This window comes from Phascolarctos cinereus, unplaced genomic scaffold (genome assembly GCF_003287225.1).
Source record: "Phascolarctos cinereus isolate Bilbo 61053 unplaced genomic scaffold, phaCin_HiC Scaffold_8;HRSCAF=390, whole genome shotgun sequence".
Classification (NCBI taxonomy): domain Eukaryota; kingdom Metazoa; phylum Chordata; class Mammalia; order Diprotodontia; family Phascolarctidae; genus Phascolarctos; species Phascolarctos cinereus.
In genome coordinates, this window is record NW_027556291.1 from 6,585,948 (window position 1) to 6,874,305 (window position 288,358).

Consider the following 288,358-nt stretch of genomic DNA (forward strand, 5'->3'; position numbering starts at 1 on the left):
GAAATGCTTGCTATCCCTTAAAAGTAAAGGTAATTAATATGGCTGTTTCTGTATCAGATTCCTGTGACCATTCTTTCCTACCCCATAATTAAGTCCCAAGCTAATCTTTGTCAGGGCAAAGAAATAGCACTGGCTTTGACTTGAATCTTAATTACTTTGTTTTTCTGTCTGATAAATAGAAAAGGCAAACTTCACTTCTCACTTGGAGATCACTTTGACTTTTGTTCCTGGGCATTACTAACTTCCTCAAATTGAATCTGATGTTAATCTGGGTCCTCCATGCCACAGTCTCTTCACCAAGCCTGTCTCTATTACCTTTGCCCATCATTTTAGATAGGTCTTCTTTCATTAACAAAATGCATTTGAGGACCAGAAGGTTGCAAAAGAATACTCAACTCCATATTGGCACCTGACCCTTGACATCATTTGAAGGCTTAGGTAGCAGGGATCATTAAACACTAGCTGTATGTTGCATAAGTCTTTCTGGGTGTGTTAACTCTCATCAGCAAACACACACAGAGAGTGAACTTTACAGTTATTATAAGTTGCAATGTTTCATAGCTTGATTGGGGGATCATAGGAAAGCTCTCTGGGAGACTTGAAAGCCCTTTGACCTATAGTTGATGGCATCATTAGCAACTGGGGATATTGGAATTTGACAAATTCATGAAAATGATAGAGTCAGAGATATTTGCAAGCATCTAGCCAGGAAATATCAGTGTATCCTTTGCAATGGGGAGTTGGTCAAATGGTGGCAGGAGTCTGAGTCAGGGCTAGTCACACCTCTTTATCCCAATTACACAGATCAATTCTGTCTTTGAAGTGATTTGCCATCTCAGGTGGGTCACAGGATCATGGGACCACAGATTTAGAGCACAGGTGTTCTTGAAGGTCGTTTGAGCCAACACCCTCCAGGAATCTGAGAACAAGAGAGGGCAAGTAACTCATTCAAAACCACACAAGTGGTAAGTGACAGAGGCAGGATTCGACCTCAGCTCCTCTGATTGGAAATCCAGCACTCTTTCCACTGTACTGTAGCAAGTGGAACATTTCTTAAGAAAGGAGAAGGTAATAAGCATTTATTAAGCACCTACTACATACTGTGCTGAGTGCTTTTTTTCTCACAAATATTACCTCATTTGATCCTCACAACCAGTCTCACAAAATGTGAAGTGCATGCTGTTATAATCCCCATTTTATAGCTGAGGAAACTGAAGCAGACAGAAATGAAATGACTTGCCCAGAGTCACACAGATAATAAATTTCTAAAGCTAGATTTGAACTGGGGGCTTCCTGACATTAGGCCCAGCACTTTGTGCACTGTGGCACCACCTAGCTGCCTCGAAGAGACCAAAAGAGGAGGGGCTGGGTCCATAAATTCTTACCAATAGTCCTTTTGATTCAATTCTTCAGCCAGTTATTAAAGCCCTATTATGTGCCAAGCAAGAGAGGCAGCATGGAGGAGTGGCCAGAAGGCACCCACTAGACGAGACTAAGCTGCAGAAAAGATGCTTCATAGAGAGTTCTCCGCACTGATGAAATCCTAGAACTAGGTGCCCCAAGAAACCCAAATAAACCCCATGCTCCACCAAAGAAAAACTTTAGACTCTTCTCTTTTAAATGGCATTTTTCCCACTGTTCCTTTGAGAATGACAGTGTGAGCAAACAAATGGTGCTGTGCAAATAAGGTTTGCTAAGCTAATTGGATCAATTAGTCATGGTATTTCTGATGATTCGTTCCAAGACCTCAGTGACCTGAGGAGCAGGGGACAGCCTGGCAGCCAAAACAGAGTGAAGGGGCAGGAGTGCAGGGCCAGGGGAATCAGTCCTCAGTTTCCTAGAAAAGCCTACAGCTCATTCCTAATGGCAGTTCCTATGGCTTTGGTTTTCAGGACGGGCAACCATGAAATGTCTTATCCCAGACACGTCCAAGGCTATAACTAGGAGATTCACAGGCAGTAAAATAACATGACACAAAGCACCTCAAGGGCTGCCTCTTCAAATTCAAACCCTTAAAATAAAAAACATTCCCACTACAATAAACTCAATTGGTCACCATCTGGCCTCTGCCTGAAGATCCCCAGTGTGATGGTCTGGGTAGTAGGTGCTTAATAAATGCTTATTACCTTCTCCTTTCTTAAGAAATGTTCCACTTGCTGCAGTACAGTGGAAAAAGTGCTGGATTTCCAATCAGAGGAGCTGAGGTCGAATCCTGCCTCTGTCACTTACCACTTGTGTGGTTTTGAATGAGTCACTTGCCCTCTCTTGTTCTCAGATTCCTGGAGGGTTCCTTTGAGAACACCTGTGCTCTAAATCTGTGATCCCATGATCCTGTGACCTACTCCCAATTAGACAGATCAATTCTATTTTTGAAGTGATTGCCATCTCAGGTAGGTCACTTTGCAGCTCTCATTGTGAGAAAGTTGGTCCTGACTTCAAAACAGAACTCCAACTTTGCTCCTGCTGCTCTTCGTTGTTCCCACATTTCAGCAAGCATTGACAAACAGGAGAACATCCAGGGATGTAAATGTGAGCGAATCATACTTAAGAAGTGGTCCAAGGCAGCCATTGATTTGTTGCTTCCTGTGGTCCTTTCCAACTAGTATCCTCTAGCACAGACCCAAATGGCTGTATTTATTATACCATGGTTAAGATCATGTTTGCATATTTGTTGTGTGCTTGGGATATAGGACCACTCCACATGGCTTCTTTCCAGAGGAGGCTGCCAGGGGGAATAAAACCAACTCTGAAGACCCCTATTCAATAGTCTGGCCCTTATTTCTACCTTGACTTTAGATCAAAGACATCACTTTCCCTGTCTGTAAAATGGAGAGGGGAATTGGGAATGGGGATTGGATAAGGTATTCCCTAACAGCCCTTCTAGCATTTTGCAAAAGATGAAGCTTGAATTATGCCTTAAAGGAAAAGAGAGGCTTTTGGACAAAGGTAAGGAGAAAGTACATTCCAGGCACGGAGAATGACCACTACAAGGGCAAGAAGAAGGGCAATGGAATTTTGTATGAAGGGAACAGAGAGAAGGCCAGTTTGGCTAGACCACATTAAACAGGAGTGAGAAAAATGTTCAATGAGAATGGAAAGATTGGTAAGACCAGATTGTGCAGAGCTTAAAAAGCTAAACAGAGGAATTTATATTTGACCCTCAAGAAGCAGGGAGCCACATAAAATAAACCCACATAAATCATTGGCATTTCTATATATTACCAACAAAGCCCAACAGCAAGAGATAGAAAGAGAAATTCCATTTAAACTTACTGTAGACATTATAAAATATTTAGGAGTCTACCTCCTGAAACAAACCCAGGAACTCTATGAACACAATTACAAAACACTTTTCACAGAAATAAAATCAGATCTAAATAATTGGAAAAACATTAGTTGCTCATGGGTAGGCCGAGCTAATATAATAAAAATAACAATCCTACCTAAGCTAATTTACTTATTCAGTGCCATACCAATCAAACTACCAAAAAATTATTTTATAGAGTTAGAAAAAATAATAACAAGATTCATTTGGAAAAACAAAAGGTCCAGAATATCAAAGGAACTAATGAAAAGAAATGCAGGGGAAGGTGGCCTAGCAATTCCAGATCTTAAATTGTATTATAAAGCAGCAATCATCAAAACTGCTTGGTACTAGCTAAGAAATAGAATGGAGGATCACTGGAATAGGTTAAATATGCAAGACACAGTAGTCAATGACTATAGTAATCTATTATTTGATAAACCCAAAGACCCCAGCTTCTGGGATAAGAACCCACTCTTTGAAAAAAACTGCTGGGAAAACTGGAAAAGAGTATGGCAGAAACTAGGCATAGACCCAAATCTCACACCATATACCAAAATAAAGTCAAAATGGGTTCATGACTTAGATATAAAGGCTGATACATAAGTAAACTGGGAGAACAAGGAATAGTTTACCTATCAGATCTATGGAGAACAGAAGAATTCATGACCAAACAGGAGATAGAGAACATTATGAAAAGCAAAATGGATAATTTTGATTACATTAAATTGAAAAGTTTTTGCACAGACAAAAGCCAATGCAACTAAGATTAGAAGGAAGGTAGAAAATTGGGAAAGAATTTTTACAACCAGTCTCTCTGATAAAGGCCTCATTTCTAAAATATATAGAGAATTAAGACAAATTTATAAGAACACAAGCCATTCCCCAATTGATAAATGGTCAAAGGATATGAACAGACAGTTCTCAGATGAAGAAATTAAAGCCATCTATAGTCATATGAAAAAATGCTCTAAATCATTATTGATTAGAGAAATGCAAATCAAAACAACTCTGAGGTACCACATCACACCTATCAGATTGGCCAACATGACAAAACAGGAAAATGATAAATGTTGGAGAAGATGTGGGAAAATTGGAACACTAATACATTGTTGGTGGAGTTGTGAAATGATCCAACCATTTTGGAGAACAATTTGGAACTATGCCCAAAGGGCTATAAAAATGTGCATACCCTTTGATCCAGCAATAGCACTTCTAGGGCTATATCCCAAAGAGATCAACAAATGGGAAAAGGACCCACATGTACAAAAATATTCATAGCAGCTCTTTTTGTGGTGGCAAAGAATTGGAAATTGAGAGGATGCCCATCAATTGGGGATTGGTTGAGCAAGTTGTGGTATTTGAATGTAATGGAATACTATTGTGCTATAAGAAATGATGAACAGGCTGACTTCAGAAAAACCTGGAAAGACTTATATGGTCTGATGCTGAGTGAAGTGAGCAGAACCAAGAGGACTTTGTACACAATAACAGCCACGTTATGCAATGACTAAGATTGTTAAACTGAACCCTTCTCAGCATTACAAGGATCTAAGACATCTCCAGAGGCCTTGGGATGGAAAATGCTGTCCACATCCAAAGAAAGAGCTATGGAAGTCGAATCGCTATCATTATTTTTACATTCTGTTGAGTTTTATTTCATCTTTCTGATGGTTCCTCCTATTGGTTTTAATTTTTACTTACAACACCACTAATGTGAAAATATGTTTAATATGAATGTAAATGTAAAGCCTATATCAGATTGTGCACCATCTTGGGGAGGTGGGGGGGAGGAAGGGGGAGAAAAATTTTCAACTCAAAAGCTTATGGAAGTGATTGCTGATAAATCAAAATAAATTAATGAAAAAAATTTTTAAATTAGACTTGATCAAATGGAAGTTAATTTCTCCATAAAACCTCAAGAAATAATAAAATAAAGTCAAAATACTGGAAAAAATAGAAAAGATGAAATATCTGATAGTAAAAACAACTAGCCTGAAAAAATAGATAAAAGAGAGATAAATTAAGAATCACTAGACTACTTAAAGGCATGAACAAAAAAGAGCCAAGACATCTTATTTCAAGACATTATAAAAGAACACTACCCAGATATCTTAGGACAAGAGAGCAAAGTAGAAATTGAAAGAATCCCCCAAATGAAAATTCCCAAATACGGTAGCCAGAATCTACAGCTCCCAAGTCAGGGAGAAAATACTGAAAGCAAACAAAAAGAAAGAACTCAAATACCAAGGAGCCACAGTCAAGATGCCTCATAAGATTTAGCAGCCACCATTATAAATAAACAGAAGGCTTGGAGTATGATATTCTCAAAGACAAAGGATCTAGGATTACAACCAAAAGTAACCTATCCAGCAAAACTGAGTATAATAATGCAGGAGAAAAAATGGATATTCAATGAAATACAGGACTTTCAAACATTCCTGATGAAAAGACCAGAAATGAATAAAAATTTGATATTCAAACACAGAACTCAAGAGAAACATAAAAAGGTAAACAAAAGTGAGAAACCATAAGAGACTAAAAATCTTAAACTGTTTACATTCTTATGTGGGGAGAGGATACATGTAACTCTTCAGAAGTTTTCATCCCTGCGGGTCTTAGATGAAATTTAATTAGATGGAAAGCCTGGGTGTGCTTCTATTATATTTGAATTATTTCAAAAGAAACATGGAAGGATAGGAAGAGAAATTCACTAGGAGAGGAAAGAAGGGAGTGGAAGAATGGGGAAAATTACTTCCCATAAATGAGGTATGGCAAGGAAGAATTTATATAATGGAGAGGGCAGTAGAGTAGCTCCTTTTTGTGGTGGCAAAGAATTAGAAACTGAAGGAATGGCCATCAATTGAAGAATGGTTGAACAAAGTATGATATATGAATGTAATGGAATACTATTGTGTTGTAAGAAATGATGAAGGGGATGGTTTCAGAAAAACCTGGGCAGACTTGTATGAACTAATGCAGAATGAAATGAGCAGAGGCAGAGGAACAATTTATTAAGTAATAGTAATACTGTAAAGATAACTTTGAGAGACTTAGTAATGCTGATCAACACAATGACCTGTCACAGTACAAAAGGACTTGGGATGAAACATAATATCCACCTCTAGATAGAGAACTAATGGACTGAGAGTGCGAATTGAAGCATATTTTCTTCTGTTTCTTTTTCTTGCTTTTTGGAACATGGCTAATGTGGACATGTGTTTTGCATGCCTATACATATTTGTGATGACTTTTATTTTTCTTGCCTTCTCAATGATTTGGGGAGAGAGAACAAGAGGAAGAGAATTTGGAACTGAAAATAAAATTGAATTCAAAACTTTAAAAAAGTAAAGTAACATTAGACTATTAACAACTACTCTTTGAGTCTAGCCATTCCGCTAGTTCCATATCTTTCCATCTTCTCCACGAGAATAGGATGAGATGCTTTATCAAAAGCTTTGTTACATCTAGGTAAACTCTATCTATGGCATCCTCTTAATTTTCTAGTTTAGTAACCCTATCAGCAAAGGAAATTAGGTTAGTCTGGCATGATCTGTAGATGATGAAGCCCTGTTGTCTCACTACAATCACAACTCCCCTTGCTAGATGTTCACTAATCATCTCTTTTTTATTAACTTATTTTCAATTAGCAAGAATTTTTCCTCTCTCTCCCCCCACTGGAAAGAAGAAAAATAAAAATGCTTATAGTACATATGCATGATCAGACAAAACTATTCCTACAACTTCCATGTTTAAATGATTCGTCCTACTATTTTCCCATGAATCAAAGTCAGACTCACCAACCTATGGTTTTCAGACCATGGATCCAATTTTTTAAAATTGGATCAATATTTGCCCTTCAGTCCTATGGTACTTTCCTAGTTCACCATCACCTTGTAAATGTGGTTTTGTCTTTCATACTCAAAGAGGACCATGACATCAGGGAGATGATGATATGACTAACAATTGACTGATTTGAGTGAGGGAAGGCTGTGCAGATTCAACAGCCTCACTTTCTCCTCCAGCACCAGCTGGGTCCAGTAGCCAGATAACAATCAGGATGACTGGAGATGGCCCAGGATGCAGTGGGAGACCTTGGCCCTTTTAAGCTAAGGTATTTTCAAGTTCTCATTTTGAGTGATGGAATGCCCATTCACTGAATAGGCCTCTTTAAGAAGTGAATCAAGGGATGGCCCTTTTAATTAAAAAAGTCAAACTTGGAGGAGAAGACCCTCAGGATTGCTGGCCAAAAGAGAAAGTTACTGTTTACATTCACTCTGACCTGGGAGGGCCCAAAAAAATAACCATTAAGTGGTGCTTGGGCAGGGACCTGTTGTCCAGTGCATGAGATCCAGAGTGAATTGGGCTTATTGCTTGGTCTTTGAGAAAGGAATCTAGCCAGTAAACCTTGGAAATGACCTTACAGTGACACAGTAGTCCTAACTGCCAGTTCTTTCAGGACCTAATAATGTAGTTCATCTGGACCAGGTGACTTGAATACATCAAGGGCAGCTAAATGTTTCCTTGTTCTCTATCTCTTTATTTATCTTGAGGATCAACTTCCTGTTATAGCCATCTTTGTTCGGTCCACATAAAATCAATGGTCTTTCCATTATAAGCATCCTGTCTCAAGAGAAGAAGAAGAGGTAGAGGAAGAGGAAGGAAGGAAAGGAGGAGAGAGGAAAAGAGAAGAGAAGAGAGAATTAATTTGAACCTGAGGTATCAGCAGTAGAAGGTGCTGCTAAGGATGTGGGAGCTGTCTAAACCTGGCTGGGCAACTGGCTCTTACTGAGTCTCACCAGCTTGCTGGCACTGTGATCTGTCAGGGTTCATTTCAGGTTACTGTAGCATGACTTGTCTTCTTCACAATGACTTGGATTTTAGCCCCATTTCTTAGGCCATCCTTTAGGTTAGCTGGCTACTTTTTAGTGGAATTTTCATCTTTGGCTGTAACGTATCTGAGTTCTAATATTCATGCATGTCATCATTTGGCTATATTTACTTTTGAGTCAATTTCTTTAAATGACTTCTTTAGAACATGAGTCTTACTTTCACCTTTAGAGGTTAATAACCTTATGATATGAAATATTGCTTCAAATTTTCTCTAACACACCTGATTAAAAAATAAAAAGGTAAAAGGAGCACTAGCTAATCCAATTACTCTCCTTTGCATAGCCAAAAAAAAGGGGTCATCTGGGCAAATCACATCTCTCTTTTTAATAGATTTGTCTATGCCGAGCTTATTATATGTTGGAGTGAATTCTATATAATCCCTAGAATAAATGGTTCTCCAGGCGCTCTAGCTTAGTGAATTTGATTCTGCATCTTCTGATTTCAAATTTGACATCCCATTCTTAATTAAGATACATCTGCCTAATGTCTACAGGAAAATGAGGAAGCAACGAGTAGGAACAAGACCAAGTACCTGAAAAAGAAACAGAGAAGAGAGGAAATATGTGTCAGGGGAATGAACATAAGAGTGGGGCTCATGATCAAACATTGATTAATGCTGTCTTCTTGGGAACATTCACTTCTTTTGCTGTACTTCCTGTACCCCAATTTTCCCTTTTTGGTAGTGGAGAGCTTTGGGGTGATCCCTATGAGCTTGGAATCTTACAAAGTCGATTTTAAGCTCCTTGAAGGCAGGCACTTAACAAATGTTTTTTAAATGATGAGGAACTCTGCTCTAACACACTCACTAAATGTAATTGAAGTAGCTGTGCTGCGGGGGTCTCTGTGCCAATGAGGGAAGCAGGGGCCACTGTTCATCTGAACTTCACTGCAGTTTGACCTGAGGCTTCCTCATGGGCTTGGTTGCTCTGGCATGCTGGAGAAGATGACCCTGCTTCACCTGGGACTGAAATGAGTTTCAATTCTCTGGTGATGAGCTGACCCCTGGGGCCAGGGTAGTAAACCAAGACAAGTGCCAATGGAAGCTGAAGATGAAAAACATGCTATGGAAAATCCACAAGGCAGAATATCTGCCTACAACCAATCGAAAGTAGTCTGGAACCAAGCAGAGATTTCTAGAAGGCTCGATGTTCTCTGCTGACACAATTCAGATAAGCAATACTGGAACAAATCTGATTTCCCTGTTTTCATCATCACTGGCTCCAGCAACTGGTGTAAGCTGTAAATGTGTGTGGGGTGGAGGGAGAGGGAGGAGAGAAGGTCTGGAGTAACCAGTCCCTGATTTCCTGGTATCAGGGAAAAACACCTGATAAACCTTCTTCCCTACCCCATGATAATATAAGGGAATGAGAGCCAAGGCAAATACTATAGCAGTTGAATTTTACCTACCCTCTCCTTCCCAGTTCTCCTGCTATCTTCTTATTCCAATTCAATTCAACTCAGTTCAATTCACTAAGCATTTATTAAGCACCTACCAGAAGCCGGGTGTTTGGGTTACATAGAAAAACAAAAACAAGAAGAGGGGCAGAGCCAAGATGGCGGAGTACAAGCAGTTATTTGCTTGAGCTCTCCCACAAACCCCTCCAAGTACTCATCAAAAATGGTTCTAAACAAATTCTGAAGTTGCAGAACCCACAAAAAGACAGAATGAAACAAATTTCCAGCCCAACACAACCTGGATGATTGATCAGGAAGGTGTATCGCGCCAGACTGGGAGCTCAGAGCAGCGTGGGCGCGAAGGCCACAGCAAACCTGGAGCAGGCCTCAGAGGACTGAATAGCAGGCAGCTGTGGAGGTTTCCAGACTCCTCAATCCACCAATGCCAAAGACAACTTAGAAAGTCAGTGGGAAAAGTCTGTTTCTGTCGGTGCTGAGACAGGAAGGTGGGGTCTCAGCTCCATTCTCCAAGAGCTTGGTGTTGGGGGGTGAGGCAGCTGCTTCCTGAGCTTCTGGCCCACAGACTGAGGGGGAATCCAGTGGCTGATCAGAGAGGGATTGCAGGGATCTCTTTGCCAGTTCTGAGGCAGGAATCCCTTGCTTTGCCCTTGTTTGGATCTGGGTCACAGTTCTGGGTGGCGGTGCTGGGGTGAGGAGGAGCACTGGTGTGGTGGAGCTTGGAGTGGCTGTGGACAGGAACCCCTCCTCACAGTTACAGGACAGAAAGGAGTACTTGGGGTCACAGGCCAGGAAAAGAGTAAACACCTCACCCCTTATCATACCACCTTGGAAGAACTGAAAATTTACAGGTCCCTACAAGTATCTTTGAAAACAGCTGTACAAACCCCTGAAGCTTGGGACAGTACATTCTCCACATTGGAAGAAGACTCTTACTTTAACAAAGAGTTTAAAACTCAAGTAATTGGCTGGGATCATGAGCAAGCAGCGAAAAAAGAGTCAGACCATAGAATCTTACTTGGGTGAAAAAGCAGATCAAAATATACAACCAGAAGAAGACAACAAAGTCAAAGCTCCTACATCCAAAGCCTCCAAGAAAAATATGAATGCGTCCCAGGCCCTGGAAGAGCTCAAAAGGGATTTTGAGAAGCAAGTAAGGGAAGTAGAGGGGAAAACTGGGAAGAGAAATGAGAGTGATGCAAGAAAATCATGAAAAACAAGTCGACAGCTTGCTAAAGGAGACCCAAAAAAATACTGAAGAAAATAACACCTTAAAAAACAGCCTAACCCAAATGGCAAAAGAGGTCCAAAAACCCAATGAGGAGAAAATGCCCTAAAAAGAAAAACTGGCCAAATGGAAAAGGAAGTCCAAAAGATTACTGAAGAAAATACTTCCTTAAAAATTAGAATAGAGCAATTGGAAGCTAGTGACTTTATGAGAAATCAAGACCCTGTAAAACAAATCCAAAAGAATGAAAAATTAGAAAACAATATGAAATATCTCATTGGAAAAACAACTGACCTGGAAAATAGATCCAGGAGAGACAATCTAAAAATTATTGGACTATCTGAAAGCCATGATCAAAAAAAGAGCCTAGACATCATCTTTCAAGAAATTATCAAGGAAAACTGCCCTGATATATTAGAACCAGAGGGCAAAATAGAAATTGAAAGAATCCACAGATCTCCTCCTGAAAGAGATCCCCAAAGGAAAACTCCTAGGAATATTATAGCCAAATTCCAGAGTTCCCAGGTCAAGGAGAAAATATTACAAGCTGCCAGAAGGAAACAATTCAAGTACTGTGGAAACACAATCAGGATAACACAAGATTTAGCAGCTTCTACATTAAAGGACCACAGGGCATGGAATATAATATTCAGAGGGCAAAGGAGATAGGATTACAACCAAGAATCACCTACCCAGCAAAATGAGTATAATCCTTCAGGGGAAAAAATGGTCATTCAGTGAAATAGAGGACTTTCAAGCATTCCTGATGAAAAGACCAGAGCTGAATAGAAAATTTGACTTTCAAATACAGGACTCAAGTGGAACATGAAGAGGTAAACAGGAAAGAGAAATCATAAGAGACTTATTAAGATTGAACTGTTTACATTCCTGCATGGAAAGATGATATTTATAACTCATGAGACCTTTGTCAGTATTAGGGTAGTTGAAGGAAAAAAATTATATGTATGTATAATAGAGATAGATGGCACAGGGTGAGTTGAAGATTAAGGGGTCATATCTGGAGAATAAAATTAAGGGATGAGAGAGGATTATACTCAGAGAAGAAGAAAGGGAGAGGTAGAATGGGGTAAATTATCTCACAAAAAAAACAGAAAAGAAAAGTCTCTTACAGTGGAGGGGAAATGGGGAAGGTGAGAGGGAATGAGTGAATCTTATTCTCATAGGATTTGGCTTAAGGAGGGAATAACATACACATTCAATTGGGTGGAAATCTGTCTTACCCTACAGGAAAATAGGGGGAGAAGGGGACAAGAGCAGGGGGATGATAGAGAGGAGGGCAGATTGGGAAAGGGGTAATCAGAAGTAAATACTTCTGAGGAGGGACAGGGTCAAAAGAAAGAATAGAATAAATGGGAGGGCAGGATAGGATTAAGGGAAATAGAGTTAGTTTTTCACAATGTGTCTACTATGGAAGTGTTTTTCATAATTGCACAGGTACAACCTATATTGAGTTGCTTGCCTTTTCAGTGAGGCTGGGTGGGAAGGGAGGAAGAGAGAAAATTTGAAACCTAAAGTTTTAAAAACATATGTTTAAAAAAAATGTTTTCACATGCTCCTGGGAAATAAGAAATACAGGAAATAGGGTACAGAAGTCTATCCTGCCCTACAGGAAAATAGAAGGGGAAGGGGATAAGAGAATGGGGAAGAGATAGAACAGAGGACAGACTAGGGGAAGGGATATTCAGAATGTATGCCATCTTGGGGTGGGGGAGGGGTAAGATGGGGTGAAAATTTGGAACTCAAAAACTTGTGGAAGAGAATGGTAAAAACTAAAAATAAATGAATTTATATAAGAAAAAAAAAACACATCATTCCCTACCATCAAGGAACCTACATTCAAAGGAGGAATACAGCATGTAATATACTAAATAAACAGAGGATCATTTGAAACAGAGGTGAAAAAAGGAATAGGTTCCAGACTTAGGGGACAGCCTGTGCAAAGGCAGAGGGAGGAGATGGAATTCTGAGTGCTGGGAAGAGCAAATATGCCAACATTGATGGAATAGAGAGTGAGTAAAAGGAAATATGAAATAAATCTTGAAAGACAGAGCAAAGCCAAATTGTGAAGGATTTTGAATGCCAAGTTCGATAGTCTGCCTATTATAGTAGAGGCCAAGGAGCTCCTATAGTTTCTCAAGCAGGAGAGGTAGTGACCTGGTCAGATCGATGCTTTTAGGCAAGTAGATAATCATGACATCAGTGTGGAAGATGGATTGGAGAAGGGAGAAACTGTTTCAGGCTGAGCTATTAATGGAGCAAGTGGCCATGTGAGTGGAGAAAAGGAAACGGGCATGGGACAGGTTGTAGGAGCAGAATTTACAAGACTTGTCAGCTGTCTGGATGTGAAAATTAAGGGAGAGGAGAGAGTGGAATATGATATTGTGGTCATAAACCTGTGGGACTGGAAAAGATTCTTAAGCACAAATAAGGGAAGGTTAGGGAGAATGATTATAAGTTCAGTTTAGGACACATAGAGTTGGAAGCACCTTTGAGATACATTAGGTTGAGCCATCTAGCAGGCATCTGGTGATAGAGATACCAGGACTGTCTATACAGATTTAGATGGCATCTGAAAAAAGATGATACCTGTGGGAGGCAGAGCTCCTAGAAAGAGAGTACAGGGCTACAGAGGAAAACCATGTTTAAAAGATAGGTAACTATCCAGCATAAAAGTGTGGAAAGGAGCAATCAGGCAGGAGGAGGAGAGTCACATGAAAAGAGGGTCACTAAAGGCAAGAGAAAAGAAAGTATCCATGAGGAGGGGCTGGTCTGTACTGTCCAAGACAACCCAAAGGTCAAGGAGGATGAGGACTGAGAAAAGGCCAGGAGATTTAGCAATGAAAAAATCAATGGTAACCTTAGAGGAAGCTGTTTTGGTTGTGGAGGGGTCAGAAGCCAAATTGCAAGGGATTGAGAAGGGAGTGGGTGGTGAGGAAGTGAAAGCTGAACACCAATTTATAATACAGGAAAGGGGATTTTAGGAGCAGCTAGGTGGCACTGCAGTGGATAGAGTGCAGGGCCTGGAGTCAAGAAGACTCCTCTTCCTGAATTCAAATCTGGCCTCAGACACTTCCTAGTTGTGTGATCCTGGGCAAGTCACTTAACCCTGTCTGCCTCAGTTTCTTCATCTATCAAATGAGCTGGAGAAGGAAATGGCAAACCACTTAGTATCTTTGCCACAAAAACCCTGAAAAGAGTCACAAAGCGTTGGATGTGACTGGAAAATGACTGAACAACAATATATACATACATTGTAAGACAAGAGAAGGTCATTTATATGAAACTGCCCATCCCTGCTGTGTACAGCCTGCTTTTTTTTTAAATCTACACTACTCTACTATCAAAGTAATTTTCCTAAAGCACAGATCTGACCACATCACTCCCCCTATTCAGTAAACTCCAGTGTGTCCCTATTACCTCCATCACCAAATATATTCTCCTCTGTTTGGCTTTTAAAGCCCTTCACGACTTGGACCCTTCCTCCCTTTCCAGTCTTCTTCCATTTGATTCTGCTCTATGTAGTCTACAATCCAAGGACACTAGCTCTCTTGCTGTTTGTCCCTTGTATAAAACGTCCCATCTCCCAAGCCCTCTCTATTTTTACTGGCTCTTCGCTATGCCCAAAATGCTCTTTCCTCACCTTCATCTCCTGGATTCTCTGCTTTCCTTCAAGTCTCAGGTAAAATCCTACCTTTGGGGAGAAGCCTTTCCTGGTCTCGAATAATACTAGTGCTTTCTCTCTGCTAATTACCTCCAATTTGTCCTGTATATATCTTGTTTGTATGTGATTATTCTCATGCTATCTCCTCCATTAGATTGTGAGCTCCTTGAGGACAGACTCTGGTTTTGCCTTTGTATCCGCAGCACTTAGCCCAGTGCCTGGCACATAGTAAGCACTTCCTAATGCTTGTGAACTTTACTTACGGAAACTTTGTTCATATCTTTTACCCATTTAATGATTGGAGAATGGCTCTTGTTCTTAGAATTTTGAATCAGTTACTTACATGTCTTACAAATGAGACATTTATCAGAAAACACGATGCAAAGATTTATTCGGTCATGAACTCATTTTTAATCCATGGGATAAAGGGTAATTTCTTCTTTTTCGTCTGATTTCTTCATGATGTGACCTTTTATATGTATTTGGAGTTAATTTTGGTATATGGTATGCATGTTGGTCTATAACTAATATCTGCCATACTGCTTTCCAGTTTTCCCAACAAGTTTTGCTAAATAATTAGTCTCTGTGTTTATGGAACACTCTACCACTATTTGTATTTACTTCTGTATGTTGTTATTAGTTTGTCACACTGATAGAATTCTCTACTACTTAACCAGTATGAAATCATTTTGATGTTTTCTGTTTTGTACAGTTATCCTTCCACATCACAACTTTCTCTATTGTGGTTTCTATATATCACAGGTCAGCATAAAATTAAATAGGAATTTTGAGGGGAGTTTTGCAGAAGTTGCAGGTGACACACAGAGGCCAGCAGATGACACAGAAAAAGTTTAGAAACTGAGAAATGCATCTTTTAACACCATAATGATTCAGATTTGTTCTCTAGCATGAAGAGAGGGTCAAAAATTTTTATGCAGATTTTCCAGATCACAGGGGCCCCACATCCCTAACCCCCAAGATGTGGAAGGGATAACTATAGTTTAGTCTGAGATCTAAGCTAGGACCTCTCCATTCCTGCTGTATTTTTTATTATTTACCTAGAGAAACTTGACTTTTTGTTCTTCCAGATGAATATCATTACTGTTAGGGTTTTCCAGATATATAAAGTAATCTTTTAGTAATTTAATTAGTATGGCACTGAATAAATTAGTTCAGGTATTATTGTCATTTTTGTTATACTGATTCAGCCAACCAATGAGTAATTACTATTTCTTGCATTAACTCTGGCTTTATTCCTGAAAAGCATTTTTATGGTTATACTCATATATTTCTTTATGTGACTTAGTAGGTAGATATCCAGTATTTTATACATTCTATAGTTATTTTGAATGGAATTTCTCTTTCCGTCTCTTCCTGCTGGCTTTTGTTCACAAAATATAGAAATGCTAATGATTTATATGGATTTATGTATATCTTTCAATTTTATTAGACTTATTAATTGTTGCAATTAATTTTAGTTGACTCACTATGGTTATCTAAGTAAAATGCATCATCTACAGAAAGTGATATTTTAATCTCTTCTTTTTATTCTCTTAATTTCATTTTTTTCTGTTATGACTATAACTAGCATTTCAAGTACTATAGCAAACAATAGTGAGGATAGTGGATATTTTACTTTGCCCCTGATCTTATTGTAAAGGTGTCCAGCTTACCCCCATGACATGTAATGATGGATTTGGGGTTTATATAAGTAATATTTACCACATTAAGAAAAGATATATTTATTTCTTATTCTTTTTTATGTCTTAACAGAAATTACTGATAAATTTTCTCAGAAAGTTGTTTTTCTGCATCTTTTGATCTGTTTATTATTAATGTCACATTTTATCTTTATAATTTTCATAATATTGAACTAATTTTTTGTGAGGCAATGAGGTAAGGTGACTTGCCCAGGGTCACACCGCTAGTAAGTGTCAAGTGTCTGAGGCCAGATTTGAGCTCAGGTCTTCCTGAATCCAGGGTTGGTGCTCTATCCACTGAGCCATCTAGCTGCCCAACCCACACAATTTTACAATCTTGCTAGAAATCCAACCTGATTTTTTTATATATGACTCTTTGCTAATATTTAAGTTTGAGTCTTTTTTCCCCATTTTTTCAATTAAGTGTCTTTATTAATCTGTCCCTCACACTAATCTCCCCACATTGAACAAACTTTAAAAAAAAAAAGCTCTTAATCCATAGCTATGTAGTCTGTCAAAGCAATTTCCCACAATGACCATGTTGGAAAATTTATGACTATTCCAGCATTTTAAGTGCATGACCTCTCTGTCACTCTGTAGATGACTGGTGAGATTCATCTTCATTCTTTTGGACTTATGGTTTGTCACTGTATTCATCAGAGTTCCAAAGTCTTTCCAAGTTGTTTTTCTCTATAACTTCATTATCATTGTATAAATCGTTATCCTTCTGCTCACTTCACTTTTGTTAGTTCATAGAAGTCTTCTCATTTTCTTCTGAAACTGGCCATTTCATAATTTCTTTCAGCACAATCATATCCCACAGCAATCATATACTACTATTTACTGCTATTGTTTTGTTTAACATATTTGCCTCATTATTCATTGGGAACATTGGTCTATAGTTTTTGTTCTCTGCTTTGTCTCTTCCTGATTAGCTATCAAGACCATATTTGTATTACAGACAGAATTAAGTAGAATCTCTATTTTTCCTATTATTTTTTCAAAAGAAGTTTATATAACATTGGAATTAACCATTCTTTGAATGTTTGATAGAATTCACTTGTAAATCCATCTGGTCTTGGATTTTTTTTCCCTTTGGTAATTCATTTATTCCGTATTCAGTTTATTTTCTGAAACTGGGTTATTTAATTCCCTATTACTTGTTCTTTTAATCTGGATATTTTATTTTTTGTAAATGTTTATCCACTTCATTTTAGTTGTCAGTTTTATTGACATATAACTAGGCACAATAATTTCTAATGTTTTCCTTTATTTTTCTTCTTGTGAATTCTCCTTCTCTTTGTTTTTTGCTACTAGTAATTTGATTTTCCACTTTCCTTTTTCTAGTCGAATTAGCTAATGGTTTATTTTATTGGAATTCACCAAAAATAACAACTCACAGTTTTATTTATTAATTCATGGGGCTCATTCTCTGGCCTTTGCCTCTATGCCTCAGCTGTATTCGCCTAGCAGCCCTATAGTCAGTCCCCTTTTCTCATTGTTGAGTTCTTCCCAGACCCTCCATTTTCAGGGAGAGCCAAGACTTCAACATTATGGGGACCTCAACATACCCCCTTTTAGACCTAAAAATTTAGATTCCACTAATTTCCTTTATTTCTCTTCATTTCTTGTAAATTCTTCTCTTTTGATTTTGATACTGGTAATTTGCTTTTTCTCTTTCCTTTTTCCAATCAAATTAGCTGATGGTTGATTTTACTGGAATTCACCAAAAATAACAACTCCCAGTTTTATTTATTAATTCAGTGGGGCTCATTCTCTGACTTCATCATTCATTCTCTGGACTTTTCTCTTTTTTTTTTTTTTTTTAATTTATTTTTTTAATATAAATTTATTTATTTTTAGTTTTCAACATTTACTTCCACAAGTTTTTGAGTTCCAAATTTTCACCCCATCTAACCCCTCCCCCACCCCAAGATGGCATGCATTTTGAATATCCTTTCCTCTAGTCTGTCCTCTGTTCTATCTCTTCCCCATTCTCTTATCCCCTTCCCCTTCTATTTTCCTGTAGGGCAGGATAGACTTCTGTACCCATTTCCTGTATTTCTTATTTCCCAGGAGCATGTGAAAACATTTTTTTTTAAACATATGTTTTTAAAACTTTAGGTTTCAAATTTTCTCTCTTCCTCCCTCCCACCCAGCCTCACTGAAAAGGCAAGCAACTCAATATAGATTGTACCTGTGCAATTATGAAAAACACTTCCATAGTAGACACATTGTGAAAAACTAACTCTATTTCCCTTAATCCTATCCTGCCCTCCATTTATTCTATTCTTTCTTTTGACCCTGTCCCTCCTCAGAAGTATTTGCTTCTGATTACCCTTTCCCAATCTGCCCTCCTCTCTATCATCCCCCTGCTCTCTTGTCCCCTTCTCCCCCTATTTTCCTGTAGGGTAAGAAGATTTCCATACCCAATTGAATGTGTATGTTATTCCCTCCTTAAGCCAAATCCTATGAGAATAAGATTACTCATTCCCTCTCACCTTCCCCTGTTTCCCCTCCACTGTAGAGACTTTTCTTTTTTTTTTTTTTGTGAGATAATTTACCCCATTCTACCTCTCCCTTTCTTCTTCTCCGTATCATCCTCTCTCATCCCTTAATTTTATTCTCCAGATATGACCCCTTAATCTTCAACTCACCCTGTGCCCTCTATCTATCTATCTTCTATCTATCTATCTATCTATCTATCTACACATACACATAATTTTTTTCCTTCAACTACCCTAATACTGACAAAGGTCTCATAAGTTACAAATAGCATCTTTCCATGCAGGAATGTAAACAGTTCAATCTCAATAAGTCTCTTATGATTGCTCTTTCCTGTTTACCTCTTCATGTTCCACTTGAGTCCTGTATTTGAAAGTCAAATTTTCTATTCAGCTCTGGTCTTTTCATCAGGAATGCTTGAAAGTCCTCTATTTCACTGAATGACCATTTTTTCCCCTGAAGGATTATACTCAGTTTTGCTGGTAGGTGATTCTTGGTTGTAATCCTATCTCCTTTGACCTCTGGAATATTATTCCATGCCCTGCGGTCCTTTAATGTAGAAGCTGCTAAATCTTGTGTTATCCTGATTGTGTTTCCACAGTACTTGAATTGTTTCCTTCTGGCAGCTTGTAATATTTTCTCCTTGACCTGGGAACTCTGGAATTTGGCTATAATATTCCTAGGAGTTTTCCTTTGGGGATCTCTTTCAGGAGGAGATCTGTGGATTCTTTCAATTTCTATTTTGCCCTCTGGTTCTACTATATCAGGGCAGTTTTCCTTGATAATTTCTTGAAAGATGATGTCTAGGCTCTTTTTTGATCATGGCTTTCAGATAGTCCAATAATTTTTAAATTCTCTCTCCTGGATCTATTTTCCAGGTCAGTTGTTTTTCCAATGAGATATTTCACATTGTTTTCTAATTTTTCATTCTTTTGGATTTGTTTTACAGTGTCTTGATTTCTCATAAAGTCACTAGCTTCCAATTGCTCCATTCTAATTTTTAAGGAAGTATTTTCTTCAGTAATCTTTTGGACTTCCTTTTCCATTTGGCCAATTTTTTTTTTAGGGCATTTTTCTCCTCATTGGCTTTTTGGACCTCTTTTGCCATTTGGGTTAGGCTATTTTTTAAGGTGTTATTTTCTTCAGTATTTTTTTGGGTCTCCTTTAGCAAGCTGTTGATTTGTTTTTCATGATTTTCTTGCATCACTCTCATTTCTCTTCCCAGTTTTTCCTCTACTTCCCTTACTTGCTTCTCAAAATCCCTTTTGAGCTCTTCCAAGGCCTGGGACTGATTCATATTTTTCTTGGAGGCTTTGGATGTCGGAGCTTTGATTTTGTTGTCTTCTTCTGGTTGTATATTTTGATCTGCTTTTTCACCCAAGTAAGATAATATAGTCTGACTCTTTTTTCGCTGCTTGCTCATGATGCCGGCCAATTACTTGAGTTTTAAACTCTTTGTTAAGGTAAGAGTCTGCTTCCATTGTGGAGAATGTACTGTCCCAAGCTTCAGGGGTTTGTACAGCTGTTTTCAAAGATACTTGTAGGGACCTGTAAATTTTCAATTCTTCCAAGGTGGTATGATAAGGGGCGAGGTGTTTACTCCTTTCCTGGCCTGTGACCCCAAGTACTCCTTTCTGTCCTGTAAATGTGAGGAGGGGTTCCTGTCCACAGCCACTACCAGCTCCACCATGCCAGCACTCCTCTTCACCCCAGCACCGCCACCCAGAACTGTGACCCAGATCCAAATACAGGCAAAGCAAGAGATTCCTGCCTCAGCACTGGCAAACAGATCCCTGCAATCCCTCTCTGATCAGCCACTGGATTCCCCCTCAGTCTGTGGGCCAGAAGCTTGGGAAGCAGCTGGCCCTGCCAGGGACACGCTCTTGTGGAATGGAACTGAGACCCCGCCTTCCTTTCTCAGCGCCTCAGAAACAGACTTTTCCCACTGACTTTCTAAGTTGTCTTTGGCATTTGTGGATTGAGGAGTCTGGAAACCTCCACAGCTGCCCAAAATTCAGTCCTCTGAGGTCTGCTCCACGTTTGCTGTGGCCTGGCGCCCACGCTGCGCTGCACTGTGCTCCCAGCCTGGCGCAATACATCTTTCTGATCAATCATCCAGGTTGTCTTGGGCTGGAAAGTTGTTTCATTCTGTCTTTTTGTGAGTTCTGCTGCTTCAGAATTTGTTTAGAGCCATTTTTGATGAGTATTTGGAGGGGTTTGGGGGAGAGCTCAAGCAAGTCACTGCTTTCACTTTGCCATCTTGGCTCCTGGACTTTTCTGTAGTGAAATTTATCTGTTGGTTCCTAAGGATCAGGTTATTTAAGTTTATATTAAGTTATTTTGACTTCAGTTAATTTTTCCATTCTTTCTTCAATGGCATATTACTGAATAGAAGTTTTACTGCATTGTGTTCAATAAAGAATATGCTTAATATTTCTGCTTTTCTGCCTTTGTTTCTGAGGTTTTTATGCCTGAATACATGGTCAGTTTTTGTAAATGTGCTATGTAGAGCTGAGAAAAATGTGTACGTCTTCTTCTTCCCATTCAGTGATTGCCAGAGTTCTCTTATATCTAAATTTTTGTTGGTGGTGTTCACTGATTTCAGTCATATTCAGCTTTTCATGATCTCCATTTGAGGTTTTCTTGGTTTGCCATTTCCTTTTCTACATATCTAATTTTACTAAAATCCTATTCAGATCTTTAACTTTTTTTGGTTTAGTTTGGTTGCCTAGATCTAAAAGGGCTATGTTGAAGTCCCCACTGTTATAGTTTTATTGTCTATTTCTTGATATAACTTGTCCACCTTTTCATTTAACTTTTCATTTAATGCTATGCCATTCTGTGTATATATGTTTAATATTGATGTTAATTCACTGTCTATGGTACCATTAAGCATAACATGGTTTCCTTGTTCATCTCAAATCTGTTTTTGCCATTGCCTGGTTTGAGATCATGATTGTTACCCTTGCCTTTTGGAGTTCAGCTGAATATAATTGTTTTTTGTTCCAGCCCTTTACTGTAAGTCTCTGAATTTTCTTTTGGTTTTTCAATTATGTTTCTTGTAAATGACATCTTATTGGATTCTGCTTTCTAACACATTCCACTGTTCTCTGGGTTAAGATTCTTGAGGGCAGGAACTAGTTTTCATTTTGGAGTTGCATCCCAGCACCTGGCACCATGCTTCATACTAGAGGGGTCTTGATAAATCCTTGTTGAATATTATTATGAAAGAAAAGACTATAGTTGGAATGAGAGAGTTGAAGGAAAGTTGTATGGTAGACATGGGGCTTAGGATCACGAGATGATGGACTTTAGAGCTGGAAAGGCTTTTGGAGATCATCTAGTCTAGAGATCTTGTTTTACAAAGGAGGAAAGCAAAGATGCTAGATAAAATGACTGAACCTAAGCTGGACCTTGAACAGAATTGTGCTTTGGGCTGCTTGAAGCACTGTTGCATAGTGGTTAGAGAGCTGACTTCTGATATATAGACTGTGTGATCTCCCTCTCCCCCCTCCCCCACCCCCGTGCTCTAGGCCACTTGAAGTTCTCATGTAACAGAGAAGGGGCCAGCCTGCACTGGTAGGTAGAACTTCATCTAGGAGTTCCACTTGTCAAGGAAATCCCAGGTCCAATCCCTCTCACTTATCTTTGGAGTAGTTGGACAGAATTAGGGACTGTGTACCATTTTCAGTTAGGAGAAAGATATAGATAGCATTCAATAACAACTTGTTGAATTTAGCTTGAGGCTTTAGGAGAAAACTAGGCCAGAGGCCTGATTGCATTAGAAGGGGCAGAGGAGGGAGTAAGATACTGTGGAGCTGAACAAATATGGAGGACTTGGATCATAGACGATCTTGAATGACAGACTGGTAATTTTGGATTTGATCCTACAGGCCATAGGAAGCCATCATCAGTTAAGTAAAAATAAATTAATTCCCCATTAGGTCCAATAACTGATGAGCAGCCACTTCCTCGGATGTGAATCCAGGAGGCAGATGGATGAATCCGTTAATTTTCACACATACTGAATGTCTGCTTCTATAAAGGTCCCATTAGCCTTCAATAACATTATATGAATTTGGGACACACTCTGGAGGATTTTTAGTTCCAGAAAAAAAAATAGTGACAGCTTGGGAGAAAGGCTTCCATCTGTCTCACGCTGTTTACAGCTCAGCCCCGCCCATCATCAGTGAGAGATATTGTTGGTAATGAGCATGCATTCTGAACTTTGTCGGGGGTAGGGGGGAGAGAGGGGAGTTGTAGTCAGGTTGTTTGAAACAACTCAGTCCATTTTCTAAGGAATGAGAGAAGAGAAGGCACTCCACAGGCACTCCCTGGCACAGCAGCTTCACAAATGCATCTGCTAACATCTTTGGGCACCTCAGAAGTGTGGAGAGGAAAATCGGATGGAGAACTTAGAAGCGTACTGCCTCCAGATAGACCTGAGCATGATGGCCACATTTGGAGTAAGAGAATGATCAAGGAAGGAGTTTGGTACATATTTCAGGAAATTTGGTGTCACTGTTCATGAGATTCTTGTGTCAAAGAGGGCAGAGAAAGCTTGCAGGTGACCAGGGCTGTGAGGGACATTTAACCTATATCATTGTATCAGGACCACTGGCTCTGGCTGATTCCCTAGAGGCAGAGCCAGGAGGCCATGACCTCTAGCATCATTCCCTGGTCCCCTTTTGTCAGATCAGTAAATAAGAATATCTGGGTTCAAGTGCCACCTCTGATATATAGACTGTGTGATCCTGGAAGGACAAACACAATCCCCCCCCCACTTTGGCAGCACATCTTTTTGTGGGGCTATCCTCACCCCAATCCCAAGAAGATTAGACTTGTTTGGTAAGCCTGAAACACCATTGGGCACCACTGGTGCCCAATCTCATGAACAGTGACACCAACTCCTTCCTTGGTCGTTCTCTTACTCCAGATGTGGCCATCATGCTCAGGTCTATCTGGAGGTAGTACCCAAGGAGGGTTAGGATGGACATAGCCATAGTGGATCGTAGTTGCCAGCAATTGTCTCCTCGAGGGCAGATACTGTCTCATTTGTATGTTTTTATTTGCATCGTTTAGCACAGAACTTGGTACATAAGTACTTAGTAATCATTCCGAATGAAATGGGATTGAGTGATTCAGTACCAAACTGGGAAAGAGTCATATGGTGAAGTAGCTGGGAGCTAGTTCTTTCACTTTGCAAAATGAAGGACAAACACTAAGTGGAGGAAACTGTGCCCAGAGGGAAAGGGACTTGCTAGGAGATGAGAACATTGATCGAACATTAAAAATTCGGTGATGGCAGGAGTGTGTGTACTCAGTGTCTGGCTAGCATCTCGAAAGGTAGAATTTGATTTTCTTTCTAACAGCTTCCCTCGTCACATTTGATTTTAGGCAGCATTAAAATCAGTGAGAACCAATACATAGATGTCAAGTTCAAGGGAAAAATTAACTATACAGGAATACAAGCTTGATAGTTGGGAGCAAAGCACGATTCCCTCCCCCACAGAGTTCCTGGTTTTGTCACTTACTAGCTCTGTGACCTTGAGTGATCAGTCAACAACCAGTGTTTGGCACAGCGCCTGGAACACTGTAGGTGCTTAATAAATATTGACTGATTGATTGATCACATGCGTACTATGTGCCAGACACAGTGCTAGCCACTGGAAAAACAAAGACAAAGATGAAACGTCTTTTCCTTCAAGAATCTTGCGATGTGTTGGGAGCTGCAGCATGCACATGTATCAGTACATACAAAGTCAATAGAAAGTGATTTGGGGATGGGAGTGGAGAGAGGTAGATAGTAAAAGCTGAGGGGCCAGGAAAGCCTTCATGTAGAAGATGGCACTTTTGAACTTAGTTTTGAAGGAATCTAGGGATTCTAAAACCCCTCCTGGATCACTGCCTTTTCATGGGAGAGGGAGTTGTGTAGCTCAGTGAAAGTATGAGCTATGCCATGCAGGGTTACCCAAGATAAACAGGTCATAGTGGAGAGTTCTGACAAAAGGTGATGCACTGGAGAAGGAAATGGCAAACTACTCCAGGATCTTTGCCAAGAAAGCCCCATGGACAGCATTAAAATGCATGATGTCAGAAGATGAGCCCTTTAGGTCCCCCTGGGCTTGGCATGCCATGGTCCACAGGGTCATGAAGAGTCAGACGTGACTGAATGGAATGATTGAACAACAACATGGATTCTTTTGTGTTGTAAATCCTATTTTAATATGCAAATTTAAAACTTTGCATTTACCCCTATTGATTTTCTTTTTTTATTTAAAAAAATTAATTTTTTTAGTTTTCAACATTTATTTTTATAAGATTTTGAGTTTCAAATTTTTCTCTCTCTCCCCTCCCCAAGACAGCAAGCAATATGATATAGCTTCTACATGTACAATCATGTTAAACATATTTCTCATTAGTCATGTTGTGGAATGAGAATCAGAACAAAGGGGAAAACCACAAGAAAGGGGGTGGAAAAGAGAGCTAATAGTATGCTTCGATCTGCATTCAGAACTCCACAGTTCTTTCTTTGGAGGTGAACAGCATTTTCCATCATGAGTCTTTTGAAATTGTCTTGGATCATTGTGGTGCTAAGAAGAGCTAAGTCTATCAGACTTGGTCATCACACAATGTTACTGTTACCATGTACGAAGTTCTCCAGCAACAGGGATTCTAAAAGACAAAGATGATGGGGGAGAGCATTCCAGGCATGAGGCACAGAGATGGGAGATGGAGGACCAAGTGTGAAGATGCCCACAAAGGCCTGCTGGCCCTCGAGTGCAAGAAAGAGAGTGATCTATAACAAGGCTACAAGAGTCAATTGGACTAAAGGAAATTAACTTTTCAGTGCTCCAGGCAACTCCCTTGGAGTAGAAGTTGAAAAGAAAGATCTCATCTGTGCTTGTAGAATGAGTTTCCTCATTTAGAATTTCCCTATACCAATGAAATCCTAGCCAGGGGTGGGGAACCCATGACCTCAAGGCCACATGTGGCCCTCTAGGTCCTCCAGTGCAGCCCTTTGACTGAATGTTTGGATTCAAAGGGTTGCACTGGAGGACCTAGAAGGCCACATGTGGCCTCAAGGCTGCACATTCCCCACCCCTGTGACCTAGGCCTGGCTCTTATCCCCTAGCTGCTTTCTCAGAACCCAGAAAATGAATTAGAAGCCACAAATAAAGGAGACTGGGGAATTATTTGAAGCACTCAGTGCAGGGGAGTAGAAAAAACATTTTGGTATCAAAAAAGGATACAGAAAAACTCAAAAGTAGGAGAAGTACATCACCATCCTGTACAAAAATGAGCATTTCTAATCATGACTGAGTAATCAAGAAAAGGTTCGATTCTGTCTGGTGTACACCATTTCAAAAAGCATGGAAGCGTGTGGCAGATGTTTAAATGGTCGAAAACAAGGGACTCTAAAGGTAAATCTCATTTCTCTGGAAAAGTTTCTTCTGCAGAGCAGCTTGTTTCCCAACAATGCTGGAGAAATGAATGTCATCCTATTGCCACAGGAACATGTAGCTCTTCCTAATGAGGTTATTTTCATTCCTAGGCTGACAGTCCAAAGAATTCTGCTTGTAAGATAAACCATGTCTACTGTGTTTTTGGAGAGATAAGGAGACAGCCCCAGGTCCCGACCACACTCCCAGCATCCTAAGTCATGGCAGATGATGGTAATGGGGGGGGGAGGAGCTGTCCACACCACAACTTTCCAAGCTGTCCAAGATGGCGAGTTTGGGCCAGCTTGGCAATTATTGATGAGAGGCATGAGCAACTCTTGTCCTTTATACGAGAGCTCTAGAGGGTTTTTGAGAGGAAGGACCCTGAACATGCTTATCAGCCAATAAGGAGCTGCTGAGCTTACCAGATCCAACCTTTAGTCTGTGCCCTTTCCTTTTCCTTCTGGCAAAGAATTCTGTTCCTGTCATCCACAAGGCGTGCTCTCTAGTATACCTGCTCAGTCCTTTGGCAAATTGACACAAGCTGACATAACCCCCTGAATGGTTTGTAGAGAAATAAAATGCTGCTTAATTTTAGACCACAGGTAATTAAGAATATGTTCTCTTTCTGGTAACTGTATGTTAGTGTCTGGGACTTAAATTTGTCAGGTCTGTCAAAATGTTGTGTGGTTGTGAGAAGACTCGTATGAACCCGTGCTGTAAGAAGTAGAACCCAGAGTAGAAGGTACATGGTGATTACAAATATGTAAATGAAAACAACAGAAAACAATGTTAAGAATTAGATTCAATGTAGTGACCAATGCAGAGGTGGATGAGACATAGAAAGACGGAGACCAAGAAAGCATTAATTAATTAAGCGTTTACAGTTATCCCTTCCACCTCATGGGGGTTAGGAGTGCAGTGCCTCTGCAATCTGGAAAATGCAGGTAAAATGTTTTGGCTTTCTCTTCGGACCAGAGAAGAAGTCTGAATTATTATGGTATTAAAAGATAAAATATGTTGATATAATACATATGTTTTATGCATTTCTGAGTTTCTAAACTTTTCCTGTGTCATCTGTGGCTTCTATAAAACTCCTCAAAAATTCTCATTTAATTTCTGCCATATATCAGAACCGTGATGGGGAAAGTTGTGATGTGGAAGAGATAACTGTACTGTGTGCCAGGTGTGGCACTAAGTAATGGGGATACAAATGCCCTCTTGTAATTTACATTCTAGGGAACAACACATAGAGGAGAGCTGGAATGTGTATGGGGGGGGGGAGCCAGGAAGTGGTGTGTGGGCCTGGTTCTGTTTCTTCTTTGCCTATTCTAATTCCTTCCATTTCTTTTTCTTCTCTTCTTGCTAAGCTAATGGTTCTGGGCAAAATAAGGTGGGAGAAAGCTCCCCTGTCTAAGACCACCATCCCAGAAATGGAATCCAAGGTTCTGGTGATGAAATATGCTTCTCATCTCTTGGCAAGGTACTGGGTACTACTAGTGCAGAACGGTGCTCGCATTTGTTCAAAAGTGCTGTATTGGTTGGTTTTATTAGGGTGTTTTGTGTGATAAGGGACAGTTTTAAGGTGAGGCATGGGAGTTATACTGGGAAGTGATAATGGATGATTTTTTTTTAAAGCATCAAGAAAAAAATTGCAACAAAATATTATGTGATTGTTTCAACTAAAAGTTGAATATTTCTCTAACAGTTCTGTTGTTGAGTGCTTCAACATAGTTTCTCTGCAAGTAGATGCGCTCAAGTGTGCATGTGTGTGTGTGTATGTGTGTGTGCTCGCGCACGTGTGCACATATACAGTCCCCATCATAGGAACTCCCTCCCTCCTCACATCAGTCCCATAAACTAGGCTTCATTCACAGTTCAGTCTGGGTATGTACCCTGCTGCATGAGGCTAGTTAGTTCTCTCACCCTCTGGAACTTACATTAGGTCCTTTTGTGTTTATTCATCTAGGTACAAATTGTATTTAGCACAGTGCCTGGCATATAAATGTTTATTGACTAAATGAATGAATTTCCAATAGGGCATAAGGTCCCTGAGGTCGAGGACCATTTCATTTTTATCTCTGTATCTCAAGTGCCTGGCACATAGTAGGTGCTTTAAAGATCTAGCTCTTCAGCTTTAGTCTTTCTTCTGAGCTCTGCCTCTTAGGCATTTTGAATTGCATCTCAACGTCAACATGTTCCAAATAGGACTCAGTATATTCTAATCTCCCCTTCAAATTCTCCCTTCTCCCGAAATCCCCCATTACTGTTGAGAACATCCTCTACCCAGTCAACTGGATTCACAAGCTCGAGAGTTTATTTATACTCCCCTCCCCCTCAACTATCCAATCACTTGCCTGATCCTTTCATTTCTACCTTCACAACATCCTTCCCATTCTCTCCGCTCCCACAGCCACCACAGGTCAACCCCTTATCTCCCTCTGCCTATTATTGCCTTCCATCTGAACTCCCTGCCTCAGGTCTCTTCCCAATTTGGCACATTATTCAAATCCATCCTGAACACAGCAGCCAAAATGATCTCCCTAAAGTGCATCCCCTTTGGAATAATATGGAGCAGCCTCTCACAGGATGAGAGTCTATGATCTGTACTATGGGAGGAAGGACCCGAATCATGAAGCTCATAGACCCATCAAAGTATACTTTGACATTCAGCTCACTATACCCAATACCCAGAGAAAAGCTGGTGACCCTTAAGCCTGTGTGTACTTTCTGTTTGGGGTAGCATATTGTCAGGGTAGCATTGAAAATAAGTGATACACTGGCTCTGGGCTTTGGAGACTTTTAGAGCCAGACACCAGGAAATGGAAGAAGTTTGCCTGGAGAAAGGTTTTGGCCTTTATCTCAGAAACTGTTTCTGAGAATATTTTGCAGAAGAAAATGTTGAGCTGTCAGCCAATGCCTCTGACCTTTCTCAGCTCTGCCAGGATGAGTAGTCCCTGTATAGCACCTAAAACAGAAGCTACACTTTGTTTTAAAGACATCTCTGGGAAAAAAGAAACTCTGGCTCTGCTCCCTTTGCTTCTTAATCCCCATTATTCATCACGGACTTTTTTTACTCGATTCAACGAGCATCAAGTGCCTCTTATGGTCCCGGCACTGGGAATACAAGGACAGATGTAGAATAGTCACTGGCCTCAAGGAATTTACATTCTACTGAGAGGAAATAGCTTAGACATGAACTTAGAAATGCAGAATCTGTACAGAATAAATAGGAAGTCATTTGGGAGGGGACACTAATAACTAGGGGGACTGGGAATGACCTTGTCAAGGAAGAGGTGGCGCTTGGGTCAAGCTGGGAAGGAAGGAAGCTAGTAGGGATTTTATGAAAAGTGAGTAAAGAGGGAAATTCTGTCTAAATACACTGAAGCAGGAGAAGGAACTCCATGCACAGTTAGAATGGAATGGAGAGTTCCTGGGGAAGAGTAATATGAAATCAGTCTGGAAAAAGGAGGGAGTTAAAAGACTTAGGAACTCATGTCAATGTGATACCAATCATGACTTTAGAGGCCAGATGATGAAGCAGAGAGGTGGTACACTACGGGTACAGAACGAGGCAAATATTGTCAGACATGGCCACTGAAGCACCTTGAATAGAGGAGTGCCATAGTCAGGTTGGACAGCTTTGTGGAGAATTAGTTGGAGATGGAAAATGTAGAGTCCAAATAAGAGGCTATTGCAATATTCTCGGTAAGGGGGTCTGTCTGAACTAGAGTGGTGGCCATGAGCCCGAGTGCCCATGCTCTGCTCCCTCTTATTAAACATTCCCAAGACTCCCATTCAGCTAACTTGTAAAAAGGAAATAAGTGATGAAGTGTTAATGATGGATAATTGCATACTAGCTGAAATAATTGCCCAGAAGAAGGGGGGTTTTTAATAGGAATACCTGGAGATACATGTGTCTTAACCCAAAGGAATGACTGTCTACTGACAGAATTTCACATATGGGGAGAGATATCTTTAGGCAGAGATCTCTTCCTGAATTCCTGCAGTCAACTCCAGCTAACATTTATAAAGTGCCTCTTCTATGTCAGGTGCTATATCCTAATTCAGTAGAGACATAGTACCTAGTACTTGGAGACACAAAGGCTATATCCTAATTCAGTAGAGACATAGTACCTAGTACTTGGAGACACAAAGACAAAACCAAAATGGTCCCAACCCTCAAAGAGTTTATGTTCTATTTGAGGTATACAGCATATGTGTGCTTGTGTGTAGGTCAATTCCTGGACATTGAGTCCATTTTTTATTATCTTAGATGAAATCTCTCTTCTTACATTTTCCTCCTGGATTTTATTAATAAATATAGAGGAAAAACTGGCAGATTATGGATTTATTTTGTACCATTCTACTTTACTGAAGTTATTAATGTTCTTTATTATTTTTTCCATGATTCTGTAGATAAACTATAATGTTAACTGCAGATAGAAATATTTTGCTTCCATTTTCCCCATTAACATTCCCTCAATGTATTTAATATATCTTATTACTAAAAATAGCATTTCTGTCACTGCCACACCTTCCTGGAGGCATTGGATATCCTTGTTTTAACCACAATCTGTTGGGGAAAGTTTCCAGTATTTGTCAATTATGAATAACTCTATTTGGCCTTAGACTATGACTCTTGATCATATTATAGAAAGGCCCTTTTATGTTTATGCTTTTAAAAACATTTTAACGTAAACAAATGATGCATTTTATCAAAGGCTTTTCCTATTCCTGAAATGATCATTTGCTTTCTATTTTTATTATTACTATAGCTAATCATACAGGGCATCTTTGGAATTTCCCTAATGTGGAATGACTTTTTTATTGCCATACAAATACAAGGTGGTCACAGTGAACCATTTGAGAATGTATTACCGTAGCCTCTTTTCTAATATTTTACGTACTCTGCTGTCAGTCTGTGATTTTTCTGTGTCTGCATTCTCTCTCCTTGTTTTTGGTATCCGCACACTCTATTTGTGTCATAGAAGGAATTTGCTAAGGCACTTTCTGTATTTATGTGAACAGTTTCTGAAGCTCAGAAAGGATTTTTGCTTTAAATGCTTGATAGAAGTCACTTGCAAATCTCCCTACGTGAGGATTTTTTTTTCTTTTGGGAGTTCATTTGTAGTTTGCTCCACTTCTATTTCAGGGATATGGATACCTAGATACTGTATTTCCTGTTCTGGTAAGCTGTGTATTTACTGTTTTTGTAAATATTCATCTCTTTTATTTAAGTTTGCAAAAAGGCTTTTTTGGGCCTTCAATTTGGCATAGTAATTTCTAAAAATGGATCTAGTTTGTCCTCAGATCCTGTTGCCAGTTATAGATGTTTCTGGGATACTGCTAAGACATTAAGGAAGAAGTCCAAATCCTCTGACCCTCCAAAATTCGCAAAGTCCTCTTCTGGTCAAGACATTGAGGACACTAATGTTCATCACACACACACACACACACACACACACACACACACACACCACACATGCACACACATACATACACACAGTACACACACACATACACATATGCACACACATACACACATACACACACATATGCACACACATACATACACACAGTACACACACATACACATATGCACACACATACACACACATACACACATATGCACACACATATACATACACACACATACACACACATATACACACACATACACACATACACACATATGCACACACATATACACACATATGCACACACATGCACACACAGACACACACACACACACACACACACACACACACACACACACACACACACCCTCTCTGGGGCTTGGCTTGAACAGCTCTCACGTGGATGCTGCCTCCAATGTTATTGAGCTTGTTGGTTGTATACAAGCCCCGTGGGGCATAAGTGAGTCTTCTCAACCAAACCACTTCATCCAGTGGCCTTCATTCCTTCCAAATGAGATTTGCTTACTTCTACTCCAGTGCTTTTGATTGACTGATTGATTCAATAGAGTTATTCTCACCTGATTAAGGGAATTGCTTTGATGTGGAGTAATTGATTGACTCAATCATCTCCTACTCTTATGTATTTTTTTGAAATTGTTTCTCTAATTTGTTCTTTGACCTCCTCATTATATGCAATAACATTATTTCATCTCTTTAAGTCTGTCAGTTATTAATATCAGTCAGCATGTATTTATTAATCAGTTACATGCCTGCTGAAGAACAAAGTAGTGAGGATACAAAGGAAGTTGAAAAAACCCCTTTACCTCACTAATAATAATAATAATAATACCAAATATCTTTACAGTGCTTTAAGGTTCGGCAAAGTGCTTTACATGTATTGTTCCATTTAATTCTCACAACTCTTTGGAGTAGGTACTGTTATTAACTTCATTTTACCGAGCACTCACACAGATAGTAAGTTCCTGAGGCAGCACCTTTACTCGGTGTTCCCTGATTTCCGTTCTACTGTTCTCTCTTTATGATCTGTAAAGAGAAAGTATAATAGCTCTGCATTTCTTTATGAGTCCTTTGTGCCCTCTCATGTGATCCAGTTTTGCAATGGTATGATACATTTCTGAAAAATAGATTTTTACCTTAAGGCTCTCATTCAATAATCAAGGTAGGTGTTTTATATCCCATTTCCTAACACTCTCTTCATTCTTAATTCCTTATTCCACTTCATCATCTTTATGTTATATTTCTTCATATGTGACAGAAACTCACTGAAGTCACCTAAAACTATTATCATACTGTCTACATTTTTTGTGCTTCAGTTAGCTTTCCTTTTAAAAACTTAAATTCTGTGCTATCCATTGTGCATACCCGCATATATTATTATATCATGTCATTATCTTTAATGCTTAATTGTTTGTCTTGCCATATCTATTTTTACCATTACCTTGCCTTTGATCATAATGTTCCTGCTTTTTTTATTTTTTAAGGAATAAAAAATTCCCTATCTGTGCATTTAACTGCATAAATTTTCTGTCTGGAGCTTATTTCTTGTATACAATAAATTGTTGAATTTTTCTTTCTAACCCTCTCTGCCAATCTCCATCATTTTAGGTGCAAATTCATCCCATTCATATTCATGGATAGGACGGTTAGGTTTGTTTTTACTCCTCATCAATTCAGGTTACTTCTTAAAGCACCACTACTTACCTATAGTTTGTATTTTTTTTTCAAAGCAATCAGATTCTAGATCTAGACTCTTCCCTTTACTTCTCTTCTCCCTCCCCAAACTCAAATTTCTGGGGTTTGTCTTTACCCCATTCTTCCTAACTTTAGTTTCTGTTGCTTAAGAAAATTCCCACCTAAAGTTCACAAACTAGTGAAAATCATTTTACCGTATCTCCTACTGTATCCCCAGCCTAGTCCTTTCCTTATTTCTATTGCAATAATCACATTTAGTCTTTCATGCCTGGTTCAGATAAGGGTTTGATTTATGAGTTTCCCAGTACCTCCTTCTCCCAACTTGAGGCTGAAATGAATGGCCTTCACCTCTGCTGCCTGGATTCTCTACATCCTCTCTCCTTGTCCACAGGACTTCTTTCTGAAGATCTAAACCAGAAGTTTTGTCTTTTTGTTTACTTGATGACCTTAGACAAGATGGCACTCCCAGGGGACAACAGTGTTTTCATATATAAGCCATAGCTTCACCTAGCCCTTTTCAGCTATGCAGATGGTTAACCTTCTAACATTTCTTTGATCCATTGCTTTCATATTTCAGAGGCTTTGTCCTACTCTGATTTTCTCAAAATGAATGCTCAGAAGTCATCGATTCTGTTAAAAAGTCCATTTTCTCTCTATAGGATTGTCTTCAGTTTTGCAGAATGTTATCCTTGGGTGCATATCATTTTCCCTTCTTTTTCTTCCTTGTTGAAGGTCCTGAACAAATGTGACTGAGCCTCCTTGGTACATGATCTGTGTCCATCTGACCACTTGCAGTATTTTCTGCTCGACCTGGAAATTCTGGAGGTGACAACTACCTTTCTGGGTGAGTTAAATATGACATTTCTCTTATTTGTGAGTAAATGCTTTTTTGGTATTAAAAGCAGTTTTTCTTAGCATCCCTTCCTTTCTATGTTGATGATTATAAGATGTATATGTTTTATCCCCAATTCTCGTTTGTTGGACTCTATTGAAGTTAAAAATGATTACATACACTAATTTGTTCACAGAAAAAAATCCCCTTAATAAAAGGATTTGTTCTGTAAAACTTGGATTCAGTCAAAAGGCCACACCAAAGGACCTAGAAGACCACATGTGGCCTCAAAGCTGCAGGTTCCCCACCCTGGACATACATTATTCTTACCTTTACCTACGTATCTTTCTATATAAAATCTCAACTCTAACTGGTTACAGGCTTCAACTGTAACAGTTTTGTTCACCACTCATTGATTTCTTCCTCTACTGTTTGTAGGGGTCTTTTTAGTTGGGGACTTTTGAAGATACATCCTTCCCAGTAGCATTTCTATAGAAGTGAATTCATATCTTTTTGAGCAGTGTGTATAATTTTGAAATGTTGTTGTGTTTTGTCCTTTGTTCTCCAAGAGGACCGTGACATCAGGGAGATGATGACGTGACTTGCAACTGACTTTGATTTGGGTGAGGGAGGGCTGTGCGAGGTCACCAGCCTCACTTTCTCCTCCAGAGCCATCTGGGTCCAGTGGCCAGATATTCATCAGGACAACTGGAGATAGCCTAGCAATTTTGAAATATGACCCTATTTTAAAAGACTTTTGCATACTTTGTGCACCTTTAGCATTTTTGCCTTGTTCTTGAGTGTGATATTTCATTTGGATTCTTGAATATGATATCTGGTTTTGTTTTTCTTTTCCTATGTCATATGGAATTCCGTTTAATCTAATGTTTGTAGTTCTTCGTCTTATAAATCTGTTACTTCATTGCGTATTATTTATTTTTAGTTCTTTTTCTTCTCAGGCTTGTCTTCCAGTTTGTTCTATCTACTGATGCTTGTTAATGCTGTATACTTTGCTTTTATGAATTCATTGCAGCTTTTAGTCCTTGGAATATAATTTGTATTTTCTCCTAATTCTTCTTTCATCTCTTCTGGAGTGTTTCCTTTTTGGTATACTTTGAATTTAAAAAAATTACACAAGTATTTATTAATATCTTTTGTTTTTATACTATCTTTATTTCCCAATGTAAAATAACCTCCCAGAGAGCAATTACTTATAATGAAGAATAAAAAAAGCCAACACAGTTCAGCAAAACCAACCAACATATTGGGAAAAGTCTGACAAATCTGTGAAGTATTGCAAACCCACAGACTGCTACTGTTTTGAAAAATACTGGGGGAGAGCAAGAAGGGGGAAAGGGATGCCTTCTCATAGTATTTCTTTGGAGTAAAGTTTGGTAGTTATCACTTCAGAGCATTCAGTCAGAATCATTTTCTCATTATTCTTTCCAATTATACAGTTTAGCCATTGTATGCATTGTTTTCCTGGTTCACACCACTTTGCTTTGAATCAGTTTGCATAAGTCTTTCCATGCTTCTCTTTATATTCATCACATTCATCAATTTTTACAGCATAATAACATCCATTTTATCCCTATGCTACAGCTGTTTTTTAGCTATTCTCTAAGTGATGGGAGCCTATTGTGTTTCCAGTTCTTCACCACTACAAAAGTGCTGCTGTGTGTGTGTGTGTGTGTGTGTGTGTGTGTGTGTGTGTGTGTACACGGGGCCTTTCTTTTTCTCATTGACATCCTTGAGGTACATGCCTAGCAGTGGAATCTCCTGGTCAAAAGATAGCAATATATTAGTCACTTTTTTTCTTTTTTAATATTAATGTATTTTTAGTTTTCAACATTCACTTCCATAAGCTTTTGAGTTTTAAATTTTCTCCCCCTCGCTCCCCACCTCTCTCCCTAAGACAGCACGCAATCTGATATAGGCTCTACATATACATTCCTATTAAACATATTTTCACATTAGTCATGTTGTAAAGAAGAATTAAAACCAATAGGAGGAACCACAAGAAAGAAGAAACAAAACAAAACAGAAGAAAATAAAAAAGAGCAAATAGTATGCTTTGATCTGCATTCCTACTCCATAGTTCTTTCTCTGGATGTGGATGGCATTTTCCATCATGAGACATTTGGAGATGTCTTAGACCCTTGCATTGCTGAGAAGAGCTAAATATAGCAGTATTAGTCATCACATAAAGTAGCTGTTACTGTGTACAACATTCTCCCGGTTCTGTTCACTTCACTCAGCATCAGTCCCATACAAGTCTTTCCAGGTTTTCTGAAGTCTGCTTGCTCATCATTTCTTATAGCACAATAGTATTCCATTACATTCATATACCACAACTTGCTCAGCCATTCCCCAATGGATGGACATAACCTCAATTTCCAATTCTTTGCCACTACAGAAAGAGCTGCTATAAATATTTTTGTACATATGGGTCCTTTTCCTGTTTTCATGATCTCTTTGAGATACAGCCCTAAAAGTGCTATTGCTGGGTCAAACGGTATGCACATTTTTAATAACCCTTTGGGCATAGTTCCAAATTGCTCTCCAAAATGGGCGGATCAGTTTACAACTCCACCAACAATGTATTAATGTTCCAATTTTCTTACTTCTCTAATATTTATCATTTTCCTATTTTGTCATGTTAGCCAACCTGATAGGTGTGATGTGGTACTTCTAAGTTGCTTTGATTTGCATTTCTCTAGTCAGTAGTGATTTAGAGCATTTTTTCATAGGACTATAGATAGCTTTAATTTCTTCGTCTGAGAACTGCGTGTTCATATCCTTTGTCCATTTATCAATTGGGGAATGACTTGTATTCTTATAAATTTGAATTAGTCGCTTTTTGCATAATTTCAAATTGCCTTCTGGAACCGTTATAACAATTCATAGCTCCACCAATAGTACATTAAGTATGCTTTTCTTTCTGCAATCTTTTGTTCATTAGATGTGTTTTTATTTCCATCATATCATATTGTAATATTTCCTCTCTTGATTCCCACACTCCTTCACTTATAAAGAAAAGGAAAGTGGTGAATGAAGGCATGAAATCAGCACTACTCATCTATAATTGTAATAGTCTACTGCTACTCCTTTGCCTTTCTTTTCTTCATTCAACCTTGTTGTTCATCCTTTACTTTTGAAGAGAACCAATGATATCATGGTGATGTCCTGACTTGCCCATGAATTGGATTTAAGTGAGGCACAGTAGCATAAAGTCATCAGACTCACCCTCTCTTCCAGAGTTGTCAAAGTCCAATGGCAAGGCAAAAGTCATGACAACCGGTTATGGCCTGGGAGGCAGTGGATGACCTTGGTGTCTTTCATATCTGACCAAGCTCTAAGCACTCCACGGTGCCTGCTTTATCTGCCCTCATGGCTGTTGGAACAAATAATTCTCATCTGCCTATTCCATCGGGGAAAGTCTTCACATGCTTTGGGTAGACATCCCCCTAACTCACAATAGGTTTGAGGCCTATCAGTTACCCTGAACCTAGGTAGTTTGCTGGAGTATAGCTGCTGGACATGCTACAGCTTCTTGGAGCCACAGGTGAGGGTTGGGTGAAGGTGGACACCAAAGGTGAATGAGCAACCCTGAAAAGGATTCAGCAAGCCCTAATACCTGAGATGCTAATCTTCCCTGAATACCCCATACTCCCCCTTCTAACCGAGGTTGAAGTTGCCAGGTCTTTTTTTTCCTTCTTTTTTTAGTCCCTCCTTTACACTCCATCCCCTGTAGCTAAAGTTTATTTTGCTTATGACCAATCTCTCCCCAATTCTGTCTTCTCTCTCTTAAATCCGAGTCTTCCCTATCCCTTAGTCCCATGTTGATTTCAATATATTTCTACACTAACCTCTCTGTCTTCTTGGGAGTGTTTGTATATTTAACTTCCTTTCTTCCAATTCAGATAAGAGAGAGGTTTGTGAAATGCCCACCCCTTCTACTCCTACCTCCGTGTATGTTTGTATGTTCTTCTAATGTGCCCCTTTTATAAGTTAAGTTGTCTTTGGTGTTTGTAGGTTGAGAAGTCTGGAAACTGCCACAGCTGCTCATGATTCAGTCCCCTGAGGCCTGCTCCAGGTTCACTGAGGCCTCGTCTTTTCCTGCACTCCCATGCTGAATTGCGCTCCTCTCCCAGCCAGGCACAATAGACCTTCCCAATCAACCATCTAGGTTGTCTTGGGCTGGAAATTTGTTTCACTCTGTCTTCTTGTGGGTTCTGCTGCTCTAGAATTTGTTTAAAGCCATTTTTACAGGTATTTGGAGGGGTTTTTGGGGAGAGCTCAAGCAAGTCACTGCTTTTACTCTGCCATCTTGGCTCTGCCCCCCCTCAGTAATTTCTTACACCCATCCTTGATGTCCTCATGGCAAATCCATTCATTTTTTTCCCTCAAGTTTTACTGTTTATTTATATATTTTGGGGAGTTATTTTCTTCTGAGATTTTATCTTGGCATTACTTTTCTCAGTTTTCTCATGTATCTGGCTTCAGTTCTTGGTGTAGGACTTTGTGCCTAGGTCAGGATCTGCCCTTTTCTCCATTGTTGGATATTGTTGCTAGGCCCAAGGCTTGTCATCTGCTGCAGTCATTTGCTGTCACAGTCTTCCTGGTGTAAAGCCAGGTGGCCAGGCCCTAGATTCTTCCATAACCCTGGCCAATGTGCAGATAGCTATGTACATGCATTTATATGTGTGTGTTTGTGTGTATGTATATACAGTATAAATGGAAAGTCATCTAAGAAGGAAGGCAATAAGTTGGGTAGGAGGGGGTGGGGAAGTGGACTGGAAAAGGTCTTATGAGAAAATTTGAGGGAAAAAAGTTTATAGCCAGTTTTTCAGGTAAAAGTCTCATATAAAGAACTTTGTAAAATTTGTAAGAATTAATGAATCATGTGGATCATTCCCCAATTGACAAATAAATGGTCAAAGGATATGAATAGGCAGTTTTTAGATAAAGAAATCAAAACAATTTATAGTCATATGAAAAATGCTAAAGCATAATAATGATTTAGAAATCATTATTGATTAGAGAAATGTAAATTAAAACAACCTTGAGATATCATTTTACACCTATCAGATTGGCTAGAATGATTGAAGGGAAAATTGACAAATGTTGGAGGAATGTGGAAAAATTGGGACACTAACTCATTGTTGGTGGAATTGTGAACTGATCCAACCATTTTGGAGAACAATCTGGAATTATGCCCAAAGAGTTAGTAAACTGCCTATGCCTTTGACTCAGCAATACCACCACTAGGTCAATTTCCAAAGATGATTAGGGAAAAAGGAAAAGAATCTATGTGTTCTAAAATATTTATAGCAGCTCTCTTTGTGGTAGCGAAGAACTAGAAATTGCAGGGATGCCCATCCATTGGGGAATGGCTGAACAAGTTGTGGTATATGATCGTGATAGAATACTACTGTGCTATAGGAAATGATGAGCAGGTTGATGTTAGAAAAACATGGAAAGTCTTGCGTGAAATAATGTGTAGGAGGTGGCACCTCGGCTGTGATGTGAGGGAAGCTAGAGATACTATGAAGTAGTGTTGATAAGAGAGAGCCTTCTAGACATGGGAGACAATCCAAAAAGGTACAGAGCCAGGAAATAGTATGGTGTCTATGGCAAATGACAAGCCAGCCACTTTGGTTGGAACATAGACATGGGGGACAATAACACACAATCAGTTTATAAAGATGAGTTGGAACCAGATTGTCAAGGGCACATATTTGTTCTTTGGAGTGTTTTATGTTACAGAAATTCTTTGAGTTATAATTTTTCTGGGATACTTATTACTTATTTTTCTTTCTAGTGATGGGAGTAGTAATGGGCCAGGTCTTCCAAATGTGACTGACATCTAAGTAGGGACAGCAGCCGCAGGAGAATGATGCTAAATGTGAGTGGCCCTTGGTCACTGGCCATTTCTTCCCTCCGTCTAATCAGCTCTGTGAGAATTTTCCCTGCTGCCTACCCAAGTCTCTTGCTTCCTTAAAAAAAATTCTTCACTTGACCTTGTCATGCCTTCAAATTATTATGCTATGCCTTTCCTCCCTTTTGGTGCCAAATTCTTCAAAGAGATCATCTAAAGCCTTCTGGTTGTCCTACCTGTTGGACCATTCCTTCCCAGTGAGTTATCTGTGTATGTTCTGCAGACTAGTGCTAATCTTTCTCCTGTACACATCACACGTCATCAACTGGCTACCGGGTGTCTCCTCCTGGGTTTCCCATGGGAATCTCAAATGCAGCATGTACAAAATGGAACACAGTAGCTTACATGCACATACACACACACACACACACAAACACAAACCTGTCCTTCCTCAAAACCCCGTCGGGTCTGTTGAGTTTACTTCCATTTTCTGAGTCATTCAGGTTCATAACCTCCTTCACCTCCATATCCAGTCATTTGGTGGATCCAATCAGTTCTACCACCACAAGGTGTTTCCCATCTGTCTCCTCTCTCCACTCACACAGGTCCTCAGTACCTCTTGACAGGACTGTGGCCTTAGCTTCCTATTTGATGTGCTTGCCTCAAGTCTCTCTCTTCTCCAATCTACCCTCTCCTCAATTGTCAAAGTGACTTTCCTAAATCATAGGTCTGCCCCTGTGACCCCTCTACCCAGAAACCTTTAGTGGCTTCCCATTGAATATCAACCAGTATACAAACTCTTCAGCCTGTCATTTTTGTCCCTCTACCTCGACTATGTCTTGTGTATTTCAAATCATCATTCTGACACTTAGCAGCTATGTGACCTTCTTTGACACAAAGTTTTCTCTTGCTAATACCTGCAGTCTCTCCCTCGGACGGCAGTTATAATAAAAACACTTTGCTGGGATTGGCTAAGCCCCTGGGCTCTGCACTCCATGGGACCCTCTGCCCATATATTCACCCTGGTCATTTTCTACCCACCTGCACTTCCACTTGCTCCCACTGGTTGTTACCTCTTTCTCTGAGTACAATAATCAAGTTGTCACTACCATGGATAACCTGGACAAGGGAATTGAAAGGACTGCCTTATTGTTCTACTCACCATCTTTTCCACTTCTCAAACCATAACTCCTTTTTCTGGCTATGACTCCCCTATATATAGTGTGGAATATAAACTCCTTGAGGCCAGGGTCTTTCTCCTTTGTATTAGTATCCATAGCCCTTAGCACAATGCTTTGCCCATAGTGAATACTTAATATATGCTTTTCATTCATTTATTCGTTAAGCCTTAAAAGAGCTTAAGAACGTGTAATCTATGTAACCCATACCAACATCCCATACTTCATTAAATACAGAGCTCAGCCTTATATCCTTTTCCTCACTTTCCAAAAGAACCATAAAATTCAAGCTCTCCATCACCCTAAGGTCACATCATATTGAGTATTAAATCCACTTGGCTACATATATTTTTATGACCAGTTTAGAAATACCAGTCATGGCTATTCTCTTAGAAGCCCTCAGGTAAAATGTTTTCCTTATCAAAAGCTCTATAAGAAAGAAAAGGTGAAGAATGAGTGCTTCATAAATCCCATTGGTCACAAATGGGCTTTCTATTGGTTCCAAGAAAATCTGTTTGAATGTTTTTTTTTTTTCCCTAGTCCCTTAGGTTTCCAAGGTGGTCTTGGGTTTGTTTGTTTGTTTTTTTTTTTTGGGTGGCGGGGAGGTTGTAATTTAGGAACTGGCCACCACTCTTATCAGTTGGATGCTCCAAGACTATTTCAGTAATAAAACAAATAAAATGTGGGAAAGCCTTTGAAAGTTGAGTTTCTAAAGTGCCATTTCCTGGGTATATTGTGTTATTTTTGTCTCAGAGGCAAAACAGAGGTCTCAAAGAACCCTGATGTAGAAAGAATGTCGGAATGTCATCTAGTCCAGTCACCTGAGCCAAACTGCACTAGACCCATGTTCAGCTAAGCTATGATTAAAAATTTCAGGGGAAGGAGAGGTCAGCAATTTCTCTCTCAGAGTTTACCAATTTTATGCCTGTCATCATATGCTGCCTTCTGAAATGTAGAAAGAAAAGCTCATCCTTTCTGTTTCAGTGAAAGTAGAATCAATTCACTTCCTTCAGTAGCTGTCAGAGCCAACCTAAAGCAACATTGGAAGGCCAGCGAAGTCTAACCATCTCTCCTTTTGGAAACCCATTGCTGACTTTTCTCTGGCTGGCTGGCAAATTCCACCAACCTGGGACAGGATCCCCATCTCCTCTTGTCTTCGCTCCACCCCCACTCCCCAATCTAATTTGCCCATTGAAGACCTGCTCTTTGCTGGTGACAGTGAGTGTCCAGAGGTTGTGCTAAGCTCAGCCTAGGCCATGTCTTTCATTCAGATTCCTTTAAGGTCCTTACTTCCATCCTTCAGGGATCTGTGGTGTCCTTATTTGGAGGGCTTGGCTGGTCAGGGTAGATCACAATCTCTCTACCCCTTAGTAGCCAGTTCTTCGTGAGCTAGTGCTGGGGAAATGAACATGCCAAAGTACCCTCTTTTGGCCAGCTCTCTGGTGCTCAGATTTACCACCCTTAGTGAGGTTGCCACCCTCAGATGGCAGATGCCAGGTCTACCACTGGACCCCTACTCAAAGTTTTTCCAGTGTAGTACAATGGAGCACTCTACTGGCAGTGGCTTCAAGAACTTAGAGTCACCTTTAGGCCCAAAAAAGAGAAACTTCAGAAGAGGAAGAATTTAAGAAGCAACTGATGCTGGGAATTCCCAGTACTCTGGTAAGCATTTGAAGGAGAAACTTCAGGGACGAAAAGGCCATTGGTCACTTTCTCTCTTTTTCTTATCAACAAGACTGGTCCTCCTAGTTTAAATATTGAATTGAGCTATCACCAGTCACATCTGTGAGTATTTTCATGTGAAAGAATAAATGAAATTTATAGGTGGTAGGGTTAATATGCCAGCATAATTGACATTAACATGCCATCATAATTTAATCAGATTTGTAAAAAGTGAGGGAGCCACTCAACTCATCCCCAAGGACTGTGTCTTGCCCTCCTATATTCTTCTGCATTTTCAAAGTTCTTGAAACTTGTTATTTGTTGCAAATTGGAAGAAAGAAAAGAGTGATGTTTAATTGAGAAAAAAAAAAGTTCCTCCCCACTCCAGGATTTCATTTTGCTGGTGGTAGGAGTACACTTCCAATAATAATCACGTACACATGCACCCAGCGTTCCAGGCTGGTGCCCTTTGCCAATTAGTGTAACGTGTTTATTGATTCATGTTCCTGAGTCCCTGTATTCCTGTCTGTGGAATATCAAAAATGAACAAGAAGAGCTTAGGAGGAGATGGCAGCCTATGCTGAGCCTGGCATCACCAGCTCCAACTGCCACAGCAGAGGTTCTTAGTATACAACATAGGTTCAACTCACCATCACTGAGTAAATGCTTACCCTGTGCCGGGCACTGTGCTAAAGATATAGGCAATCAACCATGAGACAGACTTCATCCTCAAGGGGCTTGCATGCTGCTAGGGCATATGAGTATGAAGCATGCCCTTTGGCAGAGTAGAAAGTATCTTCCCACGATTTTAGTTTTACTCCCAGCACTCCTTGAAGCAGGAATGTCTCCTAAAGATAATCTAGTCCATTCCCTTCATTTTACAGCAAAAAAAAACCTGAGGTCCCCAGTGCCCTTGATCAGTAGCAGAGTGGTGACAGTGGCCAGTCCAGCGCCCTTTCTGCCATAGGGCCGGAGGTGGGAATGTATGGCGGGGAGTGTTGATTTAGTCACTTGATTTCAATTCAGCATTCATTCAATACCTCCAAAGTGCAAAAGATTTTCACCTACTGAAACAAATACTTTTTGGCAGTCAATAAACAATCATTGCAGTTCAGTTGCATTTTCTATAACCTTAAGTCAACTAGGTGACTGCAAAGATGTGGTCTGCTAATTGTAAGTATTGCAAGAAGAATGTTTGCAACAGTCGTGGTGATTCTTTCTCGTGCCTTAAAGGCTCTCTTTCAAAAAGATGGCTCTCATGCATATGTCAGAGTCATTCAGGATTCTTTGAAACATTGAATAATAATAGTTTGCTTTAAGGTTTAGAAAATATTTTATATACATTTGATCCTCACAACAACCCTGTGAAGTAGATGCCATTTTACTTCCCTTCCCATTTTACAAGTCGAGGAAGCTGAGACTCAGTTTCAAATGAGGGGCAGAGGTGGGGGTGGGGGAATCGAATCTAGGTCTTTCTGACTCCACGTACAGCACTGTCTCCCCTGTGCCAGGTTGCTGCTCAACAATGGAGGTTACAATGTTTGGTAATCTTCTGATTATTGTAACACACGATGAAAAAACCATTTCCAACTGGGAAGTGAGCAAACTTTTGTTGGTGTCGTTCAGTCACTTTCAGTCATGTCCAACTCTTTGTGATGCCATTGGGGGTTTTCTTGGCAAAGATACCTGAGTGGTTTGCCATTTCCTTCTCCAGATCATTTTACAGATGAGGAAATTGAAGCAAACAAGGTGAAGTGATTTGCCCAGAGTCACACAGCTAGTAAGTATCTGAGGCTAGATTTGAACTCAGGGAGATGAGTCTTCCTGACTTGCCACCTACCTGCCTCCATTTTGCAGGCAGATTGGCATAAAGGTTGTCATCAGCATGTGAGTATATAAGCAGACAGTTGGCCAGTCGAGTAGTAAGAGAAATGGATAGGGACAGCTAGGTGGTGCAGTGGATAGAGCTCTGGCCCTGGATTCAGGAGGACCTGAGTTCAAATCCAGCCTCAGACACATAACACTTATTAGCTGTGTGACCCTGGGCAAGTCACTTAACCCCATTGCCTAGCCAAAAAAAAAAAAAAAAGAATAATGGATAACTGATGGTGATCCTACATGATCTAACAGCATTCACACAATGTCCAGAGATTAAATAAAGACTCCAGTGTGTTGGGTGATCCCCACCCCCTTGGAGGGTTTATGGGAAGGTGTGGGAAAGAGTCACATAGGATAAGAAGACAGGGCTTCTTGAGTTGTGATCTCTACCAGGGGATGGAGTTCTTACATCAGTGAGATCGAAGAAGATTGAATGAATGAGGGAGGGAGGGAGCGAAAACCACTTATTAAGCACTTACTTTGTGGAAGGCACTGGGGATACAAATAGAAAACTGAGACAGTCCCTGCTCTCAAGGAGTTTCCACTCTAATGGGGGACCCAACACTTTAGGGGGGTTAAGGGCAAATGGGAAGGTCTCATTGTCCTTAAGGTGCAATGGCAAGGCAAGACAACAAGCATCGAAGTAGTTACAAAGTGCCAGACACTGTACTGCGCACTGGGAATATAAATACAACCCCACCCTTGCCCAGCCCAAAGACAGTTCCTGCCTCTAAGGAGCTTATGTGCTAATGGAACAACACACAAGAGAGCTGATGAGCAGGGACAGGGCAGGGTGCTGATATGGTAGCCTTGTGCCAGAGTGCAGAAAGTCAGAAGCAGAGCCAGTCCAATCTTTATTGGATGGCCTGGGCCTCTCCCCAAGATGGAGGCCCCAGGAGAAACTCTCCAAGCAGAGAAGGGGGCTAGAGTGTAAGAGGGGTGCTCCTGAATGAGAGGCCATGTGGTAACAGGTGGTAATGCATTTCCATTAGTGATGTTTCCACTGCTGCAATCATTTCTATTTCTAATTTGGAACCATTTGACAGGACCAAAGACTTTAGTGGCAAGAACTTTTTGTCTGGGTCTTCAGTAGCTGCTGTTACTACAACAGCTGCCTTCTTACATCTCCATGAGTGTTGCTTTGAGGAATGATGGATTCAGGGACTGGACTGGAAGCAGAGCTGGTGGTCTGCCAGCTGCTGCTATTCCTGGGTTCTTCGGATTACCTGACCCCTGGTGACAGTTGGGCAGTGAGTGATGGTGGTCATGAGGAAGGTGAGCCCCTTCTCTGCATGGATTGCTCCCCCTCAGTGGTGGCTGTGGGAGACCAGGCTGGAAGTAGGGCTGACAGTCTCAGGGCACTGCTGTTCTCATCTGTCTCTAGTCTTAAGATATAACTTAACTGAGTCCTTGTCCTGTACATTGTAGTCTATGGACTGGGTTTAGTCTTGGGTATATTTCCTCTGTTGATAAGGGGGGTCCATTTTTCTCACACAACTCCCATAACAACTCATAACTCCCACCTCAATCCTGTGTCCTCTGATAATGCTAATTATGTCTCTCACTACTCAGCTTATCTTATTGGTCCCAGGACCTTCAGACCTTTCAGATGAAGTCACCAGAAATATAGAATCTGATAATTGTAAGCAACTTCAGAGGTCATCCAGTCCAGCTGTATTTGAACAGTAACCCCATCTGCTACGTATCTGACAGTCATCCAGCCTACCTGTGGGGATCACTCACCAGCTCATGAAAATAGCCAAGTATGTTCAAGGTATTAAGTTTGCCTTCCCAGAGCTGACGTTCTACTGAATGGACATGACAAATACACAAAGAAATGTGATAGGTATGGAAGGAGTGAATGAGAGATCTAGACAAAGAACTCTGCTGCTAGGGAGATGAAGGAAGACTACACAAAGTAGTGGCACCTGAGCAGAGCCTTGAAGAAAGAGGAAAGATAAAGAAACTGAAAGGCGACAATGAGGAGATCTTTCTGATAATCCCTCCGTACTGAACCCATACCTCCAAGGTCAGTATGCTTTTTTTTTGACAAATGGGAATAAAATATCTTAGATAATGACATGATTAGTTGGAAGCTGACTTCAGTTCTCCCCTTCTGTCAAAAATCTTTGATCCTTGTGCTATCTCACTGAGCATGAGGCATCACTGGCTTTCTATTTCAAAACCAAGGACAGCTCCATGCTAATTAAAATCTGTCATTTCTAAAGAAACAGTAAGATTCAGGAGGACTGTGAATCTTAAGAAGCCCAGATTCAGGCTTCCCAGACCCAACAATAGTTTGGGATTTTCCAAGGAAAGATTTTTGCTCTTGCTGCTGCCTTAGGTATACTGTTCAATGCGCACACTATCAGCTTTGGTGAGTCCTTAGAAGGAGACGAGTGAAGATGAAGGTCTTTAAGCTTGCCTATAAAGGGATGTAAAGATCTTTGGAAGACTGGCACATGGGGACTGGACTCTTTCTTCTGAATACTAAAGAGCCAAGAGAGCACAGGTTTGAGAGAGAGGTTTTGCAGTCTAGACTTTTTTTTCCTCAACATTGTTGAAAGTCAGTTCAGATCTTAGGACTATTCGTATTTTCAAGCCAGAGCTGGAGGATCAGTGTTCTTGGTACAATTAGGAAGACTGCCTTTGGTGAGGTTTTGACATCCCGCCAAAAGGAAGAGAGACTTGCCTAGTAATTACAGTTGCTGGGGTTTGATCATCCAGCCCATGGATAATGATGGCCAGTGTCATTCTTATTGGTTCTCCTTTAGTGAAAGGTATGGGTTCGGAATCCCTAAGTCTCTAACTAAGTTTTAGGAATCCTGGCATGTATGCATCCAGTGACTACTAGATCTAGGTTTGATGATGACTAAAAGGTATCTGTCATATGAAAACACTCCTTTTATAACAGGACTTAAGGATCAAATTTGATGGTACTTATGAGAAAATGAGGCAAATTGAGCATTCTTCCTTCCTCTTGCTAGAGTGGTAGTGGATGGTGGGTGTGGAGTGAGGCATGCATGATCACATGTGATCAAAAGTTTGATTTTTTTTTTACTTGGTTGTACTGCTTTGTAATGAGCAAGCACTGAGGGGTGGGGCAAAGGAAGGAAGGTCATTGAGAAGAGATAATTATGTGAAAAAGAGCATCAAGAAAATACTTTTAACATGAAGAATAAGTAAATGAGACAAGTCTCCTGGAAAGAGCACTGCATAGGGAGTTGACACCTAGCTGCTAGTACTGGTTCTGCAGCTGTTTAGCTGTGTGACCTTGGACAAGTCCCTTCATTCTGCTAGCCTTGCTCTCCTCTGGGAAATGAAACAGACTGGATGGTCCTTGACTGCTCTTCTAGTTCTAACGTTTCCAGTTTTTTTAGTTGCCTTGAAAAAATCCCAGAAGTGCTGGAAATAGGTAGAGAAAGCTTGAGCTCAGGTTAAGTCCCTATGAGCCTCCTTCCAGGCCAAGGCATTTTCCTGCAGGTATTGACTGTGGGGCCACGGTGTGAGAAAGGGTTAGGAAAGGTCCCACTTTTCCAAAGCAGTTTAACTGAGCCTGTTATGTGGTCACCTGAGTGTTGCATACATATAAAGGGGGAAACCAGGGATGTTATAGATCACTAATGGACTGTTTGTGGTTTGGGAGGTTGGCAAAATATTCGTTTTCATTGGTTTGCAAATGTTTTGCCAAGCAACCAACTGCATTGCCAAAAGCCCACAGATGCATACCACATTTCCAAGTGATTTGCATTCCATTCTGACTGTGGGCTTTTGTCTGCCAGCTAAATATTTGGGGATTTATTTCTTCACCATTTTCAAAACTGCTAATGGGGCTAGCAACTTTCCATAATAACACTTAGCAAGGTGAGGCAATTCCCTCAGTTCTATGTTCTAGCAGACATTATTTCAAAATGTTAGCAGTACTCATGCCTAGATCTCACCAGCCACTCCTTCAATTAGGAGAGCTCATTCCAATTTATGAAGCACTTTTACTGATGCTCTCATTTGGTGCTCACTGTGGTCCTGTGAGATAAGCTCAGCAGTGACCATCATTCTCCTTTGACAAATGGGGAAACCAAGGCCCAGAGCCCCAGTGACTTGACTGTGGGCTCAGAGGTGGAAAGCACGACTATTGCAGTGATGCTGCTAAGTGTGAGAGAAGAGAGTCAGTATAAGCAGGGTTTGGAGAAGGTTTGGTGGGTCAGCACACTTTCTTCTTTAAGCTAGCTTCAAAGCCTTCACATAGTTAGCAAGGAGCTGAGTAATCCTGCTGTAATGTATCAGCTTATGATGTGGTATTTACTAATTTTTTAAGGCATATACTTGCACCAGGAATGCTGAACAGATTTATTCTCCCACTGTCAATTTCATTACTAACTTATCAATTCTCTGAAAATCCCATCCAGTGGTTTCTATCTCGGATAGGTGGTGCTGAAGATAATAAGCAATGGCTAAGCTGGTTGAAGGCTTGCAGACATACTGCTCTGGTTGAAATGGAAGATGCTCGATTTAAAGGTGGGGAGGAACTGGTTTTTGCATAAGCATCATGGAAACATGGTGAAAATTGAAAAATTAAAAATTGATCAGAAAGGATATAATTGCATTCAAAGAATGCTGGGGGAGCCCACCTATTGCTAACTTAACATCAGCAAATTGCTCCAGTTGGTAAGGAAACCATTTGTAGCTGGTAGCTAAAAGGATTGACTTTATATTTTGAAAGCAATATGTTTGAATGTTGTTGAACTAGCTGCTAGTCATTCAAGTTGAATGCAGCTAAACTTTGTTAACCAAAGACAAAAATGAACTGTTCACTGACCTCAGAGAGCTTCAATTCTCCTTGGGTGGCCCAAGCTGTACACAAGGAAGCCCACAGCATGTACACATGGGGTGGTTCGGGGGTGAGCTTTGCTACGTGCAAAATAGGGGCAAGGATGTAAAAGAAGGGAGTGAGGTAGAGGCTAATACCTGGAGGCTGATCTAGCTGTAATTTGGGGGAGAGATGTTCTTTGATATTTTCCTCCTGTTATTTGCATGAGAGCCGCATGACTTTTGTAGGTCTTCTTTAGCACAGAGACTCACACACACACACACACACACACACACACACACACACACACACACCCCTTCCATTTTGCCCCTCCACACGTCTTAGCCTTGTCCATTGTTTCCACCAGTATTGTGTGTATGTTTGTGTGTGTGTGTTTATGAATATGTATTTCCACAGGCTTATAGGAAAAATTCACTTGCCAGGGTTTACACTATGCTAAGTCATAAAATGTCTTTGTGCTGAACTAATCTCATCCCCAGACTGAGTTGTCAAAGTAAACATCTCAGTGAGGGCTCATGCCCTAGAGTTTTATGTAGATGCAAACCTACAGAAGACCTTGAACTAGGGCTAGCTTTCTGGGTGTTCAGGGGTTACATACAAAGTAATCTGATTTAGTTGCAGAAGGGAAATAATTCTATCAACTGGAAAGATCAGGAGAGGACTTATGTAGGAGGTGCCCTAAATATGTGCTTTGTAGGAAGGTGGCAAACACGGCTGGCATGGGAGCAAATGAGCAATCACTGCACAGACAGGACAGAAATTAGAAGTGCTGAGGGATACCTGCTGAACACACAGGGCTGTCTTCTGACTAATTGGGCAAAGCTAGGGCCTGGGGGCTGGAGGTTGAGGAATGTCTTTGGTTCTCCTTTGTCCACTATGGGCACATCTCGAGGGGCTGGGGATGCAGAGAGGAGAAGTCAGAACTGGCCAGGGAAGAGAAAAGGAACACTTGGAGAGGATTTGAAGAAGCTAGCTGTGTTTCAATCCACAGGATTCCATGTAGTAGCACAGCTCTTTGCTGCTATCTTGAGGGAACAGAGAAAGGACCAGCAGGCTGAAATAGAATGCAGTGCCCAGGTTCACTCACTGCTGGATTTGGGGAGACTGAAGACCTGCTAGCTTAAAACCAACACCTGAGATGATCCTGGTTTGATTGAGTTTGGGCCTAGAGGGGCCCAAAGTGGGCCACAGTAGCTCACTCAGGCAAAATCAATTCCCTTCTGAGCCAGAACTGTTCTCCTTACAGAGAAGAATGAAAAAGTGGTTGGAATACACTCCCTTGGCCTTCTGATCAGTTGAAAGGGAAGGGAAAAATCACTACCACCTCCATAAGATGATCCTTGTAAGCACCTTCATGTCACTAATGAGCTATGTGATCTTGACCAAGTCGCTTGTTCTCTCTCCACCTCACTTTCTTCATTAAGGACCAGGATAGTAGAGGGCCTTGAGATCATGTCACATGAGTATTAGTTCAAGGAATTGGAGGAGGGCATGGCATGTGTCTTCAGGTAGGTAGAGGGCTAGCATATGAAAGAGAGCTTGGATATTTTTTTTTCTTGGTTGGCCCCAGAAGCTAGAACTAGATGTAAGAGGTGGAGGCTACTGAGAGGCAGATTTCAGATTGCTATAACGGAAAACTTCTAAGAAATTGGAGTTCTCCCAAAGTAGAATATATCACCTTGGGCATTTGTGGGTGCCCTGTCTCTGGAGAGCTTCCACTAATGTTTGACTATTTGTCAGGGGCATTGGATAGTTGGTATAAATTGGGCCAGAGAGTCACCAAAACCTTTTGCAAGTTGGGAATTCAGTGATTCTGTGATTAAGACCTTACGCTATGTGAGCTGACCAGGAGGGCTTCCGTAACTCTTCTAGGGATGACCACTGGGGTGCTTATCTCCTCTGACATCTAGGAATTTGGGAACTAGTTTCTCAGGCCTATCCTCTTCAAAGTGTGATGCATTGATAGTTCCCCCTACTGGCCCCTCTGAGCACATGCCCTTGACAAAACTAAGCTATTGCCCTGGACCCAGATTATTGGGCATTTTTCTTGTAGCAATAATTATTATTATAAAGAAAAACTAACATTTGCATGGTATTGTTCATCTTTGCAAAGAGCTTTCCTATCTGTGTTCTTGTACCAACCTTGGGAGATTACTAGGGTAGCTTATATCCCTTACTTCTCCCCTAGAATCTGTTAAAAAAAAAAAAAAACTCTTGAGTATGGGAGGGGAAGAGGGGGAAGGAGAGACAGAGACAGAGATACATTGAGAAAGGAGATCAAGCTGTTTTATTGTGTCGTATAAAGGGACTGTATTCTGCAGATCTGTAGTCATTTGAGAGATGCCTTCCTCTAAGAAATTGGATATTATGTATATGTGTATATGTGTATGTGTGTACATGTGTGTGCATATATGTGTGTGTGTGTGTGTGTGTGTATATATTATATATTCTCTGTATGTAAGAGACAGAGATGGTGATCAGGCGTAGAGGGGAAGAAGGGAGTACTTTTACTGTGTTATATCTATTCTAAAATCCTGCAGTTGTTTCAAGAGGTGCCTTCCTCTCAGAAATTGTGAAAAATTTCCTCTGTGTGTGTGAGAGAGAGATAGATGTGGGGGGATGAGGGAGAGATTAAAGCAAGGACATAGAGAGCAGTTTTATTGTGTTGTATAGAAGGATTCCATTCTGCAAATCTGTAGTTGTTTCAGAGATGCCTTCCTCTCAGAAGCTGTAAAAAATTCCTCTTGTGTGTGAAAGATATAGACAGAAATGGTGATGTGGTAGATGGTGAAGGGGGAGAGAGAGACAGAGAGAGAGAGACAGAGAGAGAGAGAGAGAGAGAGAGAGAAGGAGAAAAGGAGGAGGAGGAAACAAGTAGTTTTACTGTGTTGTATAGAAAGCTTCCATTCTGAAATACTGCAGTTGTTTCAAAGGTTTCTTCACCTCAGATTCATTAAAAAAAATCTTCTCAGTGTGTTAGAGGGGAGACAAGAGAATGTGAGTGGAGTGGGGAGTGGGGGGGGGAGAGAGAGAGAGAGAGAGAGAGAGAGAGAGACAGACAGACAGACAGACAGACAGACAGAGACAGACAGAGAGACAGACAGAGAGGAGAGCAAGCAATTTTATTGTGTTGTAAAGAGGGGTTCCATTCTGCAAATCTATAGTTGTTTTCAGAGATGCCTTCCTCTCAGAAGCTGTAGAAAATGTCCTTTCTGTGTGAGAGACAAAGATGGATATGGGAAGGGGAGAGAGAGAGGGACAGAGAAGGAGGGAGACACAGAGAGAAACAGAGAAATAGAGGAGAGAAGAGAGCAGTGGAGGGAGAGGGAGGGGGAATGAAGGAAGAAGGGAGATCATGCAGTTTTATTGTGTTGTATAGAAGGGTTTTATTTTGAAATTCTGCAGTTGTTTCAAAGGTATCTTTCTCTTAGAATCTTTCAAAAAAAAAACCCTCCTCTGTGAGTGTGGAAGGGGGACAAGAGGGAAGAGGGGGAAGGAGAGACAGAAACCGATGCAAAGATAGAGAAAGGAAGGAGGGAGTGGGGGGAGAGAAGAGAGAGAGAGAGAGAGAGAGAGAGAGAGAGAGAGAGAGAGAGAGAGAGAGAGAGGAGAGAGAGAGAGAGAGAGAGAGAGAGAAATGCAAGTAGTTTTATTGTGTTGTGTTGTATAGAAAGGTTCCATTCTGAAATTCTGTTGTTTCAGTGGTGTCTTCCCCTCAGAATTTGTTTTTAAAAAAATCTTATTGAGTGAGTGAGTGTGTGTGTGTGTGTGTGTGTGTGTGTGTGTGTGTGTGAGTGAGAGAGAGAGAGAGAGAGAGAGAGAGAGAATGAATGAGAATGGGGGGGATCCAAGAGAGGAGAAAGTAAAGAAAGTAAAGGAGGAAGAGAGAAAAAGCAGTTTTATTGTGTTGTGTAGAAAGGTTCCATTCTGAAATTCTCCTGTTGTTTCAGTGGTGTCTTTCTCTTAGAATCTGTAAAAAATAATAATAATGATAATCTCCTCTGTGAATGTGAAAGGGTAGGAGTAGGGAAGAGAGAAGATGGAGAGAGAGAGGAAGAAAAAAAGATAGGGAAGGAAACAGAGAGGAGAGAGCCATTTTACTGTGTTATAAAGAAGTATTCTATTCTGAAATCCTGCAGTTGTTTCAGAGGTGCCTTCCTCTCAGAAACTAAAAAAAAAAAATCTCTGCTGTGAATGTGCGAGAGAGGAAAGGGAATGAGAAAGCAGGAGATAAGAGGGGGAGAGAGAGGGACAGGGAGGTAGGGGAGAGGAGAAGAGAAGTGAGGAGAGGAAAAGAGAGGAGAGGAGAGAGCAGGTAGAGGAGAAAGAGCATTTTTGTACATTGTATAGAAGGATTCCATTATGCAAATCTGCAGTTGTTTTGAAGAGACCTCCCGGTCAGAAACTGTAAAAAAAAATATCGTGTGTGTGTGTGTGTGTGTGTGTGTGTGTGTGTGTGAGAGTGAGTGAGAGAGAGAGAGAGAGAGAGAGAGAGAGAGAGAGAGAGAGAGAGAGAGAGAATATGTATTTTACAGAAGAGCACTGTTCTATGGCTGTTTTGAAGGTGCCTTCCTCTCAGAAAATAGAAAAATCAAATATCTTCTGTGTATTTGTATAATATGTATCCCTTTTGCTACAAGTTAAAAATGCTGTCTTATTGGATTGACAACATTGCAGGAAGAATCTCATTGGGATTTCATTGCATTACAAAAACTGCATTTTTGATGTGCCAAATGATGTGCTCAGTTAATGAACCACCAAAAGTTAGTAGCTTTGAGGTCAAGTAATTGATCTAACTATTATGATGCAGTGTCTGTTTGCTATATTTTCATACTAATCAGATTATCATAGGAAAAAAGTCCAGCAACAAAGCCCTAGACTGGAACAACTCAGCTGATGTTCTGGGAAAGTAACAGAATGTTGGAGATGCATGAGCCTGGAGAGCAGAAAGCCTCCAAATGCCTTTCTTCACCTCTGTTAGCAATCTGCTTATTCCTTAGTATTTTTTGATACTAATAGCCATAGGGAGGGCATGCCTGTATAAAAGCCACACTGCAATCTGACAGGCTTCTGGGTTCTGTGTGCCTTTGGGGGAGTCACTTAACCTTCCTAAGTCTCAGTTTACCCATCTGTAAACTGAGCAAGAGGGGCTAGATGATCTCTAAGGGCTTTTCCAATTCTACATCTATGATATTATGAAACCTATGGTTCTACTCTTTTCACTTGAATTCCAGCCTTGAAATACATTTCAAATGCATGCTGTCTCTACTGTAGCTCCAGGTTAAGCCCCAAAGCCTGTTCTCCAAAGCCATTAGAGGAAGTGATTTCAGATGTATTATGTGGGTGGAAAGAAGCTAGGAGGGATTCTACATTAGGCACTTCCATCCTCCTAGCAGGGAAGAACATATCTCTCCACCATGGGAACTGATAAGAAGCCTCAGGCGAGAAGTGCTTTCCCTGGCTGGGGAAAAGCTTTAGGCCTTCCCGAGTGTATCTGCTTCAAAAACCAAATCAAAGTTCTTGAAATCTGGCTGGCTCAGTCTGTTCTACCTGGGCTCATTATTGAACTTGAGAATGTTGGGGAGGGGGGCTGTGACAGGAAGACAACAGAGCTTGATGCTGCGTGATGAAATGCCCTGAAAGCATCTCAAACTTACCATGTCCAAAACTGAACTCATCATCTTTCCCTGGAAACTTCCCCTCCCTCCCAACTTCGTTATTTGTTGTCAGGGCACCACCATTCTTCCACTCATCCATATTTCCAACCTAGAAGTCATCTTCAGCTCTTCACTTTCACTCATCCCCTCCCCTCACATCAAATCTCATGCCAAGTTTAGTTAGCCTCTGCCTTCACAACTACCTATCTCGTTTGTCCGCTTCTCTCTACTCATTCTACAACCACCTAGTTCAGGTCTCACCTGGACCATTGAAATAGCCTCCTAATTACTCTGGTTCTACTTTCTCCTTTCTTCTCTCTCCAGTACATTTTCTACACATCTGACTCTTCTTGACCCCATTTGGGGTTTTCTTGACAGGGGATACTGGAGTGGTTTGCTATTTCCTTCTCCAGTTCATTTTACAGATGAGGAAACTGAGACAAACAGGGTGAAGTGACCTGCCCAGGGTCACACAGCTAGTAAGTGTCTGAGGCCAGATTTGAACTCAGGAAGATGAGTCTTCCCGACTCCAGGTCTGGCGCTCTGTCTGCTGCAGCGCCACCTAGAGGCCCTATACATAGCTGCCATGTCAGTATTTCTAAAACAGAGTTCTGATCATATGACAGCCTTTTTTAAGAAGCTTCAGTAGCTCCCTGTAGCCTCTAAGATCAAATACAGAATCCTCTGCTTGGCATTTAAAGCCCTTCCCAAGTGAATGCAGAGGAGTGAACTGCTGAGAATCTGCCTGTGTACCTATTGCCCACCTTTTCAGGCTGGAGCCAGACTGTGGCTCTCTTTTACATGCTGTTTTCCCTAACACACTTTGTGGTCCAGTTACTGGCTGTTTCCTACCTTTGAGCCTTTGCATCATCTTCCCCTCATGCCTAGAATGATTTTCATCCTCACTTTTCCTTCTTGGAACCCCAACATCTCATCAAGGCAAAACTCAAATTTCTGTAAGAGGCCTTTCCTGCCTTCTCCAGTTTTTAAGTGTCCTCAGAATTACTTTGAGACACACGTACACACACACACACACACACACACACACACACACACACATCTTGAATTTGTTTATCTTTGCATCTAATCTGTACTCCTAGTAGAATAAGTTCTCAAGAGCAGGAACTGTTTCCAAATTAAAAAAAAATTCCAAGAATCTCACAGTTGAAAAGAACCTCTGGTCACATAGTCATTCAACCCATACCAGAAGAGGTACAAGCACCGAAACATCCTCAACAGGTAGGCAGCCTACAAAGAGGGACAAACTCCTAGCTTCTAACTCCTGGTCCCCCTTCCATGTATTGTCTCATTTTTGCCTTTGGATTCCCATTACCTAGCATGGTGCCTGGCAAATAGAGGTCTAGAGCTAAAGTGGGAGGAACCTCACAGAGAGGCCAGCTCATCCAGCCTAGATGAGAATGCTGAGGTCCTGGGAGGCATGGTGGCTTGTCTGAGGGCATGAGGTAGTAAGCATGGTGTTGAAACAATGCTTATGGAAATCATTTCTAACTTGGTCAGAAAGCAGCCGGCTCTCTTGCTTCCATTACTGCTACTATTCCAAGATGATATCTGCAAAAGCAGATTCTCTCAGCAGGCTCACCCCCCTCACTGCCTTCACTCAACCTGAGGGCTGGGGCTTTTGTCCACTAGCCTTGTTTCTTTCCATCCCTTTGCATGCCCAAGCTCTTGGGTGGACTGTCCCCTCCCCAAATTGATTGACACCCCCCTCCCCATCCAGGTTTTAAAGGCTGGAATTTGCTAGGGAAAAGGAGCACCTAGAAATGAGCACAAAGGTTGGGGGGCTCAGGAGGGGAGAATGCAGTGCAAAGCCCAGCAGAAAACCAACCTGGCTAAGGAAGAAAAGGCCCCCAAAAGGACAGTGCTCCCCTTGGGTTGGCTCTGCGAAGTCCAGCTAGAGGCACAGGGAGGATCGATAGTCTGATTTAGTCTCCTTTCCTATAGCTCTTGAGCTGTAACCAAGCCGAAGCAAAAGCTACTGTCTCGTCTCAACAGTGGCCTCTTGTGGAACACAACTTGTCATCCCCACCCTTGTTGATTCAGAAGTCCAGTGGCCTTGTCTTGGTTCTGCAAAAATTACTTTGGGTCCAGGTGGGACTTAAGAGACCTCACTAAGGGCTACTCTCACCCCTGGGAATGGAACCCATCAGGCAAAGTTGTCTTTCCATCTGTCTCCTCCATCCCTCCCTGTCTCTGCAATGCCTCTGGCTGGGGCTGTTCTCTGAGATAGGAAGCTTCCAAGAAATTGGGAATTCAGAGAAGCAGAGAGGATACTGCAGAGAAAGAGAGGCAGAGCCCGAGAAACAACGTCCACAACTACTAAAATCATGGCAGTGGAAAGAAGAACCTCAATAGCAAAAATTACAATTAAAAAAAAAGCTGTTGAAAACTGTCTAATCAGAATGACCCAGCTTAGCGCTGAAGAAAAGATGAGGAAATGTGCGTTGTCCCCTTCCTTTCAAAGGCGCCGGCCCTCAGTGAGGAGCATTGCACACTTTGCCAGCCTCAGTTTCTATAGTGGCTGTTGGTCAGTTTGGGGGGAACTAACGGTTTCCCTCACCCCTCCTCTCGCTTTTTAATTTTATTGCAAAGGATGGTTCCTTGGGCAGGGACGGGTTTGGAGATGAAAAGTGATGTAAAAACAAAAGATATGAATTTTGTAAAAATTAAGCAATTCCGATCTGCCTTTCTGTGTGTGACTGAGAGAGGGAGGGAGGAATGCAGCCAAGTCTTAGCCCTTTTCAGAAAGAAAAAAAGGGGGGGGGCTCCTTGGGCAGCTTTTGCCACCGATCCCTTGCCCTGGGGCTGGAGGCTAGGCTCTCAGGTGAGTCTGCAGCTTGGGCAGAGTCCTGGTGGTCCCGGCTGCCCGAGGCCCCTTTTTCTAAGTCATTCTAGGGCTATCGCCATCTCCCTTGCCCCCAGTCACGTCCCTGTCCCCCTCCTTCATGGCTGCTCTGCAGTAAAAATTTTTTTTTCATTGCCTCCTTCTCCCTGCGCTAAAGCACTAAGCAAAGAGCTTTAGTGGGGAGGAGGGGGGAAAGAGAGAGGGGAAAGTCGTAAATACTACCCCCCTTAGCCCCCCAAAGTTGAGGGGTGTTGGAGGAGATGGAGTTCACCTCTTCCCCATATCCTGCCACCGCGGGAGAGGCTAGGTGGCTCCTCTGAGATGCCCTCCCCCCGGGGGGCTCCAGCCACTAAAGGGTTAAGAGGCCCCGCCTTCCCACCCCCACCAAGTGTTTGCGTCTTTGCTTGCGCGCGCTCGTGCCTCTTGAAATAGACTGCGGCGCTCCCAGCGCGCCAATCCCTCTGCCGTCGTTCCTTCCCTTCCCTTCCCTTCCCGTCGGCGGAGCTCCTCCGCCGACCCCTCTTCCTCTGCTGCCTGCTGCAAGAACTGCAGCAGGCAGACCAACTGCCTGCCTTCCGGCAGGACATTCTCCCAGCTCAAGGCTCCAAGCCCTCGGAGCTGGGGGCAAGATTCTCCAGAGCTGCTGTCCGGACCGCTCCGACGCGCCCCGGCTGCCCAGGACTCCAGAGAATCCCGTGCGCTCTTCTCTAGGTAGGTGGTATGGGGATGTGCGGTACCTGCCGCTCCCCGAAATGGAGCCTGAGAGGTGAGCGGGCATCCAAGTACACATTCCCTTCCCTTCCCGAACATTACACAGCACACGGCAGGCTGGGAGGGGTCGAGGTTCTGGGGATGAACTCCAAGGGACGCAAAGACTGGGCGAGCCCCGGGGACGGTCCAAGTCCGTCTCCTTCTGTGTTCATTCTGTCCTATCTGGGCCCGGCAGACCTGTTGCTCTCGCCTAGGCAGAGAGGATTAGGGATGGAGGGAGGTGTGTACGAAGGGAGCAAAGTTGTCAGCGAAAATGGAAGTTCCCCGGGGCTTGCCAACCAGTCTTCTGCCACTCTGGGAACGGGAAGTAAGGAGATGCTAGGGGACCAACCGAAAGGCGGGGAGCTTTGCGCACCTGCCAGAGTAGCGACCAGGGCTTCGAGTAGATTTTAGGGAACCAAACGTGGGGAAATTTGCGCACCCGCAGGAAATGCGGGAGTCCTCGGCTTAGCATCTTCATAGAAGGAGCCGTGGGCATGTCAGCGCTCACTTTAGCCAACAAATGTTTCCCCAGACAAGCCCGCACCCCTAGCCTGCCTTTACCACCTGTTCTTTGGACAGTGGCGGCTCTGATTGTGTGGGTTGCCCCGGGTCAGTCTGGGTTTCTTAAATGGTCCCCAAAGCCCAAGTGCGCCCCAAAACACACAGGTACGCAGTCACTCAAACGTGACGCAAGCAAACCCTTCTGCTCCGATCGCACATCTCTGGCTTACCAAGCTTTGCGTTCTTGGCGCAAGCAAGGCAGCCTGCGATTTGTCGATCCAAAGCCTTGCTTTGGACTCTAGGCTCGGGAGCAATCGGCTTCTGATTTCGGGGAGCCCTTTTGCTTCCTGAAATCCCTTGCAAGTAAAGGCTGCCCTGCGCCCCCCCCCCGCCAAGACAAATGGGGAGGCAAGCAGTGCCCTATATGAGGGAAAGAGATGAGCTGACGGCAGTCCCTCCAGGTAAGCAAGTGTGATTTCTTTCCTGAGCTCGCCGTGGGGAAATCAATAAATCCGATACATATAAACACACACACGTCAGTTTTTGAAAATTTGTCAATATCCGCCACCTTCCCGCTGTGCTCCTTGCAGCCCTGAAGGAGCAGCCTTTGAAATTAGGCATCGGTTCTCCTTAAGGCACTGCAAATTGCGCATTCGGGAAATGACAAGGGCGCAAGGCGGCTTCGAGAAGCCTCCCTTCTCAGTCAGAGTCCCTGAACAAAAGCGGCTGTAGTTCACTGGCGAGCCTCCATCATAATAACCAGCCATGCCTCTGGTGAGAAGCAGCAGCAAGGCTCTTCACTTGGCTTGGCACGGTGCTGCTGCGCAGGGTGAGCAGAAACAGCTACAGGTAGTTGGGGTGTTTATCACTGCCAAATGAGCAGTCCAGGGGAGCCTTGAAGCAGGCAACCAGGCAGGGACAGGCAAGAGGATCCGGTCCTCGTCTAGCAATTTCTCATTCAGTCTGTCTGCTGGCCGCTCTTCCCATTTTCAAAAGGCTAGCAGACACTGCTTTATAACCTGATCAGGGAGCAGGTAGCTGGCTTTGAGCCAGAGGTAGTGATTTGGTCTTGTGGGCGGTTTTTTTTTTTTATTAATCCCTCGTGCCCGCACCTCACTCCCCCTCCTCCCCACCCCCTTCCTCATCCCCATTACCCTCTATCCCACTCCCCTTCCTGCTCACTCCCTTGCCCCCCACCCCACTCCCCCCCACTTCTCCCTTCCCTACTCTTCAATCCCACACCCTCTCTTGCCCATTCCTCCGCCCCCATTTCTGCTTCTTTCTCCTCCCCACTCCCTCTCCTCCCTACTCCCCCACCTGACTCCTCCCCTCCTCCCCACTCCTTAACTCTCCCCCATTCCTCCGCCCCCACCCCACTTCTTTCTCCTCCCCACTTCCCCTCCTCTCCACTCTCCCCCTCCTCTCCTCCCCACTCCCCCACCTGACTCCTCCCCTCCTCCCTGTTCCTTAACTCTCCTCCATTCTCGCCCCCACCCACTTCTTTCTCCTCCCCACTTCCCCTCCTCTCCACTCTCCCTCCTCTCCTCCCACTCCCCACCTGACTCCTCCCTCCTCCCCACTCCTTAACTCTCCCCCATTCCTCCGCCCCCACCCACTTCTTTCTCTTCCCCACTTCCCCTCCTCTCCACTCGCCCCCTCTTCTCCTTCTCTCCACTCTGTCACCATTCCCATCCTGCCTCTCCCACCTGACTCCTTCCCTCCTCCCTACTCCTTCCCTCCTCCCCACTACTTCCCTCTCCCTCATTCCTCCACTCCAGTCCCATCTTGCCCATTCCTCGGCCCACCCCACTTCTTTCTCCTCCCTCCTCCCCTTCTCTCCTTCTCTCTACTCTGTCACCCACTCCCATCCTGTCCACTCCCCCATTTGACTCTCCCTCTTTCCCACTCCCTACTTCTCCCCTTTTCCCCACTCTTCTATCCTACTCCCGTCTTGCCCATTCTCTGCCCACCCCACTTCTTTCTCCTTCCATCTCCCCTTCTCTCCTTCTCCCCACTCCCATCCTGTCCTCCACTTGACTCCTCTCCTCTCCATTCCTCCCTCCCCATCCTTAACTATCCCCATTCCTCCGCCCCACCCACTTCTTTCCTCCCTATCCCCTCTCTCCTTCTCCCACTTCCATCTCCTTCTCTCTCCCACTTGATTCTCCTTCTTCCAATTCCCTACCTGACTCCTCCCCTCCTCCCCACTTCCCCACCTGACTCCTCCCCTCCTTCTCACTTCCCACTTCTCCCTACTCTATCCTACTCCCTATCTTGCCCATTCCTCTGCTCCCACCCCACTTCTTTCTCCTCCCCACTCCCCCTCCTCTCCACTCACCCCTCCTCTCCTTCTCCCCACTCCCCATCCCATCCACTCCTCCTCTTGACTCCTCCTCTCCTCCCCATTCCCCCACCTGACTCATCAACTCCACTCCTTCCCTCCCCACTACTTCCCTCTCCCCTATTCCTCCACTCCAGTCCCCATCTTGCCCATTCTTCTGCCCCCACCCCACTTCTTTCTCCTCCCCACTCCCCCTCCTGTCCTTCTCCCCACTCCCCATCCTGTCCACTCCCCCACTTGACTCCTCCCCTCTTCCCCATTCCCCCACCTGACTCCTCCCCTCCTTCCCACTCCCCACGTCTCCCCTTTTCCCTACTTCTCTATCCTACTCCCCATCTTGCTCATTCCTGTGCCCCCACCCCACTTCTTTCTCCTCCCCACTCCCCATCCTGCCTTCTCTCCCACTTGACTCCTCCCCTCCTCCCTATTCCCCCACCTGACTCCTCCCCTCCTTGCCACTCCCACTCCCCTCTTCTCCCCTTTTCCCCACTCCTCTATCCTACTCCCCATTTTGCTCATTCCTCCACCCCCATCCCACTTTTTTCTCTTCCCTACTCTCTTCTCCACTCTCCCCTCCTCCCCTTCTCCCCACTTCCCATCCTGTCCACTCCCCTCTTGACTCCTCCCCTCCTCCTCACTCTCCTACCTGACTCCTCCCCTCATCCCCACTCCTTCCCTCCCCCCCACTACTCCTTCTCCCCATTCCTCCACTCCAGTCCCCATCTTGCCCATTCCTCCACCCCCACCCCACTTCTTTCTCCTCCCTGCTCTCCCTCCTCCCCGCTATTCCTCTCTTACCCACTCCACTCCATTCCCCATCTTGCCCATTTCTCTGCCCCCCACCTCACTCCTCCCTTCCTTCTCTCATCACTGCCCCCCTTGCCCTCCACCCCCCATCCTGACCACTTCTTCCCTCAACCCCACTCCCAGTCCTGTACATTTCTCCACCCCTACTCCACTTTCTTTCTCCTCCCCACTCTCCCTTCCTTTCCTTCTCCCCACTCTGTTACTCCCTCCCATCCTGCCTACTCCCCCACACTCTTCCCCTCCTTCCCACTACTACTCCTCCCTCTTTCATTCCTCAACCCTAGTCCCCCTCCCTTACCCTTCTCCCCACTCCCCTCCTCCCATCTACTCCTCTCTTCCCCACCCCACTCCATTCCCCATCTTGCCCATTTCTCCATCCCCCACCTCACTCCTCCTTTCTACTTCTCCTCCTGGCCCCCCTGCCCTCCACCCCCCACCCTGACCACTTCTCCCCTCTTCCCTATTCTTCAACCCCACTCCCCATCGTGCCTATTCCTCTACCCCCCACCCCACTTCCTTTCTGCTTCCCACTCCCCTTCCTCTCTACTCTCTCCCTCTTCCCCACTCCATCACCCCATTCCCCATCTTGCCCACTCCCCCACCTGACTCCTCTCTTCCACCCCACTCCCCACTTCTCCCCTTCTCCTCTCTTTCTCACTCCTCTACCCCACTCCCCATCATGCCCATTCCTCCACTCCTCACCCCACTTCCTTTTTCTTCCCCATTTCCCCTCCTCTCCACTCTCCCCTTCCTCTCCTTGTCCCTACTCCTCAATCCCACTCCCCATCCTGCCTATACCTCCTGCTCCTACCTGACTCCTCCCCACTCCCACTCACCACTTCTACCTTCTTCCCTACTCCTCTACCCTCCTCCCCTTCTCCCCATTCCCCCACCCCACTCCTCATCCTGCCCATTCCTCTGCCTCCCACTACCCCTCCTATTCATTCTCCCCTCCTCCGCACTGCCCCCACCTAACTCCTCCCCTTCTCCCCACTCCTCCCTCTTCCCCACCTCACTCCCCATCCTGCCCATTCCTCCACCCCTCATTCCTCTTCCTTTCTCCTCCCCACTCCCTCTCTTCACTCTCCCCCCGTCCTCTTCTCCCTACTCTCCCATACCCCTCCCCACCCCACTCCCCATCTTGCCCATTCCTCTGCCCCACACTACCCCTCCTCTTCATTCTCCCCCTCCTCCTCACTCCCCCCACCTGACTGCTCCCCTCCTCCTCACTTCTCCCCTCTTCCCCACCGTACTCCCCATCCTTCTACTCCCTATCCTAGTTCCTCCTTCCTCCCCACTACCCCTCCTCCTCACTCTTTCCCTCCTCCCCTCATCCCTGCTCCACTGCCCCAGGCTGCATCCTGCCCACTTTGACCCTCTTCTCCACTGCTCCATCTCACTTCCCATCCTGCCCACTCCCCCACCCCACTTCCCATCCTGCCCACTCCACTGCCCCTCACAACACTTCTCCCTTCCACTCCCCCGCCCACCTTACCCCTACCCTGCCCCCCACAATCCCCCCTCTTCCCTACTTCTCCCCACTCCCCATCCTGCCCTTCCTCTGCCTCCTGCCCTATTCCTCCCCTTCTCCTCACTCCCCCACCCCACTCCCCACCCTCCATTTCCTTACCCCCACTTTTCACCCCCCAACCCCGCCAATTGTAGGCAGGGATTAGCTAGATGGACAAGTTAGATAAACAAATGATAGGTGCTAATGCAGTGTGTGAAGAACTCTCTCTCTCTCTCTCTCTCTCTCTCTCTCTCTCTCTCTCTCTCTCTCTCTCTCCCTCTCTCCCTCTCTCTCTCTCTCCCTCTCTCTCCCCCCTCTCTCTCTCTCTCTCTCTCTTGTCTCGCTCTCCTCTCTCTCTCTCCCCCCTCTCTCCCTCTCTCTCTTCTCTCTCTCTCTCCCTCTCTCTCTCTCTCTCTCTCCCTCTCTCCCCCTCTCTCTCCCCCTCCCTCCCTCAGAATCTGGTGGGCTCCTTGGCACTATCCAAAACAATGAAAGTCCCAAAGCGGAGGGGAGTGGGGGAGGGGGGTCAGAGTCTGGGGCTGACATTAAAATAAAATACAGCGATTGGGCTCCTAGAGGCAAAGCCAAGCAGCTCTCATGACACTAGGCGCATAAGCTCGCTCTCTCTCTCTCTCTCTCTCTCTCTCTCTCTCTCTCTCTCTCTCCTCTCTCTCTCTCTCTCTCTCTCTCTCTCTCGCGCGCGCGCGCGCGGTGTGGTTGGCTCAGGTAACCCAACACGGGAAGATTAGATGCGATCAAAGGAATCTGGGGCTTGTTGGGCAGTCGAGGGGTCTGGGGTATACACAGAAATGGCTCCAAAGACTCTCGGAACCGGGTCCTAGCTGGGTAAATATGATTGAATGTCTCGGGATTTTGCATAAGTGAAAGGGCATATTTCTATGGCACCTCACTCAGGCGTTGTGCCACTAGTGAATGAACTGATGCCGAGGTTCTCTGCTCGGCTGGCGTGAGTCCCGCACTCTCATATCTTGGCGCCTTCTTTCCTCATCGGCAATGATTAGAGCGAGTACGTTTTTGCTAAATGCAGTACGGGGAGATGTGATACAACGCTTAGCCATGGGGTGCCTCAGTTTGCCCGCAGCCCATCGGGGCTGCTCTGAGGAGGGAGAGGGCTTTGCGTTTGGACTCCGGGTTTTGTTCGCTCTTTATAAATGCCGCCTCTCAGATTAATTGTTTAGCATCACGGAGCCGTTTTGCACTGACTGACCTAAGACTAATTCCTTAGCCCTGTGCTAGTACGCAGGGGGCATTTAACCCCTTGTTTCTCAAAACGTGCCATTTTGAGGATGTAATCTCTCGGGCTTCATCAAAGGTGGATCTAGGCTGGCTGCTGGGGCTGTCGACTCGCCAACAGACACGGGGAGAAAATGACAGGTTTAAGAGTTGGCTAAGCGAAATCTTCAGGATGCGATTTGGGCAATAGCAACCTTTCCCTCTCCTCCTCCCCATTTTTTTTTAACCTTGAAAATCAAGCTCCAATCCCTCTGCCTTCAGCGCTGTCATTACAAAGAATCCTGGGGGCATTTGGGAGGGGCTTGAATTTTAGGGACCATTTCTCCTGTGTTTCCTCTAGAGTGAAGGCTACATTTCCAAGTCTTAAAGGTGTGGCTCTAATTTAACCCAAGCTGGAAAACTGCAGTCCCCTTAGCTTCCTAAGACGGGGCTTGCCTTTGGCTGTTTTCCTGGTCAGTTTTGTCTGCCCCCGCAACTCGGAACACCTGTGTTGGACAGAGTATGATGAGGCACCAATTATTAGCAAGGCGAAATAGCTATGCATCCTGTTACAGGACACCACCCTTTCCATGTTACATAGAATAGCAGCAGGATTTCTTCTGCTGTTATTTGCCTGCAACATGTCTGGTCTCATGGAGACTGATACGCAGGCAGCCTTGGGAACTTGGTGATCATTGCTCAGGCTTCAGGCGCAGATGCTGGCACCTGAGGGAAGTAAACAGTAGCCCTTTCCTCAGCCTTTTTCAATCTGTAGAGGCAGGCACTTGGGTGAAATCTTGCTTTCTTCTTTTTTAATGTGCCCTTTTAAAAAGCAAGTCACAAGAAACTCCAGGACAGGGGATAGCTTCCACATATAATGCATAAAATATGTTTATTTGCCTAAAATTAGGCCAAAAGCCTACATTGCTTCCCTCCACAGCTTTTAAAATCAATTTATACGTGTTCTGTCCTTCACAAAAAGTGTACAGCTGGGTATGAGACCCTCATAAGTTAGAGAAACTTTATTGGCAATCCATGCCATTAGCTCCTGTGACTTATATTTGCTTTTCTATGTGCATAACAGCTCCATGCTAGTGGTTGACTAGGAAAGAAAGGAAAATAGAGCTTGGGAAAATTCTTAGCACAGAGAGTAAACCAACGGGGGGGGGGGGTGGACTATTGCATTGTAGTTGGAATTTGGTGGTGTGGATTTGTCTTTGACTATGGCTCTCATGGCAAAAATACCTAAGAGTCCGATTTTCCTCCCTTCAAATGACTGCGGCAGGTTTTCCTAGTGGTGTCACGGAAGTATAAACATTGGAGCAAGTGAATTCCGAAATCCCTATTGATCCCATTGCCTCAACTCACCCAAAATAGCAGCCACCCACACACACTGGGGATCAGGTCTGCAGTCATAGAACATCAAATCCCTGAGATTCGAGGTACCTCGTGGTCATCTAGTCCAAATCCATCATTTCACAAAGGGAAGAAATGGAAGGTTTGAGGAAGTTTTGTGTGATTTTTGCTTTGCTTTCCTCAAGGTCATTAAGGCTTATAGTTCATTTTTACCACAGTGGTAATGTGTGGATCAGAACCTTAAAATGTATCGATTTTTTAAGACTTCAGTCATTTCCAGATCTCCACTACCACAACCACCACCACTGGGGTTAGGCAGCTTATGCAAAATTCTGCACCAATAGCTTCTCTTCACCCCCATCTCTGAGAGAAGGAAGTGTGATTTCCCAACGTCATTGGGACCAAGATGGCTAGATCCCATATTGAGAACAGATTTTCTGGGGTGGCGAGAGGGATCAAATACAAAGGGATTAGACACCTGAAGGCCAGAGAAAAAGGAGGACAGGGGAAATTAGCAAGGGATGGAGAAAGACCAATGAAACAATGGAGGCACAGTTCTTTGCCAAAGCAGTTTTGCCTTTCTCTAGCCCTCCATGCTAGGATGCCACACACATTTTGGAGGCACAGCATGTTTATCCTCAGCTTCAAGAGATCTCTGTCTGCCTTCTCAGGAGCCCCGTAGGGATTTGCTTGTACCTCTTCGATTAACTCCCCATAGTCAGTTGCAGATTACACTTATGCATTCATACTATTACCTATCCATCCACCCACCCCCAGGACAGATATTGGGTCTGATTTGAGCTTTGCATTCTTTGTATCCTTTTCCCTCAACCTCACCATGTGCCTAACACAAGACTAGGCACACTGCAGGTGTTCAATAAACATTTACTTCTGTGGCAGCTGTTGTCATTATTTCTTTGTGGGTCCCCCACTCTACCATGACTTTCTTTTAAGACAGCTCTGGGATCCTACCTGCATCTGTGAAGGCTCCTAGAAGCACCAACAGAACCAGCCTCCACGGACCTCTGTAGCCCCTTGAACTTCTTCTGTGGCTTCTCAGGGAAAGAGCAACCTCAATTCTGCCCCAGAGGGGGCAACATGGGTATCCACTTTAAATAATAGGCAAGACATTGTCTTCCTGTCATAGGGTGATAGCGTTAAGATGCTAGGATTTTTTCTATCTTGTACAGAAGTGTCTCATAAAAAGATTTCCTCTCTCTCCTCCATTCCTACCCTCTTAGTGTTATGCTAGACTTTTGCAAATGGGTAAAGAAAATGCTTTGTGTTTGTTAAACTCAATAACCTTTGCTAGACACGTAATTATTGTCAATTTGTTGGTTTTCTAGCTCTCTGAGGCTGGATTTGATTTGAATTTTTTTTACCTTTGGGGTCCATGACCACCAGATGAGAATCCACTGAAGCTAGGTGCCGCATTGCAGATGGCCATGCAGATGGCAGTAACATCTGCTCCACTAGGGGGCTTGGTTAGCAGAGCCTTCATGGCCTCTCCCCTCTCTGAACCCCACCCCCTAGACTGCAGCAAAATTTTCTCTGCTGTTGACCAACCCAGAGCTATGGAAACCAGCATCCTCCATTTTAGCCACTTCCAAAGAGTTTAGCCTTTCAGCCTAGCTGTTCCCCATCTCATTTTGGGTCTGGGCAGAACAGAGGGGGAAGTATATACTGTATGAGTCAGTGCTGATGCCAGTCTATCCAGGGTCCCAGCTTGAGCCATCATGGCCCTCATCCCCATTTTTCAAAGCAAAGTGATCTGTCATCAAGAGCACACACACACAGCCTGCGTACATACACCATTCATAGATACAACATGCACATGAACAACTGCTGTACCCATAACAATAAGGCAGGGGCTTGAAGAAAAGAGAGACTAATGCCATTAGTATGGCATTAGCTGTGCTGCACCCTGTAAATCCTGCCCACTTCGCAATTTACAAAGCTCACTTATCTGTAACCACCAGCCTTGTTGCTGTGGTTTGAGAGGTGCCAAGTTATTTTCCCACCCCAAAGGCTCTTCCTCAGGCACATGCCCCAGGAGCAAAAGAGGAGTCACCATGATAACTAAGACCCAGAGTGCAGCCAGGTCTAAGATGACCTGCCCTCCCATTGGTCATCTCAGGGGCAAAAAGGGGCAAAACTTATTAATGGGAGGGTAATACACTGAGCTATTATCAGTCGTTAACAGTTTATTGTGAATTAATTTATCAGATTAACCCCAATCACTGAAGGACTGGATCCCCAAGTACCAGGTAAGTTTTGATGTGAGGAGGTGGTTAGGTACATTCTCACTGGTTAGGGCATGGGCGTGGGGGGGGGCTGCTAAATGTTGGCCAATAGCATCTCAGGGAGTGCCCCCAGACCAGACCAAACCAGAGCCCCTCCTCTAGGGAGCCCAGCTCTCTTCAAGAGCTCCTCTTTGCCTTTACGTTCTCCCTTCACTGTCTTTCCTTCTGATAAGAATAACTACTCACCTTCTAGAGCATTTAAGGTGTGCAAAGCACTTTCCCCAACAACAGGCCCATAAGGCAAGTGTCCATTGTCAGATGAGGAAACCAGCTCTGGGAGATTAAGTTACAGAGCTGGTAAATGTCAGATCCCAGAATTCAAAGCCAGCTTTCTCCTGCTGCCTTTAGAGGGCTTGAACCACATCATAAGTAAACCGTCTTCCAAAATACAAAATAAGGAACAAGGCTTAGGGAAATGGAGTCATCTGCTTTGGCCCGGTCTCCAGAGGGGAGGCTCTGGTGATGTGGACAAGTGTGCAGTGCAACCAGCTCGCTCAGCCTTTTATCGAGCCTTTCCTCCCTTGGAGCTGCTGACTTGGAGCTAGGCAAATAGCGAGAGCCCCCAAATCAGCATTGGCCACTAGGGGGCCACCCTAAGGAATGGCCCAAACCAGCCAGACGGGCTGACTATATTCAGATAACTGTTAGCACCGTGGACTTAAGAGGCTCCACAATGGGGGAGGAGTACAGTCGGAACAGAGTGGGAGTGGGAGAAAGACCAAACCCAGGTGAAAGAACACAAAAGTTGATTTCATTTCCTACTTTCATAAGCTCTTCCCTGGCAGGCTTGAACAGCATGGAATCAATAGATGTATTACCTCTACTGAGGTGTGGGAAATTGAATCAGTCCAGGGATCAAACTGCTCAGTTGTGCTAGTGAGGATTAGGCCCTCAGACTCAAACTCCCTTTCCTTAGTGAAAGCACTCATCACTGCCTTCCTGCTTGGGTCTCTGGCTGGCTTGGAGTATACACCTAGGTACCTGGGGTCAGGCACTCAGTTGGCCCAGTAGGATTTTTGGGGTGATGTTAGTATGGTAGAATGCTGTAAAAAGCGTGCTGGATTTGGAGGACCTTAGGTAATGGCGGCAGCAGCAGCAGTGGTAGTGGTTGTGTTTATATAGCACTTCAAGGTTGGTGAAGCACTTTGCATATTCATCTGATTTGATCCTCAGAACAGCCCTGTGAAGTAGGTGCTACTGGTATCCCTGATTTACAGATGAGGAAACTGAGGTACAGCAAAGTTAAGGGGCGGAGGCCAGATTCAAACTAGGCAGGTGTGACTATCTCCTTTCTGGACCTCAGAGTTGGACCAGATGGCCCTTAAGGTCGTAACCAACTCTAGATCTAGTATTACTAGCCCTGAGCCTTTTAACCCCTTGAAGATGCTCCTCCATTTCAGTTTTGTTCTTTTACTTCATTGATCCAAAAAAAGTTATACGAAGTGCTGTAGTAGGCACAATGGTCCCTGCCCTCTAAGACCTTCCAACCAGATTGGGGGGAGTCCAAGCCAGTATCACAAGAAACATCTAGAACAAAAGGCAAGCGCAGAGGGCAGGCTTCTTGGAGGTGGGCCACATGGAGGGCAGATTTGGAGGATCTATGAGGTAGGGTTGGGCAAGAGGAGATAGGAGGGCATCCCAGACCAGGGGAGAACAAGCAAGGACTGGGGAAGGCAAGCTAGTGCAATGTAAAGACTGTTGGCTTTCATTCCTGGCTCTGCCAATAACTCTGCTGCTCAGTGATCTCTAAGCTGGCCCTATTGTCCCCTCCCCCAGTACAGAATCACCAGATTCCCTGTACTTGGTGTAATTTGAGGGGTGCCCAGCTCAGAAATTCTATAATTAGAGAGTCATTCCTTTCAGTTCAATTGCTGTAGTGCCTCAGTGGGGCATAGTTGCCTCGGAGTCAGGGTGACCTAGGTTCCAATCCTGCCTTAACACACATAGTAGCTGTTTGACCCTGAATAAATCACTCGAGCACTTTGAGCCTGGGTCTCCTAATCTGTAAAACGAAGGTGATAATAGCACCTGCCTTGTAGGGTCTTTGTGAGGATCAAATTAAATAATGTGTGGAAAGTGCTTTGTAAGCCTTAAATGAGTGTGCTCTCATTATTATTGCTTTAAGATCCCAAAGTGTCTAAAGTATTCTGAGGAGCTTGTTCAGCTGCTTAGCCTCTGGCTCTCTTGTTCCCATCAGGGCACAAGGAGATTCTGAAGGGCAAAAGACAAGCTTTGCCTATTTCCCACTTTTGCCATGGGCTGCCTCTCCATCAGGCACGGTCCAGGTTAAAACAAGAGACAGGAGGAGTCTGGGTCTAATGCAAAGGAATATGGAGTAAAAGCTGTTTGTAATCAGGGCATACATTTGGCTCCAAGGCCCTCCAGTGCCCAAGTACGTTTTCCACGTGCCAAAGACAGAGCCATTTTGCTACTGACTGCTCCTTCTAGTGCTGTCCAGCTTAGGAAGCCCTGCTCCCAACGCAGAGAGCTTCCTGGCTCCTGCCAGGGAAGGTGGCATTTGGCCCCAAAGTAAGTGACTTGTGGGCTAAGTCCCCTTGACCCTGACAGTCACTCCCATGACAGCCACTCTGGGAAGCCTTTTTCTCAGCTTTTACAATCCTCCTTTGCGTCTAATCAGTCGCAGACACTCGATGTCCTTACCCCAGTGACCGCAAACTTCATCAGTCACCCAGTTTCTGCGGAACAAGAGCCAAGGCTGAGCGGCATGCTTTTTTACCCTAATCCCCCCTCTCACAAAATAACCCTTAGGGTTCCAGAGCTTTGGCTTATAGGTTGTCCTAAAGGGCACAGGGGGAAAGAGAACTGGATTTGGGGGTCACAAGATCTGAGGTTAAATACTGACTTGGTGATTTACTACCTGTGTGACCATGAGCAAGTCACTTTCCCTGTCTTGGCCTCAGTTTCCCCATCTATAGGATAAAGGGGTTGGGTTAAATGACCTCTAAGGTCTTTTCCAGCTCTAGATAATAACTCACATTCATATAATGCTTTAAGGTTGGCCAAGAAATTTACGTGTTACCTCTTTTGATTCTCAGGCCAACCCTGGGAGGTAAGTGCTATTAGTATCCTCACTTTACAGATGAGGAAACTGAGGCTAGGGGAGGTGCAGGCACTTGCCCAGAGCCACACGGCTAGCTGGTAAGCACCTGAGGCAGAATTTTGAATCTAGCTCTTGCTGACTTGTCCAGGGCTCCACCCACAGTGCCACCTAGCTGCCCCACACCAGGATCCCGTTCCCTGCGAAAATTGGGTCTCTTATTTTTCAGTAGACGTTTAAACTGCCCATGGGCAGAAAGGGAGATAGCATGGCACGTATGTAAGAGCATTTAGAGTCCCGAAGTCCTCAAGTCCAATCCTACCTCTGATACTTACTAGATATGTGATCCTGGGCAAATCCCTCATTGAGGAATTGAAGATCATCAATCATGAAGAGATCAGAATAGCCATAGAAAGGGGAAGGAACTTGACCAAGGTTCGAGAGTGACTGGCAGAGCCTGGACTGAACCTCACTCTCAAAATACTAGGCTCTCTGACCAACCAGTGCATTTGAAGATATTGGTGCTATACCAGCTCCTCAAATGACTTTACAGTGGGCATAGGAATCATGTCTAGTACTTAGAACCTAGGACCTTCTGATACCAATGCAAGGTCTCTTTTGCCTATTAATGACCATGTGACAGATTTTCCATTATAATCTTCATTTCAAGAAAAGAAAAGAAAATGTTAATGAGGCTTTGACCAAGAAGCGTCCTTTGTGTGACCTTGATTTTGTTTGAACAGTATGGTTACCATGTTAGTCCCCGACTATACCAAATACTGTTATCTCCGATTCATCCCCTAGGGGGCGATGTCGTATGAATTTGAGAGAAACAAGGATCTCATCTGTAAATGCTAAATGGTATTAAATCTGTGCCTCATGGCACTGTGACCTTAAACCTTTATCTCACATTCGCCATTCCACCACAGAAGTGATTATATTATCTATTGATATTTTAAATCTATCTTGTTAACAGTGGGCTAATGTGCTATCCTTGCCAAGTAACATATTTTAGCAGGGGCCTCTGGAGACAATGTCTCAGTTAAAGGAATGACTGTAATACTTGGACCTCAGAACCTTGGTGGACTATGGAAGTATAAATACAGGATGGGCTGGCCTCTGGCACCTATCAGATCACACTTCCATAGGTGCCTCCCCTATCTTCTTTGCCAGTGGACAGGGTTAGCTTGAGCAATTGTCCGAATCAATAGAAATAAAAAATACACCAGCTCCTTAAAAATGTACATAAATTGAAATCTGTATACACTTTATGGAGAGAGGAGCTGTGGCACACTAGACAGAAGGCTGTTTTTGAAATTAGTAAGAGCTGAGTTGAAGTCTTGCCTATGATATATGCTAATTGTGTGATCATGGGCAAATCACTTACCCTCTCAGGTCCCCAGGTAATCCTCTAAGACTTTTCACTCTGGAGACTCCCTACACCTATGAAAGCACAAATCCACCCCTTTCTCACTCCATTCCCCATCCCCAAGTCCATTCCATCTTCTGAGGTCAGGGGTTGACTGAAGTGTCTTGCCTAGAAAAAGATGCATTGTCCTGAAAGTCGCTAATCACATAAGACAGGGCCTTGATCTACCAACTAGAGAAACTTGCCGGGGGAGGGTACCAGTTAGGGATTGGTGTTCACCTGGGCCATTTGGGTGCTGAAAAAGGTAAGCTCCATGTAAATTGATCTTGCCTGCCTCCCCTTTTTCCCACCCTTTGCCTAATGAGGACACAAGCTGGGACCAACTCAGAGGGGATGTTTATTCCCAAGTATCTGACCAAACAGTACCTCAAATGGCACCTGACTTTTATGGTAAAAACAAACAAAAACAAAACACTTGGTTGACTGGCAATGCTACCAGCAGAGGAATGGAGAGGAAATCTTCCAACTGCCAGGTGAAAAGAACATCCTTAGTTCTCACACATACCAGCCCCTACCAATAGCTGACAACTTTTGACAACTGAGTCAGTGTTTGTAGGCCAAGCCTCCAAGCCAAACGTTTTAGAGTCTTGTAATTCAATCTAGAGAAACAGATTCTTCTATTTTTCACAGGAAAACCTCAAACTTTTAAGAAATTCTTGTGACTCAGTATCTTCTGGGTCACAAATATCTGGCTGCCTTCCTTTACCAATATGGCTACTTCCCCGTGTAGGATAAAATGACCAAACATAGGGTTTGATGGTACACTTTTAGTTTTAACCTTTTGGATCCTGATTGCCCGGATATCCTAGGAAAATTTACAGATTGAGCACTCGCTCTATCCAGAAGCAACTCAGAAGTTCGAGAGGGAGACTTGGTCCTTTACAGCTGAAGAGCGCTGTAAAAAAGAAAAAAGGAAAAAAGAAAGATGGTGGAGCCCAAGGAATGAGGTGGCAGACAAACAGGTTTTTATAGCCAGATGTTAAAAATGTAATTTTGAAAATGTCCTTAAAATTGAAATACGTATAAACCCTGTGTCTAAATAGCTAAGCCCTCTTCATTCCTACCTTAGAAGCAGAAATCAACCCCTCCTCCTGTCATTCTTCAGTGATTACCTGGGTGTGGAGGACATCTCTGTCTTCCACTTCCTTTCTGAACAATGTGCCCTCCCTTTCTCTGTCTCCTTCTGTTTCTTCCCCCCTCCCTTGCCTGTCCCTCCAGCTCTCCTCCTTCTCTTGCCTCTCCCTGGGCCCTTCTCTTTACCCCCTCTCTCTAACTTTAACTATCTTCCTCTGTCTCTTTTTCTCTTCTCCTCATTTCTCCTTCCTCCAACCCCCTCAACTTTTCCTCCCTCTCTCCTCCTTTCTTTCTGCTTCCCTCTTGATAATTCTGACTCTGTCTCTCTTTCTTTTTCTTCTCTCCTGTTTTCTCCTCTCTCTTCCCTTTCATCCCCCCATCTCTGTCCCTCCTCTCCTCCTTACATTTCCCTCCCTCTTCCCTTTTGGCCCCCTATATTTCCTCCCTCCCTTCTCTTCCTTTCTCTCTGCCCTCTCTCACCTCCCCCCTTCTCTCTCTCTCTCACCTCCTTCTCCTCCTCCTCCTGCTCTTCTTCTCCTTCCTCCTCCTCCTCCTCCTCCTCTTCTTCTTCTTCTTCTTCTTCTTCCCCTTCTTCCTCCTCCTCCTCCTCCTTTTCTTCTTCTTCTTCTTCTTCTCCTTCCTCCTCCTCTTCTTCTTCTCCTTCCCCTTCCTCCTCCTCCTCCTCCTCTTCTTCTTCTTCCCCTTCTTCCTCCTCCTCCTCTTCTTCTTCTTCTTCTTCTTCTTCTTCTTCTTCTTCTTCTTCTTCTTCTTCTTCTTCTTCTTCTTCTTCTTCTTCTTCTTCTTCTTCTTCTTCTTCTTCTTCTTCTTTTCTTCTTCTTCTTCTTCTTCTTCTTCTTCTTCTTCTTCTTCTTCTTCTTCTTCTTCTTCTTCTTCTCCTCCTCCTCCTCCTCCTCTCTCTCTCCCCCTCTCCCCCTCCCTCCCTCTCTCTCCCCTCCTCTCTCTCCTCCCTTTCCCCCATTTCTTGTCTCTTTTTCTTCTCTCCTCCTTTTCCCTAACTCTTCCCTCTCAAACCCCCATCTCTGAGACCCACATGCCAAATTGTTCAAACCTTGTGCTTCTGTATTCCTTCAGCTGGAGATTATAGGGTAGCACCTTCTCTTTGGAATTACTTGACAGAGCTCTTGATTCGCCTCTTCTGGCTTCTTCGGAGACAGCACCATGTTGCGCCTCTTGGAAAGTCCAGGTTTCAAGACAGTTTGGAAGGGTGACTTCTCTCTGATTGCAATTCCCGCTGTTTCAGTAAAATGCTCAAAGGAGCTGAAATGACCATTTTAAGGGCACATATTTTAACTGTGAAAGGTTGATGGATTTTTAACTACATGTGGGATGATGATTAACAGGTAGGCTGAATGATAGGAGACCACTTGGGTACCAAGGAACAAAGACTGTCTAGCATAGCTGATGTCAGTCCTTTGAGTCAAAGCATTGATGACCCTGCTGAGATGGCTAAGACACAAATCCATTAGCGGTTGTGAATGGCTCAGCTTACATTTGTTTATTTTAGAGCTATGTCTCACTTATCTCTCTGAGGGAGTGGGACCCCAGAGAGGAGGTAGGTCTTGATTTTGTATAAGTGCCTCCTGTTTGGGAAAGGTTGAGAGCCTGGGTCCTGTGGGTCAGGACAGTGGCACTGGGTACCTTGTGATGGGGGAAGTGCCAGCAGGAAGAAATAACACAGAAAGGGGTGGGAGGCAAGGACAAAGATGATACGCTACACGATTCAGCTAGACCTCATCCAAAGTGTGCATATATCTGCCTGGCTCTTCTCTACAGCTTAGCTGACCAAAGGGATCAAGGTGAGTGGATTGTGTATGGACTTGTATTTTGATTGCTCTGTCACCTGCTACGTGTGGGGGGTATGACTATAAATACTACTGCAGCCACTTGCAAAAGCCACAAGTGGAAATCTGTCCTACTACTATGTGACTATTCAGTTGGTATGAATGTTTCAATTAGCACCTGACTTAGTGGTAGCCCTTTGGCAAAGCAGGTTTTCAGTGTAACTTTGCAAAATTAGCTATTCTCTCTTTCCTTCCACTCACCCATCAGCATTTATGGCACACGCTCCCTCACTGAGCAGCTCCGTTTTCTTTTCCTTCACCAAGAATGCTACTTTATAAAAGGGCAAGGCAAAAGCAAACCCAAAATGGCAACAAAGTTAGATGTAGAAAGGAATGTTTAAACTAGATGACCTTCAGGATCCTGCATAACGAGGGAGTAGATTCTACAAGATGTCCACTACCAAAGCAGGCTGAAATGTCCGAGGGGAAAACTTTAACCTAAAGAAAAGCAAGGGTGTGAGTGCCAATGTGGGAAGACCATGGATATAGGTAGAGAGTAGAGTGGTGAAGGTTTAGGGAACTGGGATGCTTTCCCAAACAGATGGCTTTAGAGAGGCATGGAAGAGAGAGGTATTAGGTTTTTTGTGTTGCAGAGAAAAGAGATCACTGAAGTTGTTAAGATGATCATATAAAGTACCACCAGCAAGGGATAGATCTCAAGAGCACGTAAAACTGTTTGAAGTTGGAAGAGATCCAAGTAGAAGGCAGGGATAGAGGGGTGAAGAGAGCAGAATGCAGTTTGTACTTTGGGCAGACCATGAGGAAAACCACAAAGTCACCCCAAAGGTTGGATGCAGCTTTATAAATGATAGGAGGGCTGGGATGTGGCCCCAGTAAATAAAAGAAAAGATACACACATAAGGCTTATTTCTAATTTGCATATAATTGGGCAGTCTGTTTTTCTTAAGGAAAAGAAATTGAACAGTATGCCTTAGTTCCATCCGTTAGTGCCCTGCTCCAAAGTAAGGGAGAGAATGAAAAGAGTGATCTTTTTTTAATAGGTAAGCAAAATAGGATTATCAGTAACCTTGGTATTCACAAGCAGTCAAACACATTGGGTGAGATTTCAGAAACACATTTCCTGGGAACACTGGGCAAATCATTTCACTGGACCTCAGATATAATAATAATAATAATAATAATAATAATAATAATAATAATACCATCTGTAAAGCATTAAATTTAAAAGATAATTGCCAAAGGGAGGGTAGAGAAGGAGGAAGGAAAAGAGGAGGCAATGAAAAAGAGAAGGAAGGAGGAAAAAAGAAAGGAAAAACACAAAAGGAAAGAAAGAAGGAAGAGAAGAGAAAGAAAGAGAAAAGGAGGGAGGGAAAGATGAAAAGAGAGAAAGAGAAGAGGAGAATGACATAAAAGGAAGAAAAAGGGAAAGAGATGAATGAAGGAAAAGAAAGGAAAGGAAGAAAAAGGATGGAAGGAAGGAAGCCCTGAGTGTGAATCCATCTTTGAGCCCTTGCCAGCTGTGTCCCCCTAGGCAAGTAATTTAAATTCTCTGAACCTTCATTTCACCATCTAGTTATACCTATAGAAGTTTCCTCAAGGGGTAGTGTGAGTAGCAAATGAAATCACTCGTAGGAATTGCTTTACAAGCACTATCATTCTCCAGAGAGACCTGGGTTCAGATACTCGCACTGATGCCAGCTGTATGATGTGGGATAGGTCACTGCATCAAGCTAGTCCTCAGTTGTCTCATCTGTAATATGACAGGGTTGGACTAGGCCCCTAAGCTCCCTTCCTGCTCTAAATCCCTCTTCCACATGAGAAGCATCACGTCCCCCACTCAGGCCTCATTTCTACACTAAATCTCCCTAGTTTCTTCATCATATGGCTCCCAGTCTTTTGTGCATAATGCTAAATTTGATTAATCTAAAATGTATAGTTCAAACACTTTGCAGCTGCATTCCAGTTAGGAGTGATTTTAGGAGAGATGCTCAACCAGTCCCACACCATTTTGGAGGTTGATAGGCTGATGGGGTTTTTAATGCTCGACAGAGCTATGGGGAGTTGAGAGATCCTGGCCCTGGGACCTGCTCTGTGAACAGATGGCTGGAGAAATACGGTGTTTAGTAGCCTAGAGCCCACTACACCAGCCAGCTAAAATAAAAGCCTTCACTTGCCAGGGCCAAATGCTTTGCATTCCTGACTCGAGTGGGCACAGCTCCACTGGTGTTCATCCTCAGAGGAGAGGCATGGGATCTTTGTAGCCTTGCTAAAGACCCCTGGTTAATTTGGACTTGGAATCAGTGAGTATTAGCATGGGGGGCCCCTCGGCCAGCCTGGCCCCTTGCTTTAGAGTTGAAACCCAAAGGCTTCTGACCCAGAGTGACTTGGGCAAGGTCACATAGCCAATTAATGGCCAAGCCAGGAAAAGAAGCAACTCTCCCAACTACCAGACTGACCCACTTCCCCAAGGCCAGTTTCATTCAGATATTCACCAGAATGTGCCAGGGAGACAAGTCATTGTGGGAAGTATTTTGTAGAAGGAGCTCAGGTGAGACAAGCCAGCTGGGTACTTGTGTTTGGTTTGGTTTTCTCCCCTCATCTCATTGAGACAGAGCTTCTGGGGCCCCCCAGAGGCCAATCAAACAGAGGGCCATGTGGCAAGAGCACTTCATTTTACATAGCGTAGTGAAGTGAATGCTAGAGGTTGAGACAGGAAACCCTGGATTACTATCCTGACCCTGATATTTACTAATGGGATGACCCTAGGAAAGTCACTTTACTTCTCTGAGACTCAGTTTTCCTTATCTGCCAGATAGAAGCTAAGGGAACCGGCTCTGTCTCAAAGCACAAATTGAGTGACGTGCCCAAGGTCACCTAGCCAATTAGTTCCAAAGCAGAACCTAGACCCCAGGTCTTTTGAGCCTCAGACTCTGTCCATTGCCCTCACTTTGCTGCTGCCAAGCCCTGTGCATAAGGTAAATCCTTTATATACAAACTTGGAATTTAAGTGAAAGTGTTTCATCCCCAGAGATACATTTCCTGCCTGTGGGGATTTCTAGAGAAAGATTCATAACATTGTGTTTCAGGGAAGTGATTTGTGGCCTAGTTGGTCCTTTTATTATAGTTACATATCTGTTCTTCAATTCCTTCTATAGATTGTCAAGCATAAATATCCCTTAGAATTTGAGCAAGATATATTGGAAGAGTGAGTAAAAAGGAGAAGTGATTGAGGCCCAGGAGCTCCCTGTTCCCTTCTCATTAAGATTTCATGGTCATTAAATGGATCCGAGAATTGGGAATTATTCAGCGCCCTGGCAGTTGATGGATTTACCTGTATTGCACGATGCTTCTGCAATGTTCTCTGGGCCTTTGCTTACCAATAGGCCAAAGCACTGGGAAATTCCAGTGACAGGGAGACTTGGCACATGCCAGGTTCTCCTCTGCTCAGTCCTGCACAGAGACACAGCCCCTGCTGCTCCTCACCCCACCAGGAGCCAAAGAAATTGGATTCTTTGTACCCACTGATGTAGATATCCCCATAGAGGGGGTGACTATCAGAAATAAAGGATTAAAATTAGAAACTCTGTCAATGACAGATTTAAAGGAAGGGACCTCAGAGGTCATCGAATTCAACCCCTCATGTTATGGAAATTGAACCAGAGGCCTGGGAAATGAATTGATTTGCTCAAGGTCCCCCAGGTAGCATCAGACAGGATTTGGGTGGCAATGTTCTGCACACTGTCCATCTTGTATTCTTTTCTCAAAAAAGCACGTCCCCAGCTTCCCTTCTTTGTAGCTCCCTTACGCACCTCCCTAGCATTCCCTTCTTTTCCTTTCTCCCTTAAAGCTTCCAGAAATTACTGCCATTTATTAGAGAAAGCAATGGCCTGGCAGTCATAGGATCACAAATTTAAATCTAGAAGGAACCTCAGGAGCCACGGAGTTCAACCCTCTCCAATTATAGGAGAAGACACTGAGATGCAGACACATGAAGGGACTTGTCCAGGGTCACACAGCCAGTAGGTGAAAGGTCATAGAATTATAGACTCAGAGCTAGAAGGAACCTTAGAAGGCATTCATTCCAAGCCCCTCCATGTAGAGATGAGGAGCCTGGGGCCCAGAGAAGTTAAGTGATCTGCTCAAAATCACACAGCTAGGAAGCATCTAAGGCAGTCTGGCTTTCCTTCAAGCTGTGTGGCCAGAGAGGAGGCACTCCACACCTCTGGGTTGGGGAATGAGCCCCCTCAGCTCTGACCTACTATAGGAACTAAACACCACCACCTTCTCGCAATTGATTCTCATCTATCCAAAGGCCCTGGAGCTGGGGCCTCAAAAGCAAAGTTAGCATAATGCTGTGTTTACCATGGCAATCTGGTGACAAAGTCTTGCTTTTGAAGAAAGCAGAAGTGTTCCCAAATTGGAGATGTCTAATCAAAAGCTCTCCGGCATTCATCAGTTTGCTCAGAGCTATTGTGGTGCTCCTTTTATCACAGATTGTGAAGGAGTGTATTCCCATGGTCTTTAAGGCCCTGGGGTGGGAAGGGGGTGGGGGGATAGGCCAACCTGAAGAATTCACAGAGAAAAAGTGAACTCTCTCAGTTGAGTTCTGCCTTACCACACTCCTACTTTCTCTCCCTCAATGAATAGATACTTGTGTGAATCCTGATACTTTATGCTGGGCCAAATCTCTCCAGGAATGTTCCTAGGGAATGACAAAGCCCTGCATGATAAGAAAGGGAAGTGGTTTTCAAAAGAGCTCTTTAGGCAGCAGAGAGCAATTTGCCACTGGATTTTGTACACACAGTTGCATGCCTAATTGAGCATGAAATGACATGTACAAAAACAGCAGACATTCAGAAGGGTTGGTATGTAGACTGACACTCTGGTCACCACCCATCTGATCATGGACATGACTGTCCTGTACAGTACAAAATGTGTCTGCCTTGCTTGGGGACAGAGCCAGTGAAGAGTTTGGGGGCAGACTCTTCACTGATCTCTCACAGGGGGCCTGACTACTTGGTGCCCCAGATGAAAGACTACCTGGCACACAGTCTCTGTGTGGCCGTAGAATAGGCTTTCTGTTGCCTTGAATCCCAATCACCATCTGGATTCATTATAACATGGGCATTAACTCTATGAGTGCACTCAGCCTTGAGCTGGCCTGTTTTTTCCTCCTGTGCCTACTGAGTATAGAAGACTGGACTAGGTGGCCTGGCCCCTAAAGTCTACCAGATAGATGACCTTTAAGACCCTCCCCACTCTATGGTCAGAAAAGCCTTTGATTTCTCATCCTAAAGTTGGGGACCTGAAGTTCCATGTTTGCATACCCTACTCCCATCCCCATTTACTTTCAGTGCCCAGCTTTGGTAAGATATGACAGATTTGGAGTCAGAGGAACTGAATTTGAGACCTCACTTTGACTGTTTGTCCTGGGGCAATTCACCTGACCTCTCTGGACCTCAGTTTCCTCCTCATCTGTAAAATGTGAGAGTTGTAGTAAATAGACTGTGAGGTTCTTTCTAGCTCTAGAAGTGGAGTCCTATGATTATCCTTACTGACTTTGAGTGGCATACTTATCTCTGGGAGGTATGACTAAAGCAATGAGGCAGTTCTTTCAATGAAAACCCCAGAGTTTATACATCCAAATGAGTGGTATCCCTCAAAGCCTGGAGAGACTTGGTCCTGAGTCCAACCATGCCGCTGGTGTTCATGGGGAAAAATGACCTTCAGAGCAAGTTGATGAACTGCACAGGAAAAGCAGGCCCATTCCATAAGTTGACAAAAATAGTGCCTGAGCCCTAAGATTACATTCTTGTGGAAATTCAAGAGAAGGTGTTGAGCTTGAGTGACTAGGAGAGAATGATGATGTCATTAACAGAAATCAGGAAGTTAGAAGAAGGATGGAGGGGTTGGCAGAGGGGTGCAGGGAGGGAGGTAGAAATGATGAGTCTGGTCTAGGACATGCTAAATTTGAGGTCCTAGTGGGACATTCGAGCTGAAGTGCCCAGTTAGAATCTAGAAATTCAGGACAGGAACTCAGGAAGGGCACTATATGAATATTTCTGAAGCCCAGTTAGAATCTAGAAATTCAGGACAGGAACTCAGGAAGGGCACTATATGAATATTTCTGAAACTTGTGGTTGAGTGATATAATGACAGCTATTAATAAGGTCCTTAAACAAAAACTTTGTTAGCATGTTTGAGAATCTTCATGCCTTCATTACTTCAGGTAGACCAATAAATAGCTATCTTTGATGTTGAGAGAGAAGAGAGAGAGAGAGAGAGAGAGAGAGAGAGAGAGAGAGAGAGAGAGAGAGAGAAATTTTGTTTATGCCATACAACAATCATGTGAGGTAGGGACTAATATAATGATTTTAAATATGAGGAGATGGGTTCAAAGAGGTTTAAGTGACTTGTCCAGTATCACACAGCTACTAAGGGTCAAAGGCGGGTTTTGAATTTAGGCCTTTCTGATTTCGTGGTCCAGGACTTCTTTTCCAGTACCATGCTGCCTCACCTCAGAGACCAGTATGATATGAAATATTAGCCCTTATAGCAGTGAGTTAGTAACATCATTCAACACTTGAAGACTTCAATGAATCCATTAGTTTTTCAATATCTCTTATGCACTCTCCCAAATTGCCTAGTCTTGGTCTTCAGATGAAAGGTGCACTGTGTTTTGCAGAGTCCATACCTGAAAACTTTTTAACTCAGTAGGACCTGCCAGAGCCTATACTCTCCTGGCATAGCCTTCAACAGCACAGTGCCTTGAAAATGAGTCAGTATTACTATCCACAGACTGGCTGGATCTATCCCCAAAGAATAAAAATTCTACCCAGTTAAAGCCTACTATTGCAACCTAAAATGTGGGTACTAATCCTGACCCCTTAATACCAGGTTCATGAATTGGTTCCTCCATATTAGGTGACCTGATGCAGTCTAGATTTTCTACAGGTTTCAGTAAGCTCTTGTAACATTTAGTACACTGTGTATTGGGTTAGACTGGCTGGACTCAACACGGCAAAATTTCCTTATCACCTCAAGCTGGTTGGCTGCTATTCAAAGTTTCTACCACTAGGTGGTAGCATTATTTAGCCCTCTGCTGAAACCCAATAACCTCACAGTTACAGAGTTCTTTTAAGATTTATAAAATGCCTTCCTCAGAACGACCTTAACAATCACATCCATTTTCAAAACTGTTAATTTTTTCTTGAAAACCTCTACTTTTGATAAGGATGTCCATTTTGAATTAAATATTGAACTATATGACAAATTATTAAAGAAATGACATAGCAAGAATTTAAACAAATATTAATCCATGTACTTTTATTGTGCTTTCTATCTTATTAATAAGCACATTGTAGTCATTACTACTGCTCCGAAACAAGTTTTACAGCACACCTGATTAAAAATTATGACTTAGGTTGAGTCCTAAGCACGCTACCTTAACCTATTTCACTTAATCAGCATTGGGAGGCTGCAGATATCCAAGCTAGATATGAGCTCGGAACTGATAGTTTAGATTCTCTCTACCTAAAAGCTTGTCTCACCTAAAGGAATAGAGAATGAGAGAAGGAGCCTTTTTTGAATTTCTCTCTCCTTTTTTCCTATCATACTGACAATTACAAGAAGGAATATGGCGATATAGCCCCTATCCCTTGATTCCAATGATTATATGTTATATAAAAGAAAAATGGGCTTGTTGGAGACATACATCAGGTTCTGCCAAGTTGCCATGTGACAAAAGCTATTTAGTATCCTAACCTGCCTCATTAGGGAAGCTAAGAAAATTTCTATAGCTATGGATACATACAGCAGTGTAGCTCTCTACAATCAACCTGTTTCTTAAAGTATATGTCCCAAAAAAGAACCACTTTTTCCTTTTTGTATTATGTATGTTAGGATGAAGCTTAGTGAATAGTAGGTATGAGCTAGGCCATGAGTGGTTGAGACAAGGGGACTAGACAGAATAAGAGACTAGACCTGATCAGGACAAGCTGCCCAAGAAGACCCCAGAAGCAGGTACTAGGAGGAAGCTTGGACAGGTGTATATGACGTTAGGGGGGTGGCAATAGGCAATTCTCAGTCAGGTGGTCAGTGTCAGGGAAGTCTAGATATAGGGTATGGACAGGCAGAGCATAGCATAAGGATAATCTGGCAATAGGCAGGTATCCAGCCAGCTAGCACCAAGAAAGTCTGGCAAAGAGCTGTTGTTCAAGGTAGAACTCTAGTTTCTATGAAGATTCTTGGAAGTGAGTCAAGGGTTTTAGTTCCAGAAGAATTGGTTAATGGGCAGAGAATTCAGGGAGAGGGATTAAATTAATGAAACCAAAGCGTGAGGTCAGAATAGGACTGATTGCAAGTCTGACTTGATGCTGAACCATCTACTTTAAGTGGGCTGGTTTGGTCATAAGGCATGGGACTGAGACTAGAGGTTGGGGGTTAAGTGGTCCCATGCTAGATCATCGCTCATCACTTTTATGTTATTTCCACCAAAATGTCCATTACTTACAGAATATTCACCACTTGGACCACTGATCTGCTGCAGTTATCCATTTTCACCACGAGATGTCACTTGTATTTTCATTAGCTTCACTTGAGCAGCCTTGCCCTGATGCTGGCTGGCACCCAACTGTTGGCTCTCTACTCTTATTCTTGTGGAAGGCTTTCAAGAGATTGTTCACATATACATCTACATTTTCTTAAAAGCTATTTCTTTTTATTTAAATTTTTTTAACTGGACCTGTGATTTTTTTTTTGGTATAAAGAACACCCTCTGAGGAAATTTCCTCTACTGGTATAGATTGGCACCAGTTCTGCAACTGGTAATCTTACAGATTTGCTTGCTTTCATTATGATATTAATATTTAATATTGGCACTATTAATAATCAAGTGTATATGCTATTATGTATTAATAATCATTATTCATTAAATATCCATTTGTACTTTTTAATAATTATTTAGGTCAACAAGCCAGTTAAATGCCTACTTTTTGCAAGACCACATGCTAGATGCTGAGGATGCAAATATTAACAAACAACAGTCCTTGCCCTCAAGGAATACAGAATTTACTAGAAATAGAATTTATGCTATAAAAACAATTACATAATTTTCAGAGCAGTATATACAAATAACTGAAACTCATTTGGGAGCCTAGTAGAATTATTTCTTAGGCTAGTATCTTTAGTATTCCCTCAAAAATATATTAGTGCCTTCCAGTGTTACGTCCTGCAGGTGCTGTCAGCATTTTCTAGAGCCATACTCTACTCAGCTGTACATTTTTTCACGAGCCTGGGCACCACATGGGTCAGCAGAAGCACTATTGCACTCTTTTTGAAGGTATCCTTACTGACTTTGATGCAGCGTTAAAGCCTCACTCTGGTTAACTCCACTTCCCAATCATAACTTCCTGCAAAACATGGCTGATCTCAGCTTCTTGCATTCTCTAACAGGAAATGATTTGAGGTCAGAGTTAAATATCTTCTAGACTGTTAGGCATCTATCAATAAGTGAATGTCTAACACAGTCCGACATTTCTGAGGCAAGTTTTTCTTATTGACTGTTTCCCAGTCTTTATTAGAGGATATACTACACTGTACTGTCATACCTTGTACATACACACCATACCTTGGCTAAGAAAGTTGTTCCTTGAATTGACAGGTCACCAATGTCACTGGTTGTCACCATCCTTCACATATATAACTATTACAAATGGATGTCAATATGTTTTTTTTGCAACTTCAAACAAAGAATATAATGTTCTCTATCTCCTCTGAGAAAAGCATATATAAAGTGGCAGCAGAAACTGCCCACTCTGACCCTCGATACTGATCCTGAATACTGAACGCTGATCCTCAAGCACGTACGCGTGTGTGTTTGTGTGTGTCCACATGTCCACTCATCTCCGCTGAAGCTAGGATAACTTAACATTAACATAGGAGAGATTTGACTGTACAAAGAATTTCTAATGTTAATGACTGGTTAATGACTAAGCAGCTTCTGGAGGGAAACTGTAGGATCTCTCCCTCTGAGCATCTTTTGGCTAATGTAATTCATTTGCATTTCTGCTAGAAGGCAAGAAGAGGAACTAAATGTCCATCTAGGGACTGTTTCTATATGATAGTTACATTTCTGCCTACCTCTTCATTCACTCACAAAAAAAAAAAATATATATATATATATATGTGTGTGTGTGTGTGTATATATATATATACATATATATATACATATATATATGTATATATATATACATATATATATATATGCCTAGAGTCTTGTGAATCTGAATAAGAGGGCTTTAAACTGAAAACGGAGCAGGAGGGAGAAAACTACTCACATAAAGCTTGTTAGATATAGCATAAGATTAGGAATAGCAATATAGAAGACCAGTAATTCAGAGGAATATTCCCTCAGGAGAGAGCCAGCAATGAAATCCATGGCCTCAGATAGCTATACACAAATTCTGGCATCTGTCACCAGTAAAGCAACTAGGAAGGAACTGCGGGCCTTGCCTAGACATGGATAAGTTCTGCCGGTGAAAATAAGTCAACTGATTATGTACTTTCTCAAAAAAAAATTAAACCAGCAGTATAAAACTATATACTATATTTCCTAGATATGACATTATATGATCAAAAAATTAGAATAGATAATAAGATTTAAGAGAAATACAGCATTCAAGTCTAATGTGGTGCTGCCTCTCACTAGATGAACTGTTATCAATAACTACTGAACACTGCTCCCAAATCTACTGTAAGAGCTATATTCTTTTTGACAATTCACAGGGCATTCAGCCATTTCTTACTTACTGCAATCCATGTCTTTTCATTCAATTTACCAAACATTTCTTAAGCTTCTGCTATGGCCAGACACTGATGATACAAAGACAAAAAGGAAAAATCCTCTGCTCTCCAGGAGGCTCCCATTATGATACTTGAGTTTAGATTTGACTTCATAGCTGCAGCTAAATTTTCTCATAAGAAACAAGTTGCCTAGGCTATAGTACCTCATGAGGCAGCTCCTGATGAAATCATATAAATAACAGGTGCATATTGGCCTGTATCAACTGAAATGTAGATGTTATAATTTGCCATTTAGAATGTGGGATCCCAAAAAGAGCTAATGAAAATGCACAGAAGAAATGAGAAGAAAGAAATCTGTTAAATTAATTTTTTAATGCAATCAGCAACCTCAATGGGTTTTTAAAGAAGCTCCAGAGAAGCCAGGAGAGAAAAATACAAGCAAGGGAAATCAGAATTAGAAAAGAGAAACCACAAACCAAATTCAAGTCGAAATCCATTTGAAGGCGCCAGGGTTCCTGAACTGAAAAGTTAAATGTCCTGCCGCCACCTCCCGTGCCCCTCTCTACAAAGGCCAATCAAGAAATTGATGAAGGAAATGGAACCTCCACAGCTACTATTCTTGACTCTTCTGTTGAGCTTTGGGTCAATGGGGAAACAAATCCTTGCTAGACTCAGCTATGTTGAGTCATTCAAAGGTGAAAGGCCCTCCATTATGTAGCCAGGAAAAGAAAGCCATTTGTACCATTTGTTTTAAAGGACTCCAATTGTTCCTGCCTTCCTTCACTTTAGCCATGACTTTACCTTGGTGCCTGATATACCTTAGAAAATGCTCTGGGTCAGGACTAGCTTGTTCTGTTTGATTTGGCCCAGTTGAATTTGTTAATCAACGATCAATGTATCTCAGTCTCTGGACCTTTTGAAGTATGACAAACCTGAAAGTCTTTTTCTAAGCCAATCTTTTTTTTTTTTTTTAATTTGAAAGCAGAGACTGCTTTTAGTCATTGTATCCCCAGTACTTAGCACAAGGCCTGGCACATGGTAGGTTCTTAATAAATGTTCATTGAATTGGATTGGATTTTTTTCTATTTCCTCTATTAAAAGTTAATTTTATTGATGTATTCTGTTTTTATATCACCTACATTTCCCAACATTTCCCTCTCCCTACTCCTCCAAGAATCATCCCTTGTAACAGAATTTTTTTAAAGAGATGGGAAAAGTCAGTTCAGCAAAAGTAACCAACACATCAAAAAACTCTTATATTATCTGTACCATTGCAAATTCATAATCGGCCACCTCTACAATGAAAGGAGGGAAGTGCCTTCTGTGGTGCTAAGCTTGTAATTATCATTTTCACAGCATTCAGTTTCAGTTGGTTTTTTATTCATTCTGGATACATTGTAATCATTGTATATCTGGTTTTCCTGCTTCTGCTTAATTCATTTTTCATCAGTTAATCGTATCCATCAGTTCGTACAGCACAGTAATATTCTTTTACATTTATGTACCACAACCTGGTTAGCCATTTCCCAATCAATGGACATCTAGTTTGTTTCCAGGTCTTTTTGACAAAAGAAGAAGAAGAAGAAGAAGAAGAAGAAGAAGAAGAAGAAGAAGAAGAAGAAGAAGAAGAAGAAGAAGAAGAAGAAGAAGAAGAAGAAGAAGAAGCAGCTATCATAAATATTTTAGACCACTAGGTCACACTTTTTTTTTTCAATAATGACAAATTGCTTTCTGGAGTGGTAGGACCTGTTCACAAAATTCTACCCCCATTGCACTGGTATCCTTATCTTTTGACAGCCCCTCAAACATTAACTATTCCCATTTTTTGTCACCTTTCCCAATTCGCTGGGTGTGAGTAAAACCTTAGCATTATCTGGATTTGAATTTCTCCTATTATTAATGATTCGGAGCATACTTTCATATGTGCTTAAGAGGAAGGAAAGGTGGGATGTAAGGAAGGACAGAAGGAAGGACGGCTGACTCACCCACTGAGAGAGATCTGCATTACCAGATTGTCTGTAGGGAATGAACATTTTGTACCCCACCCCCACCTCTCAAAGATCAACTAAGTCTTAGAAAAGCTTAGAAAAACTTAGAAAAGTCTTAGAAAAGAGTGTGAGGAGAACCTACAAGTATCATCTTTGTGGGAGTAATCAGTTGGATGGTAATTCTATAGAGTTTCTCTGCTGAGATTCCTAGGTCAGGCTTGGAAATTCGTGCCAAATAAAATGTTTTAATTGTTCACATAGTCTAGAACTACCAAGGAGTGAATAAAACAACTTGGCATATTGCTCAGTTTGATTATCAACTATGTGTACGTGTGTATGATAGAAAATGGCTGGAGCTATGAGACACCTTTATATTGGGAAAGTTGTATATTCAGAGAGTTGTGTGCTCGTTTCAATGCAATGCCAAACTTTTCAGTGATTTCACTCTTAATATGCATCTGATGCTGTATCTTTTTTATAACAATGGACACATTGTAATGTAGTTAATTTCATGGTAATTCAACTTAGGTTTAATTATACTTTGGAAATAAGCATTTTTATAGCATGTGTTATTTCAATACCCCATAAAACTATTAACAGAACAGAACAAATTAATGGGGCATACTGGTCTGTCGAGCCTCCTTGTTAGAATAACAATGATTGTTTTAGTGTGAAGTTCTCACAAGTGATTCTTTGAGCAGCTTTGTTTCATTGGATGGGTTTTGTATTGAAGAGGTACTCTTGTTGGCAGAAATGCTAGACCTAACTTTTTCACACAAGAGGCAAGGAGCAAAGAAAGAGGGATCTGGGCTCCATAACCTTTTTCGGCCCAGACCCAACCTTGGACAGCTCCAGAGGAGATTTGCCAGGGAACATAGAGGGTCTCAGTAAAACCCAGGTTGGCCCCCAGCTGTTGCATAATTGGTCAGTAGCAGAGAGAGCAGGGCTGCCTCTCCCACCTCCGATTAGGTCAAGTTTGGCTCCATAATTGTGAATATGCTTTGATTGATCTCTAGGACAGATACCTGTAGTGAATTCACTTTGCTGTGGCTCCCAAGGCCGGTTGGAAATTTCAGCCAGTATAGACAGTGGCAGCTCATTAACTGAAGGAAAGTACTGAAGTGAATCTCAGCACAAAAATCCTGAACTTAACTCATAAATTAAGTTTCAAATTCACTCTAATCATAGCAACCATGATGCAAATAAATTTGGAAAACATGTTAGTATATCACACCTGCAACCTTGTCCTCATTCATATGTTATGGTTAAAATCTGGCAAACAGCTATGGGCCAACAGTATTTGACTCTTAGTTGCGTGAAGGCCATTGCGATTTGCTAATGTCTTGCTGATAATCAGTTAACCCAGCAGGCTAAAAAAAGGAATGGTCACCACAATCCGCTGCTTGCAAGTTGCCCAGCAGCTGTTGGCTGGCATGAGCTTTGACCACTAAGCAAAGATTGCCAATCAGAGCCCTTATCTTTCTGTGATGGTATCATTCCACTCTCAAGGATGCTGTCACCAGGTGTCACTAGGTGGTGATACCTGGGAAAGAGACCAAGAAGCACAAATGCAGAGGAGGACAGCCAAAGGTAAGAGTGTGCAATTATACCAGGCTAGAACAAAGCTTCACCAAAATATTCAAGCTTTAGGGATTGCCAGGTCTCTGGTGGGAACATTGTGTGAGTCAGGACAGGCAAGGTTGATGAATATCCTATAGGGCTTCTGACACTTCACTGGACTCCACTTTTCTGTGCTTGTACTTGTACACTTGGGAGTACAGTGCAAAGCTCTGATGTTTTATGTGGACACTCCCTCCACTGATGCTGATAGCAAGTTCACTGTGACTTGATAAATGGTCTTTGAGACTTGGTGTGACTACAAAATTCATTCCTCTGAAGCCAACCCAGTGGAGGTTGGCCAAGCTCCAAACTTGGTCTATTCCCAAAGGCTTTGCACTGTAATTGGAACTACCAGGGCTTGGGCTGCACTGACAGAGCCTTTAAGAGGCCAGAAATGCTTTCAGGCTCCAACAAGGCATCACTGGAAGACCATAGTCCAAAGCAGTGCAGAACCCGTAACTAATATTGTTGTCAGTGTTTTTCGAAAAATGTATCATGGTAGATCCTCTGAGTTCCCCATGATTCTAAAATAGGATAAGATCAGAGATAAAGCAGTAGAACAGGCCCAAGCAGACAAACAGGAGTCAAGGAATTCCCTGAAGAATCAACACATGGAAGACTGTGCTCTGCACTTTAGGGCATGCACTGCTAGCCATAAGGTGAGCGCAAGCAGCAGGCAATGAGCCAAGCAGACCAGCAAGAAACACCCAAACCCGAAGACAGAGCCAGATGGCAAAGCCAGCCAGGGGGCCAGGGCACATAAGACCACAGAAGATCAGAGGCATCCGGGATAAAGATGGACCTGCATTCCCAGGCCAATTGCTGCCTCTGGTCCAGAGTTTGCAATAGTTACTGTGGAGACAAGAATCAAGTGGCCCAAAGTAGCCTCTAGCAGATGATTGGGTCACCTGACTCTGTCCAGGAGGCAGACTCAGCTAGCTGGACCACGGCTGTGACCTACTGAGCAAGTCCTTTCTTCGTAACCTGAACCAAGCTCAAGGCTCAGCCTTACCCCTGTCCGAATTGCCCCAAATGCCCCATTCCAGGAGTCTAGATTAGTGAGGTCTTACTGTATCACCCTCTGAGTAAAACGAATTGTTGGCAGATGTTGGCACGGTGTTCTTTGTTTCTCTTCCACCATGAAAGGAAGGGATTCTAAAGAAATGCTGCTGTTTCAAGAGGCAGCATTTCCAAGAATGCTGAGAAAAGGCCATTCCCAGGGGAAGACAGTGTGCTTGCGTTAATCCAGTGTTAGACATTACTGAATACATATTTTAAATGGAAATAGACACTTCCCCCAAGAAATAGCTCTCCACTGAAACTTCTCTCCATTTCAAATGCCATCTTAGAGAATAGTTCAATTTAAAAAAAAAAGGCACTGAGCTCCCAGAGTTGAGAGAGAAGTGAGCCAAGATGTTTATGCAGCTTTTATATTGTCATATTGAAATACTCATCAAATTGTCAGTAACATGCCTGTGGATAAAGTGCATTGTGGGAGTACTTTGAAACACAAGGCTAGATGCAGTGTATTTTGTCTAAAGGAAAAAAGAGGAAGGGAGGGAGGGAGGGAGGGAGGGAGGCAGAAAGAAACATAAAAAATAATTAGTAAAGTAAGGCAAAGGGTGGCTCAAACTCAGCTCATCCCTGCCTCCCCCTGTCCCTCCCAAAGGGAACTTGGCTTCTACTTCCCAAACCACAGCCAAAGCAGTGAATCCCACTGGCCCAGTATAAGAGTCTTTTGGCATCTAGCCTTGGGAGGGGAGGTGGAAGGTGAAGGAATGGCTGTGTGGGATGCTGGAGGAGGGCAGCTAGGTGGCACAGTGGATAGAGCACTTGGCCTGGAGTCAGGAAGACCTGAGTTCAAATCCAGCCTCAGGCACTTACTAAATGTACGACCCTGAGCAAGTCTCTTGACCCCGTTTGCCTCAGTTTCTTCATCTATAAAATGAAATGGAAAAGGAAATGGCAAACCACTCCAGTATCTTTGCCAAGAAAACCCCAAATGGGGTCACAAAGAGTTGGATGTGACTGAAATAACCAAATAACATTACAGTATAGCAGGGACCAGGGTTAGAACCCTCAACTTTCTGACAGTATCACCATAGCCTTTTAAAAGGCATTAAAGAGTTGAAGCATTTTTTTTTCAATTTATACAGCGGAGGGGCAGCTAGGTGACACGGTGGATAGAATACCAGCCCTGAAGTCAGGAGGACCTGAGTTCAAATCTGGCCTCAGACCAAACATTTGATACTTACTAGCTGTGTGACCCTGGGCAAGTCACTTAACCCCAATTTCCTAAAAAAAAAAAATTATACAGGGGAAAAAAAACAGCTTGCTCCTTAAAGCTCATGTCAATTCAATAATTCCACTGCTTAATTCTGACCCAAACTGACAAAAGGCATTGTCTTTTCTAAGGGGAACTATTGAAATATCTAATTCACTAGAGCCACTCAAAGCTCATGCCACGAACATTCTTGATGACGATCTGCAAAGAGCAACAATTTTTTTTTAAAACCCTCTCTTGTATTAGAAGAGAGGATTACTGCCTCTCAAGAGATGCTTAAGAATATCTTGGCTTCTCAGAAGGGAATTAATATCTGAGGAATCTCCATGGTTCTTAATTGAAAATGCCAGTTTATATTCAAATGTCTTTGCATTGGGAATCTGCCAACACACTCATCCTGGGTAGGTTCTCTTTCTGTCTTCTCTCCCAACTGCTACTTACATGGCTCAATAACAAGCAACATTTCACTGATGTCCTTGGGCCGCTCCAAATCTCTGAAATCCTTCTAGCTTATAAAGTGTTCTCACATCCATTCCCTCATTTACTTAACACTTGCCACCACAAAGAAGGAACTATTACATCCATTGTAGAGATAAAGAAATTGAGACCCAGACACAAGTGACTTGCTTGAGGTCATATGACTATAACAAGTGTCCCAGGCAGCACTGGAACCCAGGTCTTCAGATTCATAGACCAGAGATCTTGCCATAGGAATATCACGTGCTTGTAATGCTTCGAGAGGAGGGTTAGAAATCGGGTACAGCACTAATGGCAGTTGTGATTTGTCTGACTCTGGAAGGGGAATAGAGGAACATTTTCCCTGGAACATTTGAAACAGACTGAGTGATTGAGCTCAATGGATTTAGAAATATGGTGAGGAAGCAGATGAATAGAAGCCACAGAAACAAAGACATGGCTCAGTGTGTGGGAATGTTTCCCCCATGAACTGTCCTTCAAACTGAATCGGCATTGGAAGTCATTGATAAAAATGTTAACTAGCACAGGACCAAGGAGAGGGCCACAGAGTACATCACTAGACCCCTGCTCACCATTAGTGACCCCCCCGCATTGGTTTGGCCCGTTTGACCAGTTCCAATGTTCATTTCTTGTGCTCTCTACAGGGAGAAATTTGTCTACAGTAGTGAAAGGCCGTCTATGTGGTGAAAACTGGGTACAAAATGCTGTTGAATGTTACAGCCAAAACCTGTCAAGTGACTAGTCTAGAGGGAAAGATGGGCAATCAGCAGAACTGTAGTGGTTGGGCCCTACTTTTCTTGATCTCATTGATAGCAACGTGAAGAAAAAGCCATATTTTGGTCCTCCTCTCCCCCACACACACTGAGGAGACCCAGCATTGGTTGGTATGAGCTGGTGCCCCAATTGAAATAGGCCTGGTGGTATTGCCAGAAGGCAGGATCTTTGTGTGCATGTGTTGTTTTGTCTCCAGAATCACTGAGCCAAATGCTCAGTGAGGGAAAGCCTGCCCGCTAAAGCCTGCTGGAGCCGTAGCATATTTCTCAAATTCATTGATCTGGAATTATTTCCAGCTGTTCATTAATACAGACATTCAAAAGTAGTAGTTCAGTGTCTCACAAATTTAAAATTGCCAGAATCCCATTGCCCGTGATAGCAGTACTGAGAAGTCATTCTTGCCAGGCAAGTGCCCACTGACTGGCCCACTAGAGGAATGGCAAGCAAACGGGCAAAAAATCTGGCTAGAGTAGGGGCTTTAGGGAGTTTATGGGAAGGAGTCCATTTGGTGTCACCATCAGTGGACAGAAGAGCAGGTTATTGCCAGTGGGCACTGTATATCTTGTGCCTTAGCAAGGGGACCAGATAGCTAGCCACAGAGCAACTCTCCAGCCTCTGGATCTTTGCTGTTCCCCTCTCAGGTCTTAGCTCAGAAAGCTGGATGCATCCCTCATAGGGAAACTGGTGGGACCATGCTGGTAGCCATGAGTAGGCAATTTTCCTCATAAGCTGCCTGAGACTTTCTCCAAGTGATGAGTTCCCCAAGAGCAGAAGGTGAAGACACAGAGAAAGCAGTGCAGAATATCAGCAAGTCAAGGGTTTCATCCATGAAGTGATTGTTGCCATAACACTGAAACTCAAGCTCAATGTTCCCTTGAAATATAAAGCACATTCAGGCAGAGCCATAACCAGGACAGAGACAATGAGGTGTTGTCCCAGGACACTGGGATGGGAGAGCACAGAAAGCTTAAATGATTTTAAAGGATTGCATAGTTTGACCAATGTGACATTCCTATTTTCCTTGGTGTAGAAACAAATTAGCCAGAAAAATTAGCTAATGTGGGAAAGATGTAAAGTATGGGGGGCACTGAATGCTTGAAAGGCAGGCTCTTTGTAATGAAAGTAGAATGAGTGGTACGGAAATGGAAAAGGAGAGGTGGTGAGGTTGCAGAGGACAGACTGACAAGCTTGGCTGAGGGTTAGTTCCGGCCCATACCCTCCTTTCCCAGATGTAGGGCGCTATCCATTCACTACGTCATTTCCCATGTCTTAAGAGGTATGAGGCCTAGAAGGGACCTTAGTAGGTTATTTAGTTCAGTCTGACCTCCCTTCATTTTACCTATGGAGAAACTGGGACCCAAGAAGTTAGGGAATGTGGCCTAGAACACCCAGGACTCTCTCCACTGCCCCCACACTTCCCTGTCAGGAGCAACTGCCCTTATTTAATCCAGGAAGGCAGTCACGTTGTTCACGTTGAGACTGACAAACCCGTCATAGCTTGTCAGTGTAATTATGCTGTATTAGAAACAGACTTAGCCGAGTTTGGATTCTGCCTGGACAGGAGAATGTCAACCTTTGACTCGAGTTTCTACTTGAAAACTGTGAGTGGATCAAAGTTGTTCTGCTCATCTAAGATTCTCAAGCACATCACAGTAGAGTTGGTTTTGTTGTTCTGAGTCAAGAGTGTCTGTGTCAGAAAGGTTTCATTTCTGCATTTGATAAAAAGCAGGGAAGCTGTCATTTTCAAGGTGAAGAGCCAAGGCGAAGAGGGAATTTTCTTTTTGTTACTACTAATGCATGTCTCCTGATCCCTTTTCTGGGTGATCTCTGCACTAACTCCCCGTGAAAGCCAGTTTTTATTTAGAAAGACAATATAAGATTGGACTGAAGTGCAAGTCATTGGAGAAACTGAGGCAAAGATGATAAAAGGGGCACCACAGCTCAGCAGTAGTAACTCAGGTACCTGAAGAGGAAAATTGAGATGTCTTTAAAAATGGCTCAGCAGTGAACTAAGGATCACAAGATGTCCCAGTTGGTAGGGACCAGGGTTGATCAGCCAATCCAACCTACTTCTTTTACATAGGTCCAGAAAGAAGGGACTTAAGAGCACGGGATATCAAAGTTGGAAGTGACCTAAGGGATAATCAAGTCCAAAACTCTTATTTTACAAGTGGGGAAACTGAGGCCCAGGGAGACATACCCCCCCCAAAGCTGCACAGCCAAATCATAGCAAGGTCTGACTCCCAGCTCAGTGCCCTGTGTATTATACCAAACTGCACACACCCAAGATGCCCTTTGTTGATCTGGAAGTGATCACATATATGCCAATCAACTGGATCTTTGTGAATTAGATAGTAATATGAGTACTGTCATATGTACACTTACAAGCCTCTGTTTGAAATACTAGAAAAGCTTTATGTCAACATGGCAATGAACACGAATTTGTCTACTGTCATATGTACACTTACAAGCCTCTGTTTGAAATACTAGAAAAGCTTTATGTCAATATGGCAATGAACACGAAGTTGTCTATCTGTGAGCCTTCAGGATGGGAGCTCCTCCACCTGAGAAAATAGCCATCCATCCTTAACTTCAAGCCTTCAAGAGTGGTCCGAAGCTCAAAGAGATTAGGTCGTACAACTAGTGGGTGTCAGAGGTGGGAGGTGACCCCGGGGCCCACTGACTCCAAGGCCACCCTTCTAGTTCTCACATCATAATACAAAAATGAAACCTGCTTTAGTTGAAAGGACAAGTACATTTTTCTAGCCTGGTTTCATGGTCAACACCTATTGCTGGCTACACTTCTCTCACTGGCAGAAAAGAAAAGGCTCGTTTCAAGGACATGAGTGTAACCTCTAGATTAAACATGGATCCAAGGATGGGAGCTTCTGTGTGGGGAGTGAACCAAGGAAGCTGTGAGCCCTAAGTAAGAGGCATAATGACCCACAAAGGGATTGTCAGACCCACCTGCTCAGCTATAGACAACCCAAAGGAGGAAGGAGGAAAAAGAAAAAAAGCTCACATCGCTGAATGACACAGGAAACAGAAAGGAAGCGTAGTCCAGAAACCCTGCTCCCTTTCCCTCTTCAACTCGGACTACAAGTCCTTATCACAAACGCTCTCTGAAAACTGCAGCACTCGGCTTTCAGCAGTTCTTATGAATTATTTCACCAAATTTCTAGTGTATCAAGCAAAAGATTTTCTCTCTTCCTTTATTGAGCATCTTAAATGTGTTATACCCTGCAAGGAACAGATGCAAAGCAAGGTCATTATCCTCCAAGGACTTATACTTTAAACCACCATGACGATAGAAAAAATATATGGGTCTGTGTGGAGTATTGAGAGAAAAGAGAGAGTGAAGGAGGAGGAGGGGAAAGAGCTGAAGGAGAGGGAGGGGGGAGTGATGAGAGATAGTGAGAGAGATAGGTGAAGGAGAAGGGGGAGAGGGAGAGAGAAGGAGACAGATGGAGAGAGGGAGAGAGAAGGAGACAGATGGGGAGAGAGAGAAGAAGGAAGAAGAGAGGGAGAGAGTAAGAGAGAGGATAGAGGGAGATGGAGAGAGGAGAGAGAGAAAAGGGGAAGAGGAAGAGAGAGGACAAGAGAAGAAGAGAGAATGGGTGTAGACAGACACAGAGAGAGGGAGGGGAGAGAAGGGTGGGAGGGAGAAGTGAGAAGTGTGGATAGAGGACTAGTTATGGAGGCAGGAAGACCTAGGTCTGAGTTGTCACATTCGCATTCCTTCTTTTTGGTTTATGGAAATATGGCCATTAGATATATTGCATTTTAATTGGTGCTGTTTGCCTCGTTAGTCGACAATGCATATTTTAAAGAAATCAATGGCTTTTTGACAAACAAAAACATTTGTTGAGCTGTGACAAATCAAAATCCAAATCAGCTATCTGTTAGGAGTAAATAGGCCATGGTTAACATCACAATGCCAATTCACTTAGGTGAAGGAGAAGTCATTTTCTATTTTCAAACATTGAACCTAAGTAGACTCTACCCATGTCACATATAGGCTCAAATCAGCATTTGTTTCAAGGACATGGGTGTTTGTCACCAACTTCCCACCCAGAGGGAATGACTGTTACAGGAAAGGTGTTGGGGATTCCTTTCATGATAGCAGATCCAAGGGTAGGACAAGAGGCCTGGGGCCCTAAACTACAGAAACGTGGCCATTGTTTTGTCCCATTGGCTCTGGAGTTGCAGGCTAGTTTAACATGATCTGAGACCCCACGAAGGCCATCTCTCTAGTAGTGGTCACTTGAAATTTGACAGTTCCTCTTATATGTTTGTGGGTTCGTGAGTTGTGATGACAAAAGTCAGCTTGGGCTGAAGTCATTCTCTAACCTGTGGGGGAGCATTTCTCTGTTCATCTCTGCCTCTGTGCTTTTCTCAGTGGGCAAGCATCTGATTTTGAAAAGCCCCCCAGCCAGCATCCCGTGTCCTACACACACACACACACACACACACACACACACACACACACACACACACGCACCTCACATGGCTACGGGTTAGGAAGAGGCCAAAGCAAGGAGATACATGCTAAACTGTCTCCTCATATACTACTAGAAGCAGAATGTTTCAAATGGCATTAGGCTTCATTATATCCCTTCTCCACTTGGGCATTGGACTCAACATTCAAGAGGCCTGTTTTATTGAACAAACCTTTAATAAGGGCCTAGCTTGTAGAAGGCAGCATCCTCCTCCTGCAACTTTGGGAATCACAATCTAGAGGAAATGGCCACTCAGTGGGCTATAGCTGCCTTCTGAAGATGTAGCTTCTTTCCTACCAGCTGCCTCTTTGATCAGTTTTGCTTCAGTGCAGGGATGCTAACAGAGGGAAGAAAATCGAACAGATGTGGGTTTGAGCATTTTCATTGAATTAGGATAGGTGATTTATTATGACAATGAAACATGAATAGGCCCCTCTGAGTTGCCATTGGTGGGAATAGTTCTGATGGGATGGAAATGAGCTTTTGCCGTTGAAAGACTCTGGCCAGAGATTTGGGAATCCCCAGCTCAGCAATAACTACTCACGTGACTTGGGGAAAATCTCCTCCCTTTTCTGGGCCTCAGTTTTCTCCTCTGTTAAAAAACTGTGGGGTGGGGGGAGGCTTGGACTAGGTGGCCTCCAAGATGCCTCCCATGAGTCTCTATGAGTGCTCTTAGGTCACTCCAAATGGCTTTTCTGGGAAAATATGAAATTCTAATAAGACCCAGCATAACACCTAATCTTTTCCTGGAACGTTATCCTTTCACACAGGACATCTTGGTGTTCTGTAGGACACCACAAGCACTCACCGTCAGAAAGCATGTTAAATGAAACATGGCACACACAGTGTTTGTCCCACTACTCATAGATGTTCCCTATGTTGATGAAATCCTGGCTTCAGTAACGAATGAAAAGTGGCCCAAAGTAATAAGAAGGCGTAATGCCGGTGGAGAGCACAGAGGTAGTGGAACTCTGAGGTTTGTTCTCTGTATGACCTAAGTGGTGGAGATAAGCATACAGACCCAAGAGGTATTTGGCAAGTATTGCTGCCCTCTGGAGCTGATGTTCTTTGCAGGGAAGGGGAGAGCAAAGAGCAAGCTACAGGCCTCACCACACAGGCATGTGCATTTGGAAGGATTTTGTTAGGATGAGTGGCCCTGGCTATGATCTGTAGAGGCTGTTCTCACTACCAACAATAACAGCACAATAATCACAACAGGTGATATACATGGAGGCCTCTGAGATTTGGCAGAGTGCCTTAGAGCCTCATTTGAGCCTCCCAACAACCCTATGAGATAGGTACCCATTTTACAGATGAGGAAGTTGAGACTCAGGGAAGTTAAAACACCTGCTCTGGGTCACAGCCAGTATTTATCAGAGGCAGTACTTGAATGCACGTTTCCTGATTGTAACACCAGGCATGCTGCTTCTCCAATACAAAGCATATTGAAAGTAAGACACGGTGATTAGAAGAGATGGGGAGAAGGTAGCATGTGACTTGTGTGCTGAAGGGAGCGAAGGCTTCCTGGAGGCACAGGTGAGGAAGGAGGGCACAGCAGGGAGACCAAGTCTTTTAAAGAATGTTTGAACACTCGGTTTCCCCGTGAAAGAGTGTGGCATTCTTGATTTTGCTGGTGTTAGCATATCTGTGTAAAAAACCGAAACTTAAAATACTAGAAAACGAGTGTGCAATTTCCACAATCCCTTACTCCTTCAGTAATGTCTGGGAAAAGAAAACAGAGCTTTGACAGCATCCCAAGCACCCAAGGGGCCATCAATCTAACTAGAAAAACCCATTTGCCTCAAACTCTACTATTAAGGTGATCTTGGCCATGAGCATACTAGGTGTAGTAGACTGATGGCCTGAAGGGAGATTCTGACTTGGTTTCCACTGTTCTGACCAGGCTACCACTGGGAGATTTTGTTAAATCTCAGTACCACATTTTAAGAGGCATGCTGAGTATATCCAGAGGAAAACAAATAGGATGGTAGGCATTTAAAAACCAGGCCAACCTACTGGGCATGGGCAGCCTAGTGGTCACTTGAGAGGGATATCATATGACTGCTCATTGAGCTGAGGGCCTAAGGTGTGAAAAATAGATGCTATCTGTTGTGTGTAGTAGGATAAGCACAAGTTATTTGGGATCAGATTTCAACACGGCATAAGGAAGAACTTTCTAACAATCAGAGATGATTAACGGTGGCCAGGATGCCTCCTTAGGCAACCCAGTCCTATCACTGGAGGGAATTCAAGTGGAGGCTGAGGGGTCATCAATTTGTGATGCTGTTAATGAAATTCCTACATTAGGTGAGATTCTATGATGAGGTGGTGTCAGTAATATTTAAAAAAAAAAAGAGAGAGAAAAAAATGTCACCTGGTTCTTTGCTTTAATCAGTCTCACAAAATGTAGAATTTGCTAGAATTGGCTTTCAACATTCCTCTCCAAGGTTGGAGGAGAGACATGATACCAACTCCCGATGCTTTTGTGGAGGAGAGGCTAGCCCTTGGTACTTGGATTGCTCCCCAGAAACCCCATCAAAGAGTCATCTACAGAAGTCCTAGGGCCCTAGGTTTTATGGTAGTGATGCATATTCAAGCTATGGGAATTTCTGTTTGTAGGATCATCTGCCACCACCCATTGTGAGGATCTTTGTAGCCCAGGGTGAATCACTTCACTTCTCTGGGAATTTCCTCATGTCTAAAATGAAGGCATTGGAGCAGATGATCTGTAAGGTCCCTTCTGGTCTAAATCTGTGCCCGCGAGGGTCCTGTGCCTGCAGTTTGCTGAAATCACCAGCAGGTGGCACTCCCACGTTTTTGCTTAGACCAGTAACTTGTTTCTCTTCAGGCAGGTGGACCTTCAGTAAACTCTTTAAGATAAGCCTTCTCTCTGATCAAATTACCCCCTTATTGATGAATCATAACTTCCTACCTGGAACAAGCTGCTATCTTAATAGACATCAGACTACAAAACAATATTTAAAGGGTTTTTTTTTCCAAATAAACTTTCATTCAGAACAGAGGCAATTAACTTTTGACTCTCCAAATAGGTTTCTGTATTTCTACAAGATTTAGTGCTAGCATATTGAGGCAGTGCAGCATAGCATGTAGAGTGCTGGATTTGAGGACAGATGGACGAGGGTTCAACTCTTTCCCCTGATACTTACTGGTGGTGAGACCCTGGACAAGTAACTTAACCTCTATGTATGTGCCTCAGGCAGCTCCCTAGGACTTCAGTAGATGAGTCTTAGATGGGTTGGGAGTTGGGTGGGACAAATTTCCATGCTGAGAATGAGCTCCGAATGGTGATAAAATTGTGGATCCTTCTTGTATTTGCTTCTGATAAAGCTGCTTTTCTTAGTTCAATGTTTTCAGTGAGTACCTCTGTAATGTGTGCTTATTCCTGCAGTAGGTAGGATGCCCTGTTTTGAGCAGTGGCAGCCTCACTGGAATAAGTATATAGTCAATGAAGATAGCTTCTTTAAAGGGTACAACACAATATGGATATGTACGTTCTGGTCTGTTAAATGAAGTCCACACATAACAGACTCTGAAAATACCTGCCATAAGCCAGAAATAGAGAAACAGATCTCAATTCAGATTTTATAACCAGACTGAGCTGAACAGATGCTGCTGTACTTCTCCCAGCCCCCCTCACACACACAGACACACACACACACACACACACACACACACACACACACACACACACGGACACACATGTGCCTGGGTATGGCTGGAGTTGGGAGAAGGTTCAATACTTCTCCATACTTCCAACTTCCTTCCTCATACCTATTGTCCTCTGGCCAAGATAATATTGTATATTGCCAAAGTATTTTTTCCTCAGTAATCACTGAAGGCTGAGGTTTCTTGACAGCATTTGGACATGGGATGGTTATAGGTCTTGGGTTGGCAAATCTTTTCATTGTTAATGGATATAAAACATTGGACGTTTTAAAGATTTACTATTGTCTCGCATCTTAGAAGTTGAAGGCTGCTGGCCAAGAGGGAGGCCAGTAAACTGTAGTCCTCCAGCTCCTCTTGGCCCAGTCATTTTGCCCTAGATCTGATGTGGGCAGTTCATCATTCATTCTCTATGGCAGGAGGCAAGGAGTTGCTGTCACTCTCTAATGGCTAAGGAAACTCGTTTATTCAAAACAAGCCAGGGACCAGAATAAAGAGCTCTGGCTTACATAGTGAGCAGACATCAAGCCATTTGGTAGGTTCTAACATGATTTGAGTTCTCTATCCTTTGGAAAGAATCGAGAGATTTTGCTCTCCAAAAATCCAGAGTGGTAGGGAGGATTTCACTGCTGGTGGAAGCGGTGTTCTCCTGCTTTTTCTTTGATCGATATCAGGTTCAGAACTTTGTCATTCAGATTTTTCCCAAGCCCATTTCCCCCCAGGCCCATTTTCATCCTCATTGCATACAGCATGAGTGGCAACCAGCCCTTCAGGGCTATCAATCCAGATTCACATCACCATCACCACCCCACTGCTTACATTCTAGACTATTGTAACTGAGCTGAGAGCAGAGCACAGCTGGCAAAGTCAATTAGCTTTGACCACATAGCCTGACCAGAGGACACAAGGTGTGAGGAAGGAGAATAGTGGACAGGTCAGGAAGTCCTCAATGGGTTCCAATCCAACATCAGGTACTTAGCTCTGTGACCAAGTCGCATAACTTGCTGGGACTTCAGTTTCTTCATCTACAAAATAGGGCTGAGGTGGGGAGGGAAGGTTGGACTCTGGGCCCTTTAAGGTCCTTTCCAACTCGAAAGCTGTGATCCAGTTTCTGACAAGTATTGCTTCTCTGGGTCCCTGCATAAGCACACAGTTATGATGGAAGCATGCTTAGTAATTGAAGTGGAAGCCAATTCTATTCAGTAGAGTTGATGAAATGTCCGTCAGCTGAGTGTTGGACTGGTACCTCTCCTGTCCTGTTAGTCAGTTATCCAGCGAGGAGTCTTTGTCTGTCTTCCAGAACTGTTGATGTGGTTTGAGCTTTTTCAACTTGGCTTCTTCCAATAAATAAACAAATGAACAGAGAAAAATAAAGAAAGAAGTCTATCAACTGCTCACTGAGTTGTGGGGAAAGTACTTTGTAAATTTCAAAGCATCGTGAAAAGGAGACTTATTCTCATGAGCACAGATGGCCAGGATGGATCAGAACTCAGTATGTGGCCATGGTCCATAGCCACTCTCTGGGAATTCTACCCATCGTTATACAGATGAGCAAACTGAGGTCCACAAAGGGAACTTGACTTGCTACATCCAGAGGTAGCCATGAGAATAGCCCCAACTCCAATATGACACACGGCTCCATTTTTTTTAATTGGGATGTAGCTTGTGGGGAGATCAAACTATTTACTGAATTGCAGGAAATATTTCCAAAGCTTCGTTTAAGTCCTCTCATTTTAGAAGTCTGGCAGCATACAATTAATCCTTAGCAACGACTCATGGGGAAAGAGAAGGGAGACTGATGCCAGCTGAACAAAGGGAAGCCACTCAATTATGCAATGATGACAACAGCATAGAAAAGTGAATTTTTCAGAACTTCCAAAAATTGGTTGCCAAGCGGGCTTGGAAGGCCAATGTTTCAACTATTTTATCTTCTCCTAGTGTATGACCTCAACTTTGCCATAAAACAGAGCCTGGACAGAATGCATGGCATGGCATATTGGTGGAGTTATTTGCCCATCTTACTGTGTATCCGGATGAAGACAGTTTTCCTGGTCATCTAGACAATGTTCCAGAGCTAAACTCCAAATGTCCAGAGAAGTAGGTCATTGCTCCTGTCCCCAGTCTTCATAAAAAGATGAAAAGTGTCCTAGAGAAGCAATGTGCATATTGGAAAGGGTCCCAGGGGCCCTGGGTGTGAATTCTGCCCTGATACTTCCTAGCTCGGTGACTCTGGGTCAGTCACTTCAACACTCTGAGCTTCAGTTTCCCTCTCTACAAATGAGGGCAGTGAAATTGGCCATGCTTCCTCATGGGGAGGGTGTGAGGAAAAGAATCCATAAACCTGAAAGTGCTAGAGAAATGGGAATAATTGCTTTTTTATCAGAAAAGTTGGCAAGTGTGGAATGGGAACTAAGTATGGAAAGGATAACATCTATGCCACATCTCATACGTGGCAGTTATTTATGCAGATTGAAATTTCCCTGTCACTTTTCCACCAAAGCTACATTCTAGAGCAAGCCTGAGCCATATCTAGGCTCTCTAAATGTGTCCTGATGCTCTTCTATTCATCGTGTCATATATGATAGCCCAGTAGGAAACCTTTCAAGGGACAAGGGGAGCCTGCCCACCGTTTCTTAGGAGGATAACCTAGCTGTGCATGGACTGACATTGAAGTCAGTAGCAAGTGAGGATACTGGGCTGAACAGCTGTCCAAAAGGCCAGTTGGAACTTGGTAGAATCTCTTTCTTTTGCCTACTGCAAAGCTTAATCCTGAACTAAGTGGCAGGGGCAGGAGGTCCTTGAAGAGCACCACCTCTATTGGACCCCACTCTACTCTCTCCTGCCTCACATTAGTGGGCAGCCCAGTTAGGGGACCAGCATTATATTCCCTAGACCTAGGGACCTTTCCACAAATAATTTGCAACTGTGGCCAGAGATGGGCAAAATCAAGGACTATGCCTTCCTCCTCTTCCCTGTTATCTCAGTCTCCTAGAAGCTTCTGCAATATAGCAAATAGAATTTAACAACTCGTTTTCCTTATTTGTACAAATAGAAAATTTTTAGCACAGTGATGGGGCTGTAGGGATTCGCAACTATACTTTATTTATGGCTGCAGCTTCAGCAGCCCCATAATTGACAGATTTGCTATGGTGGTGACTGGAAAGGGTTGGGCTTGTTTTGACAAAAAGTATGCTTAGAATATGTGCCTATTATGCAGAAATGTGAATTGTTGAATAAGTCATTTGATAAAATCTTAGAGTTCCCTCGTCTGTATAAAGCAGAAATAATACCGTCTACCCCACTGGACTGGTGCCTCAGACCCTTAAAGGATGCCCCAAGGTGTCTCTACTACAGCAGGCCAATGGAGGAATTTGTTAGAATGGAGGGTGGAGCTAAAGAAGGGTAGCATTAGTGGGAAGCTAACAAATGTCGAGGGGGCCATCAGGGCCCAGGAGCTTTTCAGCATGTGAATTTGGCTGGCAGGAGCTAACTCTGGAGACATCTAACTCACTGTGTGGTGGGGGGGGATGCAGCTGGTACTCTAACAGACATTGATACCAGCGTCAAACCTTGGGCTGGACAGGACAAGCCCTTACCAGGCACCTGAGTTCCTGGAATGGGAAAGAATAAAATGGGGAAAAAAACCAGAAAGGCAAGGGAATAGACTGCAGGCTTCTGTGACTCCTTCCTCCTGGAAGGAGGCTGGCAAAGCAAGCCTCCCTCCCAGGTTGCTGTCTGTCTGTTTTGCTATATCTTATTCAAGAGCTGCCCTTCCCCCACCCCACCTTAAATGTTTTAATCCAATCGAGCTGAAAAAGTAATTCTTTAAGTGGGAGGCAAGGTGGCCTGGAGCATAGGGCACCAGGGCCAAGCAAGATGTTAGGCCAGTAGCAGGGGGTGGGGACCCCTGTACCCAGGCCCTCATAGAGAAGGAAGGTGGCAATCTGGGTGATCAGGAGTCCTCTCCCTGGAGAAATGAGGGTCTTTGGATCTTCTAGGGCAGGAAGAAGATAAAATAGCAGCATGCAGCCCTGTAGTCTGGCCAGCTAACCCAACCAGGGGGATGCTACTGCCATTCTCTTCCTCCCCCCACCCCTCCTCTCCCACAGGCTGTTATACACTGATCACCTTTTTGGAGATCAGCAAAACTGACAGTAGGGTTTGGGCAGCCCCTCAGGACTGAGGAGGACCCCCCTGTGTAGTACTCCATGGCCAGTTGCCCTGGAACTAACAGTGTACTCTTTTCTAACTGCATTAACAAAGAAATACACACAGCTTTCAGGGAGGGGGCAGTAGTGGGAAGGGGGGATAGCAAGTGGGCTTACAGGACCATTTGCACATTGGTTTTTATTTGGGTACCGCCTGACATTCCAACCTCAAGGTCTTGCGCCCGCACTATGATTTAGTCAAAGTCTGAGATTGGAAAGACGTGATGGAAAAACCCCATCCTGCTTTGTCAGGCTGCTGCGCCTGGGTTTATTGCATTCAACAGATGCTTCAAGACAGCTCCAACATCTCAGTGTTTCCTTATTTAAACCCAGCCAGGGAGAGCTGCTGTCCCAGGTCTAGCTGCAGGTGCCATTCCCATGCCCCCTTTCACATCCGTGGCAATGGCAGGGATACCTGAAGTAGGAAATGAGTCTTGGTTTCTGTCTCTCCCCTTCGCACAAGGATGGGTTCTGACTATTCTGCCCCCCTCCACGCTGAAGACATAGAACCTCCTTCCCACCTTCTTATTTGTGCCCTGCCCTATTCCTCTCAGCTAGTCCAACAGGAGAAAGCTCAGAGGCAATTTGCCACCAGCCTTTTTCCAGCTATGCCCTGGGCCACCCCTTTCTCAGCTGCCCAAGCCCAGCTGGCCAGTGCAGCTAGCATGGAGAAACTTTCGAGTTACAAACAGGCAGCTTTGCTGCTCCCAGATGATTGTCATTTGGGCTCTGGGCTGCACTGACAGAGCACCCCCAGCTGAAAGAAAAAGATGAGGCTCCCTGCCAGTGCCAGACTAGAAGCCCCTCAAAGACCTGTGAGCCATGTAGTGGTTGGCTCCCTTCTAAAGTAGAACAGGGTTGGGATAAGAAAGGAGCTGGAAATGGCTTCCATTCCCACGACATGGGGGACTTCGGGAAAGAAGGAGGCCCACTGTGTACTGCTGTTCTCTCCTCTGTCATGGGGGTAGACAGTTCCGAGTCACTGAAATGAGTTCTCCCCGTGCCCACATGGGGCAGTACAGGGGTGCCTCCTGTTGATGGATGAGGGTATTGGGGAACTATGGGGGGCAAAGCTTAGGGGGTTGGGGCCCACTCCCTCTCTCTGAACACATAGTTGAGCACATGTGCCTTGAAGGGGCTCAGCCTCTCCTGCCCGGCTGCCTGCCACCCTCCCGTCCCCATCTTCCCGTCCGTGACTCATCCCACTCTCTGATGCTTCTACTCCCCGAAATGTTCTGAGCTCACTAGCGGACTCCACACAGGCAGTGAGGCAGACTGAAGGAAGAAGGGGGGGGGGGCGTTCAGTGGCAAGGGGTGATTGGCTGCATATTGCCCCGCCTCTCCTCCCGCATTGAGGCAGGGCCTGCCTGGCTCCCCAGAGCCCCCCAGGAAAGTTAGTTTGGTGGAGGGCATAGCTGTCCAGATCAAGTCCTTGCTGCCGCCATGCAGAGAGGAGAGGAGCCCAAACCTTCTTGACCCAGGTCCAGTTTGTCTGTGGCTCTCTTACCTCCCGCAGTCCCCACCCCCACACCCCCTCGCCATCGTGCAAGGTGGTGCGCAATCCACCACAGGAGCGCAGCAAGGCACCTCACTGAGTACCCTGCTCTCCTTCACTAGGCAGCTTGTCACCCGCCCAAAGGGCACTTTTGCAGGGCTCCTTTTATTCCCCTTCCCTCCTCCTATCCGCAATCGGAGCTCAGTGTTCTCTCGGCCTGGCAGCTTCTTCGTTTATGCGGGAGGTGAGGTGAGCGCAGAGGCAGTGTGCGCTCCTGCCTGGACTCCTGCCCAGTCTTCTCCGCTGTCGGTCCGGGCTCCACTCGGCACAGCTTGCTCCTGTCCGCCTTCCGCAGGCGCAGGCAGCTCCTGGGGGGACCGCATGCGTGCGCTCGCCACCACCGAGGCCGCCCTCCCGCCAGCGCCCGCGGTAAGTTTGGCCCCCTCCTCTCCCCCCGCCCCGTGGCATACACAGATGTCCCCGCACACACCACGCACCAGCCCAAGCGCATGCTGTCCGCCAGACTGCCCTTCCACCCTCCTGGGTGGGTTGGGTTGGGTTTGGCTAGGCTTGGCTCTGGGACGGAGTGCCCTGATGGCTGCGGGGTTTTGCCTCTTAAAGCTGCCCCTGCAGTTTGCAGACAGACTGGCTGCCCCCACCTGCTTAGGCTCCCAGGATAGAGCTATCCGTGTGCGTTCACTTGCCATGCGTACCTTCCTGTCCCAGGTCGGCTCTGCGCACTTGGTCCAGGACTCAGGGGCACACGGGTCAACGCCAGGCCCAGTGAGCCCCAGTGGCAGCGCCTAACTTCATCCTTTCTTAAAGGCTCAGCCCGGGGACCTGACACAGAAGGCATCTGCTCCTCGTTGGTCTGATAACTGCCCTCTTGTTCTTCTGATTCCAGGTCCCTTCTTTCCTACCCCACCCCATTTCCTCGTATCTATGTATTTGGATGTTTACTTCACTTGAGGCACATCCTTGGGCTCAGAGTGGTGGTACCTGAGCATGGCTAAGAGCCCAGGCTGGCTTGCAGGTTGCAGAAAGCCTCGGCGGTGTGCTTGCCTGTGGCCCTTGCACCTTGCTTGGATAATGTTGAGAGGGACCCTAGGAGTGGGAGAGGGGGCTCAGCCCCGAAGCTGCTTTGGGGGAGGGGGAGCCTCAGCTGGTGCCAGCTCTCTCCTGCTAGCCGGCTTTTACAGGCTGTTCCGTGCTGTCCGCATTCTGAGCCAAAGCTGGAGGAGTCATTCATTAACATTTATGGGAGCCAGCCCCATCAAAGCTGGTGTTGGGATGCGGAGCTGAGAAGTGCGTAGGACTCTGGCCTCACCCCATGGCACTGAGGCAGATGGGGGGGGGTGGAGGCAGGTGCATAAATGCAGGGTATGCGAAAGAGGAAGGGGTCCTTGCCTCCTTAATAGGAACTCAGCTACTTGGGGCTGGGATGGGGGAGTGGGATTAGAGTGATACAACTATTGGTTGGACACTGACAGACCTTAACCAAGGTGGGGAGAACACTGCCCCCAAATTTAGTCCTTGGGATTGAGATACTGGGTCAAGATCTGACAGCAGCCCCCCACCCCACCCCCAGCCAGATTGCCCCCCTACCCGAGATTAGCGGGAATGGGCTGCCCCTGTAGCAGATGTGATGTTTTCAGACCCAGGATAGGCACTTATTTGGGCAGTCCATGGAACAGTCTACCCACCTTGAGTGTTGCTTTTTTTGAGAGTGGCTAAAATAAAATAAAATTTAAATTAAAAAAAAACCTTCATGATTTTCCCCCTTTCTTCTTAAGAATCCTTCCTGTACTTGGGGTTGATAGAACAGAGTGAATAGCAGGGTTCCCTTCGTTGCATAGCTTCCTCCCCCATTTTGCAATTTCTCCAGTGACAGATTGCCTTCCTCAGCAGCAGGAGCAGCCCTGAACCTCTAAAGAGGGCTAGCTAAGACAAGCTGGGGCAATGCTAAGGTAGGAATTTTTGAACATTGTATTTGCCTCATTCTGGATCAGATGTTCAGGGGTTGGGGGTGTTTAAAAATTGTTTCTGCTGCTGCTATGGGGGGGGAGAGGGAATCCCAGCTTCTTCTCCCTTCACAAACAGTACCAATCTATCTGAGATCAACATGGACAGACATTGTTGGTGTTGAATTTCTCTTTGGGAATCTTTGGAAATGGTTATGTTTTAAAGCCTGCTTTCCGTTGCTGTCTTTTGAAGCTAAGAGGGCAGGTGAAGCACGTTAGTCTTTGAGAATGAAAAGTCTCTCCAAAGTTCAGCTGCCTCAGAGACAAGTTTTTACCGGTAAAGGAAGTGTGGAACTTCGTGACCCCTTCACCTGTGGCAGGTTAGAAGGCTAAGAACTCTTTTCTGAGAAACTAAAAAAGGAAATACTTTAAGCTCTATTTACTTGGTTCTTCTCAGAAAGTCTGTTGATTAATCACCATGGACAGTTCAGCATTTAGCTGGAAAATAGCTGAGGATATTAGTTATAAAGGTCAGAAGTGCTGGTCAGATCGAGTTTGCTTATTATTTGTGTGTCTGTTTCCAGAATTCAAAACATGTATTAGGCACCTATTATGTACAAAGGCATGGTACTAGTTGCTGAGGATGCTCCAATGTGGGTATTTCCTCCAACACTGCAGATCCCCACCCCTCCATGCCTGCTTGTTCTGTGTCTTTTGTCTGTGATCTCTCGCAGATTTACTGCAAGGGATCCACCCAACCTTCTGGGCAGCTTCACTATTTATGGTGATGTCCCTTGGAGCACCCTACCCTCTTCAGCCTACATGGCTTCCATTTCCCTTTCAGCCACCCTTAGGAGTAGTCCCACCTTTGGCCTTACCATCACTCCAAATGGTCCCACTTCCATGATGCTGACCTCTGAAATTCCCTCGTCTGACTGTAGTCTCCTGCCATTATACTTCCATATATTCACTGTAACTGTGTCTGGTCTCCTTTCTTCCTTCTTTCACAGTCTTATCCCCATAATTAACCTTTTCAGCTAGGTACTGTTTTCCACACTTCCCTTGTCCTTCCATTTTTCACATACTGTCCTGTTCTGCTAATCCTCAACCATTGCTCATCCCTCACCCAATAGTAATTTTATATCTACCGAGGAAAAGTAGGGGGCTAGGAAGATGACCTGTATGGCCCTTGATGAGTTGAAGTCACTAGGGCCAGATAGCCTGTATCCAAGGGGAATGAAAGACCTTGTAGATGTGATTGGTCAGCATCAGTCTGCACTTACCTCCCCTGGAGAAAGTGTGGCAAGGTTTAAGAAGGGCAGTAAGCCCCCAATTGTCAAAAGAGAGCAGACGGTAGAGTCTGCAAACTTTTAGGGCAGGAATCTTGACTTTGATTACTGGCAAGATTCTGTAATACATAATTAAAGGGATGGTTAGTGAACATCTGAAAAAGGAAAGCGTTGACATGAGCTTATCAAAACAGGCCATAGCCAACTCCCCTTAGCTGCTTTTGTGTCAGTTCCCTAGACTTAGCTCAGCCTTACAGCACATCAGCCTTGTATAGGCTTCCAGGGTTATTGTAAGGATCAAATGAAATATGCAACATATCAAAGCATTTTGCAAGCCATAAAGCACTAGGTAAGTGCTAGCTGCTATTATTATCTTTGGGACAGAGAAGGCTGGAGACGTGGTTTGCCTCTCTGTTATGTTGCTCTTTGGGAGGAAATAAAGAGATGTGAGCTAGATGAAAGGACCTTTTGGTGATTTGTAACGGTTCAGATGACCAGATACCAAAAGTACCAAGATCCCTAGTGGCAGCTCCCATGAGTCTGTTCTCTCTGCTGGGACAATTATTGGTCAGAAACAAGTTGGGCTCGGATGTCTTCTGAGGTCCCTTCACCTCTGAGATTCTTTAAGTCATTCCTTTCTCCTTCCCCCTCAGTTGCCAGGGCCTATTGATTTTAACTCCCCAATATCTCTCATCTGTCTCCTTCTCTCCGCTCCCCCCACACATACACACACACCTTGGACCCTCAGCACTTCTCCCTGATTTGTTGAACTGGCCTCCTAATTGGGCTCCCTTTACAATACATCCCCCGGAGAATCAGCTGCCAAAATAGCCTTCCCAAAGAGGAGGCTTGTCTCAGGCCTTCAGTGGCTTCCTGCCTTCAGGAACTAAGATCCAGATTCCTTAGCCTGCTCCAGTCCGGCTCCAGTCTCCTTTACCATACCCCTCCACACACAGACTGCTAGCTGTTCCTGAATCAAGCGTGCCTTTTCCCACTTGTCCACAGAATCTCCTCCTCCTTCCTCTTCTCTGTCCCTCCGAGTCCATTTCTCATCTAAGCCTGCCCTCATCCTCGCAGCCGTGTTGCTGTTCTCTTCCGTTCTCAGCCGACCTCACGTACTCACTGGGGTGCGTGCCGTCCCAACGTGCACCGTGCTCCTCTCCTGACTCCTTAGCGTGTAGTTGTTGTTTGTCCTTCATTCTCCAAGAGGACCATGACATCAGGAAGGTGATGCCGTGACTAGCAGTTGACTGATTTGGGTGAGGGAGGGCTGTGCAAAGTCACCAGCCTCACTTTCTGTTCTAGAGCCATCTGGGTCCAGTGGCAGCATGTAGTAGTTTGTGGGATTTGAAAGGAGGGGGCATGCTGAAGCAAAACTCTCCCTGCTTCCCTCTTTTTGCCTAGTGTGGCTCTCCTTGGCCAGTGCTCAGCACCCTCTGCTCGTTGGAAGGCCCAATTTGAGCCAGGCGTTTGGACCTCAGCCTCTTTCATCCTTCTTGGGCTGGAGCACTCAACCCTGTCCTTCTTGGCATGTTAGACCTGGTGTCTCCCATGCCAGCCAAGGCTGCTTGACTCATGCCTCCCACTGTCAAGAGATGGAGGTACAATTTGGACTTTGGGTGTGACAGTCACTGGAGAAGCAGAGTGACTTTGGCAAAGAGTTTGGTCCCTCTTGTCTCTGAGCCCTGCTGTTGCTGCTTCTATTTTTCTAGGGCCACTGTTTCCGAATGTGGAGAGTGCTTACAAAGAGCTCTAATTAAAATGCCCATCTCAGGCTGAGACCTGTGGAAGGGTGACCTTGCAGCCTCGGGTGGCATGCTCTTGTTAGGACATTGCTAAGGTTAACACCTGCACCTCTGAACATTGCTAGCAGAGGGGTTGGGCAGTAGAGGAGGCAGAGCAGGCTGTTAGTTGCCTTTTAGAATGTGGCAGACTTGGAGGATTAGACCAGGCTGCTGGCAGAGCCTGGCCAGGAAGGAGAGTGGGTGGGGAAATGGGGACCTTCAGAAGACAATTAATTAGCTTAGGTGGGAAGACGAGTATGCAGGGATAAGCCTGTGTGCTTGTAGGCATTGTGTGGAACCAGCACTTTTAAAAATGTCCATACTTCCATGAAATAGGGACAATATTCTCTCATTTAAAAAAAAAGAACAACCAAAACTTCAGAAACATCAGTGAGTTTATGGAGATTAGGATGACCTATTTAGAGCTAGGAAGAACCGTAAAAGTAGAATCCAACATGTTCCTTTTACTGAGGTCCAAAGAATGGAAGCAACATGAGATTTGAACCCGAGTCCTCCGACTCCAAGTCAAGGGTGCTTGCCCCAGTGCACCGGCTGTAGCTGGAAGCCAGTGGAGAAAGCTAGAGGCAGAGCGCTGAGAACACATGCCCTTTTTCTAGACTGTACAATGGACTTGACTTCAGTCACAAATGATGGCAGTGACATAGTTGTTGCAAAATGAGAAAGGTAGGTTAGATAATCCCTGACTCTTTCTAGCATGAAATCTATGAACTTTGAGGGTCTGAGGGGATGGAGAGAGAGTCTAAAGTCTTGATAAATATTTCTTGATTTTTGCATGCAAAATACAATTGGAGCTCATATGAGCATAGTTATGAGATAACTATTTAAAACAAAGTCTCTGCAGATTTTGCTCCATGAGAAAGAAAATCTGTAGAGGATTGGAATCTGTAGAGGATCAGCCTTCCTTGTAACTCCCAGGAACTCTCCAGCCTCTTGATTCATGGCAGGTCATCCAAAGGGATTAGGGGAGATCAAAGGCTACTTTTGACTTTCAGAGAGAGAGACTGCCTGCAGTGTGTGCTAGCTCTCTGTACATAGTGGACGCTTGTCCCTGGGGGAGGAAGAGGAGGCCTGTTTCCTTCAATACTCTTTCTGCCAGATGTCATAAACTTCATGGACAATTGCTTTCAACATTACCTTGAAGGAGACAATCGTTATTTAGACCTGAACCTACAGTTAGTATCTAGAAAGCCACTAGAGAGAGTCATGGTTGCAGGGGGGGGGGGGCTGTTCTAGAACTGCAGGCACCAGGCAAGGAGTGAAAAATAGAGTATTGTGAACTAAAGAGGCATTGGTCTGGCCATGGAGCAAGAGAGAGAGGTAACAGCTAAATAACCCAACTGTCTCCTTGGCATCCCCGGGAGGGCCACATCAAAGCCTGGCTCTGCCACTTACTACTTAGTGACCTTTTACAAACAACTTCCCTTTTCTTGGCCTTAATGTCTTCCTCGGCAAACTGAGAGGGTTGGGCTAAAATTCAGGGCTTCTTAAACTTTTTCCACTCAAGATAGCTTTAGCACTTCTTAAACTGTGAGTCACAACCCCATATCGTGACCCACAGTTTAAGAAGTGCTGGACTAGATGACCTCCCAGGACGCCTGTAAAAGTTCCAAACCTGGGATACCCTGGTCCTAAGAGACATAGAGGAGTCAGCTAGCACATTTGGTGGTTCCCCCATGCAGGATATATTGGAGTACAAGAATGCCAAAGGTTGAGAAGGGGGTGGGCTACATGATTTAGAAGATTTAAATTGAAATTAAATTTAAATTTAAAGATTTTAAAAATCTATTGATGTTTTTAAATATTAGTTACATAGAAAAATAATAAGCAGCTTCAATTTAGTATCATTCTCAAACTTTTAGATCAGAAATCAATTGTGATATTCTTCCTTAATTTTGAGCTAGACTTCACTGGGAATCCCATCTGAGTTATATTTTTCTAGGAGATGGTATATGGCTTCAGGGCTTTGGATCTGGTTAGCATCAAAAGCCCTTCCTAAGGGTTTGTCCTCAATCTTCAGGCTGCTGGATGCCAATGAGGACTTCATCTTAAGACTCATTCTGAAGATTCTTTTCTAGACTCTTAGACTTTTTTCTGAAATTAAGAACTTAGGGATAAAAATGTTGCTATCAGACAGAGAGTGGGCAGAGAAGGAAAAAAAATAATTTGGAGACAGAATGACAAGTGAAGAAATGTTGTCATTGGAGTAATTTGGTTTCCTCTTTGTTACTAAGCTTTATATTTTACTTTAAGAAAATACCATTTTCAGGGGCTCTGCCAAAATCTTTAATTAGAGACTTGATGAGGCCCTAGGGAATATTGAGTCTCTTGACTCGGATAAAGCAACAAGACGAGGTCAGTCATTTTATTTCTGTAGCACAATACTAAGGACATCTCTGTAAACCACTGAGAAATGGGGGCAGGAGTTTGACAGGAGGTTTCTTTATATGAGCATCAAAAGAAGCATAGGTAGAGTTCTCATGAAAACCTCCTCCTTGCCTCTTGTATAACCCTTAGCCCCAGTACTGGCAGTTCAACCTTGAGAATGTCACTCATTGCTCAGGTCCTTCCCATTGGGAGGCCAACATAGGAGCCAGAGGCCCAGAGTCAAATCTCAGCTCTGGCGCTTACCTCATCTCAGTGGCCCTGAGCAACTTGCCTTGTTTCTCTTGGTCTCCACTTCCTCCTCAGTAAAATGAGGGCATTGGACCCTGACCCCAGAGTGCCCTTTCACCCTACCCATGGTCTGTGATCCACTAGCTAAGGCCAGCTCCTCTTCTCCTCCTGGCCAGCCTGCAATGGACAGATCTTTGAAAGCTAGAGAATCTGTAGAGACAAGTTTGGATCTCAGTTCTGCTATTTCTTAGCTGGGGGAGTGGCCTTTGGCAATTCACTTTACCTATTTTGGCCTCAGTTTCCTGCTCATCTGTGAAATTCAGGATTTGGAAGACCCAGAGGTCTTGGACTCGAAGTCCAAAGACCTGGGTTCAGGTTCAACATCTGACACATAGTAGCTAGATGACCATAGAGAAACGACTTAGCTTCATATACTTCAGGTAGTTCTCACAGATTTTTAAGTTCAAGATAGGTCAATGATCAGATTTTCCATTCTAGGAATTCCTTACACTGAGGAAATCATAGACCCAGGCTCTATCTAGGTATAAGAGAAGACAATACCTTGAAGCATTACAATACTCCAAGGCATGAGACAAAGGCCTAAACTCATTTGAAGAGTCCGCTGCAAGAGCAGTTGTAAAGAACAGATAGCTAGGATTAGGTGACTCCAACTTGGATTCTATTAACCAGAGCAGGAAAGATCACAAGAGGGAGAGCATTGTGTTTTTATTTTTGTGAGGGGGCCTCAGGTAAGAAGGGATAAGATGAATTCTCTTTTAGAACTCGTTAATCCTAGAGTTGGAAGGGACCTTTGAGGTCATCTCGCGTAAGCCAGTGCTCTTCCTCATCCATTATAAATGGCAATCCAGCTTCAACTTGAATACCTCCAGTGATAAAGAACTCACTGCCTAATTAGCAGCCAATTCCATTTGAGGGCAGCTCAAACTATTAGGAAGCTGCACATGGTTGTCCAATCTGTTCTGTTTAATTTTTACTCATCGATCTGTTTCTGCCGTCTGGAGTTCTGGAGTCACACTGAGTGTCTCATGTTAATGTGAAAGTGGGCTATCCAAGGAAAGAGTTTCAGAAGGCAGATGGAGATAGGGGCCAAAGCTCAGAAGAGAAATTAAGTCCAGAAATATATGGGCATCTTTTACATAGAGATGATGGCTATGAGAACATGTAATGTATTTAAGGACAATGCCCACTCTTTGGGTGAATAGAAAGCAGTGTAGTAGAGTCGGAAGGCAGCCTGATGTCAGGGGAGGAGGCCTGAGATGGTAGGCTCTTGGTCCGGGCTCTACCACTAACTACCTGTATGGTCTCAGGCAAGTTATCAAGACTCAGACTGCCCAGAATCTGCCAGCTGAGTGCCTAATCTGATCATCAGTTTTTCAGTTGTCCAGACCTACTCTAGGAATCCAAGTTAGAGGAGCTGGGTTTGGAATCCCAGGTAATGATGACCATGAATCTTAAACTGTGTCATGTTTGTCAAGCAAACAAGGGGCCATATCTGCCACTTGGTGTGAGGAAACACCTTTGATTCCAAGAAATTTCCATGAATATAACTTCCATGCATTGAAAAACATCCTATTGGATTGGTGGGAGGAGGGAGATATATAGTAGTATAAGAGGGAGATAAATAGCTTCCTTTTTCAGTAGAGTAGTTAAGTGAATTCCAGGCTTGTTGGCCATCAATAACAAATCACTCATAACCTTTTCTAGGTGACTTCTATTTAAACTTTTGTGCAGTGGTAGCCTCCATAGAGTACTGTTAAAGAATGGATAGAGAGATGAAATCCAACTTCATTAGAGAGACTGTTAAATTATAAATGATAGCTCTTCGATTAGATCCTAAACAGAGCTCCCCAGAGCCCCAAAATGGCACAGCAGCAGAGACTCATCAGCGAGCTTTGGCTGGCAATGGGCACTTGCTGGTCTCCCTGAAAGGTGAAACGCCATAGATTCATTACTGTCTTTGGGCTTCAAAGATGTTTGTGCTCAAAGTGTTTAGTAGACACTCAGAAACTGAAAATGAAGGGCAGGGGGGAGATTGGGAGAGATCAAAGAGGTAATCATGCTGCTTACTGTACAGGAGTGCAAATCAATCTAGCATGGTCTACTGGTGGCTTTTTGACCACAAATCACTCTTGGTCCAATATATCAGTTCTGATTTATTTTTCTTCTTACTGAGATAAAAAATAATATATGTTTTCATTATCATCTTTTTTGAATGACAAGTTACATTCCTTGGGGCATTGCTTTCAAATGACTGAAAATAAACATGGTAACCATTACCGTCAGACAGACTGTCAGTCAGTCTGTGACCCAGGCCCCCTACCTGAGCCATGTGACTAATCCCACTGAATTCTGCCATCATCAATTCTTAATAAATCTGTGCTAGCCACTGAGCTATACTGAGCTAAGGATGGTTCCAAGAATCCCCAAAGATTTCCACTGAACTGAGATCAGAAAGTAATTGGAAAAAGACAGTGGTCAGCTGGGTGAGCAGCGTTCATCAAGGAAGGAGAGCTGTAGGCCCGTTGGAGGTGGCAGTCATTGACAATCAGGAAGGAGCCAGTTCATCTGAGCTAGCCCCCAATGGGCACAAGGCTCCAGGGGGATTTTTTTTCCCCTCTCTTAGTTATCCAAAGTTCAGTAACATCATGTTTTATGTAAGTCACCAGTAAGCTCTTGACTTAGAGCCCACAATTCCTAAAGTTGTAGCCAAAGTCATTGTCCCAAAATCGGGAGCTGCCCTATTGGGTGGCCAGACCTAGCCATTGATTATTGAATAGCTCAGATTTTTGGCTCTTTTTTTTTTTTGAGGGTGGGGTAAGAGGAAGGGAGGAGAGAGATGACTTCCCAGGCTAAGTACTTTAGAATGCTTAAGTACCCACGTTAACAGCTTGTGAAAGGCAAGACATTAAGTACTGACGTGGGAATCCCTGAGTAATAGAACAAAAGTGTGATGATTAAATCGTAATGTACTTGCATAGCTTCCCCTGGGAAGCACTATGATAATGACATTTTCACAGTGCTGAACGCTTTACATGAGGTAGCCCATTTGAAAACTGAAGCCTAGAAAGGCTTAGATTGGGAGCTGGAAGGGACCCCAGAGATCACTGAGTCCAACCCCATCATTTTACACAGTTGGAAATTGAAGGCCAGAAAAGTGTAGTGACTTTCCTAAGATCATATGGCCAGTTGTCAGGATTTTAACTTAGGTCTTTTGCAAAGATCTGGATGCTGGTCTTGCCCTGATAAAGCACAGCTGCCATAGACCATAACCAGAGATCTGGGGAAAACCTCTGAGATTGTCTAATCCACTCCCTCATTTTACAGATGGGGAAACTGGGTCAGGACAGGGTAATCAGGATCTAACAGAAAGCATAGATTTCACATTGGCATCGAAGTGAAACTCTAGTTTGACACAATCTCCAAAGTCCTAACTTCCAAGGTATAAACAGGTTTGCCTACTCCACCTCTTCTCCCCCCAAACCAGTGAACTTGTCCATAAAATTGCAGGCATGTAGATGAGAGATCCCCTCAAAAATGGGATAGATAACAACCAAAGAATCTGACAGTACATTCAGTGCCACTTCATGGCTCTCAATGAAGCACTCAGCTAACATTAATGTAGAATGTTAAAGTTTGCCATCTCCTCTCTTCTCTCTCTCTCTCTCTCTCTCTCTCTCTCTCTCTCTCTCTCTCTCTCTCTCTCTCTCTCTCTCTCTCTCTCTCTCTCTCTCTCTCTTCCTCTTCCCTCTCTCTCCCCCACCTCCTCTCCTCTCCCCTCCTCTCCTCTCTTCTCTTCTCCTTCTTTCCCTCCCTTTCTTTTCTCTTCTCTCTCTCTTCCTTCCCCCTACCTGTCTCTTTCCCTCCCTCCCTCCAGAAAGGTGAATAAGTGGCCCTGAGAGCCAGGGCCTGATTCCTAACTAGTAGTGACATATGTCTTGGTAAACCTGGGTTATAGATCCTAATAGCTGTGGCTTTCCTATATGCTGGCACAGCATTCAGGATAAGAAGTAGCCTTTCAAAATAATCGATCAGAGGAAAACAAAAGGGTGAAATGAAACAAAATGACATGAGGAAATAGAAGAAATGAAGATAGTGAGGCAGATCCAGCAAGGTCAAGTGTACTAACTAAAGTTCCTATAAATAACATTCACCACCTAAGCAAAACCAATCACGACTTTAAAAAACAATCTAGTTGTGTTCCCTGAAATTCCTTTCTGGCTCAATCTCTTCTGAAAGTCATATGAACAGTTCCCCTTTCATCTAGCTTCCCTTTCTTCAAGGTTCTCACAGATAGGCTAGAGTAGCAGTATTTCTACAGCATACATTTTTGGATGGCAAAGTATATCAAATGAGAACATTCTTGGCCAAGTGTGTCCAGCCAAACAGAAGTGTGGGACACCATTCAGTTTTGGATTGAATTTGGATGTGCTTTGAAACTCTGAGGCATCTCCCTCTGTATTGATGAGTGAGGAATGAATCCAGTTCGAGCCCATGGTAAGATGCCTTGTTGTGATAATCCACCTGGTGCATACTGTAAAAACAAAATAGCCAATGTTAGCATCTCTAAGCACATCGTCATAAAGGTAGGCCTTACTGTCTCTTTTGTTGCTGCTGCTGTGGGGAGGAGAGAAGATGTGGTTTTTAAACATAATGCAACTCCTGAATCACTTAATATACAAGTCCTAGGGATTTGTCTGTGCCCTTGAGAGGTTAAACCCAAGTCACATAGAATGTATCTGCACTTTACACATAGTAGGCACTTGGTACTTTTTAAGTGATATCCAGAGTCAGAGTAGAACCTCGGTCTTTCCTTTCACTTCCTATTGCCTGTGTATTTGCCACATTCCTGATGTTCTGAGAGGAATGTAAATGATGAGCAGAATGCTATGTGTTTCCAATAAATAAATAAATAAAGTCTTTGCATCTAAAGCTGCCTCTCTTGTTTTTTCCCCTAAATCTTGCCAAGCTTATAATATATTCAGTAGCAATATCATTACATGGTTCCCATCGTCCTGCTGTAAGAGTGTAGAAAACTGTTATTTTCCTTGTTCAAAGGATGTCAGTTCCTTAAAATAGCAAGTTGCTTCCAAATGGTCCAGGCTGTACCCGTCATTTTCACATATGAATACAATCCCAGTCAAAATGCAATTGTTGCTTCAGCTCCTTTGGCAGCACTGTGCTAACACAGAGTGACCACTCCTGGCAGAACCATCTTTCCTTTAAAGTCAGCTTTTGAATAAGCAAATTTCTTGGAAAGGTAGACTTTCACTTCTAAGGCCTGGCCCACCTATAGTAATTGCTCTTCATTTGGATTGAGTGCCTTTGGACGTACCTTGATGTGTCCTTAACCTTGGCTTCCCAATCCTCCTTTTCGGGGGAAAGCCGATATCTTCTGTGACGAAAAGACTGACTTCTCCACGTTGTCCACTTCCGCATGTGAGAACGAAACTCAAGTGGAGGCTTGAAGTTCTCGGGGAGAATTACCTTTATTGTGTTCATATTGCTGTATCTCATAATGAGTAAAAGTATGTCTTTAATGATTCCTCTTTTACCTTCCATTTAAATAGGACACAGACCTATTGAGGCAGGAAGACCTGGTTCAAATCCTGCTTCTGTCTTGTACTAACTGCCCTGTGGGACAAGTCACTTAATTTCTCAATGTCTTGCACCACCTTCTAAAATTATGAGTTGCAGAAAAGTTCCTGAGCTGTGTTGAGGTAGCTGGTCTTCACAACAGAAGTTCCTGACATCAGTAAATTCACACATCTGACACCCTACCCCTTGAAAAAAAAATCAATAACATTGGATCACAATCAATGGGACCTAATCTGACTCCATTGTAGATCCCAACCCATGGGACTTAATTAGTGATGTACCCTGGGCTTTTTTAACAAGGCTAGTAGATAAACCAACCAAATGAACCCTAAGAACAGTATTGAAGACAAGCTCTTGTGTGCTTCAAAGGTAGCCCCACAGATCCAGAGCTGGAACAGAGTGGGCACGAAGTGGACAGGCTTTTCTGGGAGCTCCTATTCTATCAAAGGCTCACCTGGCCTCCCTTCCCCTGTCCTGCACCCCTGATGGATAGCATGGTCAGTGTAATCCTCAGGGGCATCTACTGTGCATCATCGCTAACAGTAACTGACCTCCCCAGGGTGGAGGAGGAGAGATTTGTCAAAGTTCCAGATGGGTGAGATAAAGGTTTAGAAATCCCAGTCAGTAACAACAGGTGACTTTTGATTTGGGGGAAAATCCTCATTTGGCCCCCTAGAAAATTGGGTAATTTTGAACTTTGAAATTCAGTTACACAGAGGCCCAATCTGGTTTTTGTGGGATGAAGAAATTGTAACCCACAGGGGTAAATGGTTGCCCCCAAGGGCACATGTTTAGAATAAGCAACTGTATTTGTCCCCTCTTGACCAATAGGATGAGATGTGTTTGATATAAAGACTTTTAAGTACCTGGCTTTGGTACAGTACCCCAAGTCCCCATCTTCCTTTGGGTAAATGAAGCTCATAGGTTTCCACAGGCCATGTCAATTTACTCAAAGCAAAATACATCTGGTAAGATTGTGAGAAACACCAGACCAGTAGCAGAATAGCAGAACCCAACACAGCGCATTGACCCCAAATCTACAAGTAAAGCTATTTTCTGTCCTATTCAGAAGGCATGCCCATAGCCTCCTGCATAGAGCTAGGTGCCCAGTGAATTCGAGGAAGTGACTTGAGTAACTAAAGGACAGCAGCTGTGTCCAGGATGCTGGTATTTGTCCCTGCTCAGGTGGCTTCCCAATTGCACACAACACAATTTCATATTTTGAAGGCAGTCAGGGCTCCATTTGAATCCCTATCCTTGGCCTCATTTTTTTGACAAGCATTGAATAACTGTCTCCTATTATGAGCTAAACAGCCATCCTTGTTCAAATCTGAGCTGACACAGAAGTCAGTACATCCTCTCTATGATTGAGCATTCTGTGACTAGGGTCATGAACTCTTAAAAGTCTAGCCTGAAGGGAGGTCTTCTAATCCATGCCCATCTTATAGGGGAGAAAACAGTATCAGAGAGGACTTGCCAAGGTCATATAGGTAATAAGTGACAGAGCCATGATTTGAACCCAGGCCCTCCCTGGTCTACTTCCACGGCTCTATCCACTACACCACGCTGCCTCCATTTTAGAACACTTTAGCCCTGACAAAAATGCAAAGGAAATGATTTGGTCGTTTAAAGGTTAAAAGGTAAAGTCTTATCATCTCTAAGACTAAGTTACGGGCAATAGACACCCGTAGAGACCGGTTTTCCACACTGGAAGTTCCCTACTCAGATGAAGTTGAAGGTCCAGACCAGATGGAAGGAAAGGTAAGCTGAGATTTAAGCTAGTATTTGAAGGGCTCTCTAATGCTAGATTCATTCCACCGCAACCCTGGGCAAAAGTTATATTTTTGGTATTGATGTTACTTAACACACCCACCGTCTAAGAGACACATTTCCCCCAAAATGAGGAGGGACTCTTAAATTATAGGTATTCAGTATATGCATGTCTTCTTCAAGATAACGTTTCAGGGGCGCTGTCACAGCTGCAACACGTAAAGGAAGGAGGAGAGCTTGTTTGAAGGGTTTGTCTCGTTAAGAACAATGGTATTTTTAGGAAATAGAGGCTGTGCCTGTTGTCGTGTGTTGATGAATGTCGAAACTTCAGTACCAGTGCATACACTAAAGAAAAGAAAATGCAGAGAAAAGCTTGAGAAGTCTGGGCAAGCCAGTCTGGGCCTGGTGAATGACATCGCCACCAATGGTTTGTTTAGTTTTTCACTCTGATCTCAACAATACAAATAGTTGACTTGCTGGAAGAGGGGCCCTTTGTAGTGGGAAATGCACCTGCCTGGGGCAAGTCATCTCACCTTGTTCTCTGCTTCAGTTCTCCATCTTAGTCCATCTGGATTAAATGGACCAACTCACCAAGGTCCCCTCCAGCTTTGGAATTCTGGCTTAGTTCTCCCATTCAGCTCAGGAGATGTGTATTACGTGCCCACCATGGCAAAGTGGTGCCTTCTCATATCTCTTCTTTGGGGCTGCACTTAGTGATTCTAATTCCCTAGCTTTGTTTCATTTGCTTTATTCTGATTGTAGGCGTTGTGTGCGTTGTCTGCCTGGTTCTGCTCCAATCACTGGGTGGTGGTTCAGACTTCTCCATATCCATTATAGTCAGGACTTAGCTCTTGCCCCTAGGTAGCATAGCTTATCTCCCCTTCGCCCATTAATGAAGCAAATGCCTTTTCTTGTGTGGATTTTCAGTGTGACTTTTGGGGGTTGATCTCTACAGGCTGAAGTCCACTAAGCTCCCTGTTAGAAAGTGGTCATTTCCAATTAGACTCCAGAAGGAGGGAGAGTGCTAAGAGAGAGAGCCAAGTTTTCATGACATTCCAAGAGAAGCGGCAGGGGCTTGATCAACAATCCGGCAGCTTTGCCGGCAAAGGACAAATGGGAGATTCTGAGATACTCTGCAGGATGCAATTAAATCCTCAGCTGCAAAGGTCTTCATTGATAGAAGCTTCTCCTTTGTTACAGTGCCAGGTTAGAAAGCTCTTCCAAAGTGAAACTGAAAATTCCAGAGACCTTTGCCCTGATGTTGAAGTTACCCCCATAAAAATCAAACTGATTTTCTCATTTTTCCCAACTGTCCTCGAGAGTAACCTCAGTTGGAAGGCCTGTTTTGAGGAGTATGAATGCTGCAGGCCCTTTTTCCTTAGGTGATAGCAAAGCAAATTTCCCAGCATTCTGAGGGTGACCTTGTGACCCCTCGGTGACAGCTCTTTTCCTAAAGGCCCACTTTCTTTACCTCCATAATATGAACCAGGGGAGGAAAATCATTATTGGATTGCTGGAAATGTACTTTAGAGGCAAGTGTTCAAGCACGTATCTGCTGTGGAAAGTAAGGCCCCAGGGAGTGCTGCTGCTGAACTAGCAGGACTCAGAGGGCCCATGAGACAAATGGAACGGTGAGGTGTGCAGCTGGTTTGCATCATTTTCAGCAGTCAGTCATTTCCATATTTGCCGTCTAATCCAGTATTCAACACTTCCACGGAGCCAGCCAGTCTAGGGGAATAGTAGATGGTGGGAGCTCTCCACTAGTCTGCCCTTTGGCTTTTACTGTGTCTTTTCCATTTGGGCTGGTCTCCGGGCTCTCTCTAGCATGTGGCTTCCTAATTGGCCATTGGTTTTAGCTGACCACTAATTGTAATAAATAAAAACTAGTCCAAATTAGACCTAATTGTCACCAAGGTTACTAACATGAGGGACTTGGGAAATAGACATTAACACAGATTGAGAAATGAACGATGAACCATTTTTAGTGATTTGTCATATAAAAGGAATAATAATGATAGATAGAATTTGTAAAACACAAAACTGCATTCCAGCAGTGTCTTCATCTTATTTTCCTTCTCTATGGCCCTCCCTATAAAAAAAAATCCTCTTTCACGATAGAGGAGACAAATTTTTAGTCTGCAGCAATCTATCTACTGCAAAGCCACCTAGCAAACCTTAAAGCACTTTTAAAATGCTAGGAGTGATGATGATGATGATGATGATGATAAAGATGACGATGCTTTTCAGGAGTTCTGGCCAGTACCTTGGAAAGATAAGTCAAGTTTCTAGTTTACAAACAGATTTTGATGATATTGGCGAAGGGAAGAGCATGATCCATAAGTGAAACAAAGGTTGTACTATCTACTATGTGGCTCCATTTATGCAGGACCAAGCAATCAGAAATAAGCTGATTGGGTTCCTTTTACAATCTCATATATATTACTGGATGAATGAATAGACCCAGGGAACTAGAGGAAGGGGAAGATGAGGCTTCTTCTGGATGCCTTGAGGATAATAGCCGTGCCCTGGGGATACCTGGTGGCAGAATTATCCTTACCCCAAGCAGCCGTTAGGGGATGCTCTGCCTCCACAGAAGGCCCCTTTTCATATGAGGAATTTTAGAAAGAAAATAATACTTTGGATTAATCTGGTGGGGAATTAGCCTGAGCTGGATTTCTTTCTTTCTTTTTTTTGATGAACAAAACCCCAATTTGGAGAGTGGATAGATGATGCAAACTGGGCCCTATTCATGGAGTGTGTTAATGCTTCTTTAGTTGCTATTCAATCTTGTACAACTCTTTCTGATTTCATTTGCGGTTTTCATGGCAAAGATTGGGGGATTTGCTATTTCCTTCTCCAGCTTACTTTACAGATGAGGAAACTGAGGCAAACAGAGTGAAATGACTTGTCCAGAGTCACACAGCTAGTAAGTGTCTGAGGCCAGATTTGGACCCAGGAAGATGAGTCTTCCTGATTCGAGGCCCGGCACTCCATCTACTTTGACACCTAACTTTCCATTAATGCTTCTATCAGACACATGTTATCAGAAACAGGTTAGGCCTCAAGTTTTTAAGTGCTTAAGATGTTATGGATTTTAAGCTGGAAGGGACATTGGAGGGCATTTAGCCCAACCCCTTCATTTTATGGATAAGGAAATTGAGGCTGAAGGGCCCACAGCTAGTGAGTGGCAGACCCCCCATGACAAAGTCAAATGCATCAACCCTAGGCATTTCTTTAAGTATGTACCATGTGCCTGATGCTGGCCTAGGTGCTGAGGGGACTAACGACAATAACGGTAATGCTTTAAGGTTCCCATAGCACTTTACAGATGTTATCTCCTTGGATCTCGGGAGATAGGTGCTAACATTAGCTCCGTTTTACCCCCCCCCGACAGTTTACATTCTACCATGAGGAACTTTGGACCCAGATAAGCAAATACAAAGTGTATCTAAGAGAAATTCCGGAGATGAGAGAGGCTGGTCAGTACCTCTTTCGGGAGGGGCCCCTGAGCACAAGTCCTTCAAGGGAGCCTGGCCAGCATTGCACCACAGTGCTTACTGGGAAAATGCTATACAAATGTGAACTATTAATATTATTAACAAACAGCCTGTGCTTGGCATGGTGAAGAAATGCTCCTGCTGTGGAGGAGGAGGGAAGGAGACGGCCCAACACTATGCAGCGAAGCAAGGAGGTATGGGAGAATGAGCACTGCCCTTGAAGTTTAGAGAGACCTGTGTTGGGATCTTGCCTCTATGACAGACTCATCCCTCTGGCCCTCATCTTTAGAATGGAAGTGATAACACTTGGGGATGACTACCTCATGTACTTGTTGGCTTCAAATGAATTAAGAGATAGCCCTTTGCTACACTTTGTTAGTGGCAAAAATATTAAATGGGCCTCAGTTTTCCCCACTGTCAACTGAGAGCAATTGGACTTGGTGAACTTTGACATTCTGTGATTCTATTTTGTTGTAAATAACTTGGAAACGTTTCCCAACAACTCAGTGTAACCATCTGGCTATTGGAAGAATCCTGAACAGATGCCGAATGGTGATGAATTGTTTCATTCTCTTTTCCTTTCTTCCTTTTACTTTTATGGGAATCTTGCAGGCCATAAAAGTGAAGGGGAAAGAAAGGTAATTTACAGTTCAGTCCATCCGCAGAATAGTCCTTGAGCACTTATGCTGTAGGTAGCCTCTGATGGGGTAGTATTTTTTTGGAGGGATTCACAAGAGAAGCTCAGTAAGCATGACCCCTTCCCTTGAGAGTACAACATCATGTCAGAGAGACCAGACTAGCAGCCCTGAATGGTGAGAAGGCAGGATAAGATGGGAGGGGCCTTAGCTGTCATTAGATTTAACCCCCTTATATAACAGAGAAGGAAGTTCTGACTCACTGTCATACAGCCAGTATGTGTCCAAGGTGGGAATTAACATGGTCTTCCTGGCTTGGAGGCCAGCTCTCTATCCTCCTTGCTATTATTCCTTTCCAGCAGAAAGAGATGAGATGAGAAAATGAGGGAGTCAGACGACATAGCACTTGGGGCCCCTTCTGTCTCTAGCACTACGACTCCGAGATGTGACAGTCTGTGTCCCTACTGTTTCTGCTCAGTTTAGAAGGGATTTTGGCCTCTTACTGCTTGATCAGGCAGTAGAAAACCTGACAAAGGGATAGTTGATATGTGCTAGATTTGAAGTCGAATAGAAAAAATTACATCTCTCAAGGGATATTGTTAAGTCCATTGGCGATGGCCCTCTTGGATGCCCAAGATGGACTTCCTAAAAGCCCCCTCTCTACCTGTCCCTGGTGCAGAAGAGAAGGCAAATCAGCAGTGACCCATCTGTGTGAGTCATGCCTTCTGTATGTGTCTCAGAATCCCTTGGGAAAACATGGCTTCCTCAGGAAACTACACCAAGATGTTCCCCCTCCTCTCTTGAAATGTTCTCTGGGACAGTGGAAATAAGGTTTTGGATATGATGACAATGGGATTGATTATCTTGCTGAGAAAACTCAAAGGAAATAGGTCTGTGTAGCATTAAGACTTGGTCTTTTCCCCCTATGGTTTGGTCTTTTCAGATGTTAATGCATTTGAAACATATTCTTTGCGACTGAGGCCATATTGTCAGCTCTTGCAGCTCCTGGAGTGCCTAAATATAGCTGTTTGCGATACTGACACATTATTTATGCGTGTGTGTAAGATTACGGAGGAGGAGGGAAGACAGCAACCACGGGGCCAAGTGTTTGGGCTCCAGGTGCCTGCCAAGCCTTCAGCAATTCTCCCCGATCTGCAGTGTAGAACCTAGTTGACAATTCATTTTTAAATGTGCAGGTTTTGCTTGACATAGGACACCATTGTCCAACGAAGTTTGGGTCTTTGCCTGCCAAGTACTTAGTGACCCTCTAGAACAAGAAGTGGGGTGAGCACACTGGGAGACCATAGGACTTCACCGATCAACCAACATTTAGTAAGCACTTAACTCTGGGCCAGGCATTGTGCTGGACCAAAATGAACAGTGCCTGACCTCAGAAGTCTTCCGGTCTCCTGGAGAAGCTCACATACTATAGGTCATGCCAAATTCAACTCATTTCCGCTGCAGTAATCAAGCTTTGGGAGCAATTCATGATGCCTACCAGAGCTTCCAGACAAGTGACAATGATATGTAAATGCTTCCCAGTGTGTTTAGAGGTGGGAGGAGAGGATGGCTACGGAGTGATCCTCAGCTGATGCTGATTACAGCCCAGGGAAGAGTAGATAGAGGCAGACAGTCTGAGCACAGAACCTTTACCACAGGCAAGTCAGCTGGCCTCGATGGCCCTCACATCCCTCATCTCAGCTAGCATTTTGTGACTCTCTGGCCTTAGCCAACGCTCTAATTAAATGAGCTGCAGAAAAGCCTGGAGGAGGTGGGTGAGTTTTTGCCTCTTCCAGTGTTTTGTATTTACTATTAGGAAATGGAGCTGAGGTGAGATCCCATACCAGTGAGTGAGTGGCTGAGCACCTACATGCTCACTACGGGAGTGATGGCTCAGAAAGAGATGAGGGTCCTTTTTAATGAAATTCTTCTTAGTGACATGAGGCAAAGACAAACTAGAAAGGACGATTCTGACTCAGAATTCTTTGAGTCTCCTAGTTGGCCTGAGAAGTAAGACTCATTTGAAGGGGAACCGTGTTAGGTGTTAGAAAAAAGGAGGGAGTCGAATTGAGGTGGGATATGATTTGGGGGGAAATCCCCTCACCTCTTGCCATCTCTGAATACCTCATTTCCATCTCCTTCGTCTAATGGAAAGCAGCCCTTCAGAGAAAGATGACCTGTGGAGGCAAAAGTTTCTTTTGTTGTGCTAACATCAAATAAATGGTATTTGAAGATACTCTCACACACCCCCACCCCCAGCAAATCTACTGATAAATAACAAGACGTCAAAAGCTAGTCTTTGAAATAATTATTTTCTAACTTTGACTTTCTTAAAATAATCTAGTTTTATCTTGGAGGTCCATGTGAGTAGGTGAGAATTCACCAGCATCCTGTCTCTTCCTAGCATTTACCCTGAGGGCATGGGCTGTTGTGTGCTTCACTTGGGATTATTCCTGCTTTCTCCCCTGCTGTTGTGCTTTATTTTCATTTGGTTCTTGGGTAGGAGAAGCATGTTTCCTCGGATTCCTGGAAGATAACTGCCCATCTGAGATGACGTAGGCATTATTTGGTTAGCTCAGTTGGGGCTGGGTGCAGAGGTGTACTTTGAAAGTGGCACCCCACAAAGTTGCCATGCTTATTACAAAGGGTCACACACACTGGAAAGGTGACAATTTCACATTGAATTATGCTCTTTGGGCTGGAGGGGGCGCCACCCATCTCGCTCACTCGTTATATTCCGCAAGACATGCTACTCAGTAACTACAGGGTTTGCCAGTCATTCTCTTCAGTCTTGGAAAGACCATGTCAGTTATCATTTCAGTCGCTCCTCAGTAGAGCTGGAGAGACTCTTTGGTTGGTTTTGGTGGCTTCCACTGGCGTGGCTATCAAGAGTGCTCAGTCCACTAGATCTGCACCTCTTCTGCCTGGGGCTTTGAGGTCTAGTATAATGGCCTGGTGGAGAGCTTTGTGCATGTGGGGCCGTTAGATTCATGCCATCAACATTTAAATTCCAAGCATCCCCCATACTATCTGTTGGCTGTCAAAGAAGCTAGGTTGTCTTCTCATTTGACAGCCATCAGCCGAGCTTTTACATTGTGATGCCGGTTAAGTGGCTGCCTTGTCCAGCATCAATAATGAGCTGGCTGGCAGAAGAACACTGTAAAATGGCTGTCACTCATTAGCTGGGCAGGAACTAGTCATGGGCTTTAATTGCCCCCTTTGCTAACTCCTCAAGAATTTCTCAGAAATTTGAAGAGCACTGTGGTGTACCTTGATATTTTCTGAATAATCTTTTTAAAATGAAAAATTCAAAAGCCAACCAGAATTCTCAAATTCAGGGTAGTTTTGAGGGGGTTTGGGGAGGAGTGTGTAACTGTCTCCTAAAAGAAAAATCCCTTGTTGCACTCCATCAGGCTTTGGTGCTGGTCACCAGGCACCTGATGACACAGAGGATAGAGTTCCCCACCTGAAGTCAGAAAAGACATGAGCTCAAATTTGGCTTCAGGCACTTGCTAATCAGTGGAGATGCAGTGACCCATTGCTCAGGAACATCTCTTGCTTGACAACTGGCAGAAGTTTCCAGGGTTGGGGCAGGAAGCCTGCCAGGAGAAATGAGACTCTACCTCTTGAGATTCCTCTTTGGCCAACAAGTGCCATGCCAGTGTGTGAGAAAATGAGGACTTGGGCCCCTCCCCACCTGGGGTCTGCAGTCACTTCTTTCCACAGGTCCCCCTCTCCAGGAACAGAGACAGATCGGCACGTCCGTTCACCTCAAGTCCAGGACCCTATTTGCTGCCAGAGGCCAGTCTATGCACCCAGAAAGATGTCTCCAGGGCCTGCTCTTCTGAATTCGCAGCTGGTTTAGGTCCCAGCTTTACTCCTCATAGAATGTTTCCCTACTCAGGAGTAATGAAGGGACCTAACCCAGTATAGCGGAATGCTCATCCTTCCTGGCACGTGGCATCACCTCTGGTAGCAGAAATGACTGGAGATGGACGTAGTTTGTAGGACTCCCCAGCGCCTCGGAGCAGCCCAGGGGCCTTTATTAGGAAACGTGGGCACCTAGGGGCAGGTGTCACCTGAAGCCACACAAGGAAAGAGAGAGGAAATGGACACAGAGCCCCCAAGACAGGGAGTGGCAGCCTGAGTCTGTCTACCTCACTTTGACCTGGAAAGTGGTGCACAGTCTGTGCCCCACAGCATGGAACCCCAGAGCAAAAAGAAGCTTCAGCCCACTGGGAACCATGTCAGTGGAGAAGCAAACTTGACTCGGCCCTTTGCTGGCACAGTCACATGGACTTTCCAGGAAGGGGAAGAAGTTTTTCTTCCTGACTCTTAGAGGGCACCATTGTCAACTTAATCTAGGTTTTTCTCTTGGTAGTTTAGCTCAAACTGTCCTCTATCTATTTCTTGTTAACCTGAATGCACGCAGAGGAGCTTAAGAGCCCTTCAAGAGACACAAACATGATTCTTTTGTTCCAGGAGAGACTTTAGGTGATAATGGTTGCAAAATGAGCTGTAGAGTTCCTGTTTGAGAGAGCATTCCTGCTTAGCATGAAGTCAATCTCTTATTGTTATTTTACAGATAGGAGAAACTGAGGCTCTTAGTGGTTAAGGGACTTGCCCAGGGTCACCCAGCTTGTAAGTGGCAGAAGTAGGAATCAAAATGCTTTTGCCCAGTGGACAGATTAGAGCATGGTTTTTACCTTTCTAAAGGATTCCTGTAAAGAGCAAGGTCTTCTGTGCACTTAGATGCGGAAGTCCATCCACAAAAAATCTGGTTTACCTGAAGCTTTGATGGAACTCCTCAATCACATGAAAAAACGTGTTGATGTGCCCCCACCCCCTTCCCAGCCCCAATGCTGCTTATGGTCTGGATTTTTGTTTTTTTGCCTTGCCTCTGACCTATGTATAACCCATTTGGGTGATTGGAAAGTTGATGAGATAAGTTGCCTTCCCGGGTTCCCTTTTGATTTGCCATTTCTGCACAGAATGACCTTAGACAAAATTACTTCATCCTTGTAAATCTTCTTCCTTGTAAAATGGCGATAAGGACATTTCCTTCCACAAATCAGACAATCTCAGTGCAAATTAAGATGTCAGTCACTGTTCCCATCACTGATGCCAGTAATTGAACAGACATCAAAGAATAAGTTGCGTGTGATGTGAAGACAATATGTACATAGAGCGGAGGAGGGGCATTGAGTCTTATAACTGTGAAGTCTGGAAACTGTTTGGACCCTTCTGCTTAAAAGGCTTTTGCATTAGCCAGGAAGGCCTATGAATACCTCATTATTTCAGTTGTGTGCCATGACAACACTTGGAAAGGTATGGAAATGCCCTCTAAAGGCTGTGCCATTTAAACAATAGGGTAATGGGCACACAATAGGTATTTTAAAAAAAATTATTATGAACTTCTAGGCTCTGTGCCTGAAATTCAATTATTTGCCACCAGGTGTCGCCTAGTAATGGGTTCAAAGACCCTGTGGCTACTTGGGCAAACAGTTGAAGGAGCTGAAATATATTATAACAGAATAAGTTGTTTAGGCATTATTAAGAACATATAAATTAAGTGGTCAAAATATAGAGCAAGATTTAAAGAAATAAAAATATCTGGGTATATTATATATCCAATTGCTTTTGACTCCAGCTCTTAGCATTATTTAGTGTATCTGGTTTCAGTTCTTGCTTTTGGGGAAAACTTTAACAAATGCTCCAAGTGTTGCCTGTTCATACTTTCCATGTGACTCCTCGCTTGAGTTTTACTCTGGCTGCCTTCAGAAATGTGAGCTTTGGAATGTGGCATGGATGACTGCTGCTTTAGTAGTCTTTGGTCTTCTTTCCTTCTCCTTCTCTCCCTCAATTCCTCCCCCACACAGACACACACACATCTGGATTGAGGAATCAAATGTCTTTAACTACTCTAATAGTAATTATGACTTTTTGTCCAGATGACCTAACATTTTAGTATATTGCTTTCTAGGGAAAACTGTCCATCTCTCCTGTATCTAGCAGACAGGTAAAGATTCAGAATTCATTCTGGCAATCTCAGGGCTGCATAGAATGGCCCTCTTGTGCAGCCAGGCCCCTTTCTAAGGATTAACCTTCTAAGTTGTCTTGGGCTGGAAAATTGCTTCACTCCGTCTTTTTGTGGGTTCTGTCACTCTAGAATTTGTTTAGAGTCATTATTTAAAGGTATTTGGAGGGGTTTGGGAGAGAGCTCAGGTGAGTCCAGGCCTTTACTTTGCCATCTTGGCTCCACCTCACCCAATGCCTTTTTAAATCTATTTCTCAAGAGGGCTTTGCCATTTCTTTCCTGATCGTTGTAAAACACAGGTTGAACATCACAGATCATTTTTCCAATGGCTCCACGGTGGTTTTCTCATAGGTGGCATGGTTGTTCCAAGCATGAGTAGGAGTGTTGGGGGCAGTCAATAACCTTTCGTAAGTATTATGTTGGTCTCTACACCACTCTTGTGATCTCCTTGATTAAACTTTTAATCTCAAGCGCCAAGGCGTCTTTGCTGGGTTCCCATACTAGCTAAGTATCTTGCTTTCAGGCATGCCTTTTTTCCAGAAATCTGCATGATGTATCATGTAGAGGGACTGCATATAGCCTGAGGTGACAACAAAGAACCTTGAGCAGAGATGCTTGTGAACAGCTGAAAACCAGTTAGCAGTAGCTGGAAACAGTTGAATTACAAATAAATTGTTGAGATTCCATCTCTTCAAATACACGCATGAATTATAAATCAACCTCTGTGTTATTCTGCCAGTAAAATGGTATGATTTTATCCCCTCAATTTATAGAACACTCAGGCTTTTAAACAGCCTGGAAGAAGAAAAGGATGAGAGAAATGTAAAGATATATGGAATCACTTGACAATGTGCTGAAATATTAAGACTGCAGCTAAATCTGGGACTTAAGTGCTCCATGTGTAGAGCAGAGGCCAAATTTAAAAGGCCCAACTTTCCTTGCAGTTGGACTCCATTCACTCAGAGGTTGGAATAGATACTACATGGCATTCAACTTATAATTATGCTAAAGTAGCATTATATGAGACTATAGATCTCAACCTGGAGTATTAGGAGAAATGAGGCATGTGCCAAGATGACACTGAGGCAGCCATCTTGACTCTGAGATGTACACAATCGTAACTGCCAATGGCAATGTTGACTTGGAGAAGGACCTCCATTTTGTTTCAAAAAAAATCTGGACAAGACAAAGAATAAATGCATTGCCCAGGCCTTCTCATAGACAAGAGGAAACACTGACAAGTCACACAGCCATCCATTGAAGATGTGAGCTTAGCTGGTAGCTGGATTGCCAGGCTAGAAAGAATAGGGGCACACAAAGGATCACCCCAACTCCACAGGCTGATGAAAGGGGTGTGCTTTGACTCTGAAGTATGTCTGTCCTTGACCTGCTTTGTGGTCCTGCGCTTAACCGTTCCATTTCTTCATCTGGAAAATAGAGCTAACGAGACCTCTTTCAAGGGCTATGATATTTCAAATGAAATCATGGATAGAAAACATTTTTCAGTATTGCTGTTGTTATACCATTAAACACTGAATAGCGCTCTGTAAAATGCCCCAAATTATAGTTTTGCACACAAAGCTTCAAGGAAATTTGAAGGCGATGCAAACACAAAATGCCTGACTTTTCTCCCTTTTTCTCTGGCTGTAGTGAGAAACTGAAACCATATATTGCCTTCACAAATTATAATATTATGCATATTTATGTATATACTACAAAAGCTGGAAAAGTGACTAGTAATAGCAAATAGCAAGAGGCTTTGTTGGAAATTGGGCCCCAGTCTGGGAGTGATGTTTTCCAGGAAGAGTTTGATTGTCATGTCTTCTGCAAGCGTAGGGCCAGGGTCAGCAGGAACACAGTGGAGAAAACAAGGGAGTGCATCCCAGTGTAGCCCAGGCTCCATCTGGTCTGCCTCTGGTGCATTGGCCTGGGCCCTTCTCCTATGCCTGGAATGTGTTCTCTCCAGCTGCAATAGGACATACCCTATTCAGTTAACAGGAGCAATGTGTCATGGACGAAAGGGACAAAAGGAAATGCAAGGAAACATCAACTTGGAGGGAAATGACTAGTTTAACACCAGTATACAGATCTGTCAACAGCGACCTCTAGAGACGGAGGCTAAAAGTCTACATGGCTCTAAGTGCTGAAACAGTGTAGCAAAGAAACTGGAATTAGATTATAAACCAATGCCTGTCCTAGGTCTGTTGAGTGTACCTTGACCTGCAGGTGCTCAGGCTGGGAGATGCAGAGAGATGGAAAGAGAAGCCAACAGAGAGAGAGCCAGGCAGACGCCATCCCAGAGGAAGGCTGTTTGCTCCTGTGCTTTGTGAGGTCCTGAGCCCCCATCAGACTCTCTCACTGGTTAATTCTTGCCAAATGGCTAGGTGACTACTTGTCTTTTGTGTTGTAGCAGAGATTGCTTTGATGCAGGGCTCGGACTATGCAGCAACCAAGGACCCTATGATGCTGCTACTTTCTTGGTGCCTACATCTAGGGAGGCACTCCCCCTTCCCCGCTGCAGATTGCTTCTCTGCATTTGGGTGCCCTCATAGGCAAGCTTGTTAAAATGACCAAAAACTTGGTAGAACTAGGAGCCAGGGGAGCTTGAGCCTGAGCATGGACTATAATGCACAGGCTCATATCTACATCCACTTGGACTGCTTTTAGGCCTTTCTCCCCCCACCCCCCACACCACCGCCTCTTTCTTGGCTCTCAACTGTGGTCCAGCTAGGGGTGGTTGCTGAATCAATGGCTTCCTAACAGATGAAGTGCTGCTGGGGCTCTTTTCTTGGCAATATAGATGAAGCAATTACTTCTTGCAGCAGAATTGATTGAATAATTGATGTTGTCTCTCTAATTTATATACTTTCATCTATTTATTTTTGTTATTGCTTTATACAAACAATGTATAAATTCTCATGTATTAATCTTTACACAGTAATTTGGAAGTTGGATCATTTGGTAGCCTGAGTCAAATTGGGAATTAAACCTACATTTTAACTTAACAGGGCAAAGAGCTCTGGGTAAAAGTATTTCAGTAGAAAATGACCAAAGGGTCAGTTAATTAAGAGTCAGTGAGTTGTTGAAGTTGACAGCTATTAATTATGTACTTTCCTACTTGTAACCTTGAAGGCAATTCAGCCTCAAATCAAAGAGTTCCCATCACAGCTGTATTTGCAATTTTTGAAACATCACCGGGTCTAGGTAATAAGTTCTGAAGGTCTGGCAGAGCGTAAATGTTCATTTCTGGGCCCCAAGAGAAGGGAGAGCCTCAAGCCCGTGATGTCTGGGGAGCAGTGGAGGCAACTGGAGATGGTGAAGCTGAACGAAGGGTGAAAGCTGCTAGATAAGGAATAGAAAAGTGAAAGGCAGGCTGAGAAAGAGATGCTCAGCATGTGTGCGGGAGAGCTCTAGGCAGAGGATTGAGAGTTGGCCCAAAAGTGATAGAGTGCCCTCAGGAAGGAAATCCTGCCAACACAAAGGATTCTGCAAAGTACAGAATGGTCTAAAGTGTGGCCCTTTGTCAAAGGGCCACACTTAAGGACCTAGGGGGCCACGTATGGCCTCAAGGCCACAGGTTCCCTACCCCTGGTCTATAGGGTCCAGGGTGGTTGGCCAGGGAATTCACTGATCTATGTAGATTTTTCAATGTACACATCAGTACATATATACACACACGTATGTGTGTGTGTGTGTGTGTGTGTGTGTATACACACATATATATACACATACACACACACACACACACTTTTGTATATATTAGAGATAGAAAGAAGGTTGGAGAACAGAAGCTGAGCACAAAAGCATACATGGGCCTATAATACTAACTTCAGAAACACTAAAACTTGAAATTTGGTATTTTCTCTGTACCCTCCAGTCTTAGAGAGCTGCCCAGAATGCTGAGAGTTAAATGACTTACCCAGGGTCCCACAGCCAGTATGTTTCAGAGGAAGGACTCGGACCTAGGTCTTCTTGGCTTGGAGGCCAGATCTCTATTCATTATGTCCCACTGTCTCTTTTGAGGAGATGAAGTATTGGTTAAACACCAATTTCTTCTTGCTGGGTTTTTCTCAAGCTATACATAAACCATCTAAGTCCCTCCCAAATCAAGAGAGTTCAGTGAACTTTTGTTACACACTCTGTCTCATTCCATTTTTATAAACTCAGTATGTAGTATTTGATATTAGCACACTGCAGTACACAGAAAATCATTACAGCATCTGACAACTTGACTACATAGGCTCAGTTTGAGATGTTTCCCTATTGGATTATAGAAGAAAAATGGAGGATTTCCAAAAGGATACGACTTCCTGTTCTGTTGTGAAAAAAGATCTCAAATATTTGAAAGTTGCTCAGGTACGGGGACAGGCAGCTGTTGGGTAATGTGGCCCCCTCTTGGTAGTCTGGATACTTTGAACAGAAAAGGAAACATGTGCTTTCAGTCCTGGTCCATGTAGCTGTACTTGATAGGAAGCTGCAGGGCTTTGGAGGGGGTGAAGGGAGGGAAAGACTGTGAGCATGGGTGGTTGGAGTTTTCTTGGGGTTGTTTTTGCTCCTTTGTTGCTGCTTTGGGTAAATACAATACAATCAGCATTTGTCCTTGAGTAAAATAAGCTTGTTTTGTCTGAACACAATTTGTGTTTGGAAAATGGTCAAGCTGGCTTCTGGGGAGAAAAGACAACTTCAACAACTCATGGAAAAATGGCTACACGCCATATATTAGCTCCCAATACCCAATGCTAAAACAAAATCCGTAGCCAGAAAGTACCTGATTGTCGACATTTTTGCTGACTGAGGGGAAGGAGTGCAATGATTTGTCTCATTGATGCATCTCCTACATTTGGTGAATTCCCCTGGATGAAAACATATGTATTTGCCCTAGAATACAATACCTTTGCACTTGTCAGTATGATGAGGAATAATATTCATTGTTAGCTCCCAAAATGGAAATGGGAAGTGACTTATTGCAAATTCCAGTGGATCAGGGTGCAGGTAAATGTAGATTTGAGTTCACACATATGAGTTGAAATAAATCCATTGCTGCTTCTTTTTACTGAAATCATTTTTTATTAGACATAGATTCCTTTCAATCAATTATAAATGAGCAGAATATGGAATTGAGCCCCAAGTAAAACTAGACAAGATGTTTTCAATTGTTTGCTTTTCTCTTAAAAATATAGGACAAAATTTAACAATAATGCTAATGATCTGTTTGTTCTGGGTTCCCTTTTCTCTTTGTCTACTTGAACCAACAAGTCATTATGCACATCCTATGCTAGGGGACTGCTAGAGGTATTGTGGGGACACAAAACCAAAATCGTCTCTGCCCTTAAAGGGCTCATATTTACCGACTTCCAAAGGGTTTTGTGAAGGTTTTACTTCAGTGACCTTGATATTTTAGGGCCGAAAAATGAGACAGGATTCTGCAGTTTCATGGTTTAAAGAATAAAGAAAATCCTATCAACTCATTTGAAAAACATTCCTTGGGATTAATCTCGATCCACTGTGATCCTCATCATAGCAGTTGATATGTCAAAGAGCATGGAATCGATCGCCTCATTTATAAGCAATGTGCTGGAGAAACTTGGACTGTCCCCTTCAGGCTCTCCAGCCCAATTCCCTCAGTAGTTAAAAGCCCTTCCAGAAAGTAAACTCCTACCAATTAGCCAACATTTTTAGCCCCTTGCTGGAAGGACATTGGTAGCTAAATATTGGCATCATTCATAGGCAGGCATTAGTCTCTGGTCTTTGAGTGGTGTAGTGGTCAGCCCACTTAGTCTAGAGTGATCCCCTGTACAACTGCCAGGTGACTGAGGCTCCCCAACTTCACTCATTTGAGTGCTGGGCATTTCAGCATATCCATTTCACTTTTCTTCTATATAAACATAGAAAGATAGAGTCAGGAACCAGGCAGGATGTCATTGTGAATGCCCTGGCCTGAGTCTGGAAAGTGGTCAGAGAAATTTGTTCCAAGGTGACCCACAGTACTGCCTTGGGCCAACGTTTTTACAAGTCCCCTCTACTTTATTTGTCCTCTGTCAGCTTGACATGTAAGGAAGAAGCCAAACAACTTGGAAAAGATATGATGCAAAGCAAATATTGAGCCACCTGGGTGTTTGTTTTCAGCCTTTACTTCTTATTCCTACCTTGAGTTTTTAACCTAACTAGATTGCAGTGAGTATTGCAGTAAGAGCCTGTGTAAAGGGAAGGGAGTCTGCTGACCAAGAAATACAGACAAGAATGTGGAGTTTATTCTGAAGAAGGGTAATGAGTAGAATACATGTGATTATTAGTGAGTTGTTCCTTGGATGCAGAAGTAGCTGGTGCATTCATTTTTTCCAGCCCCACAGTGGTTCCATTTTACCAGTGTTATGTTCTCAACCCCTCTCTTCCTCTGGCATATACTATTTCTCCATTCTATCATATTCATATTCATTCATTCATTCTCTCTCTCTCTCTCTCTCTCTCTCTCTCTCTCTCTCTCTCTCTCTCTCTCTCTCTCTCTCTCTCTCTCTCTCATTTCCTTCCACCCTATGAAACCTCAAGATCTATCAGTCAGGCAAGAATTTACTGAGCACCTACTATGTGCCCAGCCCTCTTGATAGGCACCATGGGAGTTATAAAATAATAAAATCCAGTGCAAGCTCTCAGGGAGCTTCTGGTTTAGGTGGGAAGACTAGACTAACATGGGAAATATTTAGCAAAAGAGAGAAGATGGTGGCTAGTGGATGCCAAAGTACTTTGGTGTTGATCCTAAGTATCCCCATAAGTTCTGAGAAGGGGCAAATCAATGCTAAATATGGGGGACTCCTAGAGATCCCTTTCACACTGAAGAGGCATTAGTCTGCTGAATCTTATTTCTTTTCTAGGGCTAGATTCCTGGAGCATGTGGTGGTTTAGCAGCCTGTACAGATAGTCTGTCTATTTAATAAGAATGATAATGTTAATTCCATGTTTTAATGAGTTTCAGTTTCACAGAACATTGGTGTCTTGAAGGGTATAGTCTTGTTCTACTCAGGCAGCTATAATCTGAGGTTGTCTTTTGAAGGTTGTAATTTTCGACTTTCCTCCAGAAGTCTCTGTAGTCACAGTAGGATAGGCTCAGCTCAGGAGGGGGTGGAGAGCAGCAAGGAATAAGCCCTTCTTTATGGGGCTGGGGTAAAATTCGATTGAGAATAGGTAGTGATTGTTGCTCATGTCTGTTCTAAAGAGAAACTCTTCCCATACCCAAGAATAGTAAGTTCTAGGAGGATTTGTCACGATAATCCAAGATCCTATCTTTATCTCAATAACTGTGTATCAGGGCAGAACTAGAGACCAACATCATTGCACAGTCATTAACTTACTGGTTAAGGTAATTTATAGAAGTATGTATCGCAAGACTTCAATTCAAATTAGTTCAAAAGGAAACTGTTCAGAAGCAATTTTAAAAGAGTAATGGAAGTAAAATAGAAAGAGTAGGAATGGGCTACTAGACTGGTGAGAAAGGACCGACTAGGAGAGTGAAGTGGGCTATTACCTCAGCTCTGCCATAAAATTAGGTGAGATACTGAACCTTTCCCATTGAATATTATTTTATTGGATTGCTTAAGTCCCCTCTAGGTGTTTTTTTAAAGTTGATTTTGTTGGAATATTTCCTGGAAATTTATTTTTAAAAAAAAACACTCTATTCAATCTAATTTCTATTTCTCCTTCTTCCTTGTCAAATTAAGACAGTCTTAGAATTTGAGAGCTTGGAAGTACCTTGGAGAGCTCCCAATCCAACCCCCTGAACTTCTTAGAAATCATTCTGTCCACTGCCTCATTTTGCAGATGGAAACCATGCAGTCTGGGTTTAAATCCCACATCTGGATCCCAAGCTTCAGTTTCCTTGTCCGTAAAATGGAGATATCAGGAATGCCATCTGGCTCAGGGTGACTATGAGGAAAGGACTTTTTCGGTCTTCAGGTTCTCGAGAAATACAAACTATATGATGATTTTCTTCAGACATCCCCAGGTACTTTCAAACTAGTGGCAGAAGTGAATCTTAATGCTATCTGCCCACTTGGGCACCTCTGGTAGAGAAGAGTAACATTGGCCTCCACTTCCTTGCACTCCAGAGGCTCTGGGAGAATGGAGAGGAGCCCATATACAAGAGGAAGGCTGCTTCAAAGGCTCTCCTGGCTCATCTTCAGATTAGTATTATGTCATTCTTAGGTAAATGCTTACATCCTTTGGGAAGAGTCTTTTTTAATTGGCTCACAAGAATACTTTCAAGCCAAATTCATTTTCCTCAAGTTGTTGGGTATTCTTTAAATTGACTTTATTGGTAAAAACGATTATTTAATGCTTCTGCATTTCTAGTGCAATATTTATTGGGGATTCTGTGATGAGCCCATATGGTTAAGCATTTATTTTTAGTGCACACTAAATAGAGATTGGCTAATAAAGGTTAAATTGTAGTGAAGCTCAAGTTGTCAGATTTCTATCCTATTGCAAAGAAATGACTTTCATCTGACTTCGGTATTCTTCATCTTTACTTTCCAGCTCATAAAACCAGAGATGAAAATTGCTGAAACAACATCAGTGCCTTATGGTCTTTCCCTGTTTTCTCCAGCATGAGTACTGCTCTGTTCTCAGTGAAGGCTCTAGAGCTTTGGGAACAATTACTTATATTTTTTGAAATGCACTTTGGCGGTGCTGTGCTTGGCACCAGTGTTCCAGAATGCTAGGCAGCCAAATGATATGAAATCCTTTCCTTACCTCAAGAAACCCAAACTTTGGATCATTGGGTCATAGATTTCAAGCTGAAAAGAACCTTAAAGGTCATCTAATCCCACCTCCATTTTACAGAGGAGGAAACTGAGGCCCACAGAAGGGAAGTGATTTACCCAAGGTCACACAGGGAAAGGGACAGAGCTGAAATTTTAACTGAGGTCCTCCGAGTCCACATTCAGTGCATTCTGAGTATCAAGGAATAAGTTCCTCAGAGCTAGGATAAGGAGGGAAATATTAGTGGGGGGTTTTCTCTCCATCATTTGCAGAGAAGACCAATGTGTGAAGTCCCCCAAGGGGACTAAAATCCTTGTAATTTGAGTACTAACAGAGATTTGTCTCTGGATACTTCTATTCATGACTTTATTGCTTATGTTGTCCAAGCATTCAAACAAGAAACTGCCACCAGAAAGGTCAAGGGATTGTTAAAAATAAGTTGATTGAATTATGGCACTTGACTTATAACTAACATTTAAGGTTTACAAAGTGTTTTATGTACCTTCTCTCATTCAGGAATACCTTGTAAAGTAGGGGCTCTTAACCCCATTTGCAAAGAAGGAAACTGAGACTCGGGTTAAGTGGCTTGTCTAGAATCATACAGCTAGTAAGTTTCAGAAGTGGGTTTCAAACCTAGATCTTCCTCATTCCAAGACCGGTGCTCTGTCCCCTAAGTCATTTAATCTCTCATCATATGGATCCAATTCAGTCCAATAAGTATGTATTAAGGCCTCCTGTTTATTGGCACTGGAGTGCAAAGTAAATATAGTCCTTGGCCTCGAGGAATTCACATTCAAAAGAAAGGAAGGGAAAAGGATCACAAAGATAAGTAAATACAAAATATATACCACATAAATCCAAAGTGTTTGAGGGGAGAAGACACTAGCATTCTACTTTTAGATGGATCAGAGAAGGTCTCCCCTAGGAGGTACGTTGGAGGAAGACAGGGTAGAGGTGAGGAGGTAAATCAGCTGGTGAGATCAGAGAGAGATGTTACCTGATCCCACAGTTTTCAAGCAACTTGGAAAAGACTGCCTCCATCCATGCATTGAATTTCTCAAAAATATTTAAATGTATGCAGAAAATCTGAACAGTTGGTAACGTACTTTGTCATCCTTGGGCTGGGGCCAACAATGCCGGCTGTATAGTTCCCCTCTCCATCCCCCTCCCCTTGGTGTAAAATTCATTTAGACAATTCTTGACAGTATGAGACAGCAGACTTTATTTTGGTACAGGAAGGCTTGTGTTTATCTTGCTCCAAATTGTATTTTTCCCAGACGGGATTGGTTTTTCCCGGAGAAGAGGGGGAAGAGGTTGGCAACAGTGGTGGGCTTGAGTCTCTTGAAAATACTCATGGTGACCTAGCCCAATGCAGGCTCCTCTGACCCCACCTCCTTGGGTCTGAGGAGGATGAAGGTAGAGAACTCTGACCCCAAAAGGCTAAGGCACCAGTTTGGAGACTGGGAATAGAGGGAGGCTAATGAAGGGGTAGGGAAGGTGAAGATCTCAGGCCAGTTTGGCAGCCTTGAAGATTCAGCATAGAATTGGTTGCTTTAAGGCTAGGTCGTAGTGCTGGTCATGGTTCTTATGGGAGGGACTGGGCACAAATGGTAGGTGAAAAAGCCCAAAGCTGCCAGATTCCTGACATTTTTAATACGTGAGAATGCCCCACATGGCAGACTCAGTTTATAACGATCTAGAGGTCAACAGGTTAGAGGAGCCCCTATTCCTTGAAGAATCCAGGTTGATGGTCTTCCAAAGGGCAGTGTCTCCATTGTATGCATGTAGTGATGTATGGTGAGGTTGAACAGGTGGTCACATGGAATAAGCGAGGAATTGTGCAAGAGACACTGTGTAAAGGATGTTATCAGCAAGGTGTATGGCCAGAAAACAAGCAAGCCAGTCACAGAAGCAGAAAGAGGGATGGCCTGTGTGCATCGGTCACAGCTACATGATTTAGAGGAAGGCCCCTCGTACCACCTACGATGGTGGATTTTCAGGAATACATGAACAAGAGACACCCACGTTAGGCTCTGATCTGTCCTGGGTGTAGGTGAAGTATCAACATCCATGCAATCCCAGAACCATCACAGGGAAGCTGGTTTAAAGGGAACTTTCTAAAGAAAAGTTTCCCCAGTATTCAGGGAAATGAAGAGAAACAATGTCAAGCAACTTGAATGTGCTTTGTGACCATATTGGATGATGTCCAATGTGCAGTTGTTTCTTGGAGGTTAAGCTGATATCTAACTTTAGAACCTTTCTATAGAGTGCCCTACTCTATTAATGATACTTGGAGCAGTCAGGTGTGCTGGATGGGAACCTATCCAAGGTTCTTTAGCTACCAGACCTAACTGAGGATGAAGGAATTGAATCTCAAGGGTGTCATCAAAGCTTTGGGTTAACTAACTTGAGTCCCCCATTACCACCACTACTCCTGCTTCCACTCCAAGGAAGGCATTGTAGACCTTGGTAAGGAGCCAGTGTATTTATTTCCAGTGGAAGTTGCTAAGTCAGAGTCCCCTGGGAGGTGTTCTCTCTGCTTGCACGGCCTACTTGGTCCTTTTTAAAGACAAATTCCAATTGGAGAGCACCTGGTTTAGCATGAAGATGGCACAATGGCATTCAGAAGTCCAAATGACAGCACCACCATTGGCATGACATATGATTAATGGCCCTTAACAGTGGCCTGGCAAAGGGTTCCAGGGGAGAGGGGAGCCCTTAGTGATGAAGTACTGTGCCCAGCTTGGGGCTCCTCAACTGGAGAGAGATGTCAGGGGCATGGAGAAAGTTGTGAGGAGAGTCACAAAGCTGATGAAAGGATTTGAAAATAAGCCCTCTGAGGAAAGGAGGGAAGAACAGGGCTTCCGGCTGCCTGAAGGAGAGTTCCAAATAGCTTTAAACAGCTAAAGGAGAGGGAATCAGTGCTCTGGATATAGGCTTTGATGCAGCTGTTCTGCGCTTCCTCCAATGCTAAAGGGAAAAGAAGGAAGCTCGATGTGCTAGAGGGTGAATTTACATGAGCTGTAAACAGACACGCACACATACGTGCACATACGCATGCACACATGTGCACACATGCATGCCTTCTTTGGTTACTTTAGCAGTAGATGGCTACCTTATATATCTGTCCCTTTTGGCCATTTTTCAGGCCAGCTACCAAACTCCACTTTCAAAAGAAGCCATTCATAGCTTAGCAGAAACGTTCTTCCAGAACTTTTTCATATTCTGTGTCTTTGGACAACTATGTCCCTGGTGAACTTGGTGCTCCCTTCTCCTCATTGCACAGCACAGTTATAGGGCTGGAATGGAGGTTAAAATAGAGGGGAAATGATCAAAAAGTGCTTCATTACTGTCACGTTTTGGACTCATCACTAGACTTGGTTTTGGCAACACACTATGAGGCAAAGTTAATGTTTTCAGTCCCCAAATTCGATTTTCAATTTACAATTTAAACATGTGTCTCTCTCTCCTGTTGCCCTAATAGCTTTTATTTAGGTTCATTTTTATTTCCATTGAAAGTCTGTTAAGATTCTACTCATAGACTCCCAAATAAAGTCAGCATTAGCCTTTGATAATAGCATTTAGGAAAACTGAAAAAAGAATAAGAGAGTAAATGAGAGTTCTTCAGCTTTCTCATCATTCAGAGATCCACTTGGATGCCATGTGTAATATTTTGTACATTTGCTTGCTTTTCCGACTTGAAAACCTCTACTGGCATGAGGGTTTAGTCCAAGGAGACAATGATATTATCTTGTAGATTAGCTTCCCGACTGGTTCCCACTCCCATACCTACTTACCCCACCTGTCAAAGGCCATTCTGAAGGTATTTTAGACCCCATTGATGAGTACCATTGATCTCCATTTTATTTTTTCATCATCAAGTATCTGCTATCACATTCATCTTGTGACATTTCTAGTTGCAGAAAAGATCATAAAACTGCCACTGGTGGAACCAAAAAGCCATTTTTCAGGAGCATTAGGGAGAATTGGTTTTGTTTGTAAGGGGCATGACCTTTGCAGAAATTATGGTTTGGGGATGTTGATACTCCAACCAGAAACCAAGTCCTTGTCACCAGACAGTTATTTCGTATTCCTGTTTTGGCTTCCGGTCACTTACAACGGGAACCAGAAGCCAAACTTGGACAATTTGGAATGAGATGAAAATTACAAATTGCTTTGGTTGTAGCCTGCTTCAAAGTAGTGCTCAAAGCTTTGGTTTGTGGGCCACAAAAGGGAGCTTGGATAGGAAAGGGGGTCTCTAGAGGCAGTAACCGTTAAACCTTTAACAAATACATGCATAAGGACTGTGATGTTGCCTCGAATGCCATTTTTCAAGCTGAGGATGATGTGTCAGTACTGAAACTATCTTCAGAAAACTATCAAATGTAAAATGTTCATTCACCACCTTTTCTGTCCACTGCCTACATGCAGGACTGGTGGGAACACACATAACCACTGAGAGAAGGGAATAGAATGGCTCTCCAGGTAGTGGACGAGTCGAAATGCAGAAGGTGGGATTTGCCTTGTCCTCCTTGACCCCAAAAGGCAGGACGAGAAGCAATGGGTGGAAGCTGTGAGGAGAAGAATTTGGTTTATTCTAAGGATAAACTCTCTAAAGGTCAGCACTTTCCCAAAATGGAATGGGGCCACCTCAAGAGGTCATGGGAGGGTGAATGCCCTCTTGTTAAGGGTGTTGAGGAGCTGCTTGTTCCCTTTCCGCTGCTGCAGCTCCATGCCTGCTGATACCCAAGACCAAGCCCTTAGACCAACAGGGACATTTGGCTGTCAGTTTCATCTTATTTGGGTGCAGGTTAATCCTAGGGTCAGATCCTATTGAGATTTCTTTTCCTCTAACATACCTCTTCTCCTTAGAGGGAAGGCACTGTCTAAATCCAAGCAAGATTTCTTCCCAATAATCCCTCCTGTCACTATTCCGATGAAAGGGAATGTCCCTCATTTTCATCCTTGCCCATGAAAGAGAGTCCAGTAGGATTTGAATTAGGAGGCAAAAGAAAAGCCAAAAAGAATCTTTGTTTCCACAGCTAGGTGTACAAGTGCAGTCTTCACTTCTTCCCTAACAGAATATGGCATGTATACATGGATATTTATATCCAAAGTGTAGTCATATGGATTGATAGGCAGCTAGGTGGCACAGTGGAGAGAGCCTGGAGAGTTCAAATCCAGCCTCAAGATACTTACTAGCTGTGTAACCCTGGGCAAGTCACTTAATCTCAGTCTGCCTCAGTTTTCTCAACTATAAAATGGGGATAATAATAATATCTACTTCTCAGGGTTGTTGTGAGGATCAAATGAGATATTTGTAAAGCATTTCGCATAATGCCTGGCACATAGCAGATGCCATATAAATGATAACTCTTATTATTATCATTATTGTTACATGATATGACTGTAGCAGTCTGCTTTTTTCAGGAGTTGTTTATGCACTGAACCAAGGAAGAAATCATGACTTTGAAACTTGCTACCTATGAGGGGTTTTTTGCCCCAGCCTACTTTTCTACTTCAGACGAGGGAAATGGTTCAAAATGTAATTTGTAGCCCAGTGAGCATGGCAAGATGGCTGCCCAGGCCTCCTAGGAGCTATCTGGAGAAGCAAGGGGCTGGCCTTGCAATAGAGTGTGAGTCCCTGCTGGACAGGGACTGTTTCTGGGTCATAAATAGGCCTGGGAAATCACAGAGGTAGAAGTTTACTACAATGATGGGATAATGCTGCAGTCCACAGCCTCTGCATTTCTGCCCGTCCATCCTGTGGGACTCTTGTCCAAAGGCCTACTAGACATTCACCCCAGGGGTCTTCCCCATGTGCTGCCTCGCTTCCTCACTGTCTCTTGCTATAGAGAGGACATCAGGTGAGCACGTGGGCTATTCCCCAGCCCTCGCCATATGACCAGCCCTCCTTCCTTTCCACTTGTATTTGGGTTTGAAGACATCCTTTATATCCTTGTATGCCTGCCATGTGGTCGATGCTTAATAAATGCTTACTGAGTCAGTCACATTGAATGTGCCACTTCCATATTGAATGTAAGCCATGACCTCAGATAAGTGGGTGTTATAGACCTCCAGGCTGGCACTGAAGGTGATGGACAATTGTGTGGGAGTGACTTTCAGCAGGATACTTAAAACTCTGTCATTCCAATTTAAAGTGGAGATTTCCATACTTACCAAAAGCTGTCGGCTTGAAAGTGAAAGACCCTTGGTTGGAATCCTGGGTCTGCCACTAACTACTCATGTAGCAAGACCTTAACCTCTGTCTCGGCTTCAGTTTTCTCATCTGTCAAATGAAAGGATTGGATTGCACTGGATGATTTCCGAGGTCCCTTCGACACTCAAACCCATGATCTTACAATAACGTTTAAACTTGAACAAAAGTAGAATGAGCGTCAGCTCTTGGAAGTAGGTAGGCATGACCAAAAGCTGGTGATTAAGTAACACCAGTGGAGAGTGGTCTCTTCATTGTCAGCCTTGCTTTTTGCCTCCCTCTCCACCTTACAAGGAGAACCCTGGGATTTTCTTTAGAGAGAGCATCCTTGTATTAGCTACACGGGACAGGGGCCAGAGAGAGCATTTCTTCCACAGGTTTAGTCACTTTAGAGAATTTATTGTAATAATTTCACAAAGCAGTATTCCTATTAACTGTCTCCCCTGGGGCATGAAAGTAGGTTTGCTGTTACAAACTCTTCTTCATCATTGCATTGCCTTGAATGGGAATTTATTGAGAAATCCTCAAAGATATGCCTTGAGGTAGTTTCTCTATATCACCCATACATCCAGATCTAATTGAAAAATCTGGATGCTTTGATGGTGTAGAGACACTCCTTCAGACAGCAGCTCTGCTGAGTCCAAGAAGTCGCTTCTTTCGCATAGGGAACTGGCCCTGCTGTTTAATTATTCAGCACAGACTGCTGCTAAAGGGCTTTGGAAATAACCCCCTCCAGATGCCGGGGAGGTGGCCTGGACAAGCCCCATGATCTCAGCATTATGTCATTAGGCAGTCACCGCTACAAATGGAATGTCACAGGAAATGGATGCATGAGAGCAAGCAGGGGCTCCCAGGCAGCCTCATTCCTAGAAATCATTTATTCCTGACATCTGTTTATGCCTTCGGGTGGCCTTGTATGGAGACGTGCACTCTAAGTTAGCCAGACACTTGCCTAATATGTTGCACACGTAAAATGCCTTCAAAGCATCTTTTAGTTGGTATGTTAACATGCTTGCCTAGGGGTAGTGGAGAAATCACTGTGTTGGGAGTCAGGAGGACCTGGGTTCAAATCCTGCCAGGGGCCCATGGGTAACCCAATTTCATGGCTCTGAGCCTCCATTTTCTCTTCTGTTCGTGGTTCTGTGATACTCTCACAACTTGCTCTCACAGTGGCAGATGGGGTCCCCCAAAAGTGGTTACTCCTCTCAGGTTGCAGGGATCCTCAACATTAGGGGAAATAATTACCTCAGTGACTATACTGATGGCAGCCATCCACACCTGCCTGTCCTGTGAGACTCTTGTCCATGTTTTTTCACTAATATGCCACAAGAGTTTCACCCAAGGTGATATGTTCCTTACCCTAGCTCTCTTGACATTATCTGGATTCCAATGGACCAAACCCTGCTTGGTCATAGGTTACCCTTCTCTTTCATTATAATTGGCCCATCGTTTTTTTTTTCTTCTCCTTATCTGATTCTATAAATTGTTTTGATCTCTCTGTTTCCAATGTCCCCAATTCAAATGATCCACTCTAGAGAAAAATTCATTATTTTTAAAGAACACACCCCTCCCATTTTTTTTTGTCATCAATGATGGCAAGAAAGGCTAGATTAGATGGGAAAAAAAGCATGTCACAAATGGCCCTATTTGATGAAATTTCCCTCTAACTCCACTAATGTTCTCTGTTTGTGTTTTTAATGAGTGTTTCACGTTTATTTTGCCCTCATTTGGGAGGTTGGTCAAGAGACTAAAACAGATTCAAAGTATTTGGGAATGGCTCGTCCATTTTGCAAAGGTTAGCCTCAGAATTTTATTCTCTGAAATTTTGCACAGCTGAAGGGATGACACCAGCCCATAGTGGCTTTCTCCCAAACAATTATCTCTCTGTATTGAAATGTATCAAGGAAAACAAGTCACTTATGACCAAAAAGTGAGGGTATCATCCACTTTCAATGCCTTCTAACAAAAGAAGCCTCTGAGGACTTATTGTGGCTTAAAGGTGAGCCTGGGGTCTCAAAGTAGAAGCACTGCAGGTCCTGGCATGCTGGAAATGCCTTTGTAAGCGGCTCTGTCCAACCGCAGCCAAGCCAAGTGCCAAGAGGCTCCTGGCCAGAAGGAGAACTCTCTGGGGAGCAGATGGAAAAATACAAGACAGCAGAGCCCTGGGGCCTCCATTTCTCCCTATAGTAGAGCAGGGAGAAATGGGCCGGGAAGTGTGGGGAAATCAAGTCCATGATTCAGAATGAGAGACCAAAGGCACTTCAGACAAAACCTACTTGAGACAGATAATTCAGTGGAATCCAAGTTCCTTGGGGGCAGGCTGGCTTTTCTTGTCTCCATCTCCTCAGCACCTAGAACAATGCCTAGTACGTAAAGGTCCTTAATAAATCCATAGTGGTTGAATTCAATTTATGGTTTCTCCTCTGTCACTTAGCACTCAAATACTTATTCTTACTCTCAGGTGTCCTGAATTTGTTTCTCCCTAAACATGGGATAGTGCATCATATGCCGTGCTTGGGGATTTGGAGATTTGCCCCAGTGTTTATGAAAACCTAAAGCTGGAGGGCTATGTTTCTTTATTCTCTAAACTGGTTGAAATTCCTATTGCCTGCTGAGATTTGATCTGCAAAACAGATACAACACAAGTCAAGTCAACAGGCATTTCTTACTAAGCATCTACCACGTGCCAGGCACTGTGCCAGGACTAAGGATGCAAAGAAAGGTAAAACACAGCTTCTGCTCTCAAGGACATCATAGTCTAATGGGATAGACAGAAGCCTTGGATACCTGTGGTACTCAGGCTTGTGACTGAAGGCATTCAGGAGTAATATCCAAAATCGGATCCTTGAGGCCAGTGAGCATTTGGGACTAGAAGATGTCGGCTGTGCACCAGGAGGCATGGCCAGGGTCCTTTACATATTCCGCTCATGCTGAAGTGTCTGAGCCCAATTGCAGCTGCTGACATGGCTCAGACACAGAAAGCCCCATAGCGACGGGACAGAGCGGCACATTTCTTTCCGTTTGTTCCGTATTCGCTTTCCACTCCAGCTTTTTAAACCACTCACAGCTGCTCACCAGATAGAGTGAGAGAATGTAACTTATCTTCTAATTAAAATTCATTAGGCAGAAGCATTTTAATTTCTGTTTGCTTATGGAAATGTTCTGGATGTTGAAATTGAAAGTGGTGGAAATGGAGATGGTGTTTGCAGAATCACAATATGGCTTCTCATCTGAGCTGAGTTTTTTCCCTTGTTATTTGTGCTATGTGAACAAATAAATATATGTATATATGCATACTATATATGTCATATATGTGTGTCTGTATACACACACACACACACACACACACACACACACACACACACACACACACATATATATATAAGATTTGCTGCAGGACTTCCTGTGAGGAGCATGGCATAAAAAGTGGGAGAAAGTATCTCTTCTGAGGCTTAACTCATTATTAAAAACAGTACCAAAGCAATCACTCATTTCTTATCTGTTCTCTGTGAAAGGTCTCTGGCCTCATGTGCACAATAAATGCAATAATGAAGCTGCAGCAGATGCTTCAGTCTGGTCAGTAACCGGTCCTTAGGGGCAGGCATTGGACAAGTGCCTGATGGAACAGATGGGATTTGTGGCCATCGTGAAAAGTTTCTTGATTTCTGATCATGGGTCTTGCCCAGCCAGGCAGCCTCATCTTCAGATGCTGCTTAAAATGTCATCAGACCATTGTTAGGCCTGAGCAAAGGACATTTATGGTATCTGAGTTGGGCTACAGCTGCAGAGCTTGGCCCCATCTGTGAAGATTTGCAGCTCAGTGACCTTGATCATTCAAAACCTTGTTGGGTGGTGCCAACATGTACTGTCCTATGCCAGAATTGTATGATCAGTCTGTTGGAGGAGAAATTATTTTCCATTGCTGAAGAAAGCCTGGCTGTCTGTATGTAGCCTTCTTCAAGCAAAGGATAAGTCATGTGGATTCCTTGAGCAGAATCAGGGCTTCAGTGAAAGACTTTGTTGAAAACCTGTTGAGTCCCCATAGTGAGTGAAGGATGCTACAAAATTTGTCCCAGAATATAGAGGCAGGGCAGGAATAGAAGCCTAAAAGATTCTAGTGAGTGAGAAAAGGGATGAGATTCAGGATTTGATGTTTAATGCAAATCCTGGAAATTGAGAGCAGGGGAAATGACTGTGATCTGACAAGAATTCGAGAGGGTTTTAAGTGAAAGTGCTCCACCTCAAAATTAGGAGCTACCAGTACCGACTCTTCAGTCTCAACCAGGAATTCACCTTGCCTGGATCATAGACAAGATGCAGCCTGATATCAAGTTCCCTGATGCAGACTCTCTCCACCTTAGCCATGGGCTGCAAGTTCAGGTTGTTGGTTTTTTACATTTTGTATTAATCAGATCATATTTCCCCAATTTGCATTATATACAAGGGTAGGCATTTGGACTGTTGATCTTAAGAAGGTTGTACAAGCTCTTGCTGAGTCAGGAAGTGTTTGTTTGGATTGTTGCCATCCAGGCCTTTGTATTTTTTCACTGTCATTTCCACTGAGCGTTTCATTTTCGTTTGCATGCTCTTGGAGCCAACTGATTTTCATGGAGGGTCACTGTGTACAAGGAGATGAATTATTTTATTGTTTCGTTTGCTCAATTGATTTGTGTTTTGCTACATTGTACGCCTTCCCAGATATTCTCTGAACTTGCTGCCACACTCTTTGGGTCTTTTTTGCCCCATTGGTTTCCACATCACCCTAGTCATTTATTGATCTGAGTGGGGGTGGGGGGGATTGTGTGCATGTTTTTCTCAGTGAGGGAAAGGCAAGGTAAGGAAAGAAGTGAAGTGGTCACTTTGTGTACATCCTCACTTTTCTTTCTTCTGAATTCCTCATTCTTATGGGTCCTGGGCCCATAGGTGCAGATGCTGTGAATTTCCAACTATTCGAATTGCTCACTCAATTGTTGGGTCTCTAAAATGAGGGGAGATGACAGCCATTCAGTAAATATGGTAGCAGCTGGCAGAACTTGGCAGGAAGGGGGAAATATCATAGTCCGAGGTTTGTCTGATTGGCTGTCAACAAGCCACCTACAGTTTCCCATGCTGTTTTGCCTTTAATTATCTGAGGACAAACAATATTAAAAAAGGGAAAAAGGATTTTTTTCCCCTGTTGGAAGGGAGTGGGAGAGAGGAAAGCAAGTGAAAGAATTCATACTGATTAGAAAGGCCTGACTTCTATTAGGCAATTTGCCTTTTATGACAGATTTCCATTTGATTCAAATCTAGAATGGAAAGTTCCCCTGCCTAGGGTAATGCTTACCCATCATCCCACATGCTATCCCAAAAGACACTCTTTGAAGAGTAATCACCATTTTTCTAAGACTTTTTCCAGTGGATCAAATCTTTGTCAAGGAAGAGGTTGCATTGATCTGACTTCCTAGAAAAGTAGCATGCTGAGAGTTTGATTTCCCAGCTGAATTTTTGGAATTATCTTGGAAGTGGATTCATTGTATTCCATTTTAGCCATAAGATAATTTGATCTGGCAAACAGTGACTGGAAAACAAGTACCACCACCACAAACATTCCCACTGCAATGTCCCACATCTCCCATTTATGCCTACTGCCATGTTATCTAACTCAGTGGAGAGGTAAAGGGGAAGGATACTTTCTCTACAGAAAGGAAAAATGAAACCCAGAAAATTGCTGACCCTTTGCCGTGGGGATCTGACATCTAACATGATTTATTAAGGCCTGAGCCATGAAAAAGTCTTCACAAACACACATCTACAGCTCTCTGAATTGCAAAGGTACAGCTGTACCTCTCAGAGCCATGAAAGAAGAGAATGGGATGTGGTGTTTGTCTTTTCTTGAGCATTGCTAAAGGGATTAGATTGAAATGGCCACAGTACCTCAGTTTCCCAATGTGAGCTTCAAATGGGTTTTTGTGAATACTTGCTATCAGTGAGATTGGTCTTTGTGACAAGGACAGTAATAGAATCCAATGAAATGGACAGTCTCTAAACCTCCCCATCCATCTGACAGCTTATGTTTGAAAAGGTTATTGCCAAAGTCCAAGGGTGTTTACTCAGATGACCTTTGTCAGATGACCCTGGGATGAATGCTTGCTGGCAGTGCTGGCCTACTGCATGCTTGTAGACCTTAATTATAAGGTTAAGTAATAGCAATTTTCCCTTTATAAATAATTCATATTTGATTTGAGCCATTTCCTAAAATAATGCTTTTTTTCTCCACTCCACATATAGAAAGCACTTAGTGAAATTAAGAAGCAACCCATTTGAAATGAAGGAGGGTAGTTGTTGTTTTGTTTGTTTTTTTTAAGGGCAAGAATTTGGCAATTTGCTTCCTTGGACACATGATCGCTCCTGAGCTAACATGGAATGTGTTCCTTTACTTCCCAGCCCACCTTAGCAGAGTCCTGTGGGAATTAAATTGGGAGGTTTTGCAAGTGCCCACGTATAACCAGACGCCTAGACGCCGCCAGTGGGGGCTCCTGAACATTAAGGCCATCGCTCTGCTCTGTTAAGGGCTTCTCCTATAGATTCATCAATATATAATGGATTCTTATCAGCAGAATTCAAGTATATTGCTGGTGTCAAGGGCAGTGGGCCATGAAGTGAAGATGCAGTCCATCTAGTATTAAAATGGAAGTGCTCAGACTTTGGAAGCTGCCTTTCTAGTGTGCATGCCCTTGTCACTTTGTATGATTTCTGTAAGCAGAAACCATTTTCTCTGGACGTACTTCATCTTTCTATTTTTCCTCCACCATCAGTGCTTTGCAATTCTTTCTAGATAATAGATGTCATTTGTTTTCTATGTTTGTTCCACACACAAATATTTGATTTTGTCAGGGATTTGATGATTTCCGACATTCCATTTATGTACCCAGTTTCTCTTTGCCTTTCACCCTGGATAGCTAATGAGCTGTGCTTTCTTTCATGCGGATGGCATTGACCATCTCCCATTTGAAAATCAACAAATCACACAGGCCAGAATGTCCCTTTTCTGGCCATGCCCACCACAGGGGCCCACGGACGTCTTTAAGGAAAAGTCAACATTAGGATCACCTGCCATATTTGAGTTTTTGCTTTGGCTGAGTGGTATGGACAATGAATGTGGCAGAATTCCATAATATAATAAATGACTCTAGTGAGGGAACAGTTACTTTCCTTCACGTGGGGGCCACAAAGGAAAAGATTTTGCAAAGGATTTGGGTGGGAGCCAGACTCCTTGAGGTCCGAGTGAGCTTGGGACAGGCTTAAGGGCTCATAGTAATTATTGCCACTCAGCCTGTCCTGGGGGTTGTTAATTCATTCAGCAAATTAATTCAATACAATGTCCTTGTACTGGTCACTGGGGGTGATGTAAAGATGAGATGAGAAATGGTACCTGTGCACATAGGGTCTGCAGTGTCATAGACAGAGAAATTCCCCCTTCTCCTTCTCCTCCCTCCCCCTAATAACTCCAATACAAAATGACATGTGATCATTGCTGAGAGAACTGACAGATAAAGGGCCCTGTCAGGGTGAAGGAGGAAGACTGAGACTAAGAAAAAGAGATCAGAGAAGGAAACTGTTAGAATTTGATTTCAAAGGATCATTAGAAATTCACCAAATGAAAAGTAGAAGGTAGGATGTTAGGGAATAGTCTGGGCAAAGTCATAGGGGCAAGAGAGCACAGTATATTGAGTGGAATGCCATGAGGGGTGGGCTAGTGTCCAGTTCTGAATAGGAGAGTGGGCTCCAACTCTAAATAAGGAACACATCTGACTGAAGAATTGTGTTCAGTTCAGGAAAGAATCCATTACCCCAACACGCACACACACACGCTGACCTTTTACCCAATAGACCTTACCCAAGACTCAGCCCTAGCATTCTGCCCAGTAAACCTAGTATAGGATTTTAAAATCCAAGAATCTCCTGCCAAACTCAGGATGTCCAGTCACCTTAGATGTTACCCAATTTTTCAGTGCACAGGAAAGAAACTGAATGAAATTTTTCATTGAACCAAATGCTAAGACATACTGTTCTAGCACATTTTTACAGAGTCCCCTATAGAGGTTTCTAGAATTCCCCAAGGAGAAAATATGAGAGAGTGGGCTGTGAATGATGGAATATGCTATAGAATGGTTAGGTAGGCTGTGAAAGAGCCCAGCCGTTGTTTCTATGTAAACTTAAACTTGAAGAGGCCTTACAAAAAGTTTGTCCTTTCAACTATTTTAAGCTTTCTCCCCCCCCCCAACTTCTACTTAGTTGTTTTATTGAAAAAGTATTTTATTCATATATAGGTATTATCACACATTTTCAATTAGTGGAAGCTGAAATAATGAGCTTTTCTTTTATTGGAATGTCCTAAGAATGGGCTGGACACAAGTAATCCCCAACCTGGGCATAAGCTAGCTCTGTGTGGGGGCACAAAAACCCAGGAGGAGAAAGAAAAGTTGATCCAAAAGCCCTGCCCAAGTGGCCCCCATATCTCCCCAGCTGGGTGTAGGCCATCTAGTCCAAATGATAACTGGCACATGCCTGACAAGTCATAGGGAGACCCAGGAAGAGGAGAAGCCACTGAGAATTCTGTTACAACTGTCCAGGCACTAAATGAGGGGAGCCGTGAAAGTGAGGCTTGGGGGAGTGAGTGGTGACATGGGGACAGCCTGAGAGATGTCAGATTCAAAATGGCCAAGGCTCAGCCATGGGAGGATGGGGGAAAGTGACAGAGAGGAAGGGTCAAAGAGAACTTTCAAGTTTTGAGGCTGGGGGACGAGAAGAATGGTGGTGCACAATCTGGGGAAAGATTGAGATTTGAGATTTGGGACAACGAGGGAATAGTTAGTTTTGTTTTGATTTCAAATTGGAGAAGTGAAAATGGAAAGAGAGAGAGAGAGAGAGAGAGAGAGAGAGAGAGAGAGAGAGAGAGAGAGAGAGAGAGAGAGAGCGCACAGAAAAGAGGAGGAAGGTCATCAAGGGGAAAAGAAGAGAGACTGGGATTGAACCTTTGTTCAGCCTGTTTCCACCCCGCCCCACCACCACCAACCACATGCCTAGAATGACCTTAGAGCTGATTTTCTGATCTATTTCTAGGAAGCAATGACATAGTTCTTAGGGAGAAATTATTTTTTCTCCTGAATTAAACATTACCTGAAAATACATATTTTAAGTAGGGAGATTGAGGTTTTGGGGCAGGGATCCAAAGCAAATCTGTTAACTGTGAAGTTTAGAAAACCAAATAGAGCAAATTTCCGCTGTGATGCCATCCTCTTCTGTGCTTTAATAATCGAGGAGGAAAATAAAAATACTTTCCACTCTTTGATGAATACACTTTTTTCTGAGACCAAAGGAAATCTACCAAGCTACTTCATGGTAATTATTCTTCTGATTTATCAGCATTTATGGATCTGATAAATTTTTCAGAAAAATGTTCGCCTTTATTACCCTGAAAAGAATCCAATTTTGAATAAAAAGTGAGATCTAATTCTTTGGGCAGTTCTCTATTTACACTTGGAATATGTAATGAGTTCTTCTTATCTGATCCAAGTCCTAACACCCCCTGTCATCATTTCTGTAATCATTTAGAGTTGTCATATCCCTTGAAACCCAGAAATGTCATTCTCTCTAGGAAGCTTCTCTCACAATAGGGTTAGAAAGGGAAACTGCTGAGGCAAAAATTAATTTCGAGAGCCAATCCCAAGACATCCATGGGGAGGGCAGAATGTAGGTATGTCAATCTAGCCCTTGGGCAGCAATACTTGGAGCTGGAAGCATCTGGCTTCCTCATTTTTCTCTCCTTTCTGTCCTATTCAAAGACAGTGCAACCCCAGGACACTGCTCTGCTTATTTGTATGACACCCTAAATTGGCATCACTTTGCTAAGCAAAAAGCAGCAAGGCGAGCAGGCTGCAACGGTGGTGGGAAGAGACTGGGTGGGGGCTCCCGCTAGCTAGCTGGAATGACTCCCCTTGACTTGGTCCGGTTAGCAGAAATTAGAAAAGGGGCTCTGTTACAGTCACACATACCTCCTAATTCTTTTCATTTCCCTGACCAGGGCCCTCTCAGAAACGGATTTTCAGCTTTATATGCTTACTTTTGTTTTATTTAATTTAATCAGCTGCATGTCTAATAAGGTTGGGAGCCTTTACTGTGGCCAGCCTTCATTAAAACCCTGCCACTCATTTATTCCCTCAGGCCAACGGTTAGTGCCTTCAGCTAGGAGAAAATATGAGTCCTCCACATGGCTCCAAGGACTCAGCTTGTTTGTCCAGATAGCTGAGAGGCATTGAGGTGGGAAAGGCCGAGAACCCCAGGCAGTAGGCGAGAACGCATGGTGTGGAAGAATTGATGGCAAAACCAAGGCGGTGTTGTGACAGTGGATCAGCAGAGGCAGCACCTCAAGGAGCCAGTCTGCATCCTTTCATTACAGACTGCCCTCATCTGTAGGGTCAGTAGTGAGTAGGTAGGCAGGTCGGTTACTGGGCCCACTGTGACAGCTTCTCACTTCTCAGTCAAAATGCAGTAACTGTTGATTAGGTCCCTCCTACTGTGATAGGGGGAGAGAAGTAACTCAGTCCTTGCCTTCCAGGAGCTAAGTCTAGTATTCCCATTCATGCTTTAGCAGTGCCCTTTGCCCAGTACCCTTCCATCCCTGAAGTTCTAGCTCAGACCCCAATTCCCCCTCCTTCTACACTCCCACTACAAGAAATTAACTCTTCATATCACTCAGATCAACTATGGTGGGCCTGATCATGTTTAGTAGATTGTAAGCTCCCTGAGGGCAGGGTCTGTGGAAAGGTCATTTAGGATAAGTTCCTGCCTCCAGAGAGCTTGGCCCATCTCTGAAAGATCTCTCTCCTCTTAAATTACACACACACACACACACACACACACACACACACACACACACACACATCATAATAGCTCCTTTGTTGGCTAACAGATTCTACAGTCTCTTTTTGATAAAAGCCCACATTATCTCACCACTTGATTCCCAAAACAGCGTGCAGAATTAGTCAAGGCAAGTCCACTGGGAAGTGGGGCATTTTCTCTCAGCAGCTCCTGCAAAGTTGGGTTCCTGTTGGTTCTCAGTGTGAGACAAGGTCTTGAGGAGGGAAGAAACAAAGCAAAATGGTCTGCTACCCATCAGGGAGATGGAAAATTCCCTTTCCTTGGGGTCTTGGTTAAGGTTTTAAAGAATCTCTTCTGAAGCCACTAAGCTCTCTCTTAGCCTCTTGTAGGTAAGAGTATCACAGAGCCCAAGATGGAAGTAGGGTGAAAGCATCTTGCCCACTTACTGGGAGCCTGGGTTTCTGGGGAGCTTGACTTGTAGCTTCCCTACTCCCTGATTTATATGCATATGTATGCAAGACAGGGCCACATTTTGCTTCTGCATTCTTCATCAGTCTTCCTTCCCCTCATCTCCAGGCCTCTTGCTTGTCAGACAAAAGCTTCCAGTCATCCCATTTAAAAGCCTTGATCAGATTTGCACTTGCCATATTTCTTAACAATGTCTTTGCCATTTCCCTAATTCTATGCATCACTGGCTAGGAACCTCAAAGTATTAGGCATTGGGGGAATGAATGGGCCCCTCAGCTGTTTCTTCTGTTGTTAGGATTCTGGGAGGCACTGCATGTAGCAGCATGCCTCTTTCCACTGTAATGATAGCTGCCTCAGAGAACCATCAGAGAACCAGACCGAGGCTATGTGACTCTGGGCTGACCAGTCCCTTCTCTTCTCTGGGGTTCAGTTCCTCCCCCCCCCGACACACAGAGGGTCATGAATATCCCCTTCCAGTTCAGTCATTCTGTGATTCTATGCTCAAGTACTTACTGTAGTCTCTGGCTCCATAAATGGGAGCTATTACCCCTATGGCATACCGCCCCAGCCTGATTTGCTGAACTCCCCTGGGTTTGCCAAGGGAACCAACAGGGCCATCAATTTACCTTGGTCAATACTGGCTCTTCTAGAGATACCCTGCAATGGAGATGCCCTCACTGGGCTTGGGTAATAACTTCCCACTCTCTATGCCAGAAAGTGTCTTTTGGAGATCTAGATCACTGATAAGGTTCCCTATCATTCCACTCGAGGGCTATTCTAACTGGTATCAAAGTGGACTTTCAAGGTCTAAAGTGAATTTCCCCCTCCCATTTCCTTACTGAATTCAGGTCTTTTTAAGAAGCAGGACTTTTAAAAAGTCAAGTTCTTTGCAAACCAGAATTAAGTCAGCCGTGTTTGTTCTGCTAGGAATCAATTAGCCCATCACAAATTGGTTCTTTAATGCTTTCAGACCATGGGGCCGATTTTGGGTTTCCTTTGGGCCGGCCTTTGTTTAATTGATCAGAACACAGAGCCACTGTGTTCCAAGAAAACTGAGGTCTTGTGAAACTTATATGTGATGTACAGAAAAAGTGGCGCCACTTGGCCTGAAGGTAACCCTGGAAAATGGCCTAAGAAGCCACCATTAGTCTTGTGTTCTCTTGGTGACTTCCCAATCCCTGATTTCATTCTAGGTATGCAAATACATTGTAATTTTATGACCATTTAAATGTTTTTATGACATTTCAAAGCTTAATAGACTTTATTGCCCCATGAGAGCCATTAGAATGGATTTGGAATGACTCGACTTTGCTTCTCTGAAAATTACGTTCAGAAAGGTGGTAAATATGGCCTTTGGTAAGTCCCTTCAGCTCCACCCTCTCTTGGCCTCAGTTTCCTCATTAGTAAAATGGGTATAATAATAGCACCTACCTCACAGGGTTGTTGTGAGGATCCAATAGGATGATGTTTGTAAAGTGCCTTACAAACCTTAATGTTAATTGTTATTATTCTTGTTGTTGCTATGTCTGTCCAGCTAGTTTGTAAGTTCCTTGTGAGTAAGGACTGTGGCTCATTCTGAGTACCCCTCTTTAAAAAAATGTTGGGCACGGAGTGGGTTTGGTTGATTGCCCTGAACACTGTGTCTGAACCAGAGGGATGTAACCACATTATTTTATGACTGGTAGCAAAAACTCCAGAAGGGAGGAACTAAACTGAAGGGTTGTCTGAAGCTAAAATTTTGGAGAGGTGTCCTCCCCTGCCTTCGGCAAATAGAGAACATGTACTTTTTCTTGCAGAATGATGCTATGGGACTTCTCAAAAATCTTGATGCAACTTTAAGCTTTAATGGACTTTTGAGACAGCCCAGTAGTATGCGTAAGGTGAAGAACTCCTTTTTGGCCAAAAGTTTCCAAGAAGTCAGGAAGGCAGCTAAAGCAGAACCTTGTATGGAGTCACTTGTTTCAAAAGCTAGAATGAACCCAACTATACCTGGGAAGTCTTCCCTTCTTGAACCAGGTAACTGACTAGAGATGACTTGCTGAAATTGCATGTCAAGTTTCCATGCAAAGTAGAAAGCATCTTCATTTCTGGACAAGGTTTGAAAAACCTTTGGGGGCATGTCTGTTTTGCAAGTAATATTGAGACCAGAGAGCACTGTCTATGTGTATATGACATTTAGTTTTTCTATAATTCTACTCTTCCTTCGATGTAAAATATAATTTATGCTTTGTTGGGTCCTTGGATAAAAGAGTTTTTAAATCAGTGCCTTCCTTAAATAGTAGGCAAAGCGAGTTCAATTATGTGAGAGTAATATGTTCAGTATACATCAGAAGCCTGCCTATAGAGATTTCAATTATACAATGCCTGGATTAGAGATTCATGGAATAGTTCTTATGTATTAAACCTGACTGTAAACTCAGCAGGCTTTATCCCAGCAGGGCTATGTGCCCCTACCAGTCTTCTCAGGTGCCCAGCATGAGACTCCATCAAGGACGTGGACTACCTTAGCAACGAAGAAAAGCCATTTTCCTAATCCTTTAATTCTGGCCAAATCACAAGTCAACATTTTTTGCAAAAATGTAATTATGCAATTAACTCTTCTTGTTATAATTGCATGACAGGTAGCTGATGGGAGGTCCAGACTGGGTCAAACTGGCCATTTAGCAGGACCTCTAGGCATACAGGCAAAGGTTATCTTGCCCACTGTCCTTTTGATGGTCAATATTCTCTTGTCTCAACTGGGTGGCCCATGAGGGCCAAGGTCATAACCTTCACTCCCCAAATCCAAACTGGCCTGGTCCTGTTCTCAGCTAGAAGATGAGCTGAGAAGCTAACCACTGCTAATGTGTTCATTATTCCAATCCAGATAGCACTGGACCATGTCCCCAGGTAATTGCCCATCTCTCTATGATTTCAGGTACAGTGACATGCTTATGACGGGGAAAGATCTAGCCAAGCCAGCCTTTTGGTACCCTTCAAAGAACTCCGGTTAGGCTTCAGCCTCTTTTGACTTTGGGTAAGGCCAACTCCCTTCCTTTATTATCCTTAAACTGAAGGCTAAAGAAGGGAAGTGGCATTCTCCAAGCATGAGTTGGTATCAGGAGTTAGAACTGGAGCACACATCTGACTCACCTCTGCTTTTTCCAACACTCCAGAATACTGATGGCCTGTGGTCTTGCCTTTTACCTTTTAGGTTCATTATCAGAAAAATGTATGCTTTATTTCTGAAACTCACTAATAATTCTCATCAGAATTTGTTTTTTTTATGTAGCAGAAGTGATCAGGGTACTACTGATTGACTGGAGTGGGGCATCTTCCACGGAACTGGATATGCACTATAGCCCCTTAGGAGATGTCCCAGTCCAGCAAATCAGCCCTGCGACATTTCCAAAATGTAGTAAACATACTGCTTGGTGTATGGTAATAAATGCATATCTCTCTTTAGTAATTTCTCTTAAAATATCTATCTTATATAAGTTTTCAAATGCTTGTTGATTGGTGGGGAGGGCAGGAAGCAGGAATCCAAATCTGTTACTGTATCAGCTTAAGGAGCTCCCAGTATGGAAACTCCCTGCACTGGTGTAGATGGTAACTCTCTAGAACCTTAGAGCATTAAAACCTCTTTGTGCCTAGGGACACCAAAAGGTTCTGGGACTTAACTCATCATCATATAGCTGGGCTGTGAAAGAAGCAAGGCCGGAACCCAAGTAATCCCAATTCCAAGGCCAGTCCTCTATCCACTATGTCATGCTGCCTCTCAAATTTGTGAAATAGGTATGACAAAAGATAAAGATTCAATAATCCCCTGTATCCTTTCATTCTGTATTAAGCCAGAAATTCCTAGCCCGTTGTGCACAACCAGGAGGGCATGTAAGCTAATGGATAGAGTGCTGAATTTGTGAGTGGAGCCCCAGCTCAGAAATGACTGGGATGACTGAAATTCCTTTTGTGTGAGCTCCCATACCTGCAAAATCGAAATTGGGGTGGGTGGTGGGAAGCAGAAATCTATTGTGAAATGTGGGATGCAAAAACAAAAGATTTCAATGAACACTCATTTAAATAAAAAATTGGAGTAACACCTTGCCTTTTTCACAGGTTGCTCGTGGGTGTACCTGGACCTTTTCTGAAGTGAGCAAGGGTATGTCATTTGACTTTATTGATATTGTCATCAACCACCTCCATGTCCATTTGTAAACATATCCCCCTCCCCAGTTCAGAAGTGCAGAATAATGAGACTAAAATCAAATAATGTAATGCAGCCAATAGGAGGGCAAGAGGTTGGAAACTAGATTTTTTTCAGAATTCCAAAAACCTAAGAGACCTTTTCATGTAGGAAGTTTGCTCAAAAATGCTCGATAAATGCACTAACTTCATTTTAGGATCAGATGGACTCAACAGCTAAATCAAGCAGAAGGTCACAGAATTTGGGCACAAGGACTGAGTGATCTGGTGGAGACATGGCCATCACTAAGTGGATGACTTGAAAAGACTCAAATGTCATAGGAGCCACATGCCAACAAAAAGGTTTTGGGGCAAGAATTCAGATAAGTGCTGTATAGACGTGGAAGAGGAAGAACGAGCCGCTCTGGTTAGTGACGAGAGATACGGGAATCATGGCAAGGCAGGGACCATTTTGTATACTTGAGGCTTGTTTGGTTAGTGACTCATGCTTAGATGTAAGCTACTTCCTCAATGTACATATCAGGAACTTGTTCTCCTGTTGTATAGAGGAGAAGAAGTATGCCTTATCTTAGGCAAATGGGTTGGGCTTTATGTCCGTTGAGCAAACTGAAGGCAGGGTTAGACATGTGCTCCTGTGGGTGAGGAAGCGCTGGCCTCAGACCCTGCCTCTGATGTTTCTCACCTGTGTGGCCTAGGCTGAGGCACTGCACTTCCATGCGTATCCATTTCCTCCCCTGTACCATGAAGGAATTGGAGTAGATAGCCCCTGAGGTTCCTTCCACCTCTCAGGCCAGGAAATTACCAAGCAAGTCTCCAAGGCGACAAGTTACAGAGGAGCACTGTACGTGAGTGGAAGGAGTTTCCACCCTGGCATTTTCTACACTGATGAATCAAAAAGCTGAAGAAAGTCAAATGACTGTTTCCTTGGCTGGGTGATCATTGAGACAGAGTCAGGCTCCCTCTCTCTTTCTTGCCTTTCACGTGCATATGTTGTCATACTATTCAATCACCTTACAAAGATGACATAAGATCGGGGTCAGATAGACATTGGGCCTGCAATGTCATTGCTCTGGAAAACTCCCAGGTGAGGAAATTCCCTCTACCAATGCAGGTTGTTCCCTTCTCTTGGACTTAAAATATTTAGTTATCTAGAGCACTGAGAAGTGAGCTGATTTGCTTTGGGTCACCCAGCCAGTGTGTATCGGGGCAGAACTCAACCCTTGTTTTCCTGGATTTTTCTGTTGCATCATGCTGCTTATGTAGGAGAACTGTGAAGAAATTAGTCTTCAGATGAACAAGTCCTTTGAAAAGAGTGAGAGGTTTTGTTGAAATAGCCCCTTGCAGACTAAAGGCCCTTGAGATGTTTCATGATGAGTAGTTTATATAGTTTGAGCTCTGGGCCCATACGTAGGCAGGCCCCCTGAAGCGTTAGAAAGAGTGATAACTCGTCTTAAGATGGCCATAATTTACTGAGCTTTAGGAGCCAGTCTTATTCAAAAAGAGAATTCTTGGCAGGCCTTCGACTATTGTGAAGGGACTGTAGGGTTAGGCCTACATGAGAACGACATCTTAAAATGTCATGGCAGCTGAAATCTACCACCTTAAAATTCACGTCTTCTTCCTTTTTAGACGAGTAAGTTCAAAGCGGCCTGTTGGTCACAGTAACTAATACTAAGGGAAGGGGTCATTTTGGGGACTATTTGCACTAGTAATTCATTCAATTCATTTGTCCTTTAGTATATTCCTTTACTGAAACCAATTCATGCCAGCTTTTTCTCTTAATCAGTCACCATCAGTTCCAATAGCACTTTTGGAGTTAGGAATTACAAAGCTGAAGAAGGAGCATCGCAGCTTTTTCCTGCATCCTGATTCATATTTCTCCAAATGAGTTTTAGCAGAAACAAATAGCCAGGACAGAGACTCATTTCTAAAGAAGAGAAATTGGCACGTAGGTTTGCACTATCGAGGCCCGGGTCAAAGTAGTGCAAATGCCAGTGGATGAGTCGTTGTTCAGAGGTTCTGTATCTCCAAGTTCCTGGATCATTTTTGTCATTCATGCCAGCCCAACACTCTGTACCCCATGGATGTAAGCCCCTTACCTGGCATTTAGAACTCATTCCTCAGCTTGCTTCAGGTTTCTCTCCATTGCAATTTTCCCAACTCCCATGTTTAATTGATGGGAAAATGGATCATTTTGGAAATGTTTAATGTCATTAAAACATTCCCAATTGCTTTAAAGCTTCTGGGGTAACTTGCTGCAGTTATAGAATTATAGCCATGAGAAAAGCTTAGGGCAAAATGAAAAACAACTTCAATGACTGAGCAACTCCAGTTGGTCCCCATCGCTGGACCTCTGGCAGCCTTTCCTCTTAGGGGCTGCTGCTGCTCCCACCTTCCCAACTGGGGAGAAAAAGGTGGAGGCAGTTCAGGCACCCACTTCCCAGGTAGAGAGAAGAGGATGCCCACATCTGCTGCTGCTACTCTCACCTACAAAACCAACTGCTTCCAAATTCAGCTTTAAAACACAAGCCAGCCTGATTCTCTCTTTTCTTCTCTCTTCTCACCAGGCATTTGAAGGTTGGGAAAGAAAAAACATGACTTGAATGCTCTCATTCTTCACATGGTTTTGAACTTGCTTTTTGTGCTACACCCAAGGATAGCCAGCTAATCCGGCCCCCAGCACATTTGGTCGGCCATCTTCATATCTTAATGTCAAGGAAGCTTTGAGCCTTCATGTTGGTTCCTGAACACAGTTGAGCTCAAACTTGAGCAAGAAATCAGGAATTCTAGTATTCTATGAGGAAGAAAAGCATAGTCATTTAAAGCTACTCCTTGTGATTTTGAAATCTTTAGGATCATAGCTTTCAGATCTGGAAGGGTCCTTTGGTCATCCAATACAGTGCCCTCACTTTACAGACAAGAAAATTAAGGCTTAGAGAATTTAAGTCATTTGTCTGTGGTCAGCCAGAGAATATCAGGCGGGGTTTGAACTTAGGCCTTCCTGACTCCAGCTCTAATATGCTGTCCATTATGTCTGTAATGACATAATATTATTCTCATAAGTTTAGAATGAATTTTTTAGAAATGTGTAGTAATTATATGTTAAGTTTTATCTTGAAAACAATTTCAGGCTTGTCTTTGGAATGCACAGGCTCATCTTCATCACAGGCCAGGGCAGCTTCTCTCTCCGTCTCCAGGTATCAGGTTCTCCATTAGAAGTACGTTCTGTCAAGTGTTACTGATCGAGTAACACTAACTCCATAAGTTGACAGTCAGTTCAATTCCTCTAATCACAGGCACTGTCTCTTCTCTGACATCCAAAGAAAAAGGATGGCTCTTAGGGAAGCTCACCACACAGGTCAAGAGCATCATCTTAACATTAAGTTGGATGTGACAGGGAATGAAATACTCACTTTTCACTTCAGAACTTGAGGCATATTTCGGTTAATAACGTATAGTGGTCTCTTTATCGCTTAGAACTGGAATTTATTGAGCAAGGCCTGTCACTGGGTCTAGAAGACTGTAGTTTAGTATTAATGAAAGGCCTGAACTCCAGAATCTAACTTGTCTAGATAGCTGAAAGCTACTGGTATTGAGGTGGGGAAGGCCAGAACCCATAGCTTAGAAGCATGGATAGCAAAAACCAAGTCCGTACTGTGAGAAAGGATCGGCAGAAGTAGCATTCAAAGTTCTGCAGTTGAGTTAGGTTAGTCCCATGGAGCCCAGGCCCGCATGTGGGGACGACTGTGGAGGAGCCTGCTGCTCAGGCAGATCTGCAGCTGGATGGCCACGGAAGGCCTGACTAACACTGTGATTCTGGCCTTTCTTTGCTTTGGGACAAGGAGGTTTTACTTCTGGCTTTGGTGGGAGAAGGAAGAAAAGACAATCTTAAGCTGAAGCCAAAGAAATTAAAAAGAAAGTGATTCAGAGGGTTTGGGAATTGGGAAGAAAGCCAGTGATTGAATTCAGAGAGAGAAAGTTTGGGAGGATATGAAGAGAAGTTGAAAGGAGACAAAGCAAAGAAGGACAATGAGTTGAGCTGAAAGAGGAGAACCAGGAGGAAAAGAACACAAACTGAAAGAGGAAGAGGAGGGGAAGACTAAAGCTGGAGGGGGGATGAAGATGAGGAGAGGAAGACTCAAGGTGGAGGAAGAGAAAGATGAGGAGGGGAAGACTCAAGGTGGAGGAAGATGAGGGGAAGACTCAAGATGGAGGAAGAGGAAGATGAGGAGGGGAAGACTCAAGATGGAGGAAGAGGAAGATGAGGAGGGGAAGACTCAAGATGGAGGAAGAGGAAGATGAGGAGGGGAAGACTCAAGATGGAGGAAGAGGAAGATGAGGGGAAGACTCAAGGTGGAGGAAGAGGAAGATGAGGGGAAGACTCAAGATGGAGGAAGAGGAAGATGAGGGGAAGACTCAAGGTGGAGGAAGAGGAAGATGAGGGGAAGACTCAAGGTGGAGGAAGAGGAGGATGAGGGGAAGACTCAAGATAGAAGGGGAAGAGAAGAAAAGCTGGCAAGACAAAGAAAAGGAAGTTGAGTGTGGCTGACAAGGTTCTGAGTAGGTACAAAGGTGCTACCAAGGTGAAGAGTTCTCTTCAGGGGAGCTGGTTACCAGAGCTCTTTGCAAAAATGACTAAGACAAATGACAAGAACTAAGAGAGTTCAGCCACCTTTTTGCCAAATCGATGTTCTCTGTGCCCCAAGGTTAGGATGAATGACGTGTTCCTAAACAACCAAACCAAAACTAAATGAGGACTTCAATAAGAAAACAAGGTCTGAGAATGGATAAAGGTACATACAATGGGAGAGGAAGGAGAAGGGGACCACTAAGTATTTGGAGCTAAGAAACCCATACCAGACTCTTCCCAAAGAGGAGGAGGAGAAGGAGGAGGAGGAGGCGGCGGCGGCGGAGGCAGAGGCAGCAGCTGCTTGTCTTCCAAGTAATGAAAATGTAGATGCACAGGTGCTTTTGGGTCACAGATCTCCCAGTAAGGGTCAGAGGAAGAAAGCTATAGGGGTTAATGACTTCCTGCTGAGGGTCACTGAGGTAGACCTGTTCATAATAGAGAGGTTGGCTGTCTTCCTTCAACATGCCAGCTGGAAAATTTCCCCAGACGCATCAAACCTGATGGCTCTCACCCCTCCCTAGTGGTTTATGTGGCTAATAATGATGGCCCCAGAAGGAATCTACAGAGTATTGAAAGGATTAGAAAATCTTGGTCAAGAAGCTAAAGACCAAGGAAACACAGGTGGTGTTTTCTTCCCTTTTGTTGATCAAAGAGAAGGACTTCAGAAGAGAGAGACAGATGTGTCAAGTGAACAGCTGGTTAAAGAGAATGGGATTTGAGAGTGAGGTTGGTATTTCTGAGCCGTGATTTAAAATGTAGAAATGATGGGCTCCTGGCTATGAAGGGAGCATGCCTCACAAAGACTCTAGACGACATATTTGCCCGACAATTCTAATCCAAAGGGCTTCAGACTGAATATGGGAAGGGGGGAAGCACGCACTCTGCACACAGGTGCACTAAACAGGAGAATAGCTAGCATTTCTATGTGATGCTTTGACATCTGCAGATTGCTTTGCATTTGGGATGCACAACCACTTTTCGAGGCTCAGAGAGATGGACTTACCCATAGTCATGGAAGGAGATTAGTACTAGGGGTAGGAATTGAACCCAGGCCCTTCTCAATCCAAGGGCAGTGTTCTAAACACTACACCAGACTGCCCCCAAGCTTTACCATGCAAATCTTCTCTCTCTGCTTTGGCTGCTTGGTCAGTTTTGATTTCAGAAAACCCATATTTGAGTTGGAGTATAATACCTGAATATTATATTCTAATGGGTTATGAGGACACTGATATGTTTTCCCCTTGGCCAAGTTTAATTCAGGGAGCAAACAAAAAAACCCATGGAGGAAAGAGAGTAGTAGCAGGATGCCTTCTTTAATGAGGAACGTCTGGAGTTCTGCAAAGGGCTGCTGTTACCAACTTTCTTCAGTGCTTCTGCCCAGCTGCCATGTGTATTTAAACTCATGCCATTGGTCTCTCCAAGTAAAGTTCAGAGTCTTGTAATCATTCCCATCTGACACTTGAGATTCTCCCAGTCATATGACAGCTGCCTGTTCTATTGTGTTTGTGTCTTCTCCAGTGGGACCCTATCCAGAATGCTTCCATTACTTTCTCCCATTTTATTATTTTTATTCATGTTCTGCTTTTTTTTCTGTTGGGGAGATTTTCTTTTCCTTCTTTTCCTTCTCTACTTTGGCCTGGATCGCTTTCTTTGAATAAGTTCGCTTCATTTGAAAGTGACAAGCGGCAGGCAGCCCTTGGAGAGCCATCTCTCTGCTTTGGATTGAAGGTAGGTGGAATTGGCTGCTCAATTAGCATTCAGGTGGCGTGGTCCTAATGCCTCGTGATGGATGCATATTTCTGATCCTAAGGCTCAGTTGCTAAAGTGTAATCAGCTATTTCAAAGGTCTTCATCAAAAATCAATACTACAGAAGCATCATAGCTAAGCATGCTCCCCTGACAAAAGGAGACCAAGTCTAGGACATCACTGCTATGGAAATTGTCATTCGGGGCAAACAAATAGAGTAGGGGGCAGAGGGGAGACAAAAGCAGGATGAGAAGATGATGACATGACCAGTCTCATCTGTGCTCACCTTGATTCATAGGATCATAGAAGTGGGAGCCCAGTGTCAAAGGGTCTATTTAGTGTTGGCTTTCTAGGAGCCCAGATTTGCCCAGATCCAGCTTCCCCCTGCCTATGCTTGAACCTTGGGAGTAATCGCTCACTGGCCTTTCCTGGCTTGACCCAAGGTGACATCATACCCTAGCCTGGACATCCAGCTAAAGGAAATAGTTAAATGCCTTTTCTGCTGTAGAGAAGGCCTAGACCATCATGGACCAGCAAAGTGTTGGCTTTGTCCCACTGGGCTGGCAAAGGGATTCACAAGGCAGGAGTTTGGTAAGCTGGAGAGTCCTGTCAATGGGAAGTCTCATGATGTTCTACACTGCTTCTCCCCAACTAGTGATCTGCCCCATTGCCTTGTTGCGGCTGTGTTAGTAACAGGACCTGCTGAGCTGCTCAGGCTTTGGGGAGAGGCCTGAAGTGCCCTTCAGGGAACAGACTTCATTGTCCCTCATCTGAGGTCAGAGAAGTTCATCACAAGGTTGGCCACAAAACAACTCACAAAGAGCCTGCCAGACAGGAGCATTGTGGCCCAGAGGGCCGTGATCATAGAGTTTGAAGGAAAATAGCTTTTAGAGGCAATATGACACCTCAGAAAGAATGCACGGTGGGCAGTAGTCAAAGAAGCCAGCTCCTATTCCTAGATCTGCTACTCCCAAGCTGTATGACCTTGGACAAGTCACTTCCCCTGTCTAGATCTCAGTTTCTTCTCTGAAAAAAAAATTGAGGGAGGTGGATTAAATGATCTCTAAGGGCCATCCCTTCCTACTCCAAACCCCACGATCTTTATCTATACAACATGGAGGGGGTCCCTATCAGCTCACCTCTCACTTCCTCTTTTTCTGCCTCATTTTGAAGTACTGTCTGTTGGTAAAAAAGGTTTAATCAGCAGGAGAATGCAGGCAAGCACAAAGAAATAAGTATGATCTCTGAGTGAACATAAACTCTTCTAATTATCTAAGAAACACTAAAGCTCGCTCTGGGTCAGCCTCATTTTCATTCCAGAGTAATTACAACATCCACCTTCTAAGCAGCAGCTACATCACGCTGAAGCTCCCCATCCACTCGGGGCCCTTGCTTATCAAGAGTGCCCAGCTTGACAGTAATGCCTCTCTGAGCAAGGGAACCTCAAGAGCTCTCTTTGCCCAACTTGTCCCAGCAAGATGGCCCTAGAGGAGGGAGGTGGTTATGGGCCCACTGGAAAGAACAGGAGAGGAGGGACCAGTGTGACAAATTCATCAGAATATCTATCTCTGAAAGGCTTAGGAAACACTGACAACCTAGCCTGGCTTCCCAAAGGACAAGGTCATACAGTTAGAAGTCACCTGAATCTCCCCTTCATTTTACAGATAACTGCTGAGATTCCCTCATCATATAGAGAAGGGAGCTCAAGTCCAGAGGGAGACAGAGGCTTGTCCAAGGTCATACAGCTAGTAAGCGGCAATTTGGTTTTTAAGTGTCCAGAATGTACTAAGTAGGGCTCAAACCCAGGGCTTCAGGTCCCAGATGCAATTCTTTCTCCATTGTCCCAGAGCTGTCTCCAAATGCTCACGCCACAGCAATAGTTTGGTTTATTAAGACATTTGTTCAGATTCAAGTTATGAAGCACGAGGATTTTTAGGCTTCCATTTTCAACCAAGAGTTGATCCCCAAATGGTGGTTCCTATTGAAAGCAATTGTTTGGAAGTCTGATCATGACAGAGTGATTTGGGATGTTTGTCCATTGGGTTTTTCTTCCCCAAGGGTCAGAAAACAGTCCAGCTTTGTTGCTACTTAAAAGTCAGGTTGAGTCTGTGGTCGTTTTTTTTTTTTTCAAATAGATGCACAAACGTTTTGGAAACACATAGAGGTTTTCCTAAAGTCAAATCGATTCTAAAGTAAGAGAGAGAAATGATTTGAGTTTCTTTTAAAGCACAGTTAACATCTAAAGTGGACTGCTGGGAAATGGAATTATTTCCCTCTAAGCCTTCTTGTCTTACAGAACTTTTATTTTGTAATATAAAGTGTTGCCAGGCAACTATGGTAGTGGCATCAATAAGAGCATTTGCTGCTTTATACAAAGCTTGCATTATATCAGTTTCCCACCCGTTATAGATAGATGGGTGAATGGTTTCCTTGGATACCAGAACTTTCTGTGACCTATGAATAATTGGAACTATTAAACTATTGGTTATTCCTTTATTTATAACATTGTCAGTATGCTCTGAGTTGGGCCAAGTGAAGGAAAGCACAGAGAATTTATGGGTCTCGAGAAGAACAGGTCTCAGAAAGTTATGGCAGGCTCATCTGCAAAGAAAATTATTCGTGATTTGACTGATTTTTAAGAGATTAGAAAGTGAGAATTACACGATCCAAAATTGGTCCTCTCTCAGTCTCTCCCTCGGAACCAGACGACCTAATCTGAGGTAACCTGCTGAGTAAGGCTTCTATAACTGTGACCATTTGTCCAGTGCCATTCAGTTATGGGGAGGGCCTAATGGGCCAAAGCATGGTGGTGGGTGATTGGAAGTCAGGCTAGACTAGTAGGCCTGCTCTCCCTTCAAAGAACAAACGTGGCTGTCAATGTGGAAAAATGAAAGTGAGGGAAGGTTCTTGGGGACTGATACAATAAGCTAGCGAGGCCCACAGTTTGAGGATGCTTCGTTTTACCAAATTGGGTGAAGCAGATGTGGTGAGAGTGGGAAAGCATCCTCTTGGATTAGCAAGATAAGTGAGAGCAAAGGCAGTTGGCTTCCTACTTGAGCCAGAGTGAGATGGGGCAATTATGTGCTAGTTTCAACCTTGAAAATCAACTTTAAAATGAATATTCTCCTATATCTAATTTGCAAAGAAGAGATAGGCCTTTGTTGAGCATGCATTTAGCTCTTTTAACTGGCATTCAGGCTGCGGCAGGAGAGTTCCCTCATCAGAGCACAAGGGAGAGGGGGTAGAAAAAACACTTTCCCAGAGATTGCTAGTCTTATACCCAAGCCCTACGTGAGCCTTTCTGTCAATTAATTAGGCTAATGATGATCAGGCAGATTGGAAACCACCTCCCACATTAATCACCATAGCAGTACATTGGTCTCATTGGACTGACTAGATGTGGATTCACGAGGGAGCCAGAAAAACTAGTTTGCTCCCCAGCTCCAAACCTACATGCCTAAAAAAATGGGCAGGTCCCATTTCTTGAGAAATTCATTCAGAAATGATATCCGCCTCTCCTCTCAAGCTCACATGCATTTCTTTTGTCCTCAGCTCAATAACTCATTTTAGAAGTCCCATTATACTAACCTTGGCCTTCTTCTATCAGCCTGCAAAAGGCCTTTGGCCCAAAGCAGTGCAGTTCTGACCCAGAACCTTGGAAGCATGTGGATAGAGGGAAGACTTTATTTTTTTTTCTTCCCCTGAGTCTCTTGGCAACAATAGCTTCAGTGGTATAGGCCATCCTTTCAACTGGTGGAGGCTCACTGCATGCTGCACACATGGGAGTGACTTTAGGATTTATAACATCCTGTATTTATTATAGGGTTAAAATCTTTGTCTTCTTCTCCCAGAAAAACACACACGTATGTGTACGTGTATATATACACATCCACCCACATACACACATAGGACTCGTGATTTCATCAACATGAGAAACTTTTTCAGTATGGACACCCCTCTGGCTGATGCAGACGGACAACTCTGAGACAATGGGCGGGGAAGGGACCCACTCGAGCCCCAAGCCAGTATGTAGCAGAGGCTCTACTGACTCCAGCCTCTCTCTGAAGCATCGTGGCAAAGCGGAGAGGGAAGCAGGAGTACGTCCTGGCAGGGTGGCCCTGGGCAGGACCCCTCACCTCCCTAGGGGTCTTGCCCCTAGGGAACTCGCTAAGAATGTCCATTACTGACGAATTGTCTGTTTGTATTGGTGGAGGCAATTTCCACACCAGTGAAATCACAGGTTCAGTAGGAGCTGCTATTTGTGTTCACTTTTAGAATGACTTTGGGGATGGTAACCAGCTGCAGTGGAAAGGTTAATGGGTTCGCATCCAGAGAACCTGATTGTGAATCCTGGCACTGTCAGTTAAAGACTGTGTGACCTTGGGCAAATTCCTTCCCCTCTCTGGACCTCTATTTCCCCTTCTGTAAAATTACTTAAGGACCTCTAAGTTCCCTGACTGCTCTAACTCTCCAACATTGCAGTTCTCCTCATTTGAGGAGAACACCATCCCCATAGCAAAGCCCAATCCCAGTACTGTCACTAGAAACACTTCTGGAGAAAGCTGACCCTAGTTGGGTGGTCTGATGGTACCCAAAACAACATGGCCACTTGGCCAATTTCTGGGGCCTGTTTAATGCATCTGACAATGGGATTTGCAAAGAAAGGCTGAGGCCACTGCAGCTGATGAAGCATCCTGGGGCATTTTCTCTCTGCTCTCTGGTCCCTTGAGGGGCACAAGTGTATGGGGGGTGGGGGACTTCAGTGTCGTTTGCCCCACAGTGTTCTATGAATTGCCCTGATTGAATTTGCAAAAGGGAAACATTTGAGCTCCAACTTAATGAATTGTGTCCTTGGTGAGAGCAGCCGTTTCCCAGGCTCAGCCAAATGACATCAGGCCGTCTTGTAGTTAAGCCTCACACATGAATTCCCAAAATGTACCTGCCCTTGCAGAGGCCCCTGAAGGAAGCCATGATTTAGCCTGGAGCTCTTCGTGCAGGAAGCACCCTTACCAGCCATCAGGTCCAGCCCTGCAATTTTACAGAGGAGAAAACTGGGGCCCCAAATAGGGAAGGTACCTGCCCAGGGTCACGCTGAGAGGGGGCCAAGCCAGGACTTCAACCCGAGGTCTCTTACTCCAGGTCACAACCCAAGCAGGACTTAGCAAATAACAATTATTGCTCACTTGAAATCATGTAGCACTCTATCTACATAACCTCATTTGAGCTCCTTGAGGTAGATACAGTTATTTTACAGATGAGGAAACATGCTCAGAGAGGTTTATTGGGCATGCCTGGGGAGTTAGCTCCCTGAGCCATATAGAAGGGATGTGATCTGCCCAGGGTAATCTAGCCAGGAAACAGCAAAGGCAGGATTTGAACCTGCCTCTTCCTGCCTCTTGAAGTCCAGCACTCTCTCCATTGCCTTTGGCATGAAAGAGGTCGCTGCCTTCACTTTCTTCCTCCTGATTTGTAGAAGCTTGAGCATTTTAGCCCCAAATGCAAGGAGTTTTCCTTGGCTCTGTTTGGCTCACAGGATGGCATGGGGCCGCCTTCCGTGCTTGGATGTTAATGAGGTTGGTGCAAGTGCACCTGGCCTCCCTCTGTGCTTGGTAAATCTGTCTGACATGCCGCACAGCTTTCAGCCTGCATTCTTGACCCTTCACATGACTTTATTGTGGCTGTTGTCACTATTGAGAGCGATGGTATTTTAAAGACACTGACATGCTCTGTTGTGCCCTCCTACATGCCCATTCCTCAGAGCTGTCTCTTCATTAAATAGGACAAGATAAAGTAGTTCGAGGCTGTTAACATTGCTTCTTTACAAATGGGGACAATGGTGGATGGCAGACATTCGAGAGACAGAAAGAGAAATAGAGAAAAAGAGAGAGAGAGAAGGGATAGGATAGAGAAATAAAGAGGGGGAGACAGAGACAGAGAGAGGAGGCGGGGAGAGAGAGACAGAGACAGAAGACATAGCGACAGAGAGAGAGAGAGGAAAGGATGAGAGAGGGGAGGACAAGAGAGTCAGAGAGAAAAAGGAGAGAGGAAGAGATAGAGACAGAGAAGGGGAGGGTTAGAGAAATAATGGGGGGGTGGAGAGAGAGAGAGACTGAGAGATGCTGGGCAGCTGTCCTGCAGTCTGCTCATCAAGAATGAAGAATGAAGAATGAAACTCACCCAAACATATCTCATCACCTGGAATGAAAAGGTCACCACTGACTCATATGCCTATGAATCAGGAGAGCACTTCAGGTCCTGTTAGATCCAAGGGAGAATTAGTGAATCAGTGGGGGGGGGGGGTGGAGAGAGAGGAAGAGGAAGAGGAGGAAGTTGGTCAATTACATTTAGCTTCTTCTATGGGAAAAACCCACATCATAATGGAGATCAGGGAGCAAGCTGTCATTGCCTCCCAGTGGCATCATGAGGCCAAAATCTTCGTTGCGTTGTATAGCCTGATGAACAGCCTTTCTGATCACTTTTTGTAAAGCCTGGACCTGGTGCCCAGATGGTACCAGGTGCTTAATCAGTCCTTGGCAGAAAGTGCCTAACAATGAGGTGCTGCATGTATACATACTAGCTACCAATGACCTCGGCCCCCAGCTAAGGAAGTAGAAGTGCTAAGTGCAGGAGAAAAGTTGACGCAGGGCTCAGAAAGTACAAGTTGATAAATGAAATGCACCTTTTGAGTTCCAAGCAGTGAGTCACAACTACAGTGAAAGAGTCTCTGAGTTAAAAATGGGCAGGGGTGTGTGTGTGTGTGTGTGTGTGTGTGTGTGTGTATGTATGTGTGTGTGTGTTGAGGGCTATAGGCAAAAACTGGCCCATTGCCAAAAGAAGAGACCTGAAGAGAGGATCATGATCACGCTTCTGCCTGACTTAACCTTGGGCTCTCCTGATTTCCAGTTCATTCATTGCTTCTTTCTGCCCTGGGCCTGCCCCCCACCTTTTGCCCCACTCCCAGTTGGGCCGATTGGGCAGATTTTTGTTGTTGTTCACTTGGGTCCATTTTGGGTTTTTCTTGGCAAAGATTGTAATCACCCAGGTTAGATTGGGTCACTCACTAGGTGACTCTAATCTAAGTCAGCTAGCTGCCAAATGGGCAGATCTGCAGTTACTAAGTGTGAAACCCTATTCTCAGTACTGAAGGTACCAAGACAAAATGAAAAGCGGCCCATGCTCTCAAGAAGTCTGTAGTCTATTGAGTAGGGGCAAAGGGGAAAGGATATAATAGGTAGAAGGGAAGTGTGTGAAGTACATATAATGGGGAATATCGAGTTATTTCAAACAAGGGACATGAGAGAAGATCGAGGAAGGCCTTGAGTAGGAGATGGCACTTAACTGAGCCTCAAAGGGAGGCAGAAACTTCAAGAAGTAGAGGTGAGGAGGGAAGGCATTCCAGGCATGGGATACAGCTTGTACAAAGTTATGGCAGCAGGGGATTAAACAGCAAAGAAGGAGAACAGCAAGTAATCCAGTTTGGCTAGGCGGCAGAGTGTATGAGGCATAGTGATCAAAGACAGTGATCATACCCGCAAGCAGCTGACAGAGCCATGAGAGAGGAAATGCACACTCTTGCTGCTAGGTGACTGGACTGTCTTGAACCTTGAGGCGGTGCTGGAAGCCAGACCCTGTTAGAGCTTTATAAGGGGCCTGTGTCAAGCTGGAGGTAAATGAGCCTGGTACTTTGGGCAAGTTCCTTCCACTTTCTGTCCTTCTCCAGTTTTCCCCTCTGTAGGAAGAAAGGATTGTACCAGGTGGGTTCCAAGGTCCCCCCACCTGGTTCTAAGTCCATCTGCTCCTGTGCTGTCTTTTAACCATCCTTTAAGGAAACCTTTTGATCTTCTCAGTCGTCCAACTAAAGGGAGGAGGGGAAGAGGTGCAATTGGATATTTGCCAGACCATTCTCCATCAGTTTGCTTGCCCCTAAGCAAAGCCATTAGCTTGAGGTTGGGTTAGTCTGATCAGTCATTCCCACCTAAAATACCCATTGGTCAATAAGACAATTACTGGAAAGGGGAGGCAACTGCATATGCAGTGAGTCCTGCCTGTGGCTAAAGGGAAACCCAGGTTACTGCACACCTAATCCTGCTCTTCATGCATTTCCTGTCTTTATCATGCATCTAGAGGCTATGGAGAAGCAAGTGAGGTAGAGTTGCTGGGGATGCAGGCTGCAACCTGGCTGTAAAAATTATCTCCATTGGCCCATTGTATTAAGGCTGCCAGCCCGCCGGGCACTAGGAGTGTCCAGGGCAACCACAGCAATACCTGCTGCTGCCCCAAGGGAGTTAATGGCAGCCGGCAAGATGAAAACAGAATCTGCTGCTGAGTAATGCATTCTAAGACAAAATAACAAGCAGGAGATTGATTTTGCTAAATTATTGAAATGATTCTCTTCACACTTTCACCTTTACTCACATTTTTGCATTCCCATGATGATTTTTTAATGGATTTGAGGACATGGCTGTTGATAAGTTAATTAGATTTGTATTAAATTAGTCTAAACCAATGAAACTTAGCCAAGAATGCTCAAGGCATCTTAAGTTTGGGGAAACAAAGCTAGCTGGCATCTCCCTCCTTTCCTCTGCTCAAATGCTCCCCAGTATACCACTTTATGACAAGATCCCCCGCCATAAGAATGGGGAGGTGGGGGCAGGGTTGGCATTAGTTAGGAATTCTATCATTTCCTATTCCAGAACAGGCTGTATGGTCAAGGCAGTCCAAAGAATGAGAGCTATAACATCCTTTTGGAGGACAGCATTCTGCTATGGATTTTATCGTGATCTAGGTCTTCCTTTGACATTGGCCCCATATCTTAACTCCTAACCGATGGATTGTCTAAATGAATTCAAATGACATTCAGCTGTGGGCTCAGGCCGGGTGATCGTAAACTTGATCACAGGACTGCCAGCAGACATTCACCCTTGCAGCACCCATTCATCACAGCCCTGTGAGCTAGCTTGACTAGCCATTATTAGCCCCATGCAACAGAAGAGAAAATGGAGGCCCAGAGAGGTGCCTTGCCTCAAGTCAAGCCACTCATTCGAGGCAAAGCTAGGCTTGGAAGTCAGCTTGATCGATGTCCACGTGCATATCTTTCTGTTAGTCAACCCTCTTCTGGGTTCCTCCCTCTTCCGAGAGAGTCAAGGTCCATTTCCCAACCCCATAAACAACTCTGTGACTGAACGTGAAGGTTTTCTTTCAGCTAAACTTCCTTTAGCAGAGAGGCTGAGGGGGACAGTTCAAAGAATAAATGTTGGTCTGGGAACCTGAAGGCCTCTAACATTTACCAACTGGGTGACTGACGAAACTGCTTCCACTCTGGGAGCTTTTTTGCCAGCTGGCAAATGGAGATTTATCGCACCTTCCAGGGCTGTTGAGGAATAAACCATTGTAATTTGTTGCTGTTCATTCTTCAGTCACGTCCAACTCTTCATGACCGTACTTGAGGTTTTCTTGGCAGAGATACTGGAGTGGTTTGCCATTTCTTTCTCCAGCTCACTTTGCAGGAAGGGAAACTGAGGCAAACAGGGTTCAGTGACTTGCCCAGGATAACACAGCTAGGAAGCGTCTTGAGGCCAAATTTGAACTCATCTGCCTAACTCCAGGCTAGTGCTCTATGCGCTATGATGCCACCTAGCTGTCCCTGCACCATGTAAAGCACCACAGAAACATGAGGTAATGGGTATTGGGCCATTGTGTTTGCCTATGGGTTCTATGGAGTAGGAAGCACATTTGACAAAGAGGGTGATCTGGGTGTTGAAGGGTCATAAGATTGTGTCATCGGCAGATCGGTTCATGGAATCACAGATGTAGAGCTGAAAGGGCCCCTGGAGGCAGTAGGAAATGAGCGTACTTAGTGTGGAGAAGCAAAGACTTCAAGGGGTTAGCTAATACAGATGGCTTGGGGATTTGAAGGTCAGTCATGTGGACAAAGAATCTCACTGAGCTTAGTCCCAAAGAGCAGAACCAAGATCAGAGGGGAAGTAGCTGAAAGGCCAGGACGGGCCAGAAATGGATAACCCCTTCTCCCTTAGGTTGATCAGGAGCTGACTGGTCCAGATGGCCTCTGATGTCCCTAGCGGTCTCTGATAAGGGCACAGAACTGACTGGGACCATAGAGGGCATCTCTCCACCTCGCAGCAGGGTAGAAAGGGCAGAAAGACATTGGGCTTGGGCCCTGGGGTGGGGTGTGGGCCAGGCAGTTTCGGGTCACACTAGCTGACCTCTGAGGCTCTTCTTTCCTGACCTTTCATAATTACAAAATAGCCTTGATCAGAAGTAGGGAGGAATGTTGGCCAGACTCTTGGAAGGGACATGAGTATGTGTGGAAGAGGGACAGGAGGAAGAGAACCCTGATGACACCCTCTCAAACAGTGAAGCTGTCCCACGCAACAAGCACAGCACCTATCTCTGGGCCCATTCTCAGAACCTCTGTCCTGTTTTAGCAGCACTTATCAGAGCTTGGGCTCTATTGGCCTCGCTTTGGAAGCCCACTCACCACCATGTCTCAGCGTGTGTCAGCAAGTGGGACTTCATTAAAGGAAGCGAAGGCTGTGGTCCCAGACAAGTCAGAGTGGAGCAAAGCTCTTTGGAAGGCGGGGCTAGGAGGTGAGACACAGGAAAACCACCTGCAGTGGCCTCAGGCTTCAGCATTTTGCCTGCCAGTCTTGATTCACACTTAACTCCCATGCCTTATGGCAGTAAGCCTCAGAAGCCTGAAAAAACGTTAGTTTGAAGGTGTTTTGAGTTTACTTAATACTGAATCGCCCACAGCCTCTTTTCTTTGCAGTCTGGCCTAATTTCTTCCAAAGCACCAGACCTGTGCTACAGAAAATACTAGATCATTCTTTTGCTCTGTCCCTTTAAATTAATAATGTATTCATATATTTACATGCTTCACTTGGCCTTTGCCCTACTTTGCATGATTTTTTTCTTTGGGCCAGTCACAGACACATAAACATACATGATTTACTCCATTTAACTGTGGGCTGACCCAAGTGACTGTAACTCCACAGATGGAGGAGTTACTTCCCATTGGCCCTGGCCAGATTTAACTCCTCAGCTACCCACAGACCACTTGGCAAATGTTCTGCATTGTCTGAATGCACTGAACTGCCGAAGGAAGCTGACAGATAGGAGGCCCTATTTCCACCCGCACCAAGCTGTCCTTGTAGATTTCCATGAGGCTTTCATATGGCAAGAGAAAAGGGGGGAGGGGAGAGGAAGCAAGAGAAGAGAAATCGAAAAAGGGGGACCAAATGAGCAGCTAAACTATCATAGCCATAGACACAGTGCTGGGTGTCATCAGTAAAGACGGAGGCATCAATGAGCAGGAGACATATTTCAACAAGAATAACCATAATGGATATTCCTAGAGAACTTTACGATTAGCAGAGTCATACGTGTACATTTTCATTTGCTCCTCACTAAAATTCCAAGCACTGTTACATACAAAATGAGAAAGGTGCTCAGTGGTCACACAGCTAGTATGGGGTAGAGCTGACATGACACGTCTAGGTCTGGGGAAGCCAAGGCCAGTGCCTTGTTAGTTAGACCTTGTTACTTAGCACTTTCTTACTCAGCCCTTGTCGTCCTACCACCTTGAAGCCCGTATTTCCAAAGACGATGCCGAGTTGGATTCTTGTGGACAGCCAACTGGCGTGATCTTGGTACACAAAAACCAACCTCTGTTCCCCTTTCTCCCTGCCTCCAAACACACGTCCTCATCACCTAGCTGTCTGCCTCAACTTCCCAGTCTCTTTAGACTCTGGGGACCTAAACTAAGAGCCTATCGCCGTGTCTCTTTGAGCTGGGATTGGAACAATAACTGTGTGGTGGTAACAGCCCCTCGGGTTTGCTCCTCTGGGGTTTTGACATGACTACAAAGGGACTTTTGTAAGCAAACCCTCATAGAAAGCAAGTACTTCTAATTTTATCTTAACAATCCCAGAATTCTACCAGTGTATTTTATTTCAGGGATATAAACTGAGTAAGAACCAATTTTCTATTCCCCAAAGTTCTTCTTGCCAGGGCCACCAGTATAAGAAAAAGCAGTCATGGGCCACACACACTTTGCTTTCCAGATGAAGGCCCGTAGTGAGGAAGTGCTTTGTTCAATCTCATAGGTTGAGTGAATAATAAGTCTAGAACCTCTATCTTCTGATTGTGAGTTCTGTGCATAATAACCTCAAGAAGCCAATGTTTGTGCAGTACTTAAGGTTTATAAATGACTTTAAGTACACTGTTTCTTTTGACCCTCATAGCAGTCTGATGAGAAAGGTATTACAGGTATTATTTCCCCATTTAAGGATGAGGAAACTGAGTCTCAGAGAGGTTAAGGTCCAGGATCCAACTACTAGTAAGTGTGAGGGCCAGGATTCAAACCTAGGCGTCTCCTGACCCTAAGCCCAATGTGCCCTGCACACAGTGATCACTTGAGAAATGCCTGCTACGTTGAATTGAACTCGAATGGAGCAGTGGGGGCATACTGTGGGGCCGAGGGAACCGATGAGAGCAGCCTCGTGGGCTTTTGTTACAAAGATGTTTGGTTGCATAGAGCATAGGTAAATCAGGGCCGAAGGAGGAGGTAAATAGAATTAGCTGCCTCAATGGACAAAACAGAGGGTTGCAGGCCCCTTTGATGAAGCAATGGTTAATTACTAGTTCTAAAGCCACTGCTAATCACCAAGCACTTTGCTAATTATTGTGCCAAGGTTAGTTGGCAGGTTACATTCTGGGGGGATTCAAAGCACTTAGTTAGGGAAGTAATATATGCAAATTGTCCAGGAGCATTCAAAAAAAATACAATATTCCATAGAAAGATATGTCAAAGGGACCTCTGGCTATAACAACTATTGATAATGATTTCAAAAAAACAAAACACCTACCTCTGCTAGTGTTACATGAACCCCAGCCTCATACTTGGCTGTTGGCTGCTAAGCCCTTCTTGTACGGGCCTGCCAACCATGCTCCCCATGGGCCACGTTCTATGCCACGAAGGGAAAAACTGAAGAGAGTGGCCTGTTGGTGCCTTCTGCAGAGAAGAGCTCATAATTGCCTACAGTGAATCCCCTGGCCCCTTCTGGGAGGAAGCTTGGCCCAGTCTCTCAAAGACAGCATGTTAACATCTCAGCTGAAAATTGCCATGGAGAAGCAGTGACATGCATTGTGTTGTTACACAAAGTTTCTAACTTAGAATCAGGCATGAGACTTGGTGGATGAAGTACGGACATGGGCTCAGGAAAATCTGAATTCCAATCCCCCCTCTGATATTGGCTGTGTGAGCCTGAGCAAGTCATGTCGCTTTTATGTGTCTTGGGAAACTCCTGAAGATCTAATAGACGAGTACTAGGTGATTGTGCTCTGCCCACTAATGGAATGAATTCTCTTAGGAAAAATCCCCACAAGAACGAAATTCCAGATCCATCATGTATTCTTCAAGTTTGTGGGTTTTATAAGTCGGAAAGAAGCTTCATTTTCATTGACTTGGTAATATCTTGTTTCCTGGCAAACCTTTAACTTTCAGGGAGAAACCCTACATTGGGCTAAGCACTGTGATCCAGTGGAAAGAGCCCTGCCCAGGACTCCGAGACTCTGGGCTCAAATCTTATCTTTGCTATTTACTCCCTGTGTGACCTTGGGCAAGTCTTTAGGTCTCCATGTCCTCCTATGTTGAAGTAGCCTAGATGGCCTCTGAGCTCCCTTCCAGCTCTGAGCCTACGGTCCTACCTAGTGTTCACTGCAAATGTTAATAAGCAATAGCAGAGAGAGGCTTGGGGGCACCCATGGGACTGACTAGGTGAGATGGAGGGAGAAACATAACTATGGCATTAGGTTGGGTCTTCTCAAGTGCCTAATTAATGATCATTGGACTAAGGCACATACTCAGAGTAGCCCTTTTCTCTAAGTTATGTCCAATAAACAGTTGATTACTGGCAATTTTGACTTAATGCTTACATATTAGGACTTAATGGGAAAATCTGACTTCTGCTGATTCGTCCAAAGAATAACATTTTGGTGTGGTTTTTTTTCATTGACTGTCTCTGATTTGCAGTAGTTAATCTGTGACCTTGCTGCCCAATCTGGCTGAGATGATGACCACAAGGGCTGGGGAGGGGACTGGGCTTGCCCATTTGAGGCAGCATTAGCCACTGTAATGGAACAGGATGGCATTATTCCAGGCAAACCTGTTAGATTGGAGCCGGAGGCATTTGAAGCATCATGGATAGGTCCCTCTCCTTTCTGACCACTTAAGGTTGTTTGATCACCCTCATCCAAGTGACAGAAATCTCAGAAGCTTAGAAGACCCATGCATGTGCCTAAACTCATTGAGCTGAGAAATTTTCCTTGTTCACCCACTGAGCTTCCAATTTGGTTGGAAAATGTGATCGGACTTTTCAACAGATAGGGCGCTCATTTGGTGAGGGGAGCACTTCCCCAGAGGCATCCCTGGTAAGGTTCTAGTGCTGTCATGGGAAAATGAGAGCTTCTGTCCCAGTAGCCTCCTGGCTCTTCTTTAGCAGAGCCTTCATCCTCGAGAGTCAAGGAGGCCTAGGAGGAGGGATCCTGGAGGTAATGAGGCTGCTTATTCCCAAAGGAGACCATAGGAAGGTTTACACCCCTGGATGCTAAAAAAAAAAAATGCAAAATGAATCCTTACTTCGGATGTGGAAGTTCCAATCTTGAAGATTCTTATGAACGTTTCTGTGCCAAAGTACTACAGTGCCCCCTGTGTATTGGATTCGTCTTTGCTTTCATCCTTTTCTGAATCTGTATGCTACCTAGCTCAACCAACAGCACCTCTTAACCAGACTGTTGCCTGTTTGCATGCTTTGTAGTACCCATTATCCTGGTACTCTGTCTGTGCTAAGATTAGCTCCACAGCAAAAGAAATAAACATGAGAAATGAGGTAATTTTTGAAGCTACATCTTGATAGAGAGGTAGTCTATGATGGCCATTATTTTCTCCTCGTTACTCTTATGATAATGTTAACTAGACCTTGGGTTCTCAGAAGACAAATCACACAGTGTTTCTGCTGCTGTCGGCAGCCAAAATCTGCAAAAACTCGACAATGAATGCCCTGGCTCCACTCAGGCCATACTGGCTTTGGCCACAGGCCATGGCATGAGTAGCTACAGGAGGCCTTTGATGGAGCACCTCAGAGGAGAGCTGGAGTCCACCTGCTTTTCTGCCCTATAAATTTCTTTTCAAACAAAGTTTGTTCCTGGCCCCAGAGGAGACCTGTCAGCAGGCATGTAGCCTACATGGGAAGGAAGAGAGGAAGGGAGGAACCCACCCCTATCCTTTAGGAAGCTTAGGAATCTCATAAGTAGACAGAATTGTCTTTGCTACAACTGTGATGGTCTTGTCTTAGTGATCTTCCTACTTATTAAGAAAAAAACACGTTTGTCTAAAAGTAGAATGAGATCCTCCAGGTGGATTTCGGTTGTGGATAGCCTATACAGGGGGCAGCTAGGTGGCACAGTGGATAGAGGACTGGGCCTGGAGTCAGGAAGACTCATCTTTGTGAGTTCAAATCTGGTCTCAGGTACTTACTAGCCATGTGACCCTAGGCAAGTCATTTAACCCTGTTTGCCTTAGTTTCTCATCTGTAAAATGAGCTGGAAAAGAAAATGACAAATCACTCCAGGATCTTTGCCAAGAAAACCCCAAATGGGGTCATGAAGAGTCAGACGTGACTGAAAAACAAGTGAACTGAATAGCCTGAATAGGAAAGGTTAGATGGGTATTTTGTCTGACAGAGGAGGCCTTTATTCCCCTTTGTCAGAGTCTTCCTCCTCAGTGGGCTTAGTCACTCCCAGGCAAAGGGCCCGGCCACCCACTCAGGTGGGTGAGAAAGCCGTTCTTTGGCAGCCCATTCCTTAGCGTGGAGAGAAGTGGCTCTTGGACGGGGGTGCTATTAGTATTAAGATCATCAGACCAAAGCTTTAGAGATGGAAAGCACATGGGAGCTATCTAACACCACCTCTTCATTTTATAGAGGAGAAAACTGAGACCCAGAGAAGAAAAGTGACTTAATATTTATACCCTGTTGCCATTTTACCCTGGGTCCCCTGTCTCCAAATCCAGTGTCTAGCATACCACAATTTCTGCTAAGATGTCTTCAGCACAGAGGCCACACAAAAACAACTGAATGGGTTCGTCTGCCATTTCCGAGGGGTGTTCCTGTGCAGCCCAGTTCTGCCTCCATCTGTTGTTGTCAAAGCCTATAGTTCCCTCATCTTGGAACTGCAGTGTCGGGCTTCTCCTATTTGGTAGAATGATTACCTCAGACAAGCCAAACAATTGCAGAAGCCAGATGTTATTTGCAGATCTTAAACACAAGTCATTTCTTTAAGAACCTCAGGGCAAGAGTCAGACATGGGGCAGATGGAGGGCTGAAATGATCCTTCTCACCAAAGTGCCACTTGACTCCTGAAATAAAATTGTCCTTTAGAGAGTAATGCTATGTTTGGGAATATGCTTTGACTCTCAGTTTAGAAACCAGGTGTTTACTAGCAGGAGACTCCTCACTCACTTGCCTCAGGAAAATCTGAAAACCGTTATTTTTATTTAGCAATATGTCCTCTTTCTCTTGGACCAGTTATTTCTCGGAAGAGGGAGATTTTTTCTCTTCTAACAAGAAAACAGACAGATAATTTCTACTTTCATCAGACTATTTAAAAACACCCCAAGAATAAGTATGAATGCTTTTTTGGCATGTAAAGTATTGCAGCATTTTTGTAAAAATACCAAATTTACAAAACTGGGAATGGAGGTGGGAGGATTGTATTTGTCTTCACTATGATACTTTGAATATGTGGCTTTGCACCACAAAGGGACCAAAGCCAGCTACCTTTATAAAAATAACCCTGATAGGAATGAATTAGCTATTTTTAAAAATTGAGTTCAAATAGCACAACTTAGTCAAACATCCAAAAAGCGAGTAAATTGTTATACGTGTCGGCCTAGAATACCGAGAGCCTGAAAAAATCAACACTACATATGACCGAAAGACATGGATTTGGAGTTAGGCTCCTCTAGCTGGCCTGAATAATCTTGCTAAAATCAGTTCTACTCTCTGGGCCTCAGTTTCCTTCACTGAAAAATGAGGAGGTTGGACTTATGAGGTCCCTTCTAGCTCTAAATCTGTGTCTAAATCCCCTTCTGTGAATGGGAAAAAAAATCCATCATACCATTCCTCATCCCATAACTTTTAGCAAAGCCAATGTTTATCAACAAAGGTCATTTCAGTTCTACATAGTTAGTGCTTTAAAACAGGTTTGTGGAATGGTTGAATGCATAAGATGCAGATATTCCAATTAGGTGGCTTTGGACCTGGGTGAGGCATATTTCATTTTAAAGATTAAATAATGTGGTCTTTTTGCTGTGCATTAAGCTTTTATTAATTAAGCATGGATTAGTGGACTAGTTTGAAAAAAAAAGCAACTGCAATAAGTTTGCTTAGCTTGAGACAGGGGATTTAGCCCTTTTTAATGTTTTCTAAATTTCTCATCTGATTAATCATATCTGGGCAAAAGTTGTTTTGTAATGCTATTTCCTGAAAAAATGTTATATGGTTGCCATTATTAGATATCTCCTAAGCAATATTGCCAATGACTTACTACTCTTCAAATTCTTAGAGATGCAGTCATTTCCCAGGGGCAACCAATGCTTACATTGGCTACATTAGGAAGGCCAGAGGATGCCTGGGTGATGAGTGATGATAAAATAGTTGGTTGAATCAGGTAAAGTCTAACTGAAATCTTCTAAACTCAATTGCCTAGGGAAACTATTACCAGAGGTATTCTTGCATATTCAGAATACATTTTTGGTCCAGTGCCATTCAGCTATCTATGCCTCTTCACAGCAGCTGCTTTTCCCAAGTGAAGAATTGGATGTTAAAACAGACAACGGGGTAGAAAATTAATGGTTGCCTGTGTTTGTAGTAGCCAGCCCATACACTTATGAGGCAACATACTCTAAATCCCAAACTCAGTTCTTTGGAGTAGGAGATAAGGCTCTTGGAAGGTGACTCTAAAAATCCATATACATATCTTGTGATGACCATTTTCTTGCCAGTCCTGGCTTTGTTTTGTGCATGACAGACTTCTACCTTTTAAAAAAAAATCTTCCCTTACGAAAATGAGTGCTTGAAGCACTTGATGCTTGCATCAGAACAAGACATTTGAAAATCAGGGCCTTGGTGGAATTCCTAGCTCATGATTTCATGCAACGAGATTTTTGTGAATTCAGAGGATTAGGGCCACCACTGACAGCATCTATAACTCTTCCCACTGGGAATTTCAAACCTTCTTTGCATAATTAGCATGTGTTCCACTAACTCAGCTTGTGTTAGGGAAGATAAAAATGAAGATTAAATCTTAGTCATACTGGGAAAGAAACAAGATTCAGAAAACTTTGAGGAACTGTTACATTCTATACAGAATTTTAAGGTCAGAGAGGATTGTAATCTAACAAATGCTTTGGGGGAAATTAACCAATTCATATCGAACTGGAAATCATTGGTATTGAAAAATAATGAGGCTGCTTGCCATCTCTCTGCTATTAATAATAATAATAACAATAATAACATTTCTATTGTGCTTTAAGATCTGCAAAGCATTTTTTCCATAATCCCGTTTGAGCTTATCTGATCCTTCCAACAGCCTTGTATGATAGGTGTCATTATCATCCCCATTTTCCATATGAGGGAACTGAGGCTCAGAAAAGTGACATGATTTGCCCAGAGTCACACTGCCCACATCAGGACTTCCTAGCTCCAAGTCCACTAATCTCTGCCCCTTACAGGGTGAAGGAAGGAGGGAGCCTAAAGTCTGCCACAGCTCCACAGATGCTTCTCAACCACACCTTATAGTGATATTTCAAGGGAGAGGGAGAACACGTCTCCCCTCAAGAAGGTACCCCCCCCCCATGCAGATGCAGAGTCCAGTCACTGAGGGTAGCCCTGGAGGGGAAAATGGAAGAGCCTGGGCACTTTTCCCAACAGATTCTAGGAACACATAGCAGAGTGACTCTTCCAATGGCAGCATGGGCTGCCTGTCTGCAGGACAGTACTCTTTCAGGACCTTGGTCAGAGGCAGCTGTGGAACAGCTAGGTTCTCTCTCCACCAATCCCCAAGGAAGGGGTGGTGCCAGTGTTCTCACATATATTAGAGAGGCATTCCTTCCTTGAACAAGGGATGTGCCCTAGAGAAGGCTGGACTGGTTTGATTTTTTTCCCTTCATTATTTTGGTATTTATTATTTTTTGTTGTGTTTCACTTTTTCCTTTCCCAGCTCAGGAAATGCTAAGCTTATTGAAACCCACATTGCAGATTTAACCGAAGAAATCTCCTGATTTCTCCTTGTCCATTCTCCAATTCCTCTAATTGCAATTCACTTTTTCTTCCCTGAGGATGGTTTTCTATGGTTCAATTAAACTTGTGTCCTCTGCTACAGGGAAGACATGGACCTAAACTAAGATATCTGCTTCCTGCTGTGGTCATCCACTGATCAGCCAGAGCTCTACATATCTCTATGATGATCTGGGCATTAAATCCTGTAGTGAAAGGATAGTGGGGTTTTGGTCACCAAATAACTGGACCGATGTAAATTGATGAATCACTAGTGTCAGAGGACTGCCTTAGAGGTTCTCTTAATTAACACATTTGTGAAGACAGGGCACTTATTGCCTTGACCTTCTAATTTCTTTAATTAAAGAAAGCAGTTCTTTTCTTGAGCAGCTTTTCTAGTCCCCAGTTCCTCTTTCTGGAATAGAGTCCTGATTTTATTAGCACAGTCCTCTATGGGGAGAGTTACATGTGTTAAGCAAGTCTTAAATACTCAACTAAGTCCCACTTTGCTTTCTAAAGAGCACGTGATTCCAGCTGCTATCTCTACCTGGAAATGCAATGCATATATAAGAGCTGAGAATACCATCATTTCCATGAAGCAGTAATAGGCCTGCAGGTCACACCTGGCTGGCTAGAAAAACGACCTAATTGAATGCGACGTGTAACCGAATCTCTGCGGTATAAGAGAACAGCTATCTTCATCACTGGCAAGGACCATGTAAACAGAGGGAGCAGCTGAGAATGCTGAGATACACAGTGAGTCCTGTTGCTTCTGGGGTTAGCCAGCTCCCGCCTTCATTAAAATTTTGATGCTGAAGGTTTCCCAGCAGTGGGCAAGCCAGAGCAAAGGTGAAAGAACTAATACTCTAGGATAAAAAAGCGTGAGGGACATTAGGAATAAGTCAGTTATGAATCCCATGTCCCCAGAGTAGGTTTAGCGGTCCCTACAAGGAATTCACCTCTGAAAACCGAACTCTTGCAGTGAGAGAGATTTACAGGCATCGGGGCACAAAGTGAGAAATGCCACCTGTCGGTCACATCATTTTTCAGGAAGTAGACACTGCATCCAAAAACTAGGCAAAATGTTTTCCATGCAGACCCATAGACTGTTCAGGAAAAGGACTGGGAAGAAAGGGAAGCCAGAATCCCCAGTGTGAAATACCTCAATTTAACAGTGTTTTAAAAGTAGCTTCCTGTTAGGTGCTTAAGCTGAGGCTGAAGCAATAGGCCTTGGTAATTCCTTCTAGGGTAGTGAAAGGATAGGAGTCTCCAAAGGAAGTGAATAAACACAGAAAGGCCAGCTAGTCCCAGATGGTGATGGGGTTTGCTTAAATGCCACCCTGAGGATCGGAGCTTTATCCCAAGGCAATCAGGAGGCACCAATGGTTCTTGAGCAGTCCTGTGCTTTAAGCAAATGACTTTAGCAGCTGAGTGGAAGATGGGCTGGAGAGGGAAGATACTGGAGGCAGGGTGAACCAACTAGGAGGTCAGTGCAGTAGGCCAGAAGAGAAATGATGAGGGACTGATCTGTGGCTGTGTGAGTGGAGAGAAGGGGACATGTTACTAAAGATAGAAATAACAAGATTTGGCAGCAGATTGGATAGATGGAGTGAGAGAAAGGGTTGAGGATGACACAGATTGCAAACCTGGGAGACTGGGCGGATGGTGCTGCCTTTGACAGTAATAGGGAAATTCAGGCAAATCCTGAGTTCTATTTTGAGCATGTTGAGCTGTCCACCAGGCAGCTGGTGCTTCAGGACTAGAGCTCAGGAGAGAGGTTAGGGCCAGATATATAGATCTGGAAATGATCTGCCTAGAGAGTCTGCGAACTCCTGAGATCACCAGGCCCAGGACAGAATCCTGTGCAATGCCCACAATTAGTGTGTGGGACCTGGATGACGAATGAGTTAAGGAGACTGAAAAGGAACACCCAGATATTTAAGAAGAGAACCGGGAGATAAGAATGCCATGAAAACCTAGAGAGGAAAGAATATTCAGGAAGAGAGGGTGATCAACAGTGTTAAATGGTGCAGGGAAGATGAAAACATGTCACTTGTCTTTTTTTTTTTTTAATGGCAATCAGCAACAGCTGTTGCTGAAAGCTGTGCCTGTCACTTGTGGACAACTCATTTCTCCCTTAAAAAGTGAAAAGCAAACGAAGCCAGTACTTGTAACTTGACAGCTCTGGAGACTCATTGGAACTTTTTATTCAAATGAGAGGTAGAACGACATTGTCACTTTACCTTCTCGTGCTCCATTGACGCGTCTGTTGTGTCTGTCAGTGCTTGGGCAGTCTGTTGGCTGGGTGAAGAGTTATTTTGGTCATCCCATCCCCAAAGGGCATCAACCAGGCAGTCTTCTGTGTAAATGGAGACAAGGGTCTTCAAAGTGGCAACTTCACAGTTGGACCTTAGCATTTCCCTGCTCCATGAGCTCTTCTGTTTTTCTTAAAAGGAGACAGTGATCAAGGGAAGCTAACGACACAGTGGAGGGGAGGGGCATGGGGCTTGGTATCTGGAAACTCAAATTTGAGTCATAACTCAGCCCTGAACCCACTTTTCATCTCATCTCAAAATGCTAAGAGTTCGATTTCTCCACCTATCCACCTACAAAATTCCACGGTCAGAGGTGAAATTGCAGTAAATTGCCCATGTCGATATATTCCTGGGTGGGAATGAGATGGCCCTCCTCTTATGGAGGGTGGGGCGCGGGATGGAGGGAGAACGAAGCTATTACAAACTGGATTCGGAAATTGTTAGCCAGGTCCAGGAGGCAGAAATTAATTTCCTCTTCCATGCAAGACCAATTTAAAAGTACATTATTAGCCTTTCTTCATTTGAGGACAGGCCAATGAGGATGATGAAATCATAGTAAGAATTTAGACTAAGAATGCTAATGACATTAATAAGAGCATGTGCTAATTACATAGGGAGCCATGTCAGAAAACTGTTCGAACAATGGAGAGGGATGTCTCCCCTGAATGCTGTGTGGGGGTCAAATAGAAACCCCACAGACAAATTGCCTAATATGGAGCTGGGCCACTGCTGAGAAAGCCTATTCAGTGTGTCATGGACTAATGGTAGAGCTGTTGGCCCGAAGCTTTCCCCTCTGGCCCCTGAGGTTGCCTGATTGCCAGACAGCCCATTTCTGTCAAGGTGTTCAGTGTCATAATGGTCTGGGTTTTTGGGAAAGCATCCAATTTCCTCTGTATTCCAGCACTTCCAGGCTAGTAACCTTCACTGTCCCAGGTAGGCATTTTGGAGCTAAGCTGGAGACTTAGGGAAAGTTACTTAATCCTTCCCACTCCAAAGAGACCCAACACCACAGAGAGAGAGGGAGAAGGAGAGGGAGGATTTCTTCATTTTACCATTTGCTCCTGGGGGGCGGAGGAGGGGAAGTGGTAAGGATGGACTGTGTGACGGAAGGAATCCCCAGGAGCAAATGCAGCACCCCAATTAGCCTTGCAGAAGCAAGGGGGTAGCAGAATACAAGATAATGGTTGGTGCCCAGCCTGGGATTCAGGCAAACTGGCTTCTGATCACAGCACATTGGCCTTGTCCATAGCAGGCTATCTTCCCCTTACCCAGCATCTGCCTCTTTTAGCTCCTCTGTCCAAGTTGCTGCCACCACAGCATGTGGGAAGCCCTGCTCCCCACTCTGGACTGATCATTCTCCCCATTTACTCTTTAGACTTTCACCTCAGGGATCTGAGGAGTGAGCCCTCTGGGTGAAAGGAGGTAAGGGCAAAGAGGAAGAGGTCCTTGGCTCTGGTTCCCTTTGAGTTCCCCTTGGCATCCCAGGAGCCCCTAGAAAGGGAACAGGCCCACGCCATCCTGGCATACTGCTAGATTGGGGACAGAGGCAGGCAGGCCTACTACATGCCAGACAGTTCCAAATATCATCTCACTTGATTGAGAGACCAGAGGGCAAAGTCTGGGCCCTAGCAATCTTGCCCAAAGAGAAGTGCACAGGCCAAACTTCGGTCTCACACCCCTAGAAGTGACAGTGTAGGCTCTTGATGGTTACCCCGTGGGCCATAGTAGATGAAGGCACAGCCTGGCTCCAGCCCAAGGGCCAGGAATTATTTGGATGGACAGGCTCTTCCTTTCTGGTGGTCAGTCAACAAAGGTTTACAGAACTGAGGCAAGATAGTAGACTGCCACCAGTTTCTGCTCGGTGCCCATACGTGCTTGGTGCATGAGGGGGATGTTTTGATAATATTACCATGCCATGAAACGATCCTGCTTTCTGCTTCCCCTAAATGGTCTATTGCATGGCAAAACACCTTCCTCCTGAGAGTCTTTTATTTTGAATTGTGCTGCCCTACTTTCTATCACACAGCACCCACTTGAGTTGATGAATTCTCACATCATGGAGTTCTAGACAGTTTGCCCAGTTTAAAGATCAAAATTTCCTCAAATCTGTATAGAATCTATTCAGTTTTATCCTATTAAGTTTTCACTCAAGGTCAGGGACTTCAACTTATCACTGCAAGATGGAAGCACCAGAATAAAATGAAGGCATTTTTAAAATGCTGTGGCATCATGAATTACAAGTATTTCCAATGGGAAATTTGGGTTCAGGATCTCAGGAGAACAATAGAACCACAGCGAACCTTTCTCCTCAAAGAATTAGATGGTAAAGATAACCAGTATGACTTAATGCGCTAGAACAGTAGGAAATAGAGCTATCTCACCACATAATAACTTGTTTCCTGACAACTCTTGAGGCCCAGTCAAAATCCCACTGCTTCTTGGCTCTTCCAAGCAAAAAGACAACTCCTCAGTAAATATCCATTGAGGGTTTCTGATTTGGTCATTGCGATTGGGTCGAGGGTCATCTGGGAACTCTGAAGGCACTCAGAATTCTAGTCCAGATCTTGAAACAACACAGTCCAAGTGAAATAGTGGAACTCGTCCTGCCGGGAGCCAGAAGAGCCACCCCTTGAAGGTGATAAAATTGCCTCTACCTCCCAGAGGTCAGGCAAGAGCTTGCCAGTGAAGGCTGGGCCACAGTTTAGAGTCAGCTCCAAATATTTTCCAAGGCCTCATTATGAGCCAAGTTGGAAGGACCCTGACTCCTATGTCCTCTCATGCTAAATGATCCCATTAGAATTCAGATGAGGCCCTCCCTGGCAACATCAAATTTGATGAATGGTTACCATATTAATTGGACCTTACTTATTATTCATTGCCAGATTGCCCTGGGTTCCCAAATTGCTCAGCATGGCCCTAGATTTACCTTAGGGGAAATTGATCTAAAGGAAATCAACTAGGCTGAAGTTTTGCCATCTGCCTTTGATGGGGGGAGAGGAAGGGTGCTCTGCAGTTATACTGACATTAAATTGAATTTACAATGTGATGTTGGATTGCGGGGGGGGGGGGCAGAAGTCTCTGTATCCACTTCATGGATCTGGTGACCACAAATTACTGGTTATGGAGAATGGCAAAGTCCTGACTCATGCAAAAAGAGGAGCAAGCCCCCAAAAGGGCAAACTATCCAAGGCTATGAGGGTGCTATCAGCATATAGAGAAACCTAGGTTACCCTCTAAGTAGCAAGAATAATTACTTAACATAGGAAGTTCTGTGATGGCCTGCTTCCTACCCCAAAGGCAGCCCATAGGCGGGTTCCTCCCTAGCCTACCTCCCTTTCCCTACTGTGGCATTCTCAGGTTGGAGCCTGTAAAGCATCACAGAAAATATAGTCGGGGGATTGGGGAGAAGTATCGATATCTTGAAGTATGGGAAAAACAGAAGTCATTGCCGCAAGGCAAATACAAAAATAGTCAGCCTTCTCTTTCCCCCCTAGTTTTACCAAGAGAGAGCCCTCCTGTATTTGATTGAAAAAGAAGCCTTTGTAGAGATGTCACAATCCTGTTCATTGGGGGTTTGAAGGGTCCCCTCCACTGCTCAGCCCCTAGGCAGAGCCAGAACTCTAAGTGGCTGTTGGTCCTTACTGTGAAATTGTTGTTGTGTACTTGTTTTTTCATGACCCCATTTGGGGTTTCCTTGGCAGAGATACCAGAGTGGTTTGCCATTTCCTCCTCCAGCTCATTTTATAGATAAGGAAACTGAGGCAAACAGAGTGAAATGACTTGCCCAGGGTCACACAGCTAGGAAGTGTCTGAGGCCAAATTCGAACTTCCTAATGCCAAGACCAGTGCTCTGTCCCCTGCTGATTTGGTCCTCCAAGGCCAGTACTTTGAGTGCTCAGGAGGAAGGCACCCAGAGAGAGTACACATTATTTGAGATTGACATGGCCCAGTGGTTGTTTGTATGGGATATTGTGAAGGTCAGTCACACGGAGTGCTCTCAGGTCTGTTCTCCTCCCCTACCAAGACAGGGTCCCAGGAGGTCCCAGAACCTGTCATCTGAGCCTTTGATGCTGAATCTAAGCTCCATGAGAGCTGCCTGCCTCTGAGGCGCTCATTATTCCTAATGAGGGAAATGGGGATTACTGCAGTGGAGATAGCTTAGCATTAATTAGCCCAGAATGTTGCTTGGAGGACTGTGAGGTAACAATTCTAACAACTGGGAATTAGAAAAAAAAATAAGCTAACACTTGCCATTCCCGTTGTTGTATTTCAGTGCTACTGGATTTGAATTGGGTTTTAAGAAATATGGACTGTTTTATAGCAAAACGTAGCATCCTACATCTTGGCACCTATTAAAACAGGCAGACTTTTCAAACCAGAGCTGATACTACTGGGCCTCCTTTGTCAAGGTCTTCAACTCAATTCACCCTTTCTGTTGTTCCAGCACAAACCTTCCTCCCTGGGCCCCCATTATGTAGATGAACAAGAAGGGTCCCCAGTCCAGGGGGCCCTTGCCCTCCTTATTCTGGGGAATGACTCAGCAGGTTATTTTCAGAATTACCTTGCTCCTTGGCTTTTGCTTCTCATTACTCTTATACCAACAAAGGCAGGCATTTAGCATTGGCCGCAATGTTTTGGGCTCCCTCCACCAACTGGAATCAATGACAGCATCATGTGTTTGAGATGATGCAGTGACTTCCATACATCTTTGATCCCACTGATAAGCATTGATTGAAGAGTCTCTGTGTCCCCTTGGTCTCTCTGGAGCCCTGGAGTCAGGAGGATCTAAGTTCAAATCCAGCCTCAGACACTTACTAGCTGTGTGACCCTGGCTAAGTCACTTACTCTCAATTGCTTCCCCCCCCCAAAAAAAAAAGCAGTATGGAGTACTAAAAGAAATGAGTCAGACATTTAGATCAATCAACATAGCTGCAAATTATACTTGTGTTTAATGTAATGACTGGGTCCCTATGATAATTTAAATATGTATCTTTGAATACTGAAATATGTATATTTACATATATTTATATGTACATAATATAGAAATATATATCTTTGTTTTCTCCCCAGACCTTTTCACTCTAGTCTGGAGAAAGAAGATTCTACAATTACCTGCCACTCAACACCTGCTGGTAAGTTCTTTGTTTTGTCTCTTGAAATTCTCTCTCTTCTGTTCTAGTTCTACCCAACTGTAGATTTAATATGAAGATGGCTTTTGTTTCCAGGATAGATGTATGCACTAACAGTCTGAAAGGCTCCTTTGCCATGCTTAGCTGGCCAGGGAATAGCCCTCTTAGAATGAATTCTGTTCATTTTTTCCAGCTTCTCCTGACCAGTCTTATCATGGTTGGGGCACGTCAGCACTGTTACCAGCCAAGGGCTTTATTATGAGTGGGTGGGCCAGATGAAGTAGGGCTGACTTAACAGTTGTCTAAGTAGCCTAGTATTCAAGAGCAAGTGGGAACTTGGCACCCTGCCCCACCTACCTACCTACAACTGTGCTCTTCCTTTTCATTTCAAGAAATGGCACCCTGGCCTAGTCCCTCTACACTTGACCTCCTATTCCCTACGACTGTTTGGTTCACTTCAGTTGTAGGAGCAGAGCTGGCAATGCTCTCTGAAGGGGGCCAAGCAGCTAATATGAACACTGCAGCCAGCATACACGGGTCCAAGGACCAGTCTGTGTAAGTATGAAACACGAAACAAGCAAACACATATACATCGGCCCACTGGCCCATGTTCCACTCCAAGCCCCTTTCTTTTTTCTTCCATCAGATCTCTGGCCCATTCTCTTGGCTCTCCCTCTCTGATTCTCCTACTGTCATCCTCCCTTCTGCTTCCTCGCTGGGTCAGTTTCAGCAGGGGCAGCAACAGGGGTATGGGCCCAAGCTTTTACCAGGCAGGCACAGGCATTGAGTCCTTGGAGCATCAGAAAAATTAGAACTCTATGGGGTTGAAAAGGTTGAGTGGGGAGTCTGAGGTTTGGGGTACCACCCAGGCTATTTGTCCAGATATTTTTACTTGAAGTGATATGTAGCGCAAGGAAGAATGCCTACGTTGCTGAAATCACCACTCCACTGGTATATTGAACTTGGTGATCACCCAAGCTCCTTCTGACTCTCCAGTCCCCAAACTGAGTATAGTGCAATGGACTGGCCCAAAGCCTGTCTCTGTAGGTCAGTGGCCTCTAGGTGAACTAGGCCAATGTTTTAGCCAAGCATGACTAGTGAGGCAATCCAAGATCCCCTCTGAGGATGGGATATTTTTATTTGTCCTCGGTGTGTAAAGCTGGTTGGACCTCTGAGTAGGGAGGCAGATCCAGTGGGCCATCCAGCCTTCTGTTAGCACAGCACGTCATGGTGCTTTGAAGGACCGTGGAGACACGGATGTGTTGAGCTTGCTCCTGGGAGCAGCTCATGTGCCACCCCTGGTGTTCTCCTGACTGACTGACTCTTGGGCCTCAACGGGTGGGGGACAGAATTCTTGACACTAGTGAACACTAGAAACTTTGTTCAATCTCATCTTAAGCTCTAATTAAATGGCAGAGTGGGCTCATTATTAGGCTGCATTTATATCGGATTTCAGATTGGTAGCATATTAGCTGATGGCTGCATGTGAACTCTCCCACTGAGTGCATGGAGACAAAGTGAATGTGGAGGCCAGTGCTCACCTCCCTGAAAGGGGATGTACTTTAAATAAACAACTACCACCTTATCTGGTGGTAAATCCTCAGCTGGCTGAAACAGCCAAATGCCATTTATCCAAATCTTCACAAGTATGAGGCAGTGGTGGGATAAAATAATGAATGCTTGAGGGGGGAGATTTCCCCCCTTAGTGCCTAATATCCTCAACCCTTTAAGTTGGCAGGAAGCTAAGAGATCAGGCTGACCTGTAGTCATCTCACTCCCCCAAATGTTTATGGAGTATCTACTGTGCGCCAGGCCCTGTTCACATTGGCCAAGGGACCAATTGGAACATTGGAGTCAGTGAGTCAGGTCCAGGGGACAGACCAGAGACAAAAGATCCAAAGTTGTCACAGCATCTTTCTGGGAAAATAAGAAAGGTGATCCCAAAGGATCCTAAGTCTCAAAGCTCTCTGTAGATCAGAGCCAGGGGACTGGAGCCCAGGAGATCTTAAGTCTCCAGGCCTCCTGGCAGTGAAGGTATGACCTTTGGCAGTTCCCAGTCTCATTCTGTCTCTGTCTCTCTCTCTCTCTCTCTCTCTCTCACACACACACCCACACCCTTTATAGTAGGTTACATTTCCTCTACATGTGGCCCTTACTGGATGTCAGAGCTTGGTTGCTGCTGCCTTCCGGTAGGATTATGTTTCTTACTTCCTTGGCCTCCCTACTGTTGCTCATAAAACTACTTGGGACTCACCGTTAACCTCAGTCCTGCTACCTCTGACATGTCAGCCTTTTAACACATGGGAATCCCATTTGTTGAGTTGCAACCCAGTCCCTGATGGTGGAGTGGGGTCAGGAGAACACGATGCTGAGTGGCCACCAAAGATCAGATCTGGAGGCTGTTCCTCAGGCATTAGCAGCCTCAGTTTGGAAGGCACAGGTGGTCAGTCACCTTTGTCACCATTCAGGGGGAGTCACCTGGACACAGTATCAAAGGCTCTTTCACCACTAGCAGTATCATCTGATGGCAGAATAAGAGACATACTCGGGCCAGTCAGTGCTTCCTGCCCTCCTGTGCATCCTCATTTTCAGGCGATCCATCCAATTTCACATGGCTTGCTGGGGCCATCATTCTCAGTGGGGGCCCCCATCATAAAGGCTCTCAGGGGCTCGGGGTCCCTTGCCTGGATTTAGGTTGAAAAGAAGGCTCTTGTATCACTCCCCCCAACTCACCCCTCCAAATAATAGAAACCAGAGCTCATAATCCTGGTGTGCAAGAAGATCTCAGCCTGTCTTCTTTAAGGCCGGACTGTATTTCTCCCAACCTTAATAGGCTCGAGATTTTCTTCATCCTTCCTGATCTGTCATTTCCCCCTCAAAAAAGAAAAAACCTTGGTCTTGTGACTAATCGCCTTCTCCCTGGCAAGGGCAGTTCGGGCCTGCGTAAGTGTAGACAAGTCCTGAGATGAGGCTTGCCTCTCGGTCTGCATGCCATTATGCCCACTCTGGGAATGAGCCGGTCCCCCATGTTCTTGTGTCTTATGCTCATGACCTGCTTTTGCTAATTCACTCACTCTGGCTTGTTTCTGCTCTTTTCTTTGAATAACCACCACCTTGCTGAGCGGACATGCTGCAATTAAGTCTCTCAGATTGACTCGGTTGTGTGGAAGGACTGCAGCAGGTACGGATGTGCTGGTGGAATTCAGGATTCTCTTCATCTGGGTTAGGTGTTAGACCTCACCTTTGTGTGCCACCTTATTTTTTTAAGAGGAAACATCTGAGTTCAGAAGAAAATTGGTTCCCTAACAGATGTTCCTCCCTGAGAGCAGCCCAAGGATCCCTGGCTGATTTTGCTTTTGGCATTCCTCGAAGCCATAATCCAGTGGTCCCTGGAGTCAGAGACTGTTTGATACCCACCCTGCCCTGCCTCACTCATGTGACCTTGGGTGAGTCCTATTTCTTCTGTTCCCTCCTCTGCCAAACAAAAGTCACATTGGTGACTTCTCTAGCTCCTTCTAGTTCCAAGGTTAGGAGAGCTCACAAGAGCTCAGAGAGGCCACCGAGTCCATCACAAAGGTCATGTTCTCTTCCTTAGACCCTTGCCAAGGAATCCACTCTCTGTCTGCTTCACACAGGTATAGGCATGACCTCCATGAAACAGGAGATCCCAGTGTGGCAATGACTCCCTTTGCCTGGTTTGGGGGTCCTCGTGTAAGTGTAGAACTAAGACTGAAGGATAGAGTGTAAGACCAGGATGAGAGCTGGGGAATGCTCCTCAGCCCTAATTTGGTGGGGGTCCTCCAGTGTCATGGAACACCTGCCTCGGTTTTAAGCTTTGTGTGAGATGACAGTCACTGCATGTAGATCCAGGCGTCCTGGCCATCCGTTGAACAAAGTAGAATGCCAAAAGCAAACAGCTTAAGAGCTTCTGATTCTGAACTCACTGGATAAGCCTAGTGAATCAGTGCAACTTGGGGGGGAAGACAGAAGCAGTGGCTGTGAGCCTTGGGCCCTTGAGGTTCTTTTCACAGCCAGTAATGAAAGAGGTTCATGGGGCATCCTTTCCAGCCGTCCTGCTGCACATCCTCATACACGAGGCCAATGGAGCCCCCAACTCCTGCCTGTGCCCAAACAGTATGAAGCTAACCAGTGGACCCTGGCTGTCCACATCACACTGTGAAGCCCTTGGAGTATCCTGTTCCTGACCTTGCCTCTCTGTTTCAATGGAAATGCAGTTGACTCAATGTCTTGCAACCATTTCTGTTTTCCTTCTACTCCCAGATTACGGCCTCTGTAAGGTAAACATGTAGCTAGAATATTTGCTAATTTCTGGGAGTGTTCTCCATGGCCCATCACAAATTTTGAGGGGATTTTTGGAGCACAATTGGCATCATGTCAGTCAGGGTAGGGTGGGTCCAAATCCTGGAGGAAAAAAGGCCCCAAGGGGATAGAGCTGGAAAGAACTCTGAACATCCTCTATTCTGGCTGTCCCATTTCCAGAGGATGATCCAGAGGCTCAAAAAGAGGGCATTTGCCCAAGATATGAAAGGGAGCAAGTGACAAAGTAGGGATTCCTGTCATTCCAAACCTGGTCTGTGCTCAGAGGCGGCCCAAGGGATTTGGGAGAAAGGGGACTCAGAAGTCAAATATAGCCTGCACCACACTAGCTGGGTGCCCATGGCATAGCCCTGCCCACCCTCAGTGGCCTGAATGCCCTCGAGCCCAGTACCTCTCCATGCTGATCTGGGCTCAGTTACCTGGGCTATCATGGACTTGACAATCCTAAGTGTCCTTGGAGAAGTCACCTTGCTCCAGAGGTCTTGGGGACCAAGTTACCTTGTCTAAGACATCAGCTTTTCTGTACAGAGGGCTCAGCAAATGGGATGCAGAGTGAGGGGTGTTTTGTTTTATTTTGTTTTGTTTTTGATAAAGGGTCCACAAGGGTTTGGAGGGTTCTCATGCTGCCATAAAAGAAAAAAATAAAAAGTTGCCTGTTAGCCCATCGGCCTCCCCTCAACCCTGCAACCAGCTGAAAGAAAGTCATTGCTCCTCCATCCTTCCCCTCCATCTCCCCAGGACTGAGCCCACCACCTCCACATTCTGCCTTAGGATGCTGGTGGCCTGACAAGCTAGGGGCGAGGCATCTCCGAATTTCACACTGACCGTTCGGACTCTGCAAGGGGCCAGGCTTCTTTGCAACTTCACAAGCCTTGGACACCTCCTCTGTGACCAGAGCCCATGAGGCCCCTCAGTCTAGGCAGTCACTTGGGCAGGTCCCCAGAGCTGAGTCACTCACTCTCCAAGTCCGCTTGGCACAGGAGCTGGGGCGCAACCTGTGACTCGACTTACTCATTAGATGGAACAGTCTTTGCCAGCTGTCTTCTGTGGATTGTGCTGCTCTAATGTTGCTTTCTTGTTGTTCTTGCTTGGTTCCCGTCTGTCTGTCTTCTGCTTTGCCTTGCCTTCATTGTCTTGCCTTTTCTCCTGCTGTTCTACTAAGTAGGCAAACAAACCTTGAGACACAGTGTGCTCCAGCCACGGGATGGATGGAAGACAAAAACAGCTGTTTAAACCTGCCCGGTAGGAAATCCAAGACATTAATTTGTATCAAAGCAGGTGCTGCAAGGAATCTGTCCTGCAGCCCTTGCTGGAACAGACTCCCCTCAGAGCTTGAGATTGGCCACCTCTGACTTCTGCCAAAGTCCTTTTGCTAGAGTCTCCCCTCCTTCAGCTCTCACTTGCAGAGATATTACACGTACCTTTACTGCCAGCGTACCTGTACTGACAGTAAAGCTATCTGCCCAGAGCTAGGAAGCAAGAGATTCAGCTCTAAGGACTCCCCCAGCTCTTTACAGATTATTTTTTTTGCCAAAAAGCCCTGAGTGCTGCCCTTTCAAGATGAGGCTTCCCTTCATGCATCTCCCTGGCAATCACCACGGTTCCTGGTATGTATGGTGCCCTATTTGACTTATTGCGTGCTACTGCCAATGTCTGAGTCTATTGGAAATGTCTCTGTTAAACATGTGACTTCACAAGGATTTGGACTTTCTTCTGGGTGATGTCTTCTTGAGACATTGTCCTCTGGGCAAGTACAGCTCTAAAATGATGTCAAACCATGAGGGAAAAAATCCCCTGGCCAAGAGAAACGTGGCTCTGGTTTAACTCAACTTTGCCCAGTGGCATGCCTATAAACAGCCTGTGGGCCCAAGACCTCCAGGTATCAGGGCCCCCAAAGATGAAAGGGCTATGTGTAAGGACCTGGCAGTATGTCACTAAGCCATAGAACAATGACGGGCTTTGCCAGTAGAGCCTGGTCCAGTGGAGTCATTAGGATTGGAGCAAGGGGAGGGTTGAGAACCCCAGATGGAGGGCAGATTTCCCCATGAGAATCAGAATTTCATTGTTCAGTTTGGAATACTGGCCAGGAAGCGGTGTGGACTGGGCCCCTAACCTCAGTTTCTCTGTGGGATTGGCGCTAATCAAAGCTCCTGGGTAGTTATGGGTCAATTACAGAATGGGCAGCTTGATCAGAGTCACCAACATGAGTAGTTCCCTAGGATTTCAATTGGGCTCGAGTTCATGGTTTTACTATGTGCACATGTGAATGTGGTTGCGAGATGTGTATCTGCCTATGCAGGGGATGGACATTCCAAATCTACACTTGCACGAATGTAATTTCTCTGGTCTTTTCCATTCTGTTAATGGACCCTTTGAGGGCTCCACGTTTTCATGACAAACCTATATTCTTTAAATGATGCAGCAACAGTAAAATAACATCCCTGTCACTTTACAATGACTAGCCACCTCAACCAACCCTGAGTAGAATTTTTCCTCTTCACAAGGAAGTGCAGGTAAGTATCAGCCCTCCAGACCTAAAGTACAGGTACTTGGATTCTCAGGTCTCCTAGAAGAATGGGTGTGGGGAAGGCTCCTAGCTTCTATTACCTACCCCTTATGGATCCTGGGAGCAGGAGAGGGGAGGAGGACTAAGCTTTGCCATTACAACTTGGGTTTATTTTACCTTCTCATTCAGAGGCTCTTAATGCCTCAGGCAGAGAGGCCTTTCTAGAAAAGGGGGCTCTCTTGGTGATGAGACTCTCTTGGCAATCAGCATCAGCTCACTGGTGGCACCTCTTCCTGCCTGGCTCCTACTCTGAGTCTGGGCCCTCGTGCCTGGGGAAAAGGGAACATCAGAGAAATGTAGGATTGATTTGTCTTTACCCAATATGAGCCCCTTCTCGGGGCTTCTCCAGAGCTCACTGATGATGGAGAACTCAAATACTCATTCGATGATTTTGAACCCTGGGCAAGCAGAGATTAATGCCTACCAGCTCGCTTGACCCTTCTATTGATATTTCTCTAGAGAACAGACTATGGAACAAGAAAAAGGAGGAGATGGTTGATTCACTAAAAACAAATAACACCCTGATCTATCTGGCCTCCACTAAGCAGGTCTCTACCACGGCCTCCTCATAGGACTAGTCTAATCATTCAGTGTGATTCCTAGGTGAAGGCAGTTATGGCGGTCCTAATCTCCTTTGGTTTGCTTTCAGCTGTAGGTGTTTCAAATGCTACCTGGGATCTAGGTATGCCAATTGGTAGTCCTCCTTGGAGGTCTGCTGACCAGCTCAGATTTGCATCCTAACTCATATCCTAACTTGTCTTCCAGCTCCAGACAGCAGCAGCACTTGCTTGAGCACAACTTCCTGTGAGGTAAGCTGCTTCTTCCCCAAACCCTGGGAGTGGCTTTTCTTTGCCTCCACTCCTCAGCTCCATGATTGGGAGTTGTTTATCAAGGTCCTACTAGCACCTATGAGAAGAAACTGAGTTAGAGATATGTAAAAGCCTTGTGTGGAGATGAGGAGTCCAGCTTTTCAAATGTGCCTAGAGATTTATAGAACAAAGGTGCTCATCCTCAACACACCCATGTCCACTCTGAGTATTTCTGATCTCTTCCAGGCCTGTGGGCCTCCTGCCCATAGATCAGAAACCCATGAGTCTTCTCACCCCCAAATAGTGTTGACAAAGCAAGAGGAGAGTTTCTGAGAAGCCCTGGGTAAATGCCTCAGGCATCTGTCCCCTTTTCAAAGAAGTCCCCAATGAAGGTAAAAACATAAGCCCATAGTCAAGTCAGGTCTTTACTTGCCAGCATTACTGACACTGGGAATTTTGGAGAGGTGGCTCAATTATTTTTCTGCAGGTGTCCAGCAGCCCATTCATGTTCTCCTCAACAGACTTGGAAAAATGTAGGGTTTATTTGATCTGACCTGGATTTAAACCTATGAGTGAAATTTCAGGAATTTCTCATAACAGGTTTTTTCTTCCCCTCTAAGGAAGACCAGGACTCTCAACTGAACAGCCAACTGATAATGTTTCCTAGGCGCCCGAGTGGAAGCACTGTGCAACCATGAGTCTTCTAATACCCAGACTTAAGATACTCTCCAGGTAAGAACATCAAAAAGTCAGTCTGATGCTTCCTTCCAGTGTGGAAAAGACTGTCTTCAATGGTCATGTTCCCCCACCTTCAGAGCAAACTGAACCCTCATAGATAAGCACCATATGCTGCTAGATAGAAATTAATCAATGGTGCTCATTGCAGAAACACCAGCCACTCAACCCTTTCCATAATTTTTGACATCCTGAAATCCAACAATGAAGTGGGCTCTTTGTGGAGGTCATAGGTTTCCTTTCAATGGTGGTCTGTTTTTGTCTAGGAGTGGAAGCTAGCTAGCCATTCGTAGAGGAGGGAAAATAGTCCAGTCTCAGCCTAGATGTCTTTCAGGATCCAGTCTGACTCCACAAGGCCATCTCCTGAGGAAATTGAGGGGAGGGGTGAGAATGAATGACCTAGTAGCCAAGGTTAGCATAGCACTCTCTCACTTTTCATGGCCAACAAGAGTTATCCGATAAGAATAGCACCCAAAAAGGGTGGTGATGACCCTTTTCTTTTTTCTATCCCTCTGCTGGGATAGTGAGAGTCAGATGATATGTGAACAACAGCTTACCTGAGAGCCACCTATCAACTCCTCTCCATGGTCCCCACAGGCCTCACCAAGGCACAAAGTGAATGGGACAGCCCAACATCTTTGGGTTGGCACATCACTGACAGAGATGGAAAAGCACAGTGTGAGACCACTTAAAGATGTTTGCTCTGAGAGGATGAGCCTCTTCTTGGGTTTTTCTCCCTTTCCAGATTGTTTGTGCAAGAGCAAATATGTGATTAAAAGCTCCTCTGTGCCCATGTTTGTCACATCCTAGGACCCCTGAAAAGGGATTTTCCTTGTGTCTTGGGGGGGGGGGCAGTGATTGAAGGAAAGACTTAGAGATTGATGCACATACTACATTAGCCTCCTTATGGGGCTGATTCATTAACTGAGGTCACTATGGAAAACACCTGATGTGGGGGTGTTAATTCATTAAGCAAAAACAATGTCACTCTGCACTGAAAGTCTCATGCAAATCTTAGATGTTCTATTGTGCCTGCAATTTTTGCACAAAGCTCATATAATCATGAATAGACTACTTATTCACAAATGATTTGTGTTACAACATGTCGGAACAAATCTCCAACAGGCCCTTGTGGCCTGCAAAACAGAGTTGCCTCAGCAGTTTTGGGGACATGGCCACACTCTGGGAATGACCTCTCTTCTCCCAGTTCCCAGTATGGGAAGCCTTTGGTTTGATCTGGCTTATTCCACCCACAGTACCAGTCTGTGGCTTATAGCTGGAGAGATAGGAAAAAACCCCAATAATGACAAGGACTCCATCCAGGCACCCATTTAAGACATATGGAAAGGAGAGGCATTTGTGTCCAAGCTTCTGAGCCCAAGACCTCAGTGTATCTCTCTCTCTACATGAGGGTAGACTCATAAGCATGCCAGGTGAGAGAAGCTTTGTCTGTCTCTAAACAGAATGTGGCCACAGGATGGGATTCCAAGTGATCACATAGATTCCTTCAGGGTCTCAGAGGCACTCGAAAGGAAAACAGATCCTAATGCCAAGATACCAGATTCATCCCAGGGCATCTCCAAAGACCCTCTCTCTAGTGAGATATGCGTCATGAAGTGAGACACAGTTTTGAGTGGAGATGAGCACAGCCCTTGGGCCTCATATGTTTCTTTCCTAGGTTTTGAACACACCACCATTTCCCTAATGAACTTGTCGTACAAAATGAACTTGTCAATTTTTTTCTTAGCATTCCTTGTTTCCTCTATCATTTAACTTAGATCAGAGGCAAGACCAGGTCTAAGGGTAGATGTGATGGCAGTTCCTTTATCCCTGCCAGGCTCCTGGTGGGCAAGAAGCATCTCCCTGGGGTCTCACAGGCTGCTACCAGGAGGCCCAGACCGCTTTGTCCCAGAGTAAAGCCCTACAACAGGAAAGGGTAGGGGGCTGCTCCGCATCCAGATTAGTGTTGTTCAGTGGGAAAAATGAGCCAGCAGGCCTAACCAAAGGCGAGTGTGCCTGGCACCCTGACCCGGGACTCCTGGGCGGTCTGTTCCTCCCTCCCAAGGAGAAGTGGGTCTAGGTAACTCTTTGAAAGCCTTTAATCCCCTTTTCATTAAAAGCATAGCAGTTATGCAGAAACTCTTGGCCCTTTGTCCAAAGGGGAAAGGCAAGCCATGGGGGTGGATATTTAATGCGACTCTTTGAGGCTGGGTTAGAGTAAGGCCAGGAGTAGGACAAGAGAGTCCAAGCTCCAAACTTGGAAAGCTGTGGCAGGAAACAACCAGGATCCTTTCCCACTGGGCATTCTCCCTCGGGCCTTCTGTGATCGTGAGGCATTTCTGTTGGCGTTTCCATTGGTATAATGAGAAAGAACGAGACACAGTGGTGATTCGAACCTGAGAGAGTGTAGGTAAGAGATCAGAGATGGAGAGTGAGGGTGTGGAAGAAGATACCCTTGGGGGATCATGTCACTAGAATCCTGGAAGTGGTGCTCAGAGAGTATCTCAAGAAAGCATCCCAGGAACGCATCCCCTATCTGCTACTTTCAGAAGGGAAGATGGCTTGCCTGTTTCACCATGCGAGGAAGCAGGGCCCGATGTTTACTTGGTGGGAATGGTGTAGCTTCCTTCTTTGTAGGGTCCCTCTGCAGATGTGGTGCTAAAATGCCTCGGTTGGGCACATTCTGCTCACAGATGTCTCATGCCCCAAGTGCTCTGCACATCTTTGGGTGGGTCCTAACCTGCCCAAAGAGGACTGTGGCTCGAGCACTGGAAGGTACCTCAGAGGTCACCCTCCTTACCTGAGAGGGAAAGAAGCTGGTGCCTGGGGAGGTACGACTCCTTTCCCTCTTCTAAGAGTTGCTGCCTCTGTCATCTTTGGTAAAACAGAGTACTTATAGACAGTTCAGTGGCCTAAGTATCCAAGGAGGGCAGCTGTCAGGATCAAAGAGCAGCCCTCCCCCAACAAGGGTCTTCTGTAGGATAACAGAAGGTAATAAACAGAATGGGGGGGGGCATCCAAATGACATTGGCCTGAGTCAGTAGCCCCTCCCAAATTATTGGGGGGATTTTTTGCCTACCCAAGGTGACAAGTAACCAACCCCATCAGTGCTTCAAACTGGAATTTCAGTTCCTTTAAAGTATCCAAGGGTCTTCTGATCTGGTTTGATTATTTCACTTGGGAGAATGCCTAGCAAGGCTGTAATTGGTGTCTCTTAACATTGAAATTCCCCGACAGCTCAGGGACAATGCCCTCCTGTGCATTCATTCCCCAGTTCAGATTAGGAGCCCACAAGGGCAGAAGAACTTCCTGGAGAGCACAGGTCTTTGAGTAACAAAGACATTCCCTAGATGCAAAAATCTATTTGACATCTAGTCACCCTTACTCTGTCATCTTTGAGGAGTCTGTCTCCATCACTGTGAACAGGAGTTTTGTCCTGAAGTGAGCAAGCTGGCCTCAGACGTGGGAAATATGCCAGAAGAGCAAGCTGCCGCGAGGAGCTCCCGCTGTGGCCAAGCACTCACTGTTAGGCTACCCTGGCACCTCTGAAGATTCCCAAGGCAAATGTGAGCTCTGCCTTTGTCCCTGCTTGCCAGGTTTTCTGGCATCCCTGCAAATGAATGCAGACAAAAGATGCCTAGATGCACGGCAAGATTTTGTCTTGGGAGCTTTCTGGAAAAGTAAACAAACAGCCCAGAAGGGTATTGGGCATCAGGGCTCCATAGAATTCTCCGGGAGAGATAGCCTTATGGGGAATTTCTATTTAAAACAAAAACCAGCCTTCTCCACCTCTAGATGGTCTAGCATGGAGAATGACTCCAAATGCAGTCAGGGTGCCTGAGGTTTAACCTGAGATTGGAATTCTGCCTTCACCACTCAGTAGCTGTGCAAACTTGGGCAAGTCAGAGGTTAGTTGGAGGCCCAGAGGGGCCATTTCCTCACCCGCAAATGACAGGGCTGGCCTCAGTGGTCCTTTTAAAGCTTTAGACTTAATGTGCCAAAAAATCTTATGGCCCAGGAGAGATAACATTTTGAAATATGCGCCACCACCCTCCACCAGTGCAGAGCAAAATGAGATGTCAGCTGCTTCCCCTTAAAGAACTCTCTAGCTACCCCATCTAGTGAAAATTTAGCTTGGGGACTCATTGCCAGAGAGAGAGAGAAGATTAGAATGCTAGGAACCTGAGCCTATGGCAATTGGCAGATAACCAGTTCCCCAAAGAACATTTTATCAGACTAAATAGAGATGATATCTAAGTGTGAGGTGGAATCCCATCACTCTGTGTCTCCCCAGACCACAAAGCTCAAATGTGCTAGTCCCAGCTCTAGATAAAGAACTCAGAAATGGACCCCAGAATTCTTGGTAACCTGATTCGGGCAGCATCCCAGATGCTAAAAATGTGGTCGCTCTCCCCATAAGGGATGCCCCCTTGCCCTATGCTAGGGCCATAATAGAGAGGTCCTCAGAAGAGTAACATTGCTAGCTCTATGGCTCAGGTGAACAATGGGGCTCTGGTTCTCTGTTCCCTCAGCTTCCAGGTGAGAGGTCTCAAACAGATTCCCTTGAAATACAGCTATCAAAATGTAAAAACCGGAACGTGACCCAAGCCCCTGGATTCATGGTAAGAAGCCCTGACTAAACTGACTATTCTATCTCCTTTTCTAGTATCCTACAAAACAGCATGATGGCTTTGCAATTAAGCCGCAACGTGAGCGACGATGGCATGGATGAGTACACAAATAGCACCGATAACTCGACTGCCCCGACCTCGGCTCCCGGACACATCCGCAAGAACTGGCCTGCCCTCCTGATCTCGATCGTCATTATCATCACTGTTGCTGGCAATATCCTGGTGATCCTGGCCGTGGCCCTGGAGAAAAAGCTGCAGACCGCGACCAACTTCTTCTTGATGTCTCTGGCCGTGGCGGACATGTTAGTCGGGTTATTAGTAATGCCGGTGTCTGTCGTCACCATCTTCTATGGTGAGTCTGAGGATGTTCTCTGGCCAGCACAAAGCAGTCAACGAACTGTCAATAAACGGGGCAAGAGTGGAATGAGATATGCCTTAAAATGACCTGGCTGGCATCTGCTACCTTCCTTAGGATTCTCCAGTCTGGGAAAATGGGAGCCACATGGAGGCACTCTTAGTAATAGGGTAACAGGGTGGGTGCCCCCAAGCCCATGTCTCACCTTAATGGGAAAGTCATTCATGTCCACAGGTCTCAGTTTTCCTCCCTAAGCTCCTTGACAGGAGTTCAATTCATTGGAGGTTACGAGGTCTCCAGAGAATGCAGGAGGGGACCATCCCTGAGAGTCGCCCTCTAGCTCCTCAGCTGGTTTCAGGGTGACCTTGAGCTCACAGTGGCCACATTTCCCAGGCCTGGCTCACGTCCAGAGAACTATGCCGTGGAGCCAACTGGGTCCTCTAACACACTCACCCAGATACCCACAAAGCAACTTTCCCAGACAACACTGTCACCTGACTAACCTGAAAACCAATCAGAAATGAAGAAGGCCAGCAGTTCCAGGTAGTCCTCTGGCCTAGGACCACCTCCAAAAAAAAGAGACATCCTCCAGCCATAATCTGGCCCTGGATTGGACACCACGAGCCCACTGGAAACATAGCTGTGCCAATGGCCGTGTGTCTGATGCCAGGGAAGGATCTACCTAGCTGCACCCTTCACTGCTGGCTGTCCTTGGAGGAAGGCTCAAGTCTGGAACAGAAGACCACATCTACAGGTGTGCCTGGAAGTCGGAACCTCCACTCTATCCTTGAAGTTATCTATAAGCAGGAAGGTCAGTGCCCCCCAGAACTGTGGGCTTCCTACACTGAAGGATGAGCCAGACTATAAGGCCCCCAAGAAGAGTGCCTGGCTCCTTGCCCCAGCCCCAACATTAACCAGCAGGATCACAACACAGCATCCCCTCCAAGCTCCCTGAGTGAAGACCCAGAAGCATATCCAGGAAGAGACACTTTGGAAGATGCTACTGACCTGTCTGATCCCCACAACACTGGATTGAGACTTCCATCTCATACCAAAGACAGGGCCTCTGTGACCCCTCCAGATCATCCTGGAACTAGATTCTCCCTGCCAGCCACCACAGGATAGGTTCAAACAAGGGTTCGTCACCTTTTTGGTGGCATGGCCCCTTGATCAGAATAATTTTTTTAAATACATAAAATACATGGAATTACAAAGGAAACCAATTAGACTGACACATAGTTGCCAAAACATTTTCATTAAAATATTCACAAACTTCAAGTTAAGAATCCCTACTCTACCAAGTCCCAGACTTAAAGCCCCAGATGTCAATCCAAGCACCACCTTGCAGTACCCAGTGCCCCTGGAGACAACATATATCACTCCCCACCAAAAGTTAGCTCATCCACTCCGACAAGAAGTCTCCCCTTCCTAACACTTACTCAATGGGCAGTGCTAGCAGGGATTGCACTTCTGGACCTGCCTCAACTCAGACTTACCCTGTTCTTTTGCATCTTTCTTGGTTTCACAGAATACACCTGGCCTCTTCCGAAGCAACTCTGCCCGATGTGGATCTCCCTCGATGTGCTCTTCTCGACTGCGTCCATCATGCACCTCTGCGCTATCTCCCTGGATCGCTACATTGCTATCCGGAACCCGATTGAGCATAGCCGCTTCAACTCTCGCACCAAGGCCCTGCTGAAGATTGCCATTGTCTGGACCATCTCGATGGGTAAGTTTGTCCGCCCTTGCTCTTTAGATGATGACATCTTGCCAACTGTCATGGGTGCTCCATAAGCAGTGGCCAGCATTTGTTCACACATCAGCTCTAACATGTTAATGGGGGCAGTGGAGGGGGGAGCGGAGAAACGGGTAAGATCCTATGACAACTTCTCGATTATGTGTTGGTGTGGTTGTCTTCTGCATACTGCCTAGAGTATCACAGGATGTTGGAGAAGGAAAATATTGGCCAAAGGTTGTGCCCCAAACTCGGCCTCTAACACACACTTATATTCAAAGATAGCTTTAAGTCCCAACCCTCATCTACCTGCAAATGGGCCCACAACCATCCAATTAATTGGTGGCTCTGTCATAGAATCCCAGAGCATCACACAGGTAATTTCTCTCCCATGGAGACAGCAAATGGTACATCACATATAGGAAACAGCTCATAGGCAGCTGGAATAGAGGACCCATCAAGATGAAATATCCAAAGGAGACATGGGAACCTCTATGATAGGCTATCCCATCAATAGTCTGTATTTTAAAGTGAGCCAATTAGAATTTTTAGGTAGTCACGGCACACAGATCAGGCCATCAGGAATACCACTTTGGCCCGTGGCACAGACAGACCAGGTGGCAGATTTCCACACCAGGCGAGAAACACCGGAGCAGAGAGAACGGGAAGTTAATATATACAAAAGATGGCGTATGTGAAACTGACAATGGTAGACAACCAGTCCAATAAAGGGGTTGAATATAAAAGATAGTAACACTTCCTACATGGTGGCGAGGGAGGGGAGTGTTAAGCATAATAACTTCCTTTGGAGACCTATCAAGTTGCTGGTGTTTCCCCTAATTATCTGCTAGGGCAGACTAGATTTCTTGAGAAAGATCAAAGATAGAAAAAGAGATATCTATAGCTAAGAAACCCAGTAACTAGCAATCCGTTAGGTTTGTAGGTAGAAACAACCTTTCCCATAAGCCTATACTGACTTGCCAACAATGATTTCAAGGAGAATACAAACTATGAACAGTTCTGAGATCTAATATGCTACTAGACAGCTGGGCCACCCAAGTGAGCATAGATCATCTTCTATGAACCAGGTGCCCCAAGGTCCCTGGCCTGAGTACAGTGAGTACGTGACTCCTGAACTCCAAACCTTGATTCAGCTGAGCCTCCGATGTCTCTGGCAGCACCATGGGCCAAGCCTAAGTGACTCAGAGCACAGTACTCTCATTCCAAGATAGAGACAAGTGCTACGTTAATAAGGGACAGTGCAGACACAATGATAGCGAAGATTTATTCAGCATTTACTGTTTGCCAGGCAGTGTCCTAAGCACTTCATCCTTACTATCTTATTATCTTATGATCCCCATTTGAACTCAGGTCTTCTTGACTCCAGGCCCCCTGGGCCACCTTGCTGCACCCAGCGACTTGTGTGAGGAGACATGAAAGGTCATCTTCCCCATTTCATACTTTGTAATACAAAGAATATCAAAAACTCTCATTTAAAAGTAAGTGAATAATGTAAATTCTACATGAGCAAACTTTAGGCCATCTTCCCTGGCCACCTGTGATGTCAGTCTTTGACTGTACACCACTTAGGTCCGACTAGTTCTAGATGGAGAACACTCCTGCTCCTCTATCTGGCCACTTCTCACCTTTGGAATGACATTCCCAGGGACATCTATTCCACTGGCTCACAGGTTAACAGATCCTACATGGTTTCCTTGAAAATGCCGCTAGGGGGCATCAACCTAGATAGAACACCAGGCCTGGTGTCAGACAGGAAGAGCAAAGTTCAGATTCAACCTCAGATAGTTCCTAGCTGTGTGACCCTAGGCAAGTCCCTTCTCCTCTGTAAAACCAGAGCACTACCTCCCTGAGTTGTTGGGAGGATCAAAGGAGATAATAACTGTGAAGCACGTAGCACAGTGCCTGGCACATAGTAGGTGCCACAGAAATGCTTATTCCCTTCCTCCTATAAGCACCTATTTAGACAACTATTCTCATGAATCCCAGTAGTCAAGACAGCAATTTGGGCATTAGAGCTAATGTTGGCAAACAGAAACAACATGTTCTCTTTCTCAGGATGACCTTTCATCTGGTCTTAGTTCATAATAGGTCATAGCAAATTATTCTCCAATTACAGATAACTGGCAGATAAATAGTACCTATATTCAAGGATTTCTGATAGGGACTCCAGGTGCCTACAAGATGTCTACCTAAGAGTCTACAGCAGAAATCCCCAATAGCATTCAGAAAGCTGACTGCTATCAACTACCAGAACCAAAGGGGAATGGGGGCCCGGGAAGAAAGGGAGTCCAAATGCCCTCAGTATTGAACTCATAGATCTGTGGGCATGGGTGCTTGATATCTCATTAAGGGTAGTCCAGTAGGACGGTACCAGGCCCAAGGCTTCAGTGAGGCACTGGGCTGTTGATTGACCTAATGCTGTTTGTCTTGAAAATGGGGACTGACTACAGAGTCCATATACCCCAGAATGGAAGACACATCCAGGCTGTCTTTTCCCTACTATGTCAGTTGAAAGACCCTAACTCCTCAGACCAATTTGACCCATACCCTACCCCTCAAACTCACCTTGAGGAACTAAGGCCTGCTTACCGCCCATTGGGCTCAGCCTGTTGAGATTCAGAATCAAGTCACTCACAGTTCCAAAGGGTCATGGTGATGGATCATTTTCAGTGACAGCAACTGAGGCTGAGATGTCAAAGTGGCCCAGCTGGCCTACACTCTTGACTCTACTCAATAATCCTTTTGTTGTTTTGCTCTAGCTGTGTCCTTGCCCATCCCAATCATTGGCCTGAGGGATGAGAGCAAGGTCTTTGTGAATGGAAGCTGCAGCCTGAACGAACCCAACTTCGTGCTCATTGGCTCCTTCGTGGCGTTTTTCATTCCGCTGTTCATTATGGTCATCACTTACTGCCTGACCATCCAGGTCCTGCAGGGCCAGAGCAGCGTGTTCGGGCCTGGGGAGAGGCGTAGGAGGCGCTCTAGGTTTGGTTGCCTGCGGAGGGAGAGGAGTGCCCACAACATCTCTATGATTCACAATCCCAATACTGGGGTGCCTGTTCGTCTTATTTCTCCGGGCCATCGGGAGGGCTATCGTAAGGGGACCATGCAGGCCATTGCTAATGAGCGTAGGGCTTCCAAGGTGCTTGGCATTGTCTTCTTTCTCTTCCTGCTCATGTGGTGCCCATTCTTTATCACTAATATCATGGCGGTTATTTGCACTCAGTCTTGTCGCAAGTCAACTATGGATGAGCTCCTGAGTGTGTTCGTTTGGGTTGGATATGTGTGCTCTGGCATCAACCCTCTGGTGTACACCCTTTTCAACAAGACCTACCGCCGGGCCTTCCTCAAGTACCTTAGCTTTGGATGGTTGGGGAAAACCAAGAGCCCTCCCAGGCAGCTCCCAGTCAGTGCTGCTAACCTGTACCCCAGGGAATACACTGGCCGTCAGTACACTGGGAGGGACTTTACCCCAAGGGTATTTGTCCCAAGGGAATACAGCCCCAGCCATGATGAGGATGTGCCCCAGATTGTCCCCTTTGAGGAGAGGCCCAATACTGAAGTAGTTGAGGTGGTGATTGAGATGGAGCCTTGCTCTCCCCAGCCAGCGGAAGCAATAGTTGAGGATACCTGTACTATGGTCAATGAGAAGGTCACTTCTGTTTAAGGTCTCACCCTGAGCTTCGGCTCAACATGAAGACCCGGCATAGGAAATCCAGTCGAGTGAATTAGCACAGGAGATTGACTCGTGAGAATTTCCTGTGCCGCTTAGAAATCCCTGTAAATATAGCATTCCAAGCAAAGGTGTTTGAGTATGGCTTTGCAATCTTGTACTTTGATTCATGCCTATGAGTGAGGTTTAAAGTTTTATATTTACTGTACACAAAAGATTTCTAAAAGACCAATTATTCAAATCTGTTCTATTAGCTGAATAAAAAAGTCAACCTCTTTTTAAGTATTGGAGGAAGAAACGGGCTGTCTCTCTTGGGTGACACTTTCCTAGGCCACACTAAAATCTACCCATTTGGAAGCACGTTTTTCCAGACTGACAGTAAATGTATGCTTTATATTCTTGCTCTCTTCATGCATGCACATTGTCATCATGAGATGAGGTTCTGACCAGCCTTGTTCGATATGGGCATTTGACAACACTGCCCATCCCCCAAACGCAGGACCGTGGAGTGCAAGGACAAGAAGAGATACATATACCACTAGCTTATCACCTCCCGAGGACCACATTTCAAATTCGGATTTCAGCACCATTCTCTTGGTGGTCCTCGGTCAAAAAACTTAGTCCCACGACGGAGCTTAGTGATACAGTCCTGGAGCTATTTACCCATTCTGGGATTTGAGATTCCCTGGGAGGTCAAACCCTTGATCCTAGAATCCCTTATTGCTTTAGAAAATAAGCAAGCAAAAAAAAAAATCAAAAGGCAAATTTACAATACCTTCTAGCCTTATATTGACAGAGATTTTAAGAGAAAAAAAAATAAACTAAAAGAAAGAATCAAGTACCTCTCTTTAGGGCAAACTTCCGTAGCCCTTTCTCAAGCAAAGCTCATAGCTAGAGCTTGAAGGGTAACACCTGGAAAGTCAAGAGGAGGAGACTTTACAAGTCTTAACTTGATTCAGTACTACGGAAGCAGGCCCTTGGAATGTCAATCTATCAAAATGCTTATCTGACTCTGGGAATAAAAAGAAATACAGAGTTTCCATTGGATTTTTCAAAGCTAAAGTTATCTCCTGTTTGGCTCCTTCCTCACATTAGCTAGTGTAAGCAAAGGCTACAGCTGATTTGTGCAAGTGGCAAGCTTGTCATCGTATTACAATCATGTACAAGAAGTTAAGCCTTGTGACCAATTTGTATTGTGTCCTATTTTGTGTGTTCTTTGCGGATCTGCCGCTCTCTTAAGGATTCCATTTCAGTTCCATGACCATCCTCACTCAGAGCCCCAACAATAGGGCCTGAGAATTACTCACGTCTGGTCATCCAGTCTATACTGTGTGCAGAGTAGACAAGTGTTCCCAGTGATTGTGTTTCTGTTTGTGTGTCCATTTCACACAGATCTGTGGCTTTCCCTGAGGATTCCATGATGCTAGCTTATGCCCGACATTATTTGCACGGCCTCCGAGTGTACGTTCCAAATTCTGGAAACTGGAGGTGGCAGAATCTGAATACCCAGAACCCCGGGGCCCAATCTTTGACGGCCAGCTTTGACGCAAGCAGCAGTCCATGCTCGTGAAAAGTCCAATGTGAGATTACCTTCCTAGTTAGAGGATGAAAACCGAGAGGCAGTGGGAGAGCCACCACCCTGGGCAAAACCAGGGTGGCCTCAGCCTGCTTTGCAACACTGACAGGTGTCAGTCATTTCTTCGAGCATGGATTTCTCCTTCTCCCCCCAAAAAACAAAAGCGTCACAAGAAGGTCCAAGTCAATCTGCCCATCTGCTCTGTTGAACCACGTCTAAGCGTTCCCACGACCAGCTGGACGAGATCCAGCTCGTCCATCCCAAAATGACACTGTCTAAAGAAACCCTGCATGCGAACCACATGTGTCGCACAATTCTATCTCTGTGTATTTCTGTACAGCAGAGTAGCTGAAACTACAGGGGACTGAAACACCACCTTTAGCAGCCCTCAGGCTGATTCAAAACCATGTTCCCCTCCCCACCCCCCAACCCTCTGGTTCAGATCTGAAGTAGTGAGTATCAGAGAAAAGGGGAGACATCTTATTTCTTCTGTCAAATATAAAGGGTAAGCTCATAGCACATGTTAACAGAAATCCTTTGAAAAACCCACAGACTTTCAATTGCACTAGCAATAAACTCCAACGATAACTAGCTTAGAGCACATTTGTGGACAGTCTCCATATTGTCACACAGTCGCATCAAGTAAATCTCACATGGTCATGGTTCTCCAACTCCTGTGCTAATCACCAATTTTCTGTGTTCAATATTAAACTACTATCTATATCTACAAGTTATCTTAATGTCTATTAATGTTTAAAAAAAACAAAAAAACTTGCATGATAGATTATTAATAGATTATTAATTGCAACCTTAATGTTCAATGGAATCTCTATATTGATGTATTATTATAATCTCTATATTAATGATAAGAATTGAGGAATTAAGGATTGCCTTGTATATTCCCTCTCTCCCTGACCCCTTGTCTGAAGGTAATCTTTTGTGAATGATCTCTAGGTAGCCTGCTGTCAAGATACCTGGTGCCTAGATATATCACCTGCACCAGATCTTTGTGAAATTTCTCTTAATTTATTCAATAGTAAGTGTTCAATTACTCTCGCTTCTGTAGTCTTTTCTTTCGACGCCGGAATGCATCCAACTGAGGGTGGGGTGAGCAGCATTTGACCCCGGGGGTTGGCCCTCATGAAAACAAGAGACCCCAGGAGTGAAAACACTTGGGGCCAGTGAGAGGCTGCCAGGAAGAATGATTCCGTCCTCTCCATGCTCAGCAGATTGCAGGGCTGTCCCCACGCAAGGACAACAGGGACATACTGGTGAGCTGATCATTGGTTCCGACAACCACCACTTACCCTGATCAGACCAGGCTGTCTATTACAAGCCATCCCCAAGCCTTCCCTAGTACGTCTTTGGCTGGACCTCCTACTTGATCTCTGAACAAGAACCCAAATAGGGGATCATGGGTAGGGGATATCCCCCAAGTATCCCTTGCTTGTACAGGGGGTCCTAAAGTCTTTAATAGCTTACAACTGCACTAAGGCTTTCAGGATGTTCCATATTAACAACAGCCCCCAAGTGTAAGCTCTGAACCTTGTAACAAAATAATCTCATCACTAATTCCTTGTGTAATGGAGCCCTTAATGCTACAATTTAATTACCTATACTAGATCTCTATAGCTCCAGATTGTCACTTCAGGAGACTGTCCTTCTGCCAATGGCAGTTATATCCCTTCCATCAGGCTCAGTGACCTTTCTCACAACTCCTATCAGTGACCAAAAGGAGTACTACCAAAAGGTAATATAAACCATCTTGTCTGAGCATAAAGTAGCAGAGCCCCAAACACCAGGAAATGTGTTGGTTACCATTCTAGGCTTTCAGTGAGAATGACTAGAATCTGTGAGCCACAGCAGCCTGTGCCACCCTCTGACACCTGTAAATTCTCAGAGGCAATGAGAAGGACAGTTAGGTGGCACTGTGGGGATATCTGGGAAAGGGCTATTACCAGAAGAGTTCCTTGAGTGGGACCCACTCCCCTAAGACTTGCTTTTAGGCACTTAGGAGGAAGGTAGAATCCCCATCCCTTACAGACTGCTACACTGTAGAAGGATCCAGGGAAGCTGGACCAATGAATTCCCAGGAAACTACAGGGCAGCTCAGGCAACTAAGCCCCACAGTGTGATGCGTGATGCTCAGGACTGTGAAAACCAATGGGCTGCAGGTCGGCGAACTCCTGGCCCTCTCAGTCCACCATCCATTCCACAACCATAGATTTCTCTCCAGCCATAGGCCAGCACAGTGCTAGGCACTAGGAACAGAGAGACAAAAATTCAGCCAGTCCTGCCCAGTAAAAGCTAACCAGCCACAGGGCTCAACTTAGACACTGGGGAGAAGGGAAGCTGAGAGATGAGCCCCTTCTCACCTTTCCCTACCTCTCCCCTGACTGTAAGCCCTGAGCCCACAATGGCACATCAGAAATATTTTCACTTGAAGGCAAAGGCCATCGATGGGGCCGGGGTACAGGAAGAAACATACTCTTAGGGAAAAAGAAATGCATCCCCTCATCTCCAGATGAGTCCTGTTGGTCCATCTTAGGTGAAACACGAGATTATTTTGTAGACTGGGAATAGTTTTCTGAGCTACATCCTATGGAAGTCCAAGATAAACATGATTGCTATGTATAGAGGGAAGAGGATTTTGTGTATGCCTTGGGTGGCCAATGCCCAGCTAGAAGATGGGGCATATGACTCAGTGGTGCCACCATTCCAAGTCGCCATAGATTCACCATGCCTATTCAGCGGCCTCTCTGAAGGGACTCAGCCCCGCAGAATGCCAAGGCCTTGGCGTACTCAGTCCTCGGAGTAGATGCATACAGCCCCATCCTTCCTTAGACAAAAAGGTGGGGAGAAAGTGAGAGGGCACTCCTGGGCCACCACTGTAGCCCCTAAGCAGCAAGTAGGCTTTTGTCTCCAGCATGAAGCAGCAGCCCAGCAGCCCAGAGCCAAAGACTTGGGGAGATGGGTCTGCCTATGCTGCATTCCTCCATGAAAGTGCCGCAGAGAACAACAGTTCTAGTAGACATTGCCTTGGATCCTGGATCTGGTAGGCTTGGATAGAGCCAATGGTGTGAAGGGGAACCTGCCCATGCCTCACTCCCTCTTACAGCTGCCATAGAGGGACTGCACAAAAAGCCCACAAGCCTTGGCCACAATCTGACCTGACCTCTATGGCACATACTGATTGTAACCCTTAAGGAAAACTGACCCCATTCTGTCCCACAGCCAGGGAGGTCCCACATGTGGATCATGGGTGTTCTGTACTCTGAAGATGGTTCACTAGACTGATGATTCACTCCTCAAGCCTCTTCCGGGACTGCCTTTACTCCATTTATATCCTCCCAGGTTGTTCTGTCCTAGATAGGTGTATCCTTGTTTTGGCTGGAGGTTTCCACAAGAGTGCAAGCCAGCCTCATCCTGAACTCTGATGACAGGGCAGGCTGCCTTTTCATCAAGGCAAGGGCTAACCAAGCCACCCAGGCAATGGGCCCCATCTCAGCCTCAACTGCCTGCCATTCTGGGCCTCCTCCCTGGGGTGTCCCACAGAATTCAGCCCCAATTTCTGCCACCTTTGCCCATATGCCTCCAAAAGGCAGAAGCAAACACTCTCCATGACCTTTGAGAAGCCTCACCCCAAGAGAAGTCTCCCTACTTACATAGCGCTCTAAGTCCCACGTAGGTGCCTGCCAAGGTGCTCACAAGATTGCCACAGGTAGTCAGAATCACATTGGCAATAGTTGCTATCCATGTCCCCAAATAATGGTTGACAACTGACTATGACAGATATGAACAGATGCTATTCCAGGTAAGGTGGGCCCATATTACTTTCTGCAGAGGCCCAAGCCTAACTATTCTTACATCACATCTGAGTGGCCCACTTTGTGTTGGTTGTATGCCGACAGACAAGCACACCACAGGCCCATTCAAAACAGCTTTATAAGCAATAACTGCACCGTGCATCATCCCACTTTGGGCCTCAGTCTAGTCACTTTACTAAAGTACCCTTAGGAGAAGGCCTGGATTCCAGGGGAAGGGAGAGGGTGCATCAGAGAAGACATATGAGGGTGCTCAGTAGTAGAGACCACTTCTGGCTAGAGGAGAGGGGACAAGTCAGTCTTTGCCAACTTGGAGAGTCTATAAATTAACAGATTAAGTCAGTGACTCTTCCTCTCTTCCAATATATACTTCAACTACTTGCCTCAGAAGACGTAATAATAAGGTCATGGATATGTCTACATAGAAGACCCACCACAGGATGGGCAGGGGAAGAAGAAGAATAGCTCAAGAGAGGAGTCCAGAGACATTCAGGACTCACCCTCAGCCAAAGAGACAGAGCTTTGAGATTGGGAGACAAGAAGCTTCCCCCCACCACCTCTTTCCCCAACACCATTAACAACAGCCTCTTATCATTTTGACATAGTGGCCCCATGTCAACAGCAAACCCCAACTGCAAGAAATAAAAACCTTTTTATGTAGCATAGCCACAAAGGACAGAAGAGGGCCACAGTAGGACAGCATTGTCAAAAATTTAATTCTAGAACCTGTCCCCTCACTTTTCCAAGTCTGTAAGTTCCACTACTATTAAATGATGCGTACAAGTCCTTCCCAGCTCAGATATTTTGAGGGCCTTTAGCCTAGAGAATTTTGACTCAGTCCTAATCCCTGCCCAAAGGGGAAGGATACCAGCCCCAAAAGGGTACACCATTTCCCAGGATTTCTTGGCATCAAGGTCAAGAAAGCCACCCCTTTAGGCAATAAGAAGTTAAGGAAAACATAGAAGAGCCATGCCTGGCACGTGAAGTTTTCCCTTCCATTTCTTACACTGCCTGGAGACTGTGGAAATAATCTACCCAGGAAGGAAGAATCAGGCCCCATTGGGTGAAGGGAAGCCCTTAAGATAGGTAGATGGAGAAGACACATGGGCTAAAGGTAGGATTGCTGACTTTAAATGTAAGCCAATAAAACAGGGCTCCAGCCCAAGACCAAATACATGTCATCTTTGATAATCTCGCACGGCCATCTCTCACAACTGTTTCAACAAGGCGTACTCTCAAAGGAAAAAGGACAGAGACAGGGAAAGCAAGATTGGGCAACTCACACATTCATTCTACTCGACCACTTTGACAGTCAGGCTCTTTGTCTTCCAAAAACCCCTCACTGTCTCCAGAACGCAGAGAGAGCAAAGAAAGAATGTATAATGGCTGTGAATCAGACAGAAGATCCCAACACTGCTGAGAAGGGAATCCAGGCAGTCCATAGATCAGCTCTTTTCAGAAGAGTTCCTGTCCATAATGGTTACTCAAGTGCCAAGGGGATGGGGTTGGCCTGAAAGAGATGGGGTGGGGAGGAGTGGGGGGATTGAATAAGAAACTCAAGAAAGGTATTAGGAAGGAGGGCCAGCTCTTCTGTGAATAGAGCCTAGAAGCAAATTAGTGCTACCACACCATGTTTTAAAGAGCTAGGCATGAGTAAGGTGAAAGACAGCTGCTTATGCTGCCACTTCAAGGGAAAAAGCAGACCTCACAATTACAATCTCATATATAAATAGAATATACACTCTAAAAGAAATAGACAAAAAGATGAAAACCAACACTAGTGCATCTGAGACACATAATGAGCCCAAAGACCCAGACTGAGGGACAAGATTGACTGGATTCGTTTGTAAGGCAGGCAATCCTTAAAATGAAGGCTATATTCTCGCAACTCTAGCTAAGACATAGAAATTCAGGATCCAGAATGACGTAGGGGTACCACGGGCTGTGACACAACATGACTTACCGTTGGTACCAAACGGCAGTTCTTAAAGGCAAAGCTGGGCCTCATCTCTCTAAGGCCTGGGAGTTCAGCAATATAACCAGAAGATTTTCTCCCATGATGGAAGGGGATGCTAAGACTGCCCCAGGCCAACTCCTACTGGCTTGGCTCCAGTAACTGAAAGCACTGAGTCACTTGAAAGTCATTTAACAGTTACCAACATAACCAGAGCAGAGCAAGGATTCCCAGAGATATAGGCCTCAGTGCAGAGTGATGCTCAATTGACTCCATGTGCAAATATAAACTTATTTGTCATCAAAAGAGGGTGTGGTGACTCCCAGGCCTGGAGACACCCTCAGCCAAGCATAAAGGGCCTTCCCTTCACGTAGGCAAGCCTTTTTCTTAGGCAGCTAGGTGGCACCACAGTGAATAGAGGGTTGGGCCTGGAATAAGAAAGACCTTAGTTCAAATCCTGTCTCAGGCATTTATCAGTTGTGTGACCCTAAGCGAGTTGCTTAACCTCTGGTTTGCCAAGAGGAGAAGAAAGCCTCAGAGAAAAGAATGTCCTGTTCAAAAGGACTGTAAGAAGACTTGGAAAAATGAAATAAGAGATTAAAAATGGAATCCATAAGGAGCAAGAATAACAAGGAAAAAACCTTCAAGAACATGGTGGGAAACCCTGAACACCCTGAAAGTTTTGTGGTCCGACTCTTTGCGACCCCAAATGAGGCTTTCTTAACAAAAATAGTTCGCCATTTCCTTCTTCGGGGGATTAAGGCAAAAAGGGGTTAAGTTACTTGCCCAGAATCACACAGCTAGTGTCTGAGGCCAGATTTGAATTCAGGTCTTCCTGACTCCAGGCCCAGGGCTCTATCTGTTGAGCCCCCAAACTGCCTCCTAGGCAGAGGTTAAGTGAAGGCCAAAGAGAAAACTGCAAAATATCCAATCACAGAAATGCAAATGAAACTAGGTATCAAAGAACTACCAAAGGAAAAACTCCTGGTCCTGATGGCTTCACTGTTAAAGAAAAATGAAAACCAATACTGCACACATTATTCTCAAAAACTGAGAAAGGAAGCACTCTCTCAGACTCCTTTAACTACACAATTATAGTCCTAAGAGCTAAGCCAGTGGGGATCCAGAGAGACTTCATCTTGAGAATCACTCCATTTTCTTTACACACAGATTCTATACTCTCCCATTAGTGCTTGCAATGCAAGTAGGAAAATAGAACATGCCATGGTATCCTGTTGTCCAACCTGTTCTGAGAAACAGCCTAGCTCTCCCCCACCCCATCCTGTTATGAAGAAACCCCTAATCCTGAAGCTGGGTAAAAGGGTATTATTGCCCTAGATCAGCCTCAAGCCCCAGTAACAGCAACCTTAATAAATCAGCTCTGCCCCACCTGCACTCCTCTTTGGCCCCATAAAAACACTGCTCCCTCCCTGAACTTTGTGACTCTACCCAAGCAGGAGAGCCACCCTCACTAACAGACTCAATAAACCTTGCTTTTGCTTACAAAATTCTGGTCCAGTTACCTGGTTATTCTCATCTCACACCAGAGAAGAATAAAAAGAAAACTACAACTCAATATCCGTCATGAATATTGATTCAAAAATTCAAATAGAATATAACAATTCATCCAAGAAATCCTTCATGATGAACAAGTTAGATTTATACCAGGGATACAAGGGCAGTTCAACAGCAGGAAAAACAACCACATGATTATCTCAATAGATGCAGTAAAAAGCCTTTGACAAAGTACAGCAGTCATTTATGCTTAAAAAAAGAAAGCAGAGGCACAGAGGAAGCTTTTTAATTAAAAAGTATCTATCTAAAACCAAAAGTAAGCATCATATATAAAGGGAATACATTAGACTATTTCCCAACAAATCTAGGAGCAAAGCAAGGATGCCCACTCTCACCACTACTGTTTTATGTAGTTCTGGAGAAATACTAGCAATAACAATGAGAAGAGACAAATTACAAGCATAAAGATAAGGCAAAGAGGAGACAAAACAACTCCTATTTCCTGATGATGACATGACAGCTTACTTAGAAAATCCTATGGATTCAGCAAAGAAACAAATTAAGATTACTCGCTTTGGCAAAGAATCAGGCTATAAAATAAGCCCACAAAAATCAACAGCATTTGTACATAACAATTTAAAAATCCAAGAGGCAATAATAGAAAGTTAATTTCCATTCCAAATACTATAAAATGCACAAAATATCAAGGAAGAGGGCCCATAAGTACAAAAATATTTACAGTGGCAGTTTTTTGTGGTGGCAAAGAATTAAAAATGGTTGGAGTGCCCATCAACTGGAAATGGCAGATCAAGTTATACTGAAGGCTAAATAAGGGTGACAGAATACTATTGTTCTATGAGAAATGATGAAAGGTTTCAGAGAAACCTGAGATTTGTATCAACTGATGCAGTAAAGTAAGGAGAACCAGAAGACTAATTTATACATTAACGGCAACATTATAAAGACAAACAACAAACTCTGATCAACACAAGGGAACCAACTTCCATCACAGAGGGGCTCATGACTCAAGGATCACCCACCCTGAGTTTGAAAATTGATGGACTCAAAGTCAGAATAAGGCATGTTTTCTTTGACGTGGCTAAGGTGGGAATTTGCTTTATTTGACTGTACATGTTAATAACAAATTTTGTTTTTCTTGCTTTCTCAATGAGGGCAGGGAGAAGGGGAGGTAAAGCAAGGAGAATTCAAGACTGAAAATAAAATTAATTGAATTTATAAAAAAGAACAAAATGATGATATAACATATTTAGTTTAACTTGACAGCACATATTTGGGAATCACTCTTTACAGAAATATAGCAAGACCTAGACTTGGAATGTGTAATTCCTTGTTGCATGAGAGACAGGGCTACATATAATTATTTTGCCCTTTCAGCACCATTGCAGATTCCTAAGTGCAAAGATATGATCTTTGTCATAATATAATATTTTTAAACAGAGGAATGAATTATGTGATCTATAGGAATATCTGTTATAACATAGCAAGTGATAATCTGGCAGCTATATTAGGAATATACAAAGGTACAACTTTCTGACATGGGAACATGGGAAAGAGTCTTCTCACACAAGGTTTATTAACTGATCGTAGGAAAAGAATAGACTTTTTTTTATTTAGGAGGAGTGGCAAGCTTAAGTACCTAAGTACAGCTAGAAGAGGATCACTCATGGAATGGAAAGTGACTTCTGCATCAGATTCATGGTCATGGTCTGATATTCTAGATGCATCTGTGTAATAGACCGAGAGGCCCTCATCTACAAGTACGTGGTCCAAAGCTACCCAAACACAGGTCTCACAAAAAACAACTGCAATTTATTGGCAATCATGCGAAAAGAGTATTCTCAATTATTATGTGAGCAAACCAACTTCAACCAAGTTTCACCACTTACCACACATAGTGGTATTGATGAGAGATAAACTAAGGTCACAGAAGAAACTGTAGAAAAGAGGTATGCAACTGTTACTTGGTGGAACCATGAATTGATCCTATTGTTTTGCTAATAAAACTTTTGTTTCAGGTCTGAACATCTACTAGTCTTTGCAAACCTGTCCACCACCCAGCAATCAGACTTCTAGATATATAGCCCAAGAAAGGTGGTCACAGACAGAATGGTCACATTTTTCCCTAGTCATTCATAGGCATACTCAGTGGTAACAAATAATGGGAACCCAAGGAAAAGCCCTTGTATTTTGGAAGACTGATCAACCTGCTGCAAATATGACATGACAAATTAGAAATTAAGAGAATTATGGAACAAGCCTAGATATCAACCAAGTAAAGCAGAACCATAGTATGAAAACACACACACACACACACACACACACACACACACACACACCCCAATGTTAATGAAAACAAAACAAAAAGGCAATTGACTACTAATTAATTATGAATGATTGTATTTCTAGATAAGAGATGTCATTTTTCCACCTGCTACTGAATCAGAATTAACCAAATGGATACTTTTGCATTCAACTTCCCTTAAATTTCTCTATTACAAGGGAGAATTTGATAAGAACATAGTGTATGGTATAAGTTACACAAAGTACCAATTAAACCTTAGATATTCCATAAAAATGGGGAAGGTGGCTAGAAACATGCATAACTGCCAGTGATGGAACTGAACAGCCAGCGCCAAGGGGAGAGGGAGAAAAGCTATTAACTAGAGTAGACTCAACCACTTGAAGGCTACTGGTCCCAGATCCACGCACACAAGCGCACACCTCCCTTGCTGTATGCTATGCTAACGATGCTACAGTGTGAATTCATGAGACTAAGCAGTCCAATGACTTACCAGGCAAAATCACTCCACAAGCTTCAGTTGTACTGTATGCTTACTTCTGGGATTAAAAATGCTGATTGTCTATCTGTGTGATGTGTCATTATATATTATTATTCATCACACTGGTAGGAGGTCTGCCATAGCTATGATGTAGCCATTATAACATTATTTCACCAGAAACAGGATCAGACAGAATTGTGACTATCTGCAATGAACAAAGATCAAGACATGCATTTATTTAGAATCCTTAGTGTTTATCACCGACTATTCTAGAAAGCTTCAATTATGAAAAATTGGAGTGGGACAATCAAGCGCAGCATGAGTATCCACCCTTTGCCACTTCAATTCAATTAGGGAAAAGGCAACAGACAGAACTTTGGGATTAGAATAGAAAAAAGAAAAACTATAATAATGAAACAATATGCCGAAATTTCTGGGATATAGCTAAAGCAGTCCTCAGCGGGAAAAGCATAGCTTTACATACATTAACAAAATATAAAAAGGGACGATTCATGAATTGAATATGCATTTTTAAAAATTAGAAAATCAACAAATAAAGCTAAAATAAAAACAAGAGATATTAAAAATTAGAGGACAAATTTAATTTGAAACAAAACACACAGAAAAGACCAATAAAATTAAAAACTGGTTCTTTGAAAAGGCTAATAAAATGGGTCAACCCTTAGCTAGTCTGATTTAAAAAATAGAAAATCAAATCAATAAAATAGTAAATTAGCAAGGTGAAATCACAGCAAAATGAGAAAAAATAAAATGAATAATCAAAACATGTTTCGCACCGTTAAATGCTGACAAAACCAGGAACACAAAAAATATCCAAACTCTCAGAGTCCACAGAGAGATCTTAACCCAACTTCAGAAAAGAAATAAATCTAGCTGGAAACCATCTACCAAAGAAAAACCTCCTGGTCCTCATTGATTCACCAGAGAATTCCATCAAACACTTTAAAACAGTTACTAGCAGGGGCATATAGGTGGCGCTGCAGTGGCTAGAGCACCAGTCCCGAAGTCAGGAGGACCTGAGTTAAATTCAGCCTCAGACACATGATACTTACTAGCTGTGTGACCCTAGGCAAGTCACAACCCCATTTGCCACACACACACACACACACACACACACACACAAAAATACCTACTACCCATAATTCACAAATTATTCTCAAACACTGAGAAAGAAAATACCCTACCAGAAGCCTTTTTTTTTTCGACAAATATAAACTTAATATCTAAATCAGGAAAAGATAAAACACAGAATGAAAATCAAAGGCTAATATCATTAATGAACAATGACTCAAAAATTGTAAATAAAATTCTGTCAGACTACAGTAATTTATCCAAGAAATCATTTTTTATGATCAAATAGGATTCATACAGGGATACAATCAACATAATTAAACATATTAAAAACCAAAACATCCAAAACCACACAATCATCTCAATAGATGCATAAAAAGCCTTTGACAAAACAACACTTTCACCCCAAAACCTCCACAAAGTATAGTCATAGAGAGACCTTTTTTATATCATAAAACCAAAAGCCAGCATCACATGCAATGGGGACACACTAGAACCTTTTCTAATAAACAGGGGAGTGAAGAAAGGATTCCCACTCTCCACACTATTATTTGATATACTTTTGGAAATGCTAGCAATAGCAGTAAGAGAAGAAAAAGGAATTATGGGCATAAAGATAGATAAAGAAGAGGGCAGCTAGGTGGTGCTGCAGTGAACAGAGCACCAGGCTTGGAGTCAGGAAGGCTCATCATCCCAAATTCAAATCTGGCCTCAAGATACTTTCTAGCTGTATGACCCTGGGCAAGTCACTTAACCCTGTTTGCCTCAGTGTCTTCATCTGTAAAATGAGCTGGAGAAGGAAATGGCAAACCACTCCAGGATCTTTGACAAGAAACCCTAAATGGGTCCCAAAGAGTTGGACATGACTGAAATGACTGAACTGTTTGCTGATGCTATAGTGTTGTACTTGGAAAATTCTAGGGAATCAGCAAAGATACTAATTGAGACAATAGCTTCAACAGAGTCACAGGCTTCAAAATAAAACATTAAAAAAATCAATAAAATTTCTATGCAATAATAATAAAACACAAGAAACAACAATGCTTCCACTCCAAGGGAGCCATCAATGTGGGGGGAGGGGGAGAAGTCCCCATATACTCCAAATATTTATAGTAGCACTTCTTGTGATCCCTAAGAATTGGAAATAAAATAGATCCCCATCCATTGGTAATTGGCTAAACAAATTGTGGTACATGAATGTAATGGAATGTTACTGTGCTATAAAAAAATATTATGATGAAGGGACAGCTAGGTGGTACAGTAAATAGAGCTCTAGCCTTGGACCCAGGAGGACCTGAGTCCAAATCTGGCCTCAGACACTTGACACTTACTAGCTGTGTGACCTTGGGCAAGTCACTTAACCCTGATTGCCTCACACACAAAAAAAAAAAGAGGCAAAAAAAAAAGAAATATTATGATGAATATAGAAAAGCATAGAAAGAGCTATATGAACTGATGCAGAATAAAGTAAGTAGAGCCAGGAAAACAACAAACACGGTAGCTGCAACAATGGAAATGGAATGAACGACACACCAAAAAAATCAAAACTAAGTATAACAAAATTATAAAAATCAAACAGGAATCAAATGAAAGAATATGAGAAGACACCCCCAACCTCCCCAGGTGTTACACATTGCACATGTTTTCAGACTTTATCAATGTATGGATCAGTTGTTCTGACTTTTTCCCCTCTCTAATAAAATACTATTTGTCACATTGGATGGTTATCTGAGAAGGAAAGAAGAGGGATACGTGGGATAACTAAAATGATCTAATAAACAGAAAATATCATTCAAAACTTACTTAAAAAAACAAATGGCAACCACTAGCACAGGGTTCCCTAGCCTTTTCTATTCAATATGAATAGAAACACATTCTAGAATTTACCATGAATTGAAACATAACAAACTGATTTTTCTTTAAAAAACATATATTAAATAAAATATTTTAGTGTTATAAAGTTGTTAAATATTTCAGAAGAGAGGCATATATTCCCCTTAGCCCCTTATCAAGTTTCTTATTTCCCTCCTCCCAAGGGTATATGTAGTACCCAAGCTTGGGAATCCCTATGCTAAAAACATGGGGAGCTAGCAATCAATATGTCTAATTTCCTAATCTACAAAATGTTTACAATCAGTAAATATACATACATTAAGGGTATACCAGTTGAGGGCCTACGTAGGGGAAAGAGACGCTTTCCCACTTTCTATTCTACAGTAGACCACATCCTTACCATCACGCAGTTGACCCAGCAGGACCACAGGATCCTGTTGTTGATGTTTTTTAATGACTTGAAAATGGATAATGGGTTTGGCCCAAAATTAACCCAAAGGAGGAGAGGGCAGGCTGGATAACTTAGAAAAGCTATAGAGCTCATTTAATGATGCCTCCAATTTCTTCCCTCTCCCTGCCACCGACCTGTGAATACTCATACTTTGTTAACACCAATATTTGACCACTTGTTTGGTGGGAAGTCACAGGACACCATAATCTATGATGGATTTAAATGTAGTGTCAGACAGCAACAGAGAGGTGCATAATGAGCAGAACTGAGACATAGCACTGATTACGAACTATGAATAATCAGGGTAAAGCATATCTTAGAAATGCTTAAGCAAAAGAATAGGATTTTCCAGTTACAATGGGGACTTAAGGGAGAACATTGGTGGGAGTTCCATGAAATGGGAAGTTGTTCATAGGTTGCTCTCACCCCCCTAAGACCATAGCTCTAGAGTGGAAGGGACCTCAGAGGCCATCCAAAGAAACTGAAGCACAGGAAGGAGACATAACTTATCTAAAATCACACAAGGTGGCGTTAAAGGTGGGACCATTGATCGTTACCCTCTGGTTTTCAAATTACCTCATAACTGCTCATGGATACTATAATATATATTATTGATACTCTCAAAGAAAAAAAAAACACAAAGCTTCTTTGATTTTGGCAAGTTTGGAAGGTTTGCTGTGAGGCCATCTGGATGAGGTGGCTTTTTAGCAGCCCGATGTTTTCATTGTCTTATTTCTTCGTCTGAGATAGGCCTAAGGAATTATGACTTTCCTGTTATGTCTGTTCGAGTAATTTATACTTGTATAGATAATGATCTTCCCATTATTTCTCAGACAGGGGAGAGACTAGTTCAGTAGGATTCCCTAGTAATTGTTTATTTCCTTGGTATTTGTCGCAACCTCTCATTTTCCATCACAACCTTTGCCAATTTGCATTAACTTCCCCCTCCCCTCTCCTCAATGATTTGTCTATTTGATTGGTCTCCTTTAAGAAATGACTGCTGGTTTTTACGTCAAATTGTTGTTTCATTACCTGTTCCATTTTGGGCTTTCCCCTCCACTTTCTCTTGGTCTGTTGCTTTGTTCCTTTTCTAATGGCTTTACATCCCAGCCGACATTTTTTCTTTCCTCTCCTTCATTTAAGCTGGCTCATCAATCATTCCATTCTAGCTCACTATATTGGCTTTCCAGAACAAGCCTGGCTGCACCCCATACCTTTCACTATGTGTTCTTGTCATTTTCTTACATACTTCTTATATTTGCCGATTTCATGGTTGAGTAGACTGTTTCATTTCTGTATCTTTTGATAACTTCTGCTTTTCTTGTATTCCTTTCTGCCAACCTGAGTTTTTATAGAGCATTTTTTCTGGCCGAGGCTATGAACAATTGTTGGGAGGCCTTCGAGTGTACATTTACATGTCTCCAATTTCATTCTCTCCATGTATCTACTTATTCCAGTTTAATAGTCACTTCTCATCAGTGTCTCATCTGCACAGCTCCTTGGATTTGATTTGTCACCTTCAGATGAGGATGTTGTTCGCCTTTTTCTTTCTGGGCCATGGATAACCCAATGATCTTAACCACCAAGTTTCTGTGCCTAAAATACACAAATCATTCCCTGCTAATGACTTATTTTTCTTTTTGCCATTATAGGATGCTAGTTTTTGGTCCTTTTCAAGTTTTTTCTCTGCCAAATTCCCCTTTTAGATATGATTACTCCCACCACTGCTTTTTGGTGAATTTGCAGTTTCCCAATCACAAGATCACATAACTATTATTTCCATATATGTACATGGAATCCTACGAGAGCTAAAAGGAAAGGCAGAGGCTATATGGTCCAATCTCTTAACAAGGAAATGGAGGCTCATGGATTTTAAGTGACTTTCCCAAGGTCACATAGGTTGCAAGCAGACATGTGATTTGAACTCAGCTCCTCTGACTCCCCTCTACCATGTTGCTATTCCATCCCACGTGCCTATTTCCAATCCAGCTGGGTAAGTCAAACCTTAAAACTCAATGTAAATGCTAACTTGTTATTATTCTACACAGAGAATTAGTACTAAGAGATGTTGACATCATTATCATCATCATAATACTAGCATTCATGTAGCACTTTAATGTTTGCAAAGAGCATGTGCTAACCCATTTGATTCTCACAACAACTTTGTGGAGTAGGTGATATTATTATCCCCATTTAACAAGTGGGGAAAGTGACTTTAAATTGACAAAGACATTGAGTGATTTGCTCAGCTTCATATATCTAATAAATGAGGCAGTATTAGAACTCAGGTCTTCCTGAGCAAGTATAATTTTCCATTAAAATCTCTGTGTAGGGTAAGGATGGAGTAAATACATTGGCTTTGGGTTTGACTGGGTCTCCTTCCCTGCCCTACCCCTTCTTTGGCCAGAGTTTTGGTGGGTCTGGAGAATCTTGGATTCCCATCTTCTTATTAGCATCCTAGCATCATCCCTCTGAAACAACAGAGGCTAGCAGCAGTGTCTGTGTCAGGACCCCAAAGAGACTAGACTCAAGGCTCTACAAGGATCCCAGCAAAGAAACTGCACAAATGGGAGAAATGAACTTCTAGGAAAGCCTCCAGCAAATATGCTCACTGAGCTTGAGCCCACTTTCCCCTGGACACTATATGTAGGAGAACATGTTACTGACAATCAGGGGAAGTTTTATACCAACAATTCTTCATGTACAACCTTAGTAAATACCCCTTTTTGAAAGCTACTTAAGGCTGCTTGACAATAATGATTCTCGACTGAAAATCTTGGGGTAAAGTATACCTCTGGGGGTTCAAGCAGAGGGCATTATGAAATAACACTGGCCTCCTCAGAGGCATTGCAGGAAATCTTGAGGCAGAAGCATGGCCTTGCTCAGGGACCCAAGATTCATCTGAGAGTTGGAGTTGAGACAAGGAATACGACATCATAACAGGCAAAAGATAGAGATTTACAATTAGGGATAACATATCCTGCAACACTGGGTATAACCCAAAAAGGAAAAAATAGACCTTTAATGAAATAGAGGATTTCCAACTATTCCTGAAGAAAAGACTAAAAGTGAGTAGATACTTTGAAATGGAAACATGAGAGAAGAGAAACATAGAAAGGTACATGCACTTAGTGAACTAGGGGGGATTACGTGAAAATGAATTCTTTAGATAACATGGAAAGAAGAAAAAAGTGTCCTCTAAGCCCAAGACTTCCAACATACATAAAGAATGTTTAATAAAACAAGCAAAGGGCCTAGAAGTGGTTTCAATCCATTTTAATGCTCTTAGAAAAAGACGTACATGGGAAAACATAGAATTAGAGATGGGATGAAAAGAGGAGGAAAGAGAAAGAATTCACCACCTCATTTAATAGTGCTGCATGAGCTTATGAGTATACAAAAATAAGAAAAGGTGGATACGAGCAATAGGCACACCAGGAACCATACTTTCATCTGCACCAGACAAAGGAAGGATGAAAACACATGCACAATGTGGTACAGAAATACATTAAACCCAATAGGGGAAATAGGGGGATATAGGAGATGAGAAGAAGGGGATTTAAGAGGGAAGACAGGATATATGACACTGTATTCACTAGCAAAACAAACTCCAGCATCAGAAGGGGCAGCATGATAGAGAAATTAAACAGAAATAAACAAAGAATAAAAACTTGTGATCAGGGATAAAAGCAAGGAGGAAAGAAGAGGAAAAATGAAGCAGAAATTGACTGAATCGTTCATGGATCGTAAGCGTTAAGCAAACTCCTCTTTTACCACCTTCTTCAAAAAGAGGGCAGAGGGCAAAGAGAGAACAAAATGCAGGGAAACACAAAAATAACTATCATACCCATTAACAACAACCATGAATATCAACAGATGAACTGACTCATAAAATGGTAGAAGATGGCAGAATGGATTAGAAAGCAAAATCCAACAATGCTGATTACAAGAAACACACTTGAAACATTTAAAGAGCATTAAAATGAGGGACTATTATGCTTCAGGTTAATGCAAAAAAACAAGGGTTGCAACTATGATTTCTGACAAGATTATAGTAAAAGTAGACATAAAAAGAAATATGGGAACTACATTAAAAGTACCCTCTATATAACAAATTAATATCAATATTTAATACATATGCACCAAGAAGCACAGTATTTAAATACTTAAAGGAAAAGTTAATCAGTGTGCAGAAATAGAGAATAAAACTATAATAGTGGAGGACCTAAACATAACTCTTTCAAATCAAGACAAATCTAATAAGATAAGAAAGAAGTTAAGGATCTAAATATAACTTTAAAAAATTAGAGATGATGGCTCTCTGGTGATTACAGAATGAGAAAAGAAAGGAGTTTAGATATTTCTCATCTGGTCATGGCACCTTCATAAGAACTGAGCATGTATAGGAAGTACACAAAAACCTCACTTAAAGTAAAAGAACAGAAAAACCCAACACATCCTTTAGTGACCAAAATGCAGTAAGAATTATATTAAAGGGTCCTTTTATAAAATTAAAAATAAGAATCTAAATAACTTCCCTGAAGAATTAATGGTCCAAAGAACAAATATTAAAATTTCATGACAGAAAAATGACAAATATATATATATATATATATATATATATATATATATATATATATATATATATATATATATATTACATATATAATATAACAAAAATAATGGGATGTAACTAAAGTATTCTGTAGGGGAAAATTTATGTCTCCAAATGCTTACATTACTAAAAGAAAAAATAAGTAAATTAATTGGATGTGCAATTTTAAAAATTAAAAAAGTGACAAATCATGTTCCTCCAAAATAAACACCAAAGTAGAAATTGTTAAACTAAAAGAAGAGGTTAACAAAAACGAAAGGAAAAAAATCCTACTGAAATGATAAGTAAAACTAAGATCTGGTTATTAGAAGAAAAAAATCTTAAAACAGATAAACAGTCTGATTTTTAAAAAGATGAAAATTAAAATGTTCATATCAAAAACAAAAGAGGAAAAGCCACAACAATTGATGAATAAAGGAAGTGATTGAAAAGTATTTATACTTTTATTTATTTTGTTAAATATTTCTCAGCTACATTTTAATCCAATTCAGCTACACTTAGGAGTCTTGTGGGTCACATGTCTGACATTTTCCAATCTAAAGGACCCTAAAGAGCTAACCAAAATTAACTGAAATAATAAATTCAGCATTAGTAATTCATTAACATGCCTGCCTTTCCCTAACTCCTCCAACATGGAACATTCTCATCTTTTGTCATCTTTGCTAAATTTCTGAGTCAGAGGTAAAACCTCAGGGTTGCTTTACATTTACATTTCTTTTGTCATTAGTGACTTGGTATATTCTTTCATTTCCTTTGACAGATTATCTATTGTGGTATGGATTTTGGTCTGATATATTTCTCTTAATTATCTATAACATGGATACCAAAACTATATCAGGTATATTTGATACAGAGTTGCTTCCCCCTGCCAGTCAACTGCTTCCCTTCTTATTCTAGATGAATTAAAAATGGCTGTGTAAAAGCTTTTCAATTTCATTTCATAAAAACGATCTATTTTATCTTTTAAATTGACTCTATCCTTTGGGTAAAATATTCATCTCCTATCCATAGTAAAAGTTATACAATTTGCTTCTCTTCTCATTTTTTATGATATGATATTTCATATTCAGGTCACATATCCATATTGAATTTATCATGGAATATGGTATTGGTTAAAGTCTAATTTCTGGCAGACTGCTTTCCAATTTACCCAGTAGTTCTTACCATTAGAGCAGAGGTGTCAAACACATAACACTCCTGGCCAAACCAAATTAAAATGCATTTGGAGGGGTGGGGAGGGAGGAAGGGAGAGAATTTAGAATTCAAAGTTTTACAAATAAATGTTAAAAATTGTTTTTACATGTAACTGGGGAAAATAAAATACTAAATAAATACAAAAAAGCACTGGGAAAATATTTAACAAAATACATAAAAATACAATAAAACATATAACATTACATTTTAAAGCTAAGTCAACATGCAGCCCACAGGGATCTTTACATATGGTTTGGGGCACTCCCCCTCTCTCTCCCATTTTTCAGGTTGTTGAATTGCATTATTTCTGATTCTCTCTTGCAAAAGATTTTCCATGGATCTACTTTTGCATATTTTTAACCAGCACCAAATAGTTTTGATGACTGTTTTATCATATTAGTTTGCGGTCTTAAAGTGCTGTTTCCCTTCATTCCTACCTCTTTTCATAACATTCTACATCTACTGTGTACCAAATGAACTTTGGCAGCAATTTATTGTACATTAAGGTATCCCTTTGGTGGTTTGATTGGTATAGAATTAAATACATAATATAACATTGGTAGTATTGTTTTTATTACATATGCATGGCCCAGCTTACTATTTCTATACTTATTTAAGTTATTCTTTCTCTTTTAGGGAACAACTTATAATTGAATATATATAAGTATTTATGGTATGTTAGCACACTGACTTCTAAATATTGCATGCATTTTTGTAGTTATTTTTAATGGGATATCTTTATTATCTCATCTTAGAGTGCCTTGTTATTATAAAGAAATACTGTGAATTTTTGTGGGTTTATTTTGCAGACTGCAACTTTTCTGAAACTATTCACTGTCCCATTTTCTGCACTGATTATCTAGGATTTTCTATGTAAAGCATCATGTCATCAACAAATAGGAATAATTTTATCTCATGTTTGTCTACATTCATGTTTTTAATTTCTTTCTCTTATCTTACTACTATTGTTAGCATTGCTGGAACCATTTCAAATAATAGCAGAGAGCCAGCTTACCTGCTCTACTCCTGTATTTCCTGGGAAGTCTTCTAGTGTATCTTCATTCCACTTAGTTTTGAGATGTAGATACTTTGATAATATTTTTAAAGGTTCTCTAATTCTTATATTCTGTGCAGTTTTTAGTATAAATAAACGTACATTGTCAAAGGATTTTTTGCATCTATTGATAAAACTATGTAGTTTAGATATTTATTCCAAAATGATTAATTTTGTTGATTGTTTTCCTGATACTGAACCATCCTTGCATCTCTGGTAAAACTCCAACTTGGTCATAATTATTTCTTGAACAAATTGCTGCAGGCTGACAGGGGTTTATTTTAAAATTGGAATGAATATTCATTGATGATATCCTATACACTTACTTTGATTTATCTTTCTCTGGTTTAAGTTTTAGAACTATATTTGTCCCATAAAAAAGTCTGATAGGGTACTTTCTCAATTTGGGAGAATAACCTGTGTAATATTTATATTAGTTTTTCTTTAAGCATTTCATAGAATTCTACTTTAAATCCATCAGGACCAGCAATGAGGTAGATGAGTCACTGATTCTTAAAGAATATACTGAAAAAACTGAGGCAACTAAAACCAAAACAGCAACAATTGAGTCTGAGTCCAAGTCTGATGACTTTGTGGTTTGCTGTGGCAGACCATATCTTTGATCACCCAGCAGACTCTTAGTTTGAGAATTGTTTATCAGCTGGGAAAAAAAAACATTTGCCCCATAAAGTCAAATACCAGCCTTAAAAGGTTCTCTTCCAATATAGCGTCTCCCACATATAGGCTGACATACAATACCTGATAGAATCACAAATTTTTGCTTAATGATTGTCTGATTAACAATACGGCTTAAAACTGACTAAGAATTATGCAGCATCCTGTATATACTTGAACACTTTAAGATGCTAATTCCCATGGTACTCTCTGATCCTGAGTATGATCCCTCTACAACTTAGCATGTAGCAACTGAGCAATACCATAGGCAGAAAACAAATCCATCCTTCTACAGCTGAACTGTTGACAGTGGAGATAACAAAAGGATAAGTAACATTACTTTCTAAGTTCTAACATGCAATTAGAATGACAACCCTATGAATGAGTCTATCATTACAGACTTCAGAAAAACCACTGGCCAACAACAGTGAGAAAGGCCCCAAATTAGATAGAAAGAGAGGACAGGATTGGAAATCTACAGCACTATCAAAGATGACAAACTGTTTCATAACCAAAGTGGCGATGGGGATGGGGGTGGGGAACAAATGGCATCATCTTTACTAACACCAACAATAAATGACTGGTTATCATGGAACACACCCCAACCTCAAAAGAATCTAATTGTCAGGTGACCTACAAAAAGACACATGGTAGGTGTCAGTTTGATGGAAGATATAACCCATAATTATTTAAATGAAGTAAATAATATATATTATAGTAAGGACACAGAAGACCAGGAAAGGAGGTAGGCCAGTGATATTCTCATGTCTTTGGAATATTAGGAGACCCAAAGGAAAGCCTTGAGTGCCTTCCATGTGTTAACCAGGTCTTCCATGCCAGATTTAGGAAAGGCCATCCATAGGACTCCCAGTGTGAGTAGGTATCCACCAGATGGTGATGACTCCAAACAGCACAGGAAAATGAGCTGTGTACCCAGCACTATGGGCAGGTATAGATAGCATTTGTTCCATAGGTCTGTTTAAGGGAGTGAGAAAAAAGCACTGGGGAATATCTTTGGCACAAACTCTTTTTTTTTTAACTAGACTAGAACATGTTCTGAGCCCAACAGATGACCAAGGTACTGTTTGTACTTGGGAGTTTAGAAGTATTTTTGATTTAAGAGAAGAAGCCTAGATAATTGTTAATTGTGAGAGTTTGGGAACCAGGAACAGAGATGCAACCTGTAATATGGTAGGGTCAGCTGGTATTCAGTGTAACTCCCCAGTATAACAACCTCTGGTCAACAACTCCTTTGCCAAACATGTAGCAAGTAAAGTTTCAGCAAGAAGCACAGATGGGAAACTCTTCCCCTATAAGGTTTATTAAACCCCATTCCTGCACAATGAGCTTTACAAGCCTCCTTTTTCAAGCCTTAACTATGAGTGTTTCTACCAATCCACTCTTAGCATAAGCCCATTCTGACCTTTTACTGCCCTTTCATCCTGACTTCCTTCCAGTACTTAGCAGGGAAAGTCTCTAATGTCGCCAGCCCTGCCAACACCTCCCGTGGGATAAACATGAGCCCATCTTTAGTCATTACTCCATACAGTTGGCAGGGACCCATTCCCCTATAACACAAGATGGCATCTAGAACCATGAAGCCTTGAAAATCTGCATGGGAGAAGACTGCTACAGTGAGGGCCAAGAGAAAGGCCAAGAGAAAGAGACTGGCATAGAAGACAAAGGGCAGATGGTGAGCAAACAGTTGAAAAGTAGATTGGAAATACGCCCACACCCCAAACAGAACAAGCAGTGGGGACAATCAATGCAAGATGCAAACAAATTGAGCGGGAAAATTCTAGATTTTATGATACAATAAACAAATCAATGTCCTAACATAGAAAGTGACACTAAAACAACCAATGGAATTGGTATCACTGAAAACAAAAATAAAGTGCAACAAATCAAATGGTCTAAGTACCTGACTGCAGAAAGTACAAAAATTCAAAAATAAATTTGGGGAAGAAAATCTAAAGGATCTACATGTCATCAATAGAGAGTAAAGGAATTCTAAACAAAAAAGGACAGAAAATGAAAGGATGGCTTAAAGAGTGAATATTCAAAATAGCAAGAGACATCCCCTCAATTTCCTTTTTTTTTTGTCCATAAAGAGCTTTTGAAGAAAGAATTAAAAATTAAGTGGAGATTGAATAATTTAATCCTAAGGAATTAATGGGTCACAAAACACATTCAAGAAGCAAAAGGAATGTAGCTAAAGCAATACTTGTGGGGAAATTTTTATTTGTAATTTTTCATTAACAAAAGAAAAACATGAATGCATTAGGTGTGTAACTTTAAAAAAAAAAACTGGAAAAGCAACATTTTAAATGCAATCTAAACACCAAAGTAGATGTTATGAAAAGCAAAGAAGACATTTTTAAAAATCTCATAAAAAATAAATTCATTTAAAAATAAAAAGATTCATAAAAACAACTACTTTCAAATTAAAAATACTTACATGAAATAAAAACTAGGAACTAGGTTGTCTTTGTTTGAGGGGGGACAACTAAAATAGATAAGAGCCTGGAGTCAGTCTAATTTTAAAAAAAGGAAAACCAAATTGTTTATATCAGAAATTTTAAAAGGAAAATTCACAAATTCAGAGGAAATAAAGGAAACCATGAAAAAATTTTCCAAATTACACGCCAAGAAAACCAATAATGTAGATTAAAAAGGATGCATACTTGCAAAAATATAAAATACCTAGATTAACAGAAATAGGAATAGACAGCCCCTGCACTCAAGGAGCTCTTTAAATTCTTTAAATTATTTGGTTATTCTTTAAATAACCCAAATCAGAAAAAATTTAAAAGCCATAATTCCAACAAGCCAATGTGGTCCAAAGGAAAAATACCAAGACCAGACAGATTTACAAGTAAATTCTATTCAACATTCAAAAAAACAGTTAATTCCAATGTTATGTTAACTGTCTACAAAAACAGAAAAGGAAGGGACTCCTTCCATATTCTTTCTATGATTCAAATATGCTCTTGATAATTAAACCAAGGAGAGATAAAGCAGGAAAAAAAAAGCTATACATCAATATCCCTAATGATTACTGAATAAAAAATATTAAACATAACATTAGCAAACAGGCTACCGTGATATTTTTAGAACATTATACAGTATGACCAGGTTGGCTTTACACTAGAAACATAGGGTTTGTTCAATATAAACAAAACTACAAACATCATAGATGTTATTAATAACAGACAACATAATTAAAATGATAATACTACTTCAATTATTTTACTTATTTATTTACTTATGCAGTGACATTCCAACCCAACTCTCAAAGGATTACTTTATAGAACTAAAAATAAATGGATAACAATTCATGTGGATCAACAAAAGGCCAACAATCTCAAGGGAAATAATAAAAAATAAGTAGGAAGGAAGGAGACCAGGCAGCACTAGATCTCAAACTGTACTACAAAGTAGTAATCATCAAAATGATTTAGTACTAGTTAAAAAACTAGTTAAAAACTAGTTGAACTAGTTAAAAAAACTAGCTAAAAATAAATTTGATATTAGATTCAGAAGCAAAGGAACACAGGAACACAGTAGCACACTGTCTGATAAACATTAAAACCCCAGCCACTAGGGTAAAGATTCACTATTTAACAGTTACTGGGAAAATTGGAAAGCAGCTTGGCAAAAATGGAATATAGATCAGCCTCCAACATACTAAGATAAGATCCAAATGGATACATGACTTAGACATAAAAGGTGACAGCAAATTACTTTTCATATCTATATAAATAGGGGATGAGTTCATAGCCAAACAAGGGACAGAAAGGATCACAGAACTTGAAACAGACAATTGTGATCATATAAAAGTTATGTTTTTACACAAAAATCCCCATGCATTTTAAATTAGAACAGAAAGGGGTAACTGTGGAAAATTTTGGAAGCAAATTTCTGTGATAAAGGTGTCCTTTCTAAGACAAGTTACTGATCGAAATTTATAAGAATGAAATCCATTCCCCAAACAATAAATAGTGAAAGGATATGAAAAGGCAGCTATCAAAGGACAAAATCTAAGCTATCCAAAAATAAAATGCTCTAAATCACTAATTACTGTAAAAGTATAAATTAAAGCAACCCTGAGGCTCTACTTCATAACCATCAGATTGGCAAAGACTACAAAAAAAGGAAAATGACAAAGAGTGGGAGGAGTAGGGGGAAATGGGCACATTAATACACTGTTGGTGGAGCTGTGAATTGGTCTAGCCATTCTGGAAAATGATTTGGAGCTAAGGCCCAAAAGTCACTAACCTATATAGCCCTTGACTGGGCAATACCATACTCAGCCTATATATGGAGATTAAAGATAACAGAAAAGGATCTATTTATAGTAGTTCCTTTCATAGTAGAAAAAAACTAAAACAAAAAGAGGATCACTGAGACAACCTTTTTCAAAACTGCAGAGAGTAGAAAGCACAGGCAAGCAGAACATCTTTGGGTTAAGCTTGTTAAACACTTAAAAAGAAAAGCAAACTGTACATAATGGACATCTGCAGTTTCTAATACATTCCTCCTTTTCTCTTCTCCTGTATATGTGGAAATGCCCATCTTGTTTGGTGTTTGTTAAGTTCAGAATAAAAAAAAATTTTTAAGTAACTGCAAAAAAAAGAAGAAAGATGCTAAAAGTATTCTCTTCATTTATATGCCAAAAAACCCTCAAAAGTGAAAATAAGTAGATAAATGCTCACAAAAATATAAAATTTCCAGATTACTGAGAAATGGAGGATTTCAATAACTCCATCGCAAATTAAAAAAAAAAAACTGAAACACGCTATAATTACACTCCCAAGGGGAAAAAATTCAAATACAAATGGATTTGCAAGTGAATTTTGTTAAGCATTCTGAAAATAATTAACGATAAAGGTATATAAATTGTTCACAAAAAATAAAAAGAAGGCATCCTTCCAAATTCCTTTTATGAAATATACATAGTCCTAGATAACTAAACCAGGGAAAAGTAAAGCAGAAAAAGAAAACTATAGACCAATATTTCTGACTATTAATGCCAATATATTGAATAGAATATCAGCAAAGAGAATAAATCAAACTAGACGAAAGACTTTTTGACATTATCAAGTTAGCTTTATACCAGAAATGTAGAATTCCTTCAAAATTAACAGAATTATGAACAGATGATATTAATAACACAAGCAATAAACAGTACATGATTAAGCCATTATGTAATCCCTTATCAAAAATGGGGTTCTTGGGAAATGTAGTTTTCTCAACTAGAAGGAAAGAGTGAAGGATTATGGAAGGTGGAAGCCTGGAGAGACAAGGAAAACCTAGACATTTTGGCTTTTGATTGAGAAGCATATGTTCGGGGTGGATTCCAACCAACAGAGGCAAAGAAGGGTACTTCTACCCTAATTGAATAGTGAGCAGTTAGAGCCTTATCTGGCTCACTGACCCAATTAATGAGTAATCTGACAGGACAGAATTAGCTGTTTGACTGAATGTACACATTTGTCATAAACTGGGACGTGATGAAATTATCTCATTTCCACTCTCTTTCCACTGTACCTCATTGCTGCCTGACCAACCTACATTGCTACCCTCTGGAGTTTCCTGCTCAATTTAAACACTGTTTACTTGTTGTCTATAGTTTTGCAAGGAGTTTTGTCTCCATAAAAAGTTAAGCCTCCTGTTTCATTTTAAGTGAGTAAGGGAGTAGAACCCTTAGAAAGGGAAAGAGAAAAGGGAAACTGAGAACAACTGCCTTAGATTTAACTGTGAATTTTGTACAAATCTCTCCTGCTCACTAGACAAAGAGGGGCTTCAAATTTATGCATAGAAATCTTGAAAACAAAACATTCATTTACGTTAAATGCTAGAAAACATAGGAACAAATGGAGCATTCCTTAATATGGTAAACATTAATTATTGAAATTCAAGAACTAGTATTATGTATGGAGGAGAAATACTACAGGGCTTTCCAATAACATGACAGGTAAATCAATGATGTCCATTATCACCATTATTCTTTTATATTGTTCTAGAAATACTAACTTGAGCAATGAGGAAAAAAGAAATTGAGAAAATAAGCTTAGACAAAGAAAAAATGAAATTATAACTATTTGCAAATGATATAATGATTTCCTTACAGGACTCTAGAGATTCAGCTAAAAAAATAACCAGTAAATGAATAGGATACTTAATAATCTCCCTCCCACCAAGACTGGCAGATTTCCTGTATATTTGAAACAGAACACAGCAAAAAAGCACAGAAGAAGAAATTCCACCAAAAACACCCACAAAATGTATAAAGTATCTATGAGTCCATCTACCACGACACATTCAGGTCTTATTTGCACTCTTGTGCAAAAATGAATAGGTAAAGAATTTATTAAGCACCTACTCTGTTCTAAGCACTGAGTATATAAACAGAAACCACAGTCTTTGCTCTCAAGGACCGCCCATTCTACTGGGGGTAATAATACATAGTTAAGAGTTTCAGCTACAAGTCAGATGGAAAGGTCCCATGGTCCTTTGCAGCAGCAAAGTTAATGTTAATACCTTTTCTTTAAAGTCATTTGATCAGATGATACCAGTTTCTGATTGAACCATTGGACTTTCATGACTAGAACTTTCTTTTCTGTATCTTGTACAAGCCATGGACCCTAGAGGGGTGGCTCCCCAGGCTGATGGCTGCAGGGGCTGGGCAGAAAGGATGTCTGATTTGTTTTGTGCCTCCCTGAACCTACTCTCCTCCCAGTTTCCTCCTGTGCAACATGCCATTGACTAGTTCAGATGAAAATGAGGTTCACGTGATACTTTCCTCACCTCTTCTCTTGGTTTGCAATAGTCTTTTATTTGTGCACCCAGATTGTGTGAGATAATAAATTTCCCTCCCCTTTCTTCTTGAGTTTATTTCTTTCCCCCTCTCTTTTCTTTCTTCTTTTGATATCAAAACATAAAACCACTCCCAGGCCCTTTGTCCTATTCAATTCCCTCTATTGCCCTCAAAGACATTAAAGTTCAGTTCAATTCAATAAACATTTATTAAGCACTTACTATATGCCAGGTACTGTGCTAAGCATTGGGGATTCAAATGGGGTAAAAAATAACAACAACAACGATGACAACAACAACAACAGTCCTTTCCTTTAAGGAGCTTAAAATTGAATGGGGAAAAGCAATACACAAAAGGAAGTTGGAATGGAGTTGGGGGGGGACACTTGGGGGCATCATATTCCATTAAGCATTTGATTTTTAACTCTTGGTTGTTGCACATTCAGAAACCTTTTACCGTTGCCTAATTTTTCATGACCCCATAGGGTCACAACCCACAGTTTAAGAAGGGCTACTAAAGTAATTTTCCTACAGCACAAGTGTGACTATGTCATCTCTCCTACTCAATAAACTCAAATGGATCCCCATTGCCTCCAAGATCAAATACAAAATCCTCTATATGTAGCATTCAAAGCCCTTCATAACCTACCCCTGCTCCTCCTACCTTTCCAGTCTTCTTACACATTACTCCTCAACATGTACTCTTCTATCCAGTGGCTCTGGCCTCCTGGCTGTTCCATGAATAAGACACTCCATCTCTCAGATCCAGGCATTTCCTCTGGTTGTCTCCCACATTTGGAATGCCCTACCTCCTCAACTCTGTCTACTAACTTCCCTGGCTTCCAACTAAAATCCAACCTTCTACAGAAAGCCTTCCCCAAGCCAATTGCAGTGCCTTCCTTCTGTTCATTATTTTCTATTTATCCCGTATATAGCCTGCATTGTATATATCTATTTGCATGTTGTCTTCTCCATTAGATTGGAAGCTCCTTGAAGGCAGGGACTGTCTTTTGCCTCTTTTTTGTAACCCTAGCACTTAGCACAGTGCCTGGCACACAGTAGGTGCTTAATAAATGTTTATTAATTATACTTCCTACTATTTCCCCCTACCATTTTTAAAAAATAGGATAAGAGAGGGAAACAAGAAATAGTATCAAAGGTTCACAGAATGTAGAGTTGGAAGGGAGCTCAGAGGCCATCTAATACCTTCATTTTACAGATGATGATACTGACAGCCAGAAAGATTAAGAGACTTGCCCAAGGTCACATGAACCTTAAGTGCCAGAGATGCAATCTCATTATTTCTGGACCTCCTGAGCCAAACCAAGAAATGAACCCTAAATGGGTTGATTTGAGTTTTATGATTATGCATAGAAACAACATGATAGGGAAAATCTCCCCTATCTGTCATGCCCCCTTTTCCATTTCTATGGTTGCCATTTTGGATTCTCTTTGGAAGAAATTTGCTAATTTTCTCTTTTCACAACTACAACTTCTGCCTTTCCCATTTTTTCTATCATCTCGTTTTTAAAATCTTCCTTTCCTTTATTGCTTTGTCTTTTTGGGTAACATTTTGGTTCATTTATGCTCTCTTTTTCCTTCTTAGAAAGGAGAACATGAAAGAGTTAACTGTTTCTAAAAGCCTCTTCATCAGTGTCCCATGGGTTTTCTGAAGTGGTATTTCAGTATCCATATAGTCAGCATTTGCTGAGGTTTTTTATTAATTTTCATTTTCTTCAATCATGGACGTCCTGACGATCAGTTCTTTTATTTTCTATGTTTTTTAAATTTTCTATTGGGACCCTCTATGACAATGGATGGGATCCATTTGTGGATGTTCCATGTGCATTTTCCCTACATCACCTATTCACTTCTTCCCATTGATTAAAAATTTATTACCTAAGCAGTTCAAATCCAATTAGAGCTTTTTTCTTCATCACATGTTACTAAATTATTGTTTAAGTACCTATTATGTTTTTATACATTTCTTATTGTATCATTGAATGGTCAAATTGTCTGGAACATAGTAATCAAGGATTTATGGTTGGTAGGTCTTTTAATGATGTTTACTTTCAGGTTGATTGGCACATGTAAGTTAAAAATTTATATTTGCTATTCATTTTTATTTTCACCAATTACCTACTGCCCACATTTATCACTGATTTTTTTTTCTCTGAATTCGTTCAGATACTATGATCACTGCTACATTTTTGATGTTGCATTCACAGGATGTTTTAACCTGACCTTATTTTTAATATGAGTATGCCATACCCTTTTATATCAGATGAGTATCTTATTAGCAATGCACTTAAGGTTGTGTTTTTGATCCATTCCAAAAATTCAGCAGATTTGTGTAGATAGTTCTGATTTCTCCCAAGTAACAACTTTGGCTCATGTGCTGACATTTCCCTTGAAGCTGTCTTCCCAGATCCTTTCCATTGTTTCTTATCTGTTAGATACATTGTTAGTAGTAAATGTGTATCTGTTTTTAGTGGGGAAGTTCTGTCCTATAATAAGAGGAAAAGGAATGAAGTGTTTTCCCAAGAAATCAGTGGGAAAGCATTTCCCTAAAACTAAGAGCCAACAGAGTACATGATAGAAAAACCTTAAGCCACATTTCCACTAAAAAGATAGATAGATGGATAGATAGATAGATAGCGATAGAGATTTTTATAAATCAGGGATTCCTATTCTTACCATACCTGTTATATTGTAAATTCTAGTCATTGAAATAAGACATGCAAGATACTAGAGGAATTCACACAAATGAATTCAAAGCAGATGGCATCCTGAAAAGCCTACTAAGCTTATCAAAAAAAAAAAAATTCAGGCCAGCAATGAAGCTCTACTTACAACAAAAAAGTCCATAGCTATCTTTGTTTAAGTCTAGAGAACAACATGTTGGGGATATCAATACACTGAAAGTGAAGGACATTCTGGAAGAAGAGTAGCAAAACCAAGCAATATGCATCCAAGACAGGATTAAGAGAGACAACTTAGAAATAATAAGCCTCCCAGGGTGTAACAAGACAAAAATCCTAAACACTGTATTGCAAAAAATAATACAAGAAAACTTCCCAGGCTTTCTGGTACAGAAAAAAGCACCACTCACATAATCTACAGATCACCTCAAACAACCAAAACAAACACAACAAAAAGCCTGTGCTTTCAAATTCCAAGAACCAGTGGTTAAATTCAACTTTCTCAATGATAAACAAGTACTACAATTAAAAGAGGGAAGAGACTCTCTAACATAAACAACATGAAATTGGAATAGCACAAGACTATTTAGCACCTACCACAAATTCCAGAAAGGAATGGAATAATATATTCTGAAAGGGCAAGGGAGCTCAACATGTAACCCAAAAAGCCATGCCTTGAAATCCTGAGCCTAATCAGCAATGGGGAGGGTGGGGAATGAACAGTTAAGAAAAGGTGCATTTCAGACAGTCCTGGAAAAAAAAAAAAAAGAGAGATGTAAGCGGCTTATTTGACTTGCAAACACTACCCCACAAAACAACAGAAAGACAAGAAAGATAAATAAATACTACTACCAAGGAAGGTACTGCATCTTTAAAGACTATAAAAAGGAAAAAAATCTAGAAAGACAAGGTCAACTATTGGATTAAAATGAAAAGAAACAGCAGAGGGGTAATTAAAAGATTGTTTTCTAAAAGTACATGAGAAGAAGACAATGAAAGGGGAATTTAAAGAAATAAGAAAAGTGAGAGTGGAGAACTAGGTCTAAAGTAGCATTGACTAAATCCCACAACCTACGCCCCACAGACGAATCAATGCAATTAGTGGGAATAAATTAGAGGGGAAAAAAATATGCATAAAAGGAAAAAGGGGAATGGGAGGATAAAGGGGAGTATGTGATGTGCCCTAATTAAATCAGTGGAAACTAACAAAGCAAAATAACTCCTGTAGTCACTCAGCAAGAAGAGGGGCTATAGGAGAATGGGTGAGGTGGCATAAGGAGAAATAGGAAAGAGGGAAATTTTGGTCCAATGGGAAGAAGGGGTCCCAGTGAATAACACTCTCATAAGTGGAGATGGGAACTTTCCAATGAGTCTCATCTTCAGGAAGTTGGTGCACAAGAAGATCACTTTTTCTGAGAAAATGTTATGTCCTCATATACAATAGCCTGCCTCAGGAGAACAGAAGTCATAGTTCTAGGGGCTACTGACACCTAGAAAGGTAGAATAGCATGGACCCAGAAAAGAGATTGCATAGAAAACAATCATGAAGTGAGAAGGGGGTAGATTTGTACTGTTTGATTTGGGATTTACAATTCTTCTCTCCTCATTGCCTCCCTAAGGGATTGATAACTTTAAGAGGCAGAACAGAAAAAAAAAAAAGGTAAATGGTTGGAGGTGGGGGGTGGGGACAAGATCTACAACCACAATAACATAGAAATTGCTTAGAAGAATCAACTCAAACTTAGTAGTTTAATTTTGTGAGTAACACAAAGAGGGTAAAAATGGAATAAATAAGTAAACAGACCATGAATCAAAGACTCAAAACTCAGGACAGCAAGAAAATCAATGAAGACAATAAGGTAAAATAATCCTTAGATAAAGGCACAGAAAAAGAAAAATACTTTTAAAAAAAATGCAAGAAGTTGAAGTCGAGGAAAATAGGGGAATTTTGTACTAAAGACTTAACTGAAAGGGAAAAAGCAGAAGGAAGAAAGGAAGAATTAGGTTACTAAACAAAAGGAAGGAAAAAAAGAAATCATTATGTAAGACTTCAACATAAGGGAAAGGGTTGACAAACAGGAGGGGATAGGGTAGTCTTAAAATAGATTTAGCAAAATTAATCATAGGGACAAAGTACTATATTTTAAGGGGGCACAAAAAATGATAAAAACAACATAACAAAATTTCAGGGATGCAGATAAATCAATTTGAGAGATACAATTACACACACACATATGTATATATCCCAAAAAATATATTAATAAAATAGAAAAGGAGAGAAGATTAATGAATTGAATAAGCATTTTTTTAAAATCAGAAACTCAAAGTAAGCACAAAAGAGGAAATCTTGAAAATTAGAGGAGAAATACAAAAAAAGGAAATGAAAACATAAAACTAGAGAAATAATAAACACTACTAAAATCTAGTTCTTTGAAAAGAAAAAATTGATAAGCTTTTAGCCAATTTGATTTTTAAAATAAAGAAAATCAACAAATTAACAATGTAAAATCATAACAAAACTAGAATACAAAAAATTATCAGAAACTACTATACAAGTAAATGCCAAAACTGAGTGCCAAAAAGAAACAGACTATTGACAAAAATATAAAACCCTCAAACAGAACACCAAATAGAGACATTAATTAATCTCATTTTAGAAAAGGAAATGAAACTATCTCTAAAGGAACTAGCAAAAGGGGGGAAAACACTGGTAGAGAAGGATTTACAGGGGAATTCTATCTAATGTTTAAATGATTGGCAACAACACCATAAAAATTATTCTCGAAAAATTGAGGAAAAACTCCACCAAAATCTTTATATAAAGGGAAGGGATAAATCATTTCTTAAGTGTCTACTATGTTGCAGATACTGTGCTAAGCATTTTACAAAGTGCTTTCCTTTTACACTTGAACCTCACAACAATTCTAGAAGGTGAGTGCTATTATTATCCCCATTTTTCAGTTGAGAAAACTGATGCAGAAAGAGGGTAAGTGACTTGCCCAAGGTCACGCAGATACTATATGTATGAGGCAGGATTTGAACACAGGTCTCCTTGACTCCAGGCTCAGAACTCTCTACTGGGGCACCTAGCTGCCTCAAGAGACAAAAATAGTCCTACTACCTAAACCAGAGAAAGAAAAAGAAAGAACTATACACCATGAATATCCATTCAAAAATTTTGAATAAATTCCTGTCAAATACACTATATCAATTCATCCTAAAAATTATTCATTATGCTCATGCTGCATTTATACCAGAGATGCAAAGATGATTTGACATTATGAAATCAACATAATCATGTTAAAAAACAAAATATCAAAAATCACCACAATCATCTCAATAAATGCAGAAAATTATTTGACAAAAATAAGAAATCTTTTAAGCTAAAATAAAACCCACACAAAGTATCAATATGCAGAGATTGCTTTAATAACATAAAAAGCATCTATCTAAAACAAAAAGCAAGCATCATATTCAGTGGGGACATGCTACAAGCTTACCCATGAAATACAGAAGTAAATCAAGGATGCCTTCACTTTCTCCATTATTATTTGATTTAGTTCTAGAAATGTTAGCAATAAGCAATAAGATAAAGAAATTAAAGGCATAAAGATTGGCAAAGAAGACATAAAACTATACCTCTGTAGGTGACACAATGATTTACTTCAGAAATCCTAGGGAATTGGCAAAGAATCTAATTGAGACTATAACTTCAGCCAAGTTGCAGGCTAAAAAAATAGACCCAAAAAAAATTAACAGCATTTCTGTATGATAACAAGAAACTGTAAGAGGCAACAATAGGGAAATCTCATTCAAAATAACAACAAAAAGCACAAAATATTTGAGGGTCAATTTATTCAGTTACAAAATGTTTTAATGTTTTACCAATCAAACTACCAAAAGGATACTTTCTAAAACTAGATAAAATAATAAAATTCATTTGGATGAACAAAAGGTCTAGAACAGAGATGGGGAACCTGTAGCCTCAAGGCCACAAGTGGCCCTCTAGGTCCTCGAATGCTGCCCTTTGACTGAATCCAAACTTGACAGAATAAATCCCCTTAATAAAAGGATTTGTTCTGTAAAACTTGGACTCAAAGGGCCATACCCAACAACCTAGAAGGCCACATGTGGCCTTGAGGCCACAGGTTCCCATCCCTGGACTGGACTATCAAGGGAAATAATGGGGGAGAAAGCAGGCATGAAGGGAAGTACTATTTCCAGACCTCAAACTATATTGTAAAGCAGCAATTATCAAAAACATCTGGTCTTAGTTTAAAAATATAAGCATAGATCAAAGTAATGAAAGAGATCATTAACAAGTGTTTATTAAGCACCTACTGTGTGCCAGGCACTCAGCTAGGAATTCAAATGCAAAGAAAGAAATGATCCCTACTCAAATGAGTTTACATTCTAATGGGAAGGGGGAAGGAGAAATCAAGAGTACTGGAACTCAATAAGTCATTATTCGATAAAACTGAAAATATAAAAGAATTAGAAAAGAACTCCCTATTTGAGAGGAACTACTGCTTGGCAGAAATTAGGCTTAGATCATATTCCATGATTAATTCACTCTTCATCCTCACCAGTTGGCAAAGATGGGGAAAGTTGATGTCGGAGCCATCATGGAAAGACAGGCACATTGTACTGCAGTACTGGTAGAGCTATGAATTAGTACAACCATTCTAGAAGGTAATTTGGAATTATACCCAAAAAAAAGTAGTGAAAAATTCTATGCCCATTGACTAAGACATGCCACTGCCAGATTTATATCCTAAGAAAGTCATTGACAAAAAGAGCAAAATATTTTGTGGTAGAAAAGAATTGGCAACAAAAGAGACGTGCAACAATTGGGCAATAACTAAATAAACCATGGTACATCAATGTAAGAAAACGTTGCTGTGCTACGAGAAACAAGGGATCTAATGAATACAGAGAACCGTGGAAAGACATGAAATTATGCAAAGTGAAGCCAGGAAGGCCAATCTATAACAACGCAAATGGAAGAAATAAGGAAACAACTGAAAAGGAATATTGCAAAATTATAAACCAGCTTGGCCCCCAAAAAAGAGATTGAAGGTACCTTTGCCTACTTCTCTACAGAGGAAGGAAGTATATGGGTGAGGAACACTGCATATATTGTCAAGTTTTTTTCAAGGTGTTAATCATTCTTACCAGTTTTTTCCCTTTCTCCTTTTTTTCTCTACAAATTTTTTCTGAAGGATGGCTCTGTGGGAGGACAGGCAAGGGATACAGGGGGAAATCTAGGCAATGTAAAAACCAAAAATACACATAAAAATCATTTTAAAATAAGAAAGGAGCACATGTATTTCCTAGCTATACAAGGCATCTTTCCAAAAATTGACCAAGGATTAGGACATAAAAACCTCAACAAATGATGCAGAAGAACAGAAATATTATACTTATCTCTACTGAACACAGTGTGATTAAAAAAAATCAGTTAAGCTCTAATGAAGAATTAAAAATTATCTTGAGACTAACTTAATCCTAAAGAATTGGTGAGTCAAAGAAAAAATAGATAATTTCCTCAAAATTACAACATTGAAGTCAAATGCTAAAATTCATAGGAAGCAGCCAAAGCAATCCTTAGGAGAAACTTTGTATCTCTAAACTCTTTAATGGACAAAAAAGAACAGAAATAATGAAATGGTATAAAAACTTAGAAAACTGCCACATTTTAAAACCCCAATTAAACACCAAAATAAAATTTTTGAATATTAAAGAAATTAAGTTAAAACAAATATTGAATGAATAAAAACATAAAATTAAAAACTTGGGATTAGGGGGGAGGGATAATAAAATATTCACCTATTTGGTGTTTTAAAAGAGGAGAACCAAATTACCAGTATCAAAAACTAGAAAGAAGTTGCAACAAAAAAGAAATCATTAGAAACTATTTTCTTGTATACCAAAGATATCATTAAAAAAAGAAAAAAGGACCTACATGTGCAAAAATATTTATAGCAGCCCTTTTCATGGTGGCAAAATATTGGAAATTGAGGGGATGCCCATCAATTGGAGAATGGCTGAACAAGCTGTAGTATATGAATGTAATGGAATGCTATTGCACAATAAGAAATGATGAACAGGCAGGTATCAGAAAAACCTGGAAAGATTTGTATGAACTGATGCAAAGTGAAATGAGCAGAACTAGGAAAACATTGTACACAGTATCAACAACATTGTGTGATGACCAACTATGAATGGCTCAACTCTTCTCAGCAGCACAATGTTCCAAGACAAGTACAAAGGACTCACAAAAGAAAATACTATCCACATCCAGATAAAGAACTGATGGACTCAGTGAAGACCAAAGCACATTTTTTTCCATTTACTTTATTCTTTCTCGTGGTTTTTTAAAATCTGTTTCTTTTTTCACAACTGTGACTAATATGACAATATTTTTTACATGATAGCACATGTATAAACTATAACAAACTGCCTACCATTTTCAGAAGAAGGGAGGGAAGAAAAGGAGGGAGAAAATGTGGAACTCAAAATCTTGTAAAAATGAGTGCTAAAAATTTTCTTAACATGCAACCGGGGTAAAAATAAAATGTTATTAAACTTTTTTAAAAAAAGAAAAAGAAAGAAACTATTTTCTCCTATTACATGCCAATTAAACCAAAAACTTAAATGGAATAAATAAAAATTTCCAAAAATATAAAATGATCAGATTACCACAAGAAATAGAGAATTTAAGTAACCTGACTTGGTAAAATGAATCAAATTGAACAGACTGTACATGAGTTCAAAAACAATAAAACGCTGAGACCAGATGGATTTACAGGCAAAGCTTATCAAACATTTAAAAACCAATTAATTCTGACATTTCATAACCTATTTGCAAAAAACAGGAACAAAAAGCATCTTCCCAAATTCCTGCTATTACACAAATATGATTTTCATTTCTTAAACAAGGAAGAGTCAGAATGAGGAAAGAAAACTATAGAGACCCATGTACCTAATGGAAATTAATGCAAAAATGTTAAAGCCCTAAAAGTTTTATGATTCAGTGAGGGATAGAGATGATATTGGAAGATAAGATGCACAATTGTGATAATATAAAATTTAAATGTTTTTATTAAAATTAAACCAATATAATTTACAATTAGGAGAGAAACAATTAACTGGGAAAAACTCTTTGCAGCAAAGTTCTCTCTAATAAAGATCTCATTAAAAAAAAGTTCACCTATTTCTCAACTGTACATAGCACCTTTGGAAAAACTTTAACAAAGAGGCTACAGCAATTTATGAAAAAGATCATGTTCTGTAACCATGTTAAAGTTAAACCAGGAATACAGAGTTGTTTTAATATTAAGAAAATGATAAACATAATTAATCACATTAATAACAAGAACAAAAATCATATGATTATAGCAATAGATACAGAAAAGGTTCTTGGCAAAATATTATACTCATTTCTGCTAACACAAACACTAGAAAGCACAGGAAGAAATGGCTTGCCATATTTTGATATGTGCTAGATATACTCACTATATTAACAAGACGAGAAAAAAATTGGGGCAATATACATAAGCCAAAAGGAAACAAAAGTGTTGCTTTTTGCAGATGATATGATGGTTTACTCAGAGCACCCTAGAGAGTCAACTAAAAATTAATTGAAACAATGAATAATTTCAGCTAAGTTGCAAGATACAAAGAAAATCACATTCATGTAAGTTGTTAGTATTCCTGTATATTGCCAAGAAAATCCAGCAGGAAGGGAGAGAAAGAGAAATTTCATTTAAAATAACTACAAAAAATATTTGAGAGTTTACCTACCAATTCACACATTATTTGACGAAAACTACTTGGAAAGCTATCTGGCAGAAATTAGGCAGAGAAACAGTTAACTTGGCAAAAAAATCTTTGCATCAAGTTTCCCTGATAAAGGTCTCATTAAAAAAAAGAAACACCTATTTCTCAGCTGTACATACACCTTTAGAAAAACTATATTAGGGCCAAAAATATCTCAAAACAAATGCAGAGAAGCAAGCTGATTATACACATCCTTAACTGAACACGATGTAATCGAGTCACTAAACAAACCCCTTTGACTCTGAGATAGTGCTACAAGGCCTATACCCCAAAGAGATCAAAGAAAGAGGGAAAGGACCCATCTATACAAAACAATTTACAGTAGCTCTTTTTGTTATAGCAAAGGACTGGAAGCTAAGAGAGGACCCATCAGTTGGGGAATGAACCAGGAATGGCACATGTGGAATCTTATTGTGCCATAAGAAATGACAAGAGCAAGCTTCTGAAAAACTTGGATTGACTTGCATGAACTAATGCAGAGTAAGGTGAGAAGAATCAGAACTTGTACAAAGAAACCAACACTGTAAAAGAAAAACCACTTGGCAAGCTATCCAAACTTTGATCAATGCAACGACCAATCTTGATGCCAGACAGCAGATACGATAAAGCAGGCTATCCTCATACTCATCTCCTGACAGAGAGGTGATGGGCTCAGGACACAAAATGAGACATATACGTTTGGATGTGGCCAATGCAGGAATTTGCTTTCCTTGACTTTGCATATTTGTTACAAGGTTTCCTCCTCCTGTCCAGGCAGGGAAAAAAGAAAAGAAATGCTTGTGAATGGATTAATCAAACCCTAAACAAAAAATTCAAGCACCACATAGCGATGTGTAAGACAAAGTCAACAAACATTTGTCGAGGGCCTACTGTGTGCCAATCACCATTCTAAGAGCTTCTAGCCCACACCCCCAGAATTTGGCAGGAATAGCAAAAGTAAACATCAGAGAGTCTGAAGAATACACTGTGGAAAAACCTACCAGGTGTGGCGAATCTGTAGCCTCGAGGCCACATGTGGCCTTCTAGGTCTTCAGGCATGGCTTTTTGACTGAGTCCAAGTTTTATTAAAGGGATTTATTCTGAGAAATTTGGATTCAGTCAAAGGGCTGCACTTGAGAACCTAGAGGGCCATGTGTGACCTTGAGGATGCAGGTTCTACACCCCTGATACACTGCTCCAGCTCTGGAAAATAATTGGGATTAATAGAGCACGTCACTAAATTATACATGGCATTTCACGTGATGATCCCACTACTGGGCAAACGCCCTAGGGGAGTCAAATTCAGCAGCTTTTTTCTTTATAGGCTTTGCCACCATGCTTCCATTGCCTTCTCTCTCCACTCCTGTGGCCCCCTTCAGCCATCAGCAAGTTGTCTCCACAACTTCCATTTTGAAGAAGATGTCACTCTCTGGACATCACCACCGTGCCCCTATATGGGTACCATGTTTTTCAGCTTCCTTTTTATGTATTGCGGGCAGGGACCATCTCTCCTTTTGCTTGGATTGGAATCTTTAGCACAGTGCCTGGCTCATGGTAAGAACTTAATAATGCTCACTAATGTGACTTGACTTTCTGGCAGCCAAAAACTAGAAAGTGAGTGAGTGCCAAGTGGATAAGAGCCCAACAAATTTGGTGTATATGAAATCTCAAGTAGCAACTGTAAAAAAAATGACAAGTGAGGAATTCATATAATTCTGCTTAGAGAATTCAGAGAACTGTGCTCACAACAGCAAAGACAGTTGAGCCCCAAGAACCCTATATGCAAACGTGATTAAACTTAAATGCAAAAGCCAAGAAAAAAAAAGTTGGCTCTCAGCTTAAATGAAATGACATATCTTTGCTTCAGAAGATGACAGAAATCCCGGGCTGCCTCTCTGAGGAGTGGGAGAGGACAAGTATATAAAGATGTATATTCAATTGGACATGGTGGCTGTATCACATGAACCTGCCCTTTCCTCTCTCCCATAAGGGAGGATTTGTTAGAAAAATGGCTTACATTAAAAAAAAAAAAGAACTTGACACATCCATGATACATTTCCTTCTTCTAAAATTTTATTTTTTTATTCTGAATTTCAAGAACACCAAAACAGTGAAAGAGAGACAGAGAGAGATAGAGAGACAGAGAGAACACACACCTTTGCAAGTACAAAGTAGCAAAGAAAGGGGATTATACATGGAACCACAAATCTTTGGTGGAACTTGTTTTTTTAAAAGTCTAGAATATATTCAACATGGAACTTTCCAAGCTGTCCTACTTGTGGGCATTTCCCTCTAATCTTGCTTCTGCACATTTTGTATGATGCTTTAATGACTCTCTTGTTTCTCCTTTTTTTTTTTTTACAGGCAGTGCTATTGCACCCCACATCTTTTACCCCCCCCCAAAAAAAAAGGAAAAACACAATCTTTGGAAAAAAATAAACACAGTCAAGCAAAACAAATCCCCATATTGACCATGCCCCAAAATATAGATCTCATTCTGCATCTTAGGTCCATCACCCCTCTGGCTGATGTTCGATAACGTGCTTACAATGTTGTCATTGTAGAAATTATTCTACTGGTTGTGTTCACTTCACTGTGTATCAGTTCATTCAAGTATTCCATTTTTTCTCTGAAACCACCCTTTTCATCATTTTTATACCCCAGTAACATCCCATTATGTTTATATACCATAATTTGTTCAGTGATTTCCCAAGTGATAGACACTTATGCTTTTGTATCTACGGGCCCTTTTGTCACATTTATTAAACATCTACTATGTGCCAGGCACTGGGCTAAGCACTGAGGATACAAAGAAGGGCCAAAAAATCCCCTCTTCTCAAGGACCTCATAGTCTCATGTGGGAGACATCATGAGAACAACTGTATACAAGATAACTGAGGGGTAGTCTCAGAGAACGACACTAAGATTAAGGACTAGCTTCCTGCAGGAGATGGAGCTCAGGAGGGGTGAGCTTTCTCTTCCCACTCCCATCTGTCTTCCAGTCAGTTGCCTAGGTGATTTTTCTAAAATGTAATCTGACCAGGTACCTCTCCTGCTCAATGAGTTCCAGCGGCTCCCTATTACCTCCAGGATCAAATAGAAAATACTTTGTTTGGCATTGAAGTCCCTTCACAAACTGGTCTCTTCCTACTTTTCCAGTATTTTTACACTAACTCCTTTCTATGCATTCCATGATGCACTCACGCTGGCCTACATGCGGCGCCTTCACACTCACTATGCTCTATGCCTTGAATACTCTTCCCCTTCACCTCTGATTCCCTGAATTCCATCAATACTTAGTTCAAATGCCACCTTCTTCAAGGGACCTTTTCCCTCTCCCCCAACCCCTCCCCAGATTGCTTTTCTCTACTCTGAGAGTACATTTTACATGTACCTCATTATTTGCATATCATCTCTCCCATTAGATTGTGAGCTCCCTGAGGGAAGGGACAGTTTTTGCCTTTCTTTGTATCTCCAGTACTTGGTGAAGTGCCTGGCATACAGCAGACACTTAATGACCGATTGCTGCCAGATTGCTCAGCTTTGCCAAGTAAGTTCCCCTTAGCTGTTGCCCCCTTTGGAATATCTTGTGCTCAGCATCCCTTCTCCTTTCAAGGGATGGCTGTCCCATTCCATGTGATCCTAACTGTGGCTCCTTGGTACTTGAATTCTTTCTTTCTGCATCTTGGCAATGGCATTCCTAAGAGTTTCACTTTAGGGTTATTTTCATGAGATGACTAGAAGATTCTTTCTCGTTTCACTTTGCCCTGTGGTTCTAATAGGCCTGAAAAGTTTTCATTTGTAAATTCTTGTCATGTTATCTAGGCATCCTTCTCGTCAACGTTTTCAAGTAGTCAGATGATCCTAAGATTATCTCTCTTTGACCTGTTTTCCAGGTCAGATGCTTCTGAAATGAGATAACTTATATTTTCTTATTTTTTTCAGTCTTTCAACTGTTCAACTGAATATAGGCTGGGAGACCATTCAGAAGGTTATTGAAATAGTCCAGGTGAAAGGAAATGAGGGCCTGACTTTTGAAATACAATCATAGAAAGACAGCAATTAAAAGGCCAAAGATGATGCAGTGTTAGTGTTAGAATGGGGGAAAAGGAACAAGTCTCTTCTCAAAATGAGTTAAATATAAAAAACCATATTCATTAGAAAAGTAGGGAAGTAAATATCTTTCATAACTGTGGATTGGGGAAGAATTCATGATGAAATTTGGTCAATAATGGTAGAGAGGATCACAGATGGTAAAATGAATAATATTGATTATATTTCTTGCCAGCTCAGAGTCAATGACCTCTGTCTAATCCAATCTAATTTTCAGGGAGTCTATTACTTGAGTAAGGTTTTAAATTACCTGGACTAGGCTGTTAACAATTATTTCCTCTAGAGATCTCATTTCAATTCTCCTTTAAGGCTTTGCATGTAGCTACTATAGAGATATTCTTTGTGGTTGTTGTTGTTATGTTAAGCAGACCTGATATCATAATTTGGTTAACATCAGTGTTTCCTGATTTTTCTAGTCTTACTTTCCTGAATTGGACTGAAGCTCTTCATTCTCCCACAACCTTGGATGAGGTCATTTGGTTCTGACCCTGATTTCCTGGGCTCCTTCTGCTGTCTTCTACTTAATGTTTCTCTGCTCAGAGCACTGGCAGACTTCACTCCCAGTTAGAGCTCTGTAATTGGCTATTCCCATTCAGAGGCCTGGGTGCTCTTCTGTCTCTCCTCCCTCCCCAACATACACACTATACTTCCCCTGATCCAAGCTCTGAGTGGCTTTCTGTCCGTCTCTCACTTCTCCCACCAACTTCCTCTGATCTGGTCACTGGTTGGTCTTCTGTGCCACCACTCTAACCCTCTTTTCTTGTTCTAGGTAATGGGTAGCCTCTTCACTCCACAGGGGCTTCCCCAGTTAAGGGGATACAAGGGGCTTTTGCTCTATTTACCCAACTCCATTTACCCGCTGGCTTCTCTGGTAGGATGACTCTTCCAGTGTGTACAGTTTCTCATTGTGTCTTTTATGCAATTCTGAGCTGGGTGAAGGGACTTGCTGAAGTCCTTTTTTCAGACTGATTGCTAGAGTAAAAGTAGGTAAGGTGGAGATCCTGTGTGGCCTACTAAATAGCCATCTTAACAAGAATTAGACATTTATTTCTATAAAAGGAATTCAATCAAGCCAGTCATTACATGTGCCAACAGAGAGCAAGTGTGGTATACCAAGTAGGCACTTAGTGGCTGTCCTGGGTAGGAATCCCAGCTCTCCTGTGTGTTAACTGTGTTAACTTCACCTCCCTGGGCCTCAGTTTCCTCTGGTGTAAAATGAGCAAATTAAACTGGATGAGCCAAAGTCTGAAAAAAATGAGGGAATGTCATCAGGCATCTGTTAGCTACCCACTAAAATCAAACAGGCAAGGAAATGGCATTAAAAAAGTAAATTAAATCTGCTCTCTTGAACTTTTCTATGTGTTTAGCTATAATTAGGTCACAGCTAACTGAAATTATTGTTTGATTAAAATGCAAGCTAATTATTCAATGCATTTTACTGAACCACTCAGTGGGTGTTTACTTCAACTACAATGTTAGCTTTTGAAGGGGACCAATTACCTACCCCTAATTAGAAGGTGCTTCATTTGTTTGGGCAAAATATTTCATATTTTAATGGATCTATCCTTAAGCAGAGGTGCTCCTTAGATTTTAATCAAAGCAGACATCATTATTGGAATAACAAAGATTTGATTTCAACATCTTGATGATGTTCTGCTTTTGATGCAGCTTTCATATTTTGTTCACGGTAATAATCATTTAGATCATTTATGGTATTGGAAACGAAGACCCCTTCCTACTCTACCTTTCTATGATTTAAACTTTAACATTAAAATAAGACAAAATGGGTGAGGCAAAGCCAAGATGGTAGAAAGCAATTTAGTAATCTCCTCTCTGCCCCCACCAAAAAAAACCCTCCAAACAGATATAAAAAATATATCACACCAAATCATGATGGAGAAATCCAGAAAAAGTCACAGTGAGTAATTTGTCCGTCTAAGGGCAGCAGCATAGGGATGGAGTCTGGCCAGGAATAAGCTGAGCACGGAGCACTCCAGCACCCTGGGAGAACTCGTACACCAGAGCAACAGAAGGTCTGAGACAATGTACCGGGGCCCTGAAATGCAGACAGGTGACAACTAGCAGCTTTGTCATCCACTATCCAGTTCTGAGCCACAGATTCAAAGCACACTGAGAAGGAGACCTCTATCCAAGTTTGGTGTTTCTGGGTATAGAGGCCCTGGGTAGTGTACCAAGAAAGGAGGAAGTTCAGAAGCAATCAGCAGTGTGGCTCAGACTCCAGGAGCAGAACAAGATCTCAATTCTAGCATCTAGCCCAGCCTGCGGAGGAATGACCAGGACAGGAATACAAAGGGCACCCACAGACCAAAGGGGAGCCTCCAATTCTGCCATTCTCAGCCAACAGATGCTTCCAGCTGGCTCATAGGGGCTGAGGCCAGCAGCAGTCTACTCTTGCTCAGAAACCAAATCCAGGTCAGGAACTTGCAGAGGTCAGGCTAGTGGGGCAGCAATCAGACTTTGCCCCAGATTCAGAGCACCAAAAGCCTGCAGGACTCCAGTCTGTCCCTGAGATCTCAGAATAACACAACACTCAATATCCCAAGAAAGCAGCAGCAGGATCAGTTCAGACCTTCCCTGCAGAAGAACCTAGCCCTAACATCATAGTCCAAAGTCAAGAAGTATAGTGGAACAATGAGGGGGAAATAAGGAATCCCACCACGAAAGGTTATTATGGCAGCAGGGACAATCAAAACACAAACGCTGAAGAGAATGACTCCAAACAAGCAAAACTTGGAAGAAAAATACAGTTTGGACACAAATTCAATTAGAATTTCTGGAAGAGATGAAGCAAGAGGTTTTTTTTTCTTTTAAAAAAAGTTTTTAAAAGTTTTTACAAATGAAATGACAGCATTTGAGGGAAAATTTGGGGAAAAAAAAGAGTTATGGAAGAATAGGAAAGGGAATTAAGAGCTTGGCATAAGAGGTGCAAAACCTGCCCAAGCAACAAACTCCCTGAAAATTAGAATGGACCAAATAGAAGCCAATGACATCACGAGAAAACAAAAATATTAAAGCAAAGTCAAAAGACTGAAAAAGATGGAAGAAAATGTAAGGTATCTTACAACTGACCTCGGAAACAAAGGAGAAAAAATATCCCCAAAAAATGGACTATCTGAAATGCCATGACCAAAAAAGAAACCTAGATATCATGTCCAAAAAGTTATTAAAGAAAATCACCCAGATGTCTTAGAACCAGAGGGTAAAGTGGAAATAGAATCTACAGGTGATCTCCTGAAAGAAATCTCAAAATGAAAACTTCCAGGAATATTACAGTCAAAATCCAGAGCTCCAAGGTCAAAGAAAAATGCCACAAGCAGCCATAAAGAAAAAATTCAAATACCAAGGAACCATAGTCAAGATCATACATGGTTTAGCAGCCACCACTTTAAAGGAGTGGAGAACTTGGAAAAGAATATTTTAGAAAGCAAAGAATATGGGCTTATGGTCAAGTATAACTTAACCAGAAAAAAACTAAATACAATGCTATTGGGGGGGAGGGGATGGACCTTTAAAAAATATAGAGAACATCCAAGTACTCCTGATGAAGACGAGAGCTGTAGTAGAGAAACATAAAAAGGTAAATATGAATAAACAATGATAAAGGACTAATAGAGGATAAACTGCTTACATTCAAATATTGAGAGATGATACTCGAGTCCCCTCTTAGCCCTATTGTCATCACCAGGACTCAGGGTCTTTAGAGAAGAATAATAAGAGAGAGAAACAGGAGGAGGGAGAGGGAAAGGAAGGTTAGGGAAAAGTACCTCACCTAATTGGAGTGTGCAAGTAGACAGCTATACAAACAAGGTGGGGGAGCAGCTGACCCTAGAAACTTTTACTCTCATCTAAACTGGTCGAAGGGAATCCACACACTACACACAAATACATTTGTGTACAAAAACATTTCATTCAACAAAGAAATAGGAATGAAAGGAAAGAAAGTGGAATTAAGGGGAGGGTAAGATTAAGGGACAGATTGGTCTTCAGCAAAACAAACTCTAAGGATGCATAAAAATATTTATAACTCCTTTTGAAGTGGTAAAGAATGGGAACATTAAAGGGTGCCCATCCATTACGGAATGGATGAAAAAATGTTGGTATATAAATGTAATGGAACGCTATTGTGGTGTAAGAAATGATGAAGGGAATGTTTTCAGAAAAAAAAAATTGGGGAGACTTGTATGAACTGATACAGAGTGAATTGAATGCAATGAGGAGAATAATTTATACGATGACAACAATATGGTAAAGACAAACAACTTTGAAAGGCTTTGAAACTTAGGTCAGTGTAATGAGCAGCCACAGGAGTAATGATGGAGGTGAAAGATCCAGAGGGCATGAGACATTTTTTGGACACAGCCAATACTGAAATTGGTTTTGCTTGACTACGCATATTTGTAATAGGCTTCATTTTTCTTGTGTTCTCAATAGGGGTGGGGGGAGAATGAGATGAAGAATTCTTGCTGATTAAAAAAATATATATATATATAATTCAAAAAAATAAGGTGGGATGAACAGAGTGCTGAACTTTTAGTCAAGACTGAGGTTCAAATACTCCTTCTGACATATACCAGCTAGATGACCATGGGAAAGTCACTTAACCTCTCTGAGGTAACTAAGACTTCTCTACTAAGAAAAGACCCATTGCAGTCTGCATTAGCTAATCTTTCCTGTAGTGACATGAAGTCAATAATTGCACTAACTCTCTTCTCCACATCCTAAATATGACGTGGCAAAAACCTGACGGAGATTCTCTAAAAAGAATCTCAAAAGAGGTTCACTTTCAGTTGTTGTTGAGCTGTTCAGTCGTGTCTGACTCTTCATGACCCCATTTGGGGTTTTCTTAGCAGAGATACTGGAGTGGTTTCCCATTTCCTTCTACAGCTCATTTTACACACAAGGAAACTGAGGCAAACAGGGTTAGATGACTTGTCTAGGGTCACATAGTATGTGTCTGAGGCTGGATTTGAACTCAGGCCTTCCTGATTCCAGGACCAGCACTCTATCTGCTACAGTGCCAACCAGCTACCCCTTTCATTTTCAGTAGGACTTGATTAAAAACAAAACAAAAAAAACATCCTTCCCCATTGGATACTTGACGGCTGTCAGGCCATTCTGACACCTGTAACAAAGACCTTGTGGTCTTAAAATATACAAAAATCCCAGCAATCAGGAAACAGCAGAAAAGTTCACACTAAATCACCAAGTACAATTTGTTTGTCTGTTGTTGTTTTTTTTTTCTGAACAGCCAACTTTGTGAGAGAAAATCGCTCTTTCTGCCTTGGGAAGGTGAGACAGAAAAACACCAGCATCTTCCAAAAGGCTTTACTTTCCTGCAAAGGTTTTAATCCAGGATGAGGCCCTAGTGCTCCCAGGAGCAGGTACTTCGTACTTATTAAACATCTAAGCAATTCCTACACCCCCAGAGACTCTCAGACCATTACCACCATCTAGTCAGATATGTGACAGGCTTCTCAATTCTGAAACCTCCAAATGCCACCAGTCAGTTTTTAAAAACATCCCTATCTACTACTGGCCCCTCAAAGAGTTGTATAGGCCCGAGCAACTCCAGCCAGCAATGAAAGAAAGAGGAGACAGAGGCAGATATGATGCAAATTGGGAAACCCTGCCAGCAGTCTGTTTTCAGCATGGAAAAGGGGACTCCCAGTGCTTCCTGTTGGATTGCGATGAGAACCATCTGGCTCACAAAACATCATGTTCTCACCCCAACTCTGTTTTTGGTTTGTTATCGTATGGGAAGATAAGGCATAGCTCTACAGTCAGTACTCACCTGCTCAAGAAGTTCCATGAGTCCCTGTGGTCTCTATGATAAAAGACAAACGCCTCTATTTAGCATTGAGATCCAACCCATCTTTTCAGACTGACCTCAGGTTAGAGGCAACTGGGTGGCAAAGTAGATAGAGCAGTAGGCGTCAGGGAGAGGAGTTCAAATCCTGTCTCAGGCAAACACTATAGTATACATGTCTTAGGTCTAGAATACAGTTAATGAGGAGCCCAGGATGTAGATAATGAGGTAGGGTGGTAGTATAGATAGTCCAGTGGGTAACAATGTCTTTATGACCCAGTGCAAAGCCAGTTCAAACTAACAATTCCTTCAGGTGCTGTTTGGAACTGCACCAGGGAGAGAGATAAGGGTCTTGCTGGGGCCCACTCATGAGTAATTGCTAGGCACAGGGTCCTTGGGCTGCGGAAAAACTGTCAGGGACAGTGTTTCTGAGGCTAGGGAGAAATTGGGATCCAAGCACCCAAGCACCCCATCAGTCCCATGAGCTTTTTACCTCAGACAGCAAGTTTCACTAATCAGAAATTTGCCAGGACTCCCATCTCAAATGTAAACTTGTCCACCTGCAAATGCCAATCACTAGAGATCATTTCTATATACTAACAAATTCTCAGCAAGTTAAATTCCTTGTTTAGGAACTCCATAATCCAAACAAGCTCTTTGGCAAATTTACAAAATTAAGGAGGATCAACAGGTATCCCAGAGAAGGGGATGAGTTTTCCACGCCATCTACCTTTAGAATTTCTATGGGCTGTGCTTTTTGACTAGCCCTGAGGACTGCTCTTTCCCAATACACAATGCAGTAATCAATTACCACCTTTAGGTTTTAGCATTAAAACAATAACCAACAATCTTACAATTTTCATAAGTGATAACTAAAGTGTTTTAGCTGTAACACAAACAACAAACTTCAGACGACAATAACTGCGTTTCCAGATCATATAAACATTATTGATAGAAGGATGGGCTGGCTTACCAAGTGCAGACGCGGGCTGGCTTACCAAGTGCAGACGCAAACTGCCTGGTTTCTTTACCTTAACCCATCCCCTTTCACTCCCTCCCCATGCTATGTGCTGGAAGATATTTCCAGGCTGTAGCTGCTGCCCCTCCTCCTCCATCCTTTCACCAGGTACGGGAAGTTTAATTGGCAGGTGAGGGAAAAGGTGAAACTCTTTTCCTAATTTGATCTAGGATGAGAGAGGTTAACAGAAAAACTCCAAGGCTGTTTGCAGTCCCCATTGAGATACCCTCGTGCCTCAAGGGAAGGGAGTGGAAGAAGGGAATGACCAGGGTTGTAAGGAGGTGCTTCAAAACTCCTTAATGATCAATCTCAAACCTTCCAGAAACTCCTGCTAAAACAGAAGTTTTAGCTGTCCTAACCTTTTCACTTCTATGTCCACCCCTTAAAAACTTAGTGGGGCACTGAACCTTTCAGACCTACATTCAAGAGACCAGTGTCCTTTCTTATGGTACCTGAACCACGAACTATTGACTCTGTTTCTCTGAAAGTACCCATTTAAGGCCAATCCAAGGACACAACAAACCTACTAATGAAACTTGGAAAATTCACAATAGATTTGGACATAATTGTTATCAGTATCAAATTATTGCAACAAATTAGCTTGCAAATGGAAATTTAGTAGGTCTTCTAAAAATCACACAAAAAGGTTTTGCAAAACATTTCTTTGTTAAAAGTATTTCCGTCTTTAAAAAAAAAAAGCTTACAATTTATCCTGATGTTAAAAAAAAAAATCACCAAACTTTCATGAAGTAAATTAGTTGGAAACTTTAAAGATTGGAATTTATCAAAACCAAGTTGGTATAAAATGTCTTTTAACTATCACAAATCCCCAAAGTGCCATAAAACCAAAATTCTCAATAATCACAAATTCCTAAGTACCAAAAGGTGTTTACCTTGGGAAGTTTTTTTTTTTTCCCCCTAAGGGAAGAACATACCCACTTAAATTAGCCTTATCACAATAACAAGTTTACCAGGCCTTTAACAATTTACTCAGTAGGAATTCCACTATAGAAGACTGCACAGGGTTGATAAGAATTTATGACTAGATAGTTCCAAAAATCCTTGTCTTAATTAACAACCTCATAATCTGACAGTACAATTCTTGATCTAACAACATCTAGATTATAAGAGAAATTGCTTTTCTAACACAGGTGACACAAATGTTAACCAAATTACACAACATAAGAAAATTTAGAAATATAACCATACCACAAGCAATTATCATGTATTTAAAGCTTGAAACAGAAAATATTAATTACCCATCAGGTGACCTTAACTTAGTTGGATGAGCAAATCAGATCTGGATTCATAATCACTAATTGTAACATTTTAATTTCTAAGGCCCAATACCCTTAGCATCTTAAAAGAACAGATTACTAGGCATAAATGCACTTTTTTTTTGAAGACACACGGTGACAATTTCCAGCTCCAAATAACCTTTTACTTCCTTGAGCTGAAATTCCCAGGAGTCTCCAGGTGCAGAGGGAAGGGAGTACTTGCAGTTTTCCCAGTTCCCTAGTGCAGAGAGAACTGACAGAACTGGGCAAAAGCTTCCAGATGGGGAGTCTGTCCTCTACGCGGAAGGTGTGCCCGGGTCCACGGCCTCGAACTGCTGGACCAAGAGCCTCAGAGGACAGGCTGAGTGTGAGACAGCCTTGTAGCTGTCTGACCTAATGGGACCTGAGAGGTCAGGCCTTCCTAGGTGCTCGGAGAGCCACCCCAACCACGGGGTGAGAAAAGGGATAGAGATAGAGGAGGCTTCCATACCTTCCAGTCTCAGCTGGAGAGGAACTCTAGTTCCTCTCTCTTTTACCTTTGAGATTTATCAGTTAAGCCTTAAGCATTCCAGCTCTCTGTTCCCATCCTCCTGGGAATTTCCAGCTGCATGTACTAGAAAATGAGACCTCGAAACTGGGGTGCAAAAAAAAGAGAAACTGGGGGGCAGGAACCCCCAAAGAAAACCAGGCCCACAGGGTGTGGAGACCCTGAAATGGGGCACAGGGACCCCCAAAGAAAACCAAGCTCGAAGGCCCACCTACCTGCCTCCCCGTGTCCCTTGGGGGTAAGGAAGGAACAACACAGGGTAAACCAGGGTGCAGGGGAATAAAAGTCCACTCAAGCTGAGCAAGGTGCCTTTTCTTTAAGTTTTGGAGACCAAATTTCTTACTAAGCTTGTCCTGTTTAGAAATCCCCTTCACAAATTCCTTTTCTAGATTACATTCAGGTCAGACTGTGTTACAATGGAACACTAGGCACTTTTCTTTAAGATCTCCTTCCCCAAATTTCCCATCCTAACAGTCTCCTCGCAGCCTCTGGCTTGCCTTAGCGTCCCAAGACACATGAGAAGGAAAAAAAAAAGTGACAGACCCAGCACAAGGGCGTCCCCTTCCTTTTCCTAGGGTCAACAGTCCAGCTGAGCTCCCAGAGGTCAGTGGAGCTTCAGACGCCACTGGCAATGTCTGGGCACTCCAGGGGTCTCTCAGACAGGGAGACAGTAGGAGCAGAAAAGGTTTGGGGAAGAGAACAAAGAAAAGGGCTCTCACCTGTTATCCCAGTGGCCAGAAGATCAGCAGAGTCCAATTAAAATTTGGATTCCCAGGTTTCAGCACCATTTTATATTGAGGTTTAGAGTTGGGAAAGCTGGTTCAGGTGTGAAAGAATTCACTTAGACCTTCTGTGTAGCCATTGGGAGTTTTATTTTGTGAAAGCTTCATGGACCTGAGGTTAGCAAGGAGCTAAACAAAGGCCCTGATATAGGAAAAGACCCAGGCTTATACAGACAGTAAAGCTACACAGCCTGTAGGGTGATGATGATATATTTTTAGGGTTTCTTATGGGGGGTGGAGATTAGGGACAGGGTAAGAACAAACAAGATGAAGAAGATGGTTGCTTGCAAGATAAGGAAAAATTGTCATGACACAGGATGAGGAAGATGAATGACAGGATAGGGAACACAGGGTAAGGGAGACAAAGGCAATTCTTTTGGTATAAGTTGTACGATATTTTAAGATAAAGGAAAAAGGCCTTGAGAAGTTCTCATGTTCCAGGATCTCAAGGTACAGGATGGGCTACAGAAGGAGCCTCAACCACTCTCAGGGGCCTGGGAAAGTAACCCTTAATATGATTTGTAATCCTAGGGCACTCTTTGTACCCACATCATGCCTGTAGTGTGAAGGTATCAGTAGCACAATCCACAGGCTCTATTGGAACAATCCAGGTGCTGAATGAACTAGAGGCCAAGCTTCGACCCTTCAGACTGACCTAAGGCCATGGCTCTTCCATTGCATCCTCAACTCCGATGTTGTACTGAAAACGTTACCTACTGTTTCTGGACCATTGACTCAGAGAAGGCTGCATCCCTGCTAACTGAGCGATGCCATATTCCACAGAAGTGACTGGATGTTTTTGGCCTCTGCTCAGACTGAACGGCAGACCCCCAAGCTAGGCCAGTTCCACCCTGGAACAGAGCTGAGGAATAGTAAGCTTGTGCAAGTATAAATATTTTAAAGGAAAAGGGAAAAAATGTCTGTCATTAAATTTCTGGAATTATATATATATATAGAAAAGCAGAGAAAAGAATAGAAGCAAAGCCAGAAAGGATAGCTTTGAAAGCCACAGGTGACCTACAAGCAAAATGCCCCCTCTAGCTGATGTTTTTTGTTAAGTTTGGAATAAAATATTTTTAAATAAAATTAAAATATGTAGTTTGAGATCTGGAAATACATTCCTTCATTCCTACCTCCCCTGCACCTCCCTCCTCCCATTATTTCCCTTCGTATTCCAGATCTTTGGTCACTATTGTATCGAGCGCTATAGTTTGGTATAGCATTAAATCTGTAAATGAACTTCAGCAATAGCAAAAAGTAACATTTTATAGTGCTTTAACAGCACACACACAGACACACACACACACACACTAACCTGACTTGATTTTCATGACAATCCTATGAGGTAAGTGCTATTATCTCCATTTTACAGATGAGGAAATTGAGGCAGAGGTTTTGTCCAAGGTCCCATAGCTACTAAGTGTCTGAGGTAGGATTCAAACTCAAGCCTTTCTAACTCCATGACCCAACTCTCTATCCATAGTGCCACCTAGCTGATTATTATTATTATCACATTGGTAAAGCCTGGCCATGAGTACTGCATTAGGGTTAGAAACATACTCCTCCAGTATTGACTGGGCTTTAGCCTTCCCCGGTCCTAATGTTAGGACTAGATTTAAGTTATTCATTTCTTTACATTGAATCTCTACAAGTGTGCTTTGAAAGACTGCCTCTCAGATAGTTTGTGTATTTGGCCGTTGTTTTCAATATGATTTCCCTTTATCTTATTGCCTCTTGGATTTAGAGGCTATGCCATTTGGAGCATATAAGCTTAATATCGATATTGGTTTACTGCCTCTGACTCCTTCCAGCATAATGGAATGTCCTTGTTTATCTCTGTCTAGATTGTAAATTGGTTTTTGCTTCGTTTGAGCATGACTATGACTCCTGATCTTTTTTGATTCACCTGATGCATAGTAAATTTCATTCTAGCCTTTTGTTTTTATTCTAAGTCTTTTCCTTTTAGGCCTGTTTTCTTCCAAACCACACATTATACATAGAGTTTTCTTTTCTTATGCCAATCACTTAGAATTAGGGTCGAGAATAAAGAATCTTGAAGTTACACAACTACAAAGGTTTTTTAAGAACTTTCTGTCTACCCCATAGGGAAAAGTTTTCAAAAACATCTCTGGAATTAAAAAAAAATGTTCCTCTTTCATTTTGTGGCATTGTTTAATCCATTAATATTTAAAGTTGACAGTTAAGTGTATATTTTCCTCTAATTATGTCACCACTATAGGTACAGATATTCTAAATTAGGATTGATTTTGTTCCCTTTCGCTCTTTTAAATCAGTACTTTGTCCCTAGGATTAGTTTTGTTTAGTCTACCTTAAGGCCATCTTATTCCCTAAGGGTGAATCTCTGAGGGGCAGCCATAGGGAAGACTTAGTACTAAAGGAGCCTTGCTGTCAGACATATCAATGGGAACCGAAGGGTCTGCTAAAAGGAAAGAAATATGTCATTTTGAAGTGCCAGATTAGAAAAAGAGATGTTTTCTTTGTATTAAGGCTGATATATACCATGCCAGGTAATCAGCCACTATTGTTTCACAACAAAATTCTGAACGCATTATATCAAACACTCACAATGGATGTGATCAACTCCCTTATGATATCAATTAACTAATCATCTTTTTATAACATCAGTCATGTGGAAGTACTATGTGTTTGTGGAACCAGTGAACACCTTTGGGCCTGGTATTCCATAACAAGGGTTATTGCGTGAAATGCGCTCTCTATTCAGTTGCAGGAGAACAAGAGGAACCTAGCAATACCGTACTGTTGCTGAGGAAGGAGAGCTGGCCTGGTCAGAGAGAAGACGCTACCATTTGCTGACTTATCTGAGGGCATCATTCTTAGCCATCAGGGCCCCCCTGGACTAAGGTCTAGTTGCCCTACCCTAGTTATAGCTCTGCTGTACCCATCACGTTGAAATTGCCAGAGATGAGAAACATTAAGTCTTGCTATATGGTCCTGGAATATACATTAGCCTAAAATTCCACCTTCTGGCCAGGCTGATCTGCAGCTTTCTCCTCTCCTACCAATTATCGTATTCCTACTCAGAATGCACCCTGAAAAAAGTGGGGAGGGGAAGGATTACTACTTTTCAGCTAGGCCTCTCAGAGACCACTGTCGTACAGCAAACCATTCTGGGTGTTTGTCTCCATCAGCTTTGTTCCCAGGATAATCGGAATCCCTCCAATAATCAGTGGCTCATTCCTTCATTAAGCTGGTTCAGGAACTTACTGGTATTTTGCTGTTTTGCCCCTCAATTTCAAAAACCTATTCCCCAGGTAAGCCTAAGACAGCCATCTCAATGGTCTCTCCTCCTCTCCAAGTCTCTACTGCTGCTTGGCAAAACAGGCAACTTCTGTGACAACATGCTTCAGTTTCTGATTGGGATCCCATACCTCTCTGTTGTCTCCATGCATGAACAGACAGCCCCTCCACTTGTACTGATGAGAAGGCAGCACTGACTCTTCAAGAGGTATTGTCTAGCTTTGGCAGCTCATGTCAATTTCAGTAAACTCCATTTTATCTGTAATTTATCTGTCATCTTCCTCCCATTCCTGCACACCCTAAGCCCACTGAGGAATGGACACTGGGAAAAATGGCATTTGGGAATGTGTGTGTACACACACACTCCTCTGAATGGGCCAGTCTATTTCCTGAAGAAACACTCTACCACCACCCTACCTGTATCCAAAACCCATGGAATTTGGGAAGGGCAAAGAAGCAAGAGAGCAGTAGTAGAATTTTCAGAGAGAACATAAATTTCTGATCTCTTCAGAAATTAATGCTTGTAAATCCCTATTGATTGGAGAAATGCAAATGAAACAATTCTGAGGTACTACCTCACCCTATTAGATTGGCTAATAGGACAGAAAAGGAAAATGACAAATGTTGGAGGGGACATGGAAAAATTGAGACACAAACTGCTTGCTGGTGGAGTTGTGACCTGATTCAACCATTCTGTAGAGCAACTGGGGACTATGTCCAAAGGGCTATAAAACCATGCACACACTTTGACCCAGCAATGCCACTACAAGATCTGTATCCCAAAAGAAATTTTTTAAAAAAAGGAAAGAAAAGAAAAAAGGACCTATATGTACAAAAATAGTAATACCACCTCTTTTTTTCCAGTGGCAAAGAATTAGAAATTGAGGAGATGCCCATCAATTGGGGAATGGCTGAACAAGTTGTAGCATAAGATCCTGATGGAATACTATTGTCCTATAAGAAACGACGAGCTAGATGCTCACAGAAAAAGCTGGAAAGACTTGCATGAACTGAAGCAAAGTAAAATGAGTAGAACCAGGAGAACATCATTTACAGTAACAGCAATATTGTATAATGATCAACTGTGAATTCTCTCTGCTATTCTCAGCAACACAATGATCCAAGATAATTCTGAAGGACTTATGATGAAAAATGTTATCCATGCCCAGAGAAAGAACCGATGGGGTGTGAATACAGATCTAAGCATACTGGGGTTTTTTTTTTACTTTCTTTATTATGGGGGGTTATTTTGGTCTATGTTTTCTTTTACAACATGACTACTATGGAAATATGTTTTACATGACATGTATAACCTATATCAAACTGCTTGCCTTCTCATTGAGGGGGGTGGGGAGGGAGGCAGAGAATTTGGAACTCAATTTTAAGAATGAATGTTTAAAATTATTTTTACATATAAATGAGGGAAAATAAAATACTAAATAAAAACATTTTTAAAGAATTACCTGAGTAAATAAATGAAGATTGAAGACAAGAAAGAAAAAAGAAAAAAAGAAATTAGTCCTTTTTACTATGAAAATTAAAAACAGTAACAATGAGCTAGCTAGTGCTACTTGTCGCCCCCCTTTGGAGTCTGCCCAGCCCAGAATGTTCTTCATCCCCTTTGGAGATATGCTCAAAATGACTCCCTTTTCTCAGTGGAACAAGATTTAACCGAGAAGTCACTGGGGCTTGTGTACTGAAAATAACCTCAATAAGATAGAAGAATAAGTTTGTCAACTGAGCATAAGTACCTCCATTTGGAGTTTCTACTTTGTGAATGAGTTGTTTTAAGTAAATTGGTTTTCAACAATAAGATAAGCACACATGTAGTATGATGTATTCAACACCATGTGCATTCTCAAACAACTGGTAAGCATCCGCAGACCCTCTGATAAGTCAGGCCACCAAGAAAAAACTAGGACCCACAATTTGATCAATCTATCATACTGCTTGCCTGGCCCAGAGGGAGGGAGAGAATTTGGATCGCAAAATTGAAAAAGGAAAGAAGGTTAAAAATAAATAATAACTTTAAAAAAAACAATCTTATTAGTTGGTCATGCAATAAGCTACCAACTGAATTATATGGTAAATGAAGTGGGAATATTCATAACTAAAAACTTTAAGAACCCCATGGTTCAGCCTGCTCCCCAGCTTAAGACTTGACCATTCCCATTTTCACTTCAGAGCAGGCCCGAGTGGCAGATCTGCCAGATGCCCACCTTAGAGGGAGGCACATGGCCTCCAGCTGGGCACGGAAGGAACCTCATCATGCTTACTAGAACCTCAAAGACATAGGCTGGTGGTTTGTCCTTAGACAAGGGTAGTGTTTACACACTTTGATTAATAAAAGTTTGATTGCATGCATGGAGAAGCAAAGGTCTAATTGTTTAATTATCATATCCATCACACTAGTTAGCATACGTCATGGCAAATCAGCTATCAATATGCACCTTACATTCCAGCTTGTGGCTCAGATGTAGCTTTTGTCCCTATGCCCGTTCTTTCTAGATTCTCCCTATATTCTCAGCCAACACATTCTTTGAGAAGCCAGCCTTGCTCTGGCTGGCACAGTGCCTTTCACACAGGAAGTACCTTCGTTTCTCTCCTCAGTGTCCCTACCATGTCACATTACTATCCCATGTGTTTGCACAGGGTCTTCAAGTAATGGGGGGTTTCCATCATACCTCCTCCCTCTAACCCACACTGATTCATGTGTCCATTTCTCTTCCCTAGTTAGATTGCAAGCTCTTTGGGGACAGGAATGCTGGAAAACATGGTGTCCCAAAAGTCTTAGTGCAATTTCCATTCAAACTCTGAAGCACCTAGTGTGCACTTAAGCACCTCCCCCTACTAGGTACTGGAGACACTGAGATGAGCTAAGGCAGACTGTGCCCTCAGGAATGGGTAATCTAACATGCAACTCACAAACTAAAGATGCAGATTCAGCATCATGTGTGGCATGCTCTAGAGCTGGCTCCTGAGCCCCAGGAAGAAATGTCTGGGGCAAGGGCAGTATTGCACAGAGTGTGTGCACACCTTCTCCTCCAGGGAAATCACACTCATTTGCATTTCTAAGTTCTAGATGTTAAATAAAGTCTCCTTCGCCTTGTGTTGAAGTCTACAAAGTGACCACCATCTCATGGAGGGGAGCACTTGTAATTCTCTGAAGCCAGATTCCTACTATGATATTGCACTCACCCTTCAAGGCCTCACTTCAGCACGGCTCCTGGAGCCAGGAGTGCTTGCACCCATCTCAGATCACTGCTAGGTAGTTCTTTTCTATGTATGCCATTTGTGGAGCCATTTTGTCTCGTTCCCCTACGTATCCCCCAGAGTGACCCACAAAAGGTTTCACGTGTCAGCTGAAGAAGAACTTTGCTAAATAGTTGGGGGCTCATTTCTATTGTCTGGATAGATGTGTTCTAGAGATAACGTGGTGTACTAAGAGAATACTGGGTTTCAAGTTACAAGATCAGAAATCAAAGAGACCTTAGAGATCAAACCTAACCCTTTTATTTTACAGATGAAGAAGATACAATAAGGTTAAGTGACTTGCCCAGGGTCATCCAGCAAACAAGTGTCTGCGGCAGGATTCCAACAGTTTTCCTGTGCCCTAGCCACTATACCACAGTCTGTCATGGGCCACAGAAGGTTGATGCTTCTAACCTTACTACCTGTGTTACCTTGGGCAAGTTCATTTCCTTCCCTGGGACTCAAGTGCAACTGGAGATGAGCCCAAAGATTCCTCTGGCCTAGAGTTCGTAATTCCCAACATCACATGCATGAAGGAAGTCTTGTCTACCCACATCTTTCAAGCGACTTCATCTGGATTGTTATATAGTTTCTTGGATTCCTTGTCCACAAAATTATTGTGGTCAGAATATTTCTCAGCTTGAGGGCCCCAATGACAGATGTTAGGCTAAATGCAAAGTGATGTTGAGTCTTGAATCTGACCACACACTGCAAATTCTAGCACCATCCTCAATACATTGCTGCCACCTAATGGCCATATGTTTTATAGCAGAAATGTGTAATGGATTTTCATTTCAAATAAGGGGGGAGGAGTGGAGATTTTGGGGAGCTTCTTCTGCCAACAGGAATAGGACTGTAGATTTGGAGTAGGCAGGGGCCTCAGAGACCTAATCCACCCCCTTGTGTTTTTTCTCAAATTTCTTTATTTTGGAGCATCTAGGAGAGCAGTGGATAGAGCACCAGGCCTGGAACCAAGAGGACCCAAGTTCAAATCTGGCCTCAGACAGTTACTAGCCTTGTGACTCAGCAAGTCACTTAACCCAGATTTCCTCAAAAGAAGAAAACCAAATCAATTTATTTTTATTCCGAACTTAATACCAGATAAAATAGTTATTTCCATACACCTAGAACAAAAAAAATTATACAGAAAACAGATCTTATGTAGTTTTTCTTTTTTAGCTTATAAAAAATTCAACCAGCAGCCTTTTTTTTAGGCAATTGGGGTTAAGTGACTTGCCCAGGGTCACACAGCTAGTAAGTGTCAAGTGTTTGGCCTGAGGCCACATTTGAACTCAGGTCCTCCTGACTCCATGGCCAGTGCTCTATCCACTGTGCCACCTTTAGCTGCCCCCAACCAATAGCTTTTAAAGTTGCCTTCCTTGTCTGCCTTCTGTTGTTTTCTCTACATTAAAAATCCTCAACAACTTTTTCTTTCCTTTTATCTTTTTTGTCCACTCTAGGACCCCACCATCTCCCATCAGAAAAGAAAAGCACCAAATCCCTTGCAACAAAAACACAGTGAAGAAAGATAAATTCACTCATAAAAACAAGTCTTGGCATGTTTGTATCCTTCACTTTTCTGAGAAGAAGTTCAATACCTTTTAGAAGCCAGGCTGAGGCACAGATGCCAGAGAGGATTTGCTGAAGGTCACACAGGTAATTATGACACAGGGCCTGGACCAACACAGGTCTCTGGACTCCAAATCCAGCCCACACTCTCTTCACTGCTCCCCATAGCCTCCATTGGCTGTATGTGTGTGTATGTCTGTGTCTGTGTGTCTGTATGTCTGTGTGTCTATGTGTGCGTCTCAGAGGGAGCAGGAACTGAATGAGTAATTGTAACTGCCTTTTTAACCCTTTGCAGTCTTTTAAGACTGACTTTCAAAGCTAATCCCCTGACTTGATTCAGAGAGCTAGCCTGGGTTTCTTGGAAACCCCACCAGGATCTTCATCAAATCCTGGCTTCCACACTTAATAATATGGTGGAGACCACATTTCACCCTTGAGCCTCACATGACCTCAATTATCTCAGCAGCTTCAAGATGGAGAAAATAAGATTTAAACTAGCCACCTCACAGGGTTAGGAAAAAAATTTTAGAAACAGTCAAGTGTTAGAGAAACATGAGCTCCGACTGTCTCACGTGACAGGAGACAAAGTGTTACTAGCACCATGTAAGCTCCATGAAGGCAGGGGCTTCCCCATCCTTAAGAAAACCCCTGTATCATCCATCCATCCATCCATCCATCCATACCCAGTGGCCATTATCCCACAGCTTTCCTACCTTTTGTGGCTACAGTCCTTGAGAAGGCCATCTATAATGGGTGCCTCCATTTTTTTTCTTCTCCCTCTTTTCAGTCTAATTTGAGACCTCTTCATTCAGGGGGAACTGCTCTCTCTGAAGTTATTAATGATCCCTTAATTGCCCAATCTAAAGGCCTTCTCTCAATCCTCACCCTTTTTCCATCACGAGACCTTAGGAGAAGTCTTAGATCCTTGCATTGCTGAGAAGGGTTAAGTGTATCAATATTAGTCATTGCACAACGTGGCTGTTATTGCGTACAAAGTCCTCTTGGTTCTGCTCACTTCACTCAGCATCAGACCATATAAGTCTTTCCAGGTTTTTCTGAAGTCAGCCTGTTCTCATTTCTTATAGCACAATAGTATTCCATTACATTCAGGTACCACAACTTGCTCAGCCATTCCCCAATGGATGGGCATCCTCTCAATTTCCAATTCTTTGCCACCACAAAAAGAGCTGCTATGAATATTTTTGTACATGTGGGTCCTTTTCCCATTTGTTTGATCTCTTTGGGATATAGCCCTAGAAGTGCTATTGCTGGATCAAAGGGTATGCACATTTTTGTAGCCCTTTGGGCATAGTTCCAAATTGTTCTCCAAAATGGTTGGATCATTTCACAACTCCACCAACCATGCATTAGTGTTCCAATTTTCCCACATCTTCTCCAACATTTATCATTTTCCTGTTTTGTCATGTTGGCCAATCTGATAGGTGTGATGTGGTACCTCAGAGTTGTTTTGATTTGCATTTCTCTAATCAATAACGATTTAGAGCATTTTTTCATATGACTGTAGATGGCTTTAATTTCTTCATCTGAGAACTGTCTGTTCATATCCTTTGACCATTTATCAATTGGGGAATGGCTTGTGTTCTTATAAATTTGTCTTAATTCTCTATATATTTTAGAAATGAGGCCTTTATCAGAGAGACTGGTTGTAAAAATTCTTTCCCAATTTTCTACCTTCCTTCTAATCTTAGTTGCATTGGCTTTGTTTGCAAAAACTTTTCAATTTAATGTAATCAAAAATCCATTTTGCTTTTCATAATGTTCTCTATCTCCTGTTTGGTCATGAATTCTTCTGTTCTCCATAGATCTGATAGGTAAACTATTCCTTGTTCTCCCAGTTTACTTATGGTATCAGCCTTTATATCTAAGTCATGAACCCATTTTGACTTTATTTTGGTATATGGTGTGAGATTTGGGTCTATGCCTAGTTTCTGCCATACTCTTTTCCAGTTTTCCCAGCAGTTTTTTTCAAAGAGTGGGTTCTTATCCAGAAGCTGGGGTCTTTGGGTTTATCAAATAATAGATTACTATAGTCATTGACTACTGTGTCTTGCATATTTAACCTATTCCACTGATCCACTCCTATTTCTTAGCCAGTACCAAGCAGTTTTGATGATTGCTGCTTTATAATACAATTTAAGATCTGGAATTGCTAGGCCACCTTCCCCTGCATTTCTTTTCATTAGTTCCTTTGATATTCTGGACCTTTTGTTTTTCCAAATGAATCTTTTATTATTTTTTTAACTCTATAAAATAATTTTTTGGTAGTTTGATTGGTATGGCACTGAATAAGTAAATTAGCTTAGGTAGGATTGTCATTTTTATTATATTAGCTCGGCCTACCCATGAGCAACTGATGTTTTTCCAATTATTTAGATCTGATTTTATTTGTGTGAAAAGTGTTTTGTAATTGTGTTCATAGAGTTCCTGGGTTTGTTTCAGGAGGTAGACTCCTAAATATTTTATAATGTCTACAGTAAGTTTAAATGGGATTTCTCTTTCTATCTCTTGCTGTTGGGCTTTGTTGGTAATATATAGAAATGCTGATGATTTGTGGGTTTATTTTATAGCCTGCAACTTTGCTAAAGTTGTTTATTATTTCAAGTAGTTTTTTACTTGATTCTCTAGGATTCTCGTATATATCATGTCATCTGCAAAGAGTGATAGCTTTGTTTCTTCTTTGCCTATTCTAATGCCTTCAATTTCTTTTTCTTCTCTTATTGCTAAAGCTAATTTTCCAGTACAATATTGAATAACAGTGGTGATAATGGACATCCTTGTTTCACCCCCGATCTTATTGGAAATGCTTCTAGCCTGTCCCCATTACATATAATGCTTGCTGAAGGTTTTAGATAGATGCTATTTATTATTTTAAGGAAGACTCCATTTATACCTATGCTTTCTAGTGTTTTTTAATAGGAATGGGTGTTGTATTTTATCAAAAGCTTTTTCTGCATCTATTGAGATGATCATGTGGTTTCTGTTGGTTTTGGTGTTGATATGCTCAATGATGCTGATAGTTTTCCTAATATTGAACCAACCCTGCATTCCTGGTATAAATCCTACCTGGTCATAGTGTATTATTCTTGTGATAAGTTGCTGCAATCTATTTGCTAGTATTTTGTTTAAAATTTTTGCATCTATATTCATTAGAGAAATTGGTCTATAATTTTCTTTCTCTATTTTGACTCTTCCTGGTTTAGGTATCAACACCATATTTGTATCATAAAAAGAATTTGGTAAGACTCCTTCTTCACCTATTTTCCCAAATAGTCTATATAGTATTGGAATTAATTGTTCTTTAAATGTTTGATAGAATTCACATGTAAATCCATCTGGCCCTGGAGATTTTTTCCTAGGGAGTTCATCAATGGCTTGTTCAATTTCTTTTTCTGAGATGGGGTTATTTAAGTATTTTACTTCCTCTTTGGTTAATCTGGGCAATTTATATTTTTGTAAATATGTATCCATTTCACTAAGATTGTCAAATTTGTTGGCATATAGTTAGGCAAAATAATTCCTAATTATTGTTTTAATTTCCTCTTCCTTGGTGGTAGCTTCACCCTTTTCATTCTTGATACTCTCTTCCAGCTCTTTAAAAAAACAAGTCCATGCCCCTGTGCCAAAGGTGCTTTATCAGAATCTCCAAATGGATCCGTACAGTGGGGATGCTGCACCTCCTGGAGAAAGCCAAGCAGAAACAAGAGAAGATCTCATCTATGCCCTGCCTGAACAATGACAAGAGGCCAAGCAGAAGTCACAACCACTTGGTTTCTGGTTCTTCAGTTTAAAAGCCAAGATGTGTGTCTCACCATGGGCTGGAGCAAAGGGGAGTTCCGTGCTTAATATCAAAATGGCAGCAGCTGGGGAAAGCACGCCAAGTGAAAGTGAAAGCCCTATTTGGACATCTGGACAAAACAAGCATTCGCACATTTGGAAGCCAACCAGAGGAAGCCCGTCCTTCCACTTGGCCGTGTCTGCTGCTGTGGAGCTCCTGGAGACCATCCTTCACTTGGCCTCTGATCACCACTGGGGGAAAGAGGTCATGGAGCAGAGGCAGCTGGATTTTCCTTCAAAGTACTTGTGAGTACTGGTGTCAAACTCAAAGACAAAGGAAGGAGCCTTGCCAGCAGGCCTATTGACTTTGAGAACTGCAAATATTCATCTATTTCTTTTCCTTATCAACTTATTTATTTGGCTAAGTATTCCCCAGTTACATCTTAATCTGGTTCTGGCCATCGTGAGCCACATCTGCTTTGGGGCATTGCCCTAAACAAGGCTACCCACAGACCCTTAGAGGTCCTTTAGGCCAGAGGAGTTAAACACAGTGAGGCTAAACCAGATTATAATGTAGTGGGAAATATTTCACACAACCAGAGATAATACTATATTCTGAAACCTATGGGGTGCAGTAATCTTTAGTAGCCCCAGCTTGAATTTGCTTAAGAGAAGTGTCAAGCAAGCACTCGGTACAGAACCAGATGGGAAATATTTACTACAATAAATGGGAGTACAATAGAACAAAGATGATTTTAATATGCGGTTTTCTATGCCAACATGGAGATATGAGTTTGATCTCACTGCATTAGAAGTCCCTTAGAGCAGTGGGGTCAAACTCAGAAAGAATCCTTGGCCCCTGCATGTTGACATTGACTTGGAAAACCACATATTAACATTATCTATGTTTTGTGTTTTTATTTATTGTGGCAAACATTTCCCACACAGGGGAGTTTTGAGGGCAGTTCCAAGTTAAAGGCTCATCAGAGGTCCAAATACCTTGTGAAAGAACCTGAAACATCCATCAGCACCTAGGACACAGTAAGTACTTACATGTTTGTGAAGGAACAAAAGGTAGAACTAGTCAAGTGCCATTATCACAAAAGCCAAAGAAGGTAGACTATTCAAGCACGGCAACAATAAATAATAATAATAATAATAGCAGTATTTCTGCAATGCTTTAAGTTTTGCAAAGCATTTTACAATTATCTGATTTGAGCCTCACAACAACCCCAGAAGGTAGATGCTATTATTATCCCCATTTTACAGATGAGGAAACTGAGGCAGGCAGTGCTGAAGAGACTTACTCAAGGTCATACAGCTAGTCAGTGTCTGAGACAGGACTCTAACTCAGACCTTCCTGACTCCAAGTCCAATGCACTGTCACCTAGCTGCCCTTGCTGCTTCCAAGAGGGGATACCCTCTCAGCTTGGCCCCTATGCCTGCAATGCTCGCCCTCCTCTGCTCTGACTACTGACCTCCCAGGCTTCTTTCAGGTCCCAACTAAAATCCCTTCTCTACAGAAGTCTTTCATCCAGCAGTTCTTACCCTGTATAGGCCTTGCCTTGTACATACTTATTTGCCTGTTGTCTCACCCACCAGATCGTCAGCTCTGTGCAAAGTCAGTGATTTGCATCGAGTCAATCTGAGTGACTCCATTTCCAACCTTGTTTAAAACTCTGGGTGCTGAACCAGCCTGCAGGAGCTGGTGGTCCAGGAAATACCCTCAAGCATGGGCACTGATTCCATCTCCCTATAATGCTGTAATAGGGGAACAACAGAGGGGACACTAATCCCGTCTCCTCACTGAACTGTATATCAATCAGGAGTGTATTGCCCTCATCTGGAACGTTGTTTACTCCCATCTATAAAAGCTGCTATCAGAGGCATATATGGGTGGCTCAGTGCATACAGAGCTGGGCCTGGAGTCAGGAAGACCTGAGTTCAGATTTGGCCTTAGACACTTACTAGCTGTGTGACCTTGAGTAATTTAACCTCTGTTTGCCAAATCTACTAGAGAAGGAAGTGGCAAACCATTCCAGTATCTCTGCCATGAAGACCCAATGACTGAACACCACCACCACCAGTTTGAATTCTGGACCTGCCACATCCAATGGCAGGTGTATGAAACAAAACTCCTTTTAACTGTTTTTCCTGGGTTTGCCTGATTTGACCTGGGCAGGCCAAACCAGAATTTTCTCTTAGCAGCTTCTTGAAGGCAGGGAGTGTCTTTTGCCTCTTTCATATCCTAAGCTTGGCACCGGGCCTCAAACATAAGTAGGTGTTTAACAAATGCTGATTGATTGACAGAGCCTACTTGTTTGTGTGCAATTAGGATCTCCAGCACCACCCCGGAAGAGAAGATGTGGACTATTTATTTTTTTATCTTTGTACCCTAGCACAAGTCAGTGCCTTGGCCCACAAGAAGATAGCTCTGTGAATTTAGAAGTGGTTCAATGACATGGGGAACATGTACCATTTAAGGAGAGCCAAGACAAATGTCCTCAGTGGGAGAGACAAGTGCAGCTGTGGCCCCTACTGCCCAAAGACAGCCTGGAAGGCCTTTAGCAACATCGTCCGAAGTTTTACTATAGCATCCCATGGCACGACAGTTTTCACCATGTGTTTTTGTTAGTACATCTACTGCATTCCCTCCTTTTCAGAGGCAAATAAGTCAAATGGGAGAGAATGGTTGGGAAGCCCTAAAGTTGGTGGGTGTTGGAGGGCAGACTTCAAAGAATCTGGGGAAAGAGCCAAGGGCTCAGGGACAGAATACTTCAGGAGGTCATGAAAAAGGTAGGGGATACCTGAAAAGTCAGGGATCCACAGACCACAATAGCCTTCCCAACGAAGGAAGATGCTTGGTGTGGGTACAGGGAACTAAATGATAGTTCTAACACAGGACAAACCTAGGCAAAGGCCAAAGGCAGAGAGGGAATGTCCTGGGAACTTTACGGCCAACCGGAGTTTGTCCCTAGACACCTTATGGCCTCTTGCCACTAAACCATTAAGGAAGTATACAGAGTCCCAAACAGAAATATCTTGAGAGAGGGAACAAAGGAGGTCATCAGCACACTGGAGGAGGACAAAGTCCTTAAAATCTAATGAGGACAAGTCTTATTTTAATATCTGCGAGAAATAGGATGATGACTCAGTGAATCCCTGTGGAAGGACAGTCCATGTGTATTGGCATCCCTCCCAAATAAAAGAATGAATTGGCTTCCAGGGACAACCAGGATTGAAAAGAAGGTACTACAGAGATCAACCACTGTGAAGTAAGTGGCCCAGGGTGGTACGAAGTTAAGCAGAGTGTGGGGGTTTGGGATGACAGGTGCTCTGCATATTACAATAGCATTAACCGCTCAGAGATCATGCACCAGTCATCAGGCTCAAGGACTGGAAAAATGGGTGTGTTCACAGGGGAAGTACAGAAAATAATGAGTCCCTTAGATAGATAGGCATCAGGGGCAGCTAGGTGGCGCAGTGGATACAGCATCGGCCCTGAAGTCAGGAGTTCAAATCCGGCCTCAAACCAAACACTTGTCATGTACTAGCTGTGTGACCCTGGGCAAGTCACTTAACCCCAATTGCCTAAATAAATGAATAAATGAATAAACGAATGAATGAATAAATAAGATAGGCTTCGATAGAGGCGGAACTCCTTCAAGGACCACAGTGCCGAGAATCCACTGATGTATGGGGCAGTGGCATCTGAAGCCCACAAGCTGGAGGGAACTTGGTTGAGAGCCGGATGGTCAGAAGAGGTTCAGGGAAAGAAATCTAAAGGAATAGAGACACTTCAAGGTGTATAGGGCATCGGAGATAAAAGACACAAGGAAGTGGTCCCTCCTGGCTCACGTGAAATAGAGGCCTGTGATTTATGGAGCAGATTACATCCTAGCAAGTGACTAGGGGCCTCAGGGACCAGGACAAAAGGATGCAAGGTGCTGAGATATGGGCTACAACGGTCTTAGTAGCAACCTCCACAACTGAGATAACTCTTTTAACTTAGGGGAGGGGTGGGGGGAGGCAGAGAGTGGGGTACCTGCAGAATGAGCTCCTCAAGGGCAGGGCAGTCTTCTTTTCCCAGTTTCTTTCCCCAGCACCAGTACCTTACAGCAGATCCTCAGTAAGCACTTTCTGAGTTCAAATGAATTTCAGACATGGCTCAAACTCTGTGCAGACACCACCCACAAGCCAACATCCTCATTTTATGTCCTATTACCTCAGACCTCAGTGCTAACACTCCACTTGGAATTCTGCCTTGGTCATTTGGCTCCACACCAAGGCCACCCTCAGATGGAGGTGACTTTCATTCATTTATTCACCAAACATCAATTAAACACCTACTCCTTTCTCTATAGAGAGGGCACTACAGAGTTTCAATAAGCCCTAAGGGCACAGCTTTGGTTCCTGGAGAAAGCAGACTAAAGATTTGAGTTGAAAGCCTGAGTCGCCTTGGTGTAGTCCCTTCTCTCAGGGCCTCAGTTTCTTCCTCTACCAAACAAACGGGTTGGACTAGATGACTTCCAAGGGCCTTATTGGTTCCTTGTCTATGATTCCTCAGTTCCTTCCATCAGGTATGGCACCACTGTTTAGTGGCAGCATTCAATCTCCTTCTCTTGGGCCACTCCCCTATCCAGCAGCATAAGAGCCTCTACTACTGGACAAGGTTAGAGTCTGAGTCATACTCTTCACATCATCCTTTGATAGCTCAGTAGGCGAGCTATAGGCGAAGCACCAAATGCCAGGTGGGAAGGCCACTGCTCAGGACCTACTGTTCCTTTGAAGTACACATATACAAGCAACACAAGCAACCCACCATCGAGGGCAAATCCCCTGCTCCCCAGTGCACTGATCCAGCACATTCTCAACTGTCAGACTTGGCCAGTTGCTAGTTGGAGTTGCTAAGCTGTCCATGACATAGGATTGGGAAGATGCTACCTGGCCCAGGGTGGGACTTGGCATGGGTGTGCTGAGAGCCACACTACCTTTCCTTCTCAGGGGGTTGAAATGGATGGCCATCTCCCAGGTGGTCTCTTGTGCCAACATTTTGTGATTTGAAGTTGTCTATTTCTAAGTCTGAATGCATCCCCATAGACACTATGTTCTGCATGGGGAGGGAGGGAGGGGGACAGGCTAATTCACAAGAGCTTCTTTGGCCCAGACTATAGCTGTGAGCTATACTGAACTACCCAAGGGGGCAGCAGAGTCCCTAAACACCATCCCCATTGTTCAGTGGTTTCATTTGTGTCCACTCTTCATGGCACCATTTGGGGTTTTCTTGCCAATGATACTGCAGTGGTTGGCCATTTCCTTCTCTAGCTCATTTTACAGATGAGGAGACTAAGGCAAACAGGGTTAGATGACTTGCCCAGGGTCATTCAGCTCATGTCCAAGGCCAGATTTGAACTCAGATCATCCCGACTCCAGGACCAGTGTTCTATCCACTGCACCACCTAGCTGCCCCACGAAATGATAATATCCCTAAATTAAAGGGCTCAGTCTCTTTCTTTAAGAAAGTCTCTCCTTACAGTTTGGGGGATAGGCTCACACCAGCTTTTTCTACCATGAAACATGATAAATTTCAAATGACCAAGTCACTGAAGTCTAAGAGGTCCCATCATTCAAAATAAGAAAATGGCAGAAGTTTCCATTCATGACTATGGTTAAGGGAAAATTTCCTAATGCAATAAAAGAGAGTGGCCATGATGGACAAAAAGACTGTCAAGATATTAGGAAACACCCTACTTTCCAGAGTTAAGGCCCAGCAAGCAGGCTGTGCCCTAAGCTTGGCATAACAACAATCCTTTGTGCCCACCCACTGGATGATCTCACCCTCTGGCAAAATCACATAATTACTATATTGCTTTAACCAGCACCAAGTGTTCTCTGAGCTTGAACAAGCACCCGACAAGTCTGTCAGGGTTTCAGCTCACTGCACTGGTCTAAGTGTCAAGAATTGGCCACACTAAAGTAGGTCCCCCCACTAGGTGGGGGGACCCTGGCACATGTGTATAGATCCCCTCCTTGCTTGCAAGCCATTTCCCTCAATTTGAGATTAAACTTCTGTTTGATTCCCGACTCTCCTATCTCTAGTCTGCTCTATTCCACCCCAGCCATCCACAGGTTAGAGGTCAGCTTGCTCCCATTGACAAGACACATGGGCATGTATAAAATGTAAAGCTTTAAGACAAACTATAAATGGGGGGGGGGGTTTGTTGTTCCTTTTGCATTAAAGGCATGAAAGCCATAACCCAAAGGCAACTGCCACCAAAACTCAAAGACAAAGCATCTTCCCAGCAGATAAAGGTCAAAGGTATGAGCAGATAGGGAGATGGGGACTGAACCTGGGAGCTCACTGGTCTAGGAAACTCCCTCCATAGATGCAGGTCAGCACCTTCAGTCTTAGAGAGCTGCTGGAGTGGGGGGGAGGGAGGGGAGAAGAACTGCTAGATGAACAGGCGTGTGGCCAAGGCCACTGTGTCCCTTGGTTTGGCTTAACTGTCTCAGTAAGAAGAGACATTCCTAAGAATGGAAGTTGATATGTGAACAAGATCGGTGTGCGAGACACAAGACGTCCAAAAAAAAACCAACTGAGAAGTAAAATGAAGCGGTTGGGCCAAATGGTGTCTAGAGTGAGTCCTTTCCAGCTCCAACATGTAGGATTTCTGAAGTCTTCTCAACCTGCCCCAGAGGGATGCCCCCCAGGGATCTAAGGTACCTGGTGACCAGATGCCACAGTCTATTTTTAGCACCTATTCCCACTGCCATCACACCTGGGTGAAACGAGGTACCTCTTCCAACTGAGCCCAAAGGGGGAGAAGATGTGAACAGGTTGCAATCTGCACCATTGCACAAGTGAAACAACTGGGAAGAAGAAAAGACTTGCAGGCCAGGGAAACATACCACTGACTTCAGAAATGTGCATCTGGCTTACTTTCTATTACCCCAAAAGGCAGAACTTGGAACAGTGAGTTGAAGCTACACAGAGACATCTCTGGTCCAGAAAGAACTCCCAAAATCTCGAGCCAGACTGACAGCATCACCTCTGGAGACAGGAAGCCCCAAGTCTCTGGAGGCAACCCAGGAGAGGCTACCTATTCTAGAGGGCTAAGACTCCAGAAGGAGACT

The 288,358-nt window shown here is 42.9% G+C and overlaps 1 protein-coding gene across 3 annotated transcripts; it reads left to right on the plus strand.

Moving 5' to 3' along the window:
- The first annotated feature begins 34,036 nt into the window (after positions 1–34,036).
- On the plus strand, positions 34,037–218,466 carry HTR2C (5-hydroxytryptamine receptor 2C). Of its 3 annotated transcripts, none has more exons than XM_078147771.1 (8): positions 34,037–34,144; positions 163,717–163,759; positions 196,921–196,982; positions 204,649–204,692; positions 205,313–205,424; positions 210,094–210,410; positions 211,942–212,142; positions 214,929–218,466. In XM_078147771.1, exons 5-8 carry the CDS (start codon positions 205,387–205,389, stop codon positions 215,831–215,833), a joined length of 1,461 nt encoding a protein of 486 aa, XP_078003897.1. In that variant the 5' UTR covers positions 34,037–34,144; positions 163,717–163,759; positions 196,921–196,982; positions 204,649–204,692; positions 205,313–205,386; the 3' UTR covers positions 215,834–218,466. The 3 variants fall into 3 exon arrangements, with proteins under 3 accessions (XP_078003897.1, XP_078003898.1, XP_020819145.1); XM_078147772.1 differs by lacking the exon at positions 34,037–34,144 and adding an exon at positions 58,558–58,790; XM_020963486.2 differs by lacking the exons at positions 34,037–34,144; positions 163,717–163,759; positions 196,921–196,982 and having other exon boundaries at positions 201,378–204,692.
- Positions 218,467–288,358: the final 69,892 nt, after the last annotated feature.

Bases quoted from the DNA above. Each gene is read 5' to 3' on its own strand.
- HTR2C (XM_078147771.1), top strand. From the start codon at position 205,387: ATGAGTCTTCTAATACCCAGACTTAAGATACTCTCCAG. The intron at 205,425-210,093 runs GTAAGAACATCA...CTCCTTTTCTAG, and splicing joins AGACTTAAGATACTCTCCAG to TATCCTACAAAACAGCATGA. The intron at 210,411-211,941 runs GTGAGTCTGAGG...TTGGTTTCACAG, and splicing joins TGTCGTCACCATCTTCTATG to AATACACCTGGCCTCTTCCG.